This window comes from Mytilus galloprovincialis, chromosome 14, assembly GCF_965363235.1.
Source record: "Mytilus galloprovincialis chromosome 14, xbMytGall1.hap1.1, whole genome shotgun sequence".
In the NCBI taxonomy this organism is placed as follows: Eukaryota; Metazoa; Mollusca; class Bivalvia; order Mytilida; family Mytilidae; genus Mytilus; species Mytilus galloprovincialis.
In genome coordinates, this window is record NC_134851.1 from 20,304,443 (window position 1) to 20,592,800 (window position 288,358).

Below are 288,358 nucleotides of genomic sequence, written 5' to 3' on the forward strand. Positions count from 1 at the left end.
ATTGTGAACTAATGACTTGGTTTTTTTGTAAGAACATATTTTTAGACATACATGGAGTAAATACATATTCATTCATTCATTCATTCATTCATTCATTCATTCATTCATTCATTCATTCATTCATTCATTCATTCATTATTTATTTATTTATTTATTTCTTCATTCATTCATTCATTCATTCATTCATTCATTCATTCATTCATTCATTCATTCATTCATTCATTCATACATTCATTCTTCATTCATTCATTCATAACAAACAACACTTATAGACAGCAACACAACAACAAGAAGGCAAAACAAATTCAAATAGGTTAATAATTATAGTCGGACCGTCGTCCGAACTCTTATATCGTCATTTATACATGTAGTGTTGAGATGTTTATAAAACATGTATAGAAATATTCCAGAATTTATGGAATTCGGAGAACCAACTGGTGATTCACGACTTTACGGAGATGACGTGTCAACTAAAAACTTAAGATGTTTTACATCAATTCCCTTCTTGGGTAACAGTTACAACTACTTGACAGTAAGTTTATACACATTTTATATAATTTGCAGCTAAGCATACTGTGTTCGTTCATGTATGTTGAACCATGTTTGTTCCTCTGTATTTACTTGTTTCAATGTTTTGCTAGGCGATACAGGTTATTGCACATATGATATGATTTAATGAAGGCATTTAAAAAAAATAAAATCTTGCTTCATAGTCATATTTAAAAAGATGAAACTCTTCAGTAATTTTAGAAAACAATTGTCTCTATTTGTATTTAATTTTGTGTACTGTATGGTTAAACGAAATCCATCGCCTTCATCTTAAAGACAAAATGGATTAAGGAGATTTAATGTATGTTGACCTTTTTTTAAATTTTAGAAACAGTATTACTATTACGTTAGATATGAAGTCTCTGCTATTACCAGATACATTATTTCTGCTTTTTACATACTATTATGCGAATGTTGTCCTACAATTATTGATTTCAAAGCTTGACCACTCACACCACATCTTCCTATATCTATTAATATTAATTAGGTTTCCAATCAAACATTTGTAAGGTTCTTCACTGATGCTGTATGTGACTACTATACAATCCTTTTCAAAAGACCCAGATGCTGTTTAAAATAACCTGAGCTTCTAAGAAAAGACTGACTCAGGTTTTTCTAATACTACCCCCTCCCCTAAAAAAATAGAATTGAGTGTAAAATAGTCTGGGTAGAAGGAATAAGTTTAAAATATTCAGAAAAAAATGACAGCATCAAGATCAATATAAAACACCAGCTGAAAAGGATATTAAGCGTGAAATTTTTACGACATACAATAGTCCTCATTGTGTTTATGACATACAACTGCAACGTCGAAGAAGATATCGATATATGGCGAGAAGAACAAATAAATATACGACTGAAAGGTGGTGAGAAAAATCCACCTTTACCGAGTCAAATAAAGCACGAAAAGAGACTGAAAGGATGTGAATCATTACAATTGTATAGTATAAAGTATATAAATGTTAATTATATAAAATATACAATCGACGATTCGTGTGAATTTTATGGAGCCAGATACATTTTACACATGTCGTGGATTAAACAAAAAAAAACAACTGTTAAAACAAGAAGAGGTGATGGGTGATTTTGCAAAGGGTGGTATTATATTTATTTTGAAAACGGTACTGGCTACAATTACCTGCAAAAAGTAACTTTGTAACTTCTGAGAATAATTGCCGGAATGTATTTCCGGACAGGGACTATTTGCACATCACATGCAGTTATTGTAACCAAACACATATATTTAGACATATATTACTTTCATTCTGATTTTTTTGCAATAAAATCTTATCATTATGTAAAAAATATGATTTTGATTCTTTTGCAGCCAAAGGGATGGACATGTGTGTCCACACCGACTGTGCCAGAAGAACATCATATATGTTATCAAGTCGTTACACTCTGCACATTAATTATTACTTTTTATATTTCATTTACAGTTTTCTTCAAATGGTCTGGCATGCATGGGATGCAGATATACTTCGTATATTCCACGACCATTGAGCGTGTTTGAAGATCGAAATATCATAGCTGCATTATGGACAGATTTGGTTGTATCCAGATCAACTGAGAAGATGTTTTATCATCTCTATAGTGACGATGATGATTTTGGAAATAGAACCATGATTGATACAGTATTGAATAAAGTCTCTGCTAATGTCAATTACTACTCTAAGAAAAGTGACTTCTCGGCGTCTTGTGTGTATATTGCGACATGGGAAAATGCAAGGCTATATGGTGATGTAGTACGTACACGTTGTAAGATTGCATATACCATTATTTAGTTAAATTGATACATATGAACCAAAGAGACATGATATTCACCAATAGCTAAGGACAAATAGCAAAAATGTATCCCTTTAATAGGTGTATCTTTGAAACTACTTTATAGTTTAATATGTATCTCTTATTTTTAGTACAGGTATATGTTCAAAATGTTTAATTGCTCCCTGTTTTATACTAAATATTTTATCTGCTTTGTCACTTGCTGATTTTGATACCAAAAGGTTCAAATGTTTATTCAAATTCACTAAAATAAACACTGAAGCAGAAAGAAAAAAAAAGGTAAATTTACTAGATTTTAAAAACCTAATTTATAGACTTTGCATGAAACAACTATTTAGGTTCATCATGTTCATGTTATTTGTTCCAAAGCTTTATATTATATACCCTGTAGTAATTTTTCTTATGGTGAATATAATGTTTCATACGCTATGCCTTTAGCTAAAAGAATAAAAGACTTGTATGCGTCCCTTCATCCGTCGTTCGTTAGTCTGTCTGTCCCGCTTCATGTTGAAATATTTGTTCAAGGTAGTTTTTGAATAATTTGAAGCCCAATCAACTTGAAACTCAGTACATTTGTCCCCTATGTTCAATTATACTTTTTACATATATATATATAAATAGCAACACGACGGTTGCCACATGTGGAGCAGGATCTTCCAGAGCACATGAGACCGCCCAACGTTTTTGACTGGATGCGTGTTGCTTAGTCAATAGTTTTCCATGTTGTGTCTTGTGTACTGATATGTGTGTATTTGTCATTTTCCTTTTTAACCATTACGTTGTCCGATTATATTCGATCTATGAGTTTGACTGTCACTCTGGTATCTTTCGGCCCTTTGTTAGACATTTTAATAAGGTCCTGGGATCTAGTATGGAAATTGTTTAACATGTTTAATACGAAGTTAAAATGATAAATAATACCGTTATATTCATAATGCTTATAGTATCTGTATATAAATATTGTCAGTCATGGGAAATATGGTGTTTAAATGAAGTTTCTTATACATTTATTTATTTTCTTTTTTCTTTTCAGAAAACTGTAACATTTCAATTTATTTTGGCAACAAATGGTGCAAAGACTTATGCTTACTCCTTGTTTAAGGATGTCAATGTCCTGTCTCCACCTGGTGGCAGACAATGTGCTATAGGATATTCTGGATTAGACGAATCTTCATCAAGTATATACTCCTTCACAGAAAGTGCCTTTAACGTTAGTGAATTAAAAGGGAACACATTTGATGGTGGGTAAAAACTGACAATTTTAAATAATAATGCCACGAAAACAAGAAAATTTTCGCATGCAACACTTCTCGAAAAATTATGTTTATTGATGATCATATCTTTTTATATCAACGAAATTATGAGTAATCTTAACAAACACATCTGTTCCAAAGAGTATGATTAAAGGTATATGTACAAATGTGAATCTTAGTAGTGTGTTAACACGGTTTCTTAAAGTCTTCATTATGCAAATACTTATAGAAAGGTACTGGGCACTTAATGTTGTGAACCAAACTGTCTTTCGTCACCATAAGACTCATTTTTGGCTGTAGAATAAAGCTATTGAAACAACAAAGCAATATGAAGTTAATCATTTAACCTGGCATAACATAAATTCTGTATGTCAGAAGATATGTCAAATGAAGACAAAAGTAATCTATGCTTGGTTAAACACAATGCAAATTGTAAACAGTTAACTAAAATATGATTATGACCATGCATCTCATTATCTGTTTTTTTTCAGCTTAGATACATGAATCCCTTTAAATTTGATGAAACAATTTGAATTTAAAAAGCAATCTATATATATAGCGGGACAGCTACAATGCAGGCGATTTGGTGTCACAATATCTCAGTAACACGGGTTCGAATCCCGGCGAGGGAAGAACAAAAAATATGAGAAAGCAAATTTACAGATCTAACATTTTTGGGTTGATGTTTAAACGAGTTGTATATAGCTATAGGATTAATTAATTATTTTCAACAGTAAAATAATTGTTTACTGGAATCGTGTTTTTTGAATTCTTTTGCAGGTGTAAATGGTGTATATTTTATGTCGCTTCATGGAAAGGGTCAAATAAAAGAGAATCCAGCTTATCAGTGTGTAAGGTGGTATCGTAGAAATGTTAATTCTGTTAGATGGAGCTTGGGAAATTCCAGATGGGAGTCAGCTAATATTTGTCCGTGCAATCAGAGAATGCTTGATTTTGATGGAAGATTTTTTGTCGTTTCGTATCAAGATAATGCTGTGTGCTTTACAAACTACAGATTAGGTACCAGTCGTGTAAGAACACATTTATATCTTCTTTAATATTGAAGTCCCACTAGGCCACGATCGCACTACGATCTGTGAAAAAATGCAAATTTTGATGATCGCAATACAATCGTATAGATCGCAGTAAGGTCGTATCACGGTCGTTATTTTATCTTTTATCCACGCTAAACAGTCATTATCATGTACTAGACCTTATATACCATTTCTACATTTCTACGTTTGCAAAAAACATATTGACAAAATGGTTCAACAGAATTTGTTCAACACCATACATCTGCATAAGAGGTATTGATTGTATTTCATATTAGCATAAACCTTTTTATATTACATTTAAAAAAACATAAAAATGATAAAGCAAACACAGACATGCCAAACAAAAGTGAAATCCCAATGTATTTTTTTATAAATCAAAAAAACGTTATTAACCTAGGCAATATCCTTCATCATAAATTAGTTCAATCGAAAATACCTCCTTATTTCAAAGACCAGTCTGTACCAATAATTTCTTATACCTATACCAAACCTATTGCAACTAAAATTTTCAATTACAAACGCGTTTTGCAGGATCTCGATATTGACGACTTCAAGTCTAAACCTCCTGATTGCACTTGTGCCAGTTCCCAATTCACATATAATCCTGCTGGCCACGTTATTACCGGTGACCTTAACATTGTTAATAACACTTCTCTACGAAACGTGTTATCGAAAGGTCCGAAATATCGTGAGCCTAAATCCATCAATTGGAAACACAACTTTAAAATTTTGATAGATTCAGTCGAGGATTATGCCAGGCAATGGGCTAAGCGCGAGAAGGAAGACGTAAACACTCTATCCGAATGGATTAAGGCAGTGAGGTCGTTAATACAAATCAGAATTAAGAAACTGAATGGGTCCATCAATGCCCATGCTACGTCAATCTTCAAAGATCCAAATGTTGCTAAACACCTATCTGACCTCCATGATGAATATGTTGTTGTCCCCGCAGACAAAGCCCCAAATAACATCGTTTTTATCTGTAAAAGTCATTACATTAATTGCTTGATAAACGAATTAGGTATAGACAATTCACTTGGAAACCCAACATATACCCTCACGACACTTACCAAAGAGGAAATCCTGGATAATCATAGGTCTGTTCTTTGTTCCTTTGGTATTTCAACCAAAGATGAAGAACTGGATCTTCCATCACTGTATTGGATACCTAAACTACATAAGTGTCCTTACAAACAACGGTATATTGCTGGGTCTTCCAAGTGCTCCACGAAACCCCTTTCTAAATTATTAACATCCATTTTATCAGCAATCAAAGACAGGCTTCAAAGTTATTGTGAAACTGCCTATTCTAGAGGTGGCGTGAATCAGATGTGGATACTTAAAAATTCCAAAGATCTTTTAGATTACATACAATCTAACTCTCTTTCATCTTGTAACAGTATTAAAACATTTGACTTTTCTACTCTTTACACAAGTATTCCACATTCCAAACTAAAAGACAAATTAAAAGAGTTGGTATTACTTTGCTTCATAAAAAAGAATGGCCAACGTAGATACAAGTATCTTGTCTTAGGGAGGGATCAATCATACTTTGTAAAGAACCATTCTGATTCAAACAAAAAATTCTCTGAAACCGATATTATCAAGATGCTTGATTTCTTGATTGACAACATATTTGTTACGTTCGGAGGACGTGTTTTTAAACAGACTGTCGGCATCCCAATGGGAACAAACTGTGCCCCTCTACTTGCTGACTTGTTTCTTTATTATTATGAGGCTGACTTCATGCAGGAACTTCTTAGGAAGAAAGATAAGAAGTTAGCAATATCATTTAACTCTACTTTCCGCTATATAGATGACGTTCTTTCACTAAACAATTCAAAATTTGGTGACTATGTGGATCGCATCTATCCCATCGAATTGGAGATAAAGGATACTACAGATACAGTTAAGTCGGCTTCATATCTTGACTTACATCTAGAAATTGACAATGAGGGTCGGTTGAAGACAAAACTTTACGACAAAAGAGATGATTTCAGCTTTCCAATTGTGAACTTTCCATTTCTAAGTAGCAACATTCCAGCAGCACCTGCATACGGGGTATATATCTCCCAATTGATACGATATTCCCGTGCTTGCATTTCCTATCATGATTTTCTTGATAGAGGGTTACTGCTCACAAGGAAGCTATTAAACCAAGAGTTCCAAATGGTGAAGTTGAAATCATCCCTTCGTAAATTTTACGGACGCCATCACGAGTTGGTTGACCGTTATGGAATAACCGTTTCACAAATGATATCGGATATGTTCCTTACGTCGTAACTACAATCCCCTTCCCTTTCATGAATTTGACCTACCGAATTAGACTATTTACCGGATTTGTAATCACATAAGTAACACGACGGGTGCCGCATGTGGAGCAGGATCTGCTTACCCTTCCGGAGCACCTGAGATCACCCCTAGTTTTTGGAGGGGTTCGTGTTGTTTACTCTTTAGTTTTCTATGTTGTGTCATGTGTACTATTGTTTTTCTGTTTGTCTTTTTCATTTTTAGCCATGGCGTTGTCAGTTTGTTTTAGATTTACAAGTTTGACTGTCCCTTTGGTGTCTTTCGTCCCTCTTTTAACTTAGATTTGCTGCTATCACCAGTGGTGGGTGTTCCTTCTTGTGAATATTCCATGTAAATGTCTGTTAATAGGTAAAGATTATTTATCTTTTCAGATCTGCTGCTATCACCAGCGGTGGGGGTTCCTTCTTTGGAATAGTCCAGATGCTGGTACCATGGTTACAGGGAATCCTTTTACTGGGAATGTTACATACCAAAGTGATAATGCTATCCCAAAAGAAAATTGTTGTAAAAAATCAGATAATTGTCATCTGTTCTACAGAGTAAGACCAGTGGGATTTTGTTACAGGCGGTCACCATTTGGTATATGTAAGTACATGTATTTTGTAGATGTATAGGTCCAAATGAGTGTGCCATACCATAAATCAATTTTTTTCGCTAGATAAAAATCAATGCAAATATAAATGCTTAGCAAATATAAAAATATGCAAATATAAAAACTATGTTAGCTTGGAACTATCTTAATTCAGCTACATCAAGAACATTTGAAATCGTCAAATTTAATCGACACAAAAAAATACTTCCAATGAGGTGAGAGCTTTTGCTTGCTCTGATCTAAAGGTTTTCTTGTGACTTTGAGATGAGTACAGCAATACAAAGACCGTTCCTTTGCTGTTTGTGTGTTTACTGCTGTACACGCTCTGATTTTTTGCGTCGTTGAAGGATACCCAAAAGTGCACTACGCAACTTAAAATAGCTGCAAAAATATGTTGGTTTACAGTAACAAAAGTATACAATGTTTTGCTCTAAAGAATTGGTAATGTTGATGTCTGCTTAAACACATGCTTTCTCATGTACATCATGTACATGTACACTGTAGTACCACTATTTAAAACTTCCAAAAAATATAAGCGATTTTTTTATCAATGTAAGTGATGCAAAACTTTGTCCTCAGAAAAGTTGACTATCAGCAATCGCTATATGAATGTATAATAAGCCTTTTATATATAACGGGTTCTAAGCAAATGTGAAATTGTATACATAGTTGACTTTCATATGTGACTTGGTTAAGTATATATGCATACATGCATTTTTTCTATAATTACCTTCACGTTATAATTAAAAGTAACTCGTTTCATATGTCTTCAATTGGTAAATTATATATTTATTTTCAGTCTTTACCTTTGGGGATCCTCATGTTGACACATTGGATGGATTTCAATACACATTTAACGGCTGGGGGGAATACACAATGATGAAAATTGAAAATGAAAATGTAACCTTCGAAATTCAAGCTAGAACAGATTTAGCAACATCAAAGAATGAAACTGAACTGAAGAAAATTAATGCGACTATATTCAGTGGTTTTGCTGTAAAGGAAGACGGAAATGTTACTATGCAAGTAGAACTAGCCAGTGATTTGGAGAGTAAGTTATAAACCCTATTTATGTTCAAAAAGGAAATTACTATTTTGTTTTTGTTTTTGGTAACCTTAATTATTCAAAAATTATCAATAGTTATCAAAAGTACCAGGATTATAATTTTATACGCCAGACGCGTCTTAGCAGTATTATTTCCGTTTTAGTCCAAAGTAAATTATGTTTTTATCTTTTTGAAGTGATAAATGAAAATGTAGATTCTACCATAGTATTTATCCAATTAAAATAGTTCAACTTTCAAATTTCAACTGTGTTTTTCCTGCAATTCCATCTACAGTGTCTACAGTGAGTTGATGTTGTATCCTATATGAAATGAAAAACGATTCCAAAATTCCTTAGCTAATCAAAATAAAGGAATAACATAAAATGTGTGTGCAATCTTATTACCCAATGAAATATGATACATTCATTTTGTCAATTTTATGTTTTAATGGCCTTTCTTTTTTTATATATATAAAACTTTTTTAATTACAGCAATGGTAGTTTATGGCAATGGAAACGACTACACAACACAGTTTAATACTGAAGAAAACTTTGCTGTTTTTCTAACTGGCATCGTTTTGAGACGTCAAAATCATACACTTTCTGTTGCTTTCTCCGAGTCTGGTGATTTTACCAATATTTTTTTATCTCAGGAATTTATATATATTGTGTTCATTTAAATTTCATAGCAATGCATTTTTTTCAGGTATTATATCAATATTGCATAGGGAAAAGGAAGATTTTGTCGCATTTACCATTTTGGTTCACCCTAGATATTTGGTTTTGACAGCTAATAGTTTGATAATAATAATTATGTTAAGGAACACTACGTGTACCATGTACGACACTGTGAATATAAAAAGAAGATGTGGTATGATTGACAATGAGAAACTGTACACAAGAAACCAAAATGACACAGACATCAACAGCTATAGGTAATTGTACGGTCTTCAACAATAAGCAAAGCTCCATATCACATAGTCAGCTATAACAGGCCCTGATATGACAATGTACAACAATTAAAACGACAAAACTAACGCCCTTATGTATATAAAAAAACTGAACTAAAAAGAAATATATAACAGATAAACAAACACCAACCACTGAATTACAGGCTCCTGACTTGGGATAGGCACATACATAAATAAAGTGGCGGGGTTAAACATGTTAGCGGGCTCTCAACCACCCCCTTACCTGAAGGGACAGTGGTATAATAGTACAACATAAGAACGAACTATAAAAATCGTTTGAAAAAGGCTTAACTCATCAGATGGACAAAAATTACAAGTGGACGTGACCGGGTACTTGTACATCCCGACAACAAAAAGACACTAGGAAAAGATCTGAGAGTACTCGCAGTTAACTGACAGCAAGTTCAAAGCCCCTAATAAATAATTAAAAAAAATCATGCATCTCAAACTAAACAATCAATCCGTATACATCCAACATCCGATGGATTTAGTGTAAAGACTTCATGAAAAGTAAAATCACAAAAATACTGATTTCCAAGGAAAATTCAAAAAGGAAAGTCCTCAATCAAAGTGCAAAATCAAAAGTTCAAACAAATCAAACGAATGGATAACAACTGTCATATTCCTGACTTGGTACAGGCATTTTCTTATGTAGAAATAAATAGTCAGAGAAATATTATGACCTTGTGAAATGCCAAGTTCCAGGTAACGACAGATTGTAGATTATTTATTTACCTCAGAAACTTACAAAACCTTTAAAAAGACTTATTAAGAAGGGATATAGTTAAGATACTGTTGTCTGGCCATTAAAGATTGCTTATTTTGGCGTTAATATTGATTCCATTATAGGGTCTTTGCATTGGAACTAAACACATTTATTAAAAAAAACCGGTGTTGGCATGACACTGGTTATGTTCTTCTCATATATGTTATGATGGTATGATACTTAACCCCTAACGGGAAGGATTGTGTCTGATATGCATATGATGAAATCATAATCTTTCAATCAGTTTAATTGAAGTCTGGAGCTGGCATGTCAGTTAACTGCTAGTAAGCTGTTTTTATTTATGTAATATTGTAAATTTGTTTATTTTCTTTGGATACATCTTCTGACATCAAACTCGAACTTCTCTTGAATTGAATTTTAAATGTGCGTATTGTTATGCATTTACTTTTCTACATTGACTAGATGTATAGGGGAGGGTTGAGATCTCATAAACATGTTTAACCCCGCCGCATTTTTGCGCCTGTCCCAAGTCAGGAGCCACTGGCCTATGTTAGTCTTGTATTTTTTTTATTTTAGGTTCTTGTGTACAATTTGGAAATTATAATGGCGTTCATTATCACTGTACTAGTATACATTTGTTTAGGGGCCAGCTGAAGGACGCCTCCGGGTGCGGGATTTCCTCGCTACATTGAAGACCTGTTTGTGACCTCCTGCTGTTGTTTTGTCTATGGTTGGGTTGTTGTCTCTTTGACACATTCCCCATTTCAATTCTTAATTTATATTTTTGATATCTTTAATTTTTCGCATATCTCTGGGAAAGAATAATATGTTGAATTAATGATTAAGAAGTAAATATGTCTGACACATCCTATAAATTTGACTTGTTTGTATTTTAGCATTTTTACGTTCATAACAATTTTTTTTTTTAAAGTTTATAACCGTACAATAATTGGATGAAAAACATTTAGATATTGAACTATGGTTCTTTATTAAAAATAAGCCTTTACATTTGCAGGGATTCAGTTAAATTTTCAGGTAAAAACTCGACAGTTGACTTTGTCAGCATCAGTTCCTGAGGATTTTAAAGGTCAAGTTACAGGTCTCATGGGAAACTTTGATGGAGACAAAACCAATGAATTTGTGTTACCAAATAGAAATATACTTTCATCTGGTGATGTTGATTCTGAAAGAAAAATTTATAACAATTTTGGTCAGCTATGTAAGTAAATAAATTTTATGTTCAGTAATGTGTTAAAACAAAACGACACAAAAAAACTAATTTTTGGTTTGAATATTTTTTTTTAGTACTTTTGGTATTGTAAGAGTGTTATGTCTATCAAACTTCACTATTCAATTACTTTTACTGTAAGGTATCTGTTTTAATTATAATATATCATGTTTTTATCATAGGGGAGACAACTGCAGATAATTCAATATTTGATTATACTGATGGGAAATCCTGGGCTGATTACAGTCACCAAGATTTTGTTCCAATCTTTATTGATGAATTTGATAATAGTACACTCCAGTTAGCCTATACCGTCTGTGGTGGCAAGAGTGACCAATATAAAGCTTGTATCTTTGATTACCTGGCAACAGGTGATCAATCATTTGCTGATGATACTCAAATAACAAATGCGGAGGCTGAGTCTGAAACTACACAATTACGTTAGTTCTATTTTTTATTTCTAAACTTCAAAGACAGTATAACAAATGTTTTGAGATGCAAGCGTTTAATTAATGTAATATTGTTGAATGTCTCAATCTTTGAATTGAAGGACAGCAATAATAGCCCAGCTCTTGGGAATTTTGTGTAGTTATTTATGTTATATCCAAAACATCATATCCCCACTTTTCTACAATAATCGACAATGACAGAATCTTTTATTCGAATACTTTTGATTAAATCGTATAAGCACATGTTTTAAAAGTCTTCTCACATTAGAATAGGAATTCTGAAGAGGAAGGATATTAACAGATCGAGTTGCGATTAATTCATTCAACATTTTCTTGATGGTATTTTTCTGTTTTGGTTCTTATAAATATCCTTGAATTTCAAATATTCTACTTTTGTGTGTACCTGGTGATAATAGATAAATCTGGAAAAGGGCCTCAGATATGTGTTTATAATTATATTTATACTTATATAGATAAAATCTAATTACAAAAAGGCAAAATGAGGTGGTTAAATTTGATATTTTCCTGTTTTGTGCTTTTTTGTTACATAAAATTGAGAATGGAAATGGGGAATGTGTCAAAGAGACAACAATCCGACCATATAACAGACAACAGCCAAAGGCCAAAGGCCACAAATGGGCCATCTATGCATTTGTTTCTTTTTATAGTGATTAAAATGATAACACAATGTGGCACCATTACATACGAACATGATGTACTAAGTCAGGAATGTGACTGTTGCTATCCATTCGTTTGATGTATTTGAGCTTTTAATTTTACAATTTGATTACTAGGGTCTTTCCTTTTTGAATTTTCCTCTTTTTTTTTGGTGATTTTACTATTTATGCCTACAATTTATAAATTAAGTATTATCTACAAAAAGGGGAAGACCTCTTTTGACTGTTTTCATCACAAATACTTCACTAAGGATTCGTTTGGTAAAACATCTTTTTGTACTGAAACAATGTAATAAATTTCTAAGCAATTTTAGAATAGTTATTCTCTACGGTAGTCAAGAAATAATTAATGTTTGGTAAGAACATAGTCTGAATTCCCATTCGTCTAAATGGAGAGTGACACATTTATTTAAATTTAGTTTCCAAAGTATTTGGGTCAGTATTAGACACAAAATATCTCACCCGTTTGTCCAACGAGTGAAAGTAACAATGCTTACAATTTGGTCACATGTTAATGAAAGTTACATGACAGATTCAACTAACTACTGTATCCTGGAACTGTCATAATAACAACAACAACAACAACAACAGCAACAATACTTTATTTTAAGAGGGTTACAAAGTTAGCTATATACATGTTACTAATCTTCCCTGAGGCCCTCATCATGTAAAGACAAACAAAATACAAACATACATACATTAGTATAAAAAGTCACATATGATAATAGTGTTCAATACAACTTGATACAATGTGATGAAAAAAATAAACAAGACGACATGATCAGTTTTTAATATTATTGATATGATAAGAGTAAAGTTACCTAAACTCCTTTGACGTCATTTGGATTGGTATTCCTCAATTCTTTCTGCATTTTCTGTTTTCTGTATAGTTTTGTATATACCCTTTGTCTAGTGATCGATTCTACTTTTGATGAATCGGTTATCATAATATTATTCAACTATTACATTATCTTCCAGAAAATGAGGCACCAGAAATAAGTGGACAAGAATCTATCAAAGTGGTAGTAAATCAATCTATAGTTTTAAACTTCACTGGTCAGGATGATAAACCAGGTTTTAGATACAGTATAATAGATCAGCCAGGTGGAGGCTCTTTCACATCTGATAATTCCACAGGAAATCTGACATTAACGTGGACACCTGCAAATCTAAATACAGAAAAAATCAGGTAAATTTAGTAGAAAATTTGTTTTTAAAAAATTATTGGGTTTAGGATTGAAAAAAATGTGGACGTTCTATGTTTAATACAGCATGAAATTATTTGGTATTCATTGTGTACGTGTACACCTTTTTCTTACTTGTGTATTACGATATTTTCCTTTCTCAACATTTGAATGTGAATTATTCATTAAAGCTAGGCAAGCCGCAAGCTTAAAATTAAGAAATAATTCCTTAATGTCATGCTCTATGCTCATTTTAACATGGGTAGGCATTATATTTGTCGATATATTACACTGAGCGTTAGCGAGGTGTAAAATGTGTTCAAATATAATGCCTACCCATGTTAAAATGAGCATAGAACATGACATGAAGGAATTAGTTCGATTCTTATAGGACAAATGAAGTATTTTTATAGGTCGAAGCGTAAGAAAATACCAAATAAACGTTTGTTTTTTCCCGTTTCCTCCCCGAGGAGTCTGTGCATTACAATTCATATTTGATAAGTTTAAAAACCACGATCAGGGTAAATATATGTTGTTTTATAAAAATATGTAATAAAAGTTTATGCTAGCTGCTTAAATGTATACATTTTAAAGGATAACGACTGAAATAACGTATATATACACAGTAAGTTCGTGCGCATGTGTCAAACATATTGTTTATGCTCATTAGAACACGGCTTTGTTTACAAAGCGTAATAAGGACGTCATATTAGAATATATAAATTTATCTGTCTCAAGTAGAGAAAAATCGTTACACATTTGTTGCAGTGTAGGAATCTGTTTCTTTTATGATTGTATCCTTCCTCTTTTAATGATTTGACAAAAAGTTTCTTTCTTAATATGTGACGCAATATGGTATTCATGCATGATCGCCTTTCAGATCACTTGGACCGAAAGGCCAAGGTAGTGTGTCTCATCATTTGGCATCCGTCATGTGTCGACGTCGTTCTTGTCATCGTCAACTTTTACAAAAATCTTCTCCTCTATCATGTTGAGATCTATTTGCCTATAAATTTTCAGACGAATCAGACAATTCGTTGTTGGGTTGCTGCCCCTGAATTGATAATTTTAAGGAAGTTTGCAGTTTTTTGGGTTTTATCTTGAATATTATTAAAGATAGAAGTAAACTCTAAAAAGCTATAATGCTGTGCATAAGAAGATCTACAAATATGACAAATGATATACATTGTACATCGACCCCTGAAGGAGTTATTATCCTAAATGGACCCATAATTGCAAGAAGGTTGCCTGTGCTATTCAAAAAGGGAAACGTTTGTATTTGCGTACCATTTTTATTTAGTTAATAAGTTAAAATGAAAAACGATATCATTTTTTAATTAATTTGAGTTTATATACTTTGTATTTCAGTTTCAAAATGTTATTATTTTTAGTTGAATATTAGTTTGCTTTCAGACTTTGATTACATTGTATATATCAATGTGTTATAATTTTATATAAACTTTATTTTTTGTACATAAATAACCTGAATAAGGCCTTTAGTCTTCTCGTTACACATGTCATTTCGGGGTGTTTTATACTGCCTATACGGTATCAGCTTTGATCATTGTTGAAGGTCGTACAATGACCTATAGTTGTTCATTTCTGTGTTATTTGGTCTCTTGTCGAGAGTTCTCTCATTGGCAATCATACAACATCTTCGTTTTCATTTTCACAGGGTAACAACAGTGGACGTTGATGGCTTAACAGCTGATGCGATAGAAGTGGTGATTATAGCATGTAGTGGATGTTCAGGTGACCAAGGAACATGCGACTATGACAATCTAAGAAATGAATCCAATCCAAACTATCTGATAGCCTCATGTAACTGTACAACTGGTTGGTCTGGTAAGGACATGTTTTAAATATACATTTGTAGATGATATTTGATTTCAGATTGCATCATGTCAGATAGTCAAACGTAATTCAGTCAAACGAGCTATCACAATTTAATAGACCACTTTCGAGTTCACCCGTCACCGGAAAAAAACTCGTCAATTACACGAGTTTTTGTGACGTCATTTACCAGATAGAGGGGGTCGCCTGTATCCCAGCACTATTTACGTTCATCAAGCGTCCAGTTGATCGTCATTGGGCAGGATAAACTAGAAATAATGGTTGTTCTGTAGGTACTTAATGACAATTCCCTAATGACAGCAGTGTTGATTAGCAATTTTGAGAATTCAATTTGCCGAATAATTCGTACAATATAGAATTATAGTTTTCCAACCATTCGCTCAACATTGGAAAGGAAGTGACGAAGTCCCTAAGCGCACAAATGACGTTCTCTAAAACAAGAGTTTGACTATTTTGATCTGAGCGTCACTGATGAGTCTTATGTAGACGAAACGCGCGTCTGGCGTATAAAATTATAATCCTGGTACTTTTGATAACTATTTACACCACTGGGTCGATGCCACTGCTGGTGGACGTTTTGTCCACGAGGGTATCACCAGCCCAGTAGTCAGCTCTTCGGTGTTGACATGAATATCAATTATATGGTAATTTTTATAAATTTTCTGTTTACAAAACTTTGAATTTTTCGAAAAACTAAGGATTTTCTTAGCCCAGGAGTAGATTACCTTAGCCGTATTTGGCACAACATTTAGGAATTTTGGGTCCTCAATGCTCTTCAACTTTGTATTTGTTTGGCTTTTTAACTGTTTTGATCTGAGCGTCACTGATGAGTCTTATGATGACGAAACGCGCGTCTGGCGTATAAAATTATAATCCTGGTACTTTTGATAACTATTTACACCACTGGGTCGATGCCACTGCTGGTGGACGTTTCGTCCCAGAGGGTATCACCAGCCCAGTAGTCAGCACTTCGGTGTTGACATGAATATCAATTATATGGTCATTTTTATAAATTTTCTGTTTACAAAACTTTGAATTTTTCGAAAAACTAAGGATTTTCTTACCCCAGGAGTAGATTACCTTAGCCGTATTTGGCACAACATTTAGGAATTTTGGGTCCTCAATGCTCTTCAACTTTGTATTTGTTTGGCTTTTTAACTATTTTGATCTGAGTGTCACTGATGAGTCTAGATCTTATGTAGACGAAACGCGCGTCTGGCGTATAAAATTATAATCCTGGTACTTTTGATAACTATTTACACCACTGGGTCGATGCCACTGCTGGTGGACGTTTTGTCCCCGAGGGTATCACCAGCCCAGTAGTCAGCTCTTCGTGTTGACATGAATATCAATTATATGGTAATTTTTATAAATTTTCTGTTTACAAAACTTTGAATTTTTCGAAAAACTAAGGATTTTCTTACCCCAGGAGTAGATTACCTTAGCCGTATTTGGCACAACATTCAGGAATTTTGGGTCCTCAATGCTCTTCAGCTTTGTATTTGTTTGGCTTTTTAACTGTTTTGATCTGAGCGTCACTGATGAGTCTTATGTAGACGAAACGCGCGTCTGGCGTATAAAATTATAATCCTGGTACTTTTGATAACTATTTACACCACTGGGTCGATGCCACTGCTGGTGGACGTTTTGTCCCCGAGGGTATCACCAGCCCAGTAGTCAGCTCTTCGGTGTTGACATGAATATCAATTATATGGTAATTTTTATAAATTTTCTGTTTACAAAACTTTGAATTTTTCGAAAAACTAAGGATTTTCTTACCCCAGGATCCCGGAGTAGATTACCTTAGCCGTATTTGGCACAACATTTAGGAATTGTGGGTCCTCAATGCTCTTCAACTTTGTATTTGTTTGGCTTTTTAACTGTTTTGATCTGAGCGTCACTGATGAGTCTTATGTAGACGAAACGTGCGTCTGGCGTATAAAATTATAATCCTGGTACTATTTGACGGAAATGCATCGAACTCGAAAGTTGACTGTCTATTGTATACAATTTTGGTATAAATCAATGTTAAAAACGTTAAAAGGAATAAAAAGACTAAAATCACACTTAGAGGAGACCAGTCTTTATTCATCGAAAAGAACTTTTTCCGTATATGTCTAATCTTGCATTTTCCCCTCTAAAAATTATAGTATATTAGGAAACCGACAATAAAAGCAGCTGATTGTTTGACTACTGTGTACGTGCGTATCCAAGGTTGGGAAAAAAACAAACACATGTTCCGCGTGCTTTGTATGGGATACCAGTCAGATTGACAGTCAAATGTACAACTCATCAATATAAACCTTTGTTCTTTCCCTTTTTCAGGTGATGCTTGTGATATTAATACAGATGGTTGTGCTGAAAACCCATGTGCTTAAGGACATACCTGTATATATTTACTCTTTTTTTTCAGGTGACGACTGTGATATAATTACAGATGGTTGTGATGATAACCCATGTGCTTTAGGACATACCTGTATATATTTACTCTTTTTTTTTCAGGTGACGACTGTGATATAAATACAGATCGTTGTGCTGATGACCCATGTGCTTTAGCATGTTTAGAGCGTACCTCTATAGATTTATTCCTTTTTTGCAGGTGATGATTGTGATATAAATACAGATCGTTGTGCTGATGACCCATGTGCTTTAGGACGTACCTGTATAGATGTATCACCACCTGATGAAGAACTAGCTGGTCGTGGTTACAACTGTTCTAATTGTCCAGTAGGCTATACTATTACAGATGATGAAAAATGTGAAGGTAAACATGGAGATCGATTGATTACAAATCAGTTAAATGAGAGTATGAATCAGGAATTCATTTCATTATAATCTCAAACAGTGAAGGTATAACATGAACACTTCAATTTCAACAAGCCTTTTCACACGGAAACTCTTTTTGAATCATTTTAGCGTGATTTTTGTCATATATTATATCATCGATCCACAGTGTTATATTCTTCCTTTAGTATTTTCCTACCTTTTTTCTCATGAATAGAAAATAAAATATACTGAACGACTTTAGAAAGGCAACACTAGATTATCTTTTAAATTCCCATTTTTAAATAAGCTGTTTTTTGTAAACAATCTTATGAACAGAAAGTTCTTTCATTACTTCAATGTTTAAAATAAAAGACAGTTCGAAAGTTTAATTAATTACGTCATTTTCAATGTTCAAATATTGTGATATACACTGAATACATGGTTTTCCACATACCAATGAACATGTCACCGTCAAACGCAATGACTGCATGTAACAAACGCAAAAATAAGTGTCAGAAAAGTCAAGCATTTCTGTTTGGATTGTTTTGTGTTCTGTTTTGGACCTTCTGATTTTGCCCTTCTTCCATCCATTACAACTGGTTTCGGCAATTATGCGGTTGAAACTGTAAATGTTTTTCTATAGTCAATTCTTTGCCAGTTCAGGTAATAATAATCATTTATGGCATACCTCTGTGTAAAAAGGCGTTCAGCAATTTGATAAGCAGTTGACTTTGCGGCCTTATATCTGTCTTACAAATGACGTTGCATTTTCACTATACATTGATCTGGTTAGTAATAGTCTTCATCAAACCCCGTCTACCGGTAACATTGTCGAAAGGACAGTAATACGAGTTTCTGAAGTCAAATTGTTTGGTTGTAGTACGTTTACTTTTTCTGTTTGCAGTATTTTAATGGGTTGATTCAGTTTTTGATTCCTCCGTCTTGGCAATATGGAGATGCAATTTTTTTTTTAAACTTATTTAAGTGTGGCCAAGGATTGAAAAAAACTGTTTCACAGAGAAAAGAAAGTAAAAATATCTTTTATTGGTTCAAATTTCGCTTTCGAAAACTCATGCTATCTCAATTACCCGGTATGATCACGTCAGGTAAATCAAATGGTTGGTTTTTTTTTAAAGAGGAAGAAGTACAATAAGCATGCATAATACTTGTATGAAGATCAAACATGATTTTGTAAAAAAATATCAACAAAATGAGTGTTGCGTTTTAAAGTCGGTCAGTATAGAATGGCAACTTTGAAAGATTGGTGCAAGTAAAACGACTCTTTCATTTTCAGATTTAAATGAATGTTTAGATGGAACGGATAACTGTCCAGCGAACAGTAATTGTACAAACACAGATGGAAGTTTTACATGCATCTGTCTAGAAGGGTTCCGAAAAGTGGGTTCGGAATGTCAAGGTTTGTACTACGATAACAAAAGTTAAACTTAGACTTTGTTTATGTGAAAGTTAAATAAACCACAATAGTTAATACATATGTTAACGTCTAGAGTATTAAAACGAGATTTAAGCTCATGTGTACAGAATTCTTTTTTTCTTTAATTCATTTAGCTTAAAAATCAATAGAGTGTGTTACTCTTATGATCTTATTTAAATATGTATATTTTTTTAGAAAGAACTATATTCCAATAAACTACAAAAAACGTTGTTTGTAACACACGGTGATACCATTTAAATGTACATGATTATAAAATGACATCATTTCAAGGTAACATGCTTAATAATCTTATGTAAATGTTGACCAATGAAAAATGGAGAACTAATAATTATAAACGTTAAAAATTCCATGATGTAATCAAGTTAACCTATAATGAATCCAATCACTCAATAATATGTTCACAGACATTGACGAATGCACTGAAAGGACAAGTGGTTGTGAACAGATATGTGATAATACCGATGGAGGCTTTACATGTAGTTGTGTGTATGGATTTGAGTTGCTACCTGACGGTACATGTAATCAAAGTAAGTTTAATTTGGAACATTTATCACCACGTGAACATTGAGTTAAAAATGCCAGAAATTGTGCTCATTAAAGAGTACGATGAGTAAGAAATAGAGAAAAAAATAACAAATTCGCAAGGTTTGTTAATGAGTTGCCATGTTTGTTATTGAAACTGTATAGGGTCATCTTATCTGTTTTAAAACTTATAATTGAATTTACCTAATCCATTATACTATTTAATTGTTATTTATTATCAAATATAAACTGATGTATTCAAAAACTGGTTTTTTTCCTACAAATCACTAATTTCTTGTCACTGCATTGCATCAAATAAAATGAAATATATTTGCAATTAACAGAACAAAAAGGTGAAAGAGTCTAAATGTTCAAAGAAAAACTTTTCGTAGAATTCAAATAGAGAAATACATGCAAAGAGTAATTATCAGTGTTATTCGGTCATAAGAATTTTTTCGATATTTGAAATTTGTGTTGTATGACATCAGAGGAGTAAAATAACCACGTTCGTTTTGCATGTGAAAATGTCGGTTCTTTTTTCACTGGGGAATTAATGTAAATCATTGAAACCGATGTCATACCATCGTACGTATAAGATCCTTCACACATTAATGTGATAGATATGTTAAAATTTATTGTATGCAAAGATAAAACTGTTTGCTAAGTGGTTTCCAGTACACTCTCCCCGTATTGAATGTCATTTACACATGCTGTTGAAAATTGTATTTTAAACATATATAAGTTTCTAAACTGTTTTTTATTTGTTGTGATGTTTACTTATTTTAACACTCGTGAAGTATTCTAGAATGACTAACAAGCAATTACAACTGCTATTTATTGACGAAAAACAAGTTTTTTTCATAGAAATACATGTACTGCAAACAATCACACACGAATTGAAATTTACTGAGTGTCTTGAGACATTCTGTAACAGTTATTGTTTTCCCCCTGCAATTGCATGCTAAGAAGGAGAAGTGGGCTATTTAAAAATGCAAACTATACAAGCTTGATTACAGAACTTAAAGATTTGTTTATATTTGAAGATAAAATTATAATTTAACATTCGACAATGTTGCATCGATGTTCTCAATATACATGTTATACTTCACCAAATCATTATCATCTAGTTAGTAAAATCTTCAAATTACTTGTTGTTTGATTTTTTTTCATCTTTCCAGCAATATTTGATGTATGTGCACTGCAGAATTTAACCTGTAGTTATGGTTGTGATAACACTACAACTACAGGAACATGGGAGTGTATTTGTTCTGAAGGGTATCTACTTAATATCAGTAGCGGCAATTGTTCTAGTAAGTGTCATTATACAAAAATAATATATGGTACGGTTGCCAATGCAAAAAACTTCAACCAGAGACATCATAACCTAATGTTGAGCAATTAAAGGTCATTATCCCGTCTTCGGCAATAAATAAAGTTACAATGTATAGTAAATCAGTAATGTTTACAACTTGACAAAGGGCAAGGCCCAAGGGCTATATTCATACAAAAAAAAAATATAACCAATTTCACTTTATGAGTTTATGACAGTATCAAATCAGTTAACACCACTAAACCACAAACCTCGATTTGTTAAGTACTATAAAAAAGTTAGTTTTGCAAAAGGCCATAACCAGAAAAGCAGAATAGAATTTATGTATTTGAATTGTCAAACATCAATATGTATCAGATCTGATATTTATAAGTTTCACAAACCTTCAGAAAGAAAAACATATGCTGGCATGTAGATATATATACTGTTTTATCTTTGTCTCCTAGTGTGAAATATTTTAACATGGAATAAAATTCCTGTTATAAAGCAAAACTTTAAAATGCCTGTATAGCCAGCTCTTCAGTGTGATCAAAGGCACTGCGTTGAAGGCAATACTTTTGACAATGATGGTTTTCTTTAACAAATTATAATTTGAATAGAGGGTTATCTCAATGACACTCATACCACATATTTTCTTTTATTAGTATAAGTGAAATTGTACATGAAGCAATCTTTCAGGAACAATTGATAATTTAATACTTCAGATATAAATGAATGTGATGCTAATGTATGTACACAGACCTGTCAAGATACTGTTGGAAGCTACACTTGTTCCTGTTATACAGGCTTCAAATTAAATGATGATAAAACTTCTTGCTCAGGTAAAAATTATAAAAACAAATAATGCCTGAACTTGAATATTTGATTGTCATGTATAACCTATCTTTTGACTTTCTCTCTCTATTGAGTAAATATATATATTAGTTTGATAGTAGTACACTATCCTTCATAGAGCCTTCAAAGACAAGAAAAGTAAAAAAATCCCCATCAAATCAATTTAGATCACTAATAACATGCATTAATTTTTTTTCTTTGTCCGTCTGAACGTCGGTCTGTATGTCCCAACATTGGTTTCCATTCTCTTACTTTATAAAACCTATACACAATGCTCATTGTCACAAGACACAGATCTAATTCGAATTTTGGTATCGTCACATTTTACCGTTCTAGAGTTATGCTCCTGTACAGATTAAAAAATGTTGATTTTTTTCTTTTCTGTTCTCAAACTTAAATTTGCCTTAACTTAAATGTTATAAAACTTTTAAACAATGGCTATTACCTCATACTGTCAAGTTCAAATGTTTATGTCATCACTCTACCGAATTTAAGTTATGCGTGTTTTCAAATGAAGCTTATACATTATACTTTAAACACAAAACTAAAACCAGGTACACATTTTTGTTGCATTACTTTTACTTTTCCTTATTTATCTTCCTTTAAAATATTTCATGCAAGGGGACATCAGCTATGCCACGTTTTCTAGTATTCTAAATATTATTGCCCAAAACATAATTGAACGAAATAGTTCGTTTAAAATGAAAGTGTTTTATTGCAAATTAAACCTTTAAAAAATCAATTATTGGATATACATGTACAAATAAAGACTGGGCAAAAGACTAAATATAATATTGAGAGTAATTATTAAGTTTTTCTTGTACAAAAAGATGTACAGTGGTCAATACTTCATAACAGGTTAAATTTCGAGGACATTTAGGTAAGAACCGAACATAAACAGATTATCAGCAGTAAGATCAAAAGAGGGAAACATAAACAAAATAACTTATACACTTCTGGCAGTTTCTCAAAATCTAAGTTGATGAGAAAATACATTTGTAACATTAGTCCAATCTGATTTATATTATATATGTTGTGTTTATTATTTGTATAAGCATGTTTTATCTTGTGATAGCCTGTGTGAGTCCATTTTATGGTGAAAACTGTGCAAGTCAATGTAGCTGTGGACCAGGCGCATTAAGATGTGATCCTAGTCGTGGATGTGTTTGTAATAGTGCCTGGACTGGAACTAATTGTGATGTTGATGTCGATGAATGTGTAGATAGTCCAGGCATATGTCAATCTGACGATAAGACTTGTGTAAACGACGATGGCGGCTATGAATGTAACTGTAGAGCTGGTTATGAAAAAGTGTCTGCAGACGACAGCGTTCCCTGTGCAGGTAAATATTAGGTAGAAATAGGTTAATCATGTATTGTAAATTATTATGTATTTTATAAACACATATTGTAGAACGAGTCCATTTTTTATTGTTTGTATTTACGTAGTACTACTTAAATGTCATTTTGGTGCAAATACAAACTCAAGTCAATTATAGATGAGGTGTAATTGTTTTTGTTGTACTTTTCTTTTCTTTCTTGAATGGTAGTTTAACTAGATATAATGGTGTATTTGTTGCATTAAAACAAGTATCAATGGATTGGTTTACAACCAGCTTTATTATAATAGTCTTATACTGTCCAAACTGCAAGATAAGATTTAAGGAGTTAAGTAAGCTAGTTTTAATTTTGAAAAAGCAAATTATGATAGGGCACTATGATAGGTTAATATTATTATCAGATCTTGTCCTATTTGTATGCTTAATTTTAGATATAAATGAATGCAGTAGTGCAACAACAAACAATTGTTCATCAACAATTTCAACATGTCAAAATACAGATGGTGGATATACCTGTAGATGTAACACTGGCTACCAAACGAAAAATACATACGAATGTGAAGGTATGATCATAAACATAAAACATACATGAATTATAAGGTGTTAAAATATTCAAATGTGACACCATACACAAATGTCAGTTCATTGTTCAAATCAAGTGGAGCAGATTCAGAAGTTGCATCACTAGTTCCTATTTAAAAAAAACCGAGTTTTTGGAAAATTGATTATATTGCATAATTTTATGTGCTTAGTTCAGCTACTTAGTAGTTCATGATTTTTCTGGGGTCGATAGATACATCGTTTACCAAAAAGTTATTTAATTGCATATGTTTAACAGCATTTTGAGGGCAACATTTAAACACTTGATAAAAAAGTCATAACTATCAAGTGGTAAAAAATAGAACAAAATGTAGTTTATATTTAAAGAGATATCTATCTACAGCTTAACAAAATGTAACACAAAGTGTAATATTTTCTTCAAACCTGGTTATAGAAATATTAATATCTGTCACTTGTCCAATTTTATGGATATTCTATATTATCATTCAAAAGTGAAAATTGAACATTTGTATCCTCATTCACGACATGTCATGTGTTGACTATCACCTAAATAAAATGAATTTGACCAGGTTTGGTTGATACAGTGAGACAAAACATACTCAATAACAAAAATATCCCAAAAGATTTCTAGAGAGAAAAAAATATTATTTTGAACAATAAGCTGTTGTTTATACAGTATTTCAGACTCCATTTATGATTATATATTGTGAATAAAACCGGAAAAACTGATAGATAATCTTTCGTGTGTGTTCCGGACCATATGAGTATTTGGACCATACGCGTATGGTCGGACCATATGATTATAATACTCGATTGGTTATTAACGGGCCGGACCATATGAGTATTTGGACCATATAGGTATATTTTTTTTTAAATTACATTATAAAAGTTTCAATAATACAAAATCTTTATCTAAAAATGATGATGGTAACATGACAATGTATTATTTTTATAATACAAATGCTACGTAAAAGTTAAATATTGATAGTTAGTTTTCATCATTAAATGACATTCTAACATGTAGGCTTGGTTGACATTTACTTCCATACGGTATCATAGTTTTTTGCATTTGCAAGTGTTGGTTGTGCACGATCCTTTTCATTTACACCTTTTGTTTGCGAGTGAAAAGCTAACCTTTTTGTAGCTCTGCGTACAGTGACACCGAGATCTTGGGTCATTCCGATATGTCTACGGTGTTTTTTAAAAAGAAGCTGTAGATCTCAAATATCGTAACATGACTGCAATACAAACCCCTTAATTAAACTATGTTACTTTCCAGTTACTCCATAATTGTGTAATGTTGTTCAGTTCATTAAGAAATTTTTCAAAGTTATTTTTTAAGTCGAAATATTGCCATTCACTCGTCATAACAAGTCGATATTGACCATCGGTAATTACCATAAGTATAAAATGTGTGTATTATAGTTTTGACAAGTAAGTAAAATTAACAAAGTGAAACTTCTAATTTTTATTTAGCTTATCTTTTTATTATAATATAATAATAAAATTACCTATATGATAGCGTCTTTTTGATGAACGGTCATACCATATTATTAGAGTTCTAAAGTCTTAAAGTTAACTTAACAGAGTGTTAATTACCACGACCATACGCGTATGGCTGGACCATATCAGTAAATACCCATATGGTCATGACCATACGCGTATGGTCCAAATACTCATATGGTCCGGAACATGTACACTAAATTTTCTAAATAACAAAAATATCAAGATATAACATGAAGACATTACTGGCAATGAATTAGTTTTTCTACATAGTTTGTAGTGATTGATCTTAATTTAAAGATCTTTGATATACTACAGATGTAGATGAGTGCACATCAGAGTCTGATGATTGTGAACAAGACTGTGTCAATAATGTAGGAAGTTATAACTGTGGATGTTTCTTTGGGTATGAACTCAACAATGACAGAAAGACTTGCAAACAAGGTAGGTGAATAAGTTTATATATATATTAAAGAGCACTAGCTGTTACGTTCATGTTCAACGATTTTACTAACATTCTTATATTTTACTACGAAAATGGAAAACATTTATCTAAATATTTAAAATTCTAAAATAAACATGAGCTCGATAATTAAAGCTTCGTTTCGTATGCAACATCATCACTGTGTCCAAACCACACCGGCAAAACTTGTTTGGATCGATGGTATGTAACATCCGGCACAATGACGGAACATTAATAAACAGAAGAAAGCTAGGTTTCTCCTTATTTTCTTATTTTTTTATGATATCGAAGAATATATATACTTATACAACTATTTTCTATTGTGATATGCAATATTTTCTACAACCGTTCTATATTAACGAAGAAATAAGTAAAAATGCCGAATTGAGTGAACCTTGCCTCGAAATTGTTTAATTTCTAGTTGAACTGTTCACATTGTACGGAATAAAAGTTACGGGAAGATATATAGTGACACGGAGTTTGTAAAACTAGTTATTATGAGCATCTCAATACTTGTATGTCTGTGTATAAAACGAAAGAAATGGGTCATGTGAAATTAAAATACACCGGTTTCGTCATTGTTGTTTACAACCAATCACCCGGTTTCGTCTCTATATATCACCCGGTTTTTTATTTTTATTTAAAACCAACAATATATGAAAAGCAACGATAACACGGATCTAAACATTGTCTTTCGACAGAATTTAAATATATATATTATAAGTAAACTTGGCGTGTTTACATTTATTAACATACTAGGTAATTATAGTACTATACATTTTCCTAATATAGGCGTATCCGTCATTTTACTGATCTCCAAACTAATTTTAAATTGAATACTCAATAGCAAACACTGATATATAATTACTTTTCTAACATTAACATTATGATATTTTTTTACATAGGTTTTGAGATCAATTTTTGTACATCGCAATATGTGACCCCCCTTTTTTTTTTACAAAAAAAACCTAAATAACGCTTAATAAACAAAATTTAAAACATCACCAAAAAGTATGCAGAAGATTTATATTATTAAGAAGTGTGTAAAATTTGATGCAATAATGATAAATCGTTTTGAGATATGGCGCGACATGTTAAGAAAAACGCACTCCTTTTTACTTACAAAGTTCTGTAACTCAAGAGGGAGGCACGGACGGATGGAAGGGAGGACAGACGGACGGACGGACGGATGTATACAATGATACGTCCTGTAAAAATTGTGACGGGCGTGTAAATACGCATTGAAATGAAAAAAAAAACCAAACTCTAAATTAAAGGTCAATAAGTTTTATTAGGATATCGGCCAAGTCGATTTATTTGTATATCTTCTATTTTTGCTATATGACTTTTATATATATGTTTGAAAATAATAGATAGAAATTGATAAAAGAACTTCAAATTCATCATTTAAGGGCAATGCAATAACTCATTTAAGAACTAATGTGAGAACTTTATAGTATTATAGTAAATGGATAAATGGTAGAGCTCAACATTTTAAAAATAATTATCTGGCCCTTTCTAATTGTCTATGTCTACAGCTGTTTTTGATTAATTGACTGCATGCACTTGCATGCCTCCCTTTGTTTATTTCTTGGTTAACAAGCGGGGTCACAGTAAACTTTTTAAAACAAGATACCTTAATTATAATTAAAAAAGACATATGATTTTAAATTAAATTTGTTAAATGCAGCCTAGTAATTTTAGATGTGAACATTTATGTAAAAAAATGTATTGAAAGACAATGAACGACGGTCGACCGGTGCCAAGTGATGGAAAAAAAAACTGTTCCTGTTGGGTCAAGTGAGCTAAAAACAATCTAGAATTCCAAACAAAATTATACCGTTCTTGAATTTAAAAAAAAGGGTAACAACTGAAAATTTCAAATTTCACGAACCGGATCGGACATAGCAAACAACTTCACTGGCGGTTTTTTTTTTTCAATGAAAAATTTAAGACAAATTTTTGATATGTAAGTGTACGCACTGACATGTCACATATGCTTAAATGGTCGCAATTCAATTTATGATGAAGGTCTGTCGCCGAAGGAAAATAATATAAAAATGAGGTCAAGGCCAAGGGCAATTGACATATGGTAAATAGGGGAAAAAATCGTTATATTGCGTTCAATACTTGTATATGTTACAGTCAAACCTTCTATCTTTTGACATATGCAGCTTTATACAAATAGTTCAAAACCTTATGAATTCGAATCACTTCGTGTCGCTTGTTTAAAAATATCAATGATAATGTTTATAATAAACATAATCAACCTCACATAATCCGATTTCGCGGGTGTCCCTGTTTTCTTATTTCTTACAATATTTTAATTCGGTATACACTTTATAAGATAAGAGGCGAATCTAGAGAACTTATAGATTGCCCCCCCTTTCCGACCCAACTTTTGATGCATGGTAGTTATAATCCTTTTCTTCCTATAAACAATCAATTTCCATGTCGATTATGCATGCATATATACATTGGTCTTTTCATCAACGTTTATCCTTAAAAAGATTTATTTTTAACGATCATAGAAAAGATTACATACATAGAATGATTAGATTATTTATAAAGGTGCCTATCCTATTGTATGAGAAAATCGGATATTAATTGTGTGTTTCGATTTTTTTAAGACCGTAAAGTTTAACTCTAATTTCAAGTTTAAACATATTTTCCATAGTCATATAGAAAACGAATATTTGAGAGCTTTAATCTCAATTTTCGTTAAAACCTTCATTTCTATCTATTCTGCTGTTAAACAAAATTGAATGCAAAGTAAAATTAAAATTATTTGTGTTCCGTATAAGAGTAGAAATTCTAGTGTTTGCTTATTATTTTTTTTAATGTGAGACTAATCATATAAATAATAAGCCGTTGTCCTGTGAAAGAGCTTGTTTTCCAACGACCCGGTCACAAAACTCTGTTTTAACACTGAAGTTAAATTATCAATTATAATGCAATGCGATTATGATTTTTTTTATTTGACCAAACCGGTTTATGCATTGTGAAATATATGACCAAACCGGGTGGAAAACATTGACGAAACCGGCCAGTTCCATTTTGACATAACCCATTTCTTTCGTTACATACTTAAAAATACCCGTACCTTCCTTTCCGTACAATGTGAACAATATAACGAGAAATTAAACAATTTCGAGGCAAGGTTCACTCAATTCGTCATTTTGACATGCATTATTACTTCGTTAATATAGAACGGTTGTAGAAAATATTGCATATCACAATAGAAAATAGTTGTATATGTATATATATTCTTCGATATAAAAAAGATAAGAAAATAAAAGGAAACCTAGCTTTCTTCTATCTATTAATGTTCCGTCATTGTGCCGAATGTTAGATACCATCGAGTCCGAAAAAAATTTGCCGGTGTGATTTAGACACAGTGATGATTAACTGTCGATTTGACCAACGATTACCACAATATACGCGATATAAACATAGTTATCAAACTCGAGTATTTAGATGTTATTTTCTTATTATAGATTACATAAATATATGTTAAACATCAACTTTATCTGCATACATTTTTTTAGGATTAAATAAGGACATCAAATGATTTTCTGCACTTTAAATGTTGACATTATTTTCCTATAAACAATTGAACACGCCAAATGCATGCATTATCCATCTATTACTAAAGCGAATGATATCATGTCACTATTTTATTAATGATTGAGCCAAAAATATAATCTGATTTTATATTTAATTATATATCTAGTTCCTAGTGCCCCTTCAAATAAGATTCTAAATATGAGTGAAGTTTCTTTCATATTGAATATGTTTCTGTATATTAAATCAGTTTCTGTATATTAAATCAATTTTCTGTATAATGATATAGTTTTTGTCTATTAAATCATTTTTCTGTATAATGAATTAGTTTCTGTTTATTAAATTAGTTTCAGTATATTAGATAAATATTCTGTATATTGAATAAATATTCTGCTTATTAAATTAGTTTATGTATATCAAACTCATACTTGAATGTCGAGAAAGATACTTGATAACATAAAATATTATGTATGATATTCACAACAACTCTGCAATTGATTCGAATAATGCAGAATCTTTATATATTATTTATCATATAGAATGTGTTAAAAATTACTATAGGTTATAAGAACTCTATAATCGCAATAAATATTTCTGATGTTTTTTTCACTGATACTTAAACCTTTTATTTGCAGTTGTATTTCTTTTATTAAAATATATACTTAAAGAATGTTTACAGATGATAGATTTGAACATGAGGTTCTAGTATAGAATTTTAATTTTTAGTGTCTGATCCATGTGGTACTCTGAGTAACCTTACCTGTAGTTATGCCTGCAGATTAAAAAACAGCACTGTATTTTGTTATTGTCAATCTGGATATGTACTACAGGCTGATAACCAAACTTGTACAGGTAAATCACTGTTATTACGTCATTTCTGGAATAATATCTTTCATCGAAAAATATAGTCAATTTCGCACAACTTTTTGACTTCATTAACCAAATAAGAGGCACGCCTGTATCCCTGCTCCAATAAAGTTTCCAGCACTTTCAGAATCGTCATTTCAAAAGAAAGTATAGAAATAATTTATGTTCCGTAAGTACGTTACATGATTTCTATACGACTGAGGGAGGGTAAACATCTATTTAGATTTTGGTTTCCACAATATTTTGGTAAGTATAGAATAAAAATAAATCACCCGTTTATCAGCATGTGTTGAAAATGACGATGGCTACATTCTGGTCATGTGGTGAAGGAAGTCACACTACAGATTTAACTAACTACCGTATTGGTTATACCTTACATGAAAAGTGTAACTTGATGGTCACAGATATTAAACAAAATATTCATAAAATGAGGGCTTTATTGTGAGCTTAAAACCAACCAAACAGCAGAAGAAGACTTATTAAGTCTGCTAATTGATATTTTATCGTATGTTTTTATATGTTGTGATGTTATGCTATTGTTTCAGAAAAAGGGAGAAGGTTTGGGCCCATTAAAACGTTTAATCCCGCTGCAAATGTTTGCACCTGTCCTAAGTCAGGAATCTGATGTACAGTAGTTGTCGTTTGTTTATGTAATATATACGTGTTTCTCGTTTCTCGTTTTGTTTATATAGATTAGACCGTTGGTTTTCCCGTTTGAATGGTTTTACACTAGTAATTTTGGGGCCCTTTATAGCTTGTTGTTCGGTGTGAGCCAAGGCTCCGTGTTGAAGGCCGTACTTTAACCTATAATGGTTTAATTTTTAAATTGTTATTTGGATGGAGAGTTGTCTCATTGGCACTCACACCACATCTTCCTATATCTATTATATAAAAAAAAAAAAGATATGGTATGATTGAGAAAACTGTCCACAAGAGACCAAAATGACACAGACATTAACAACAATAGAGCACCGTACGGCCTTCAACAATGATCAAAGCCAAAACCGCATAGTCAGCTATAAAAGGCTCCTATAAGACAATGTAAAACGAGTCAAACGAGAAAACTGACGGCCTTATTTATATTAAAAAATGAACAAAAAACAAAATTGTAACACATATACAAACGACAACCACTGAATTACCGGCTCCTGACTTTGGACAGGCAAATTCATAAATAAGGTGGCAGGGTTAAACATGTTAGCGGAATCCCAACCGTCCCCCTAACCCCGGACAGTGGTATAACAGTACAACAAAACAAAGAACTATATAAATCAGTTGAAAAAGGCTCAACTCATCAGATTGACAAAAATACAAGTGGACTTGGCCGTGTAATTATACATTTCGACACAAAAAGACACAATGAACAGATCTGAGAGTACTCGCAGTTATCTGACAGCTAGTTCAAAGCAACTTATATCTCATAGAAAACATGCATATAAGGCCACCAACACGACCAACGTACGGGTCTTCAAACAAATTAGAAAATTATGCACTCAAAGGTTATCTTCCGCCACACTTAAATCTGAAAAATACAACTGAACATAACATTTCAAAATATTTAAGCCTATTAACAAAGACTAGAGGTTCCTAAATGTATGGAAACATGATAATGCATGTATTCCTTATTGATATGGAACAAAAATTAAATTGAAAGTTACCACAGTCAAATATTTAAAAATATATGTTTTTGTTTGTAGATATAAATGAATGTAACGATGACAGTAAAAATCTGTGTTTTGATAAGTCAACATGCTCTAATATAGCAGGAGGTTTTAAATGTAGTTGTACAATTGGTCAGTTCTTGGAGAACGATCAAAGAACTTGTTCAAGTAAGTACAACATATTGAGAAAAGAAAAAGAAAACCATATGTTTTTTTTTTAATTTTTTAATGATTTTTTCCCCTTTAATTGAAATGAGATATGTCAAATCGCAGTTGTTACAAAAATAATCGCTTAATCTTTTTGGCAGAAATATAAATATGTTTTTCAAAATTCAACTATGTATGGACCTATTTAATTTGATATATATATATTACATGACATATTGGTCACATTAGCGTTATGTACATTACAGATTGTGATCAGTTTCACTGGGGTGAAAACTGTAATAATACATGTAACTGTGGTTCTGGGGCAGAGAGATGTGACAGTGCCACTGGATGTTTGTGTAAATCAGGATGGCAGGGGACCACGTGTGATGCTGATATAAATGAGTGTAATGGTGTAGTCAACCCATGTGATACCTCTCTCAACCAAAGATGTGTCAACACACCTGGCACCTTTGTCTGCAAGTGTGTGGCTGGTTATCAGAATGAAACCGGAACATGTACTGGTAAACAAAATAAAATTGAGAATGGAAATGGGTAATGTGTCAAACAACCTGACCATAGAAAATGGACGAAAGATACCAGAGGGACAGTCAAACTCATTTATAGAAAATAAACTGGCAATGCCATGGCAAAAACCGAAAAAAACCCAGACAAACAATAGTACACATGACACAACATAAAAAAACTAAAAAAATAAGCAACACAGACACACAATAGCAGAAGGTAACCAATAGGTTCTACAATTCAGCGAGGAATTCCCGTCCTTCAGCTGAAAGCCTGATTTTTATTTCAATACTATTCTTAACATTGTTTTAGCTTAACTGTTATATTGAAGTCCAACTAAAATGTCTTCAATAATGAAAACACAGTTAAATAATCTTGAATATAATCATATACCATCAAACCATACTACAGCCCTGTTCAAGTCATTTGTACATTGTCTATATTATATAAAAAAATACTTTATGAACTAATTTGTGACATGTGATCCTGTTCAGTTTTTTTTCCTGTACAAAGGCTTGGCTTTTTTAACATTCAAAAGTAGAGGTAATTGAATCTAGTTTAAAATTCCTGATTTTGTTCGTAGAAAGGTGTTCAGGGCACTTTAGCAAAAAGTAAAAACACAAAAATACTGAACTCCTAGGAAAATGCAAAAAGGGAAATCCAAAAACAAAAGGCAAAATCAAAAGTCCAAACACATCAAACGAATGGATAACAACTGTCATATTCCTGACTTGGCACAGGCATTTTCTAATGTAGAAAATGGTGGATTGAACCTGGTTCTATAGCTAGCTAAACCTCTCACGTGTATGACAGTCGCGTAAAATTCCATTACATTGTCAACGATGTATGAACAAAACAAACATACTCAAAGAAAAAAATGTCAAAAATAGGGGTACAGCAGTCAATATTGTGTTATCATTTTAATATCACTATAAAAACAACAAATGTAACAAAGAAGCCATCTTCGCTAGCCAAGGGTTACGATCCACTTTCGCTCTCTTCACCCTTGGCGGATTGAGCCAACATTTGTGATAACAATGTTGCGCCATCTATCGGAAGATAAAAATCACGCCCATTCCGAATATATTATTCTTCACCAATGGTAGCACTTGAACTCTTCAAGTTGGAGGTAAAAACACGGTAGCGTCTAGACTCTACACGCTTGGTAAAGCCGGAAATGAAAATATACGTCAACATTCATGCATTTGTACATGAAACATACACAGGATTTTCTATTGGACGAATAAAAACATTCAAGTTGTCACTAAATATAGTCGTATGTTTAGGGATGTAAAGACTTGTTGCACACTAAAAACGTGGTAATTGTTTACAAACACTTTATACATTTACACGTGATCATGTTATAGGCGCTTTTTGATTAGATGCAGCGAGTTTTGACTGCAACCAATTAAAATCCTTACCTTGTGTCTCCGAAATTTTATCTCAATCCGCCAAGGGTGAAGAGAGCGAAAGTGGATCGTAAACCTTGGCTAGCGAAGATGCAAAGAAGCACAAAAAGGCATACATCAAATTTAACATACTCATTTTGCTTTTCTTATACGACTTAATTTATCTATGTAAAGTTTACCCGTAAAGTATAGAAGGTTTTCAGTACTGGTGTAAAATTGCGCGTTTGAAATTCGCACAGGTAGACATACCATGAATTTTGTCGTTCAAAGTATGACGGCATACATACATGCAGAGTCACGTAAAGTAGATATAACAAAAACAGACTTAACATAAAGTAATAATAATAAATGAAATAATTGTGTGGTTCAAAGTATGACGGGATACATAAGGACAGTTTCACGTCAAATGTATATCATAAAAAACAGACTTAACAAAAAAAGTAGTATACTTGAATAAAATAGTTTTGTCATTCATAGTATGTCAAGATCCATAAGTAAAAGTAATATAATAAATGAAATAATGTTGTCGTTCAAAGTATGATGTTTTACATAACCACAGAGTCACTTCAAAAGAATATCTCAAAAAACTGACTTAACAGTACAAGTAATATCAATAAATTCAAATAAAAGAATACTATAACACGTTATTAAGATGATAACCAGCGTCAGTACGCAAAATCTATACTTCAAGACCATTTTGTATCATTTGTGAAGTTGATACGGAATATTTATCAACAAGTTATGGGTATCTTCCGATGAACTTTTTTAGAAAAAGGACGAGACGTTCTTTGACATACCCCTGGTTCATCAACTTTCTGCTCAGACACTGGTGACGTTTTACAAAGTCTGAATAGGAGCTGCAGGCTCTTGAATACCTAATAAGTTGGGAAATGTATATTCCATATGCAGGTGAAGTTGGTTTATTACTACTAAGGTGGGGGAAATTGATAATTTCAAAATTAAAATCGTCTCGTTTGCCATAGATTCTGGTACTGAGATGACTGTGTATGTCAAATTCAAGGTATAAGTCTAAAAATGAAGCGGAGGAAGCCGTGTCTGTGGTCTCTTTAATTTCTAGTTCTGGTGGGTATATTAATGGAACCCAATCAGAAAAGTTCGGATTGTTAATGGAAAGAACATCATCAATATATCTGAAAGTGAAATTAAATAACCTGGCTTCTTTGATCTTCTTGTTTTTGACAAGTGTCTGAAGGAACTCCGATTCATATGAAAATAAGAAGAGGTGGGCAAGGAGAGGCGCACAGTTCGTTCCTATAGGAATGCCGACAATTTGTTGAAAAAGTCTACCTCCAAATTCAACAAATATGTTGTCAATAAGAAACTCCAGCATACTGATCACTTGTTTCTCTGTGTAGTATGTTTTACCCTTTTGTTCCTTATTAACAAAATATGCCTTATGGTATCCCAAAGTGATACATTTATAGCATATGCTACCATTTTTATGATGAAAAGCATTGTGGATTATTTTTTTAGACGTTTTTTTCAATTTCACATGGGGAATGGTTGTATACAAGGTTACAAAAATCAAAAGTTTTAATAGAACTAATTTCAGAAAAAGACCGAGATTCAAAATTATCCAGAAGTTCTTTAGAGTTTTTAAGAATCCTACTATGGTTAATACCACTACGTGAGTAAACAGTTTCACAGTATATCTGAAGACCCTCTTTAACTGCTGACAGAATTTTAGTCAATCTAATTGACAATTCTTTAGTAGAACAAGCAGATGAGCCGGCATTGTACCGTTTTTTGTACGGAATTTTGTGAAGTTTAGGAATCCAATACAAACAAGGTAAGTCCTCCGATTTGTTGTTCAATGCAATGTTCATAGAAGCCATGAAGGACTTCTGATTCGCCAAAATCTCATCCTTGTCAAATGATATGTTATTGTATGTGGGATTACCCGAGTGCTCATCTATTCCTAATTCTTTTATAAGACACTCGTAGTAATACGATTTACATACAAAGACAATATTATTTGAAACTTTGTCCGCAGAAACAACAACATACTTATTTTGAAGAGATGATAGACATTTTACAGCCTTTTTGTCACTGAAAATGGACTTAGGTCGATCATTCACACAGTTTTTCAACTTATGAATGCGACGTTTTATCAGAGACCTGATTGTTTTGACCCATTCTGACAAAGTGTCCAGTTGAACTTCTTCTCGTTTAACCCATATTCTGTCGTAGTTCGCAATGTAATCCATAATTATTTTGAAGTTATGGTTCCAATTAATGTGTTGGGGTTCTGTAAACTTAGGACCACGATAAATCACCTTTCGGAGAAAGCATGTTGAATTATGTTTAGATCCCCAGTAATAACATGGCCAGAGGGGCTGTAATTGTAAGGCGAGTGGGAACAGTCACATGTCAGAGGTTTTTGTAAGTATTGTTCTAAATCAAGGTCCTAAATGCTTGTTTATAGTTAAATATTTTGGGTGCAATGGTTTTGGTGTTACTGTAGGATACAATAGGAACAGACTGGTTTTGAAAATAAATAGGAATTTTTTATGTAACCTGCTTGTGATGTAGAACGTTGCTGATGCTGATGTTGATTGCATCAATTCCTCTATTGGTAAAGTGAACAGGAAGGAATTTCCTCTTTTCCTAATGTAAAGGTTCCGATCTTACTGGTTTAAAGAGACAGAAAAGAGCTACATCACAAATTATACTGACAAGTCTGTATATTGGAGAAAATGTATTGGTGCCTCCTTTGTCAAGTGCATAATCTCGCAAACATTTTAGAAAATTAACCGGCAGTGAAAAAAAGAATAGTTCTAATGTAATGTAACCCTAACGGATGATGTAGATGAGAAAGAAGGTCATCAAAGCTTCCAGGGGCCGATCTCGATTTGGAAGACTTTTTTACATTAGGTCGATGGTAACGTTTTTGTCCATGACTACGTTGGTTTCGTTAGGTAGTATTAAATAAACTCATTATATTAACATCACTGCAGGCTGAACTTGACAAATTTCCTACTCCTTTGATATTAACATTGCAACCATATGGCATTGCAGTACCTAGTTCCCTTATCCAGAAATTTTATCCTGATTGCTTTTTTTTTTAGATGTAAACGAGTGTGATAACAATCCATGTGATCAACTATGTACCAATACAGACGGAAGCTTTACATGTAGTTGCAGAACTGGCTTTACAAAAGATGCAAATGAGAAATGTCAAGGTAAGGTCGATAATTTAGTATTTTGTTGTAAAATTCTACACCAGATCTCGGTACCACATTCTGTGTAATAATTCTACTAGGATATATTCCGGAAAATGTTATGTGATTTGCTAATAATTTGTTGAAACAAAGGAAAAATGAAATAACGACTTGACATTTGTTTTACAAGAAGGAAAACAATTTAATAGCTCATAGTCTATTTTATTTTGAAAATTGTTAATTACGAAGTTTTATAAATGTTTTGTTTTCTTCACCTCTAATTATTTTAATCTAATGTCATTTGATTGAAATAATTAGAGGTGAAGAAAACAAAATGTTTTCATTGACTGCTAAAATAAACGAGCACAACATAAGTAATTTTAAAAAAGAAATTTAATGAGTTGCAACTTTGAAATAGCTGCCAAAATATATTCAGTGACGTTTTGGTGGACATTTTTTCTTAGGCGAATAATGCGAAATCTTATTATTAAATTGTAGATATCAATGAATGTGACACAACCCTGAACAAGTGTGACCAGAACTGTCTTAATACTCCAGGAAATTATAAGTGTTCTTGTAATGATGGATACCTTCTCAGCCCAACAGACCAGAGGAAATGCACAAGTAACTTTTTTGGTCAAGAAATTCTTAATTCCACTTTGATAACTACATAGTAGGAAATAATAGTTTACTCTTATTTCATATAATCAGTTTTTATTATAAGTATTTCATGTTGGTTTTTAAAAGGTCGAACATTGATTAAATAATCAGACTTGTGTTTTGAATAAATTAACTGTGTTTACTAAATTCCGTTTTGATTCGGGATACCATTGACATGATTATAGAATTCGACTTATGCAACTTCTCAAAAAATGGCTGTAATATTGTAATGTACCAATTATATATGAAAATAAGTTGGTAAAATATGACCACAAAAGTGTGTATGCATTACAATATTTAAAGATATTATGAGTATTTATCATTTTTTTCACAGTTAAGACCCAATGTTCCAATTTGAATTGTACCAACCCAGGAACTTGTGCAGTTAAATCTGATGGATCAGAATACTGTACATGTCCAACAGGATTCAATCTAACAATGACTGATAATGTAACTGGGATCTGTGAAAGTAGGTTTTCCCTTGATTTGATTGAGACAGTTAAGATTTCCAAAATGTGCTCCATTGTTAATATTCATCTTATTACTAAAACTTAATCCATCATTTTGTTTATTAATATACTTTAATGTAATGGTAAATATGACTAAAAATACAAGGAGGATATATCTTAAAAAGACAGCAACAAAGTAACAATCATTTACCTTAAGAGAACCACATAATACGTCTTCAACAAGCGATACAACTTATTAAATTTGTACACTTTCATTTAAAAAAATATTACAGTCATGAAGTTTGAAAGACATGAAAGAGCTCTGAAAATGTAAAAGATTTTTTGATTTTAATAAAAAAAAATCCAGAAATACAAAAAGCGCAATACATGGTTCAAGTAATTTAAAAAATAAATCCCTTCACAAGTTAATTGTTATGACAACAAGGCCTAAGAAAAACTGAAAATAATTCATAAAAATTTAAAAGGTGAGTTTCACCAAAAATCTATATAACAGTATATTTATCATGTTTATAGCGTAAATAATTAAAGACCATTATGTTTGTTAAAAATTTCAGACATCGACGAGTGTGAGACGAGCAACCCATGTGCTGATAGATGTACTGATAGATTACCAGGATACGAATGTTCCTGTACCAAAAATGGTACCAAATTGGAGAGTGATGCACAGAGTTGCACAGGTTGGTATACAATTTAAGTGTTTCTGTTGTTTCGATGTTTTCTTTTATAGTTAATGTGTTTCCTTCCGTTTAGTTTGTAACCCGGATTTGTTTTCTCTCAATTGACTGAATTTTGAACAGCAATATACTACAGTTGCTTTTATTTATGTAGTTCATATTTACGTTTATTTTTTTTTAATTTAAAATGAAATAAAATCTCCATGTAAAAGATTCTTTCGTCATGATCAAATAAATGGTTGTGCAACGTTGTAATGAAGAAAGATGTTTCCATTTTTATGTTTTCCTTAAGTCGATACATGTAGTTCAATACTTATTAAAACAAACTTTCATGTTCATATTATATGTAAGTTTGTGTGAATTTATCTACAACAAATGCCATGGTCTTGATCTATACTAAACTAAACTAAATTAAATCTGAATTGTAGCCTGTGCTGAAGGAGAATGGGGACAGAACTGTGCTGAAAACTGTACATGTGTGATAGCAAACACCAATTATTGTAACAACACTGAAGGAAGTTGTAATTGTAAAACTGGCTGGGCTGGGGATTATTGTGAATCAGATGTCAATGAATGTACAAGCAACTCAACAATATGTCAGACTTTTTCAATGTGTGAAAACACCAATGGATCCTATGTTTGTGTCTGTGATAATGGTTATTTTAACTCTGCCGATGTTTGTAAAGGTTCGTTGACAGAATTATTTTTTTTATCAATGTCTGTTTTGTACTTTTCAACTTGACTATTAACTTCAAATGTGTGTTTATGTATTTCTCATATTAACAGAGAGACAGTATATTATAATCTGTCAGATAAGAGAATGTTTATAGAATAGAGAGTAATGGTAAAAAAAATATAGAAAAAATTGCCTAAAAATTAAAAAAAATACTGAAATGAAAACCTCCAAATCCTTTATATCAGATAATAAGGTAATAATGTATTAATTTCCTATTCCTGACCTAAAAATCATTTCCTTTCCAGAATGTAGTTCCAACACATTTGGTAAAGACTGTGCTCAGACCTGTAGCTGTGTTGTAACCAATACAGACTCCTGTAACAATGTTGACGGTGGTTGTACTTGTAAAACTGGTTGGTATGGAACCACCTGTTCTGAGGATGTTGATGAGTGTAACGTTACTCCCTTTATATGTAATACTACATCTAATTCTGAATGTAGCAATTTAAATGGTACCCATGAGTGCAATTGTGTTACTGGATACCAGAAAATAGCTGATGGAAGTTGCCAAGGTAGGCTGATATTTCAGATACATTTATTTTCGTGGATATCAATTTTCGTGTATTAGGGAAAAGTTTCATTTTTGTGGATATTTGATTTTTTATGGATTTGCAAAAACTGTATCAATGCAAATAGAAGATTTGTTCTTCGTTGAGCATTTAATTTAGACTTAGTTTACCTATACAAACGACATCAACGGAAATTGGTATCCAATGAATAATACTGAATCCACATTAGAAAAACTGTATTTAAATCTTGTTTAAAAAAATGGTCATTTGCAATTTTATTTTACATAATTTTTTATTTCAGTTCAATATTCACTTTGGTTCACACAAGTTTGTTGTAAACATTATAAAAGCAACATGTAAGCTATTATTGAATTTTTGGTCCACATACTCCCACTTTATAAACGTCATTATATTGATCTTTTTTTCAGAATGTGGCAGTGCAAACTATGGAGATAGCTGTTCTCAGGCCTGTACTTGTATTGCTTCCAATACACTGGATTGTAATAATGTTAATGGTAGTTGTACTTGTAAACATGAATGGAATGGCACCAACTGCGAACTGGACATAAATGAATGTGAAGATGCAACCATGTGTGACAGTACTCCCTTTTCAACTTGTAAAAATGCAGTTGGTTCTTATGATTGTGCCTGTAATATTGGATATCAGATTAATGCTTTTAATCTTTGTGAAAGTATGTTTTGCTTATCAAATTGATATCAACTGATATAAGTTGAGCTATTGCCATCTATAACTGTAAAAATAAAGAAAGTGTAATATGGATTTCATGTTTTCATCTCACCATCTCGTTAATGGAGGAATTCTGTAAATTGTATAAAGGAATATGTATAGTTATGCATTTTTTATTCCAATTCTGTTAAAACAAAATTATCATGTATAATACATTTTTTTAAATTTCTGCATATCAAATGACATCTAATGAAATTTCTTGTTGGTATGTCTATACAACCATGCAGTGTTTAGATTTCTTTTGTACACAATTTTATTGTACATCAGTTTTTAATTATTATTTCACTCAGATTGATAGAAAATGTTGAATAAATTTGTCCAGTGGTTCAATTTTTTAAATCAAAATTATTAAATTGGTTATGCAGGCCTCGTTTCAAGTGTGTACCCTTTACTGTTTGTATGTTGTTTTATTACATGGCATTGATGCGACCATGTACATTTCTGTAGAATGTTTTTTATTTTCTATTTTATTTATTCTGCTTAAACCATCGAAGCAAAATAGTTTTTATATCTCATTTGTGGATCTAATAATTTGTGTATGGATGCTATCTATGTTTGTATGAGATATTATGCTATGTTGTACCAAACATGTAATTCTAGATTGCTTTATCTTAAGGTAGCTCTGTTGTTTTCCTCAATCTTGGATTTTTTAAAAGCAGAAAACAAACGGTCTTCATCTTTGATGACATGTTCAAATTGCGAGAGTAATATGTAATTCATGTGTAAGACTTTACATTTTATATAGAATAAATTATATGTTTTATCATATTTACGGATGTATTTTTCAAAATACAGATAATTTTTGTTTTATTATTTTTTTTTTAAATTTGGGATAAATAGATAAAGTAACTATAATAGAGTGTTTTGTGAATTTTGCTATTTTGTTATGAAGCAAGAAAACGAGTCCCGTTACCAAATTACTTCTTTTTCTTATCTGAAAGCATATTATTAAAGCCATATTCTCAAGTTTTATCTTAAAGTTATATGGTTTAGGTTTCGTTTTATCGCCCTTTGGGTTTTCCATACATAATCTATACAAAATCTAAACAATTTTGCTCAACCAGCAGCTCGAGAAAAAAAAAGCACGATGATCCATACTTGGTCTCTTCTAATAACTATATTTGAATGATTTTATCTGTACAAGATATTTATAGAAAAAATATCATTTTAGAAACCCCAATTGAAAGAAGCACTACACAAGAATCAACAGCACAAGAAGCTACAACGCAAGTAGCTACAACGCAAGAAGCAACAACACAAGACGCTCAAACACAAGAACCTACAATACAAGAGGCTACAACGCAAGAAGCTACAACACAAGAAGCTACAACACAAGAAGCTACAACACAAGAAGCTATAACACAAGATGCTACAACACGAGATGCTTCAACACAAAAAGCTATAACACAAGATGCTTCAACACAAGAAGCTATAACACAAGAAGTTACAACACAAGGTGGTACAACACAAGAAGCTACAACACAAGATGCTACAACACAAGAAGCTACAGCAAAACAAGCTACCATAACACAAGAGGCGACAACTCAAGAAGCTACAACACAAGATGCTACAACACAAGATGCTACAACACAAGATGCTACAACACAAGAAGCTATTACACAAGAAGCTACAACACAAGATGCTACAACGCAAGATGCTACAATACAAGAAACTACAACACTATATGCTACAACACAAGAAGCTACAGCAACACAAACTACCATAACACAAGAGGCGACAACGCAAGAAGCTACAACACAACAAGAGGTTACCACAGTTAAGACAACAACTCAAGAAGCAACCAATAAGACAACTGACAAAGTAACAACACAAGAAACAACAACTGAAAAAGTGACAACACAAGAAACAACAACTGAAAAAGCAACGACACAAGAGGCATCAACCAAAGATGGCACAACAACTACTGAAGGTATCCTCAATCTAAAGTAAAAAATTTAAAAAGTAGCTGCAGTATTTTACTTTGTAAAACAAAAAAAAGATAAATTTCAATTTCTTTTCATATAAAAATTGCAATAGAATGACAATGAAAAAGATACATTTGATGATATGATTTTTTTATTTATTTTAATTAAATTTATTTCGATTCATTGAATCTTTAAATTTATGTACTGCAACTGCAGCAAAAACATTGAATTAATACAAAGGTTGATTATGCTTTTGACTACAACTGTCATAATTAATGTTCTGTCACATAAAATTGTACATGAAATTTTAATTAGAAAAATTTAGAATAAGCAGACATAATGGGAAAAAATGCTGACTCATTTACTGCACTGAGAATTAGTTTAGAATTTAGGAAGAACTGTGAGAAAAAATAATGACAAATGAAACAAATGGACTTCTCTTCAATTTCAGTTTTCAATAATTTATTCTTGTACATTTCTTTTTAAGATTATACCAACTATTTAGATCATTCCCTGGTAAATATTTATCACAAACAAAAGTGAATGTGCAACTTCTCTACTGCGTTCGTTTTAAGGATTATTGCAAAAATGCTTTACATATTAAGCTATATTATTCATGGTAAAGCTAAACGATATGATATCAGTATTTAGCTTTATTAAACAGCTTTTTTAGCTGTTTAATTCCTAATATAAGTTACTGCACATGCAGGCTTTTTACTCTGATAGTGCTTGAGATGCATGTAAAGGTTACTAAACTAATCACTGTTTACAATTGCATTGCTGCACTGGTTTTCCTGCAGCTAGGACTTTTGTGATTGCCTATATGATCTGTGCTAAAGTTATTCATTGAATAGGAACCAGGTTCTTTTTTTTATTTATTTTTTTGTTCTTCAGATTTTTTGTTACAATTTTACTCCAATGTCTAAACTCCAATAAACTATTCCTGAGAAATACTTTATGAGTATCTAGAAAATACACAGATTATAATAAAATATAAACACATTTTTTTTTCAATTGTATCAATCTTTTTAGATTTAGGAAAAATTCATTTTGAGATACTGTTTCGTTCTAATTCATAATCCTTCATTGTCATAGTTTATATATATTAACATATGATACACATGAAAGAATTTCAGAAAAATAACCGTCAAATAGTGGTACAGTTTCTACTCTGTACACTAGTATTCCACATTCCAAACTTAAAGACAAATTGAAAGAGTTGGTATTGCTTTGCTTCGTAAAAAAGAATGGCCAACGTAGATACAAGTATCTTGTCTTAGGGAGGGATAAATCCTACTTTGTACAGCCCTTGGATGGTGTAAACTTCCCAAAACAACGTGTATGGTGTAATGGTGTATGGCATATGGTGCAATGGTGTAAGGTGTATGGTGCTATGGTGTATGGTGTAAGGGGAATGGTGTAATGGTGTATGGGGAATGGTGTTATTGTGAAACGTGCGATCGGCAATGGTGTGAATAATAGTGTACGACCTTTCATAGGTTGCAAACGAAGTTTTTTTCATTTAATTTTTTCGGATTGTAAGCATAAACATAATAGAAATCTTAATATTTAAAATCTAATTGCATTAAGGGTAATTTCGGATCGTGTAGATAAAATGGGGAATGGTGTATGGTGTAAAGTGTAAGGTGTATGGTGCAAAGGTGTAACGTGTATGGTGTAATGGTACACGGTGTATGGTGTAATGGGGTATGGTGTATGGTGTAATGGTGTATGGTGTTAGAGGGAAGTTTACACCATCCAAGGACTGTAAAGGATCACTCTGATTCGAACAAAAAATTCTCTGAAACTAATACTATCAAGATGCTTGATTTCTTGATTGAAAACATATTTGTTACGTTCGGAAAACGTGTTTTCCAACAGACTGTCGTCATTACAATGGGAACAAACTGTGCCCCTCTACTTGCCGACTTGTTTCTTTATTATTATGAGGCTGACTTCATGCAGAAACTTCTTAGGAAGAAAGATAAGAAGTTAGCAATATCCTTTAACTCTACTTTTCGCTATATTAGATGATGTTCTTTCACTAAATAATTCAAAATTTGGTGACTATTTGGAAAGCATCTATCCAATCGAGCTAGATATCAAGGATACTACAGATACAGTTAAGTCGGCCTCATATCTTGACTTACATCTAGAAATTGACAATGAGGGTCGGTTGAAAACAAAACTTTACGACAAAAGAGATGATTTCAGCTTTCCAATTGTGAACTTTCCATTTATAAGTTGCAACATTCCAGCAGCACCTGCATACAGGGTATATATCTCCCAATGGATACGATATTCCCGTGCTTGCATTTCCTATCATGATTTTCTTGATAGATGGTTGTTGCTCACATGGAAGCTATTAAACCAAGAGTTCCAAATGGTGAAGTTGAAATCATCCCTTCGTAAATTTTACGGACGCCATCACGAGTTGGTTGACCGTTATGGAATAACCGTTTCACAAATGATATCGGATATGTTCCTTACGTCTTAACTACAATCCCCTTCCCTTTCCTTATGTGACCCTACCGAATTAGACTATTAACGGGATTTGTTATCACATAAGCAACACGACGGGTGCCGCATGTGGAGCAGGATCTGCTTACCCTTCCGGAGCACCTGAGATCACCCCTAGTTTTTTGGTGGGGTTCGTGTTGTTTATTCTTTAGTTTTCTATGTTGTGTCGTGTGTGCTGTTGTTTGTTTGATTTTTTCATTTTTAGCCATGGCGTTGTCAGTTTGTTTTAGATTTATGAGTTTGACTGTCCCTTTGGTATCTTTCGTCCCTCTTTTGTGAGTAAGTGTTGATAATTTAATGCATCGTCATAAACTCTTTAATATAGAAGATAGAATAATTGGATAATTCTATCTTACATTCATATACAATTAATGATACAGATGCCTAATATTACGAAGGTCTCATCTATTAATTGTCTGTTGTCCTTGCATTCTTTATATGGGTCAGAGACTGCTAAAGACTAATTTATTATCAAGTGATTTAACTGATTTTAAGCTGTTATGAGCATACAAAGACAGATTTATTCGGTATTGGAATCAGTGCAAGTTTTACATGTTTGTCAGACAGGGTTAACTTGACATCATTTTCAAAATTCATTGGTCAACATGCAGATTTTATGATTAGATTCATTTTTTAGACACTTAGCAAAAGGTCATTAGTATTTGATCACTGATTCTCGTGTCCATCTCCAAAATAATTTAGCCTGAACCTCATTTCTACAAATATTTGCTCATCCATTCGTTTAGATGATTAGGTATTATACTATTTACAACAGCTTAACTGTATTTTGTAAACATACTGACAGTAAAGTCTACATGTCTTTCTTACATTGTTGTTTCAACCTTCACCTTAGTTTCATGGCTCATGTTTATTGTCGTTTTCTTGTTTACCATGTTTACTATATACATTGTACCTATGCTTTTAAATACGTTATTATCATTCATCTTTTTCACTAACAGTCTCTAGCACTTAAACTGTTCCTATAATATCATATAAAAAAGAAGATGCGGTATGATTGTCAATGACACAACTCTCCACAAGAGACCAAAATGACACAGAAATTAACAACTATTGTTCACGGTATGGCCTTCAACAATGAGCAAAGCCCATACCGCATAGTCAGCTATAAAAGGCTCAAAAATGATCATGTTTAGTCAGAATTATGAATCTGAACTACGAGGTACCCATATTTTAATCTTTTAATCTTTTTAAATCTAAATATTTGTTTTCAGGTGAATTAAAAGTAGAAGTAATTCTGACAATAGGTGTAACGCCCAATGAAGACATAACCAATGAAAATACTGTGTACTATCAAGAATTATTTAATGAGACTCTTTCTGTGGTAAGTTCATAAACAATGCATGTCTTATTGAATGATGTTATAATGATCTGAAGATTGCTTATTATAATTTATTATAGTATCCATCTTGATTTAAAAACTGATTTTGAAAAGGCATTTTTCTTTTAAAGGCGAAATGGGATCGTTTTCATCTTTGTAATCATGATAATATCTAAAAAGAACAATCCAAAACGGTTAAGGAATAGTAGAAAAATCAGAACTCAAAGAAGAGTACACCATGACCAAGAGTAAAAAGAATGATGGAACAATCAGAAGTCAGCTCAGGAGCTCTGTGTCCTTACATTAAACAACAGAAATCTTGTTTTGAAATACCGGTAGTCTTAGAACTAATAGCAAAATTTAATTCATAAATCTGATTATACTTAAAGCTTCTGCTACAGTCAGTTTCACTCTTAAAAAAACTTGTTTTTCATAAATGCTCTAAATTATTTTAAAATTATTTGAAATCATCTTTACACTATTTAGAATGAAACTCACAAACAATCTTCATATACAAATAACATTACCCACATCAACATAAATCATGGCAGTGAACATTTTGAACGACCTTGTAACTACTGTCTTGACACCTAATATCAAAACATTCTGAAAATGTCAGTATAAATTTTTAAGGGGAAATAGAACAATCAGTGATAACAACAATTTTATGACTTTAAATTATATTATCTTAATGTGATTGAAGCATAATTAAACCTTTTTCGGTTTGTGAAACATTTTATATTCTTTATTTTTCAGTTGACAACCTACTACTCTTCTTCAGCTGCAACAAAAGACAATTTCATTAAAGTAGTTGTGTATAGAATAAGGTAGGAAAAGCTTCACATCCCAGCTTGTAAAAAAAGGATTCTTTAAGTTCATATAGTACACGAACTTAATAATATAAAATGTATAACCTCTTTATGCCTCATAAATGCTATACTATGTGAGCTCTTCTGTATAAGTATTGCAGTTGTTGAGATTTAAGCTTTAAGAACAATTTATAATTTTATTTCAGCAAAGGAAGTTTAGTTGTGAATCATACAGTCATATTGAATTCTAAAACTACGACTGGCCAAAATCATGTTGCTGCTGCCATTAATAACCTTGTAAATGGTGTTGATATGCTGACATTTGGTGCAGGACTAACTTCTCCGGCTGCAGCTGGTGCCACTTCCGCTGCCATTCATACAGCAGGAGGAGTTAAAGGTACTTTATTACTCATACTCCGTTTCTTCCTTTATTCACAGGCTAAGTTTTTCTTTTGATTAAGATAATATTATCAATTCTTTATTTTCCTAATATAAATTCTATTGTAGAAATTCAGTCAATAGAGCAAATGAACACAATATGATTTGAAATTCTTTAATTATAGTATTAAACAAAATCATTTGCTCTTCATTCTGTTTTAAAATGTAGATTATATGTTAGAAAATGACCGATGCATACCAGATATTTAAACACTTAAAAAAGTATCAAAAGTTTTATTCATAATGCTATTAAATAGCTTTTTATATGGATACATATACAATTTGCTACATTCGTTGTTTTTTGTTTGAATATTATTTATACCTGATAACACACCTTTTGTCAATATAAATTAAAACTGAAATTAGTTAGACCAAAGAAATATTCTAATCTGTTATTATTTTGAATTCAGGAAAAATTGATACAAAAAAGTATAATAAAAACTAAGACAACCAGTGGTGTTTAGCCATGTGTCAATGGCTAAGGCAAACTTTAATTTCACTGATATTCCAGTATAAACTATATAAGCCATGTGCGTGTGAGCATGTCAAATCATGCGTAGTTGGTTTAGTTTTCATCATACATTTCTTGTCAATTTTCCTGAATCCTAAAGTATTCAACGAATTTTTTGTTTTAGTATGATTGTTTCAATATCTTTGATGAGTGACAATACACCAGTACTTTTATTTGATCTTGCAGCTACAATTACGACATTAACAACTATTTGTGGCACATTTAATACATTGAACACGTGTCCAACAAATCAGGAATGTTCGGTGAATAGTAATGGCGTACCATATTGTGGGTAAGTTAACTTATGATTGTAAATATTAATTTCTTTTAAATTAATATTGTGTGGGTTGTTTTTTATTCTAATGGTACTAAAATAAACAATGCACAGGAAAAAATGTTTAATTTTTTAATGTCTTCTTTATTATTTTAAATTGTGAATAAGTCTCACTTGAAGATCAGACTAACAGAAGAAATAAGGCCAAAATGCCAGTAGAGAGTTCCATTGTAGCTATTAAACAGATACACTAGATAAACTAAAATCATTCTACTCTTTATAATGATAAATATTTCCTAAATTTACGCTATCCTTTTTTAAACTTATAAACTGATTAATATTATCAATTTTTATGTTCTTTTTCCTGTTTTATGACGAAATGCATTCTGTGGTTTTATTTTTTTATTACATCTTTGATGAGTTATAGTGTAGTTTTTTAGATTTACAATCATGTACTATGAAATATTAAACTTGTGTTCGTTTTTTAGGTCACTTAAGAGTACAGGTAAGTTCAGATAACAAAAATTCATACACAAAATATTTATACCTTAATAATAAGATATAAAGTAGCTGCCAATAGATGTACAGAAATTGTTTAAAAATAGAAAAAAAATAGTCCGAATAATTTTGATACTGAACATAAGAATCACCAACTATTACAGGAATATAACAGTTGTTATCCATTTGTTTTATGTGTTTGAGCTTTGAGTTGCCATTTGATTAGAGCTTTGAGTTGCCATTTGATTAGAGCTTTTTGGTCCTCTGTGAGTTTAATTTCTGCAAGGTTAAAAGTGACAAAAAGAAAAATTGTATCACACTCAGTAAGCTTGTTAATGTATAAGATAAAAGCGATGAGATATCTAGTTTGTATTAAAATCATAAGTCATACGGATAGATATAATGTATAAGGAAAGAGAAAAGTTAGTCACCTTATAGTTTGTGTCTTGTAAATCAAATAACAAAACACATCAAAAACGAATGGACAAGTAACATGTTTTTTGGAAACGGAAATGAATTTTGCAATTCAAATAATATTTAATAACCTGCAATTTCAATTTATTATAGTTCGTTAATTGTTATTTTTACATCGAGACGAGTGATCCAACAACTTCTAATTACAGGCTGTTGGAGTAACACTTGTTCTTTTTAGTTAGATATACAGATTTATCATTTTATTTTATTATTTTAATGTGTTTACCTAACAGATCCTAGCTAATAATAAATGTTTAATCTTATTATTTAATTTCAGATAATTTCCCACTGATAATAGGCCTTGGCGTTGGACTTCCTTTATTTTTCATGGTCCTAGTATTGATCATAGTCCTATGTGTATGTAACAGTAAACGTCATAAACGTAACTCGTTAAACGATGATGATTTAGACAGGTGAGAATATCAAAGAACTATCAAGTTAGTTAAGGTTTTATTTGCAGTTGGTAATGATTTGAATTTCATATGATCTTTGTTTTTCTTAAATATTCTAACAAATAATTATAACCATTTAGTGTATTGCCAAATCTTAATATTGTGTAGAACAGGCTACCATTTTAATCATATGCAGATATAAATACAGAGTAAACAATAGCTAAATCATTCAAAGCTAACACCTTTTAGTGGTTATAAATCAGAACCATTTTATTTATATTTTTATATTCTGTCGATTCAAGAATTGTATTCAAAATTCTGTTAATTTAAATGATAAGAAAGTAAGTGATGTATAACATATTTCCAAAACAAACTTCAACAGGTTCATGCACATTGTGTTACCCGGGGTACCTGGGGTACTCCCATTTAAATTAATTCTCTGAACTGTATTTTTTAATAGGATTTAAGAAAATTAAAATGCTAAGTTGTTTTAGGAAGCAAATATATTTTAAACCTTCGTCGGTTTGATTTCCAAATTGTACAGTTAATAGCTTCAATATTTGCCTGTCTCCAATAAATTAGTCATTTGAACATATATTAATATGCATATTTCATCTATTTCTTTTCAGAACAATGCCAGCTCATGAGGGATTTTTTGCTGGTGCTATACCTGGTCGATTCAACAGCTGGAAGCGCCCTAGAAGTAATGCATTCTATGGTTACGAGAATGATAGGTCTTTAGAGTCAGAAAGAGGAGCATATGATAATGAGATGTTTCGTGGAAAAGATCTGTATGGGTCTTTATCGTATAAAGAGGCAAGAAACAGATCCAAAGACTGATCGAGTTTTTTCGGTAAGTTTTATTTTTATTTGTATAGACTTAAGTCATTGTTAATTAATCATATTTTAAAGACAAAATTAGTTTGTAAAATTAAGAACGTAAAATTAGGAATGGAAATAGGGAATATGCCAAAGAGACAGCAACCCGATCAAGAGAAGATAACAGCCGAAGGTCATCAATAGCTATTCCACACAGCGAGAAAATTCTCCACCCGGACGTGGTCCTCAATAACTCGTGTACTAGTTGAACTTACATTTACTAAGTGAAAAGTAAAATCACAATCACAATTACTGAACCCAGAGGAAAATCCAATCGGAAAGTCCACAATCACACGGCAAAATCAAATAACAAAACATATCAAAAACGAATGTACAAGAACTGTCATATTCCTGACTTGGTATAGGCATTTCAAATGTAGAAAATGGTGGATTAAACCTGATTTTATAGCGCTAACACTATCACGTTGATAACAGTCTCATCAAATTCCGTTATATTTACAATGATGCGTGAACTAAACAGTCATTGTAAAAAAAATATTCAAAATATGGGTACAGCAGTCATCATCGTGTAACAATTTTAAAAGGAACAATTTAACAGAACACAAAAACATCTCTCTATAAACACATTCATTGATTCGCGTGTTTGACGTCAGAAAATGTTATACATCACATATATTTGTCGTTCAATGTATATACAAACAATTTAAACATTTCACATAGGCAATGTTAGCATACACGGTTAAAATATAAAAAGTATGTAAGAATAAATTTCAGAAATAGACCGAGATTTAAAATAGTCCAACAGTTATATAGAATTTATAAGAATCTACAAATAGTTCATTCCACTACCCGAAAGAATAATTTTGACGTTTGTGGTTCAACGTATTTTGTAATTCATAATAGAAATATATTATAATGACATAAAATAGAACAATATCATACTGACGGGATCTTTTGAATTACATAGTCATGTTATAAGAACCAAAGAAATACAAAAGGTCGCATATACAAAACGCACCAGCTAAAAATGAAAATGAACGTCACACTAAACTCCAAAACATATAAATGAAATTAAGTTAAAAAAAAAAATACAAGACTAACAAAGGCCAGAGACTCCTGTGACAAGTGAAAAAATGCGTCGGGGTTAAACATGTTTTGTTAGATATTAACCCTCTCCCTATACATTTTTGTTCATGTCTGAATGAAATGAAATAAATCTCGAAAAGATGCAGAACAATAAAATGTTGCTTTAAAGTTTATTTGCTTTATTTTGTATATTTTTAATAACATTAAATTTTATTTTTGCAGAAGATAGTGGGAGGTCCAACAACTAATGCATAGATGATTTGGGATAGTTAAATACATTTCAACAAGTTTTCATACAAGAGGCCTTTAGTCTAATCATGTGACAATTTTAAAGATATTCTTCATATGATGAAATAGAGACATAAACGCATTGACATTTCGAATTATGTAACTATCATGTTGTATATATATATTCTGATGTTAAAATTATGTTATAAGTGATTTGTGAAAAAGAAATAATGAAGTTCATATATTTAGAAATAATAATCTTTATACTTGACAGCCGCTCAATTGTAATTATTTTAAGGTAAAATATTATAATATAAAAACTGCTGTATTATAAAAAAATTAATGGAAAAATAATTATGTAATCACACAGCAATACATATGTATTCTAATGAACAGAAATAACGCAGGCATGTTGATGAACATTAATTTGTGCATATTTATCCAGGGTTTATAATATAAAACTGTAGATATGGAAAAAATAAATAGATATTATATCAGACTGATTCCCTTAAATTGCAATTCATGTATTAAAGAATAAAATGTAATTTTGAGAAACAGGGAACTTGTTTTTTCACTGTTTTAATTTTTTCATCACAAATGCTATCATCATCCTTAGTGTTACAACACATACTGATCATCATTTTAAACGATTATTTTTTATCCTAAATTGGGAACAATCAATACTTCTTTTGCAGTAATGGCAAAAACACGTTTATATATACAGAAATTGATGTTTTCATACTTATTTATTGAACATTGCATTTAAAATTCTCTAAAGTGTGATTTTTTTGTAACGGCCAGTTTGTGGTTATAAATCAAAATTAACATTATGAATTGTCATTGCAGAATCTTGTTATTGAAATGATGTTTTTTCTTCAATATTGCAATTGTCAAAGAATATTTCCCATTTTTAAGATATTTGTTGGATATATGAACTTGACGTGCCATATAGATACATTAAACATCAAATTTCTTCCCTCGTACTTAAAAAATCTAAATACTTGTTGTACAAAAGTGTTTTAAATTTTGTTCATTACGGAATCTATATAATTATATACTCATTCCAGCTGTTAAAACAAGTCAGATTAAAAACAAATAGATATTTGAAAAATATAAAAAAAAAAAGTCACGAATAGGAACAGTGGTGAGTCTGATGACCCTCATCTTTTATAATTCTTCATAAGCTTTACTTTTAATCATTGAATCAATTGTAGTTCATATTGAAAGTCAATACTTTTTTAATCATATTTGGAATAGTAATTTAATGTGGTATGGTTGTCTCTCGCTATCTTGGATTGTAAACAAATCAGAACCTAAGGTATAGATTTTCATTAAAATTAGCACAATTTGATAAGAAATGTAGATTATTAATCTGACCTATAATTTAAATGAATACATTTGTTATGTTTAACTTATAAATATAAATATTTTTACAACCGTAGATTATTTTTGCTTGAATTTTTTTTTATGTTTTTGATATTGGCATTTTCAGGGGAGATAATTCCGGAGTAGTGCATTTCTAAAGGATCAACATTAAATTTTCCTATTTCATATTTAAGCCGAAAAAACGCATGGTGACGCTATCTTTTCTTTTGTTCTTATGATATTCGCAAAGCATTCACTAAAAGCTATCTTCTCGTATTTAATTCTAATATTACATCATTTAGCTTAGCTTCTAATCAAATAATGATATTTGTTTCAGTATAATCAATAAAGTGTAGACCCCTAATGTTATGACTACTATCAAATACATATCAATTTACTTGTTCATCCTAATATACTGTAACGAAACTTTGTGATGATTTTTTTGTTTTTCGTTGAAATCGCTTTTTTACTTGTCCTAAGATGTGATTGTCATTTAATTAAAATTAAATTATATTTTTTTTTATAAAACATGGTATTATATCATTTTTTCAAATATGGTAGAATAATAAATAGCTGACAATTTGAATTAAATGTAAGCAGTTTTTTACGCAATAGTTAATAATAGATTGGAATTATCTATGATGAGTTGTTTTTTAATACAATAGAAGACTGCAAAGTAGCAGATTCATTTAAGATATCATAGAAGATGGGAAGGTAGCAAAGTCATTTAAGATATCATAGAAGATGGGAAGGTAGCAAAGTCTTTTAAGATATCATAGAATATGGGAAGGTACTAAAGTCTTTTAAGATATCATAGAAGAAGGCAAGGTAGCAAAGTTATTTAAGATATCATAGAAGAAAGCAAGGTAGCAAAGTCATTTAACATTTAAAACTGGAGTTACTACACCTGTCCTGAAGAAAGAAAAAATACGATGTATGTAGAAAACTACATAGACATCACTGTTTACTTATGTATGTATACAAGTCACATTACCTGAATATTTGTGAAAGCAGTGAAAGTACTAGTAAAAGAGATGAATTATATCGTTATTATTTTTTATTTATTTTCTTATATATGTGAAGTAAGATATGTCCCATAATTACATGTTTTGTCTTTGAATATGTTATTATTAATCAACTTTATCTTAAGCAATATAATTTTTCGTTGAAATCGCTTTTTTACTTGTCCTAAGATGTGATAGTTATTTAATTAAAATTAAATTATATTTTTTTTTATAAAACATGGTATTATATCATTTTTTCAAATATGGTAGAATAATAAATAGCTGACAATTTGAATTAAATGTAAGCAGTTTTTTACGCAATAGTTAATAATAGATTGGAATTATCTATGATGAGTTGTTTTTTAATACAATAGAAGACTGCAAAGTAGCAGATTCATTTAAGATATCATAGAAGATGGGAAGGTAGCAAAGTCATTTAAGATATCATAGAAGATGGGAAGGTAGCAAAGTCTTTTAAGATATCATAGAATATGGGAAGAGACTAAAGTCTTTTAAGATATCATAGAAGAAGGCAAGGTAGCAAAGTTATTTAAGATATCATAGAAGAAAGCAAGGTAGCAAAGTCATTTAACATTTAAAACTGGAGTTACTACACCTGTCCTGAAGAAAGAAAAAATACGATGTATGTAGAAAACTACATAGACATCACTGTTTACTTATGTATGTATACAAGTCACATTACCTGAATATTTGTGAAAGCAGTGAAAGTACTAGTAAAAGAGATGAATTATATCGTTATTATTTTTTATTTATTTTCTTATATATGTGAAGTAAGATATGTCCCATAATTACATGTTTTGTCTTTGAATATGTTATTATTAATCAACTTTATCTTAAGCAATATAAATCAAATTTATTTATGCATATATTTTCAAATATAAGAATAAAAATATGTTTATAATAGGGTGTTTTATTGTCTTAACACTAACCTTATGCAACGTTCTGGTATATGACTTATTGATTAATATGTTTTAGTTTACTCCGTCTTAAATGCTTAACAAAGAAGAAGAAAATATTAAGAAATAAGTGACCATTTAAATTCATTATAAAACAAATAATATATGGTACAAAGGATGAAGTCTGGTATCTAATGAACATGTATACTGGTACTTTAAAAAAAAATGCAGAATTGTTAAAAGCCTTTCCAAACAAACTATGATTGTTATTTTATGTTTAAAATGTTCTTACACTCATTCGTATATACTTCATCAGAGTTTTAAATCAAGATGTAATTGGACGTCTGAAAAAAATATTGAACATACTCAAAATGGAAGAGACACGACTTATCCCTAAAACCAAAGTCTATATTTCATTTACACCTTCTTGACATATTTGATTCAGGGGCAACGATTTTAGGGAATTCTAAGGCTGAGACAACGGTGCAACAGCACAATATAAAAACAAACCATATTGAAACATCACAACATAAGAACAAACCATATTGCAAAAGAACAACATCAGAACAATATATATTGCAATAGCACAACATAAGAACAAATTAAATAAATCAGTTTAAAGACTGAACTCATCGAATAGATACAAAGGGGAAAAACACAGACTGTACGTGATAGTGTATTTATCCATCCATCAAGCCTAAACAACTAAATATACACCAAGTACAGATCAGAGCCTATTCGCAGTTACTGTCAGCAAGTTTAAAGTCAATAGCAACTAATAAAAAATTAATGTATCTTAAATATGAATCAGTACACACCTAACAAATAATGGATTTAGTGTTTAGACATCATTAACAGTCAGCAAAAAAATTATCTCAAAAAAAGTGTTGTATTATGAAATAACATATGTGTATGGGAACGATATTTATCAATTTACTGATAACAAAACCAAGATTTATACTAATAAACAAGTATTCAAAGATCAAGTTCAGTGTTGAATTGGTAACCTTTCAGAATAAGTTTATATTAAATGATTGATAAGTTTACATGGATAGTATCTAAATTCCCGGGCTCTGTTAACACATGATATAAATAAGCAGTAGTATACCGATGTTCAAAAGTAATAAATCGAAAGAGAAACAAATAATCCGGGTTACAAACCAAAACCGAGGGAACACATCAATTTTAAGAGAAAAACAAAGAATCAGTAGGTTCACCAAAGTGCAACAAATCTTTGACAGTCAACTTTATGCCACAATTCATTTTAAGATATCGCGAAACCTGTCTAAACTGAAAACTTGTCTTAACCAAAAGCCTCTCTAAACTGAAAACATGCCCAAACCATAAACCATAAAACATACGTCCAGTCTTATCTAATCTTATATGTTGGAATAATAAATTAAGCTAATAAAAAATAACCACAAACACAAACTTTTATTTGTAAAAGAAACTTATAATACAACTGCATGTTAAATATTATTGAACATTAGCGTTTCCTATTAAAAGTAAATTCACAAAAATACTGAACTCCAAGGAAAATTCAAAAAGGAAAGTCCCCAATCAAATGGCAAAATCAAAAGTTAAAACACATCAAACGAATGGATAACAACTGTCATATTCCTGACTTGGTACAGGCATTTTCTAATGTAGAAAATAGTGGATTGAACCTGGTTTTAAAGCTAGCTAAACCTCTCACTTCTATGACAGTCGCATCAAATTCCATTATATTGACAACGATGTGTGAACAAAAACAAAAAACAATAGTTAAAAATGTCACAAATATTAAACGAATATCATCCTAATTTAAACATGTAAACTATGCAAATCATTTAAAATCAATAGATCATGACTGAGGGGGTAGATCCAAATATTTTCCATGAAAATAAGTTGTACCAATGCTAATTCATTTACAAACCTAACATATTTGACCTTCCACTTGCGGTTCCAATTAAACTATCACGAACTAATACATATATTAAAAGTGAGCAAAGGTTTCAAAGTCAGAGATAGTGACTGAGGGTGCAGGGTTGAATTATCTTTACCTAATTGAAATATATTACTGTTGATACAACTACATGCCAAATACCATTGACCTTCCAAGAGTGGTTCTCAATAAACTGACCTGCCGCGGTGAAGTGGTACGCGCATCGGACAACAAACACAAACATTCCTTGTTCGATTTCAGGAACTTAATTTTTGACTCTCCCTTCACACCATTTGCAAGTATGGTCTTGAGAAACGATGATAGTCTGTTTGAACGATAAATGACTGACCCGTGTTAAGAGAGAGCAATATCTCTTGCACGTTTAATAGTCCCTTGTAGTTGTCGACAAAGAGCAGGCTAATGCCACTACAAGGCAGCACTTGCACCCGCAAAGTGGAGAGGAGTTCATATAAGCTGTACTAACTTGTTTCCAATAAACATGTTTAAATTTGACCTAATCAAAAACTAATATATCGATGCTTCCAACGCCATTGACGTCATCGTCATTTAAGACAGCATACCTAGGTCTCGCTTTTCAAATCCATCAAGGCGAGATGAAAAAAAATATACATTTTTTATATCGTAATCTTTAGTCTATATCTATAAGGAAAAACACATTTCTAATATTCAATTTAAACTTGTAATAATGGATTTTACAAATTCTATAGCAATATTTTAGTAAATTCATAAAATCACTTAAAATTTCAGGGACTTTTCAAAAACACAAATCATTTTAGAGATTTTACAAAATCCCGTAATCACAAATACACTATTACATATAATAAATATTATAAAACTAAATTAAGATAACAATACAAGACTTAATCTTTCTACTATGTGAACTCCAATAAACAAGGAGTTTGTCATTTGTATAACAACAACGAAACATTAGTTAAGTATTGCATGACCTTTTGTAGCTAAAATCATGGATAAGCGTTGATTCTCGAAAATGAAACTATGAGCCCGGAGGTTCATAAAAGGCCGACGTCACGCAATAGTTTAAATCGTACTTATTGAATTCAAAAGGCATATTCAATGACCATGTTTATTTACTTTACGGCTTTTCAGTAAGAATGTTTGAGAGGTGCTTGCTCTTATTTCCAAATTCTACTACCCGCAATATGATTTACTGAGCCTGAATTAAACGAGTTGTACAGTAAACATTGCCATCCGTTGAATACAAACACAGCACAGACATGATCCGCTAAACAATGGTCTGCGCAACGGATTTTGCTTCGGAGTTGTGCCACTTGGTATGGTTGATTCTGAGGTTCCACGTCTACACCACTTAACAGATAATGTCTCTGTGTTACTTCCCCTGAAAATATTAAAATGTACGTATAATATGAGGACGAGGATATCCATAACAATAAGAAAATATATAAAAATAAATGTAACATATGTTGAAAAAAAACAATATACATTAAAGTATTCAAAATCATAAACCGTTTAAAATCATTTGCACTTGCGCAATTTCCAGTTGACAGAAGCTGCTGTGGTGTAAGATTTCCAACAACTTTTGTTTCCTCGTTTCTATTATTTTCATTATTAAAAGGGGTCCTGGAAATTATAAGGTATTCCCATATATATAGGCGGATCCAGGGGGCTGAGGGAGGGGGGCTCTCCTTGGGAATAATTTGGTTAATTTTATAGGGAATCACTGAAGCATGACTGGCGCGGGACCCGTTTATGTCAGTCAGCGTCCCCCTTTTCATAAGAAGTTCTGAATCCGCCACTGATTCTATCTTTTTTCACAGGTTACACCAGCTTCATTTTCTATTGTATGCATATTGCAAAAGTAATAAGTATCCGATTATTTTGATTTGATTATATTTATTTTAAACGTCACACTTCTTTTACCACAGCATACACATATGTGGTCGCTTCACATCTTATATCTTTAGAAATTTTATCAAAAAACTTTTAAATCAAAGCATAACTTTTTCACATAACTTTAAGTTAAAATAGTTTATGACCATTTTAAACCTAAACGATCTTTTTTTTTTTAAATATTCTTGGCAATATCAGAGTTGCTATTTAATTGTTGAAAAAAGAAGTTGATGAAAAAAAAATTTTACAGACTAGTCAACAAGAACCAAACCTAACCAAACCCAAACCGTGGATGAGCTTATGTGATCCAGAAAATTAAGCGCATCCTGAAACCCGTCATGTTGCTTGTTTAAGTGTGTATCCGGTGGATATAAGCATTATATTATATCCTTCAAGATTGGACCCTGGGATGGGGTTACGACAATTGAATTATTAGAAAACTAGGGTAACACTTATCCAATAAAAAAAAACCAGATCTCATGTGCTCCGAATAAGACAAATATGCAGCTGACACCAAACCATTCTCATCACTGTTATATAGACGAACAGTGTTTTCCATATTCTGTGTCACACGTGACAAAGATATTAAACCATCGTATGCTGGTTACTTTCTTATATAAATTTGAATATACCTGCGCGAACACTCGCTGTTGATATAGGTGGATAGGTTGCACTAATAGTTGTTGGTGTATCTGGATAGTTTGCACCAATGGTTGTCGTTATTGATATAGGTGGATAGGTTGCACTAATAGTTGTTGGTGTATCTGGATAGTTTGCACCAATGGTTGTCGTTGTGATGTCACCAATCTGATCAATATCGTTTGATATCGGAAATCTATTGTTTGTTGGATCTATAAAAAGAATTATCGGATAATATCGGAAATTACTGTCATAGTTTTATCTAAGAAATATAGAGTAAGTTCACAACATTTTTGCCAATCACGCAATATTTTTGTTTTAGTCATCGCATCAAAAATCAACATGAAAATACTGGTATGTTTAGATGACATTAGCATTTGTGTTGATCGATCTTAAATGGCGTATCGACTACCAATTTGAAGAAAAAAAATATAAAAACACGATGACATAAGTAAACAATAGAATTTGATTTGTAAATGCTATATTAAATAAAAATGTAATTTATATATTATAACTTTTATAAGATAGTGATTTTCTTTTGCTTTATTTCTTGGTTTTTTAAATCTTGCCTCCTTAAAGTACAAAGAATAAAATCAGACTGATATATATAGACAATAATAGTGCATTGACTTGACATATCAACGATATAAGGATAAGGCTTAGAAACGGGGAAATGCGAGGCTGTGCCGAACATTTTCCCCGTTTCGGGCATCCTTATATCGTTGATGTGTCAAGTCAATGCACTATTATTGTCTTTATACTGCAATCTAAAACAAAACACATTTTCAATTGTTGTTTAGTGTGTTAATGTTATTTATTTGATTTAGATATTGAGAAAAATCCCCCTTTAAAAAGGCCTCATATCACAGAGGCGGAAAATATACAACGCGATGAAATGTACATCATTACTTGTTGAAAACTTCAATCAATGGTGAACGCATTCGTTTGTTTACTGACTAAAATATCAATAATAAACATAAAATATAACGATTTATAGGTTGCAAACAAAAAATATTGATAAGTGAATTTACTAAAATATGTTTTCTCAAAAATTGTAAAAGAAACAAATTTGAGTCGTTAAACCCATCGTTGTTTACATTGGAAACAAGAACATGTTGAAGAGGTCTTATGAATAATTAAATATAATTTCGACAATTTCTGTTTAAATATTCATGAGGAAAAGTGATATCAGATCAGTGACTGTATATGACATAGAAATATACGGTCAATGCATTTGACTGCTCAAATAGAACGAGTGCAGTATAAATAGTATTAACACCTTTCCACTGTAAACGACTGTATTTCTATTTGACATTTTTCTTGTCGGGTTGCTGTCTCATTAAGCGTATAACCCACATCGTCTATTATAAAAATATACACGTTTATAATGTTATGCAAACCTCAGAAACAGTGATGACGTTGCTTCGCTATCAACGTAGACAACTCGGCCGATTCCGTACCTTAAAAGAAGAGACTCGGCCGATTCCGTACCTTAAAAGGAGAGTAGCGGATTCCCCCGAGGATTGCCGATTGATGCAGTGTAGCTAGGAAGACGTTACCACTGTTTCGGAGTTTGATGTTGTGCATAATATCTTAACTGGACCTCTATTGTGTTCATGTATCGCTACACTAACTTCGGTGCTCAGCTATAGATGGAATGGGGGACCAGTTTATCATGATATCTTACATTGACAGAGAACATTATCGTCTGTGGTGCAGTCTTTACTGTCCCACTGGAACTCATTTCCGACTATAATTACACAATGTGCAATGTCCAATCTATTTGGTTCACCTAGACTCCAGTCCGTAAACAATGCTGGTGTTCCATCGCTCCAGGTATGATTGGTTCCGTTTAGTGTTAGTCCAACCCAGAAATTTTCTGACACAGTACTTAAAGATAGAGGTAGGTAATAATAAAATATCAGTAACGGTTTGTGTTATGTAAATCAGAGAAAAAAATCTTAGTTTCATATTTCTTCATTTGGTTGGAAACTTAACAAAAACAACTAAAACGTTGTAATATACTGTCTGTAACCTTCAGACCATCAGCTTATTATATAAAAAAAAATGAAAATGTGGTGAGACACTAGAGACCAAACGACACAAAAATCAACAACTAAAGATCATCGTACCACCTTCAACAATAGACTAAGCCCATACTGCATAGTTAGCTATACTGAAAAGCCCTGTAAAGTCATATGCAAAATAATTCACCCGAAAAAAATAAAGTTCTAATTTATGTACAAAAAAATGGTAGAAAAATTAAAATGTAAATAAAGGCAACAGTAGTATACCGATGTTCAAAACTCGTAAGTCGATAGAAAAAAAAACAAATCCAGGTAACAAACCATAACTGAGGGAAACGCATTTAATATAAGAGAATGACGACACAACATTAAAATGTAACTAACACAGAAACGAACTAAGCATTTGACAAATACGATGAGAATAATAAATATAAAATCAAAACTAAATACATGAATTTGGTTTAGAAAAGAACCGTGACACGTCTTGTAACAAAGCAACAAACGACTGAATTATAGGCTCCTGACAATAAACAAGAACATACATACATGTACAAAATGTGGCGGGGTTTAATATGTTAGCGGGATCCCAATCCTCCCCCTAACCTCGGACAGTGAGTTTATTAACAGCAACATATAGTTCAAAGTCATTAACAACTAATAAACAAAAATAACGCATCTCAGACTAATTTTTCAATTAGTACACATCAAACATCCAATTGATTTAGTGTAAATATGTCATAAACAGGCAGAGAAAACAGGATCTACTTTTTTAATCATTGACAATACAACTTGACAGAGGCTTTACTTATAAGTCACATGACCTAAACTTAAATATAAACGACATGCACGCATTGTTAATACCACAGTCCTATTATGCCACGATCGCACTACGATCTGTGAAAAAATGAAAATTTTGACGATCGTAGTGCGATCGCGCAGATCGCAGTAAGGTCGTAGTACGGGTCCTGCTAAAATGCGCCCGGGTGAAGAACAAGCGCCCGTGGAAAAGAAAAAGCGCCCGGAGAAGAAAATATAGAGCCCGGGGAACAGAAAAAGCGCCCTGGGAAAATATATAGATAATTTATTGGCATGAGTCAACTTTGTTAAGTTATGGACATTGATTTTTGTTTTTGTTTTAGACAAGTAATTTGCAAATTCAGATAATAGACATTTGTAATAAAGCACAAAAACAAGCATGAATATTTCAATTTTAACAATAATATATGAATACTATTTCGAAAGACTGATAATAATGGATCACAGTTTATGCGGAAGATTTATAACATGTAAGACATCAAAAGACACGTTTTTCAAAAACGATATCCAAATGAAAAATGTATAAGACAACTAAGATTTCACAGATAAAAAGCAGGTGTTTGATTTAAATTTAAGTCTAAGCATTGAAACCCTGATAACCATAGCCATTGAAACAGTTTTAGTTTTATAAAAAGATATACTAAATCTATCTTAGCATCTGTATAAAAAAAGTGTTCACCATGCAGCTGCGAAAATATTAGACCTCAGGCACCGATTATTTTTAGTAACAAAATATACATTTTGATCGTGGACAATGTCTTTCATGATTCTTCTATATACTCTTATTTATATTTATTTACTTACTTATATAAAATTTTGAAATCTAAAATGTAAAAGTACAACAACACTTTAGATGTAGCATCTTACATATTCCCATTTATATTAAGGACAAAACAATATTGATATAAAATACTATTTTATTCTCCCGGGCGCTAATGTTCCTTCTGCGGGCGCTTTTTCTTTTCCCCGGGCGCTTTTTCTTTTCCCGGGCGCTTTTTCTTTTCCCGGGCGCTCCCGGGCGCTTTTTGTAGGATCGCGTAGTACAGTCGTGGTGAGGTCTTCATGATCGTGATGTGCGTGGACAACTGTGAACATGTATAAAACAATCGTGGTGCAGTCGTGGCGAAATTAGGTCGCACTAGAAGCGTGGTGAGAGCACAGTAAGGTTGTTGTAAGATCACAAAGGGCGCTGTCCCATCGTAGCGACAGCGTAGCGAAAGCGTGATTCTAGTCGAGGAGACTGCGCTACGATATCACAGCGACTTTACTACGACCTCACTACGACCTTCACGTTTTTACCGCGACCCAAACACGCTTCCACTACGACTATACCACGGTGTCCAATAACAATGTATTTAGAACGCCCATGACGTCGTCATCACGCTGTTCTTACGACCCGACTACGTTCATACTACGAACATCATTCTCAATATCATTGTCATATAAAATTTATAAAAGCTCTCCAGCTTTTGTTTGTCTGTATGTAATTTGGACCTATTGTCCTTTGTCTCCAACGGCTAAATCATTATTGACACATCTGTGTCATCCCTACTATCTTTCACTTAAGCATCGTCATGTGTTCTTACATGTAAGTAGTTATTATTGTAATCACTAACCAGTCAACACTGAGGTTGTGGGTTCGAACCCCGCTCGTATGGGTGCACTCGACTCCAATCATAATTGACTAGGAATGTCAGTTTTCCTATCGAAGGTCGTTGGTTTTCTCCGGGCACTCCCGCTTCCTCCACCAATAAAAACTGGCCGCCACAAAATAGCCTAAATGCGGTGCTTAAAAGTGGCATTAAAACACCAAAAATCAATCAAATCATGTGTTCTTGATTGCAATAAATATTGATTCAGGTTGGATTGGTCAAATCGACAAATATCTTCGAGATCATGAGTCGTTACTATCAGATCTATCTCTGCTTATACCGCTACCCTTATCCTTACGTAGATTTTTTGCATCACTGCGTTGTTCCCGAGAAACTCTATGTATCAATGAGAAATAGAAGGAATGATACAGTATTTATATGGAACACGATGTTGACGTTATTGCTGGGAGCGTAGTAATATCGCGGTATGAACGTGCTATGACCGTAGTATGGTTGTGGTAAGAGCGTGCTATAATCGCAGTAGAAGCGTGGTAAGATCGTGCTGCAATCGGATTAATCGTGGCATGGTCGTCTTGCGGACGTGATGAGCGTAGAAAGATCGTAATAATCGTAGCTAATGAGGACATAGTAGCAACGTGATTGAAACGAAAATTTACATTTTCATACCGCTCACACTGCGAACTCACCATGATCTGAATTAATTTTAGATCACGGTGAGCGTGGTGCGATCGTGGTCTAGTGGGATTGGGGCTTAAGCATTCGTTGTATTCATGCTGTTTCGTTTTAAAAATATTTCGATTTAACAGTACCGTTACATATGAAATGTTTTGGGTTGATATTGAACCTTTGGCTACTTATACACCTGATATGAAAAATATCATGTAATTATCTGATAGTATCGCTAATTTCTAACACAAAGAGGAAAGATAATCTCATATAGAGTCTTCACATTGCTTCGGTCAAAAATAAACAGGAGATCCTTAATCTAGAGGCTCTACAGAGCATGTGCCGCTCGCCTGTGTTTACTAATGCTTTGAAAATCCTGCAAAATAAGGTTAAAATCATAATTTCTAGTATAAGATATTGTTACGGTTTTGTAATTCTAAATTATTCAATTTTGATCATTCTTTTGTGGGTCACGTTCTTTATATTGTGTAATGAAATGTAAAATACTATTATAGATGGAAAGGCAAATGACACGGGAAATGGGGACAAATCTAAAGACTATATATTTTAATAATTGTATGATGTATGTGACAAGTGTAGAATTTACTATTTTATTGTACGAGTTGTACATTTAACTTACAGTCAAGTAAAACTAACGTGATTCTCTGGTTCCTTGTTGTAGTTATACCGGTTTCAAAGATCATAAGTCTCCAAGACATGTAGCTTTTACCTTTTATATTAACGGGTCACTTCAACCCTGGGGGCCGCCTTGTTTATTTACAAGGTTCTTATAAAAGTCCCCGTATATGTAAAGTACAGTTTGTGTCGTGACGTCATTTGACGTTAGAAACGTCAAAAGTGTGTGCAAATCGTGTCCAAAGTGTGTCGTGTACTATAAATTCATGCGCGACATTCTCTCTTATTCAGTCTTGTTCCTCCTGGGCAGCCATATTGTTAAATTATAAACAAACTAGCAGAAACATAGAATTTATATCTCCAGTTATTTCGTTAAGGTCAGGTTCTAATAATTTAGGATTTTGAGGATTATTATTAATATTTATTCTAGATCTTTTTATTACAAAGGCTTCTTAGCTAAATAAGAAAGTTCATTGTGAATATTTATACAGTAACGCCGATTGTGGAACACCGCGGAAACCGTCATTTTTAACTATTAACTGTTAATTTTCTTCTATAAATATTCCTTAAATATATTAACTTTAGTCATCAATTTATGCTGAAATGTGAAAGGATCTGTAGGGATTATATGCTTTGATTAATTATTAAGTATTTTGGGTTATTACCAGTCCACTTGCCCATTTTTGAACCAGAGCTACCCCAGCGCCCCCCCCCCTTTTGTAACTATCACAGGCACCAGAGAAGTAACCGGTTGTTATTGACTATATAGTTCGTTCCTGTATAAAGTTATAGCTATAACAGAGTCTTGTTATAACAGTTATTTGTTAAACTTATTGATTATATAAACAATATAAATATGTAATGCTGAATACCTCGACAGTCTAACTTATTAAATTACACATATTAAGTTCGAGATACGACTTTGTATTTATTGAAACGCCAAACCGCCGTTTATACAGCTATTTAGGCTACCCACCCAACCCCTTTTTGCTATCGTTACCTATACAAACAAGACCACAGCGGCAGTTGAGCTGAATATTAATTGATTAGTGAGACAACTGTTTACCAGCAGTCCAATAGTATATATTGACCTCCGCATAGCAGTCACAGTATCTGATATACCAGGCAACAGACAATAAAGAAACGCTACCAACATTCGACCCGCTACAATTTGGTGGCAGCGGTGGGATACAATCTCCATAAAAATAAAGATTGCCGTTAAAAATGTCGGACTGTAAAGAATCATATACACGGACTTTTTAAAGAGAAACCTCAATATTTGCAGCTGGACTTAGAGCAGCCGTCAGCCCAAGGTCATGCCCAGGGACCAAGACTCCCCGAATCTGCCTCCGAACCATACATCAATGCTATACCAACAGGAGAGGTACATATACGGGTAAAGAAAACCGGAGAAGGTTGCTACGAAAAACAAGTGGACAAGTTTGGTTACATTTTGTCTTAGTAGTTTTAGAGGACAAGATTTTTGTTAAAAATTAAAAAAATGTAAATCAAATTGGTAAAATTGACTATAAAGGGCAATTACTCCTTGAGGGGTCAATTGATCATTTTGGTCATTTGTCTTATTTGTAGATCTTACTTTGCTTAACATTATTGCTGTTTGTAGTTTATCTCTATCTATAATAATATTCAAGATAATAACCAAAAACGGCAAAATTTCCTTAAAATTATCAATTAAGGGGTAGCAATCCAACAACGGGTTGTCCGATTTATCTTAAATTTCAGGGCAGATAGATTTTGACTTGATAAACAGTTTTAACCTATGTCTGATTTGCTCTAAATGCTTTGGTTTCAGAGTTATAAGCCAAAATCTATATTTTACCCCTATGTTCTATTTTAGCCATGGCGGCCATCTTGGTTAGTTGGCCAGTTCACCGGACACATTTTTAAAACTAGATACTTAAATGATGATTGTGACCCAGTAGTTTCAGAGAAGATGATTTTTTAAAAAGTTAACGACGACGGAAGACGGCGACGGGAGACGACGGACGACGGCGACGACGACGGACGACGACGGCAACGGACGTCGGACGCTGTACGCAACGTGATGAGAAAAGCTCACTTGTCCCTTCGGGTCAGGTGAGTTAAAAATACCTAGAAATATTTTGAAATTTCAATTTTTTTTATGCCATAAAAATATGGTAACGGACGATATGCGCACACAAGAATTTGAAGGGATAACTCTCACAAGTCAAACTGTACGGTTTATAAACAGGTCGAGTTTAAAAAGCGTAAGAACTGTCAGATACAACATTCAAAATACCTAAGTGAATCTTGCACAACCACAATGCAGGTCAAGAAATAAAATTGGGTGAAAAAGAAAAAGAGAGAAAAATCGAAAAAAAGGTGGAAAGACTAAATATTTTTTTGTATTAATAATTAATAGAACTGTTGTCAGATGTATATACTTTTATCGCTGTACTATATATATCGAAATTGGTTGACTTAGCCATAAATTTTGCTTTCTCGTATTGAACAATGTTGTTGATTTGTAAGCATTTGTTTTTTGTTTTTTTTGTTTTTTTTTTTATCTCTTATTGAAATTGATCTCAAAATACATTAGCAAAATGATCAATTTGCGTATTATTTAAGGAATATGCATTTCATTAGCTTGGTATATTGCCCAAAAATTAACAAAGCAGATTGCAACTAAGCTAGTAAGCGTATTCACTGATCGAAATGAGGTAGGTTATTTGTTTCCTTTTGTTTTTATATAACTTTTTCATAGATATGGAGCATCCATCCATGACACAAAATCAGTAAATGCATAGAAAAAAAAACAAAAAACAAAGAGGTGAAAACTCATGTCTCAATGTATGTTTAAGACGGTCCCTAACACCGGTTTTTGTATTCTTTTTTAAATTATTCCGAATTTCCGATAGCCTTCGAAAGATGTTCATCACCCCAAATCGGTCCCAGTCAAAGAAAGAGTTTTAAAGAATAAAAGAATTATGAAGTTCTTTCAATGTATTGTTATTCAGTTAAATAATAATGTATTAACACGGCCGACACTCGGCTAACCGAGAGATTGGTCAGTTAATCTATATTGAGTATGCGGCTATATCGGCGGTGGGTCTGTTAATCGGGTTGGCTAAAGTCTGTTAATCAGGTGTTATCGAGAAAATCATTGAAAGTTCAGTATGTTTCATTGTATAACTTTTAAATATATTTTTATCATAAAAATAATTCATGTCTAACAAAACAATTCAATGTACTGAATCCAGTGGTGTAACTATTATTTTTCTAGCTTCGATGTACGATCTATAAAACGAAAAGGCGGGTTACTCATCAATAAATTTATACACATTTTACACACACAAAATGTACACAAAATGACACGTTGATTGAATTTACATGCATGCAATATTTTGAACATCGAAAAAAGACAAGCATTATGTTTGTTCACCATATTGATACCATTGTGTGAAAAATCTACACGAAAATCTGTATTTTGGTGACACAAATCAATCTTCATTTAAAACCTGGTCTGTTAATGGGTCAGATGTATAAAACCCGGTCTGTTAATTGGTCTGTTAAGAGTTATGAATGGCAATATAAGTATACTTTTACTGCTATATGGGGTGTTATCGGATCAAATGGATAGGATCAAGACAAGCGGCTAAAATATACGGAAACAACACACGAGAAATGAAACATATAATATACAGAAACAACACATGAACAATGAACAATTTAGACAGTGGAAATTGAAAATTGATAAAAATGGTTTCAAAAAGTGTATCATTAAAGTAATATTAATTTCATCCAAGAATGGTCGCATATATCATGTGGATTCTGTTTAATTGTTATTAATGACACCAATTTGTCGTCTACATTCAAATTGGTAACCAGTATATAAATCAGAGATAAACGTCCTAATGAAACTAAACATCAGTAAGTAAAATATATTGGGATGCTAAAATATAAAGAATAGAGAAAGAATAATGAGTAAGATAAATTAAAATGTAGAGAAAAGTGACATAACAATTCAAAGAAGGCAGAAATAAACAACACCCCCAATCCGGACCCTCATGGCATACACGAGAATCTGGATGGAGACGCAGAATATATAATAATAGATAAGGACAAAAGAGAGTGATGCATTGCTAAAAAAAGAGAAAAACATAACAATTGTTTAAGAATACAGACATGAAACACCCCTGGGTGTTGAAACAGAAACGGATTTCGATGTACTCATATTGGTGACAAATGCTAGAAGTTTACATGCGGACAGCTGCAGTTCTCCTCTGCACTTATGTAGAAAGGAACTAAACGGAATAAAATGAATAAAAACCTAAGATAACCAAATGTAGCTGCATTTTCTCCTTTCCATTCACTTCTTTAGACTGATATGTAAACGACATGTGATTAAGTAATAAAAGGAAAGAACCAATTGGATGATGCTGACGAATAAGGGTTTAACGTCTAGTGACAAATATCATGTGCATATGAGAACTACAACACGAAAATGTACCATATATGTTGTATTAGAAGATACTTTCGGTCGGATTTGAGAACGTGCTACTTTGAAAAGACACAAAAATTAAGGCTGATTGAAAACATTAATAATAAATTCATGCATATTCCAGGGGCCAATCCATATCAAGCTATATTGAAGTGACACATCCTTCAATAAAATGCAAAGAAAGTCAAACTGATTAAAATGCTTTTACAAGAAGGATCTTGTTGCACCGTATTGTCATTTTTTTTTACTCAAGAACATCTCATTCTTAACTTTTTCAATGGGAAAATATAAAGGTAGCAAAACTATTGTCGTGGCTAAATAACTCTTAACTGACACAATTTCAATTGTCCAACCCATTAACAGACTTTATTCTCATAGTTTTCACTAAAACGTTGGAATATTCGCGTTATATTCCAATTATGAAATAAATACTAATCTAAATTTATTTTTTTAGAACCAAAGTACTATTTTGTGTCCTTTAAATGATATCTAAAATTGTTTGTTTCGCCTTTTATTAAAAAAATTGCTATGCATTTAAGCATAAATACTACAGACCTGCGCGACGCCTTTTAGTTTTACTGAAAACTGCGCAAACTATGAAATGTTTTTACAGGTGGAAAATGTTCTATGATAGATATCATTTTGTCAGACACATTTCTTTTTTTGATTTGGTTCTTATAATATGTCAAAAATCAGTACTTTTAATAGAGTTTAACATTAAATTGTGTGTTTTACTCTTAACAGACGTATAACCAACCCGATTAACAGACCAGTCGCCCATATAGCCGCATACTCAATATAGATTAACTGACCAATCTCTCGGTTAGCCGAGTGTCGGCCGTGATTAAACATGATTAATATCTAGAGAAAAAAAAATACTTTTTTTTTTTTTTTTTTATCTTTGATTGACATATCCTATTGCAAAATGCAAGAACATATAATTTATTTTTTCTTCATTAATGTTATCATCCAGTATTATATACCATCAGTCCAAAGCATTGAATTCGGAATATACAGAAGCTATTTCTAATCATTACAAACTGTTTGATTAACACGACAAAATATTAATACAAGAACTCCAAGGTTAAAATATATAGATATAGGAAGATGTGGTGTAAGTGCCAATGAGACAACTCTCCATCCAAATAACAATTAAAAAAAGTAAACCATTATGGGTCGCATATTATGACATGTGACATAAACTATATATAAAAAAGAAGATGTGGTATGATTGCCAATGAGACTACTATCCACAAAAGACCAAAATGACACAGACATTAACAACTATAGGTCACCGTACGGCCTTCAACAATGAGCAAAGCCCATACCGCATAGTGAGCTATAAAAGGCCCCGATAAGATAATGTAAAACAATTCAAACGAGAAAACTTATGTTCTCCTTTTTCCAGTATATTTACGGTCATCTTACTAGCATGTATTTCGACAGTAACGGAAACAGGGCAATCATCCTGCTCCAGAAATGCTTATCTAATCAACAGTATTCAACACCAGCTTAAACTCGTTGACGATAATGATAGAAAATGTACACAAGATTGTACAGGAAATTGTTCAGGTATAGTATTGTTACAATAACATTTTTTCTCATAAAACATGATATTGTTATTTAAAAGTAACTGTTAGCAGGATAGTACATGTAGTTCTCCTTGAGACTATTGTTATGCTACTATAATCATTGAAATTTTCTCGTATTTTTTTTCTTCTTCTTTAAATATGTCAATTTCATTTTAAGAAAAGGAACTATTTGAAATAAAAGTAAAAGTTTACTGACACCACTTTTACTTTAACCAAATAACCATGACGACACACATTTTATTTTAGATCGTATTACTTAGGAAAACATTCACTGTGTAGTATTGATTTCTGTGTTTATTAGTCTTCAGCTTCTTCAAATTTTCATATTTAATTATGATTTTTATTAATTTCTTTTAAAAGATTTTTTTTCAAAATTTGCCCTGACAACCAATCATACAGTTGTTTTAATTATAAAGACAAAGAATTGTATCAACAGTTGAAATTAAGGATCGCAAGACTTGATGCAATTTCAAATCAATAGCTATCATGACAGCGCATCTCCGATACATCTCCGATACATATACATCTCCGATACATCTCCGATACATCTCCGATACATCTCCAATACATATACATCTCCGATACATCTCCGATACATCTCCGATACATCTCCGATACATTTACATACATTAACAGATGATTTAATTTTCTATAATACCAAAATATATAAGTTGCTTATAATTCACATGTAAAAAGTAATCAAAAATATAATACATGTACGAATGTTTTACTTCTTTCAGAAACAGACAAAGTTGCGTTTATGGCTAAAAATTCAGTTGCGTTGAAAAACCTCCCTTCAAAGTCAGTTGTTGTATTTAACTCAGCCATAACGAACCTGGGAAATGGATACAACTCATACACTGGAATTTTTACAGCTCCTTCTAACGGAGTCTACGTCTTTTCCTGGACAATCGTGGGTCACCAGGGGAAACATTTTTACACCGAACTTACTCTTAACGGAAATATTGTAGCAAGAAACTATGTATCGGCAGTGAATGTACAAGATCACCCTTCGGGAAGTCAAAACGTTGTTCTTGAAATCAAGAAGGATGACAAAGTACTTGTTAGGGTCCTAGCCGGAAATAAAGGACAGTACATGTATGCAGATGGATGGTCATCTTTCAGTGGTTATAAACTTTAGAACATGTAGAAGATGTTCATGCTACATTGATAAAAAGTTTTAAGATATTATTTTATCATTATTATCACATATGTGATCGAGTGGTATAAGTGGTTAGATACATTTTCGTTGAACAAGTTTAGGGTCCAGCTGAAACCTTCCTCCGGGTGCTGGAATTTCTTGCTGTGTTGAAGACCCGTTGGTGGCTCAGTTTCGGCTCTTTGGTCGGGTTGTTGCCTCTTTGACACATTTGCATTTGTGATTGCACAGTACACGTTCGGCCCTTAAAATTGACACCAGACTACACCAATAACAAACGCTTGACTCCTCTGAACCCTCAAACCATTTCCTCCAAAAGAAAGATCAATGAAAGACAATCGAAAATGCGATTCACACACAGTGAACAACAAGGGCTCTGTTCATACACAAAATCAGAAAATTTACCTGACTGACGAGTTCGTTTTTTCTCTTTAGAAAAGAGTTGCAGAATTTATATAGCCATAACATGTAGCGGGTGTTTCAGTATGTAGGTTTACAAAACCCCTACCCAATTCGCGTATTTTGCGTATCTAGACCACCTTTAGTTAAATTATAAAGACAATAAACAAAAATCTGCACTGTTCAGATACCAACAGGAATACCACTAAATTGAACCCGACAAAAAACAAAATGTTTTGAAATCTAGATGATTTTGGTTTATTTGTTGTTCTGTGTTGCTGTCTTATGATATTCTAGATAGAGGGTCCTCATTTCTAATTTAGATTTGTCAGTAAATTTTGCTCTATTTTTCATACTTTTTTACCAATTATTCTCTGTTAGTTACCTTTTAGAACCCCAATATTCTTTTTTAGGTCAATTTTTTCTGTTCTTTATAATTTTTGCGCATTGTTCTCTATTCTGGAAATCATCCTCACAACTCTTTCTTATTTACGTTTACTTAAATTCTCTTTATCATGATAGATACTTTATAATGAAATTAAAATTTCATAAAGAAAAAGTTAAACGATTTCAATTTATTCGATATCCAGCTCATTGTCGAGCGACCTATATTTGCTTTTTTTTAAGTATTTATTCACAGGCTCTGAAAGAAAGTTGTCTCTTTGGTGAAGAGCTGTGTTATTTGAAATCATATCGCATCTTCTTATTTATATATTGATAAGAATTTTTAATCAAGTATAAATATAAAAAATAAGGAGATGTGGTATGATATAAATAGCTCATGAGAAAACTCTCCATCAGAGACCAAAAAGACTCAGAAATTACCGCCTCTAACTTACTGTACGCCAATCAACCACATATATATATATAGTCAGCTATTAAGGTCCATGAAATGACAAATGTAAAACATTTCAAACGAGGAAAACAATTGTCTAAATCATTTACAATAATGGTCAGGATCCTGTAATTCAGTGGTTGTCGTTTGTTTTAAATGTGTTACATATTTGTTTTTCGATATTTTTATGCCCCACCTACGATAGTAGAGGGGCATTATGTTTTCTGGTCTGTGCGTCCGTTCGTCCGTCCGTCCGTCCGTCCGTCCGTCCGTCCGTCCGTCCGTCTGTCCCGCTCCAGGTTAAAGTTTTTGGTCAAGGTAGTTTTTGATGAAGTTGAAGTCCAATCGACTTCAAACTTTGTACACATGTTCCCTATGATATGATCTTTCTAATTTTAATGCCAAATTAAGAGTTTTTAACCCAATTTCACGGGTCACTGAACATGGAAAATGATAGTGCGAGTGGGGCATTCGTGTACTGAGGACACATTCTTGTTTTTCAATAAATAAGGCCGTTAGTTTCTCGTTTGAATTGTTTTACATTGTCATTTCAGGGCCTTTTATAGCTGATTATGCGGTATGGGCTTTGCTCATTGTTGAAGACCGTATGGTGACCTATAGTTGTTAATTACTGTGTCATTTTGGTCTCTTTTGGAGAGTTGTCTCATTGGCAATCAAACCACATCTTCTTTTCTATAAAAACTATAATAATATGATAAATAGCATCAAACACCAGCACCACACACCACCCAATACATTACAGCTCGGATCCGATCCTGACCTGGATTTTTATGGATTTACATTTGTTTTATTTTCAATCTATGAATAAGCAGTTGAAGTAAAATATTATTATTGTATTACTTACTTCGGTGTATTAAGCGCATTTTTGGCGATAATGGCTTCCTCTTGGGTTCTCATAAGAGCCGGATGTAATGCAGACTTCAAACATTCAGCTTCTGCGTCTGCGTATGTCATACCTAACACTACCGGTAGATAGTTAACTATAATAGAAAGAAAAGGAAATAAGTATATTCGTAGACAAAGAGCATTCATTTTCAGGAGGGGTATGCATCTTTGAAATTCTTTGTTTGGTTTTTGACAAAAAACAAAATAATTCAAAAATAAGATAACGCGTTGTTTCTCTTGAAAAAAAGTTAATACAAATAATATGAAAACGATACGATCTAAAAAAAAATTTAAAAAAATGTGTGTATTGATTTTGTCAAGTTTTGGTAAACGTTGAAAAAATATTTACATCCCCCCACGAAGATATCAAATAATTATCATCGACGAGTTATCATTCATTCGGTATTATTGATCACAACGGATGTACCGATCTGACAGAAACCGCGGAAGGATCCTAAGAAGCAGTTAATGGATCAGATTCCTAAGGAGGAATTATGCTGCGTTAGAATTAGATCCAAATAGTATTTAGACATCGTTACAAACTGTTCATTAATTGCCATTTGGTCATTAAGATTCGGATCAATTCGCATATTTCATGATTGTTAATTAATATCAAATAGGTATATGATTTAAAAAAAAATGCTAATTGTTAAAGGCCGTACGGAGACCTATTGTTGCTGACTTCTATGTCATTGGCGTCTGGTTGAGAGTTGTCTCGTTGGCAATTATACAATATTTTCCTATCTCTGTATGTAATAAATTTGGTGTGTTTTGAGCGCTTTGTTAGTTTTGACCTGTATCGTGAATGCTACAACCGAAAACTCTTGAAGCATAGGATAAAAAAAGTACTTGAATACATACGGTCATTATGATTAAAACAAGCCTTCAGAGAAATAGACAAATCCCTTTAAGGTCAAACAAACCTACATCATAAATCTTGTCGAAATTTTCCGAATGTCTTTCCCCAAAAAAAGTCGAAGTTTCAAAATGTTGCTTCGTCTTTTAAAAACACCAAATTTTTTTTAAAGAGTGGTAATTTCGACAGAAATATTGATTTTATGAAACTGAAAGTTTAAAAAAAAGAAGAAGATTTTTAAAGTTCTAATTACCAGTTAAAGTAAATTTTTTTTAGTAATAATGGCAAATGTTTAGAAAAATCCATATTTAAACTTCAGTTTTACTTTGTCCTTTATATACTTCCGTAAGTATGTATCTTTACATATTTGATTGAACCTTGACATAAAGCATGGTCTGTTCGATCTGTCATCTGTCGTTCTCGCCATGTTAGGTCCGATTTTGTCATCACAACTGCTACCCCCGTATGAGTTTGTGGTACAGTGGTATTCCAGTTGGTGTAAGACACTTCCTCAGCCATGTTTTGCCAGACGAAGTTGGTTCCGTTACCATATAATCCAATCCATATGTCGTTTGTAATAGTCCTAATATATAATGAAAATGATCGATTTACCAAGTTTATCTACCTCGAGTTGTTTTTGGTCGTCACCTCATATGCCATAATCGTATTCAGCGATAATTAAGAAGCAATTATTTCTAGTATGTACATTTTGTAGGGGAATTATCATTTGATTTGTATGGGAGAGGGGTCGCTAGAATGTAAAAAAAAGTATTCTGCATTGTTTTTAAGTTGTTATCTCTGTGATATCTTTTTATCTTTTAAGTTACTATATATTCGATCCTGCATTTTTTTCTTTTAGTCTATCCTGTTTTTATTTTTAATAAATTGTCATTCTGCCTTTTTGTTTAATTCAAAACTCCTGTTCTGCCTTTTTTCTAATTTCATAAAAAAAAAAATATTCTGTTCAAGTGGAGAACAAAAATAATATTCGGAATCGAGAATTTGATTGATAGCGTTGAAAAACTAAATGAAATAACATAACCCCCAGCCCCTTGAAATTAAATGGTTTGTCCCTTAAGGCAAATAACAAACGGTGTAGCTGTGTTATAATGCATACAACATCCGTACTCTTTTTATATTATGTATTAATTAAGGAACAAGAAATTTTGGCCTGAATTTATGTTCGTCAAATATTTTGTCATGTCGAGATCAAACTATATTAATAAAAAAAATGATAATTCTTGTACAGCTATAAAGTAACAAAGATTAGTTCTCTGCACTCTTAGGTGGTAAGGGTGTCTTCCGCCATCTTGGATTGTAAAAAACAGAGAAGCTAAGGTCCAGATTTTCTAAAAAGTTAGCAAAATTTGATGCAGGAATGCAGATATTTAATGGGAATTTTCATTTAAAAGAACTAATTTATAAGAATATAACTTATAAATATTAGTATTTTTACAAGAGTTGATTATTTTTGGTTAGTTTTTTAATTGTTTTCAAATTGGAATTTAAAGGGGAGATAACTCTAAAACAGTGCATTTTCTGAAGGATTCTTCATGGAATTTTCCTATTTTGTATTTTAGCCAGAAAAAACGTACGGTGACCCTATCTTTTCTTTTGATTTTCTTAAAGTATTGTTTGAAAGCCGTCTTTTCCTAATTTAATTTGCAATTCTATCATTTAGTTTATTTTCTAATCACAAAATGGTGTTTTTTCCTGTATAATCTATACAAAGTATGTCATTTTGTCACCATATGTAGCTTGAGAAAATGCACGGTGACCTATCATTTTTATTATATTTTTAAACATACATCAACAGATACTACGTTTTGGCAAAGTATGAACAAATTCTATCATTTTTATTTTAGACTCCCATACCACCTTAACTAGGATTTTATGTGTGTTGAACTTAAATAATTCGCAAAAGATTGTGTATGTCGGCGTCCCACATTAGTGAAAAGACCGACATGCAACAGACGTACAGAGAAATTAGATTAAGTCCGTAAGTTGCACGCTAAGTTATCGATGGACGCGCGTTGCATTAGTTTGAAATTCGTCGAAATATAAAGGTATACGTTTGGTGAACACTGTAATTCCTGGAAATTCATATGCAGCCTAAACATTTTCATTAAGCTCTAGCGTTTATCAAGCGTGTACCTGTTCGCTACACGCACGTAATACATACAAATGTACGTTACGAGCGCGTTGAAAAACGCTACAGATAAGTTTAAGACACGTTTCGGGCACGTTGAATACGCCTCAAGATTGTTCGACTTTTAATTGGGTATTTACTTGGATGTAGGAGGGTGTGTTTGTAACATACGTCTTATGTAGTTTCAGCGCTCTTAAACGTGTAAAACGCACCCGTGACGTATCAAAAACGAATTTTGACATTCATGGTAACCTGCTCCAAAATTTATAGTGGCAGATGTCCGTGTATTTACAAGGCCAAGGGAATCTATAAGTTATACAAACTCCCCATATATATAATTACATGTTCAAGACTCGCTGCAAGCACGGATAATCGTCCTAGGTACAAAAAATTACAACCGGGATGCGTCTCAAAAACGTTCAAGGGACGTTTTTCCTATGCATTCCATCTACGTTGGATAAACGCCAGACAAAAGACAACATACGATACTAAAATACTTGAATGCCCGATAAACGCTGATGTACCCATCTCGTATGCCCTGAACACGCCTAATGAGTAGTGGATACGATATACAGATATGATTTACAAATTGAATGTGCTCAAAATTACTGGCATATTGGCAGCGCACATGGTTTTTTTTTTTGGCCACACAGGGCGTACATGTGTTTGTGATATACGTTGATGTGTGACGCCACTATTACTTTACAATATTTAGCACCAGTCTGAGAAATAAGTAAAATATTATGTTGCAATATATATATATATATGTATACAACTCGTCTAAACATCAACCCAACAATGTTAGATCTGTAAATTTGCTTTCGCAAATTTTGGGTTCTTCCCTCGCCGGGACTCGAACCCATGCTACTGTGATATCGTGGCACCAAATCGCCTGCACTGCAGCCGTCCCGCTAGACCACACGACCACCGGGGCTCTCGTGGTCTAGCGGGACGGCTGCAGTGCAGGCGATTTGGTGCCACGATATCACAGTAGCATGGGTTCGAGTCCCGGCGAGGGAAGAACCCAAAATTTGCGAAAGCAAATTTACAGATCTAACATTGTTGGGTTGATGTTTAGACGAGTTGTATATACATTATGTACACAGCCATGTATCACCATCATTGATGGCGATCCGATGGATAAATCTGTTGTAGAGTTGTCACTGACTCAGACGTACTTATATATATATATATATATATATATACTATAAGTATCATCACTTACATGTCATATAGCTCATTCATAACACGGTTCATTGCCACAGGATTGTTTAACACTGCTAGTTGTCCTCCTATGGCCTGACATTCTTTTGAGGCTTCATAGAAGTTGTATAATCCCGAGAGAAGGCTAAAGGAAGGCTGAGCAGGAGCTATAAATCAAGATTTTACCATACATATTAATGATACAAATAATTTAGTTCGGTCGTTGGCGTTTGTTCAAGGGATTCATAAATTACAATAGTCATTTGTGGAACCCTTTATTGCTTGCTGTTCGATGTAAACCAAGGCTCCGTCTTTAGGACCTTTCTTTGACCTATAGTGGTTTACTAGTACTTTTACAAAATTGTGACTTTAATGGAGAGTTGTATCATTGGCACTAATACATTACCACATATTTTTATATTTAAGTCATATTCGTCAAATAACTTTAATATCTGACTAATTCTTCCATTATAATATTTTAATCTGTCGGCAACTGTCCATTAGATTGTTCATTAAGCCATAGTTTTTCTGATGATATGCCAATTTTTTTCACATTCCCTCGGCATTTAGGAAAACTTGATATTTCCGTATCATTTTGAGATAGTTACGACATCAAATATATAACTTTACCACTATTCACCTCCTGGTTTTTTTCTGTCTCCAAATGAACCAAACATGTCAATTTAAAAATAATACTAGTACTCATCTGGTCTGATATCTTGTAGGTATTCAAACGACGAGCTATGAAAAAGGGCTAATATCTATATTGACCCCGAGGGCATATAACTAACCTTGACTTCCGGCTAGTATTGGCCATATGCATTTAAAAACTAACATACAAGTACAAAATGTATGATAAGTATATATTATACCATGCCCTTTCACAATTGTCCCTGGTATCATCCCGAGACTCCCACATCGGCCCCGAGGCTTTTGCCGAGGACCGATAGCGGTTAAGGTATGATACCAGGGCCAATATGGAAAAAGACATGTTATAATCTATTTATCACATATTCAAATTCTGCAGAAAAGAGAAAAAGAAATTATGAATATCTGATTAACTACAAATATATTTTTTTTTATCATGTACTGCTAACAAATGCATTGTAACATTCCCCTTATTTTTGAAATATGGTCCTTCTCTAAAGCTATAATTTGACTGAGGCTAAATCAATAACAGTTAGTTGCACATTGTAAATATTGCCTATTGTAGCCAAATTCTTATAATTTTCAAAACAAACACCGTCATTGTTAGCTATTGTCGTCATCCGGGCACACTAACTTATAACCTCTTTTGTTTGCCCCTGGCAATTTTGATATTATTACATTCGCAAAACCGAACGTATTCGTAACAACTATGTTATAATATAATGTATTACCTATGCATAACGAAATGTAGTTATCTAGGCACTTTCTTGTTCGCCAAGTAAAAGCAAATATTTCTTCGAATACAACACATTCATATCTCGGTTCATCAACGTTTTCCCAATTTGCCCAATCAAGTATTTCGCCATCATCCCATTGGCATTGAAGACCTACACATGTTAATGACATCCATACTTTTGAAGTTATTTGTCTGAAAGATTTCATGTAAAAAAATACAAGACATGTTCTCATTGACATGACAATGGACACCACTGTCCCAGGTTAGGGGAAGGTTTGGATTCCGCTAAAAAAATTTAACCCCGCCACATTCTGTGTGTATGTGCCTGTCCCAAGTCAGGAGCCTGTAATTCAGTTATTCGCATTTGTGTATGTGTTACATATTTGTTTTTCGTTCATTTTTTGTTCTTAAGGTAGATGGGGTGTCTAAATTATAATCCATAGAATTTTTTAATAATTTGCCAAAATGAAGTTTATACTATGCTTTTAAAAAAAAAGTAATAAAAAGAATGGTTCACCAGGCTTTTTTTCATGCTACACGGTGTTCAAAATTGTCAAATTTTGTATAGATTATGCATGGAAACCCCAATTTTCTGCAATAAAGCGTAAACTACACCATAGAATTTTGAGATAACATATGAGAAGATAGCTTTAATAGTATGCTTTCAGTTAAGAAAAAGAAAAAAATGGGGTCACCGGACCTGTTTTCTTGTTACATAATAAAAAAGAGAAATTCCTAACACATTCTATTGTAAAAATACCTTAATCTGAATTATCTGCCCTTGCATTTGAGTTGCCTCCCCTTATGTGGCAAAGTTGGAAAAAAATTGTTCAAACAAAAAATTTCTGTTTTTTTGTAAAATACAATCATAAATATGATAAAACATGTCATTTTCTATGTAGAAGTGGAACTTCTGACACATGAATTATCTACTTCTCTAAAAATTTGCACATTCTATTAAAGATCTAGACCTTGTTTTCTGGTATTTCCAAATCCAAGATGGAGGAAGACACCCTATCTACCTTAAATTAGGCATTTAGTTTTCTCGTTTGAATTGTTTTACGTTGTCATTCGGGGCCTTTTATATCTAACTATGCGGTATAGACGCAACGTTAGATATTGCTACTACCACGAAAAATAGTGACGGGACATTTTTTTATAGAAATGCTGAAATGAATATTTCAAATTATACATGAAAATAAAGATTGATTCTTAAATTTTCACATTATGACAGAGAAAAATAAAAATATAATATTCATAGGATTAGGAAGACACAGATTATCCGAAAAACGTTTACTTAGCGTTGTCCCATGTGACAAACTCGAAACTTAAAACTCGAACAATTCGCGAAATGTTCACGTAACTCTTCAAAATTTTGCATGAACATTCTATGAAGTGATATATTTCAGTATTGGTTAGCATGGCTGTCTCCATTTACAATTTGCATATATATTTTCAACAGAATATGATGTACGGAAATGTCCCATCAGAAATTTAATCTGAAAACTTGAAACATTTCAGATCAAAAATAAAATTTTGACAGATAATTCTTTTAATTGTAAGCACGATCGTTTTGTACTAAGTGTTAGCTCCCAAAATTCGAATTGAAAAACAATCGATTTGCAATGTCTTGCGGAAATGTCCGAGTTAAACTTTCATGCCTTCACAAAACTTTTACGGCCAAAAAAACAGAGATTTGATTTCGTGAAGATTATTTTTCTGTTTTGATAACTATACCAATAAAAAGTACTTTTAAAGTTGAAGTTGGTACACCAAATAGCATTAAGATTATAGGCTTTTCAATAAAAAATACGGATTAATGAAAATGTCTTGCAAGTTTGTCCGTTATCATAATTTGACGTCGCCACACGCGTATTTAATACTATTTATGCTAGGGACGGCATGAACTGCATTCGCGTGTTCCTTCCTCCACAAAATATAAATGTCCTGCTTTCAACAAAACCAAATGATGCACACATTATAAAAATACACATCTATAAGACGATCAAAAAGTAAGAAAACTTCAGTATCATAAGTATAAGCTATTGTATGTCACTGCTTGAATAAAATCATACTCGGGTTGATTATATAATGCAGCAATATTCCTAAAAAAACCAAACACATAATTACTAGCAGTAAAATTTAATATCCTATGTTAATTATAAAATCATATTGGATTGGATTCTCACGGCATTTATACTTGTGTTTTATACTTTGCGTTTACCCAAAAAGGAAAGCAGGAAGAATTAAATAAAGCGCGTTTCCGATTTTACGTCATTTATCTATTATACTAAATGGTAGCAATATCTGACGTTGCGTCTACAGGCTTTGCTCATTGTTGAAGGCCGAACGGTGACCTATAGTTGTTAATTTCTGTGTTATTTGGTGTCTTGTGGAAAGTTGTTACATTGGCGATCATACCACATCTTCTTTTTTATATTCATTTACAATATAATGCTTTAAATCATTTTAAAAAATGTCAAAATAGCTTACGAAAAATAATGAAATACTAACCAAACATCCGAACGGAATATAACTTCATATGTTTAATACTTTTTTGAGAATTTTGTCCTGAGTCAGTTTAGACTCACATAACATATGTGTCTCTTTTGGGGATGATAATACACTGTGTTTGAAAGGTTTAGCGAACCATCAAGTCGCAGTTAGAGTTTTAATTGCTGTATGCCAAACACTCTTCAATAATCATTACATTGCTGCAGTATATAGTTAAATTATAATTTATTTGATTTTATCATATCAAATTAAATCAAATCATATCTTTAGTGCCATAACACTACTTATTTCTAGTACGTGACACAACATTACAAAATAAATATGAACAATAATAACAAGATCATTAATATACACAATAAAGTAAATATTTCAAGAGTCCCCTGTCCTCATTTATATAGACTGTTTTAAAAATGATCCTAGCTTATTTACCTGAATGTGTGATCTTGGGTTGAGTATACTGTATATGTTACTTTATCTCTGTAGTTTAAATTTGTAAAGATCTTTTATCCAAAAATCAAAATAAACTTTATCTAATAAACTTATTACTGTTACTATTACAATATAAAAAGAAATTAGTTTTATCTTCAATTTGTTTGCAGTTTTTGTATAATCTTCCTTCTTTTGGCATTTTCAGATATCCTCCCTTTTTATTTTATCAAAAGCTTAGGTAACGACCATTCATCTTTCAAGAACGGAAGAATATTTTTATTTTTGTCAGGACAAACATTTATTTCTAATTTTAAAACAATTTCATTAATATACCGTAGCATCTTTTGTTTTTAACTAATCGAATACTGTTTATGAATTAAGGTGGTATGGGTGTCTTCCTCCATCTTTGATTGTAAAAAACAGAGAACCAAAGGTCCAGATGTTCTATCAAGTTAGCAAAATTTGATGCAGGAATGCAGATATTTAATGTGAATTTTCATTTAAAAGAACCAATTTATAAGAATATAACTTATAAATATTAATATTTTTGCAAATGTTGATTATTTTTGGTTGTTTTTATTTTTTTCCAATTGGCATTTTAAGGGGAGATAACTCTTAAACAGTGCATTTTCTGAAGGATTCTACATGGAATTTTCCTTTTTTGTATTTTAGGCGGAAAATACGTACGGTGACCCTATCTTTTCTTTTGATATTCTCAAAGCATTGTCTGAAAGCTCTCTTTTCCTTAAGTATTTAACAATTCTATCATTTTGTTTAGTTTCGAATCAGAAAATAGTGTTTTTTCCTGTATAATCCATACAAAATATGTCATTTTGTCACGTCCTGTAGCTTGAGAAAATGCGCGGTGCCCTATCATTTTTATTATATTTTTCAACATATATCAATAGATACTACGTTTTGGCAAAGTATGAACAAATTCTATCATTTTTATTTTAGACTCCCATACCACATTAAGTCAATGGAAACAAACTTATTTTTTCACTGCATTTTTTTTAACAAGCTAATTATTTGAAGAAATTTAAATAAACACTCATTTTTAAATATATATTTGTTTTATTTGAAATCAATTGACACCTTTAATTGTGCAATGTGTAACACGAGGTCAATATGCGTAATTTAACCTAATATGTATTATATAATATTATAAACAAGACATGGTAAAACATAGTTTTTTGGGCGACAAATAACTTCAATATATGTATCTAGTAAGAACAAAAAAACATTTGTTTGTAGAAAATATTGATTCTAACTTGTTTCTCAAGTGAAATGATAGTTAAGTTGATTAAGAATATATGTAACATCAATACTATAACTCATTTAGATGTTGGTTTTAATTAATATTTGTATTTAGCTAATAGTCATCAAAAATAGAATATAAAGACATCCTTTGTAATTCAAAAGACTCAATTAACTTTTTGTTATATCTGTTTATAATCTTTTTGTCAAACTTCTATTCAAAGAGAATATTTAAAAATAAGCAAACTTTAATTTGTAAGAAATTACATACTTATAACTGATGCATTTATTCAAACGTCACAACTAATTGAGCTGTGTCCCCCATCAGGAGGACCCTGGGGAGGAGCAGAAGTAGATATACAGTTTCACACTGATCAATACATATGTATTTTTAGAACACTTTCCCTAGATATACAGAAGTCACATTGTCGGTGCTTTTGAACTAGTTAGATACATTTATATTTTTGAAACAATTATCATTTCCGGTAAATCTGAACTTTTTTTAAAAATCTATTTTTCCACGATGTTTCTTTCTGATCCTTTCTAGGTTTTTTTTTTCACTTCGCATGACCATTTTTATCATGTTACTGTCTTAATTAAGAAATAATTCATGGAAGCCATAGATTTGTTGGAAATTTACACATGGCCTGGGCCGTGATATTCGAATTTTATCCTGAGCGTTAGCATGAATTATTTCGATTCTAATAGGACAAATAAGTCCATTCAAATACTGAAGCGAGGGTGGGTTATGCCGTGTGTGTAGCTGTTCTTTTTTACTCCTTGTTAGATAAAGCTCAAATATTCTCATAAATCTTTAGCTTGTATTGTTTTAAATTAGTTCGTTATTAACTACTTGAAAAAATATGTTTAATTCTCAAACCAAATATTTTCGATTTCTAATTTACATGTTTTCTCGTAAGCTACTGTTAAATCCAAAATTGACATTTCGTAACGAAGGAGTTGCAATGTTGACTCGCTGAAATCAGTTAAAATGCAAATAATGCAATAGAAAAGAAAATGAAATAAAACCTACCTCAGAATTCCATTTTAATACAATATTATACGAACTTCGATGGTTACAAAATAGTTTTATATTTTTGTGACATAAAATCGTAACATAAATATCAAACTTATTTCCATCCCTTAATGAACCCCTGATTGTGGAGAAAGTGTTCCATGATGAAATTGACATTGCACAAAATATAGCTGTGTTACTATATTTAGGAAAAAAACACAACTAGTTGCAGCATATTAATTCTTTTTATTATGCATCCGAATAAGAATAAAAGTTTTTTTGTCTTTTGTTTTATTGCAATTTCTAATACGATAAAATCGGCAAAGCGTTTGCAAATAGGTTAAAATACATGTGGATTTACGTGGGAGGTATATTGTAACATCCATTATTATGTATATCTCTGAGTCTGCGCTAAGTAAAGATATATCGAGAATTTTCACACGGTGTTGTTTACAAAGCGAAAGAAGCACGTCATATTAGAATGAATATTAGTTAATATGCAGGCAAGTTTTTAAATCAGAATTCAACATCTAAGATAATTCATCCTTGCCGATTCATCACCGGATGAAGATATATTTCGACGGTGAACTATTTTCAAATATCACTACAGCAATACAAACTTATCTTTAAAAGGAGTATAGGTCCGGTAAGACCCCTTTTTGGCCCCAAAATATAGCAGTTTTACAAAATTGTTAAAATGTAAACTTTTAAATATATATTGGACAGTAGAATGCTTCTGCTACATAAATATTGGTTGTTTTTGGCAATACAATGCACATATATCGAGTACTAGCACCATTAAGTCACGCTAAATTACTGAAATCTTCACAATTCTATCATTTTAGCTAAATTTTAGACGGTTTTCGTGTAAAACGAAAGTGGCCGCATTCGTGTTCATCCTTAATATTGAAATGTAAGTTGTATTTTATGATAATACATAACATATATAAAGATTTTGGATGAACACGGATGCGGCCACTTTCATTTTTGACAAAAACTATCTAAAAAGTGACATTTTTCGACATATTTGGTAGATTTTTCATATTTGAGCTTGAATCGGATCGTTTTCAATGACTAAATCAGTTAAAATCTTTCACATAAACTAATTGATTCAAATGAAATAGACACTTAAGTGTTTAAAAAGATGAACTTGAAATTTGAGGCCAAAATTGATCCTTACCGGACCTACTCCTTTGTTCCACTACATATGTGTTTTGTTTTTATTTACTGAAAAAAAGATCTACAGGTACATGTAATATTTTATATCCTTTCTGTTTTGATTATTTCCTCGAAAATGACTTTACAATACTATTGCTGTTCATAAGGATCATTGAAACGTTGCATAATATGCGCTTTAAATCGCACATATGTTTAGAGAGGAATACACTGTTATGTTTAATGTTCAATGGAATAAGAATTGTGGTATGAGTGTCAATGAGACAACTCTCCATCCAAGTCACAATTTATAAAAGTAAATAATTATACATTGTAGGTCTTAAACACGGAGCCTTGGCTCACACCGAATAACAAGCTATAAAGAGCCCCAAAATGTACTAGACACTGTGAAACCATTCAAACGGGAAAACCGACGGTCTCATCTATATAAAATCCGAAAAACGAGAACCACTTATGAACCACATCAACAAACGGCAATCCCTGAACATCAAGTTCCTCACTGAAGACAGGTGCAAACAAATGCAGCGTATGGAACGCCGTAGCTGCCTTATGTGTACTTGTTTTTAGATACGCTTATACTTTTCAATATATGCACATAGTTTTTCTATATATGCACATACTTTTTCTCTATATGCACATAGTTTACTTTATATGCACATAGTTTTTCTATATATGCACATAGTTTTTCTATATACATGTATGCACATAGTTTTACTATATATGCACATACTTTTTCTCTATATGCACATACTTGTTCTCTATATGCACATAGTTTACTTTATATGCACATAGTTTTTCTCTGTATGCACAGCTGTTACTTATTCGTTTTTAATGCGCGGAGTATACGGTTGCACTTTAAATTAAATCGTTTTTCAATTGTGTTCATGTCTCTGGTGGTAACAATGTGTTCTTACAGATGAAATGACCCTATAAGCGCGATTGCAACCGTTCCAGTGCTCGGTTAATACCCTGTTACTTATTCACTTATAATTCGTTTGTTGTACGTTGCACCTTTTAAAAAAAAAAATTCAATTGTGCCCATGTCTCTTGGTGTAACAATGTGTTCTTAGAGATGAAATGACCCTATTAGCGCGTATGTACCCGTTCCAGCGCTCGGTTGACACCCTGTTATCTATTCGTTACCTTTTCGTTACCTATTCACTTATAATACGTTTGTTGTACGTTGCACCTTTTAGAAAAGGATTTTCAATTGTGTTCATGTTTCTGGTGGTAACAATGTGATCTTAGAGATTGAATGACCCTATTAGCGCGTATGTACCCGTTCCAGCGCTCGGTTAATACCCTGTTACCTATTTGTTACCTATTCGTTACCTATTCACTTATAATACGTTTGTTGTACATTGCACCTTTTAGAAAAGGATTTTCAATTATGTCCATGTCTCAGGTGGTAACAATGTGTTCTTAGAGATGAAATAACCCTATTACTGCGTATGTACCCGTTCCAGCGCTCGGTTAATACCCTGTTACCTATTCGTTACTTATTCGCTTATAATACGTTTGTAATACTTTTTATGTGTAGTGTAGTATGTTCAGACTTATTTTTGTTTGTACGTTTTGGATGATTTTGTTTAAATATTCCATGTGTAATGGCAGTGTAAACATTCAGAGTTTGAATTTATTAGAATAGTAAATTTAACATTTAAGAGAAAGCTGTACTTGTCACAAAGCTGCCACCAAAAAATAGGGACATTGCTTTAATCTACAATTTTCTATGACAATGATAAATGTTCATTAAGAAGAGCAAATTTTTATCTTTTATTCATCATATTTGATTTTCAACCATATTTTTCAGGGTTCTCCAAGGAAAATATGTGCAAAAGCAGAAACATGTAAATACTTTAATTTTATATAACAGGTAACAGGTTATTTACCGAGCGCTGGAACGGGTACATGCGTGCTTATAGGGTAATTTCATCTCTAAGAACACATTGTTACCACAAGAGACATGGACAAAATTGAAAATCCTTTTCTAAAAGGTGCAACGTACAACAAACGTATTAAAAGTGAATAGGTAACATGGTAGAGATATGAACTTAATTGAAAATCCTTTTCTAAAAGGTTCTACGTACAACAAACGTATTATAAGTGAATAGGTAACAGGGTATTAACCGAGCGCTGGAACGGGTACATGCGCGCTAATAGGGTAATTTCATTTTTTAAAACACATTGTTACCATCAAAGACACGGACACAATTGAAAATCCTTTTCTAAAAGGTGCAACGTACAACAAACGCATTATCAGTGAATAGGTAACGAATAGGTAACAGGTTAATTACCGAGCGCTGGAACGGGTACATGCGCGCTAATAGGGTCATTTCATCTCTAAGAACACATTGTTACACCAAGAGACATGGGCACAATTGAATTTTTTTTTTAAAAGGTGCAACGTACAACAAAAGTATTATAAGTGAATAAGTAACAGGGTATTAACCGAGCACTGGAACGGTTGCAATTGCGCTTATAGGGTCATTTCATCTGTAAGAACACATTGTTACCACCAGAGACATGAACACAATTGAAAAACGATTTAATTCAAAGTGCAACCGTATACTCCGCGCATTAAAAACGAATAAGTAACAGATGTGCATATAGAGAAAAACTATGTGCATATAAAGTAAACTATGTGCATATAGAGAACAAGTATGTGCGTATAGAGAAAAAGTATGTGCATATATAGTAAAACTTTGTGCATATATAGAAAAACTATGTGCATATATAGAAAAACTATGTGCATATAAAGTAAACTATGTGCATATAAAGTAAACTATGTTCATATAGAGAAAAAGTATGCGCATATATAGAAAAACTATGTGCATATATTGAAAAGTATAAGCGTATCTAAAAACAAGTACACATAAGGCAGCTACGGCGTTCCATAGCAGCGAGTTTAAACGTTTTGATATGTACCAACCTTTAATCGTACCTGAAACAATAGTGTTACAGAATGGAACATAGAAAAAATGTTTATTTACAAATATCCTCAAAAGCACACCAACATATTGAATATGTTCCATTTTCATTCAAGACTTACTGGATTGTGAGATATTGTTCCACTTATTTTCATGACGTTACAATATTTCATTCTGAAGAAAACAAGACCATTTTGACCGATGAAAAACTTATATCATTAAAATGTTAATACTTACTGGCTGATGAGATATTGTTCCGCTGATTTTTGCAGTCCGATATTATCTAACTTTGCTAATTCCATACCAATACTTTTACAAAAGTCAGTGGCACCAATATAATTCATTCTTATGTTATTGATATGAAAATATGCTCCAAATCCTAAAATATAGACGGATTATAAAAACTTTTTCATTAAAGATATTTTAATAATGATATATAACCCACGAAAAAAGGAAAAATAAAAAAAATCATATTCGTAAAGTTTTATCAATGACGTCAATACAACACAGTTTCGCAGAAATTTTACGTTGTCCACTCAAAATTAAAAATGATTGATTTTACCCTAAATATTTCATTTAGAACAGTTATAAGAGTTGCAGTATATACAAAATACCATTCATTGTCTCAAAATATGCATTTTATCTGTACTCGACCTGAAATAAGTAGAAACGCTGGGCACAGCTTCCTGTTTCTAAGCTTCGTATAAATAGCATTTATATTTCGAGACAATGTATGGTTATTCTATATATAAATCGGAAGATGAGGTATGACTTCCATTGAGGTAACTCCCAATCCATATCACAAAGTATAAAAAATACGGCCTTCATTACGGAGCCTTTGGTCACGTAGAACAGCAAGATATAAAGGCTCAAAATGCCAAGTGCTAAACATGTTAAACAATTCAAACAGAAAAACCAACGATCTCATCTATATGCAAACGCGAAACGAGAAACATATGATCCAAACTAAAATAACGACAACCACTGAACAACAGGTTACTGAATATGTATGAAAATATATGTGCAGTTAATGTCATTAGAATAACGTCCAAATATCATTATAACTATGCCTGTACCACATATAGGTTGGACTTGGCGCAATAGCTTGGCACAACGACGAAATTGATCTGAATTTGCAAATATTTGGTGAGCCCGCTATTTAGGTATTATATTATTATGTGTTGGGCACTTAATAGCTTGCTCTTCGGTGTGAGCCATGACTCCTGGTCCATGGCGTTGAAGACCGTACCTTTAGCTATAATAGTTTACTTTTAGTAATTGTGACTTGGAAGGAGAGTTGCCATTAGCACTCATACCATATCTTCTTCATTTTTAGCACATTGTTTGATTTCAAATTTCTAGAGAAAACAAACATTAAATAAGTTTCCATTCAAAATAAGGGATAAACAAATTTCTTGTTCTTGTTAGTAATTGTAAGAGTAGTTTTAATTTAACATTAAAAGATCGCAAAAATATAATGTTTGTTCTCCCTATACAATGCCGTTTCACCACCCTTCTCTCACTCTCTGGAGATGAATTGTCGGTGCCGTAAGTCATGCATGCTTGATGTTCTGGGCAAATGTTCACCTCTCATAAGAGTTTTATACTATGAAATTTACTTACCATTTATCATGACAATCGGCATCAACAAAATCCATATTCTCAATAGTTTTGTTGCATCCATTACTGGAATTGAAAGTTTTTAGTTTGAAATTGACACAAAATACAGATGTGGAGAGAAGAATTTAAAAAAAAATCTGAACACAGCACCAATGTTAGACAGCAAGGGTCAATAGCGTTGATTTAATACGTCTTTACTTCTGTTGAAAGCGATAATATGATGTCAATATTAATTTCTGTAATTGTCATTTTTATCAAACTAAAATAAATGTATTGTAATTGCGACAAATTTGTACTACGTGTAATAATATAGATTTTTTTTAGGCTCGTATTTACAGAGAATAAATGTATTCATTTATTTGATGTGTTTGAGCTTTTGATTTTGTCATGTGATTAGGGACTTTCCTTTTTGAATTTTCCCCACAGTTCAGTAATTTTGTAATTTTACTTATCATAGTGTTTCATTATCATAGCTTCTTCATAATTTTCTGGTTTTGTTTTTTGGTATTTTTGGTAATTTGAACCAATGTTAGCCTAGTGGTTAAATTCTTGAATTCCTTTGAAATACGAAAGAAAATGTTTCTTATTTTCCATTGTATTGCAGGACTTAATTTTAATACGTTTGCACAATCCATTTGTAAAATTTAATTCTAATAAACATAAATTCAATTATTCAACTAGTTTCTAAGGTGCGGTGCGTCAAGAGGGTCAGATCAATATCAATATACTAGTACTCTTTTATAACATATTAAAAAGTAAAAAACAATAAACCAGACACCAATAAAGGGGGAGGCCATAAAAACTGATAAAGCCAAATGAACTGATTGAAGACAAATATAACCATATGCACAAGCAATGCACTAGGTTAAAAACACGATAGTGGAATGTATAAATACCCTGTCACTTCAAAATTCACTAGAACAAACCCGCGAAATCGCGGGCATATACAGCTTGAGAACTGTTGTGGGGGAATTTTTGTAAAAGACATTATGTATGGAGAATTTCATAAAAGGTATCAAAAGCCCTGTCCAATATTTGTTTCCTTTCTGTTAAATTCAATTATTTTCGTGTTTCTGGCCTCAGACCACAATTATTCTTCTCCTTTGCTACAATGCTTTTTTTTTGGTAAAAGTCAAATCAATGGTAGGATGTGAATCATGTATAAATGACTTAGACCGACTAAGGCTAATTTGAGGGGTGTTCGGAGGGGTCCTGATCCCGAAATCCCGGGCTTAAAACCATGAAATCCCGAGATGCAGAACGTAAAGAAATTCATATCCCGAAATCGAAAAATATATTCCCGGATCCCGTAAGGATCAATCCCCAAATCCCGAGCTTAAAAACACCCGATCCTGACGCCCAGAAAAAGGTCCTGCCTTCCTCTAGTCTCTACCATACTTACATTTTTGCCAAATCACTATTTTCCCTTTCAACAATTAATTTGTATGCCCCATTTATGGGCATTATGTTTTCTAGTCTGTGCATCCGTGCGTTCGTTCGTTCAGTCGTCCGTCTGTCCCGCTTCAGGTTAAAGTTTTTGGTCGAGGTAGTTTTAGATGAAGTTGAGCATGTTTTACTTATTTTAATATATATGCAAGTGGTATGACCCCTTAAATAGTAAACATTTCAAAGAAAACAGACATACTTACATAGAAAGTCCCTGGCAGAATACAGCGTCTCTATATACCAAAGTAGTATATTCGTAGTTTACATGTAGATAAACGTGAAAAATAATTGTCCTCTCTATAATAGGTGTGGTTCTTGCGATCTATCACCAAATAAGTGTCCTCTCTAAAGAGGTATAATAGTTGTTATTCTTGCGATCTAAACACCATGATATGGAGAACGCTCTGAATGGCTTATTTATTTTTCATATTTGTTATCTATCATACGATTGGTTGTACTTGTGTCACATGTTTTACTTATTTTAATAAAAATGCAACTGGTATGACCCCTTCAATAGTAAACATTTCAAAGAAAACAGTAGACAGAATACAGAGAGTCTCTGTATATTAAAGTAGTATAATCGTAGTTTACATACATGTAGATAAACGCGAAAAATAATTGTCCTCTACAAGGAGGTATTATACTGTTGTGGTTCTTTCGATCTAAACACCATGATATGGAGAACGTTCTGATTGGCTTATTTATTTTTTTAATTTTTTGTTATCTATCATACGATTGGTTGTATTTGTGCATGTTTCAAACCGGAAGTGTTATCTATGACTAAAAGTCAGTCTGATGACGAAATCATATCCGGACTCCTTTTTTGTCGTTTTTCTCCCAAAATAACTCAATCTGAATAATCATAAGAATGGATGACAACTGCGACTATGCAAGTTACCTATAGGACACATTTATTTACTGAGGCATGATGATTGATTTATTGTGAAAGAAAGAGAAGCGACACACAAAATGAGGTCTTCTCGTTTAATAGTATAGATACGAGTAAAATAAGGTCTTCTCGTTTAATAGTATAGATACGAGTAAAATGAGGTCTTCTCGTTTAATAGTATAGATAGGAATAAAATAAGCATAATAACACGACGAGACACTAAATGAAAACTGTACAGTAAATAAAAAGATAAACACCTTTAGCATTGAATATAACACAAGGTCTCATGTTTATGTAATTTAAATATCATGAACAAACGCAATTTGTAAAGACAAAATAAGAAAGAAAATAAACGCACCTAGAGCTGACACTTTTTTATACCTCGTTTTATACAATAGATAATTGATATTATAAGGCGGATAACCATATTACTGGCATGAATTTACGAATATCGCGTTTTCAAAAAAAAGGGGGGGTCATTTGAAGAAGGAATGGTTTCCCATATAATACTTTGCGGTTAAATAGGATGACTGATTGTTTATTTTTAGTTTTTGGTTTGCAATATTTTGGTTTCGAGCATCACTGAAGAGACATAAATTGTCTAAAAAAAGTGCGTACCGGGTGCAGTAACATTTGTACCGTTTATATTACTACAGCATAACGATAAAAAATTATCATTACCTTGATTAGCATTTTTTAATCATTATATAACTTCAATAGTCAAAGATATATATAATTAAGATACAACACAAACATATCTTTTTAATTTCTAATTTTGTTTAAAATACATTGAGAAGAATTTGATATACAAGTTTAGTCTGTTTAAAAAAGTATGCCTAATATAATATACGACGAAATGTGATTAATATGCGAAATAAAATCAGACAAATTTTGATACAGTAAAAAAATAATTTTTTTTTAGATATTCTTACCTGATATCAACAATAATTGGTTCACTTTCGATAATCTACAATAAATATTTGAGTGTTGTACTTGTTATTTAAAGGTGTTATATTGACGTAAAAAATTACGGCTGACAAAATGATATAAGAAAATCGATAATCTTTTCTGATCAGCACAGAGTAAACATCACACGTGACTTTCTCAAAAACCGAATGAGCAATTTCATAATTCCTTCCTTACTTTACTTATGAATTATGAGTTTAACTTAGTAAACTCAGTTCTTGCAACATTTAAACCCGTAAACACTATATTAAATTAACGACCGCATATATTAAATTAACGACAGCAAAAGGGATATTAGTGTATTTAGCTATGTTGAAAGACCTGCATAATGAGAAATGACAAGAATACAAACTGTTTGGGGGAAAAATCGGTGCAATTTGAATAAAATGACGTTTTTTAGAAAATACGAACAGGTGGTTGATGTAGAATTCCGCCGAAGCAGTCGATCAAGAGTGCGGTGAAGATTTTAAGACTTTGAAATAGTGCAGCTGTGATTGAAAAGAATGTACATGTATACAGTGGAAAGATGCGAGCTAAAATTTGGGCGCTTACCTTTTTTTTTTTGTTAAGATGGGAAATTCCAAACTGGTTTATTATTCAATAAAGCCCTGGTCACAACGAACCCACTGAAAATCTATGCAGCCCCCGACATGAAATTTGGTCAAATCGCAGGTCATTTGTGGTCGTCGTATGACAATCGCACGACCGTCGAACGATATTTTGAGCATCGTGGCGCTGTCGTGTGTCGTGGTACGGAAATTGGATATGCACCTTGTTTACCTTTTTTTTTTTGTCACTGTCTTCTAGTTGTCGTGAAAGTGTCTTACAACCGTCGTGCGACTGTCGTGCGATACACACATTGTCGTGAGTATCAATATAAACATTTTAATCAAACAATCGTCGCATGACTGTAGTACGACAATCTCACGACTGTCGCAAGACACTCGTGTTACAGTCGTACGATTGTCTCACAAATACCAAATTTCGTACAATGCTCGCATAACATTCATTGTCTGTCTTACGACAGTGGTACGGTCTTCGGACAACATATTTTCGTTTTATCTAGAAGAATAAAATTAGGCGGGAATGAATGTTTGGAAAAACATACCGTCTACCGTTTAGAGGATGGCTATTCCACCAGAACGATTATGCTTGTCTTTGCTGAAAAGCGCCTTCCCGAATTCCAACAAGGGCAACATATGGTCCTGTAAGCGTTGATTCGAGCCCGTGAACAGTATAGGAACCAGCGAAACGCCCGACGTGGTTGGTAATATAAAAAAGAAGATGTGGTATGATTGCCATTGAGACAACTATCCTCAAAAGACCAAAATGACACAGACATTAACAAATATAGGTCACCGTACGGCCTTCAACAATGAGTAAAGACAATACCGCATAGTCAGCTATAAAAGGCCCCGATAAGACAATGTAAAACAATTCAAACGAGAAAACTAACGGCCTTATTTATGTAAAAAAAAATGAACGAAAAACAAATATGTAACACATATTCAAACGACAACCACTGAATTACAGGCTCCTGACTTGGGACAGACACATACATAAATAATGTGGCGGGGTTAAACATGTTAGCGGGATCCCAACCCTTCCCATAGCCACGGATCGAACGTCGCCTGATGTTTGGGCAGTATAGTTCACTGATGCAAGAGTTAGACCGATATTCCACCGGTTATTTCGTTGGATTCATGCAGACGGAGCCTTGCATGTTTTAAATGCTTTTTCTGAGAGTCGCATCACTATGGCACGACAGTGGCACGACAGAGGCACGACATTGACACGACAGTAATACGCGCATCCCACGACATGAAAACCTGAAAAATAGCCCCAAACAACTTACGATTGTAGTACGATTATTGCCCGATTGCCACATGACCGACTTGCGACAAACCAATTACAATTAAAAAAAAAAATATGTCGTATACCCATTGTGGAACCATTGTGAACATGTTGTAGCTGATGTGACCTCTCGAAATCTTTTTTTGACATTTTGCACGACAACTTTTTTTTTTAGATCTTCCACCACAAAAAATCGTACGATCTGTTGTGACCAGGTCTCAAGTTTGAATACGGTATAAGTTTCTTCAATGTTAAAGACTAAACAAAAGTAATTATAAGAGCCTCACTCAGCTAAAATGTTTGAAGTTGCAACAGTCTACAGAAAGCAAGGCGTCAATCCTCCTGAAATAATAATCATCTATATTTCTTTTTTTTTAAATATGAAATTTTCGAATTCAGTTTTTCGAAAACCTTCAACTAAACATTCGTGCACATATATATCTTCATTTGCCTGAGGTTTTGAAATATGTTCATTCTTAAGTCTTTTACAGACTGGTAGTTTATCCTTGTCTTAGGTTAATTTTGGCTGTAAGGATTCACAGCCCCGTACGGTTAGAAAAGGGATGTTAAATTTGATGTCTTGTGGGGATAGTGTCATGATCTCTTAACACCACGAAACTTTGCAGCAACTTTTTTGGTCGCCCGTATTTTGTCTGTTGGATATCCGAATTTCTGTACCTATCCAATATATCTTCTTTTTTAAAGGCCCACCAAATTCGCAAGCCATTATTGAAGAAGTCTACCCCCTTTGCCGGACCTACATATTGTTTTTATAGTGTAATTGGTTGGTATTTGTATTGTTAATTTGTTGTCGTACAACAATATATGCATCTAGATGTTGAACAATCAATTAGATATGATATATACACACAGGTGAGTAAGGGTACCCTAGCACCAAATAGCCTTATAAAAAGATATAGGGAAATAAAACTACTGTAACAGTAGTAAGCACTCCGTTCCAATGCTTGGTTATGACGGGTCCTACTAAAAGAAAGTTGCATATACTAAAGCTCAAAATAGATTTAGTATGTAAAAATTAAAGTCACAAAAATACTGAACCTAGAGGAAAATCTAATCGGAAAGATTATAAATCACATGGCAAAATCAAATTACAAAACACATAAAAAAGAATGGAGAAGAACTGTCATATTCCTGACTTGATACGGGCATTTTCAAATGTAGAAAATGTTGGATTAAACCCGGATTTATAGCGCTAACCCTCTCATTTTGATGACAGTCTCATCAAATTTCGTATTATTATAATGATGCGTGAACTAAACAGACATAATAAATAAAAAGTCAAAATATGGGTACAGCAGTCATCATCGTGAAACAATTTTAAAAGGAACAATTTAACAGAACACAAAAAAAAACATCTATCTACAAACAAATTCATTGATTCTTGTGTCTGACGTCAGAAAATTGTATACGTCACATATATTTGTCGTTCAATGTATGTACAAACAATTTTAAAATTTCACATAATTAGGCAATGTTAGCATACAGGGTTACAAAATCAAAAGTATGTAAGAATTAATTTCAGAAATATATAGACCGATATATATTGAAAATAGTCCAAAAGTTATATAGAATTTATAAGAATCCACAAATAGTTCATTCCACTACGCGATTGAATAATTTTTACGTTTGTGGTTCAGCGTATTTTGTAATTTATAATATAAATATATCATAATGTCTAAAAATGAGGCAGAGGAAGCTGTGCCTGTTGTGTCTTTAATTTCTAGTTCTGGGTGATATATTCATAGAAACCCAATCAGAAAAGTTCGGATTGTTTATGGAAAGAACATCATCAATATTTCTGAACGTGAAATTAAATGTTTTTACAAGTTTCTAAAGGAACTCCGAATCATATGAAAATAAGAAAAGGTTGACAAGAAGATGTGCACAGTTTGTTCCCATAGGAATGCCGACAACTTGTTGGAAAAGTCTATCTCCAAACTCAACAAATATGTTGTCGATAAGAAACTTCAGCATACTGACCACTTGTTCTTCTGTATAGCATGTTTTACCTTTTTGTGTGTCACTATCAACGAAATATGCCTTATTTAAACCCTAAGTAATAAATGTATAGCGTATGCTACCATTTTTATGTTAAAAAGCATTGTGGATTATTTCTTTTAGGCGATTTTTTAATTTCACATGGGGAATGGTGGTATATAGGGTTGAAAAATCAAAAGTGTGATAGAATTAAATTCAGAAAAAGACCAAGATTTAAAATTGTCTAGAAGTTCTTCAGCATTTTTAAGAATCCACATATGGTTACGACTGTGTTTCTGCTGTAGATGCAACTCTATTATGTACCTACAATTGTTATTCCTTATTTGTTAAGCGACAAAGGACAGTTTTCTCTTTTCTTACACTCTTGTAACTTTAGATATGGTATTTTATAAAATATATTACCTGTTTATAGCTGTCTCATTAGAAGATCAAACTTAGTTACTGGCATGAAAATACGGATTTATTGTGTTATTAAAATTTGCTGTTTCAAAATGATAGAAATTATTATAAGTTAAGGAACGTATCTCCCTCATGCAAAGCTCTGATTCCTTTCACGGATTTGGCTATACTTTTTGGACCTTTTGGATTATAGCTCTTCATCTTTTATATAAGCTTTGGATTTCAAATATATTGGCCACGAGCATCACTGAAGAGACATGTATTGTCGAAATGCGCATCTGGTGCAAGAAAATTGGTACCGTTAATTTTATTAGTTTCCATATTATATACCGTGTTTACCTGTACAAACTCATCAAAGATAATAGGCTTATGATAAAGACACCTGACCTTTCGGCCGCAAAACTGTATTCAGAGTACTAAATTTGTACTCAAAATATCAAATCCAGTATTTTGATAGGTTGATTACTGAGTATATGTACCTATTATGTACTCGATGATAGATGAAGTCCGTATAAATCATGTTTTGAATTCAAAAGTACTTCAACTTCAAAATCTTTGGCAAAAGCAAAAGCAATAAGGGAAACGTTTTCAATATTGTTCCTGTTGTTAGGGATTTCAGTTGTTGTGACGGCATTTTTAAAGTAAACAAAAAATCACAATCATTACACTACAAACCATTAAAGTCTGAAATGGCCTATATCTGTACTCGACTGTACTGATTTTTACTCGACCCGTCTGAATTGATCTGACTTTTACTTGACATAACTCGACCCCAGTCTGAACCATACTTGACTGTACTGAATCGTACTTGACCCTTATCTTTGCCGTTAAAAATAGTCTGAACTATTCCTCGACCAGTCTGAAACAGTCTTAACCCATTCTCGACTTGTACTCGACCTATATTTCCAGTCTGAACAGTACTCGACCAGTCTGAATCATACTAAACCAAAAAACTCTACTTTTTTACTGTTAAAATGAATTTCTATTTAATAACATATATAACAACAGCCAACAAAATTTATAAACAAATTTAACCTGATATTAGAAATATATCTATGATTATATTTAGGATGAAAAAATATATATTATATAAAACTTATATCAAAAAGGGATAATATTAAATAAATAAATACAATTGTTTTTCTGATTAGTGGTGAAATATAAAGAATAACCTCTGCTTGTGGCAAACTCATAAATAAGATCACACCTGGTCAGAGGTATTAAATTCTAAATAACATTGTTTCAAAATTGCACCATCCTGTTTAAGTTAAATAACAAGGCCTTTCAAATATACATGTATGTACTAGATAAGTAATACACGAATTTAAGAAAATAGGGTTTTCTTTTTACCTGTAAAACACACATGTATTGAGGTAATTAGAACATATTAAAGTGCTTTCTGTATGCCATGTTAATTTGACCCAAAAAAATACTTAAATTATAGCAGATTCCAACGAGTATGAAGCTACAGGTAGATTCTTTGGTTAGCTTCCTTGCTAGCTCAACCATGAAATGATTATTACCTTAAAATTGGATGGAGCATAGCACTAATCCGTCATCCAATAAAAACACTCATATCAATGGCCTGTTTATAATAATAATGTATGTTTCATACAAACAGGTTTACCTAAACAACTTACTTTGCAAATAAATTTTATTTCTTATAGTCTTTGATTGAATTAAAAAATTCTTTGTATAACAATAAATTAGAAGCAGAGTTAGGTTTATGTTTTGTTCAAGGATGAAGATATTTAGTGTTGATTCAATGCTAAACAAATAGAAGTTTTATAGAAAATCCAAATGATTTCCCCTTGTACTCTCATAGTTGGTAATTTGGTACTTGATATGATTATTGCAAGCAGTGCTAGCAATGATTTCCTAAAAAACAAGAAATTATATAGAAATTTAGATATTGGGTTAAACAAATATACTATAAATATGGACAAATTCAAGTACACCTTCTAGGATGCGCTCGACTTTCGTGACTCAACACGATTTTTTTAATTTAAAGGTTGTAATAGGACTTTTTGTAAGCTTTAAACGGTAGCACATCATATAAAATCAACAGAGTAATCTATGCTTAAAATTTTATAACAAAAATATCTGTGGATTTTTTTGCCACAAAATCCCGTTTAACTTTAAAAATGCAATGAAACTATAAATAATCATGCTTGCTTGAAGTTTCCCCTTTGTATATGTACAAAATGGCCCATCTCTATTATTCATTATCTTTGCTGTTTTTATACTATTGCAGTTTGAAAAATTCGTTATTCAAAAGCAACAGAAGGATATTTACGCCGTGATTGTACCATTGTAAAGTATATATGTCGTGTACAAGTTGCGATTTTGTACGGGTTATAACATGTACAAAAATATTGTACATGTTATAACTTGTATAATGCAAAAATACAAGTTATAACATGTACAAAAGTACCTTATACATGTTATAACCTGTACAAAATATTGCTTAAAAATGGTTTTAACTTGTACAAAATTTTAAATTAATCTTAATGAAGTAGAATATACATTTAAATTCACCAATGCATAAAGAACAACAATACTCTTCAACAGTTTTGGCCTTCAGCATGACTTATATAAATTTTTAACTCAATTTTTGTTTATAAACTATAAGATCATTGCATGAGGCGAATGTCATTTTGATGTTTTAAATATATATCCTCTACTTTGAAAGCATGTATTTGTGACATTAAGATGTTGTCTGCTCCATGGGTGGGTTGTTGTCCTTTAGACACATACCCCATTTCAATTCCCAATTTTATTTGTAGACACATCTATCCTGGCTATCTTCTTATATCTTTTAGTGTCAACTAGAAAGAAATTATTTTACTATTGTCTTCAAAGTGGACACTCACAATTATAATTCATCAAATAAAGATATGTCCATAGATAGTCATACGAGGATCATAAGACATGTCCTAAGATATATCTTATGACAGGTCTTAGGAATGCTTCGTAATACCGACCCCTGGACATTATAACTGTATCAAAAAAGAACAAAACACACTAACATGAAGGAATAATACAAAAGTTATGAAAATGTTATTGAGGTCAATATCATCTGTTGCGATAACAGAAAAATATCCTTTTTTTCGATTTTGTACAAGTTAAAAGTATTTTTAAGCAATATTTTGTACAGGTTATAACATGTATGAGGTACTTTTGTACATGTTATAACTTGTATTTTTGCATTATACAAGTTATAACATGTACAATAGTTTTGTACATGTTATAACCTGTACAAAATCGCAACTTGTACACGACATATACACATAACTGTATTTTTAAATAAACTGAATAATTGATTGAAATAAAATTGGCAATTCAAACACACCTACAACATGCTTGTGAATCAATAAATTTTAAATTTAGATTGAAAACTTATTTTTAAACTGACTTGTAAAACTAGTTTTACAATGTTTATATTCTGTCACTAGTTCTGATTGGTTCTCTGTTTAACTATTGACTCCACCCACAGGCTTGTGTACCAAACCTAATAATCATTTCATGGTTGAGCTAGCAAGGAAGCTAACCAAAGAATCTACATATAGCTTCATACTCGTTGGAATCTGCTGTAATTGAAATAAATTTTTACTGTTACTTTGGAATACATTTCTTTTTTAAAAAAAGGTTATCAAGGATTGCTATGGAAATTCTATTATCATGATTACATTAAATTCTTGGTTTAATAAAACAAAACAATTAAGCTCTCATTTTTTAAATTTATTAAGCTGTTTTATATACTATTTTATATATATATATTAATAAATGCATTATTAATTCAACTCAACTTAATCTTTACTAGGTGTAAGTTAATGGTGAAAATAGTCCAGTTACCATAAAATACTTCCGAAGTATTCATACAATTTTGAATAAATATTGAAAATATTAGTCATTTGTTAGTCACAATTCATTTTTTTAGATTATGTGATCAGCTTGTTTTATTTACATTTTAAAAGTTGATATATATTTGTACGTAAGTGTTGATTAATATTGTGTTGACTTATATTTTGATTGATTATTGTGAAATTTTAATTTCAATACTGTATTGAATACATTTTTTAATTTCAATTTGTTGTTCAAATTTCATTTTTATTTAAAAAAAATCCTAAATTGATAAAATTCAGATGATAGATACAAAGAATAGGTCTAGGTTGGTTAAGACTTGGTCGAGTTTGGTTCAGACTAGGTCGAGTATGGTTCAGACTAGGTCCAGTACGGTTCACACTAGGTCGAGTACGGTTTAGACTAGGTCGAGTACGGTTCAGACTAGTATAAAATGGTTAAGTACTGGTCAAGTACACATTCAGACTGTTAAGTATGGTTCAGACTACAGTCGAGTATTATCAAGTAAATCTCAGACGAATTCAGACTGGTCGAGTAAAAATCAGTACAGTCGAGTACAGATATAGGCCATTTCAGACTTTTAATGATTTGTAGTGTTAGTTTACGTTTTTTTTATCATATCAAACAATTATCCAAATTAATTGTTATAATTTATATCTCGTTTACATCAGAGATGTATTGCCAGTTTAATTTCTGGTGAGATAATAATTGAATATAAATTTAGAACATGATCTTGACTATAAAAAACGAAACATATAGTGCATATTATTACAGGGAGTATACAGCTCAGCAATGATTAAGATCGTAATACACATCATCTAGACTTAGCTGTAGCTGTAATCTTTCCAAAGATACGCTAATCACTCTATAACCGAGGTTGACTTATAATCATTATACCTGCTAAAACAAATTTCACATGGTGTAAAAAAGACAAAACAAAATAAAACAAAAACACTTTCAAATTATAAATTGTCTATTTGAACTATATTCACTATAATTAGAATTGTAAAGTTAGATGTATTTTATTTTGATCGATACTTTGATTGAACACAGAACTACCTAAGACCTTAAAGAGTTACACATAGGTCTTGTCACGTCAGAACTACTGGTTTCTATGTCGTTGTCATTTTCTCTTAAAAGAATAAGTTTTGACTGTCCCTTGGTATCTCTTTTATCTATTATCTAAAGATGATCAGATAAATCAATGTATTCTGTTTACTAAATTTTATTTTAAGGCATTAACTAACTGGTCCCAAAAAACTGTATCCCCATATTCATCATTCGGATATTCTTTATAAGACTTAAATTGAATCATTTCAAGCACATTCAGTGGAAGGTCTCTAGGAGACATTTGTTCATAAAACATTAAGAAAAACCACGTTTTCGTCTCGTCGTTCGTATACGTTTTCCATTCGGGCCATATTATATTCGAACATGCACCAGTATGATTTTAAAAAGTTATGAGACATTATCACTAGAGTTTTACGACTGTTATGAATTGCAGATGCGATATTAGTAGCAATGTCATTTCCGGGCAGGAAATTTCTCATGTGTAAGCATAATTGAATTCCGTTTTCAACTTCCAGTTTTTGCAGAAGAGTCTTGTGAACAAATATTCGATCTTCATCAGCATAAGAAACAAATATAGAAAATGGTGGTTTAAACCTGGTTCTTTAGCGCTAACCCTCTCACTTTGATGACAGTCTCATCAAATTCCGTTATATTTACATTGATGCGTTAACCAAACAGACACAATGAATACAATAGTCAAAATATGAGTACATCAGTCATCATCGTATAATAATTTTAAAAGGAACAATTTAACAGAACGCAAAAACATCTATTTACAAACACATTCATTGATTTGTGTGTCTGCAGTCAGAAAATTTTATACGTCACATAGATTTGTCGTTCAATGTGCAAACAAACAATTTCAAAATTTACAATACAAATGAAAGAACTATAAAACATGTTGTTAAGATGATAAACAATATCAGTACGCAGAATCTGTACATTAAGACCATCGTGTATATTTTGTGAAGTTCATACAGAATATTTATCAACAAGGTCTTGGTACCTTCCGATGAACTTTTTTAGAAAAAAGAACGAGACGTTCTTTGACATACCCCTTGTTCATCAACTTTCTACTCAGATACTGATGATGTTTTACAAAGTCTGTATAGGAGCAGCAAGCTCTTGAATATCGAATAAGTTGGGAAATATATCCCATATGCAGGTGAAGTTGGTATATTGCTATTAAAGTGGAGGAAATTTATAATTTCAAAATTAAAATCCTTTCGTTCGTCATCGATTCTGGTACTGAGATGACTGTGTAAGTCAAATTCGAGATATAAGTCTAAAAATGAGGCAGAGGAAGCCGTGCCTGTTGTTTCTTTAATCTCTAGTTCAGGGGGATATATTAATGGAACCCAATCAGAAAAGTTCGGATAGTTTATGGAAAGAGCATCATCAATATATCTGAAAGTGAAATTAAATAATCTGGCTTCTTTGATCCTCTTGTTTTTGAGAAGTGTCTGTAGGAACACCGATTCATAAGAAAATAAGAAGAGGTCGGCAAGAAGAAGAGCACAGTTTGTTCCCATAGGAATGCCTACAACTTGTTGGAAAACTCTACCTTCAAACTCAACAAATATGTTGTCGATAAGAAACTCCAGCATACTGACTACTTGTTCTTCAGTGTAGCATGTTTTACCTTTTTGTTTGTCACTATTAACGAAATATGCCTTATGAAATCCCAAAGTAATAAATTTATAGCGTATGCTACCATTTTTATGTTTAAAGGCATTGTGGATTATTTCTTTAAGGCGATTTTTCAATTTCACATGGGGAATGGTGGTATACAGGGTTGAAAAATCAAGTTTTGATAGAACTAATTAGTAAAAGACCTAGATTTAAAATTGTTTAGAAGTTCTTTAGAATTTTTAAGAATCCACATATGGTTAATACCACTACGCGAGTAAACAGTTTCACAGTATTTCTGAAGACCCTCTTTCACTGCGGACAGAATTGTAGTCAATGTAATGGACAATTCTTTAGTGGAACATGAAGATGAGCCAGCAGTATACCGTTGTTTGTACGGATTTTTATGAAGCTTTGGTATCCAATACAAACAAGGTAAGTTCTCCGATTTGGCATTCAATGTAATGTTTATTGAAGGACTTAAGATTTGCTAAAATCTCATCCTTGTCAAATGATATGTCTTTGTATGTGGGATTACCTGATTGCTCCTTTATACCCAATTCTTTGACAAGACATTCGTAGTAATACGATTAACATACACATACAATATTATTTTAAGCTTTGTCCGCGGGAACAACAACATACTTATCATGAAGAGATGATAGACATTTCATGGCCTCTTTGTCTCTGAAAACAGACTTTGGTCGACTGTTCCCACTGTTTTTTAACTTGTGAAAGCGACGTTTTATCCGAGACCTGATAGTTTTAACCCATTCTGACAAAGTGTCCAGTTCAACTTCTTCTCGCTTAGCCAATGCTCTGGCGTAGTCCTCAATGGAACCCATAATTATTTTGAAGTTATGGTTCCAATTGATGTGTTGGGGTTCTCTAAACTTAGGACCATGAGAAATCACCTTTCGGAGATTTTCATGTTGAATGATGTTTTGTGGATCGAATCAGTCAATCAAATGTTTACCTTTGTTTCACTTTCTATGTTGACATTTTGTTTTTCTTTAAATAACTTTTCACACACACAATTCACTCATTATAAGTGGTTAAGTTGAGGTTCACATGACTATGGATTCAATGAGGTCGAATTATTCACTTGCAAGTGAATAATTCATAATCAATGTTTTTATTATTTAAACAAAATTGAACCATACTGGCTGCCAAAAGCGAAGTATTATTTAACTATTTGCATTTCATTATTGAGCTCGAGTGTGCAAACACAATTATATATCAGATTTTTTTTATATATCTCTTAGCTTGTGCCCTTTTAATAGTTACTAGTATTTTAAGGATGTACCCTTCTGACGTTTAAGTACCATTGAAATCTCGCTCTGGAATTATTTCGAAAATATGTGATACCAGTGAAAAATATCAATAAATTTCAGAAATATTATAATCAAACATAACTCTGTGAAAAATTGTGTATTTACAATGAATAGTTTTTTAGTAATCTGGCATTATAATGCCTGTATTAAAAAAAGGAAATATCCAGTGATGATGGACAACTACAGGGGAATTGCCGTCACACCTGTTGTGTCAAAGCTCTTTGAATGTATCATACTGCCATCTCTGACTCAAATCTTTAAACAATCAACTCTTCAATTTGGTTTACAAAGGGCATGTCTAGGCTTATGGCTGCGCTGTTATATCTGAGGCTAGAGGAGAAGTTAAAATCTCATAATTGAACATTTGTACCTAATAACTGTTGACAGTCAGAAATCATTTGATATAGTGGATCATATTATAATGCTGGATGAGCTACATGAACACACACAAAACCATTCAATGTGGACAATAGTAAAATAAACTTATACAGTGGTCTAGTCTCAAAGGTCAAATGGAAAGGAAACATTGACAATAGCGTCCAAATTTATCAAGGAGTACGCCAGGGTGGAATCCTTTCTCCATTTCTCTACAAAGTATATGTCAACAATCTCCTTAAAGATCTTAAATCACATAGCTTAGAATTTAAAATAGGCACAACATATGTGGGCTGCTCAACATGTGAAGACAATGTAGCCTTCATTAGCAACTGTGAACAGGAACTGCAATGTATGTTCTCTGTAACTAATCACCATGCCCACCAATCTAGAGTAACCAATAATCCTTCAAAAACAAAGGCAGTCATTTTAAATAAACCTAAAATCATTAACACATCTGATCTACAATTGACCTTAGACAAAAACTATATATATACATATCCATCAGAAGATACTACACATCTTGGTCTAATAAGAGCAGAAATAAAAGAAAATGATGTAAACATCGAAGTACGTATCAGCATTTCAAGAAGAACGTTGTATTCCCTGATGAACACTAGTCAGCTTGGCAAAAATGCTCTCAATCCGCAAACATCTCATAAAATTTATCAGAGCTACGTCATTCCACGGCTGATGTATGGCATATAGAGATTCAACCACTGAAACAGAAGCATATGGTCACCCTTTCATGAGAATAAATCAGTCAATGCCCGCAAGAACAGCTACTGGAGCTGTAAATCTCATCTTAGGCGCTCTTACAATTGAGGCTAAAATCCATAAATGGCAACTTTCTTTCCTGTATAACATTTTCTCATGCAACAACTCAACAATACTGGATCTGTTATACACACCACTAATTATGAATATGGATAATCAACAACGCTTCTTCTGTAAGGTCGCAGGTACGTTAGCTATGTCTGATTTGCCAAGCATTGATTCATTAAAGCAACAACCTTCAACTAAACTTAAATGGAAATAGTCGATAAAAATGGCTCTTCAAAAATATTGGACAAATGTTTTTGTGGAAGAAAAAGAATCTAAAACTACTTTAGTGCACCTGGATAGAACTCTTTTACAAATTGGATCAGTACACTCAGCTGTTTGGACCTGCTTATCATCAACAATATTAGATGTTAAGAAAGGAGCAGTAAAAATTCGCCTTTTAACTGGAACATACCTCTTTGAGTCAAATAAACATAAATTTAGTGTTGGAACAGAGTCTTCCTGATGCAGATTATGTGGAACATCAAATGAGGACATAACACACTTTTTACTTCTCTGCCCGCCATTACATCAGCAAAGAAAAGCAGTATTCCTCATTTAAAGGCCTTAGTGATCTCTATTATTGGCACGTCAGGATGGACCGAAAGATTTAAAAATCAATTAGATATCGTTAAATTAATTATTGACAGTACGTTTATGTTGCCTGATAATAACAGTTTTACCGATTTAGACAAAATTCAGAAACTGTCAACCGATCTGTGCTATAGGTTGCATACCGAGAGATCTTGTATTCTGCAGAAATCGTGAATCCGTCAAATGAACTGTATATAAAGTTAAAACCATATATATTGAACATTTGTGATATGAGCTGCTTGTGCATATGTGACAAGGTAGAAGCAGGGGTGTCCCCTTTATTTTATTGTATAAAACTTAAGTGATCTTGTCCCGTTATTATTTGGTTTTTTTTTTGTTCCCGTTTATATTTCAATCCGTGAACTTTGTATCTTAATGTATATAATTTTAATTTACTAGAAACTTTTATGTCTGCGACAAACTTTTATTACTCATCACCTGGAAATAATTCCAATGAGAATGTGTTCCATAATTGGAATTAAATACGTATAGAAGAAGCTAGCAGAATCCAGTTTCAAAACTTTACGATCAATCAAATAAGTCTTTTTAGCCAAAATTTTGAGAACATTGGTGAGAGATACAAAAATGATCGTACTAGAATCATGAACATCCCATATCAAAATAAATAACAAAAAAATCGAAATAATCTGCATATTGTTCTTAAAACTGAGAAAAATCACAAACTTATAAAATTGACAGCAAGGAAAATTTGACACAAAAAAGCATCAAAATATGACAAAACTTTCTAATATAATTCAGATTGGTCCACTTCATCTTTATTGCAAGTATGAAAAAAATTTCATTGTGGAACTGTGATTTTTTTCACGATAATAGCCCAAAAATAGGTAAAAATTGATGAAAAATGGAAAAATCATCCAAATTGGGTATTTCCAAAGAGTCGTAGCATAGAAAAAGTGCACAACCATATCATTTTGTCTTCACCAATTATTTTTTAACAAAAATAAGGTTAAGAAAACAAGTGTAATTCTAGAAATTGTTGGCTTCTTAGAGGAGTACATGCTTAAAAGACAAAATCATCAAACAGCCACACATCCTGGTTTTTTTTAAATATTGAATATATTGCTTCAGCTGTATTGATTTGCAATATGTTAACGATGTATATAACATTATTTTATTACCTAAGACACTTCAACTCAAGCAACAACACTAGAAACTTCAAAGGACACAACAACAAAGTCAACAACACCATCTACACAAACAACAAACACATCACAAACAACACCAGGCGCAGCACGTGCCTCAGGTATGATATTGTTTTTTTCTTTCTTATATTTGATTGTAGAAACATATGTCAGTAGATAAAACATGACAGGTGTGCATTTCTTTGGTTTGACACATGGCATTATATTGAGGGGAGGAAAATAACTCTTAATTCGAAGTTTCAGAAAGATATGCATCCACTGTACTTAACGAGTTCAAAACAGTGTGGTTAGTTTTAAGTAACATACACAATGGATATTCGGACATTATTCATATTTGTTGTTCATCAAATTTTTTTTTTAAAGATAATGAACTAGTAATACATTTATTGATGCCCCGGTATCTCTTGCCAGAGTCATCAATCAATCAGTAGATCTTAAAAGTCATGAGTAACAATATGTTTGCATCTGTTAATATGGTTATATCTGAATAGTAAAATACACTTAAGAATAATAGACAGCAACACAACAACAAGTTGTCAAAACATAAAGTTTTCAAAGAGGTTACTATTTATCGCTGGACCGTCATCCGAACTCTTATGTATATAATATTCATTTAAACATGTAGTTTTGTGATGTTAATAACACATTTAGACAAATATTCCAGAATTTATGGCATTCGGAGAACCAACTGCTGATTCACGACTTTACGGAAATGACGTGTCAACTAATAACTTAGGATGTTTCACATCAATTCCTTTCTTAGGTGACAGTTACAAATACTTGACAGTAAGTTTATACTCTTCTACACATTTCATATAATTTGCAGCTCAGCAAACATTCGTTCATGTACTTTTTAATCGTGACTGTTCCTTTTTATTCACTAGTTGTTTAAATGTTTTCTTATCTAGACGATACAGGTTATTCCACGTGCGAGAGGATAGGAGGATGTCATCTTGAAATTCCAGAAAATGAAACGCTGAATTTAAAATGCCTGATAAAATAAAGCCTACTTTTCCCAATTTCGAAATATTAATCACAAATTCATAATTTCTAAGCATAACACAATATGAGTTTAAGTCCTAAACACCCTCAAAATTAAAGATGTAATTCCTCAGTCACGAAAAAGATAAATATTTTCATCTAGCTCTAGGGTTTTTCAAACAAATACTTGTTCGCTACACGGACGTTATACATACGTTATAAGCACGTTGGAAAACGGTACAGATAATTTTGACACACGTTTAGGGCACGTTGTATAGGCCCCAAGATCGTTCGACTTTTACTTGGACTTTTGCTAGAACATATGCGGGGCGTGTTTGTGACATGTGCCTGGCGTTGTTACAGCGCTCCGTGGACGTATAAAACGCACCCATGGCGTATCAGAAAACGTATTCTGACATTCATTAACACGTCCTTTGATATTAAAATAGGGGCATATGTCCATGAATTTACAAGATCATGTATCCAGAAGTAGTATACACAATAAAATTAACAAGGAAGAAGGGGAATACTTTTTAATATGTCAAAAGAGACAATAACGTGACCAAGAGCATATATATAACAAACGAAGGCAACTTATGGGTATTGAATGCAGCGTGAAAATCATTCACCCGGAGATGGGGATCAGAGGGACTCTTAATAAAAAAATGTACTTGTTCAGTGAAACATCCCACAATTGCATGTCCAAGATGCGCCAAAAGCATGGCTAGTCGTCCATTGTACGACCAAGATGCGTCTCATATACATTCAATGGAAGTTTTTCCTGCGTAGCGTCCATCTTCTCCATGTTTGACAAACACCAGACAAACGCCAACATACAGTACATAAATGCCCGATAAAAGTGCGCTTCTCGTTCGCCCTAAATACGGATAAAGCTCATTGTATACACGATACAGACATGATTGACAAGCTAAATGTGTCCATAATTACTAGCATATCGGTAGCGTACATGTTTTTTTCCACGACCGGCGTTCGTCGGTGGTATATGCTGAAGTGTGACGCCAGTTTTAGGATGTTCTTGTCCCAGACATAGATTATATTTACGGTATTTGGCACAACTTTTTGGAGTATTTGGTCCTCAATGCTCTTCAATTTTATTCTTGTTTAGACTTTCTGACCTTTTTATGTGAGCGTCATTGATGAGTCGTTTGTAGACGAAAAACCAGTCGGGTATGTCAAATTATAAGCACTGTTACCGTTGATAACTATCATCAATCATACCTGTTGCTATAAAGTTGTTACAATCTGCATATTTCACTTTTACATTTCATTCACAGTTTTCCTCCAATGGTCTGGCATGCATGGGATGCAGATATACTTCCTATGTTCCAAGAGAATTGAGCGTGGTTTCAGATCGAGATATACTAGCTGCATTATGGACAGATTTGGTTGTATATAAATCAACTGAGAAGATGTATTATCATCTCTATAGTGACGATGATGATTTTGGAAATAGAACCCTGATTGAAACAGTGTTGAATAAAGTCTCTTCTAATGTCAATTATTACTCTAAAAAAGGTGACTTTTCGGCGTCTTGTGTGTATATTGCGACATGGGAAAATGCAAGGCTATATGGTGATGTAGTAAGTACACGTAGTAAGATTTTATGTACAATTATTTGCTTTTACTAAGATTGATACAATGATTTATTAACCACAGAGACATGATATTCACTGAGGCCAATAACTAAGGGGGATATCATATGCATGCCTCTCTTTGATTGGTGTATCATTGAAAATACTATATTGGTTTATACCTATCTCCTATTTCTAGTACATGTATTTTTTCAAAATTTTTAATTGCTCCTTGTTTTTTATACTGAATATTTTATCTGCTTTGGCACATGCTGATTTTGATACTTATAGGTAAAAATGTGTATTCAAATTCACTAAAAATAAACACTAAAAAAGAGAAAAAAAAAAGAAAAGGGTAAATTTACAAGATTTCATACCTATAGAATTTGCCTGAAATAACTTTTTAGGTTCATGTTATATATCTATATTATATAACCTCTCATGATTTATCTTATGGTGAATATATTGTTAAAACAGTATACCCTATGTTTTTAGCTATTAGGAGAAAGGACATTTTTATTATTTCGTTCGTCAGTCTGTCTGTCCCGCTTCAGGTTAAAATTTTTGGTCAATGTAGTTTTTGATGAAGTTGAAGTCCAATAAATTAGAAACTTAGTACATATGTTCAACTAAACTTTTTATATAAATAAACGACGCGTGAAGCAGGATCTTCCAGAGCACCTGAGACCATCCCATTTTTTGACGGGATGCGTGTTGCTAAGTCAATAGTTTCAATGTTGTGTCTTGTGTTCTGTTATTTTTGTGTTTGTCATTTTCCTTTTTAGCCATGACGTTGTCCGTTTATATTCGATCTATGAGTTTGATTATCCCTCTGGTATCTTTATATCCTCTTTTAGACATTAAGTATTAGGTCCTGAGATCTACTATGTAAATTGTTTTATACCAAGTTAAAATGATAGATGGTACCTTTATACCCATAATACTGATAGTATCTGTATATAAATATTGTCATTCAGGAGAAATATGGTGTTTAAATGAAGTTTCATATACATTTAATTACGTTCTTTTTTTCTTTTAAGAAACTGTAACATTTCAATTTATTTTGGCAACAAATGGTGCAAAGACCTATGCTTACTCCTTGTTTAAGGATGTTAATATCCTGTCTCCACCTGGTGGTAGACAATGTGCTATGGGATATTCTTGATTAGATGGAACTTTATCAAGTATATACTCCTTCACAGAAAGTGCCTTTAAAGTTAGTGAATTAAAAGGGAACACATTTGATGGTGGGTAGATATTGAAATTTTTAAGGATTAATGCCACTAAGACTAGGAAAATTGTTGCATTTGACATGTTTAATACTTGTATTTAAACGCACAAATAATGTTTAATGAATAAGCATATCTTTATTAATGATAATCATATGTTATCTAAACAAATTCATCAGTTTCAAAAAGTTTAATGAAATGTATATATGTATATGAATATGTTTGCCTCAGTGGTTTGAAACCTAAGTTTCTTGAAGTTTTCAATATATTAAACTCAAAGAAAGATACTGAGCATCCAATGTTTTACACCAAAATTGTGTTTTATCTCAAAAAGACTGATCTGTACCTTTAGAATCATGACAGTTGAAAAGCCAAACCATTTAGGAATTTAATCATCTTAGCTGGCATATATGACATACGATAAACTCTGTATGTCTGAAGATGACAAATCAAGACATCAATTGTACTGATAAACATCTGATTGTGCGCGTAACACCACACACACCCTTTTATTAAAATAATCAATAAACTCATTGATACCAGAAATAAAATTTTGTATGCTAGACCAATGTTTTGTCTTTGCATTACTCATAAAAAATAAGCAAATGAAAAAGTTAAAAGCAAAATAAAATAAAATTAGATAAAGAGCATTGAGAACGCAAAGTTTTAAAAGGTTTAGCCAAAACAGCAAACTTTAAAGTAAACTATTCTTAGAGTAGAAACCATTCAAAGTTTTACAAACAGGTCACTAAAGTATGATAATGACCATGCATACACTATAAAAGTCAAAAAGTCTGAAAAGACCAGTTTTTGTCTTGATTTGCATGAACTTTTACTCGACATTCTCCAAAAGTATGACTTGTGTCTTAATTTTTCTTGACAAATTCTCATTTATATCAAATTTGTATGAAATTTACTCGACATATTCTTGACATTCTGAATATTGTCTTAAAATTTCTTGACAAATTCTTGACATTTGAATACTGTCTTGAAAATTCTCGACATATTCTAGACATTCTTATTTTTTCTCAGTATGGCTTGACATATTCTGAACATTTTGAATTGTGTCTTAAATTTACTTGACAGTTCTCAATTTTACAAATCATGACCAATATTCATGATATAACTTCATTCTTAATTTCTCTTTACATAATATACTGTTGTTTTAAGTTACTTCTTACAACAATTATGAAAGTTGGGCATGTAAAATAATTTTAAATTTGCGTATCTAAATATTTTTAAAAATGCATATATGGCTATGAAATCTAATGTATAAAATAATTTAAATGTGGGTGTGTTGATATAAAACAATTTCATAGTGGGTTTTTAAAAAATACAAATTTTGATTCCTAAATCTTATTAATTAAATGATTAAAACCAATCATACTGTAGACATATTTCACTCTACATTCATAATATTCAATGTTAATATGGTAAATAATTATTATTGAAAAATGTGGTTTATATAAATAGCAAATTATGATAATATACAAATCATTCATTTAACAGAAGAAAAATTTGTGTAATGTCATCTACTGGAATATATACTAAGTATTATACATTGACAGGATGTTCCCCATAAAATTAAGGCATTCCACACCCTAGAACACGCGCAACTGATATAATAATAGAAATTACTGATTTACCTGTAAGCAGCCATACAACTTATCAATTGACCATTCCAAAGATTAAAAGAAAATTATTATCTACTCCAGGAATAATAAAAAAATTTTTTATTCACAATGAGTGTTGAATTTTTGTTTGTCAATGATTCGATTGGTCTTATGAAATGGATCTCAAACAGACATACATAGAATAGATCTAAACATTTTATTCTTTTCAGGAAGGAAATATTTCAAACTTTTTTTGATAAAAAAATTATAAAATTCAACACTCAAATTTGAATAAAAAATGTTTTTGGGTTGTTCTAAAAATGAAAAGGGTCTGAATCAAGCTGATCAAAAAATTCGTTGACCTGTACGAAAGCCCCTACCCCTCTTGTTTTCGCCACACAAACCCAAAAGATGAATTGTGGGGTCAAAGAGACACATGGTCATATTTTAAAACACCTATTTTAGTAAAGCAAATTTGACTGGCAGTTTTGCGAATGGAAAAAATCTAAATGCTGTTTGTCAGTTACTTCGACTTGTATTCCAAGTGAAAACAATTAATTTAATGTTTAATAAAAATAAATCAAATGTAAACTACATGGGGGATTAATCAGGGTATTCTAACTTAGGTGTACAAAAAGGGTATCTTACTATACCAAATTAATCCTTGATTCTTCAAAGTTTAGTTTAGCCATAAAAATAACGGGTACTAGTATATAACAGCAATAGAATGTCATAAAACGTGCAGAATAAGTCTGTACACATTTCAGGCGAAATTTATACTGTTGAGATAGTGTTAAGACATATTTTATACTGTCAACAATGTGTCAAGACATATTCAGACATTATTTAGAATGTCAAGAATATGTCAAGACAGATCGAGACAAATTTAAGACAGTCAAGAATTGGTCAAGACTAATCCAGACTCTTATCAGATGGTACAGGAAGTGTCGAGAAATTTTAAGACAATGTTAATACTGTCAAGACACTTGTCAAGAAAAATCAAGAACCTTTTTAGACAAATTAATACTATGTCAAGATTTTTTTTAAATTATGCAAACAAATAAAAATTGTCTAGTAAAAATTCATGCAAATTCAGACAAAAACTGGTCTTTTCAGACTTTTTGACTTTTGTAGTGATATCAATGTCTGTTTTGTCAGCTCAGATACATATATGCCTTTAAAATCGATGAAACAATTTGAATTTATATAAGCAATCTATAGGACAAATATATTTTCAACTGTAAAATGATTATTTGCTGGAATCATATATTTTGAATTTTATTGCAGGTGTAAATGGTGTATTTTTTATGTCACTTCATGCAAAGCGTCCAATACAAGATAATCCAGCTTTTCAGTGTGTGCGGTGGTATCGTAGGAATGTTAATTCAGTTAGATGGAGCATGAGAAATGCAAGGAGGTTGTTATCTTATATTTGTCCGTGTAATCAGGGAATGCTTGTTTTTGATGGAAGATTTTTTGTCTTTTCGTATCACAATAATGCTGTGTGCTATGCCAACTACAGATTTGGTACCAGTCGTGTAAGTACACATATGAGTCGGCTTCATATCTTGACTTACATCTAGAAATTGACAATGAGGGTCGGTTGGAAACAAAAGAGATGATTTCAGCTTTCCAATTGTGAACTTTCCATTTCTAAGTAGCAACATTCCAGCAGCACCTGCATACGGGGTATATATCTCCCAATTGATACGATATTCCCGTGCTTGCATTTCCTATCATGATTTTCTTGATAGAGGTTTGCTGCTCACAAGGAAGCTATTAAACCAAGAGTTCCAAATGGTGAAGTTGAAATCATCCCTTCGTAAATTTTACGGACGCCATCACGAGTTGGTTGACCGTTATGGAATAACCGTTTCACAAATGATATCGGATATGTTCATTACGTCGTAACTACAATCCCCTTTCCTTTCATGAATATGACCTACCGATTTAGACTATTTACCGGATTTGTAATCACATAAGCAACACGACGGGTGCCACATGTAGAGCAGGATCTGCTTACCCTTCCGGAGCACCTGAGATCACCCCTAGTTTTTGGTGGGGTTCGTGTTGTTTATTCTTTAGTTTTCTATGTTGTGTCGTGTGTAATATTGTTTTTCTGTTTGTCTTTTTCATTTTTAGCCATGGCGTTGTCAGTTTGTATTTGATTTATGAGTTTGACTGTCCCTTTGGTATCTTTCGTCCCTCTTTTATATCTGCTTTAATATGCATCACTGCATCTATGAAGATGAAAACAATTTTAGCATATGATGTTTAGAATGAAATCTTATCTATACCTGTTGATTGATATCATTCAATAAAGTGATGGTTAAATGCCTTTAAAGACCTTCACTACATGTCTTTGACTTACTAAAAAGGGACCTTGGAAGTGGTTTTACTAATCTATGTATTTGTGAAGATCTAGATTACAAAGAATGAAATTGACTGTTAAAAGAATAAGCTGTCGTATGTTACATCGACATAGAATATAAAAGCAACATAAAAGAAACCAACCATGCATCTATACATGACAGGCCTTGTGTGTATTTCGTAAAATTTTATATATCATTTTTAGATATAAAGCACACACAACCATGCCAAACAAACGCTACATTCAAACGTAATTGTTTATAATTTAATGTTGGATGATGATTGTCTTCTGATTGGCTGACAGTGTTTTGTTAATCATTTCATAGGAACAATTATGTCATGTGAACAAGACGTAAACAACGTTTTTTTATGATTTACGCCGGTTGAAAATCGAAATTTTGAATTAAATTATAAGAAATGACTGTAATATGTTTTCTGTCTATTCAGAATAACATAAAAAAATGAAGTGCACACTTAATATTATTAGTCAGTGTGCACCACATCACTTATGTAATTTCTTCATAGACAGAAAAAATTACAGAAATTCCTTAAACAAATATATAAACTTTATTTAACAGATTTGCTGCTATCACCAGTGGTGGGGATTCCTTCTCAGGAATAGTCCAGACGCTGGTACTATGATTACAGGAAATCCTTTTACTGAAACTGTCACATACCAAAGTGATAATGTTATCCCTAAAGAAAATTGTTGTGAAAAATCGAATAATTGTCATCTGTTCTACAGAGTAAGACAAGTGGGATTTTGTTACAGGCGGTCGCCATTTGGTATATGTAAGTACATATATTTTGCAGATGTAAAGGTCTTATCTATTGTACCAAGCCATAAACCAACTTATTGTTTGTGATATTCGATAGTATAAAAAATATGCAAATGTAAGAACTATTCAAATATATATAATCACAATTAGGTTGGCTTAGATCTTGTTTATTCAACAACATCAAGAAAATATTAAATCGTAAACTTTAATCGCCACAAAGTGGACTTGCAGTAAGGTGAGATTTTTTTGGCGCTATGTTAAAGGCCCCCTTATGACTTTCAGATGAAAAAAAGCAATAAAAGTACCGTTACTGTTGCTTTTTTGTGGGTATATAGCAGTAAATGTACTGTCTTTTTAGTCATTGATTGATACTCAAAGGTACAAAAGGCGAAAAGATGTATGTTTGCAGTTATAAATGTATCTTTTGTTTTGCTGTAAAGAATTGCTTTTTTAATGTTAGCTTTTACATATTGATTACTCATGTACATGTTAAGGTAGTACCACTTTTTAATACTTTAAAAAAATATAAGCAATTGTTTATCAAGGTTTCAAAACGTTCTGAGAGTTAATTAGTAGCCGATCAGCAATTACTGTATGAAATACAATCTGCCTATTATACATGATGGGTTCTTAGCTTACGCTAAATGATTTGCATAGATGACTTGCATAGGTGACTTGGTTTATTATATTTGCATGCATGTATTGGTTCCATAATTACTTTCACATTATTATTAAAAGTAAATAGCTTCATATGACTTCAATTGGTAAATAAAATATTTATTTTTAGTGTTTACGTTTGGGGATCCACATGTTGACACATTGGATGGATTTCAATACACATTCAACGGCTGGGGTGAATACACAATGATGAAAATTAAATATGAAAATTTAACCTTCGAAATTCAAGCTAGAACAGATTTAGCAACATCAAAGAATGGAACAGAACTGAAGAAAATAAATGCTACTATATTCAGTGGTTTTGCTGCAAAAGAAGATGGAAATGCCTCTATGCAAGTAGAACTAGCCAGTGATTTGGAAAGTAAGTGATAAACCCTGGTTATCTTTGAAAATAAAACCAGAATGAAATTATATTATTTTTTTGTTTTGATTGCCTCAACTATTTAAAAATTGTTAATATTCTCTCAGAAAAATTACTTCAGTTTTGGAAGAAGCACAGTTTTAGTCCAAAATAAAATTATGTTTTTGAACTGACAGTGAAAATATAGATTCCACCATGGTATTTATATTTTGATATGATCGTCACTGATGTGTTTTATGTAGACGAAACGCGCGTCTGGTGTACTAAATTATAATCCTGGTACCTTAGATATCTATTATCCAATTGAGATTCAACTTTGATTCCCCAGCAATGTTTATCTACAGAGATTGGATAAATATACTTTAATTTTACTTCATACTTAAAATATGTACTCGTTGAACACTTTTACAACAATGTAAAGTTAATATGAAACTTCTGTGCAAGGTTATTATATACTGAAATATTATACAGTATTTTATTCAATTACATGTTGTAATGACTTTTCTTTCTTTTATGATATATGAAAACTTTCTTAATTATAGCAATGGTAGTCTATGGTAATGGAAACGACTACACACCACAGTTTAATACTGAAGAAAACTTTGCTGTTTTTCTAACTGGTATCGTTTTGAGACGTCAAAATCATACACTTTCTGTTGCTTTTACTCAGTCAGGTGATTTTAATAATACAATATATATATTTTGAATCTTTAAATTCAAGAATATCCTAAAGTGAGGTAAATTATATGGATTTTCAGGAATACTGGTACTTTGATAACTTCTTCAACATACCGTTTAGATCCATAACATCACTGTTACATTTAAGAACATCAGTTGTTCGACCTGTTAGTCAAATGCGTTGGATAAAACCGCAATTTGTTTACGTGAGCATGTAAAACAAATTTCGTTGTAGCAGGGTCTAAATGCATCACAAACAACATTTTCCAAAAGACCAAAAAAGTGAAAAAGTATATCTTAACAAAACGCATTTGACTAACAGGACGAACAGCTGATGTTCTGAAACCCTGCTGACTGCCATTTGCATTTGCCAAATAAATTGATCACAATATGTAACAAAATGGATCTTAATAGTAATTTAATACTTAACAGAAAGCAATAAACTCGCGACAAAGAAGTTATACCACACAAATAGGGTGTAAAAATATGTACACCAGATCAGGATTTCGACAATAAATAGAATTGAGAATGGAAATAGGGAATGTGTCAAAGAGACAATAACCCGACTATAGAACGGACAACAGCAGAAGGTTACCAATAGGTCTTCAATGCAACGAGATATTCCCGCACCCGGAGGCTTCCTTCATCTGGCCTCTTAACATCCGGATTTCGACAATAGATGTTAGGGATCGAAACGGTATTTGGAAGGCCATTTAGATTTACCTCACTTTAGAATAGACTCTTGAATTTTAAAGAGTCAAAATGGGATGAACGGATCATTTAAACCGGAGGGAAAATATGAAACAAGCCCAAACGAAAAATATACACAAATCTTAATTAAAAACTACGTTTTAACCAATGATTGCTTGGATAAAAACCACAAACTTTTATACGTGTGCATGTAAAACAAATGTCGTTGTAGAAGGATCTAAATACAGCAAAAACAACATTTTTCGAAAAGACCAAAATAGTGAAAAAGTATATTTTAACAAAACGCATTTGACTAACAGGACCAATATTGTATTTGGAAAATAGACCCGCTAGGTTTAGTCGACTGTACAATTTTGGTTCACTCTAGATGTTTGGTTTTGACAGCTGATGGCAAATAGATAATTATTATCTTTGTTAAGGAGCACTACTAGTATCATGTATGACAATATAAGACCGTTAGATATGCTTACTATGGATATCATTACTGTTCATATATCTCTTTGAAAGAATAATTTGTTGAAATAAGAAAGTAAAGATGTTTGATACATTGCTTATAAGTTTAAGTTGTATTTGAGCATGTTTACGCTTATTAACATGTTTGTGAATTTATTATTGGAAATAAAATTGGTGAAAAAAACTTTGAGATATTGAACTATGATTCTTCATTAAATATAGTCCTTTACATTTGCAGGGATTCAGTTAAATTTTCAGGTAAAAACTCGACAGTTGACTTTATCAGCATCAGTTCCTGAGGATTTTAAAGGTCACGTTACAGGTCTTATGGGAAACTTTGATGGTGACAAAACCAATGAATTTGTGTTACAAAATAGAATTGTACTTTCGTCTGGTGATGTTGATTCTGAAAGAAAAATTTATAACAATTTTGGTCAGCAATGTAAGTAATAAAATCTTCTGTTTATTGATGTTAGTTAAAAAAATAAATTTAAATATTGTAAGAGTTTTATGTCTATTATAATTTGCAATTTAATGGATCAATAACATAAATTTAAATTTTTGGTGTCGGTTTTATTTATAATATAACATGTTTTTATTATAGGGGAGACAACTTCAGATAGTTCAATATTTGATTACACTGATGGGAAATCCTGGGCTGATTACAGTCACCAAGATTTTGTTCCAATATTTATTGATGAATTTGATAATAGTACCCTCCAGTTAGCTTATACCGTCTGTGGTGGTGTGAGTGACCAATTTAAAGCTTGTATCTTTGATTACCTGGCAACTGGTGACCAATCATTTGCTGCTGATACTCAAATAACAAATGCTGAAGCTGAGTCTGAAACTGCACAAATACGTTAGTTCTATTCTTATTTCTAAATTTTAAAGACAAAATAAAACAAAATGTGAGACGTAAGCTTTTATTTCAATGTGAAATTTTTGAATATCTCAATATTTGAATTGAAGTACAGCAATAATAGCCCTGTTCTCGTGAATTTTGTGTAGTTATTTATGTTATATCCAAAAACATCATATCCCCTCTTTTCTACAAGTTTGATAATGACAGAATACCTGATGATAATAGATAAATCTGGAAAAGGGCCTCAAATCTATATAAAATGCCTGTATCAAGTCAGGAATGACACAGTTGGTATCCATTCGTTTGATGTGTTTGAGCTTTTAATTTTGCCATTTGAATAGGGACTTTCCTTTTTAATGTTCCTCGGAGTTCACCATTTCTGAGATTTTACTTTTTATGAATACAATTTATAAAGTGTTATCTACAAAGTAACCTGAACTCCCTTGAAATCATTTTGGTTGGTATTCCTCAATCCTTGTTTTCTGTATAGGTATGTACAGACTCTTTTTCTAGTGATCGTTTCACTTTTGATGAAACTGTTAGTATAATGCTATTTAACAATTTCATTATTTTCCAGAAAATGAGGCACCAGAAATAAGTGGACAAGAATCTATCAAAGTAGTAGTAAATCAATCTATAGTTTTAAACTTCACTGGTCATGATGATAAATCAGATTTTAGATACAGTATAATAGATCAGCCAGTTGGAGGCTCTTTTACATCTGATACTTCCACGGGAAATCTGACATTAACGTGGACACCTGCAAATCTAAATACAGACAAAATCAGGTAATTTTGGTTAATATTGTGTTTATTAAACAACTCTAGGGTTAAGGAGGGGGAAAATGTGGATGCTCTATGTTATATGCAACATGTAAGTAATCGTTATTCATTATGTACGTGTACACTATTTCTAACTTGTGTATTACGAAATTTTTCCTTTCTCAACATTTGAATCTTAACTATTTAAAAGCTAGGCTCAAGCTTAAAATATTACTATTCAACTGTCTCGAGTAGAGAAATATCGTTACATACGTGCAGTGGTGGAATCTGTCTCTATTATGATTGTATCCTCCCTTTTGCACAGATTTGCAGACAGTTGTGTTCTTAATATGTGATGTTATATGGTAATTATGCATGGTCGCATTTTAGATCATATAGCCCAAAAGGTCAAGTAAGCTTTTCATATCACTTATTGTCGGTTGTCCGTTGTCCGTCGTCCGTCGTTTGTATTCGTCGTTGTGAACTATTACAAAAACCTTTTCCTCTGAAACTACTGGGCCAAATTTAACCAAACTTGGTTACAATAATGTTGAGATCTTTCTGCCTGAAAAAATTGCATACGAGTCAGACAACCTTTTATTGGGTTGCTTCCCTTGAATTGACCTTTTTAAGGAAGTTTTGCAGTTTTTGGTTTTTATCTTGAATATTATTTAAGAAAGAAATAAACAGTAAACAGCAATAATGTTCTGCAAAGTAAGATTAATAAAAAAAAAAAAAAAAGTCAACAAAATCAAAATTGTAAATCGACCCCTTAAGAAGTGTTTGCCATTTATTGAAGACCCAAAATGCCAAGAAGGTTGCCTGTGCTATATAAAAGCGGAAACTGTTTTATTTGAGTACCATTTTTATTTAATTCATTTCCTATTAATCAAAATTGAAGTCAAAGGATATCATTTTCTAATTCATGAGTTTGAACATTTTTATATTTTATTCTAAAATGTTATTATGTGATGCGAGGAATATTAATCGTCTGTCAGACTTTGATGCACTTGTATATATCAATGTGTAATAAATTTGACATACACTTCACAGGGTAACAACAGTGGACAGTGATGGTTTAACAGCTGATGCTATAGAGGTGGTGATTTTGGCATGTAGTGGATGTTCAGGTGACCAAGGAAAATGTGACTATGACAATCTCAGAAATGAATCCAATCCAAACTACTTGATAGCCTCATGTAACTGTACAACTGGTTGGTCTGGTAAGTACATGTTTTAAATATACATTTGTATTTGACATTTGATTTGAGATTGCATCTGTCAGACAATTTAAACTCAAACGTGATATCAAAATTTAATTGTATAAAATTTTACTCCAAATCAATGTTAAAAACTGTTAATATCAGATTATAACATGGCATTTTTCATATCGCATGTATTATCAGTCCTAGGTTCAATATCAGCCTAAGAGCCGCATGGCTCGAGGTATGATATTGACCGTGGAATGATAATTCATTCTATATCGAAAAAGACATGTTATGATATGTTTATCATATGCATCAACAGTTGAGAAAAATAACAGATTCATATATTGATTCTTTAACGTGGTTCCCAAATAGAAGTTCAAAGAGTGAAAAGTTCACGGATGTCGGACCCCAAATTTAGTACATTCGATATGAAATATTTCTATCATATGCTTAAACAGAGAAGAAACGTGTTTTAATATGGACGAATCGACAAAAATATACATAATGAACACTGTTTGGAAAAGTAAACTTTGTTAAGTAACTTTCTAAATTATGTTTGAAACTTTTAAAAATGCATCTATTTAATCATTTGTTTGTTAGTTTTTTAGTTTGGTTTTTTTTTTATTATTTTACACTATATACTTTCCAGTATCCAAATAATTGTTTTGTACACTTCTATAGTGTTTTTCATAGAAAACGTAGCATTGAGGTGTATTTTCCGGAATGTGCCGAGTATCACCGGAATGCCATGCGATAACGTTACGGAAAGACATGTGATAACAATCGAAGCATGTGATAAACTTTTGAGATCAGCCCGCTAAACACCAATTAACAAAAAATATGGAATTTAAGTTAATTTAATGCTATTATCCTTCAGTAAAAACCATATGTTATTTAGTCTAAGTATATGATAACAGGTATTATCAGACTAAAATAACATAAAAAGGACATCAGTTTGTGAATCTTTATTTATCAAAATATTTGTTTCCGTTTTTTCCAAATGTTGTATTAACTTTGAAAATTTATTCTTTGTCTGTGTTGTTTTGGTCTGTTTTACGTCTATTTTTGTCTTTTTTGTCTTTTTTGTATTTTAGTTAAGGCTTTATCAGTTTATTTTCGATCTTTGACTTTGACTGTCCCTGTTGTATCTGTCGCCCCTCTTTTTTAAGCATGTTAAAATACCAGCAAGCTAGTGACTGTGTAAGTACAACCTGAGGTTTAAAAAAATATCATGTATCTTTGTGCTTTGTATTGAATACCTGTAAGACAAACAGTCACATGTACAATACATAACCACACACATTTGTTCCTTACGTTTTTCAGGTGATGATTGTGATATTAATACAGATGGTTGTGCTGATGACCCATGTGTTCTAGAACGTACCTGTATAGATCTATCACCACCTGATGAAGTAAAATGTATGTTTTGGTCGTGGTTACAACTGTTCTGATTGTCCACCAGGCTATAATATTACCGCTGATGAAAAATGTGAAGGTAAACAAAAAGAACGATTGATTCAAAATCATGCAAACGAGGACATGCATAATAAAGTTTCTTTATAATTTTTAACAGTTAAGATAAAGCATGAATACTTTAATTGCGTCTGGTTTTTACACATGCAAACTCCAACTGAATGAATTCGGTTCATTGATGTTCCTGATGAAATATATAAACGATAAATCAATCCTTCGATATAATAGATGAACACGTGATTTCTTAATCGTATATAACATTATCGATCCACAGTGGTATTTTCTTCCTGTATTGATTGTCACTGCTCTATAGTAGTTTCCTTCTTTTTTCTAATAACTCTTATGATATTTTGGGATGATCCCAAATAAAAATAAAATGCCAACCTCGAAAAGAATGGAGTAGGATGCAAGTAAAATGACTCTTTTATTTTTAGATATAAATGAATGTTTAGATGGAACTGATAACTGTACATCAACAAGTAATTGTACGAACACAGATGGAAGCTTTACATGCATCTGTCTAGAAGGGTTCCGAAAATTCGGTTCTGAATGTCAAGGTTTGTAATACGATAACAAAGTTTATTTTAGGCTCAATCACATTGATGACTTTTTTTATGTAAAAGATAAAGTAACCACAGTAGTTAAAACAGATTTTTAAGTCTGGAGTTTGAAAACAAGAGCATTCAGATCATGTGTACAGAAGCTTGCATTTTTGTAATTTAATCAGCTTAAAAATTAATAAAATTTGTTACTCTTATGGTTTTAGTTGAAAATATATACTCTTTTAAAAAGTACTATATTTCAATGAACAACAAAAAATTATTTTTAAAACACATGGTGACACCATTTTTCTTGACATGATTATAAAATGATATCATTTCAATGAAACATGATATCTTATTTGAATGTTGACCAATGCAAAATGAAAAACTGATAATTATAAATTATAAATAAATTAAATTGTGTGATCAAGATTGATCTGTATTAAATTCCTATCACTTAATCATATTTCACATGCAGACATTGACGAATGCACTGAAAGGACAAGTGGTTGTGAACAGATATGTGCTAATAGCGATGGAACCTTTTCATGTAGTTGTGTGTATGGATTTGAGTTGCTAGCTGACGGTAAATGTAACCAAAGTAAGTTTAATTTGGAATAATACAATAGGAAGCAGGTGTGTCGAAATAAGGTAATTTTGATAGTTTAGTTTTTCATTTTGTTGATAGTAGTTTGATAATAAACTTTGTATGTAACTTTCGGTAGGTGTCATTATTGAGAAAAGTTTGAACGTTATAGAATCGGAATAAAGGCTTGTATAGAACATGCCAGAAACGGGTGCGCACTATAGAGTACGAGAAGCAAGCAATAAGAGAAAAACATCATATTCGGGAAGTTTGTTAATGTCCCGCCAATTATTTTCATTTACACATGCTGTTGGAAATTGTATTTTAAACATATACAAGTTTCTAAACTGTTTTTTTTTTTTTTGTGTGACTAAAACACTCGTAAAGTATTCTAGAAACATTACAAGCAATTTCAACTACTATTTATTGACGAAAAACAGGTTTTTCATTGAAGACTTGTTGGTGACCTTCTGCTGTTGTCTATTCTATGGTCGGGTTGTTGTATCTTTGACACATTCCCCATTTCCATTCTCAATTTTATTTTACATGGAAATATTGCAAACAATCACACACGATTTGAATTTTCCTAAGTTTCTTTAGACATTTTCTAACAGTTAAGCAAATTTTTTTTTTACCTGCAATTGCATGATAAAGAGAAGACGTGCACAATGTAACAGTGCAAACTGTACAAGCCTAATTATACTTCTTAAAGATTTTATATTTAAAGATAATATTATAATTTCAAAATCCCATAATGTTTAATCGATGTTGTCAATATACATGATGTACTGTACTGAGTCATTATACTCCTGTTTGTCAAATCTTGAAACTAATGTTTTTTTTTTTCATCTTAGCAATATTTGATGTTTGTGCACTGCAAAATTTAACCTGTAGCTATGGTTGTGATAATACTACAAATCCAGGAACATGGGAGTGCATTTGTCGTAAAGGGTATCTACTTGATAGTAACAGTGGCGTCTGTTCTAGTAAGTCTCATTATACAAATATAAAATATGGTATGGTTGCCAATACGAAAACCTTCAACAAGTCACATAATAACCAAATTTTGAGCAACTAAAGGTCACTTTACAGTCTTCGACGATAACTAAGGTCATAATGTATAGTAAATCAGAAATTATTACAACTTGACAAAGGCAAAAAACCAAGGGCTTTATTCATGCCAAAAATTAATAAATAAAAACAAATATCACTTTATGAATTTATGACAGTATCAAACCACTACAAACCTCGATTTGTTTAGTACAATGAAAAAAGTTAGATTTGCAAAAGCCCACAACAATAAAAGCAAAATAAAATTTCTGCATTTTGATTGTCAAACAGCAATATGCTTATACCAGATTTGATATTTATATGTTTCACAAACCTTCAGAAAGAATACCATATGCTGGCATGTGTATAAGTTGAAGAGTTGTCACTGACTCAGACGTACTTATAAATATAATTATTTTCTGTGACTTTATATTACATTAATTTGTAGGATCCTTTACTATAGATAATTTAGCTGAATTGTAACAATAACATCTTCATGCCTTATATATCATGTACTGTAGTACGCCACGAGATTAAAACTGACGAGGAAAGGTAACACACGGCCAGCGAAAGCTCTTTTTTTGAGAGCCCAGGTGGTCGAGTGGTCTAGCGGGACGGCTGCAGTGCAGGCGATTTGGTGTCACGATATGACAGTAGCATGGGTTCGAATCCCGGCGAGGGAAGAACCAAAAATTTGCGAAAGCACATTTACAGATCTAACATTGTTGAGTTGATGTTTAGACGAGTTGTATATATATATATGATATATATAGTGCTTTATCTTTGTCACCTAGTGTGATATACTTTAACATGAAATTTAAATTCCTTTTATAATTATGCAAAACACTTAAATGCCTTAATAACTATCTTTTCAGTTTGATTCAAGGCTCTGCGTTGAAGGCCATACTTTTAGCTATCATCTTAGCAAATTGTGACTTGATTGGAGAGTTGTGTCAATGGCACTCATACAACATATTCTTATATCTTAGCATAACTGAATTAATACAAGTAGCAATATTTCTGTAACTATTGATATTTGTACATTTCAGATATAAATGAATGTGATGCTAGTGTATGTACACAGACCTGTCAGGATACTGTTGGTAGTTATACCTGTTCATGTTACACAGGTTTCAAATTAAATGCCGATAAAACATCTTGTTCAGGTAAAAATTATAAAATTAATATTAATGCCTGAACTTGAATATTTGAAAGTCATGATCCACATACATATTTCTTATGATGACTATCTCTTTCTTTTGAATAAATATCAGTTTGATAATAATACACTAACCTGCAAAACGCCTTCAAAGACACGAAAATTAGAAAAAAATCCATATCAATTTAGATTCAGGAAGGGACATTTCACCCTTGTCCGTCTGTTCATCGGTCTGTATGTCTAAAAATTTGTTTCCATCGTCTAACTTAGTTTTGTTAAAAGAAATGATATAAAACCTATTCACCTTTTTACCACAACCCACAGATCAAGAATGAACTTTGGTGGCGTCACTTTTACTGTTCTAGATTTAAGCCCCTTAACAAATAGTAAAACACTTTTGGTAGTCTCTGAAAATGTAAGGCGATGAGAAATATATTTAATTATTAGTCCAATCTGATATAATATATTTTTTATTTATTATGTGTATTACCAAAATGATCTATCTTGTGACAGCCTGTGTAAGTCCATTTTATGGTGATAACTGTGCAAGTCAATGTAACTGTGGACCAGGCGCATTAAGGTGTGATCCTAGTCGTGGATGTGTTTGTAACAGCGCCTGGACTGGAACTTATTGTGACGTTGATGCCAATGAATGTGTAGATACTCCAGATATATGTCAATCTAACGACAAGACTTGTGTAAACGAAGATGGCGGCTATGAATGTAACTGTAGATCTGGTTATGAAAAAGTGTCTGCAGACGACAACGTTCCTTGTGCAGGTAAATTTTAGGGTATTGTAATTAATGATCCAATATTTGTGTTGTATATCAATAGAGCCTGCCACAACAATGTATTACATTTATATATATATATTTATATATATTTATAAGTCTAAATTGAAAACAACATTCCAACATATGTTTGCGTTGGATACAGACTAAAATTGCAATACGTGTACATGCAAAACAAAAAAGGTACAGCACAAACAAGATAAAAAAAGTGGTTTGTAATTCATTTGATTGTGTAGCTCAAATTTTAGGCACTATGATTGGTTAATAATATTATGTTATCTTGTCTTATCTGTATGTCTGATTTTAGATATAAATGAATGCAGTAGTGCAACAACAAACAAGTGTCCAGCAACAATTTCAACATGTCAAAATACAGATGGGGGATATACCTGTAGATGTAACACTGGCTACCAAACAAAAAATTCATACGAATGTAAAGGTATGATCAGAAATGTAAAACATTAAATATTAGTGACAAATTAATCCAATATAACTATATAACTCACAGTAGAGATACCGTAAGTTCTAAAGTTTGTAAGGTTCCATAATGTTGAGATTGCACCTATTAATTTTGACATGCTAAATCTGTGCTTGGTCCAGATACTGAGTAGTTCATGATTTTGCTGAAGTAGATAGCTACATCGACTATTGAAAAGTATTTAATCTTATATGATTGATGGCATGATGAAAGCAAGATTGAAACGTTTGATACAATGATAGAGAACTAGATAACAATAAATCATAAGCATAATGTGTTAAAACATGGAAATAAATATAAATGAAAAATATAACACAAAGTATAACTTAGAACATTACAAACTGTACTTCAAACCTTGACACTGCAGTTATTGATATCAATCACTAGCCCATTTTTTTGGATATTCTTTATTATCATTTACAAGTCAGAATTGATTATTGTGTATCCCTCATGAATGTCATGCCATGTGTTGGCTTTCGTTTTTAATCAAATAAACATTACCAGGTGTTGGTACATACACCAATAATAAACCTACCCAATAACAAAAACAACCAAATAGACTTCTAGAGAAAAACAGTATTTGTTGTCAACAATAAACTGTTGTTTATACAGTATTTCAGACTCCAAATCGTCTGAAATATATTACTATTAATTGAAAATAAAAACTTTAACACTGAAAGGTAATCTTCCATTTACACTAAATGTTCTGAATAACTAGAATATTTAGATATGAAATGAAGACACCGATGGCAATGCATTTGTTTTTAACCTAGTTGATAGTGATGGATCTTCATTAAAAAAAAATTGATATACTACAGATGTAAACGAATGCACAACCGAGTCTGATGATTGTGAACAAGACTGTGTCAATAATGTGGGAAGTTATAACTGTCGGTGTTTATTTGGGTATGAACTCAACAATGACAGAAAAACTTGTAAACAAGGTAGGTTAATTAGTTTCTGTGTATCAAAGGGGGACTAGCTGTCAAATTTATGTTCACTGATTTGACTTAAATTCTCATATTTGATTTTTAACAATGTAAAACATTTATCGAATTTACGAAAGGTCTAAAATAAATAATATACCGTGCATGAGCTCGATAAATATAGCTTCATTTCGTGTGTATTTTAGTCTAGATACAACATAATTAACTGTCGAGTTGACCTATGATTGCCATATAAGCGATATAAACATAAATATAGAAAAACATAGTTATCAAACTCGTGCATATATATTTTTCTATGTCTGTTAATTTCATATTATAGATTTTAAATATATTTTAATCATCATTTTTACCTGTATAATTTTTTTTTGTGTGGCTCAAATCAGTCCATCAAATGTTGCACTTTCAATATTGACATTATTATCCTTTAAACAATTGAACACGCAAAATGTTTTATATCTGGTTGCTAGTGCCAGTTCAAATAAGATTCTGAATATGAAAGAAGTTTCTTTCATATTGAATATGTTTCTGTATATTTAATCAGTTTTTGTATATTAAATCAATTTTCTGTATATTGACAGTTTCTGTATAATGAATTAGATTCTGTATAATGAATTTGATTCTGTTTAATAAATTAGATTCTGTATAATGAATTTGATTCTGTTTAATAAATTAGTTTTTTTTTTGTATATTAAATACATATTATGTATATCAAACTCATACTTGGATGTCGAAAACGATACTTGATAATACAAACTATTATGTAATATATACAACAATTCTGCAATTGATTCGAATAATGCAGAATCTTTATATATTATTAATCATATTGAGTGTTTAAAAAAAACAAATGATTTTAAGAACTCTTCTACATGCGCGTAGCTACGTTTACGTCAAAACGCCCGGGCGTACACTTGAATTTTGAAAATAAAACAAATAATCGACATAGAATAAGGGAAAGTGGTCAAAAGCAAACCAACCTTGTGCTTCTTTTTTCAATGGATTGTAATTTTGAACAAAAAGGGACTAAATTTACTCAAATAGATTATTTAATATATTTGTTTGAATTGTTTGTAAAAGTCTGAATCTACTATGAATTAATTCTACGTATTTTTCTTATATTTAAAGCAATTCACTATCTGCTCAGATTCGATATGCTGTTTGTCGAGCCTGTGATTTATGTCCCAAAAGCGAGAAAAAGCGGCGTCAATATTTAAGTTCCGAATGTGGATGAAGTCTTTTGAATGACTCTCCGTGAAATTATACGACCTCGAGTTTGACAGAAACTGTTTATGATCAAAAGAGTATTCAGAGCAATAATAATAATGCAATTATATCTTTAATTTTCCCGCAATCTAAGGACAAAATGTCTTTCTTTCTGTAATTAATAAGTGGTCGCAGTTTGGGCTTACATTTTCTTATTTCTCAATTACATCAACTACTTGTCGAACCTTCGTCGAATTTTATGAAAATGCCGAAGAGGCTTTTACTATGACTAATGTCTAAAGCTAGCATTTTGAATGCATTTGTTTTCGTTAATTTTTCTATTCTTTTCTAATAGACAGATAGCCGGACTCTTCTTTACGCAATTAATTGTTGTATATGCTCAATTTATAAACCTTCAAAGATTGTCGTAAAATATTCCAGATCAAGAAAAAATATCAAAAGAAAATTTTAGATTTTTTTTAAATACCTTTAAAGGAATGATAAATTGATTTATTTTTTGTGGGAAGAAATCCTAGGTGTTCCAGAACTTTTTTATATTTCACCTCTTAGAATTATTTTTTTAGTGTTCATTAAAAGGTGATTTTGTCGATTGTATGCTCACTCACGGCACCCTTTGAACTTCATTATTTAAAAGTAATATTGGTTTGGACGTTTTCTCTAAAACCAATGACACGATGAATAAGTTAACATATTACAAAATTTAACCAAAACAAATAAACCATTTAGATTCAAAAGTATGTTGCTATCAATGATTTTTTACTGACAGGAATCATTATGGTATATCATTCTCGGTAGCTTTTGGGGACTTCGTCCTTTTCAAACCAACTACTAGCAGGGGCTTTACCATTGAGCGGTTGGCACCCCTCATATCCCTCGCCAAGGTTCGGGCGTACACGTAAAAATGACCCAGCTACGCCACTGTTCTATCTCAATATCTCTGATGTTTTTTACTGACACTGAAAGCTTTTATTTGCTAGTTCCATTTCTCCTATTAAAATAAACTCTTAAAGAATGTTTACAGATGATAGATTTGAAAATCAGGTACTAGTATAGAATTTCAATTTTTAGTGTCTGATCCATGTGGTACCCTGAGTAACCTGACCTGTAGTTATGCATGCAGATTAAAAGATAGCACTGCATTTTGTTATTGTCAATCTGGATATGTACTACAGGCTGATAACCAAACTTGTACAGGTAAATCACTGTTATCACGTCATTTCTGGAATAATGTCTTTCATCGAAAAAGATCGTCAATTTTGCACATCTTTTTGACTTAATTTACCAAATAGAAGGCACGCCTGTATCCCTGCTCTTATAAAGTTTCCAGCACTTTCAGAATCGTCATTCTGAGTGGAAGTATAGAAATAATTTATGTTCCGTAAGTACGTAACTTGATTCCTGTACGACTGAGGGAGGGTGACCATCTTATTAGATTTTGGTTTCCAAAATATTTTGTAAAGTATAGAATCAAAATAAATCACCCGTTTATCAGCATGTGTTGGAAATGACGATGACAACATTCTGGTCACGTGGTGAAGGAATTCACATTACAGATTTAACTAACTACCGTATCACAGAACTACCGTATTGATAATACCTTATATGAAAAGTGTCACTTGATGGTCACAGACCTTAAATAAAATATTCATATAATAAGGTCTTTATTGTGAGCTTTAAAAACCAACCAAACAGCAAAAGGCTGGAGGTTCCTAATTATATTGAAACATTCCTTATTCCTTATTGATATGGAACAAAAATTGAATTGAATGTTACCACAGTCAAATCTTTAAAAAAATATATTTTGTTTGTAGATATAAATGAATGTAACGATGACAGTAAAAATCTGTGTTTTGATAAGTCAACTTGCTCTAATATAGCAGGAAGTTTCAAATGTAGTTGTACAATTGGTCAGTTCTTGGAGAACGATCGTAGAACTTGTTCAGGTGAGTGCAAAGTATTTAGAAAACAACAATAAAACCATTTTTTTAATTTATATATATATATATATATATATATATATATAGGCGTAAAAAATAATTTTCACATGTGCAGATATATATATTCATTAAATAAAATAAGTAAATAAGTAAAAAGTTAACAGTTCCATTCTATCGATTTCATCCTACCATTGGGACTCTTCAGGATAACTGTTGTAGTGTCGCTATAGGCGACGTCGTTAAGGAGGTAGCGACACTACAACAGTTATCCTGAAGAGTCCCAATGGAAGGATGAAATCGATAGAATGGAACTGTTAACTTTTTACTTATTTTATTATTTCATTTAATGAATATATATATATATATAAATGATTTTTTCCCCTTTAATTGAAATGAGATATGGCAAATTGAAGTTATTACTAAAATGATACAATTAATCTTTTGGCAGAAAAATTAATTGAATTTTCAAAATTCAACTTCGCATGGACCTTTTTAATTTTTTATATATTACATGACATATTGCTGTACATTATAGATTGTGATCAGTTTCACTGGGGTGACAACTGTAATAATACATGTAACTGTGGTGCTGGTGCAGAGAGGTGTGACAGTATAACCGGATGTGTGTGTAAATCAGGATGGCAGGGGACCAAGTGTGATGCTGACATTAATGAGTGTAATAGTGTAGTCAACCCGTGTGATACATCTTCCAACCAAAGATGTGTCAACACACCTGGCACCTTTGTCTGCAAGTGTGTGACTGGTTATCAGAATAAAACAGGAACCTGTACTGGTGAGCAAAACATGATTTTGATGTCAATACTATTATTAGAAATTTTGCATAACTATTAGATTTAAATCCAAAAACAATGTCTTCTATAGTCATGATAATGAAAATGAAGGTAGATGATCTTCAATAGAACCAAATACCATCAAACCATACTACAGCCCTATTCAAGTCTATTCTACGTTGTCATATATATAATATGAAAGGTCACTTGAATTAGTCTACCTAACAATTTTATGTCATCAAGTTTAGTATATTTTTTTTGTACAAAGGATTGGAATTTTAAAAGATGCAAACGTAGAAGTAATTGAATCTAGTTTAAAATTCCAAAATTTTGTTTATGTAAAGTGGTTGAGGGCTCTTTGGTAAAACCTGATTACCTTTTTGCAGATGTAAACGAGTGCAATGATAATCCATGTGATCAACTATGTACCAATACAGACAGAAGTTATAAATGTAGTTGTAACACTGGTTTTACAAAAGATGCTAATGAGAAATGTCAAGGTAGTATTGATTATTTAGTATTTAGTTGGAAAATTCTACATCAGATCCCAGTATCACATTCTGTGTAATAATTCTACTGAGATGTATTCAGTAAAATGTTATGTCATTTGCTAATGATGTGTTGAAACAAAAGAAAAATCAAACAATTAATTTACATTATTTGTATTAAGGGTGGAAACAATTCAATAGCTCATAGTCTTTTTAATTTTTAAAATCGTTTTTAAAATCGTTAACTACGAAGTTTTATGAATAAATTAGTCGCCTTCATCTCTAATTATTTGAATCAAATGACAACTTTATATAGAAAAAGTTCAAAATTCAAATAGAAATTGTCTTCATAGACTGCTTAAATAAACGAGCACAACATCAGTAATTTGAAGAAAAAAAAAATTATGAGTTGCAACTTTGAAATAGCTGCCGAAATATATAAAAAAAAACTTATATTCAGTGACGTTTTGGTGAACCGTGTTTATTAGTCGAATAATGATTTTGTAGATATCAACGAATGTGACACAACCTTGAACAAGTGTGACCAGAACTGTCTTAATACTCCAGGAAGTTATAAGTGTTCTTGTAATGATGGATACCTTCTCAGCCCAACAGACAAGAGAAAATGCACAGGTAACTGTTTTTGTCAGGAAATTCTGAATTCTTGTTCCACTTTGATAACTACATAGTTGAAAATTAGAATTAACTCTTATTTCATATAATCCTACATGTATTTCATGTTGGTTTTTAAAATGTCGAAAATTGATTACATAATCAGTCTTGTGTTTTGAATAAATTAATTGTTTTTACTAAATGTCGTTTTGATTCTGGATACCATTGAAATGATAATAAGATTCGACTTATGCAACTTAATGGCTTTAATATTTTAATGTACCTATCATATAATAAAATAATCTGGTAAAGATATGATTCCAAATGTGTGTATTCATTGCAATACTTATGTATAATATATTATTATTTTTCACAGTTAAGACCCAATGTTTCAGTTTCAATTGTACCAATCCAGGAACTTGTGCTGTTAAATCTGATGGATCAGAATACTGTACATGTCCAACAGGATACAATCTAACAATGGCTGATAATGTAACTGGAATCTGTGAAAGTATATTTATTTTGTATTTCCCATGATTAGTAATTTGACACAGTAAAGATTGCAAAATGTGGTACATTATTATTAAAACTGAATCCATCATGATTATGTTTATAATTAAGATTTAAGAATAATCCTGATGAATACAAGGAGAAGTGGGGGGTATCTTAAAAAAACACATACAGAAAAAACATATAAAAATGGAAACACATATTACGTCTCCAATGACATTTCTATACTTTCATTGTAAAAAAAAATGCTACAGTCATGAAATTTGGATTACATGAATGAACTCTGATAATGTGAAAGAGTATTTGATTTTAATTAAATCCAGAAATATCTATAAATGGTATTTGTTATCTTGTAGTTGTTGTCCATTCGTTTGATGTGTTTTATCATTTGATTTTGACATTTGATTAGGGACTTTCCGTTTTGATTTCTCCTCGGAAATTAGTATTTTTGTGATTTTACTTTTTTTCTTAATAAATCCCTTTACCAAATGTAATTGTAATGAACAAACACAAAGGAAAAAGAAGCACCAAAAATAATTCATAAAAATCAGCAAGAGTGTATATCACCAGAAATTTCTATAACATGTTCACCAGAAATGTCTATAAAAGTATCTTTATTGCTAACTTAATTGAAGACCAGTATATTTTTTAAATATTTCAGACATCTATGAGTGTGAACGAAGCAATCCATGTGCAGATAAGTGTACTGATAAAATACCAGGGTACGAATGTTCCTGTACCAAAAATGGTACAAAACTGGACATTGATGAACAGAGTTGTACAGGTTGGTATAAAATTTTAGGGTTTCTGTTGTTTCATTGTTTTCCTTTTATAGTTGATGTGTTTCCCTCAGTTTTAGTTTGTAATCCGGATTTGTTTTTCTCTCAATCGATTTATGACTTTTGAACAGCCTTAATAAATGTAGTGAATATTTATATTCCATTTGTTTTCTGTGTGTAAAAAATCTAAATAGAACAATTACAATGTAGAAAGACTTTTTGGTTAAGATCAAATAGAAAACAGTCGCAAATTGTATTAAAGAAAGATTTTTCCATTTATATTTTGTTCTCTAAGTCGAAACATGGAGTTATATACTTATCAAACATGTTAAACAAACTTCAATATTCATATATGTGGATGTCTGTGTGAAATTAAACTATAACAAATTACATGGTCTTGATCGATACTTAACAAAATTCAATCTTTTCTTTAGCTTGTGCTGAAGGAGAATGGGGACAGAACTGTGTTGAAAACTGTTCATGTGTGATAGGAAACACCAAGTCTTGTAACAGTACAGATGGAAGTTGTAATTGTAAAACTGGTTGGAAGGGAGATAAATGTGAATCAGATATCAATGAATGTCTAAGAAACACAACACTATGCCAGGCTAATTCAATGTGTGAAAACACCAATGGATCTTATATTTGTGTCTGTAATGATGGTTATTTTAACTCTGCTGATGTTTGTAAAGGTTAGTTTTCCGAAGGAAAAAAAATTGTCTATTTATAGCTGGAATTTTCAACTTGGTAATTAACTTTAACTGTTTGGTTATATATTTATTTCTTTTGCACACGATACATTGAGAATGATATCTACTTTTATATTGGATATAATTCTATGTTGTACCAAACATGAGATTGTAGGATGTTTCATCTTCATTATCTATTTGAAATTTTATGAATGCAATAAACTCTTGCATCTTTGTGATTCATCAAAACTCAATTGTGCCTGAAATTTTAACTTCTAATACATTGCGTTAAAATACTTTTCAGTCATTTAAAAAAAAAATTTTCTGCCGTTTTACATACATAGCTCACTATGGTCTCTATTAATATTTATATTCAAATAGCTTGTCTGTTCAAGGTATTTAGAAATAACATGATTTTAATTTGAGTATTTTCCAAATGTAAAACAATTTACACACATTAGATAGACTAACAGAACGAGTTAAATGAAGAGTTATGTCATTGGCAATCAGTACACATCTTTTAGTTTTATATTAAGACACCAAAGTACTGATGTAAGAATATTCGCAGATACTGAAAGATGCAGTCAAATACAAATATGATCTGCAATACCAAAATAGAAGTAAGGACCTCAAATAAACAAGACTACTTGTTGAATCAAGTTGTCATACAGAGTAAACTATGTCAATAATTGTTAGAGTAACAAATTAAACAGGCAAAAAAATAAAAATATAGAATATGACAGTTTTTGTTTTTTAACATTTTTTTCCGTTATTTTTTGCTAACAGATCATGAAATCATTTTTTTATTTTTCGTGTAGACATAGATGAATGTGGAAATAGTAATTTGAACAACTGTACAGAGAATACTTCCTGTTTTGACACAGAAGGCAGTTTTTATTGTGTTTGTGACGCAGGGCATACTGGTCAAGGCGATGTATATTGCACAGGTTAGTTTTTTATGATCTTTTATCATTGGCTACCATTATAATTTTCTAGTCAAGCTAGTTAATCTTGAGAAATGTCCTAGTTTCCTTGAATCTTTTCTAATTTTTTTTTTATTTTCACAAAATGCTTGTTTAGTTTATTGTGTAGAAGCAGCAGATGGCAGGCACAATTAGCGATAAAATACATTACCAGTAATTTCATATACATTAAACTTTACAATATACCACTTGTAGTTTTGTCAGGGCAAAAAATGATAAATCATTTAAGTTATAATGTATCTGCTACAATCATTATCATAATGTTGGTTAACCTATCATAATATTTTATTTTTTATTATCCTTGTTGATACTGTTTAAATATCACATGGCTAAATTATTTCTATACGCTTTGTATCATTTATCATCTGGCGTAAAAACATGAAAAAGAGGAAAAACTGTCCAAACGCACTGTTGTCCGAGGTTTAAACAGGTTTGTTACACTGCATTAAAATATCATAAACGGAATCTTATGCTTGAATTTATCAAAATTGTTTTATGCTACATAAGTTCTAGAAACTACAACTCAGGGAAATACTACTCAAGAAGCTACAACACAACAGGCTACAACGCAAGAAGTTACAGCACAAGATGGTACAACACAAGAAGCTACAATCCAAGAGGCTACAACGCAAATAGCTACAACACAAGAAGCTACAACAGAACAATCTTCCACAACACAAGCTACAACACAAGAAGCTATAACGCAAATAGCTACAATACAAGAAGCTACAACAAAACAAACTTCCACAACACAAGTAGCTACAAATCAAATAGCTACAACACAACAGGTTACAGTTAAGACTACAACTCCAAAGGCAACAACCAAGGTTGTCACAACAAAAGGTGGAACAACAGAAAAAACAACAACACAAGAGGCAACAGTCAAAGATGAGACAACTACTGAAGGTATTCAAGAATTGAAGTTCAATTTTTTAAAAAGAACCTGATTTTTTTTCTTTGAAAACAAAACAAATACATGTTTATTTGTTTTCATATAAAATTGCAATAGAATGACAATAAGATCTTTAAAAAGATAAATTTGATTAGATAATACTTATGAATATTGTTTTACTTTTTTTTATTCATTCAATCTTCTAAAAAAATGTACTTTAACTGCCTAAAAGCGGCAGTTAAAACATTAAAGTAGTTCAGATTTTGATTATGCATTTGAATACAACTGTCTTAATTGATGTTCTGGCATATGCGATTGTACATGAAAATTTAGAATTATCCTACATAATAAAAAATTATGCTGACTCATTTACTACATAATAATCAGTTTAAAAGAAAAGAACAGTGAAAAAGAATAATGAAACATAAAAACAAATGGACTTCTCTTCATTTTCAGTTTTCAATAATTTATTCTTATACATTTCTTTTTAAGATTGTACCAACTATCTATATCATTCCCTGGTAAATAACTTATTACAAAGAAAATGGAATTTGCAGCTTCTCTACTGCATTCCTTATAAGGATTATTGCAAAGCTGTTTTAAATGATAAGCTGTATAAAACATGGTAAAGCTAATTGATATGATATCAGTTTTTAACTGTGGAATTCCTCATGCAAATCACTGCAGAGGCGTGTTACTCTAAAAGTGAGTGATATGCATACAATGATAACTAAACACATCTCTGTTTACAACTGCATTGCTGAAATGGTTTGCTTGCAGGACTTTTATAATAGCTATTAGATAGGTGCAAAAGGAACCACTTTCTTCTTTCATTTTTTTTATTCTTCAGATTGGTTGTTGCACTGTTACGTCAATGTCCAAGCTTAAACAAAGTTTTCATGTGAAATACGTTCTGAGTATCCACGAAAATAAACAGATAATAAAAAAATATAAACATGTTTTTTCATTATTACCAATCTTTTTAAATTTATGAAATATACATTTTGCGATACTGTTTTGTTCTAATTCATTACCTTATATAATTCATTTATAAACATATCATACCATGAAAGGACGCCAGTTGTTGCTTTGGATCATAGTATGACTTGTAAATACAAAAAAAATAAATCTTGCAAAAAGTAGTCAAAATCTGATATTTTGTATCCAAAAACTGTATGTTTTCCTAATATTTTATTGAATAGAAACCAGTTCTGATTGTAATTTTAAATAATAGATCAATTTATAAGTAAGAGATGGCAAATGTCATGCCCCGTCGTAAACTCTGTAATGCAGTAAATAAAAGAATTGGAAAATTCTATCTTAAATACATAATATAGATGCCTAAAATTACACAGGTTTCATCTGGCAATTGTCTCATTTTTTTTTATGGTTCAGAGACTGCATAAACAATTTTTTTTTATCAAGTGATTTAACTTATTGTAAGCAGTAATGAGTATTAAAGGAAAAATGTATTTCGGTATTTGGAATTATTACAAGATATACATGTATGTCCGATAGGGTTAACCTGACATTATTTTCAAAATTCTTTGGTCAGAATTAAGCTTTTATGATTAGTATCAATTTTTTAGACACTGTTATCATGTATATCTTTTGTATAGTCATTTTATAAAATCTACTGTTTTCAATAGTTTGAATTATTTTTAGTAATAAGAATGTTCTTGTCTCTGAAGGTTATTAAAAAAGTAAATAATTTCGTTAAACTTTATTTCAGTGAGTGTTCCAACAACAACATATACGCCTATTTCTGGTAAGTGTTTTTTAATTCTATTTATTATACATTTTTACCAAGTATTTTTATTTAGTTTTAATGTTGATGGCTCGTCATACTGAAATTGGAGAACACGATTTGATTTTAAGCGATATTCAATTCTCACTCTCGTTTTGAAACTTGTATGTAGTAACACTCTGTCACCATTAAATATGTTTTTAATTTTAAAGTTGTAAGACATGAGTTGTGATTTATGTATGTAATCACTAGTTCTCATCTAGATAAAGGTACATTAATCTGGTGAATAGCAAGAAATAACAATCAATTTGTGAAGATATGTTTCATTATATTTCCTTTTTTAAAAATATAAGAAATAAGACTTCTGTTGGTTTTCTGATTTCCGCTCATCAAACCATCTTTGTATCTCACAATCTTGCATTTAAGAGTTCCTTTAGTATCATGTTTAGTCAGAATTATTAATATTAACTACCGGGTATCCAGATTTTAATATTTTGAAATTGATAATTCTTTTTATAGGTGAAATAAAAGTAGAAGTAATTCTGACAATAAGTGTCAATCCTAGTGGAGACTTGACCAATGAAAAGACTGTTTACTATCAAGAATTATTAAATGAGACTTTTGCAGTGGTAAGTTCATAAACAATGCCCATGAATGTCGTATTTGTTCCAACCTTATTGACTGATATTGTAATTATCTGAAGATTGCTTATAATGATTTATTTTAGTATCCATGTTGCTTTAAAACTGTCTTGGAAAAGGCATTTTGGTTTGAATGTTTTAATGGAACAATTGGATCATTAATACCTTTGTAATCATGGTAATATCTAAAAAGAACGATTCAAAACGGTTAAGAGAAAGTAGAAAGAACAGAACTTAAAGAAGAATACACCATAGTCCAAGAGTAAAAAGAATAATGGAACAATCAGAAGTCAACCATCGAGCTCTGTGTCCTTACATTAAAAAACAAAAATTCTGATTTCAAAAACAAGTGGTCTCAGAACCAATAGCAACATTAAATGCATTAAACTGATTAATACCGGAATCTTCTGAAAAAGTCAATATAAATTTCTAGGTGAAATAGAACAAACATTGATAGCAAAATTGTTTACGAATTTAAATTGTATTATCTTAATGTAATCGAAGCGTACGTAAACCTTTTCCAGTTTGTGAGAACAATTTTTCCTTATTTTTCAGATGACACATTACTACTCTTCTTCAGCTGCGACAAAAACAATTTCATTAGAGTAGTTGTTTATAGAATAAGGTAGTAGTTGTTTATAGAACAAGGTAGGAGAAGCTACACATATACTAAATATTCCTTTTCCATTAATTTGCAAATAGTCTAATGAGCATGGTACAATTGTCTTCATCGTGTTTATCATTCAAAATATATGAAAATTAAATGACAACAGGAATCGTGAAAATTCTCTGGGTCTTAATTCATTGCATAACATCGGCTAAGAAATAAAAAGGGCTCGTAATGAAGAGGACATACTTCTTGTCTTTGTATATTTTGAATGTTCCTTTTGTCTTGTTTTGTTAAGGGTCGTTCAGATGAGTGCATAAACAATGCAATTACATCTTTACCAAGATACTCAACAAATGTGTTGTCTTAATTCAAAAGTGGTACAATTTTATTTGGATTTTGTAAAGTGTTTGTTCTTGGGATCAGTGTGGTCCTAAGATGTATTTTTTCATGGTTAATACTCATAACTCTTTGTATGAGGAATATGTTTGCTATCATGATGAAAAGACTTAAAATATGACCATAATCTTGAAAAAAGTTATATATATATTCATATATCATTTGAAAAATAAAACCGAGAGAAACACAGTAACTACAAAACGAAAACAAAAGAACAACAAGAACACTAAAGTGAAACAAAAATAAACGTAAAACAAAATAATATACATAGAAACAAACTATTTAATAAAAACTTCCATTTCCTCACTTTGAACAAGACGTTTAAAGAACAAAATGCGAGTTGAACCTGGTTTAATGGATAGCCAAACCTCCCGCTGCATGACAATGTTATACAAATAAAGCTAAAATGACAATACTGTGTGACAGAAATACAGAAGAAACATACACAGGAAAATGCATAACAGAGAAAAGCACTAACAAGAAGTATTATAGTCAACTCAACATGCAAACGACACAAAGGTATCTTGTTTACACCTGTTCAAAACATTTATGGGTTGCATTTAAAAGAAATGTATGGTTTCATGATTTAAAATTCCTGATGCCACCCTTCATATTATATAAATTGTATTGTTAAATCCTGGATACACTCTGAAACTTGTTGACTCTAATAGAGTGTGAATTATGTAGGTAAAGACAGTGGATAACAAATTCCGTTCAGGTCTTCGTGATCTAAATGTTATATTCGGGATTTGACTGAATATAAAAAAACAACATCAAAACATTTATAAATTCTTGTATAAAACTTGTTTTATTCTAAAAAAAAAATTAAAAGGATAGAAATTCATAATTGATTTAGATTAATGGGATAGTAGTCCTCTCTTTGATCGACAACACAATTTTTATCAGGGTTATTATGACTTTTTTGTTTTAGGTCTTACCTTGTTAAAATTCACATAGTACATGACTTTAATCCTTAATAACCTATAAATGTCTCATAAATGCTTCACTATGTTCGCAAGTATTGAAGTTGTAGAAATTTTAGCTTTAAGAACAGTTTTTTTTATTTTAGCAAAGGTAGTTCAGTTGTGGATCATGCAGTCATATTGAATTCTAAAACTACGACTGGCCAAAATCAGGTTGCTGCTGCCACTAATAACCTTATAAACGGTGTTGATATGCTGACATTTGGTGCAGAACTAACTTCCCCGGCTGCAGCTGGTGCCACTACGGCTGTCATTTATACAGCAGAAGGAGTTAAGGGTAATTTATCACTCACACTTCTTTTCTACCTTTATTCATAGGCTGAGTTATTCTTTTGATTAAGATAATAATATCAACTCTTTATTTTCCTAATAAAAATTATATTACAAAAATAAAGTCAATAAAGCAAATGAACACAATAGGATTTGAAATTTTATAATTATAGTATTAAGTAAAATACATTGTTCTTCATTCTTAGTTCTTAAATGTAGATTATATGTTAGAAAATGACCAATGCATACCACATTTTTAAACAGTTAAACAATTATCACAAGTTTTGTCATAATGAGATTTAAAAGCTTTTAATATGGATACATATACAATTTGCTACATTCGTTGTTTTTTGTTTGAATATAATTTATACCTACCTGATAACACACCTTTTGTCAATATAAATTCAATCGAAATAGCTTAGTTCAAAGAATTATTCCGATATGATATAATTTTGAATTCAGGAAAAATTGATACAAAAACGTATAATAAAAACTAAGACAACCAGTGGTGTTTAGCCATGTGCCAATGACTAAGGCACTTATTTTCACTGATATTTCATTATAAACTATATAAGCCATGTGCAAGTGAGCATGTCAAACCCTGTGTAGTTTGGTAAGTTTTCATCGTACATTTCTTGTCAATTTTCCTGAATTCAAAATTATCTCACATTCAACGAATTCCTTGTTTTAGTATAATTGTTTTATTTGCTTTGATGAGTTACAATGATAATTTAATTTGACATTGCAGCTACAATTACGACATCAACAACTATTTGTGGCACATTGAATACATTGAACACGTGTCCAACAAATCAGGAATGTTCCGTGAATGGTAATGGCGTACCATATTGTGCGTAAGTAAACTTATGATTTCATTTGAATAAATGTTGTGTGGTTTTTATTTTGTTGGTACTAAATTAAATATTTACTTTTTTAAATTGTTATTTGGATGGAGAGTTGTCTCATTGGCACTCACACCACATCTGCCTTTATCTATATAGGAAAAAAATCTAAACTTTTTTTTTTAATTTTAATTTGTTACGTCTCCTTTATCATTTTAGATTTTGAATAAGTCTCACTTGGAGATCAGACTAACCATGCTAACAGGGGAAATAAGGCCAAATGACAGTAGAGAGTTCCATTGTAGCAATTAAACAGATACACTACATAAACGAAAAACATTCTACTCTTTATAATGATAAATATTTCCTAAATTTGAGCTATGCTTTATTTATAATTATAAACTTATTAATGTTATCAATTTGTAATTTCTTTTTTCCTGTTTCATGACGAAATGCATTTTGTGGTTCTTATTTTTTCTTTCATTGCATCTTTAATCAGTTATATTGTAGTTTTTAAGTTTTACAACCATGTTCTATGAAGAAGAATTAAACTTGTCTATTTGTTTGTTTTAGGTCACTTAAGAGTACAGGTAAGTTTAAAATACAAAAAATCATACAAAAAAAAATATTTATACCTTAATAATAGGTTATAAAGCACCTGAAAATGGAAGTAAAGAAATTGCTAAAAATTGAAAAAAATCCTCAAAATTATTTTGAAAACTAGAATCACCAACAATGTCAGAAACAAAACAGTTGATATCCTTTCGTTTGATGTGATCGAGCTTTGAATTTGTCATTTTATTCGAAACTTTCTTTTTTAATTTTCCTTGCCTTTCGTTATTTTTGTGATTTTACTTTCTGCCAGCTCAAGAGTTACCAAAAGAAAAAATGTATCACACTCAGCTAGCTTATAAATGTATAAAAAAGAGAGAAAAGATATCAAGTTGGTATTGCAAACATTATTCATAGTGATAAATATTATGTAGAAGAAAAGAGAAAAGATTTATTCAAGTTTTAGTCTGTGTCTTGATAGTAATGTGGATTTTGGAAAAGTTCTCGGGAAAAGATTTTTGCAATTCAAATAATATTTAATAACCTGCAATTTTTATTTCGTTCATTGTTCTTCTTTTATCGAGACAAGTGACCCAACACCTTATAATTACAGGCTGTTGGAGAAATAATTGTTCTTTTTAGTTAGATACAATGATGTACATGATGTATGCCTTATCATTCCATTTTTCTATTTTAATTTTTTTACTTAATATATCCTAGCTAGTAATTGATGTTTAATCTTATTATTTACTTTCAGATAATTTTCCATTGATAATTGGCCTTGGTGTTGGACTTCCTTTATTTTTCCTCTTTTTAGCATTGATCATAGTCCTATATGTATATAACAGTAAACGTCCTAAAAGTAACTCATTAAACGGTGATGATTTAGATAGGTGAGAATATAATAGAACTATCAAGTTAACTTAGGTTTTATTTGCAGTTGGTAAACATTTGAATTTCAGATAATCTGTGTTTTTCTTAAAGATTCAAACCAATAATAACCATTTAGTGTTTTGACAAATCATCATATTGTGTAAAACATGTTACCATTTCAATCATATGCAGCTATGAATACAGAGTAAACAAAAGCTATATCAATCAAAGCTCACATCTTTTAGTGGTTATCAATTAGAACCATTTTATTTATATTTGTTATATCAACTTTTATATTCTGTTGATTTAGGAATTGAGTTAGAAATTTTGCTAATTCAAATAATAAGAAAGTAAGTGATCATTAGGTTCTTGTAAATTGTGTTACCCATGTTAATTAATTCTCTGAAACGCTTTTTACAAAGAATATTTTGTAATGAATAAAAATGACAAGTATTTTGATGAAAATATTGCTTAAAGGTAAAATATGTCAAGATAAAAACCTAATTATATTTTAAACCTTTCGACTGTTTGTTTTCAAAATTGTACAGTAAACAGATCCAATATGTGTCTGTCTGCAGTATATTAGTCGTTTGCAAGTATATTAGTATTCATATTTCATCGTTTTCTTTTCAGAACAATGCCTGCTCATGAAGGATTTTTTGCTGGTGTTATACCTGGTCGATTCAATAGCTGGAATCGCCCTAGAGGTAGAGCATTCCATGGTCACTGGAATGATAGGTCTGTAGAGTCAGAAAGAGGAGCATATGATAATGAGATGTTTCGTGGAAAAGATCTGTATGGGTCCTTGTCGTATAAAGAGGCCAGAAACAGAACCAAAAACTAACCGAGTTTTTTCGGTAAGTTTTTTTTTTTATTTCTATAGACTTCAGTCATTGGTAATCCAATAATTTTTTAAAGACAAAATTAGTTTGTAAAATTTAGAACGTGAAATTGCGAATTGAAATGGGGAAAATGCCAAAGTGACAACAACCTGACCAAAGAAAAGATAACAGCCGAAGGCCATCAATAGATCTTAAAACCAGCAAAAAAATCCCGCACCGGATGTGGTCCTCAAAATTGTTTATACTAGTTCAGTGAACTCTAAAACATATAAATGAACTAAATTTTAAAAAACATACAAGACTAACAAAGGCAAGAGGCTCCTGTCTTGGAACAGGTGAAAACATGCATCGGGGTTAACCATGTTTTGGTAGATATTAACCTTCTCCCTATACATATTTGTGCATGTCTGAAAATGTTAAATGTTGCAAAGTTGATACTTAAAATCGATATTATGTTAGAATTAGAAAACAACAGTCAAAGTATGTTCAACTATCATACTTTGGTTAAGAGGATGCAATTCGTTATCAAAGGTTCTAGGATTATAATTTAATACGCCAGACGCGCGTTTCATCAACATAAGACTCATCAATGATGCTTAGTTCAAAAAAGATATAAAGCCAAACAGGTAAAAAGTTCAAGAGCATGAAGGACCCAAATTCCAAAAAGTTGTGCCAAATACCGCTAAGGTAATTTCTTCCTGGGATAAGAAAATCCTTTTTACCAAAAAAAATTCTAAGTTTTGTAACAGGAAATTTATAAAAATGACCATATAATTGATATTCATGTCAAAACCGAAGTGCTGACTACTGGGCTAGTGATGCCCTCGTGGTCGAAACGTCCACCAGCAGTGGCATCGACCACATAACAGGGTAACAAATAAAAACTGAGGGCATTTTTTCTCCTACTTGGAATACATCAACAGTCATAACAACTCAAATTGATTCTAGATGTGACAACCGGGAATATGCTTTATTTGGTCAAAACAGATCGAAGTCCAAAAAACTTTTCGTTAGTAACTTGAAACACAGGAAGATATCAGTCAACCATGCAATTTATAATGGTGATTGTCAAAGAAAATTGGGGAGTAGTTTTTTGTGTAAGGAGCACATCGATGTTAATAACATATGTAAAGTGGGATCATGCATAATTGTAATTTGTCAATTAAGATATATAAATACCATAAAATGAGGCATATAGTATGTTACTGCTAACAGATGGGAAGTTAACAATTTGAAAACTAAAATTACAAGTAATTAAAATTCAGAATTAATGCAGATGTTTTTCCTTACATAGAAGAATTAAAACTAAATAACGTATGGAACTCATTGGGATATTTATGTAATTTCAAGGAAAAAATGATTATTATCAATAATGCATTTTGTGGTGAGATACTTTAACGTGTTTTATTGACTAAATACATAGATTTCCACTGAAGAATTATATATAATAATTTGCCAATAAATTCATGTAATGAAATAAGTTCTCGAAAAGATGCTTTAAAGTTTATTTTGTATATTTTTATTGTAGAAGAAAGTTGAAGGTCCAACAACTAATGCATAGATGATTTAGGATAGTTAAATACATTTTAACAAATGTTCTTATAAGAGGCCTTTCGTTTAACCATGTTCCAATATTAAAAATATTCTTCATACGATGAATTGATATTTACGCATAGACAGTACGAAGTATTTCAATTGCATATTGTATATATATATTCCGATGTCAAAATGATGTTCAAAGTGATTTGTGAAATAATAATAAATCAAGGAATTTCTTATCTGTAGAAATAATTATCTTTATAACTGACTGCTGCTCGATTGTAATTGTATAGGTAAACTATTATAATATTAAAACTGCTGTATTATAAGAAAAAATAGGGGTAAAATACAAATGTAAATACACCGCAATACAGATGTATTCTGATGAACAGAAAGAACGCAGGTATTTTGGTATAAATCAATTTGTGCACACTTATATATAATATAAAACTGTAAAAATGATCTATATAGAAAAAATCAGTAGCTAATTATATCAGACGGATTAATTTAAATGGCAATTCATGTAAGTACGAATAAATGTGATTATGAGAAATAGGGAACTTGTTTTGTCCCCGGGTTTTTTTTTCTTCACAAATTTTATCACCATCTTTAGTGTTACATCACATATTGATCATCATTTTAAGCAGTTTTTTGTTTCTGACTTATTCTCATTTTATGGGAAATTTCATTACCTTCCATTGAATATTTAGTGTAAACACTTTAAACAATACTTTTATCCTAAATTGGAAACAATCAATACTTCTTTTGCAGTTATGGTCAAAAACTTGTTTATATATAGAAATAGATGTTTTAACACTTATTTATTGAACATTGCATTTGAAATTCTCTCAAGTCTGATTTTGACATTTTGGATTGTAGATAACAGAGAACCTTAGCTCTAAATTTTCAATTAAACTAGCAACATTTTATAAGAAATGTAGATTATTAATCTGACTTTTGATTTAAATGAATAAACTTACAATATTTAACTGATAAATATAAATATTTTTACAACCATAGATTATTTTTGCTTAATTTTGTATGTTTTAGATAAAAGCATTTTCAGGGAAGGTAATTCGAAATAGTGCATTTCTGAAGGAATCAAAATGAAATTTTCCTAGTTCATATTTTAGCTAGTTAAACGCTTGTTGACCCTATCTCTTCTTTTGTTCTTTTGATTTTCGTAAAGCATTCACTTAAAGCTATCTTCTCGTAATTAATTTTAAAATTATATCATTTAGTTTAGATTCTAAACACATAATGATATTTTCCCCAGCAATAATTAATACAAAATGTATCATTTTGTCACAACCTGTATCCTGAGAAAATGCCCGTTTACTTATCATTTTCATGCCCCATGTATGGCCATTATGTTTTCTGGTCTGTGCGTCCGTCCGTCTGTTAGATCGTTTGTCAGTTCGTTCGTCTGTCCTGCTTCAGGTTAAAGTTTTGGGTCTAGGTAATTTTTGATGAAGTTGAAGCCCAATTAACATGAAAAATATTATACATGTTCCTTATGATATGATCTTTCTTATTTAAATGCAAAACTCGAGTTTTTATCCCATTTTTATGGTCCACTGAACATAGAAAATGAGGGGGCATTCGTGTACTGGGGACACATACTTGTTTATCTTATTTTTTTATTATACACAATATATACACTATATGTTGGCAAAGTATGAACAAATTCTGTCATTTTCAATTTAGACTCCCTTAAGATACATTTCCTATATGGACATATTGTATATTGTCCCCGCAGATTAAGCCCCAAACAACATCGTTTTTGTGTGTAAAACTCATTACAGTAACTGCTTGGTAAACGAATTAGGTATTGAAAATTCACTTGGAAACCCACCATATACCCTCACGACATTTATCAAAGAGGAAATCATGGATAATCATAGGTCTGTTGTATGTTCCTTTGGAATTTCAACCACAGTTAATGAACTGGATCTTCTATCACTGTATTGGATACTTTAACTGCATAAGTGTCCTTACAAACAACGGTATATTGCTGGATCTTCTAAGTGCTCCACGACACCTCTTTCTAAATTATTAACATCTATTTTATCACCAATCAAAGACGGGCTTCAAAGTTATTGTGAAACTGCATATTCTAGAGGTGGCATGAATCAGATGTGGATACTTAAAAAATTCCAAAGATCTTTTAGAGTACATACAATCTAACTCTCTTTCATCTTGTAATAGTATTAAAACATTTGACTGTTCACACTTTATACAAGTATTCCACATTCCAAACTAAAAGACAAATTGAAAGAGTTGGTATTGCTTTGTTTCATCAAAAAGAATGGCCAACGAAGAAACAAGTATCTTGTCTTTGGAAGGGATAATTCCTACTTTGTGAACGATTGCTCTGATTCAAACAACGATGCTTGATTTTTTGATTCACAACATATTTGTTACTTTCGGAGGACGTGTTTTTTAACAGACTATCGGCATTCCAATGGGAATATAGTGTGCCCCTCTTCTTGCCAACTTGTTCGTTTATTATTATGAGGCTGACTTCATACAGGAACCTCTTAGGAAAAAACATAAGAAGTTAGCAAAATCCTTTAACTCTACTTTCCGCTGTATAGATGATGTTTTTTCACTAAATAATTCAAAATTTGGTGACTATGTCGAACGCATTTATCCCATTGAACTAGAGATAAAGGATACAACAGATACAGTTAAGTCGGCCTCATATCTTGACTTACATCTAGAAATTTACAATAAGGGTCGATTAAAAACAAAACTTTACGACAAAAGAGATGATATCAGCTTTGAAATCGTGAACTTTCCATTTCTAAGTAGCAACATTCCAGCAGCACCTGCAAACGGCGAATACATCTCCCAATTGATACGATATTCCCGTGCTTGCATTTCCTATCATGATTTTCTTGATAGATGATTGTTGCTCACAAGGAAGCAATTAAATCAAGAATTCCAAATGGTGATGTTGAAATCATCTCTTCGTAAATTTTCACGGACGCCATCACGAGTTGGTTGACCGTTATAAAATAGCCGTCTCATAAATGATATCGGATATGTTCCTTAGTCGTAACCACAATCCCCTTCCCTTTCATAAATGTGACCTACCGAATTCAGACTATTTACCAGATTTGTTATCTCATAAGCAACACGACGGGTGCCACATGTGGAGCAGGATCTGCTACCCTTCTGGAGCACCTGAGATCACCCCTTGTTTTTAGTGGGGTTCGTTTTGTTTATTTTTTGTTTTTTCTGTGTTCTATCGTGTGTACTGTTGTTTGTCTGTTTGTTCTTTTCATTTTTAGCCATGGCGTTGTCACTTTATTTTCGATTAATAAGTTTGACTGTCCCTCTGGTATCTTTCGTCCCTCTTTTATAGTTGTAAACACTGTAAACTGCTTTTTATCATATGTATTATAAGTTCAATCATACCAGGAAGTAATAACAATACCATAACAAACTTTGAGGAATAACTAATAGATTGAGTTCAATGATATGTTTATACCACAAATGTAGACCCTAATGTTATGACTATCATCAAATACATATCAATTTACATGTTCATCCTCAAATACTATAACGAAACTTTGTGATGATTTTTTTTGTTTTTGTTGAAATCGCTTTTTTACTTGTCATAAGATGTGATTATTGTTTACTTAAAATGAAATTGTGTATTCTTTTAATGAATATTTTTTATTTTTTTAATGAAACATGGTATTATATCATATTTTTCAAATATGACTGAAAAATAAGTAGCTGACGATTTGAATTAAATGTAAGCAGTTTATTAAGCATTAGTTAATAATAGATTGGAATTATTTATAATAATTATATATCACATAATAGAAAAAGGCAAAGTAGCAAAGTCATTTAAGACTGAAGTTATTACATCTGTACTCAAGAAAGAAAAACATGCGATGTTAACAGAAATCTTCAGAGGCATCACTGTATACTTATGTTTACAAGTCACATTACCTGAATATCTGCGAAAGCAGTGAAAGTACTAATAAAATTGATGAATTGAAACCATTATTATTCTTCATTAATTTTCTTATATGTATATGTAGTAAGGTGTGTTCCATAATAACTTGTTTTGTCTTTGAAATATTATTATTATTAATCAATTTTATGTTTAGCAAAATAAATCCAAATTTATTTATACATACATTTTTAAATATCTGAATAAAAATATTTTTATAATGGGGCGTTTTATTGTCTAAAGTCAAACTAATGCAATGTTCTGGTATATGACTTATTGGTGACTATGGTATATGTTTACTCTGTCTTAAATGCTTCTCAAAGAAAGAAAAAACAACAAATATATGTGACCATTTAAATTCATTGTAAAACAAATAGTATTTTGTACAAAGGATGAAGGCTGGTATCTAATGAACTTGTATACTGGTACGTTAAGAAATTGCAGAACGGTTAAACGCCTCTCCAAACATGCTCTGATTGTTATCTTATGATTTAAATGTTCTTACGCTCATCCGTATATACTTCATCAGAGCTTAGAATGCTGGAAAAAACATCATGTGGTTGGACGTCTGAACTTTACAAAAAATAATGAACATTTTCAAAATGGAAGAGACAGGAATTATCCCTTAAAGTCTATTTATCATTTAAACTTTCTTGACATGAAAAAGAAGAAAAAATATCTGATTCAGGGTCAACGAATTTTAAGGCTAAAACAGGGGTGGGACAGCACAACATAAAAACACACAATATTGCAATAGCACAACATAAGAACAATTGTACGGTGGCCGGTACTTGATATTACCTGTAATATTTACTCACTTATAGAGAGTTGTGTAATTGCCAATCATAGCACATCTTCATTTTACACAAACACTCTCAAACTTGACCTTGTCATTCCATTGACTATATGTAACTCAGTTTGAGAGAAAATTTATGATTTGAAACTATAAAGAAATGAAATGAGTGTAAAATTGTAGACCAGGGCTGACATGCATACAATCTCTGAAGTTAGAATAACGAAATCGTAGTACTAATTTATGGTAGGATATGTAGAAAATCCCCCATGTTAAGATAATCGGTCAGATAATGTCTTTACAATTGTTCAAGTGACATAAGACGATGTACATGAAATAAACCATACCTATTTATCTCATATAAACGGTCCAGTTTTGACCAATCATATTATTGGCAATGTATATGAGTTAATATTTATTTAATTGCCATAACCACATCCGCGTCCAACCCTTTAGAATGTAACAATTATTATAATACGGAGATCAAGAACAAGAACAAGAACAAGATTTAACTTATTATATATTGTTTCATGCATATGTTCCCTGGTATCTTTGATGACTTGTATGGTTTTATCTCAAGACATTTTGACACACTATATTTATTTGCTGACAATAATATCCCGAGGAAACGCGACAACTGCAAATTTAGAAAATATTTTCCATTTGTATTCTATTTCGAAGGAGAAAGTAAAGATGTGTTCCATCGGAGTATGAATGGCCGATTCGTAGACTTACATTGCCGTTTCGTAGATTCAAATGGCCAATTCGTGACCTTCATATGACAATTTATTAGACCTGTGGGTAATTCTGTGCATGAGATATAACATATGCTTCACATGAGTCGTGTTGCTTTAGTTTTTTATATTGTGGTTTGCATCATGTTTGTCGTTAGATCATTTTTCATTTTTTTGCAGTGCCAGAATATAGTCTTTACGTATGACCATATTTAGATTTATGTTGATTTGATGTGTACGCTTAAGTCTACAATTAACAGTATAGAGTATATAAGAAATAAGAATAAACTAAATGAGAAAACAAAACATTTTCTTTTAATCTTATTTGCAATTTGGACGATTCATTTTAGTTTATTACCATTCCTTAAAGAAAATATCAGTTGAAAGACTACAGCAATTATTTGTACTAAATCGTTTGAACAATTATCGTTAGGGTTTTCTATTTTCAATCTGTATATGTTTACTACTGATAACTACTGGTACTTTACTTAACTTTACACCGAAGGTAGTTATTACAGCAATTATGATTTTCGAATGCAAAACAATATATATGTACATATAAGCTATATATGTACATATAAGCTATATATGTACATATAAGCTTTGTAAATACCAATAGTTAAATAGTAATCAAACATTATAAACATTTATTTATCAGTCATCATTTTAATCACCCCAAAAAAAATGTCATTAAAAACATTCTCGAATTTTTATTCATGAACATATAAATATTTATATAGATACATTTGATAATATTCTGATAACTCAATATGTTTTTAAAGCGCGAACTGTCCGATACAATAATCTAAACAGCAACGTTAAATTATGTAATTGCAAGTTAAATTGCGTCATCAGTCCAGAACATTACACGAATTAAGTACGACCTTACAGGTTTAAAATCTTAGTTCTCATTAACTATAGGTTGGTTGGTCGTACATGTATAATGTTCTTATTTTAAATGAGACGACACAGCTGATTATAAACAAACATTTCTCTGCTGTTTTTATTATAGTATAGGATGCTATCTATGTGATTATTTTATATGTGCTTTGAGAAAAACCGTTACCAATACCGATTACAAAATTGGGCAAGATTAAAACGTTATTTGTCTTCGAGAGTGGTTCGAGTTGCCTTTATATTTGTTCGAGTTGTCTTGGTCCGACTTGTGTTTAGTCGAAGTTATATATTCACTTAGACTTACCGAAAACAATGCGACAAGTGTTAAATGACGATCAGTATTGGGATCTAATTACCCTCTCTTTAGTTTTCAATCCAGATCGTAGAACATTTAAAAAAAGATTGCACATTTGTTGAAATTGAAACTGTGCCCCTGCTATTAGGGAATTGTTTTGATTGTTTTTATCTCAAATGTATTTGACCTACCACTTATGGTTCCACTTAAATGTTCATAATCACGAACTAATATATGTTAAGGTCGTGTTCACACCAAACGCAGTGTACAGTAAAATGTAATGTACACTAGTTTCACATTAAATTTGTTCACATCTATACACCTTGTTTAGCTACCAGTACATCAGATTTGTCCACACTTGTAAACATGTTCATTACGTAGAACCGAATTGAAATTTTCGAACAACTTTTCTAGAATTGGTACCATCGAAAATAAAAACTAATTATAAACTTTCGCCCCCTTTTTTAAGTATAAAGGAGTTGATCCTTTAGGAAAGTCATTTTGGATGATTTGCAGTAGTTTAAAGATGTCTTGATTACGCATTAAAAACATAGGTTTGCGATCAGCTGGCGTACAGACGGAAAAAAAATGCGATGTTAAGGATCACTACTGACATTTCTATCTTTTCTGTTTGTCTCATATGCTATTTTTTCTCCAAGGAGTATTTGGCAAAGGGAGGGTGTAAAGTTTTTTTTTTTTATTTCTAATTGTATTTTAACGGATCTGAGATACTACACAAACAAACAATTAACCTCACCCTTTTTTCAGTAATGTATTTATGAATGAATCGTTGTTTGAGTATAAAGACTAGTGGCAAATATTTCTGTCAGTGTGTACATCCAATAGATTCGGGAAGACTATTTAAACATGTTAAAATGAATTATGTGTTCGGCAAGGATGAATAGGGGTTAATAAGGCTACGTTAAGTGCTTTTATAACAAATAAATATATCAAGTTTAGACAAATATTTCTGTAAAGAACTTTATTAATAAGTGTTATAAGTATCAATTTTATATATAAATTGTTTCTTTTTTAAATATACATGGAAAAATTAAAGTTCTGAATGCAGAGTTTTGTGTACACGTAACCTACACAAGGCCTACATCGACTATCGACTGCATGTAGACAAAACATGATTTAAACTACATGTCAACATTGAGTTTTATCAATGGGAACGTGATTATATTTAGTTTTATGTGTGAGTTACACTTACACAACACCGAGTTTAGGTCAATGTGAAAACAGCCTAAGCCAAAGAGATCATGAAGTCCTATGAATGCGGGTTGGTAAATTTTTACAGAAATGAGAGATGCTACTGCATACTGGTATACGACTGAATACCAAATATCATAAACAGTCCACAAGTAATAAACTAGCCTAATCACAAACTAATATATTGACGCCATCGCCGCTGACGCTTTCGTCATAACAAACGGCATACCTAAGTCCCACTTTGTTACTCTGTCAAGGCGTGACCAAAAAATACGTGTGTCTGTATATCACAACCTTCAGTCTATCTATATAACATGTATAAAGAAAACACATTTCTAATATTAAATTTCACCTTGTAATTATAGATTTTACAAACTATATAGCAATATTTAGTGAGTTCATAAAATCATTTAAAATTTAAGGGACTTTTCAGAATCACCAATCATTCTAGGGATTTTACAAAATCCCACAACTACAAATACACTATTACATATAATGAATATTATACAACTAAATAATAACAATACACGACTATATCAGTTCACTATGTGAACTCCAATAAAACCAGGAGTTTTGTCACGTGTAGCACATCAACTAAACATTAGTTAAGAACTACATGTCTTTATGTGGCTACAATCATGAATAAGCCTAGATTCTCAAAAAAGAAACCATGAACCCGAAAGTTAATGAAAAGGCCGACGTCGCGCAAAAGTTTTTTGTCGTTCTTATTGAATTCAAAAGGCATGAACAAATGTTTATTTACTTTTTGGCTTTTCAGTAAGAATGTTTGAGAGGTGCTTGCTTTTATTTCCAAATTCTACTACCCGCAATATGATTTACTGAACCTAGATTAAACGAATTGTACAGTAAACATTGCCATCCGTTGAATACAAACGCAGCACAGACATGATCCGCTAAACAATGGTCTGCGCAACGGATTTTGCTTCGGAGTTGTGCCACGTGGTATGGTTGATTCTGAGGTTCCACGTCTACACCACTTAACAGATAATGTCTCTGTGTTACTTCCCCTGAAAATATTAAAATTTACGTATAATATGAGGACGAGGATATCCATAACAATAAGAAAATATATAAAAATAAATGTAACACATGTTGAAAAAAAAAAACAATATACATTAAAGTATTCAAAATCATAAACCGTTTAAAATCATTTGCACTTGCGCAATTTCCAGTTGACAGAAGCTGCTGTGGTGTAAGATTTCCAACAACTTTTGTTTCCTCGTTTCTATTATTTTCATCATTAAAAGGGGTCCTGGAAATTATAAGGTATTCCCATATATATAGGTGGATCAAAGGGGCTGAAGCATGACTGGCGCGGGACCCCTTTATGTCAGTCAGCGCTCCCCTTTTCTTGAGAAGTTCTGAATCCGCCACTGATTATATCTTTTTTCACAGGTTACACCAGCTTCATTTTCTATTGTATGCATTTTGCAAAAGTAATAAGTATCCGATTATTTTGATTTGATTATATTTATTTTCAACGTCACACTTCTTTTACCTCAGCATGCACATATGTGGTCGCTTCACATCTTATATCTTTAGGAATTTTATCAAAAAACTTTAAAATCAAAGCGTAACTTTTTCACATAACTTTTAGTTAAAATAGTTTATGACCATTTTTAACCTAAACGATTTTTTTTTTTTAAATATTCTTGGCAATTTCAGAGTTCCAATTTAATTGTTGAAAAAAGAAGTTGATGAAAAGAAAAATATAACAGACTAGTCAACAAGAACCAAACCTAACCAAACCCAAACCGTGGATGAGCTTAAGTGATCCAGAAAATTAAGGACATCCTGACACCCGTCATGTTGCTCGTTTAAGTGTGTATCCGGTGGATATAAACATTATATTATGTCCGTCAAGATTGGACCGTGGGATGGGGTTACGACAATTGAATTATTAGAAAACTAGGGTAACACTTATCCAATAAAAAAAAAACAGATCTCATGTGCTCCGAATAAGACAAATATGCAGCTGACACCAAACCATTCTCATCACTGTTATATAGACAAAACACTGTTTTCCATATTATGTGTCACACGTGAAAAAGATATTAAACCATCGTATGCTCGTGACTTTCTAATATAAATTGATATACCTGCGCTAACACTCGATGTCGATATAAGTGGATAGGTTGCACTAATAGTTGTTGGTGTATCTGAATAAGATGCACCAATGGTTGTCGTTGGGATGTCACCAATCTGATCAATATCGTTTGATATCGGAAATCTATTGTTGGTTGGATCTATTAAAAGAATTATCGGAATAATATCGGAAATTGCTGTCATAGTTTTAGCCAATAAATATAGAGTAAGTTCACAACATTTTTGCCAGTCACGCAATTTTTTTGTTTGAGTCATCGCATCAAAAATCAACATGAAAATACTGGTATTTTTAGATGACATTAACATTTGTGTTGATCGATCTTAAATGGCGTATCGACTACCAATTTGAAAAAAGATATACAAACACGATGACATAAATAAACAATAGAACTTGATTTGTAAATGCTATATTAAATAAAAATGTAGTTTATATATAATAAATTATAAGATAGTGATTTTCTTTTGTCTTATTTCGTGTTTTTTAAATCTTGCCTCCTTAAAGTACAAAGAATAAAATCAGACTGATATATATATATATATAGTATTAACACCTTTCCACTGTAAACGACTGTATTTCTATTTGACATTTTTCTTGTCAGGTTGCTGTCTTATTTAGCGTATAACCTACATCCTCTATACACGTTTATAATGCTATGCAAACCTCCGAAACAGTGATGACGTTGCTTCGCTATCAACGTAGACAACTCGGCCGATTCCGTACCTTAAAAGGAGAGTAGCGGATTCACCCGAGGATTGCCGATTGATGCAGTGTAGCTAGGAAGACGTTACCACTGTTTCGGAGTTTGATGTTATGCATAATATCTTAACTGGACCTCTATTGTGTTCATGTATTGCTACACTAACCTCGGTGCTCAGCTATAGATGGAATGGGGGACCAGTTTATCATGATATCTTACATTGACAGAGAACATTATCGTCTGTGGTGCAGTCTTTACTGTCCCACTGGAACTCATTTCCGACTATAATTACACAATGTGCAATGTCCAATCTATTTGGTTCACCTAGACTCCAGTCCGTAAACAATGCTGGTGTTCCATCGCTCCAGGTATAATTGGTTCCGTTTAGTGTTAGTCCAACCCAGAAATTTTCTGACACAGTACTTAAAGATAGAGGTAGGTAATAATAAAATATCAGTAACGGTTTGTGTTATGTAAATCAGAGAAAAAAATCTTAGTTTCATATTTCTTCATTTGGTTGGAAACTTAACAAAAACAACTAAAACGTTGTAATATACTGTCTGTAACCTTCAGACCATCAGCTTATCATATATAAAAATGAAGATGTGGTGAGACACTAGAGACTAAACGACACAAAAATCAACAACTAAAGATCATCGTACGACCTTCAACAATAGACAAATCCCATACTGCATAATTAGCTATACTGAAAGGCCCTATCCTATAAAGTCATATGCAAAATAATTCACACGAAAAAATTAAAGTCCTAATCTATGTACAAAAAATGGTAGAAAAATAAAAATGAAAATAAAGGCAACAGTAGTATACCGATGTTCAAAACTCGTAAGTCGATCGAAAAAAAAAACAAATCCGGTTAACAAACCAGAACCGAGGAAAACGCAATAAAATATATAGGAGAATGACGACACAACATTAAAATGTAACAAACACAGAAACGAACTAAGCATAAGACAAATACGACGAGAATACCAAATATAACATCAAAACTAAATACATGAATTTGGGATAGACAAGTACCGTGACACGTCTTGTAACATAGCAACAAACGACTGAATTGCAGGCTCCTGACATGAAACAGGCACATACATACATGTACAAAATGTGGCGGGGTTTAATATGTTAGCGGGATCCCAATCCTCCCCTAATCTCGGACAGTGATGCAACGGTACAACATAATAACAAACTATAAAAAAAGCTTAAATCATAAGACACTTAGTACAGATTTGAGAATACTCGCAGTTATTGACAGCTACATGTAGTTCAAAGCCATTAACAACTAATAAACAAAAATAACGCATCTCAGACTAATTTTTTAATTAGTACACATCAGACATCCAATTGATTTAGTGTAAAGACGTCATAAACAGGCAGAGAAAACAGGATCTACTTTTTTAATTATTGACAATACAACTTGACAGAGGCTTTACTTAGAAGTCACATGACCTAAACTTAAATATAAACGACATGCACGCATTTTAATACCGCAGTCCTATTATGCCACGATCGCACTACGATCTGTGAAAAAATGAAAATTTTGACGATCTTAGTGCGATCGCGCATAATCGCAGTAGAAGCGTGGTAAGATCGTGCTGCAATCGGATTAATCGTGGCATGGTCGTCTTGCGGACGTGATGAGGTAGAAAGATCGTAATAATCGTAGTGAGGTCGTGGTGGGGGTCTTCATGATCGTGATGTGCGTGGACAACTTTGAACATGTTCAAAACAATTATGGTGCAGTCGTGGCGAAATTATGTCGCAGTAGAAGCGTGGTGAGAGCGCAGTAAGGTTGTGGTAAGATCACAAAGGGCGCTGTCCCATCGTAGCGACAGCGTAGCGGACGCGTGATTCTAGTCGAGGAGACTGCGCTACGATATCACAGCGACTTTACTACGACCTCACTACGACCTTCACGTTTTTACCGCGACCCAAACACGCTTCCACTACGACTATACCACGCTGTCCAATAACAATGTATTTAGCACGCCCATGCCGTCCTCATCACGCTGTTCTTACGACCCGACTACGTTCATACTACGAACATCATGCTCAATATCATTGTCATATAAAATTTATATCCAGCTTTTGTTTGTCTGTATGTAATTTGGACCTTTTGTCCTTTGTCTCCAACGTCTAAATCATTATTGACACATCTGTGTCATCCCTACTATCGTTCACTAAAGCATCGCCATGTGTTCTTGATGGCAATAAGTATTGATTCAGGTTGGATTGGTCGGTTCGACATATATTTTCTAGATCATGATGCGTTACTATCAGATCTCTCTCTGCTTCTACCGCTACCCTTACCTTACGTAGATTTTTTGCATCACTGCGTTATTTCCGAGAAACTCTATGTATCAATGAGAAATAGAAGGAATGATACACTATTTATATGGAACACGATGTTGACGTTATTGCTTGGAGCGTAGTAATATCGCGGTATGAACGTGCTATGACCGTAGTATGGTTGTGGTAAGAGCGTGCTATAATCGCAGTAGAAGCGTGATAAGATCGTGCCGCAATCGGATAAATCGTGGCATGGTCGTCTTGAGGACGTGCTGATCGTAATAATCGTACTGAGGTCTCAAAATAAGCGTAGTGAGAACGTGGTATAATCGTATCGGGATCGTTGTAGAAGCTAATGAGGACTTAGGAGCAATGTGATTGAAACAAAAATTTACATTTTCATACCGCTCACACTGCGAACTCACCACGATCTGAATTTATTTTAGATCACGGTGAGCGTTGTGCGATCGTGGTCTAGTGAGATTGGGGCTTAAACATTCGTTGTATTCATTCTGTTTCGTTTTAAAATAATTTCGATCTAACAGTACCGTTGCATATGAAATGTTTTGGGTTGATATTGAACCTTGGGCTACTCATACCCCTGATATGAAAAGTATCATATACTTACTTATCTGATAGAATCGCTAATTTCTAACACAAAGAGGAAAGATAATCTCAAATAAAGTTTTCACATTGCTTCGGTCAAAATTAAACAGGAGATCCTTAATGTAGAGGCTCTAAAGAGCCTGTGCCGCTCGCCTGTATTAACTAATGCTTTTGGAAATCATGTAAAATATGGTTAATTTTTGCCAGCAGTCAGATAGCCATAAATGCTTCAGTTTCAGAGATAGAAACCAAAAACTGCATTTTACCCTATGTACTTCTTTTAAGCCATGTCTGCCACCTTGGTTCAAGGGCAGGGTCATCGGACACATTTTTAAACTAGATACTCGTATGATGATTGTGGACACGTTTGGTTACATTTTGTCTTAGTAGTTTCAGAGGAGAATATTTTTGTTAAAGATTACAAAAATTTAATAAAAATTGGTAAAATTGACTATAAAGGGCAATAACTCCTTGATAGGTCAATTGACCATTTTGGTCATGTTGACTTATTTGTAAATCTTACTTTGCTGAACATTATTGCTGTTTACAGTTTATCTCTATCTATAATAATATTCAAGATAATAACCAAAAACAGCAAAATTTCCTTAAAATTACCAATTAAGGGGTAGCAACCCAACAACGGGTTGTCCGATTTATCTGCAAATTTCATGGCAGATAGATATAGACTTGATAAACAGTTTTAACCCATGTCTGATTTGCTCTAAATGCTTTGGTTTCAGAGTTAAAAGCCAAAATCTATATTTTACCCTTATGTTCTATTTTTAGCCATTGCGGCTATCTTGGTTAGTTGGCCGGGTCACCGGACACATTTTCTAAACTTGATACTTAAATGACGATTGTCGCCAAGTTTGGTTTAATTTTGCCCAGTAGTGTCAGAGAAGAAGATTTTTGAAAAAGTTAACGACGACGGAAGACGACGACGACAACGACGACGACGACGGACGACGACGACAACGGACGTCGGACGCCGGACGCAACGGGATGAGAAAAGCTAACTTGTCCGTTCGGGCAAGTTGAGCTAAAAATACCTAGAAATATTTTGAAATTTCAATATTTATGGTAACGGACGATATGCGCACACAAGAGTTTCAAGAGATAACTCTCACAAGTCAATGCAAACTGTGCGGTTTATAAACAGGTCGAGTTTCAAAAGCGCAATAACTGTAAGATGCATTGTTGTATAACATTCAAAATACCTAAGCGAATCTTACACAACCACAATGCAGGTCAAGAAATAAAATTGGTTGAAAAAGAAAAAGAGAGAAGAATCGAAAAAAAGGTGGAAAGACTAAATATTTTTTTGTATTAATAATTAATAGACCTGTTGATGCATATACTTTTGTCGCTGTACCATATATCTCGAAATTAGTTGACTTTCTCGTATTGAACAATGTTGTTGATTTGTAAGCATTTTTTATTTTTTTTTTTTATCTCTTATTGAAATTGATCTCAAAATACATTAGCAAAATGATCAGTTTGCGTGTTATTTAAAGAATATGCATTTCATTAGCTTGGTATATTGCCCAAAAAATTAACAAAGCAGTTTGCAACTACTCCAGTAAGCGTATTCACTAATCGAAATGAGGTAAGTTATTTGTTTCATTTTGTTTTTATAGAACTTTTTCATCCATCCATGACACAAAATCAGTAAATGCATAGCAAAAAAAAAAAAAAAAACCAACAAAAAACAAAGTGGTGAAAACTTACACCTCAATGTATGTTTAAGACGGCCCCTAACACCGGTTGTTGTATTCTTTGTAAAATTATTCCAAATTTCCGATAGCCTTCGCAAGATGTTCATCACCCCAAATCGGGCCCAGTCAAAGAAAGAGTTTTAAAGAATAAAAGAATTATGAAGTTCTTTCAATGTATTGTTATTCAGTTAAATAATAAATGTAACATGATGAATATCTAGAGAAAGATTTTACTTTTTTTTTTTTTTTATCTTTGATTGACATATCCTATTGTAAAATGCAAAAACATATAATTTATTTTTTCTTCATTAATGTTCTCATCCAGTATTCTATACCATCAGTCCAAAGCATTGAATTCGGAATATACAGAATCTATTTCTATCCATTGCATACTGTTTAATTAACACGACAAAATATTAATACAAGAACTCCAAGGTTAAAATATATAGATATAGGAAGATGAGGTGTGAGTGCCAATGAGACAACTCTTCATCCAATAACAATTTAAAAAATATATTATAAACATATTATGACATGTGACTTTAACTATGTTCTCCTTTTTCCAGTATATTTACGGTCATCTTTGTAGCATGCATTTCGACATTAACGGACACAGGGCAATCATCCTGCTCCAGAAATGCTTATTTAATCAACAGTATTCAACACCAGCTTAAACTCGTTGACGATAATGATAGAAAATGTGCACAAGATTGTACAGGAAATTGTTCAGGTATAGTATTGTTACAATAACATTTTTTTCTCATAAAACATGACATTATTATTTAAAAGTGACTGTTAGCATGATAGTACATGTAGTTCTCCTGGTGACTATTGTTGTGCTACTGTACAATCATTGAAATTTTCTCGTAGTTTTTTTTCTTTAAATATTATATTAATTTCATTTTAAGAAAACGAACTATTTGAAATAAAAGTAAAATTTTACTGATACCACTTTGACTTCAACCAAATAACCATGACGACAAACATTTTATTTTAGATCGTATTACTTAGGAAAACATTCAATGGGTAGTATTGATTTCTGTGTTTAGTCTTCCGTTTCTTCAAATTTCCATATTTAATCATAATTTTTATTTGTTTCTTTTAAAAGATTTTTTTTCAAAATTTGCCCTGACAACCAATCAGACAATTGTTTTAATTATAAAGACAAAGAATTGTACCAACATTTGAAACTAAGGATCGCCATACTTGATGCACTTTGAAATCAATAGCTATCATGACAGTGCATCTCCGATACAATTACATACATGATTAACAGATTATTTCATTTTCTATAATACCAAAATATAGAAGTTGCTTATAATTCACATGTAAAAAGTAATCAAAAATATAATACATGTACGAATGTTTTACTTCTTTCAGAAACAGACAAAGTTGCGTTTATGGCTAAAAATTCAGTTGCGTTGCAAAACCTCCCTTCAAAGTCAGTTGTTGTATTTAACTCAGCCATAACGAACCTCGGGAATGGATACAACTCATACACTGGAATTTTTACAGCTCCTTCAAACGGAGTCTACGTCTTTTCCTGGACAATCTTGGGTCAGCAGTGGAAAAAATTTTACACCGATCTTACTCTTAACGGAAATGTTGTAGCAAGAAACTATGTATCGGCAGTGAATGTACAAGATCACCCTTCGGGAAGTCAAAACGTTGTTCTTGAAATCAAGAAGGATGACAAAGTACTTGTTAGGGTCCAAGCCGGACATAAAGGACAGTACATGTATGCAGATGGATGGTCATCTTTCAGTGGTTATAAACTTTAGAACATGTAGAAGATGTGCATGTTACATTGATAAAAAGTTTTAAGATATTATTTTATCATTATTATTACATAAAAATTATATGATCGAGTGGTCTAAGTGGTTTGATACATTTTCGTTGAACAAGTTTAGGGTCCAGCTGAAACCTGCCTCCGGGTGCTGGATTTTCTTGCTGTGTTGAAGACCCGTTGGTGGCTCAGTTTCGGCTCTTTGGTCGGGTTGTTGCCTCTTTGACACATTTCCATTTGCATTTGTGATTGCACAGTACACGTTCGGCCCTTAAAATTGACACCAGACTACACCAATAACAAACGCTTGACTCCTCTGAACCCTCAAACCATTTCCCTCAAAAGAAAGAACGATGAAAGACAATCGAAAATGCGATTCACACACAGTGCAAACAGCAAGGGCTCTGTTCATACACAAAAAGTTTTTCAGAAAATTTACCTGACAGACGAGTTCGTTTTTTCTCCTTAGAAAAAAGTTGCAGACTTGATATAGCCATAACATGTGGCGGGGTTTCAGTATGTAAGTTTACAAAACCCCTACCCAATTCGCGTATTTTGCGTATCTAGACCACCTTTAGTTAAATTGTAAAGACAATAAAAAAAATCTGCACTGTTCAGATACCAACAGGAATGCCACTAAATTGAACCCGACAAAAAACAAAATGTTTTGAAATCTAGATGATTTTGGTTTATTTGTTGTTCTGTGTTGCTGTCTTATGATAGTCTAGATAGAGGGTCCTCATTTCTAATTTAGATTTATCAGTAAATTTTGCTCTATTTTTCATACTTTTTACCAATTATTCTCTGTTAGTTACCTTTTAGAACCTCAATATTCTTTTTTATGTCAAATTTCTCTGTTCTTTATAATTTTTGCGCATTGTTCTCTATTCTGGAAATCATCCTCACAACTCTTTCTTATTTACGGTTACTTAAATTCTCTTTATCATGATAGATATTTTATAATGGAATTAAAACTTCATGAAGAAAAAGTTGAACGATTTTAATTTATTCGATATCCAGCTCATTGTTGAGCGACCTATATTTGCTTTTTTGTAAGTATTTAGTCACAGGCTCTGAAAAAAAGTTGTCTCTTTTGTGAAGAGCTGTGTTATTTGAAATCATATCTCATCTTTTTATTTATATATTGAATAAAGAATTGTTAATCAAGTATAGATATAAAAAGTAAGGAGATGTAGTATGATACAGCTCATGAGAAAACTCTCCATCAGAGACCAAACGACTCAGAAATGACCGCCTCTAACTTACTGTACGCCAATCAACCGCATATATATATATAGTCAGCTATTAAAGTCCATGAAATGACAAATGTAAAACATTTCAAACGAGGAAAACAGTTGTCTAAATCATTTACAATAATGGTCAGGATCCTGTAATTCAGTGGTCGTCGTTTGTTTTAAATGTGTTACATATTTGTTTTTTCGATATTTTTTTCAATAAATAAGGCCGTTAGTTTCTCGTTTGAATTGTTTTACATTGTCATTTCAGGGCCTTTTATAGCTGATTATGCGGTATGGGCTTTGCTCATTGTTGAAGACTGTATGGTGACTTATAGTTGTTAATTACTGTGTCATTTTGGCCTCTTGTGGAGAGTTGTCTCATAGGCAATCAAACCACATCTTCTTTTTTATAAAAACTATAATAATATGATAAATAGCATCAAACACCAGCACCACACACCACCCAATACATTACAGCTCGGATCCGATCCTGACCTGGATTTTTTTATGGATTTACATTTTTTTTTTTCAATTTATGAATAAGCAGTTGAAGTAAAATATTATTATTGTATTACTTACTTCGGTGTATTAAGCGCATTTTTTGCGATAATGGCTTCCTCTTGGGTTCTCATAAGAGCCGGATGTAATGCAGACTTCAAACATTCAGCTTCTGCGTCTGCGTATGTCATACCTAACACTACCGGTAGATAGTTAACTATAATAAAAAAAAAGGAAATAAGTATATTCGTAGACAAAGAGCATTCATTTTCAGGAGGGGTATGCATCTTTGAAATTCTTTGTTTGGTTCTTGACAAAAAACAAAATAATTCAAAAATAAGATAACGCGTTGTTTCTCTTGAAAAAAAGTGAATACAAATAATATGAAAACGATACGATCTAAAAAAAAAATTTTTTTTAAATGTGTGTATTGATTTTGTCAAGTTTTGGTAAACGTTGAAAAAATGTTTTTATCCCCCCACGAAGATATCAAATAATTAACATCGACGAGTTATCATTCATTCGGTATTATTGATCACAACGGATGTACCGATCTGACAGAGGATCCTAATTTCAAGGAGCAGTTAATGGATCAGATTCCCAAGGAGGAATTATGCTGCGTTAGAATTAGATCCAAATAGTATTTAGACATCGTTACAAACTGTTCATTAATTGCCATTTGGTCATTAAGATTCGGATCAATTCGCATATTTCATGATTGTTAATTAAAATAAATATCAAATAGGTATATGATTTTAAAAAAAATGCTACTTGTTAAAGGCCGTACAGAGACCTATTGTTGCTGACTTCTATGTCATTGGTGTCTGGTTGAGAGTTGTCTCATTGGCAACAATACAATATTTTCCTATCTCTGCATGTAATAAATTTGGTGTGTTTTGAGCGCTTTGTTGGTTTTGACCTGTATCGTGAATGCTGCAACCGAAAACTCTTGAAGCATAGGGTAAAAAAGTACTTGAATACATACGGTCATTATGATTAAAACAAACCTTCAGAGAAATAGACAAATCCCTTTAAGGTCAAACAAACCTACATCATAAATCTTGTCGAAATTTTCCAAATGTCTTTCCCAAAAAAAGTCGAAGTTTCAAAATGTTGCTTCGTCTTTTAAAAACACCAAATTTTTTTAAAGAGTCGTAATTTCGACTTTTTAAAGTCGAAATATTGATTTTATAAAACTAGAAATTTAAAAAAAAAAGAATTAAGATTTTTAAAGTTCCTATTACCAGTCAAAGTCAATTTTTTTTTTAGTAATAATGTCAAATGTTTAGAAAAATCCATACTTAAAGTTTAGTTTTACTTTGTCCTTTATATACTTCCGTAAATAATTATGTATGTATCTTTATATATTTTGATTGAACCTTGACATAAAGCATGGTCTGTTCGATCTGTCATCTGTCGTTCTCGCCATGTTAAGTCTGATTTGGTCATCACAACTGCTACCCCCGTGTAAGTTTGTGGTACAACTGCTATCCCAGTATTAGTTTGTGGTACAGTGGTATTCCAGTTGGCGTAAGACACTTCCTCAGCCATGTTTTGCCAGACGAAGTTGGTTCCGTTACCATATAATCCAATCCATATGTCGTTTGTAATAGTCCTAATATATAATGAAAATGATCGATTTACCAAGTTTATTTACCTCGAGTTGTTTTTGGTCGTCAGCTCATATGCCATAATCGTATTCAGCGATAATTTAGAAGCAATTATTTCTAGTATGTACATTGTGTAGGGGAACTATCATTTGATTTCTATGGGAGAGGGGTCGCTAGAATGTAAAAAAAAAGTATTCAGCATTGTTTTTAAGTTGTTATCTCTGTGATATCTTTTTATTTTTACTATATTCGATCCTGCATTTTTTCTTTTAGTCTATCCTAATTTTATTTTTAATAAATTGTCATCCTTCCTTTTTTTGCCAACGTATCTCATCCTGCCTTTTTTTTAAATTCAAAACTCCTGTCCTGTCTTTTTTTCTAATTTCATGATCCTAGCCACTCCCATTAAAATTAAATTGTAGCCCCTAAGACAACTGAATGCATTCAAAAGTTGGGTTTTTGAAGCCTGTCCCAAGTCCGGATATTGTGACCATTGTTAGTCTTGTATGTTTTTTAATTACGGTTAAGGAGTTTGTTTGAAATCAACTGAAGCCCACTTTCGGTTAAGGGGAAAAACCATTTAACTTCAAATAAGGTGGGGGGCATGTTTTTTTGCCTCAAAAATATTCTAATTCTAATTCTTATTCTAATTCTAATTCCCAAATTGATAAAAAAAAATATATTCTGTTCAAGTGGAGAACAAAAATAATATTCGGAATCGAGAATTTGATTGATAGCGTTGAAAAACTAAATAAAATACCATAACCCCAAGCCCCTTGAAATTAAATGGTTTGTCCCTTAAAGCAAATAACAAACGGCGTAGCTGTGTTATAATGCATACAACATCCGTAATCTTTTTATATTATGTATTAATTAAGGAACAAGAAATTTTGGCCTGAATTTATGTTCGTCAAATATTTTGTCATGTCGAGATCAAACTATATTAATAAAAACAAGAGCTGTCAAAATGACAGTAAACCGGATTCGTTAACATTTATTTGTGTTCTGGCATTTATCAATATTACAAGGACCAAAACTCCTAAAAGGTAAAATTTATGATAACATATTAAAATTTTAAAAGGTTTGGTTGAACGGTTCATGAGTAAATGCACGGACACAACATTTTTTAAACTTTCAAGAACCGTAACTTCTGAACGGTAAAAGTCAAAATCGTCATTATTGAACTTGACCTCCATTTTGTTGTCAGTAACAACATATTACAAATTTTAAAAGGTTTGGTTGACTGGTTCATGAGTAAATGCACGGACACGACATTTTTTAAACTTTCAAGAACCGTAACTCCTGAACGGTAAAAGTCAAAATCGTCATTATTGAACTTGACCTCCGTTATGTTGTCAGTAACAACATATTAAAATTTTAAAAGGTTTGGTTGAACGGTTCATGAGTAAATGCACGGACACAACATTTTTTAAACTTTCAAGAACTGTAACTCCTGAACGGTAAAAGTAAAAATCGTCATTATTGAACTTGACCTCCGTTATGTTGTCAGTAACAGCATATTCAAATTTAAAAGGTTTGGTTGAACGGTTCATGAGTAAATGCACGGACACAACATTTTTTAAACTTTCAAGAACCGTTACTCCTGAACGGTAAAAGTCAAAATCGTCATTATTGAACTTTACCTCCATTTTGTTGTCAGTAACAACATATTAAAATTTTAAAAGGTTTGGTTGAACGCTTCATGAGTAAATGCACGGACAACATTTGGTTGCCGCCCGCCCGCCGCCCGACTGAAAGGCCGGCCGCCCGCCGTACATCCCCAAATCAATAACCGACATTTTTGACACAAAAATCTGGTTAAAAATGATAATTCTTGTACATCTATAAAGTTACAAAGATCAGTTCTCTACACTCTTAACTAGGATTTTATGTGTGTTGAACTAAAATATAATAATTAAGTCCGTACGTTACACGCAAGGGGAACGCTAAGTAATCGATGGACGCGCGTTGTATAAGTTTGAAATTCGTCGAAATATAAAGGTGTACGCTTGGTGAACACTGTAATTCCAGGAAATTCATATGCAGATAAACATTTTCATTAAGCTCTAGCATTTATCAAGCGTGTACCTGTTCGCTACACGCACGTAATACATACGTTACGAACGCGTTGAAAAACGCTACAGATAAGTTTAAGACACGTTTCGGGCACGTTGAATACGCCTCAAGATCGTTCGACATTTACTTTCGTATTTACTTGGATGTAGGAGGGTGTGTTTGTAACATCCGTCTTACGTAGTTTCAGCGGTCCATGAACGTATAAAACGCACCCGTGGCGTATCAAAAACGTATTTTGACATTCATGGCAACCTGCTCCGAAATTTATAGTGGCATATGGTCGTGTATTTACAAGGCTAAGGGAATCTATAAATTGTACAAACTTCCCATAATTTAATGTTCAAGACACGCTACAAGCACAGATAATCGTCCAAGGAACAAAAATGTACAACCGGGATGCGTCTCAAAAACGTTCAAGGGACGTTTTTCCTTTGTAGTGTGCATTCCATCTACGTCGGACAAACGCCAGACAAAAGCCAACATACGATACTAAAATACTTGAATGCCCGATAAACGCTGATGTACCCTTCTCGTATGCCCTGAACACGTCTAATGAGTAGTGGATACGATATACAGATATGATTTAAAAATTGAATGTGCTCAAAATTACTAGCATATTGGCAGCGTTCATGGGTTTCTTTGGCCACACAGGGCGTACATTTGTGTGACGCCACTATTACATTGCAATATTTAGCACAAGAAATAAGTAAAATATTCTGTTGCAATATATATATATATACATATATACTATAATTATCATCACTTACATGTCATATAGCTCAGTCATAACACGGTTCATTGCCACAGGATTGTTTAGCACTGCTAGTTGTCCTCCTATGGCTTGACATTCTCTTGAGGCTTCATAGAAGTTGTATAATCCGGAGAGAAGGCTAAAGGAAGGCTGAGCAGGAGCTATAAAACAAGATTTACCATACAGATTAATGATTCAAATAATTTAGTTCGGTCGTTGTCGTTTGTTAAAGGGGTTCATAAATTACAATAGTCATTTGTGGAACCCTTTATTGCTTGCTGTTCGATGTGAATCAAGGCTCCGTGTTGAGGACCATGATTTGATCTATAATGGTTAACTGTAAAACAAAATTGTGACTTGAATGGAGAGCTGTCTCATTGGCACTGATACATTACCACATGATGTCATTTTCTTATATCTTAGTTATATTCGTGAAATAACTTTAATATCTGACTTATTCTTCCATTATATTATTTTAACTTATTTTGACTCCCGGCTATTATTGGCCATGCAAAACAAGCATATTAGTACAAAATGTATTATAGCATGCTCTTTTCCATATTGGCCCTGGTCTCCTCCCTAGACTTCCATATTGGCCTCGAGGCTTGAGCCGAGGACCGATAATGGTCGAGGGATGATACCAGAAAATATGGAAAAAGACATGTTTCACATATCTAAATTCTACAAAAAAGAGATCAAAAATAAATGATGACTATCTGCAAACCATAATTTTTTTATCATGTACTGCAAACAAATTAATGGCTCTACACAAAGGCAATAAGTTGACTGAGGCTAAATCAATTGTAAATATTGTGATGAACATGGTTCATCAGTTTTATTTTACTAGAGTTCATCTTATTTCTTTTATCAAGCTGAAACATTGTTATACGAACTCGTTATGTTTGAAAGTTGAACAGTTGTCTACTTTCGGTTTTGTTTTGTTTACATTGCTATGGATATTTATAATATTTAGAATCAGTAACGGTCAGGTCGTGGTTAGCATACCCGGAAATATTCCGATCGGTAGTCGTAAACATAAGGGCCGTCATTCAAACGTTTTAGCATTAAGGGTTAGGTAATTATAAACACTCATATGAATAAGACATATGGTATCGTCCAAATTAAATGGTATGGTCCAAAACCTTAGTATATAAGCTGATGTGCTGTCAGAACAAGGGTCGCTTGATGGATAATCCAGACGCCTTAAAGAAGGGAAAAGGTAATTATTTACACTTTATAAAAGAATTAATAGAATCTGAATAAGAATCTATCTGCGTACCTGAATAAGGTTGCAGGAGTATTAAAGTTGTATTTACGCACTGGGTAATAGGTGCATAGACGACTGTGCGGAAATACGTGCACTGGTTAGGCAGTGCACAGGCTGAATAAGACAGATAGTGCACAGGATAGTAGTGCATAGGTAGACATTAGGAAGGTTTGGAATAGTGCACAGGTTAGCACTGGTTGTTGCTTAACACAAGGTCTGTTCAAAGACAGCAACACGTCCCACAAATTGGTATTGTGTGTCAGAGGCAAAAGTTAACAAATTAAAGATAAAAATATAAGAAACGGTGTAGCTTCCAATATCCAGGGGTAAACTTTGGTACGATACCCAGAAGTCATTACCCCGAGTACGTGACAATATTACCTTTTGTAGCCAAATTCTCATAATTTTCAATACAAACACCGTCATTGTTAGCTTGTTAGCTATTGTCGTAATTTGGAATCATTTTTTAGGAAAAAAATGGTTGCTTATATAGGGAATCACTGCAGCATGACCAGAGCGGCCCCCCTCTGAGGCAGCCAGTAGGCTCCAACATATGAAAATTTCTGGATCCGCCACTGATTACATATGCAAAACCCAACGTATTCGTAACAACTATGTGATAATATAGTGTATTACCTATGCACAATGAAATGTAGTTATCCAAGCACTTTCTTGATTCCCAAGCAAAGATATACAGCTCGTTGAATACAACACATGCATACCTCGGTTCATCAACCGTTTCCCACTTTGCCCAATCAAGTATTTCTCCATCTCCCCATTGGCATGGAAGACTGTAACACGTTAATGACATCCATACTCTTTCAGTTATTTGCCTGTAAGATTTCGTGTAAAAATACAAGACATGTTTACATTGACATGACAATGGACACCACTGTACCAGGTTAGGGGATTGTTTGGGACCCCGCTAACATGTTTAACCCCGCCAAATTCTGTATGTATGTGTCTGTCCCAAGTCAGGAGCCTGTTATTCAGTGGTTGTCGTTTGTTGATATGTTACATATTTGTTTTTCGTTCATTTTTTGTACTTAAATAAGGCCTATAATTTTCACGTTTGAATTGTTTTACATTGTCATTTCGGGGCCTTTTATAGCTTACTATGCGGAATGGGCTTTTCTCATTGTTGAAGGCCGTACGGTGACCTATAGTTTTTAATTTATATGTCATTTGGTCTCATGTGGAGAGTTGTCTTATAGGCAATCATACCACATCTTCTTTTTTATATTCATTTACAATATAATGCTTTTAAAATATTTTTAAAAAGTCAAAATTGCACAAGAAAAATAATAAAATGTTTTCCAAACACCCGAACGGAATATAAAGGAGTAGGTCCGGTAAGGACCGATTTTGGCATCAAATTTCAGGTTCAACTGACCAAATTTTTTGACCACTTTTTAAACACTTAAGTGTCTATTTCATTAAAATCAATTAGTTTATGTGAAAGATTTGAACTGATTAAGTCATTAAAAACCATCCGATTCAAGCTCAAATATGAAAAATCTACCAAATAGGCCGAAAAATGTCACTTTTCAGATGGTTTTTGTCAAAAATGAAAGTGGCCGCATCCGTGTTCATCCTCAACCTTTATATATGTTATGTATTATCATAAAATACAACTTACATTTCAATATTAAGGATGAACACGAATGCGGCCACTTTCGTATTTCACGAAAACCGTCTAAAATTTAACTAAAATGCTAGAATTGTGAAGATTTCAGTAATTCAGCATGACTTTATTGTGCTGGTACCCTATATATGTGCATTGTATTGTCAAAAACAGCCCATATGTATGTAGCAGAAGCATTCTACTGTCCAATAAATAACTAAAAGTTTATATTTTAACAATTTTGTAAAACTGCTATATTTGGGGCCAAAAAGGGGTCTTACTGGACCTACTCCTTTATATGTTTAATAATTTTGCGAGAATTTGGTCTTCAGTCAGTTTAGACTCTCAGGAGCACATGTGTGCCTTTTAGGGTTGATTATGTACTGGATTTGAAAGGTTGAGCGAACCATAACGTCGCAGTTTGAGTTTAAATTGCTGTATATTTGCTAAACAGTCTTCAATTATCATTACATTGCTGCGGTATATAGTTAAATTATATTTTATTTTATTTTGTCAATTCAATTCAATTTAAATCTTTATTGCCATTACACTACATATTTCTAGTATAATAACATAACAAAATGAAAATGAATAGTAATAGTTTTCTCGGTTGAATTGTTTAACATTATCTTATCGGGGCCTTTTATAGTTCACTATGCGATATGGGCTTTGCTCATTGTTGAAGGCCGTACAGTGACCTATAGTTGTTAATGTCTGTCATTTTCGTCTTTGTGGATAGTTGTCTCATTGGCAATCATACCACATCTTCTTTTTTTATATAATAATATCATAATCAATAATATGCATAATAAAGTAAATATTTCAAGAGTCCCTTGTCCTCAGTTCAATGGGCTGTTTTAAAAAGGATCCTAACTTATTTACCTCAATGTGTGATCTTGGGTTGAGTATTCTGTATAATTATGCAATTTTATCTGTGTAGTGTAAATTTATAAAGTGCAGATTACCTTTTATCAAATAATCAAAATAAAATTGTTCTAATAAACTTATTACTATTACTATTGCAGTATAAAAAGAAATGAGTTTCATCTTCAATTTGTTTGCAGTTTTCTATAATCTTTCTTCTCTTGGCATTTTAAGATATCTTTCCCTGTCTATTCTTTCAAAGAGTAGTCAACGACCATACATCTTTCAAGGACGATTGCATTTTTCATTTTCTTCGGGACAAACATTTATTTTTAATTTTAAATAAATTTCAATAATATACCTGAACATCTTTTGTTTTTAATTAATCAATACTGTTTATAAATTAGGTCAATAGAAACAAACTTATTTTCCACTGCATTTTCTTAACAAGCTAATTATTATAAAAATTTAAATAAACAAACATTTTTTATATATTTTTTTAATTTGAAATCCATTGACACCTTTAATTGTACAATGTGTAACAAGAGGTCAATATGCGTAATTTAACCTAAATATGTATATATAATATTATAAACAAGACATAGTAAAACATAGTTTTTTGGGCGACAAATAACTTCAATATATGTATCTAGTAAGAACAAAAAAAACATTTGTTTGTAGAAAATATTGATTCTAACTGTTTACTTAAGTGAAATGATAGTTCTGTTGATTAAAGAATATTTGTAACATCAATACTATAACTCATTTAGATGTTGGTTTTTATTAATATTTGTATTTAGCTAATAGTCATCAAAAATAGAATATAAAGACATCCTTTGTAATTCAAAAGACTCAAATAACTTTTTGTTATATCTGTTTATAATCTTTTTGTCAAACTTCCATTCAAAGAGAATATTTAAAAATAAGCAAACTTTAATTTCTAAGGAATTACATACTTATAACTGATGCATTTATTCAAACGTCAACACTGATCAATACATATGTATTTTTAGAACACTTCCCCTAGATATACAGAAGTCACATTGTCGGTGCTTTTAAACTAGTTATGAATTATTAGATACATTTATATTTTCAAAACAATTATTATTTAAGGTAAACCTGAACTTTAAGTCTATTTTTGCACGAGGTTTCTTTCTAGGTATTTTTATTATTCACTTCGCATGACCATTATCATGTTACTGTCTTAATGAATATTAATTATGCAGGCTAGTTTTAAATCAGAATTCAGCATCCAAGATAATCCATCCTTGCCGATTCATCATCCGATGAAGATATATTTCGACGGTGAACTATTTTCAAATATCACTACGGCAATACAAACTTATCTTTAAAATTTGTTCCACTACATATGTGTTTTGTTTTTATTTACTGAAAAAAAGATCTACAGGTACATGCAATATTTTATATCCTTTCTGTTTTGATTATTTCCTCAAAAATCAACAAACGGCAACCCTTGAACATCAACTTCCTCACTGAAGACAGATGCAAACAAATGCAGTGAGTTTAAACGTTTTGATATGTACCAACCTTCAATCTTACCTGAAATAGAATTAACGGTACCAATTTTCTTGCACCAGATGCGCATTTCGACAATACATGTCTCTTCAGTGATGCTCGTGGCCAAAATATTTGAAATCCAAAGCTTATATAAAAGATGAAGAGCTATAATCCAAAAGGTCCAAAAAGTATAGCCAAATCCGTGAAAGGAATCAGAGCTTTGCATGAGGGAGATACATTCCTTAATTTATAATAATTTCTATCATTTTGTAACAGCAAATTTTAATAACACAATAAATCCGTATTTTCATGCCAGTACCGAAGTACTGGCTACTGGGCTGGTGATACCCTCGGAGACAAATAGTCCACCAGCAGAGGCATCGACTCAGTGGTAGTAATAAAATTAACGGTACCAATTTTCTTGCACCAGATGCGCATTTCGACAATACATGTCTCTTCAGTGACAATAGTGTTACAGAATGAAACATAGAAAAATGTTTACTTACAAATATCCTCAACAAACACACCAACATATTGAATATGTTTCATTTTCATTCAAGACTTACTGGATTGTGAGATATTGTTCTGCTTATTTTTATGACGTTACAATAGTACATTCTGAGGAAAGCAAGACCATTTGACGTCATTATCGAATTTTGACCGATGAAAAACTTGTATCATTAAATACTTACTGGCTAATGAGATATTGTTCCGCTGATTTGTGCAGTCCGATATTATCTACCTTTGCTAATTCCATACCAATACTTTTACAAAAGTCAGTGGCACCATTATAATCCATTCTTATGTAATTGATATGAAAATATGCTCCAAATCCTAAAACATAGACGGATTATAAACACTTTTTCATTAAAGATATTTTAATAATGATATTTAACCCACGAAAAAAAGGAAAAATAAAAAAAAATCATATTCGTAAAGTTTTATCAATGACGTCAATAAAACACAGTTTCGCGGAATTTTTACGTTGTCCACTCAAAATTAAAAATGATTGATTTTACCCTAAATATTTCATTTAGAACAGTTATAAGAGTTGCAGTATATGAAGAACAACCATACATTGTCTCAAAATATGCATTTTATCTGTACTCGACTAGAAACACGTAGAAACGATCGGCACAGCTTCCTGTTTCTAAGCTTTGTATAAATAGCATTTATATTTCGAGACAATGTATGGTTATTCTATATATAAATCAGAAGATGTGGTATGACTTCCATTGAGATAACCTTCCATCCATATCACAAAGTATAAAAAGTACGGCCTTCATTAGGGAGCCCTGGCTCACACAGAACAGCAAGATATAAAGGCTCAAAATGCCAAGAGCTAAACATAGTAATTCAAACAGAAAAACCAACGATCTCATCAATATGCAAACGAGAAACGAGAAACATATGATCCAAACCACAACAAACTACTTAATATGTATGAAATTATATGTGCAGTTTTTGCATCAGACTAACGTCCAAATATCATTATAACTATGCCTGTACCACATATAAAGGTTGGACTTGGCGCAATAGCTTGGCACCAACGACGAAATTAATCTGAATTGCAAATATTTGGTGAGCTCGCTATTTAGGTATTATATTATTATGTGTTAGGCACTTAAAAGCTTGCTGTTCGGTGTGAGCTATGACTCCTGGTCCATGTCGTTGAAGACCGTACCTTGAGCTATAATAGTTTACTCTTAGTAATTGTGACTTGGATGGAGAGTTGCCATTAGCACTCATACCATATCTTCTTCATTTTTAGAACATTGTTTGGTTTCAAATTTCTAGAGAAAACAAACATTAAATATGTTTCCATTCAAAATAAGGGATACACAAATTTCTTGTTCTTGTTAGTAATTGTAAAGGTATTTTTTTTAACATTAAGATCGCAAAAATATAATGTTTATTCTCCCTCTACCATGCCGTTTCACCACCCTTCTCTCACTCACTGGAGATGAATTTTCGGTGCCATAAGTCATGCATGATTGATGTTCTTGGCAAATGTTAACCTCTCGTCAGAGTATTATACTATGAAATTTACTTACCATTTATCATGACAATCGGCATCAGCAAAATCCATATTCTCAATAGTTTTATTGCATCCATTACTGGAATTGAAAGTTTTTAGTTTGAAATTGACACAAAATACATATGTGGAGAGAAGTATTTTAAAACAATTGGAACACAGCACCAAAGTTAGACAGCAAGGGTCATTAGCGTTGATTTAATACGTCTTTACTTCTGTTGAAAGCGATACCATGATGTCAATATCTATTTCTGTAATTGTCATTTTTATCACACCAAATTAAAATTTTCCATTGTATTGCAGGACTTAAATTTAACACTTTTGCACAATCCATTTGTAAAGACTTAATATTTGAATGAAATAAAATTGAAATTAAATAAACATAAATTCAATTATTCAAGTAGTTTTTAAGGTGTGGTGCGTCAAGAGGGTCATATCAATATCAATATACTCTTTTATAACATAAAAAAGTAAAACAATAAACCAAACACCAATAACATTTATATTTCGAGACAACAAAATGCTTCAAAACACCAATAATGAGGGAGGTCACAAAAACTGACAAAACCAAATAATTTAATTTTGGATGTAACGCGTCTTCTGATTGGCAGACGTTATTTTGTTATGAGCCCATAGACATAATTTAGTCATGTGATCGTGACGTCATCAACGTTTTTTCATGGTTTTCTACGGTTAAAAATGGAATTTAGAATTAAATTATAAGAAATGACTGAAATATTTTTTCTGTCTTGAAGACAAATATAACCATATGCACAAGCAATGCACTAGGTTGAAACACGATAGTGGAATGTATAAAAATACCCTGTCACTTCAAAATTCATACGAATAAAATAAGAATAATAACACGAAGAAACACTAAATGAAAACTGTAGAGTAAATAAAAAGATAAACACATTTAGCATTGAATATAACCAAGGTCTCATGTTTATGTAATTTAAATATCATGAACAACGCAATTTGTTAAGACAAAATAAGAAAAAAGAAAAAAACGCACCTACAGCTGACAGCTTTTGATACCTCGATTTAATCAATGAATAATTGATATTATCGGTCGTCCAACTGTCTATATCAATCTGCTCAGCTCTTAATAAAACTCCATATCACGGCTTTGTGACGTCAAATACGTTGACCTGGCCTTAATAACTTTGACCCGGACATATCAGCGACGTCATAATGTTTGAACCGACGTTGATAAGTTTGACCCGAACTTATCAAGTCAACTTCCGGTTGCTGGTAAAACTAAGACAATACTTCCAAAAGACGCAAATACAGCCCGATAAATCGATTATCAGGTTATCGGCATATTTATATTGTAAAATATCAGCTGCTCGACATAATATGAAGGCTTTTTGATCTCGTTCGCTGCGCTTACTCAACAAAAAGCTTCATATTATGTCTCGCAGCTGATATTTTACGATATCAACATGCAGACAACCTGATAATCGGTACTTATAAGGCTGATAACCATATTACTGGCATGCATTTACGAATATCGCGTTATCAAAAAAAGGGGGGTTCATTTGAAGAAGGAACGTTTCCCATATAATACTTTGCGGTTAAATAGCATGACTGGTTGTTTAATTTAAGTTTTTGATTTACAATATTTCGGTTTCGATCATCACTGAAGAGACATAAATTGTCTAAAAAAAGTGCATACCGGGTGCAGTAACACTGGTACCGTTTATATTACTACAGCATAACGATATAAAATTATCATTACCTTGATGAGCACTTTTTAATCATTATATTACTTCAATAGTCAAAGATATATTTAATTAAGATATAACACAAACATATCTTTTCAATTTCTAACTTTTTTTAAAATACATTAAGAAGAATTTGATACAAGTTTAGTCTGTTTAAAAAAAGTATGCCTAATATAATATACGACGAAATGTGATTAATATGCGAAATAAAAACAGACAAATTTTGATACAGTAGAAAAATATATATTTTTTTAAATATTCCTACCTGATATCAACAATAATTGATTCACTTTCGATAATCTAAAATAAATATTTGAGTGTTGTACTTGTTATTTAAAGGTGTTATATTGACGTAAAAAATTGAGGCTGACAAAATGATATAAGAAAATCGATCAATCTTTTCTGATCAGCACAGAGTAAACATCACACGTGACTTTCGCAAATACCGAATGAGCAATTTCATAATTCCTTCCTTACTTTACTAATGAATTTTGAGTTTAAGTTAGTTGCAACACAATTATTTTCAATGCAACATTTAAACCCCTAAATACTATATAAAATTAACGGCAGCATATATTAAATTAACGGCAGCAAAAGGGATATTATAGTGGGAGATATTATGGACATAATTGTGCAAATCGTGATACAAGCATGAAATTTGGTATAAAGGTTGACTAAATGATACTTAAAAAAAATCCGCTGCTGGCCAGAAAAAAAAATCATTATTTCAAGATGGCCACCACACATTTCGGAAATGGCGTCATTACAAATTGATTATAATTCGTTCATCCTTTAAAAGGTGTTTAATGTAACCTTTGTTAGCCAACCTGACATGTTTCCATTCTCATGACAATTCGAAAAAGTGCCACATCCACTAAATGCATGGACGAAAGAAAGAGAAGCCACACAAGGACCAAACGCATTTGATAACCTATCCACAATTTTGTTCTACCTAATTTTGCGATTGCTGCAATTCTTGATACTATTACATCTGTGTCAGTACAACCTAAAATTATATTTTACAACACTCTTCATAATCATGCCGAACATGGACAAACTTTCGTGTATCTGCTTCTTCATGATTACGCGGGATAGATAGGAAGTATCTTTATTGAAATTGCAAAGAATATTTTCACCATGAGTAACATACACATTTTTACTAGTCTCTCAAGAAGCAATTTTGTCAGCAAGAAACTTGAACAATTTCGTTTTTTTTGTCATCTTCACAGAGAAAACTACTCCATACCATTGGTGTTCTACCAGAACCAACACTTTTCCATCTGGCACAAGAACCTTGCCTTTGTCTTGTCAAGCCTTTAAATTATTCATTTAGTAAACATCTGAATACTTATCGATGCAAGATTTTATATAATGCAGTATGACATCATTAGCATAATCATCAAATATGTTTGCCCAACTTTGTGACCTGGAATTAACCATTGCTGCCTTACCAACGATAAATGCGTCCGAATTTAGATCAGCAAATCGCTGAATACTACTATTTTAAGTGACTTCCTGAGATAAAGACGGAGGAGCAGTTTGGTTTCTATGGATAAAGAAATATTCCAAGTAAAACTGGCTACTGTGACAAGAAATGAAAAGTCTAGAAAAGATATCGCAATCACTTTTAAGGTTCTCTAGCTGTGTTTCTGACAAAGACGTTTCCAGTTTCTTGTTGCGGCCAAAATAGGAAGTTGCTCTTTTTTATTTGGTTGTAAAAATCAGGTTCTCCTTCGTTTTGAATTTGCTTCAAAAGATCTTCGTATTCTTTGGACCAATATCTTGGGGTTTATTTACATATCTTACCTGTTTCCGAATCAACAATTTCCTAAATCAAGTATTTTTTTTACAAATCTGAAGACTCTTCCAGAAATTAATTTCCAAACTCGTTCCTCACTTTGCAAAGCCTTTAAAGCTGTTTAAAGAAATCTTTTTGTGTTTTCGTACATTCTTCATTATTTCGTTCGTCTGTCTTAGAATGACCCACCACTAGATCTTTCAAATTAGTCTTCTAGTATACTGACTCCTGGTCCAGCTACCATCCATTTGAATGTCTAAAAGGGATCTTCGGTTAATCCTATGGCACCAACATCGCCTTTCACAATTGCATTATTCTGTTCTTGTGTCTGATCAATTGTGATACAAAAGAGAAATTTGCTGGTCTTACGTACAGTGAAATTATCATTTTCAAATTCCATTGCCACCTGTGGGTGATGCTCGGGAAGGGAAGTCATATCTCGAAGATGAGTCGGTAATGATCGAGCATAATTTACACGATCAAGACCTAAAACAATACGCTATCATGATTTATATGGACTGTTAGAAAAGTACGAAATCTCACTCATGAAATGAGCATAATACCAATATCAGAAGAAGTTCTTAATTTATAATTGAATACCAGGAATTAAACTGTGGTCGAGATGACTCTATTCCCTTACACCAGTCTTTTAAATCATTGAACGTCACAGAGTCATGACATAATTATATATTCTGAGTTTAGCTTTCATAATCTGAAATTAACAATTTTTAAGCAAAATACTTGCAGTTATCTGATGCGCCTGCCTAGTCCTAGGTACATTTGAACATGCATAAAAAGAATCTGCCGTTCTTGGTGTTGCAATATTGGCTTCAGTAAGACAACATGTCTATCCCCTATAACGCAATATATCACCCAGAGTTTAATAAGAAGTCATTTCAATGTGCAATCCACCAAACATGACGATACACTTATATTTTCCTTACAAATCAGGCCATTCCCACTGAATTTGCTTAGGCATTTCGAAAAGTGGCTAATTTGCAGTTACAATTGATGTTTCTTCGGGATTAACGACGTTCTCGCCTTAACCATCGAATACCTGAGAATTGCCTGGTAGTGCATACAAATCGATCATGATGTCTATAAATAGTTTGCACATGAGCAAAAGTGTGACACATGTGTATCATAACCTTGAAAAATGTTATTAAACCAATTCATAATATCATTAGAAATCCAAAAACACTTAATATATAGTAAATAGTTCAAATGTTTTTGAAAAAATTTTGCTACATTTTTGCGCATGCGCAAATACTGGATATGTCAAATATTCATTTTTAATAAATATGTGATGTAAGGAAGGTAGCCACCAAACCTGGTAATTGTTTTTTACTAAAAGAAGTTCAAAGAAAAGTTTTCCAGAAAAATCAGTATTTTCAAACTAAAGAAAACAGCTATTTTAGAAAATGGCCGTGGCCATCTTGAAAAAAATAATTTGTTTAATGGTCAGTAGTTATTTCTTACAAAGTATATAATAATGATGCTTTGTGGTAATTTTCATGCTTGTATCATCATTTGCACAATTCCCTCGATTTTGCTTGCTAATATCTTCCACTATTAGTGTATTCAGCTATGTTGAAAGACCTGCATAATGACAAATGACAAGAATACAAACTGGTTTTTTTTTTTGGGGGGGGGGGGGGGTGTAAATCGATGCAATTTGAATAAAATGACGTTTTTTTTTAGAAAATACAAACAGGTGGTTGATGTAGAATTCCGCCAAAGCAGTCGATCAAGAGTGCGGTGAAGATTTTAAGACTTTGAAATAATGCAACTGTGATTGAAAAGAATATAAATGTATACAGTGGAAAGATGCGAGCTACAATTTTGGCGCTTACATTTTTTTTTTTTTGTTAAGATGGGAAATTCCAAACTGGTTTATATTTCATTAAAGCCCTGGTCACAACGAACCCACTGCAAATCTATGCAGCCCCGACATAAAATTTGGTCAAAGTGCGGGTCATTTGTGGTCGTCGTACGACAATCGGACGACCGTCGAACGATATTTTGAGCATCGTGGCGCTGTCGTGTGTCGTGGTACGGAAATTGGCTATGCACCTTATTTACCTTTTTTTGTTGTGTCACTATCTTCTGGTTGTCGTGAAAGTGTCTTACAACCGTCGTGCGACTGTCGTGCGATACACACATTGTCGTGAGTATCAACATAAACCATTTTAATCAAACAATCGTCGAATGACTGCAGTACGACAATCTCACGACTGTCGCAAGACACTTGTGATACAGTCACACGATTGTCTCACGAATACCAAATTTCGTACAATGCTCGCACAACATTAATTGTCTGTCTTACGACAGTGGTACGGTCTTCGGGCAACATATTTTCGTTTTATTTAGAAGCATACAATTAGGCGGGAATGACTGTTTGGGAAAACTTACCGTCTACCGTTTAAAGAGGATGGCTATTCCATCAGAACGATTATGCTTGGCTATGCTGAAAAGGCGCCTTCCCGAACTCCAACAAGAGCAACATATGGTCCTGTAAGCGTTGATTTGAGCCCGTGAACAGTATAGGAACCAGCAAAACGCTCGACGTTGGTGGGTAAGCCATGGATCGAACAGCGCCTGATGTTTGGGCAGTATAGTACACTGATGCAAGAGTTAGACCGATATTTCACCGGTTATCGCATCAGAGTGGCACGACAGGGGCACGACAGTGACACGACAGTAACACGCGCATCCCATGACATGAAAACCTGAAAAAATGTCCCAAACAACTCACGATTGTCGTACGATTATCGCCCGACTGTCGGACGATTGCCACATGACCGACTTGCGACACACCAATTACAATATCAATTTTTTTTTCTGTCGTATACCCATCGTGGAACCATTGTGAACATGTCGTATCTGATGTGACCACTCGAAATATTTTTTTGACATTTTGCACGACAACTATTTTCTAGATTTTCCACCACAAAAAATCGTAAGATCTGTTGTGACCGGGTCTCAAGTTTGAATACGGTATGAGTTTCATTAATGTTAAAGACTGAAAAAAAATAATTATAAGAGCCTCACTCAGCTAAAACATTTGAAGTTCCAACAGTCTACAGAAAGCAAGGCGTCAATCCTACTGAAATAATAATCATCTATATTTCTTTTTTAAAAAATATGAAATTTTCGAATTCAGGTTTTCAAAAACCTTCAACTAAACATTCGTGCACATATCTTCATTTGCCTGAGGTTTTAAAGTATGTTGGTTCCTAAGTCTTTTACAGACTGTTAGTTTATCCTTGCCTTAGGTTAATTTTGGCTGTAAGATTCGCAGCCCCGTACGGTTAGAAAGGGGATGTTAAATTTGATGTCATGTGTGGATAGTGTCGTGATCTCTTAATACCACGAAACCTTGCAGCAACTTTTTTGGTCGCCCGTATTTTGTCTGTTGCATATCCGAATTTCTGTACCTATCCAATATATCTTCTTTTGTAAAAACCCTCCAAATTCGCAAGCCATTATTGAAGTCAACCCCCTTTGCTAGACCTACATATTGTTTTATAGTGTAATTGGTTGGTAATTTTATTGTTAATTTGTTGTCGTACAGCAATATTTGAATCTAGATGTTGAACAATTAATTAGATATGATATATACACACTAGTGAGTAAGGGTACCCTAGCACCAAATAGTCTTATAAAAAGATATAAGGAAATAAAACTACAGTAGTCAGCACTCCGTTCCAACGCTTGGTTATGACGGGTGTTACTACAAGAAAGTTGCATATACTAAAGCTCAAAATAGATTTAGTATGTAAAAACTAAAATCTCAAAATACTGAACTTAGAGAAAAATATTAATCGGAAATTTTATAATCACATGGCAAAATCAAATAACAAAACATATAAAAAAAAGAATGGACAAGAACTGTCATATTCCTGACTTGTAACAGACACTTTCAACTGTAGAAAATGGTGGATTAAACCTGGATTTATAGCGATCACCCTCTCATTTTGATGAAAATCTCATCAAATTCCGTTATATTTACAATAATGCGTGAACTAAACAGACATAATAAATAAAATAGTCAAAATATGGGTACAGCCGTCATCATCGTGTAACAATTTTAAAAGGAACAATTTAACAGAATACACAAAAATATCTATCTACAAACAAATTCATTGATTCGTGTGTCTGACATCAGACAATTGTATACGTCACATATATTTGTCGTTCAATGTATATACAAACAATTTTAAAATTTCACATAGGCAATGTTAGTATACAGGGTTTAAAAATCAAAAGTATGTAAGAACTAATTTCAGAAATAGATCGAGATTTAAAATAGTCTAAAAGTTATATAGAATTTATAAAAATCCACAAATAGTTCATTCCACTACGCAATTGAATAATTTTGACGTTTGTGGTTCAACGTATTTTGTAATTCATAATATATCATAATGACATAAAATAGAACAATATCATACTGACGGTATCTTTAAAAGTACAGAGTCAAATTATAAGAACCGAAGAAATACAAAAGGTCGCATATACAAAATACAAAAGGTCGCATATACAAAACAAACCAGTAAAAACTGAAAGACAATGCAAACACATTGACGGGATGTTTTAGTACCGAGCCACGTTAAATGAATATCACATAAAACAGTCCAACAGTAAAAGTAATATTAATAATGGAACAAAGATAAATGAAAGAACAATAAAACACGTTGTTTAGATGATTAACAACATCAGTACGCGAAATCAATAACTCAAGACCATCATGTATTATTTGTGAAGTTGATACGGAATATTTATCAACAAAGTCTTGGTACCTTCTGATGATTTTTTTTTTTAGAAAAAGAACGAGACGTTCTTTGACATACCCCTGGTTCATCAAATTTCTACTCAGACACTGGTGACGTTTTAAAAAGTCTCAGTAGGAGCTGCAAGCTCTTAAATATCGGATAAGTTGGAAAATATATATCCCATATGCAGGTGAAGTTGGTATATTGCTACTAAGATAGGGGAAATTTATAATTTCAAAATTGAAATCGTCTCGTTTGTCATACATTCTGGTACTGAGATGACTGTACATTTGTAAGTCAAATTCGAGATATAAGTCTAAAAATGAGGCAGAGGAAGCCGTGCCTGTTGTTTCTTTAATTTCTAGTTCTGGGGGATATATTCATGGAACACAATCAGAAAAGTTCGGATTGTTTGTTGAAAGAACATCATCAATATTTCTGAACGTGAAATTAAATGTTTTACAAGTTTCTGAAGAAACTCCGAATCATATGAAAATAAGAAAAGGTCGACAAGAAGATGAGCACAGTTTGTTCCCATAGGAATGCCGACAAATAGTTGGAAAAGACTACCTCCAAACTCAACAAATATGTTGTCGATAAGAAACTCATCATACTGACCACTTGTTCTTCTGTATAACATGTTTTACCTTTTTGTTTGTCACTATCAACGAAATATGCCTTATTAAAACCAAAAGTAATAAATGTATAGCGTATGCTACCATTTTTATGTTGAAAAGCATTGTGGATTATTTATTTTATGCGATTTTTCAATTTCACATGGGGAATGGTGGTATACAGGGTTAAAAAATCAAAAGTTTTGATAGAACTAATTCCAGAAAAAGACCGAGATTTAAAATTGTCTAGAAGTTCTTCAGAATTTTTAAGAATCCACATATGGTTAAGACTGTGTTTCTGCTGTAGATGCAACTCTATTATGTACTTACAGTTGTTATTCCTTATTTGCTAAGCGACAAAGGACATTTTGCTCTTTTCTTACACTCTTGTAACTTTAGATATGGTATTTTATAAAATATATTACATGTTTATAGCTGTCTCATTAGAAGACCAAACTTAGTTACTGGCATGAAAATACGGATTTATTGTGTTATTAAAATTTGCTGTTACAAAATGGTAGAAATTATTATAAGTTAAGGAACGTATCTCCCTCATGCCTCTGATTCCTTTCACGGATTTGGCTATACTTTTTGGACCTTTTGGATTATATCTCTTCATCTTTTATATAAGCTTTGGATTTCAAATATATTGGCCACGAGCATCACTGAAGAGACATGTATTGTCGAAATGCGCATCTGGTGCAAGAACATTGGTACCGTTAATTTTATTATTTTCAATACTATATACCGTGTTTACCTGTACAAACTCATCAAAGATAATAGGCTTATGATAAACACACCTGACCTTTCGGCCGTAAAACTGTATTCAGAGTACTAAATTTGTACTCAAAATATCAAATCCAGTATTTTGATAGGTTGATCACTGAGTATTATGTACTCGATGATAGGGGATGAAGTCCGTATAAATCATGTTTTGAATTCAAAAGTACTTCAACCTCAAAATCTTTGGCAAAAGCAAAAGCAATACGCAAATGTTTTCAATATTGGTCCTGTTGTTAGGGATTTCAGTTGTTGGGATGGCATTTTTAAAGTAAACAAAAAATCGCTATCATAAGTTATAACGTTTTTGTTATCATATCAAACAATTATCCAAATTAATTGTTATAATTTATATCCCGTTTACATCAGAGATGTATTGCCAGTTTAATTTCTGGTGATGTAATAATTGAATATAAATTTAGAACATGATCTTGAATATAAAAAACGAAACATATAGTGCATATTTTTACAGGGAGTATACAGCTCAGCAATGATTTAGATCGTAATACACATCATCCAGGCTTAGCTGTAGCTGTAATCTTTCCAAGGATACACTGATCACTCTATTACCGAGGTTGACTTATACTTATTATACTAGCTAAAACAAATTTCACATGGTGTAAAAAAGACAAAACAAAACAAACAAAAAAACTTTATAAATTGTCTATTTGAACTATATTCACTATAATTAGAATTGTAAAGTTAGATGTATTTTATTTTGATCGATACTTTGATTTAACACAGAACTACCTAAGACCTAAACGAGTTACACATAGGTCTTGTCACGTCAGAACTACTGATTTCTATGTCGTTGTCATTTTCTCTTAAAAGAATAAGTTTTGACTGTCCCTTGGTATCTCTTTTATCTCTTATCTAAAGATGATCAGAAAAATCAATATGTTCTGTTTACTACATTTTATTTTAAGGCATTAACTAACTGGTCCCAAAAAACTGTATCCCCATATTCATCATTCGGATATTCTATGTAAGACTTAGATTGAATCATCTCAAGAACATTCAGTGGAAGGTCTCTAGGAGACATTTGTTCATAAAACATTAAGAAAACCACGTTTTCGTCTCGTCGTTCGTATACGTTTTCCATTCGGGCCATATTATATTCGAACATGCACCAGTATGATTTTAAAAAGTTATGAGACATTATCACTAGAGTTTTGCGACTGTTATGAATTGCAGATGCGATATTAGTAGCAATGTCATTTCCGGGCAGGAAATTTCTCATGTGTAAGCATAATTGAATTCCGTTTTCAACTTCCAGTTTTTGCAGAAGAGTCTTGTGAACAAATATTCGATCTTCATCAGCATAAGATACAAATGCTCCATACATGTAAGAATATTCTTCCTCAGTTTCCGAATGTAAGCTGCTATACTTCACTTTTACAATGTAATATAGGTAACGAAGTTTCCACCGGAATCTGTAAACGACTGCTCCAACAATGATTGCAATGAATAGTAAAATTCCAGAAACTAAGGCTATTTCTAATTGTTCATATGATGTGCAATGTTTCTTCAATAAATTGTAAGTTTCCTTGGGATTGTGAAGTGAAACGATTGTTCGATTCCATAGCATGCACTTGTACTTTTTTATATTCTTGAGACGGACATTTGTGGTTGTCATCCATTCTATAAACTTAATCGATATACAATTACATTCTAACAAGTTGTCATTCAAATCCACAGAAAAGTTATTTTTTCTAGCTAAAGAATTCAATTGGGATGTAATAGGGGCACTGATAATTGTTATTCTGTTTCCACTCAAATCTAATTCCTGTAAATGCATCATGTGTGATACACGAAAAGTTATATCTGTAAGAATATTATCACTTAAATCAAGTTTTTGCAGATTTCTTTGTGATTTTAATATTTTCTTCGGTAGGTTTGGAATTCTATTTTTAGATAGCATGAGATCAGTAAGCGATTTCAAATTATGAAATATTTTACCATCGATATCGTCAGGAAGTACATATCCAAGTAAATTATTTTGAAAGTTTAAACGCTCTAAGTTTTTAAAATCAGTGCTAAAGAAGAAATTTGAAATATTGCTGCAGAAATTGTTAGCCACGTTTAATGTTTTTAGACTCGTTACATTGAAGATAGGACCAATTAATGAATGTAGTATGTTATTACTTATATCAACGGTTTCTAATTTATTTCTTGAAAACATTAACTTAGGTAAATCCATTACAAGACTGCCAGAGCTGTAATTTATATGTTTCAAATTTGTTGGAATCGGTATTTCAATTAGACTAAATATATCTGGAATATCCCCTTTTCTTATCTTGTCTTTGACATACCGTGATGAGATTCGACTTTGGTCCATACAACTAGGTTCATTGACAGAGTCTTCGTTGCATGTGCATATTGATTCAAAAAAACATTTTTCGGGATAAAAGTTTGTTTTATGACGATAAAGGTCTGAAATGTTTGCAGTTTCTAAATTTGAAAGATGAAGTACATCTTCTAAATAGTATCCAAACTTAAAAGGATTTTGTCTAACTGATAAAAACTTAAGTGATTTTGGAAGATAAGTCAATGCGTTTTTCTCTATAGTTTGTATACGATTACCGTCGACATACACATTTTGAAGGGAGGTGTTATGTAAACCCTTGATATGAGACGTTTTTAGGACTGTAGTCAGATCTGACATTTTGTGAAGATAGCTAACCTTAAGAATGTTTATGTTTGAGAATTGTAAATCACTTGTAATGTTTTCCAATCCTTCGAATTTAATGCACGTATTATTTGATACGTCCAGATACGTTAAATTTTTCAAAACACTTAATGCTCCTCTATAAATTTGTTGAATATTACAGGTTGATATATCTAAATGTCGAACCTGTGAAATAAATTTGAAGGATTCGCTTTTTAAAATTGGCAGTGAACATTTTCCAGATAACCCTGAAAGATCGAGCATTGCAAGATTCTTCAGTTTTCTATATTGTTCGCTCATGAAAGAAATTCCATTTGACAAAAAGTCAATTTGTAGACTTTCAAGTGATACTAGTTTTGAAAGATCTGGTTGGTAGTGTTTGGCGAAATTATTTTTTAAGTTTAAATACTTCAAATTCTTTAAATGTGAAAACGTACTAGCACCGAACGAAATATTTCCTTTTGACAGATAATTGTTTTGCAAGCTTAATTTCAGTAAATTCTGAAGACCGTTGAACGACATTTCTGTTAGTGTATGAATCCTGTTATCAGACAAGTCTAATTCTGTAAGGATTGTATTGTTAGAAAAGACACCATTTGGTATTACAGCAATTAGGTTATGTTTCATGATCAACTTTATAACATAACTTGGAACGGATGGAATCCTTTTCAACTGTATATGTGAGCAGTCAACCTCAACAAAGTTTGTGTGGTGTTCTAAACGGCATCTACATCTTGGAAGAAAGCTGCATGGATGGTGCTGTGTGTTCCCGTATATTGTTATCAATGAATTTAAACAAATAATTGCATGTAGTATGTGTTTGTTTCTCATTGTGTATCTGCAAAAAAAAAAAGAACTCATAGTACTGTATATTCGAAATCTATTGCGTGCATTTTTTACTAAGATTTCCACATAGCAAACATGAATGTGACAAAAATCTATATGAGTACAAGACAAAATACAAAGAACAGTGAACACTGAAGAATGCCAACGGGCTTTTATAAACATAAACATAGATAGCGAACTCTTACAATTGAAATTATCTTTGTCTGCTTGATTTCATGTTATAGGTTTAAATCATATGTTAATGATACATTTTATTTAGGTTTTTTCCTGTATAAGAATACGTTTTTTTTTAGATTGAATCAGTCAACCAAATGGTATGTCCTTGTTTCACTTTCAATGTCGACATCCTTAACCTTTCAAAATCTGAATGCACATTGTACATGCGTAACCATGCGTAAACTATAGTTCACATGAATATGGATTAGATGAGGTTGAATTATTCCCTTGCAAATGATTAATTCATTAAAGATGTTACTTTGCTTATTTTGATAATAACTGAACAAAACTGGAGGCTAAAAGCGATTGACTTTATCACTATTTCCCTTTCATAAATGAATGAACCAACAAAATTCGTATTTCATTTTTCTCTCTCTTGTAGCTGATGCCCCTTTTAAACATCCATGTTTTCAAATATTCAGCTTTAATCGTCGAAACTGATTGTAAATCCAGACAAGCGTTTAAGACGCCTGTATTTAATAACGTGTTGTTTTCATTACTTAAGCACGCAGTCGATAACTCTCTTGGTTAACTATCAGTCTCTGATGGTATCTGCAGCTCTGTAGTCAGTGATTCGGTTCTGACATGATTTATACATTGATTTAATAATCCCTTCTAAAACTGTTCGTTTATAAATTTTGAAATTATAAAGAAACCGTGTTGCTTTCAGTTTTTACAGTAAAAAAATGGTAATTTGGTTATTTGGTAATTTGGTATGCAAATTAAATTCGTCACATTCTTAAATAAAATCATTAAATGATATTGTTCTGTTTTAAAGGGGCATTAGCTACGAGATATATGAAAAACCTAATATATTATTTTGTTTGGCTCAATGAGTAAAAAGTAAAAACACAAAAATACTGAACTCCGAGGAAAATTCAAAAAGGAAAATCAAAAATCAAAAGGCAAAATCAAAAGTCCAAACACATCAAACGAATGGATAACAACTGTCATATTCCTGACTTGGTACAGGCATTTTCTAATGTAGAAAATGGTGAATATGAATTTGACAGCTTTTGCCCTTTCAAATAAGGCAGTGTATTGTTAGCTCCATCTTATAATTAATTAATACATTACAAATTGTGAAATAACAATTCCTTTTAGTAGCCAAGGTTCAATTTTGTGAAAATAAGCAAAAAAAAACATTGATTATGAATTATTATCTTGCTAGTGAATAATTCGATCTCATTGAATTCATATTCATGTGAACTTAAATTTAACCCCTTAGCTTGAGATGGATAACACGTGAATTGTATGTATAAAGTTATTTAAAGGAAGGGAATGTCAACATTGAAAGTGAAACAAAAGTAAACCATTTGATAGACTGATTTGACCCACAAATAAACATTCTTATTCAGGTAAAAACGATGATAAACATTTATTTTTTATCTGAAATATGACATTTAATAGACCTTAAATAACTCAACAGCATGTGTTTGCTTAATCTATTTATATTTATATTTAGGTTTACATCGCTTATATGGTCATCGGATGACTCTAGAGGTCAATTCGATAAATAATTAGATGGCGTCTAGACTCAAATACACACAAAACGAAGCTATGTATGTTCATGCCTGTGCCTTGTTTATTGTTATATTTAGACTTTTAATTGTTTGGATAAATGTTTTACATTGTTGTAAATCAAATATGAGAATTTGATTAGAATCGATGAATATGAATTTGACAGCTAGTGCCCTTTCAAATAAGGCAGTGTATTGTTAGCTCCATCTTATAAATCAGGAAACGGAAATTCTTCAACGAGACAGCAACACTTTAGATCTGATCGCGAAAATTTGTTGCGAAGTTCTGGGCACTTTAAATTACTATTTATAAAGTTTCAACAACTTTTTCCCCAACAAATGATCATAAGAGATGAATACAGTAAATAAAAAAAAATCAAAGACGCACGTGAACACATATATCAGAATCAATTAATGTCAAGTTACAGTAAAAGGGTCATGTCACAGGATTTTTTAAAAATTAGCAGTTACCTTTGGGTCGTTAGACTGTATCCGAAAATCGAAAAATATAATGCATTTATCGCTATTTTTCTCAAATAGGTGACCATTTTTATAGAAAGCACATAAAAACGACGAACGTTTTTTTAATTCGATGAATTTCCAATTTTTACTCCATAGATTATTCCTTAAAAACTATATGTTCTTGGTTCAAAACGTATACCGAAATCTGTGACAGAGTCAGTCCACTGCTCCTTGACCTCAAGGGGAATAAAAGATTTAAACAAAGATTATTTTAAAACATTATTGCTTCTGGTCGTAAAGAATGATAGGTTACACTTATCCTAAGACGTACCAATCGATACAGAGTTCATTCTCAACCCATACAATTCTTGAGACGTTACAATCGATATAGTGTTCATTCTCAACCCATGCAATTCTTTAAAGGGTTATATTTTAATGTGAATAGGTACTATAAACACAACAATATATAGTAAATATATTTTATTTAAGTGAAACATTTTCTTATCTTGACATGAACAAATGATGAATACCTTGATATTTAAACGGTAAATAACCCAAATATAATTTCCAAGGCCGTCCAAGGTAGAAATGATAAAATGACATTGTCCTACATTAAAAAGAAATTACTAAATACTGCTTTATCGTGCACAGTCATTGAAAGCATGTACGTGTTGTTTACTATTGGGTGTAAATGATAATCATGATTTCACATCTGTCAGTAGATCTTACAAAACTAAACAAAACTAATAGTTATCAAAGGTACCAAGATTATAATTTAATACATATAAATAAATAAATGTTCACATATAGGAACAACACATTAAAATAACCGTTATGTTTTCGTAGAATGCTTGTCACCAGGAAAATATTACTGTCCTCCCAACATTTAACCACGGAGTGTGTACAAGCCACACCATTCCATTGAGATTTCATTATTTGACAGAGTTATTTCTAATATTTATGATGTGTTTGCAACTCGTATGGTTTACCCTCTACTGCTTGAAGTTATCATGTTAACCTATAATTAATCCTCATGGTTGGTAAAAACTGTTTATTTATTTTTTATTTGAGCGTCACTGGTGATTTTGTTTGTAAACAAAACGCGCGCCTGGCGCAAAAACAAAATTGTAATTGTGGTGTTTATAATTCGTTAACTTATATGGCTTGCTTGTCTAATACTATCTTTCATTTGACTACAACCTACAGATTAGCAGAAGGTTATGTAACTATACAAGTCTATATATTGTCTTTCTTTTTGTCTTCCAATTGTCCTCATGATGTTATCAATTGGAAAACAAATATATATAGTTATCATGCTTACCTGTCGATCAACTGCTCCCCAATAAAAACAAAGTTTTGAAAACACTTGAAATCGTTAATCTTGACATTTCAAATTTAATATATCACAATAACACTGGGTATGATTTGTGGTAGATATAAATCATAGATGCATTGATATCGACTGAATATAAACAAATCTTTTGGAGTAAGATAAACAAAGTAAAACTTATATACCAAATACAAGAGGCTCTCCATGGGGTGTTATCTATAACAGGAAATTTTTTATAAAACAAACATTCCATATTCGAGCAGGTACCAATAACATGGATATTTACTTTATTTGAAAGATGTGTTAAAGGTTAAAGCTCATAGTACAAATAGTAGGGTGCCCAGTTTCAAAAAAGACGTCTAGTTAACGAGTTTAAGTTAACGGATAACATACGGCTATATTTATATGCTAACTATTGGAAAATCATTATATTTTTTAATCATGAATGTCGTCGTAAGATAACGTGGTCACGTTTTTCATAATTTTGTGGTCTCTAAGGGTACCCCAAAATACCTCATCATACATGCCATCTTCAACACAAAAAATAAAATTATTACTTTCTGTGTTATTTGTTCAGATGATACTTATCATTTAGCTTAAAAATTACATTTATCATATAAAGAAAGCTTGAAAGATTTATATAATTTAAGTAAAAGTATTTCATGAATTTAGTAAGACTATTTTTGTAGCTGAAATTTAACACATTTTGAACGAAAGAACATTTTTTGTGTGTTACTTTCATGGGATTTTTACTCTGATTACATCAATAAGACATGGTCCATATGTGTGCCAAATATCTTTCGTGTAATGTTAATCGGTGAGAAGAAAATAGCAATTTAAAGCACAAATTTAGTGATTATTCTGTCTTGATTCAAACACGCCTTTTCTCGTTCCGTTAATCGTTTTGTAGCTTACACTATCAGGTCTTTAACTAGGACAAGTGTAACTAACTTCGTTTCTCTTTTTTGCTTGTTGTGTGGTCGATTTCTATGTTTTAAATACTATAGTTAGTTTGAAGATCGTTGTTTTGTTTTAGGAAATGTATTTTTTGTTGGTTTTTATAACTAAAATTAAACCATTTGATAGACTGATTTGACCCACAAATAAACATTCTTATTCAGGTAAAAACGATGATAAACATTTATTTTTTATCTGAAATATGACATTTAATAGACCTTAAATAACTCAACAGCATGTGTTTGCTTAATCTATTTATATTTATATTTAGGTTTACATCGCTTATATGGTCATCGGATGACTCTAGAGGTCAATTCGATAAATAATTAGATGGCGTCTAGACTCAAATACACACAAAACGAAGCTATGTATGTTCATGCCTGTGCCTTGTTTATTGTTATATTTAGACTTTTAATTGTTTGGATAAATGTTTTACATTGTTGTAAATCAAATATGAGAATTTGATTAGAATCGATGAATATGAATTTGACAGCTAGTGCCCTTTCAAATAAGGCAGTGTATTGTTAGCTCCATCTTATAAATCAGGAAACGGAAATTCTTCAACGAGACAGCAACACTTTAGATCTGATCGCGAAAATTTGTTGCGAAGTTCTGGGCACTTTGAATTACTATTTATAAAGTTTCAACAACTTTTTCCCCAACAAATGATCATAAGAGATGAATACAGTAAATAAAAAAAAATCAAAGACGCACGTGAACACATATATCAGAATCAATTAATGTCAAGTTACAGTAAAAGGGTCATGTCACAGGATTTTTTAAAAATTAGCAGTTACCTTTGGGTCGTTAGACTGTATCCGAAAATCGAAAAATATAATGCATTTATCGCTATTTTTCTCAAATAGGTGACCATTTGTATAGAAAGCACATAAAAACGACGAACGTTTTTTTAATTCGATGAATTTCCAATTTTTACTCCATAGATTATTCCTTAAAAACTATATGTTCTTGGTTCAAAACGTATACCGAAATCTGTGACAGAGTCAGTCCACTGCTCCTTGACCTCAAGGGGAATAAAAGATTTAAACAAAGATTATTTTAAAACATTATTGCTTCTGGTCGTAAAGAATGATAGGTTACACTTATCCTAAGACGTACCAATCGATACAGAGTTCATTCTCAACCCATACAATTCTTGAGACGTTACAATCGATATAGTGTTCATTCTCAACCCATGCAATTCTTTAAAGGGTTATATTTTAATGTGAATAGGTACTATAAACACAACAATATATAGTAAATATATTTTATTTAAGTGAAACATTTTCTTATCTTGACATGAACAAATGATGAATACCTTGATATTTAAACGGTAAATAACCCAAATATAATTTCCAAGGCCGTCCAAGGTAGAAATGATAAAATGACATTGTCCTACATTAAAAAGAAATTACTAAATACTGCTTTATCGTGCACAGTCATTGAAAGCATGTACGTGTTGTTTACTATTGGGTGTAAATGATAATCATGATTTCACATCTGTCAGTAGATCTTACAAAACTAAACAAAACTAATAGTTATCAAAGGTACCAAGATTATAATTTAATACATATAAATAAATAAATGTTCACATATAGGAACAACACATTAAAATAACCGTTATGTTTTCGTAGAATGCTTGTCACCAGGAAAATATTACTGTCCTCCCAACATTTAACCACGGAGTGTGTACAAGCCACACCATTCCATTGAGATTTCATTATTTGACAGAGTTATTTCTAATATTTATGATGTGTTTGCAACTCGTATGGTTTACCCTCTACTGCTTGAAGTTATCATGTTAACCTATAATTAATCCTCATGGTTGGTAAAAACTGTTTATTTATTTTTTATTTGAGCGTCACTGGTGATTTTGTTTGTAAACAAAACGCGCGCCTGGCGCAAAAACAAAATTGTAATTGTGGTGTTTATAATTCGTTAACTTATATGGCTTGCTTGTCTAATACTATCTTTCATTTGACTACAACCTACAGATTAGCAGAAGGTTATGTAACTATACAAGTCTATATATTGTCTTTCTTTTTGTCTTCCAATTGTCCTCATGATGTTATCAATTGGAAAACAAATATAAATAGTTATCATGCTTACCTGTCGATCAACTGCTCCCCAATAAAAACAAAGTTTTGAAAACACTTGAAATCGTTAATCTTGACATTTCAAATTTAATATATCACAATAACACTGGGTATGATTTGTGGTAGATATAAATCATAGATGCATTGATATCGACTGAATATAAACAAATCTTTTGGAGTAAGATAAACAAAGTAAAACTTATATACCAAATACAAGAGGCTCTCCATGGGGTGTTATCTATAACAGGAAATTTTTTATAAAACAAACATTCCATATTCGAGCAGGTACCAATAACATGGATATTTACTTTATTTGAAAGATGTGTTAAAGGTTAAAGCTCATAGTACAAATAGTAGGGTGCCCAGTTTCAAAAATGACGTCTAGTTAACGAGTTTAAGTTAACGGATAACATACGGCTATATTTATATGCTAACTATTGGAAAATCATTATATTTTTTAATCATGAATGTCGTCGTAAGATAACGTGGTCACGTTTTTCATAATTTTGTGGTCTCTAAGGGTACCCCAAAATACCTCATCATACATGCCATCTTCAACACAAAAAATAAAATTATTACTTTCTGTGTTATTTGTTCAGATGATACTTATCATTTAGCTTAAAAATTACATTTATCATATAAAGAAAGCTTGAAAGATTTATATAATTTAAGTAAAAGTATTTCATGAATTTAGTAAGACTATTTTTGTAGCTGAAATTTAACACATTTTGAACGAAAGAACATTTTTTGTGTGTTACTTTCATGGGATTTTTACTCTGATTACATCAATAAGACATGGTCCATATGTGTGCCAAATATCTTTCGTGTAATGTTAATCGGTGAGAAGAAAATAGCAATTTAAAGCACAAATTTAGTGATTATTCTGTCTTGATTCAAACACGCCTTTTCTCGTTCCGTTAATCGTTTTGTAGCTTACACTATCAGGTCTTTAACTAGGACAAGTGTAACTAACTTCGTTTCTCTTTTTTGCTTGTTGTGTGGTCGATTTCTATGTTTTAAATACTATAGTTAGTTTGAAGATCGTTGTTTTGTTTTAGGAAATGTATTTTTTGTTGGTTTTTATAACTAAAATTGTTTTTTGAATTGATAGTAGTGTTATATAAAAATCAAATCCTTCGGTCCCGTTTCAGATCCGGAATATGTCATACATTCACATTCCTGTTAAACTATGCCCATTAAGTCCTAAACGAAGTACGAATGTAATACAATGTGATAAGTGTGTTATATGTCTGGTTTCTTCTACTGAATTGCTTATTAATATGAGAGGAATTAGCACACACAAAAGCTTTATCGAAGCTCTGAAAGGACGGAAAGATCATGTATATTTTAGTATATTGCATGATGCTTCAGACTTAGACCATATTCGTACTGATGATTACAAAATATTGTACCACCATTCGTGCTATAAATCTTACACTAGCAGACACACCTGTAGTTATTTTAAAGTTGAATCAAGATTTTGTTCGTCTGTAAAGGTGTTTCAAGTCATATATAGAGGAGGGGGGCAAAGGGTTTAACTGTTATGCTGTTATGGGGCATTTTAATTCTTTGTTATCTGTTATTCTGAAAATATATTTACTGTTAGCTGTTATTGTCTTATTCTTTGTTAGCTGTTATATGACTATTATCTATTTTGTTATCTGTTATTGTGAGAATCTATTTGCTGTTAACTGTTATTGAAAATTGGAATGTTAGCATTTTGACAGCCAATCTTCCGTAGAAATTGAAGATAATTGAAAATTGTGATTTGAATGGATAATAGTCTCATTGGCACGCTTACCACATCTTCTTACAATGTATATCTATTGGGGTCTTTCTACTGGTAATATCGGTGGCCCTGTATTTGCAGAAGAATTTCAGTAACATACATCACATAAACATATAAAATCAATTGGACCCAGGACCATTCCAGTATATATTATTATTATCCTTTGTAATAAATTCCATTGTCTGTGAACATGTAGCATTTTGTACAATAACTTATAGTATGGATTTTGTTATAAAAAAAGCATTGGTACACCCAATAGATTTTGTATTCAATGACCACATAATAATCTTAATGTTGTACTATTATACCACTGTCCCTGATTAGGGGAGGATTGAACACCAACTAGCATGCTAAAGTTGACGCAGTCACATTCTGTATGTGCCTATTTCCAAGTCAGGAGCCTGGATTCAGTGGTTGTAGTTTGTTACTGTGTTACTAAGTTTCTCGTTCACTATTTTGTGGATAAATTAGGCAGTTAGTTTTCTCCTTTGAATTGTTTTACATTACTAAGTGGTGTGGGTTTGAATTATGGCTTTGGGAATTATACAACATCTTTTTCTTTTAGCATTTATATTATAAGTGCTACTCCCTCTCTTTTCATTTACATGATTGAAAGAGAACCCTGACCACCATATTTTTTAAAGCTTTTTAACTGCTTCACATGGCAAAAATTGAAGCTCAGAAACCATTGATGCAAATACAGATGTGTCAGTTTAATTTTTCGACAAATACCCTTTTAAAAATCCTACAGCTTCTCCAATGCTGTACCTTAAATTTTTCCATATTCTATAATTTCACATAAGATACATGATTGGTGTTTCACTTGGTGTCATCCAAATTTTCACTAGGTCCAATTTCTATTATACTATCAGAATTGTCACTTGAGTCAATTTTTATTATCAGAATAACCATAACTGGCATGCGTGTTTCAGTTACATGTCCCGTCTCCACTGATCTGGGTATTTTTGTATTTTATAAGTAAGTTTTATCATGAGGTCATTAAATAAAAAAATATATATTGTGCATCAATGTTTTTTTTTATTACATGTAAAGTATATATATTGCTTTTCAGAAAAAAAATCTAAAAATCAAATTGATAATAAAGTGTCACTGGCTGCACTATTCAAAAATTAAATAAAAAAATCTAAATCATTAAAACTTGATCCCTCAAATACCCTAGATTGAAAATATCCCTTTATCAAAAACAGAAACTAGTAATTTCGTTCAGAAAAATTCAACATCCATACTATAACCATACCACAAGTTATATACTAAGATCTACGAGTCATCTACTGGATTGGTCCTGGACAGATTTATTTTCATATTTCATTTACTGTTATCTGTTATTATCCCTTTTCAATTCCTTGTTATCTGTTTTTCACCAAATCAATTCACTGTTTTGCTGTTATGGGGACCCCCCTTGCCCCCCCTCATAGAATGTCGTCAAATTCCTGAGTCAGTGCCGGAAAACCAGCAGGCCTTAATCAAATTTCTTGGCGAATCGATTGTTCAGCATCATAGTAGATCAACAGTAACTATGATAATGCGGAAGTCATTTATCTAGCTAGCACTTTCAATGACCCTAAATCTGCTCAGAAGGGATATTAATATTATTTTGTACGCACGATGAAGTAGATAACTGCATGATTTTAACATGCTATTCATGTAGACAAAGAGTTCAGTGTGAAATGCATCAAGGGTAGGATAATAATAGTCACAAGAAACAGATGTTCTGATCATTCTAACATTCTACCAGCCGCATATGTTTTAACATAATGCGATACAACGTCATCTCTGTTTAGGATCGATAACGCACTGTTTTTTAGTCTTGAAGGACAACCCAGATGATTTTTCTGATTTGTCAAACCTTTCTAATAATGACATCGATGAATCTATAGATATAGCTCGAGATGTTGTTGTTTTTACTTTGAATGATCTCAAGTCAAAACTCAAAATAGATCATTGTGAACTAAACAAATTGAACGTAAAATTTGCTAAAATTGTCTGTTTTATGGTCGGGTTGTTGTCTCTTTGGTACATTCCCCATTTCCATTCTCAATTTTACAATTTAAAAGTTCTCCCTTGTCAAACTTCCTCCTTGTGAATCTACTTTTAAACAATATGTAATAAGAGCTTCACTCCAGACATAAACTTGATGTCTTCCAATATAGCAAAACTATCCTGCATTCTCGTCCGGTTGCAGTTAGAAACATTTATTACAACGAAGATGTATAAGATTTCATTTTTCTGTTTGTACCTTATGAATCATTATTAGTTTTCTAATGTAAATTAAGCAGTCCATAATCTTTTCTTTAACAATAAATAAAACATCTACTCAATGTTGAAATCGTGGGAAATATAGTAATAATATATCTAGTAGTGAAAGATATGTAAAAATGAAATAACAACAACAAAAAACTAAACCTGCCATATGGTCTTTGACTTTCGCGTGGTTGGTGGGCTTAAACTACAGGAGACCATAGAACTTAGTAGGTAATACTAGCTTCGATCATAATTTTCTATTTGCATTTGTTTTTTTTTCAGTGTTTTTGCGATGCTGTTGTCAGCTTGTCTTCAATTTATAAGTTTTAAATGTCTCTTTGGCTCCTCACGCCTTTTTTGTTTGCAATTGTTTGTGAAATACATTGGTGCTGTACATAACTCTCTCCCTTACAAATTTTTTGGAATACTTGTAAACAGTATAGCCAATTGTTGCTCATTTAGTCATCTGTATATGTAGGATGGGGTGTTTTACCTGTTTCTAATAACTTGTTTTCATAACTTTAACCCACCCCCCTTCTTCTCCGTTTGCAATAATTTTCACTTCCGTAAAGCAAAACTATACACAGAGCTTTATATGCAACCAAGTTTGACGTTAATGTTACACAAATTTCGAAACAAATTATTTATATATACTCTTTCAAACCAAATAACAGAAATTTGATATTTACCTAGAAATTGACGAAAACCTTACTATCAAAAGACGTGAAAAACAAATTTTGTTTTCGACAAATTATTAAAGTTAAGATCTAAAAACATCTTTAGATCATACTTGTGATGAATTGAATACAAAAATTTCAAATTTAGAATTTGAAATAGGTCAAGGTTACTGTTATTTAACAGCTGTTTGAAAATTTTAAATTTGCACCCTATATGCAAAAAGTATATCTAAAGTCATTTTTGGCGATAAAGATATAGAATAAGTTCTAAATGTGGATACAAAAGATATTTTTTCTATAAATTAGTTGTTTTTATTTTGCTCCAAATGCATATATGTAGGAGAAACAAGCTATCTTAATGTGACTTTGAATTTTTCTGAAATTTTTGCTTTGACCTTTGACCCTGATTTAAACGACAACGACGACAACGGTATTTCGATTAGGTTTGTTCTCCTATTTCCAATGATATAAAATATAGCCGTGTGTTATTCCGTTAAGGCAAATCGATTGGGTACCCTACTAAAATGTTCTCTTAGCTATGAATACGAGTCTACGTTTATCCAATGTTCATGATTGTACATTGTACATGCAAGATGGTGCAAAAAAAAACTGTTGTGAAAACGAATGAGGGATTTCGACATGACTATGTAACTGACAGATAAAATGGGTTGGATGGGGTCTGATTTTATATTAAAAATAAAACGACATTGATCATGTGATGCACTATTTACTTCACGAGTGTGTGACATTATTTGTATTACATACCTTTTAAATCCAAGAGTAATGTTGACGGATGAAAACGGTGTTAATCAAATCTAAATTAAATAAACATCATATATTAGTCAGAGATGAAATTATACAAAACGTCTTTAACAAGCCGATGTACCATAAGAGTAACATACTTTTTTGTATTTTTGATTGTATTTTTATGCACCTGTTATAAGCCTGGATCGTGTGGTTTTCGTTTGTTGATTTGGTTTATAATTGTTTCTCGTTTCTCTTTTTTTTTTATAAAGACAAAATGTTTTCCTGTTTGAATTGTTTTATACTAGGCATTTCATGGGCCAATATAGCTTGCTGTTCGTTGTGTTCCAAGCCTCTGTTCGAATGCGGTACTTTGAGCTATAATTATTAATTGTTTATACAAAGTGACTTCGAAGGAGAGTGGTCTTATTAACACTCACACCGCATCTTGCTTTTTATATCAATATTACAAACATCAGCTGATAGAAATTATAACATTGTCTTTGGAGGAAAATACGGAAATGTTAAAATTAGTTCAGAGCGAAGGGTGATAAAGGGTACAACAACCAAGATAATGAACTTACAGAATCTTTAACTTACTTGGCAGCTGGTCATGAGGAGAGTATTAACAGATATTGTCAAACTTCCCTTAAATGCACGATTGCATTGTACTCATGAAGATGAAGAATACTGACATCCAAACGTTATGCAAAATCTGATTGTCTATGTCCAATATAAAAGAAAGCTTATTGTTTTATACATTAATATAATATGTGCTATTTAGAGTACATCTAAATAAAATTAACGTCTCAGTTATGTTGCATATCATTTGAGAAGAATCCCCACACATGTAATACACCTGTGAATGACAAATAAAGAGATTTTAATTCGCAAATGATAACATAATGTTTGCACATTTAATACGAATATAAACGTCAAGAAGACGTAAATTCGGCTACATTACAGAAAGAAAATGAAAATGAAAATACAACGACAGCAATTTTACAACGTGCATGTTTACTGCTTCTTGGACCACATCTACATGTCATATATTACTTTTTCGTCGATTTTTAATAACCGAATTGAACTCCTCAAAAATACATCAATCAAAATGACGGTCTCAACATATGGGGCAGAACCTTCTTAACCCTCAGGAGCACACATAAACCATCTCGTGTTTTGCTAGGAGTTGTGATTATCGTGTTTGGTCTATTTATTCCCTATATCGTTGTCATTTTCTCTTAAAAGGCAGAGTTTGGAGTGTCCCTTGGTATCTCCAATCTATTATCTAAAGATTATCAGAGTCAGATAAATCAATTTATTTATTATGCAGCAAAAATACTGCAATCTGATTGGTTAATTATCCCAGTGTAAATACCCCCCCCCCCTTTTTGTTCACCCTGGATAAATAAGATTTTGTCAAAAAATTAAATTTTGCCATAAAGGAGTGGGAAAATGTCCCAAAAAAAAAAACAATACTAAAAATAGAAAAAATGATTAAATTTGAACATAGTATTACATAGAAAAAAAAAATCAAAAAAATCAAAAAATTCAAAAGAACACAATTTATTTCTGAATTTCCTTCAATTAAGAAAAAAGGTATCGGACAATGCGCAGCAACTTCGACGTTGGAAAACTTACACTGGTACATTTGTAAAGGAATTGATCGTAATAAATAAATTCGTTATATTGGTGTAATCAGTGGTGTGCCTCAGGGTGTATTTGATTTTCATTAGCGGTGTAAAATTCTGTTCACCCCTGATTACACCAAGATAACTAATAATAGTTTCAAAGTTCACTTTATTTTATTTTAAGGCATTCACTAACTGGTCCCAAAAAACTGTATCTCCATATTCATCATTCGGATATTCTATATAAGATTTTGATTGAATCATTTCAAGCACATTCAGGGGAAGGTCCCTAGGAGACATTTGTTCATAAAACATTAAGAAAACCACGTTTTCGTTTCTTCGTTCGTATATACTTTCCATGCGTGCCATATTATATTCGAACATGCACCAGTATGATTTTAAAAAGTTATGAGACATTATCACTAGAGTTCTCCGACTATTGTGAATTGCGGAAGTGATATTAGTAGCAATGTCATTTCCAGGCAGAAAATTTCTCTTGTGTAAGCATAATTGAATTCCGTTTTCAACTTCCAGTTTTTGTAAAAGCGTATTGTGAACAAATATTCGATCTTCATCAGCATAAGATACAAATGCTCCGTACATGTAAGAATATTCTTCTTCGGTTTCCGAATGTAAGCTGCTATACTTTACTTTTACAATGTAATATAAGTAACGAAGCTTCCAGCGGTATCTGTACATGAGTGAACCCATGATAAGTATTATAAAAAGTAATACTCCCAAAACTAAGGCTAATTCTAAATTTTCATATGATGCGCAATGTTTCCTTAATAAATTGTAAGTTTCCTTTGGACTATGAAGTGCAACATTTGTTCGATTCCATAGCATGCACTTATACTTTTTTATATTCTTGAGACGAACATTTGTGGTTGTCATCCATTCAATAAACTTAATCGATATACAATTACATTCCAACAAGTTTTTATTCAAATCGACGGAAAAGTTGTGTTTGGTGGCTAAAGAATCGAATTGTGATGTAAAAGGATCACTAATAATTGTTATTCTGTTTCCTCTCAAATCTAATTCCTTTAAATGGGTCATGTGTGATACACGAAAAGTTATATCCATAAACATATTTTCACTTAAATCAAGTTTTTGCAGATTTCTTTGTGATTTAAATACATTCTCCGGTAGATTTGGAATTCTATTTTTAGATAACACGAGCTCAATAAGTGATTCCAAATTATTAAGTATTTTACCCTCGTTATCGTCAGGAAGAACAATACCAAGTAGATTATTATGAAAGTTTAAATGCTCCAAGTTTTTAAAATCAGAACTAAAGAAGAATTTTGAAATATTGCTGCAGAAATTAGTAGACACATTTAGAACTTTTACATTTTTTACATTATAGATTGGGCCATTCAATGCATATAATATATTATTACTAAAATCAATCGTTTCCAGTTTATTTCCTGAAAGCTTTAATTTTGGTACATCCATTCTTAGACTACCGGAGCTGTAGTTCACATGTTTTAGATTAATTGGAATCGGTACTGTAGCAGGACTAAGGAAATCTGGAGTATCCCTTTCGTTTGACTCGTCAAAGGCATTAAGATAGGTCACATCACTAGGGTCCATATACCTGGGTGCTATGACAGAGTCTCCTTTGCATGTGTATATTGAATCAGAAATACATTTTTCGGGATGAAGGTCTGTTTGATGACGAAAAAGATCTGAAACGTCTGCAGTTTCTAAATTGACAAGCAAAACTACTTCGAATATATACAATCCAAACTTCAACGGATTTCCTCTAAGTGACACAAACTTTAATGATTTTGGAAGATAAGAAATTGCGGTTTTCTCTATAGTTTGTAAACGATTTCCATCGGCAAACGCATATTGAAGCGACGTGTTATGTAAATCCTTTATATGGGAAGTTTTCAATACTGTGGTCAAGTCCGATATTTTGTGAAGATTGTTAACCTTTAATATCTTAATGTTTGAAAATTGTAAATCGCTTGTTATGTTTTCCAATCCTTCAAATTTGAGACATGTATTATTCGACACGTCGAGATACGTTATATTTTTCAACATCGTCAATGCCCCTTGATTAATTTGTTGAATCTTGCAGGTTGATATGTCTAAGTGTTGAACATGGGAAATATACTGAAAGGAATCATTTGTCAAAATCGGCAGAAAACATTTCCCAGTTGACCCTGAAAGATCGAGAATTGCAAGTTTATGTAGATTACCATATTGTTTGCTGAGGAAATGAAATCCATTTGATATGAAGTCAATATGTAAACTTTCAATTGAAACCAATTTCGAAATGTCTGGTTGGTAGTTTTTCACGAAATTATTTTTTAAGTTTAAATACTTCAAATTTTTCAAATGTGAAAACGTTTTAGCACCGAACGAATAATTTCCTTTCGACAGATCATTGTTTTGCAAGTTTAATTTTAGTAAATTCTGAAGACCGTTGAAAGACATTTCTGTTAGTGTATGAATCCGGTTATCAGACAAGTCTAATTCTGTAAGGATTGTATTGTTAGAAAAGACACCATTTGGTATATCATCAATAAGGTTATGTTTTAAGATCAACTTTATAACATAACTTGGAACGGATGGAATCACTTTCAGTTGTACATGTGAGCAGTCGACCCCCACGCCGTTTTTGTGATGTTCTAACCGGCATCTACATCTTGGTAGAAAGCTGCATGGATGGTGCAGTATATTCTGGCATATTACAGTTAATATATTGAAACATACGATGACATATATGTACTTGCTTTTCATTGTGTAACTGCAATGAGATAGAGAAAAACATAGTATTGAATAGAGTTGCGTGGTATTGAAGATCGAATTTGTACAATTCGTTTCATACAATTCAATTCATAAAATATATTGTTCTGATATAACATCAACCATCGCTCAGATAAAGTTACTACTATCTCATAATCGACAAAGACAACTCGTAAAATCTTATCATACAAATGTGTTGCGACGATCTGCTAACCTTAAACGTCACGAATATGATTTCATATTGATTCTAACCCTTTCCAATTAGAGAATAATGCAGCAAAACATTTAAAAACATTTAAGACTTGGTGTTTACATGTTTGTCAGAATTTTATATCTTATCTAGAACCATCTCAACGAAAGAAACATCTCACTTATCCTTACTTAAGGATTGATAATGGGGATATCTTCATCCAGTATATTTCATCAAATGGTTATATTGGAATGTGCACAAAGATATCTTTTCTTTTATCTAAAGATCAATATTTTCTCATTGAAACAAGGTTAAAACCTGGATATGGTGGAATTCCTATTTCAGTACAACCTCTAAGGTAGTGCAAAAGATAAAGATGGGATTATAAGATAGTAGTGTAAATAATAAAACGACAGTAGGGTAAATGATAGAACTAATAAAGAATTACATAATCAGTAAAAAGAATGAATTTTACTTCTACTATATACATGTACAAATATTAAAAACGTGTATGTGTCATTATTCTGAGGAAAAAAATATCATACAGTTGTTGTTCGTTCGTTTGATGTGTTTTATCAATTGATTTTGCCATATGAATTTGGGCTTTCCGTTTTGAATTTTTCTCGGAGTTTAGTTTTTTTGTTATTTTACTTTTTTTTATATACATATGCTATGCAAATGCTATATTTGCTTATAAAAAAAGTAAAATAACAAAAAAACTGAACTTTGACATTTTTTGACATTTTTGATTTGAGAGTTACTGGTGAGTCATTTGCCGACGATTTATGCGTCTGGCGTATGCAATTTTAATCCTATTACCAAAATACATTTATTTACATCAACCGGGTCGATGCCACTTTTGGTCGAGGTTTTCTCCCCGAAGGTTTAACCAGTTCAATAACTTTTCCATAATTCTAAGAATTTTATTGTCCACGAATTAAGTTTCTTTAGTAATCTATATTTGACAAAACGCCCATCTAGTGTATGAATTTTTATCCTGCTATCGGTGATGAATTTAAATAGAAACACGACCATATAGTGTATAATACTCAGGAATCCCAGAACACAATCCCTGTACGTCAAATAGGTTTTGAATCAATACTTTAATGTGTTCGTTGAAAAAAAAATATTACTACTTTTATAACGTAAATAAAATTGAGAAAGGAAGTGGTGAATGTGTCAAAGCGACAATAACCTGACCATAGAGCAGACATTTTTCCGCGGTTTGAATACATTTAACAATGTATAACACCCATCATTAAAATGAAATAGCATAAATATATTTCCCGATTATGCATGACGACTTTGCAACTAGTAAGAAAGCGCCTTAAATGTACAACGTCCAATAGTTTAACCTTTAAATCATTCTTTAGGCTGCACAATAGTTTTGTAAAGTTACAGGATGATCAACTTGATGTACGTTATATTTTATATCTTTCATTTCCAATTATATCTTTCATTTGACATTGAGCTCAAGATTGAATGCATCTAACTGTGTTTTTGCAGCTATTAAATAATGGTCTCTGATTAGTCCCCCCCCCCCCATTTACTTTACCATAGAATAAATCTGAAAACAATTATAAATAGTTTCCCTTACCTGTCATCAGCTGCTCCACCAATAATAACAAAACTTTGGGTACACTTTAGATTGGTTTTCCTTTCATTTCGAAACTAATTTATCAATGCACCACTGGGAAGGATAAATATAAATGTTTGAATTGTCAACCCAAAGGTTTTAATATAAAATCGTCTTGTAAAGTTAGTTAAACTGACGACAATTAAGGGTACAATACAATGAATAAATTTACACGGCTACTGTCATTTCTGAAGTGAACATGATATAGAGATAAAAATAGCTGGCTGTTTGTGATTGGCTGTTCATAGTATATTATTTACTAGATATTTTTTCTCCTGGATAGTATTTTGAATAAAGTTCAATGTAAGAACACATTCGTTCCGAGTGTATTGTTATTGTTTACCTTGATAAAGCTGTTAAACAATTTCTGCAAAATCGTAAGGTATGGTAACAAAAACACAAAGAAAAGTGATGGACCATATAAATTTAAGTGCGCTAAAATCACAAAAAGATGATGCGTTCATAATATAAGCATCTGTATTTCCACAAATAGTTATACCATTTGAGGAAGTAATTGCAAAAATAACATTGCCGGTAATGTGACAAACACTTATAGTGTGTGATAACATTGTGTGAGGGAATTCGACGTTTGCTGTACCACTGTTCACTCCAACGCAATTTATGACAATACCACAGCATCAATCTGTATGATTATTTTTGCAGTGTTTTAAAAAATGATTTTACTTTGTTGTCGCGTATTATTTTTGAAACATTCAATGTTTTAAGAAGGCGAATTTTCTGTATAAAGTCAATAATTATGTTGACTTTTGAAGCCCAAACTTTCTACAGCCTTAAATACGCAAATAAAAGATCCAAAAACTATACCAATACAGAACGACATGTTTATGGAATTATAGCAAATCTTTTGGTTTACAAATTTTTATTCGTTATTGCAAAATAATGAACTTAAAATATCTGACATTTTCTCCCTACCCAGTTTACCCCTATTATTTTTTATGATGTGGACTGGTCATTGTTATTAATTCGTACGCAATTTGATTGGATTAACTTGTAATTAGTTTACCTTCAAACTTGTTTATGCTTTTCATACATGACTATTGATAATAAGAACGTGCATGCATGTGTACGGTAACTATAAAATGACCTTCAAACTGGACACTGGACGAGTCAATATTATGTTTTATCAATGAAAGTTAAGGTATGAAAGGTAAGAATTGCCACTTCTTCTATTTTCACAAAATTTTCCGACTACACAGTTGATATATTATTTTTTAAAAGCCTATTGTGGAGATAAAAGAGAAAGTTTACAAATAAGACGTTTTGTTCCATTAAACAAGTCATTTTCTTAAGAGAAATGCCGAAATACATTTTACGCACAGCTACGGCAGGTAAAGTTATTATTTATCATTACAAAAAAAAAGCATTATTCAGTCTCATTGGAATATGTTAATTACAATAACTCCCAAACTTAAGTAGTAGGTATATGAAGTCAAAATATGTCCGATCTGCCTATTTTTGGACATCAAAAGTCAATACGATCGTTTTAAAGTCAATTTCGTCTACCTCACAGAATCTTCTTAGGCACTATAGTACTTTGTTTTCTTAAAGTCCAAATATAGAAAGCTGTTGATGGAGGTAATTAAAACAAGGAAATTATTATTAAAACATAACAAACATTCCGATTTACAGCAGACGACAAACACTTCATTTGCAGTAGTTATTATTGTTGAAATTTACGATAATAATATAAAAAAAAACTAAATGATGTGTAAATGGTTACGATTCTACGTGGTTCAACAATGCGATCACATACTTGTTTGAAAACTATTGAGGGATTTAACCTTGCCGGTATAATATTACTGAAGTACATTTACGAGGTGTGTTTTCATTTTGCATTCACAATGTACATGATATTGATCATGTGAGAGATATGACAACTATTTTACTTCACATTAACACGAGTATAAGAATATAACATAGATTGTAATTCTTTTCAAATTTAGCAGTAATGTTGTACCATAATTCACACCGACGGTGAAAAAAGACTTCAGTCAGAGATCAAATTAAATAAAACCTCATTGGCCGATTTTTTTAGAATGATACACTCATATCTAAAGTCAGTGATATTGCACAATACTTCATACTATATACTAAAAGATATACTCAATATTACAAACATCATCTGCATTATAGAATTTCAGTCTAATTATTTTAGAAAAATATATAGTAAGCATCAATAAAACAACCAAAGTTTTGCACATAATAATACGTGTTAAGGTGGTACCCAACACTTTAACTAAAATTAATTTGGCTCGTTTAATTTTCTTAAAATTTTGTCAAAGTATTTAATTTCACCCTTTGACAAAAATATATAAGTTTCAAAAAATTTTAACCAACCGTTTTATCAGAAAAAATACACTGGTTATATAGCAGTTTGACAAACACTTATTTTGATCATTGAGAAGCTTAATATTCCCTTAACAACACAACGTAATTAAAACGTTTAGCTGCTTTTACAGAGTTATCTCCCTGTAGTGTTAGGTACCACCTTAATGATATATTTTTATTATTCGAAGAAATTATATTCTTCCACCATAAGCCAAAGACGTCTCTAGCTGTATTTGATACAAATTTTTGGAATTATTGCATTGCATTGCATTTCAACTTAAAGTCGGGGTTTGATTTATTATTCCTATTATAGTCCACCGCAAATGACTCTTAATTATACAGACAGTTGCAAACGTCCAGTATTCAACACTTTTTGTTTTCATGCAACAAAATTGATATACTCATTTTTTTATGACAATGTTTGTTCATAACATTTAAAATTAACGAATCAATTAGGTTATCCCTAATAGATATTCAACGTGGTCAAGTAAGCGAATATTTTTTTAAACTTTGTTTGCCATGTGGTTAGAAATTTCATCTTCAATAAAATTGAGAATGGAAATGGGGAATGTGTCAAAGAGACAACAACCCGACTAAATAAAAAACAACAGCAGAGGGTCACCAACAGGTCTTCAATGTAGCGAAAAATTCCCGCACCCGGAGGCGTCCTTCAGCTGGCCCCTAAACAAATATATACTAGTCCAGTGATAATGAACGCCATACTAATTTCCAAATTGTACACAAGAAACTAAAATTGAAATAATACAAGACTAACAAAGGCCAGAGGCTCCTGACTTGGAACAGGCGCAAAAATGCGGCGGGGCTAAACATGTTTGTGTGAATGGTATGGAACCTGATGACCAGGAAGTCTGTAAACATTAAGAATAGGTAAATGAAACTCGAAGACAAAGTCATCATTAATCCATCTTGACCAATAGTAAATTGCCTGCAGGCTACCACTGAGACATGATCTTGGTGTTCAGAAAAGACACAAAAATATTGTTCTTGAAAGGTACCAGGCTAATACTTTGATACGTCAGACGCAACAGTGACGCTAAGGTCAAAATGGTAAGAAAGCTAAATCAAGTACAAAGTTGAAGAGCATTGATGATGAAAAACGACGGCTTATGAAATATATGCCAGGGATAAGAAAATCCTTAGTATTTCAAAAATGACTTACTCTTACGTCATTAGAGGCTATATATGTTTGTTGGATATGTGTTTGAATTATGTAGTCGGTTGTGAAGTATGTTTGCTGGCCTTTGTTAGTATTGTATGATTTTTAATTTTAGTCTCATGTCTATAATTTGGAGTATAGTATGACGTCACTGAACTAGTATATGCATTTGTTTAGGGGCCAGCTGAATGGCACCTCCGGGTGCGGTAGTTTCCCGCTGCATTGAAGACCGTTTGGTAACCTTCTGCTATTGTCTGTTCTATGGTCGGGTTGTTGTTTCTTTGACACATTCTCCATTTCCATTCTCAATTTTATTGCTAAGTTTTGCTACTGCATCCTAATTATTTTCACCTTGATCGTTGTAGGAAATCAAAACAATACCTTTAGTTGTTAGTTTTTGTAATGATTAAAATTTGTTAATTTTTGTGCCTTTTCTTAGCCTACTTTACTAAGAAAAAATAATTTTGAAGGTGGTACGGTCATCTATAATTGCTTCCATCGAGTTCAATTGACTCATTGGCAAGTATACATTTACAACTTTTCCTAATTTTCTTTTGTTCATGCATTTGTGTATGGAGTTTCCGTGAAAAACAGTTATGTTCGATTTGGGAAACGAATAATTAATATTGCTCTTTGTAGTTTATAAATTTGCAATCAGTTCCATTTCGTGAATTTTAGCAGTTTGATTACGGAATTCGTAATTATTTAGAATACAAATCCTGGTAATAGTAAGTGTTGTACTGATTACAAGTAGATGAAGTTGAGACAGGTCTTAACTGAGTTTGGCCATACATTTTGATTCATCATAATACAGGAAATATATTTATGTGCGGTTCGCGTATGAATTTTGAAGTCTGCAATTAATTCTATTATGTTTTCTCAATAGTTGCCAACCAGTTTTGGCGGTCAGTATATGATGACAGTTTGCACGAGATTTAATGATCGACGTTTGGGTAGTGACCATTGTCGTACGTTTCTTTTGTATTGAAGTTTAATTTTCATTAAGAATTCTGTTTTTTTAATGTATTGAAGTTGTATATAAAGAATTAATGTGTTTTGTATATATTTTGTAGATGTTTGATTGCTGTCCTTTACCGGTATTGTTGATTGTGTGATGTTTATAAACCGGGATTTGTTTTTGTAGATGCATGGTTTCCGTATTCAAAACATGAACTGTTAAATATGTTTGAATTTAGATATATTGTGATCTCTGGATCTATAGTTATTAAAATTGAGATGGTCATTGCGCCTAACAGTACCTAAATATGTATTTAGTTTTCTATTATGCCTTTATCGTATAAAGGTACAAATCTGAATGTGCTCAGATATGTATGCTTTACAAAAATCTAGAGAGAGATTTAGCACCTAAATACTTTATATTTGTTTGAATACAGTGAATTTAGTACATAACATATAAGTCATAATTCATCAACAAACTGTAGATGAAAATTACATAGATGTTGTCAATAACGAAAGTTGTGTACAGTGTTAATATTCTCATTGTAATCCAGTCATATTATTTAGCATATTTAACTTTTTTTCATTATAGACGAATGCTGTATATGACATGCAAAAAAAGCAAAACAAAAAGTCATACGCAAAACGTTAAGTTGTGAAACATTACTAGAAACCATTATAAAACAATATGTGACTTGTATTTTGAAGTGAAATAGAACATTTCTATTCTTACATGTCTTTCTTTCTAAAATTGCGATGTTTCAACTTCTTAATAATAAATCTGTCAGCTCATACTTAGACTAGTTTTACATTAAAAAACATCGATAAGCAAACTACATGTAGATTTAAAGGATGTCAAAGCATATCAACAGTTTATTAAACAAATAGGTAAGAAACAAATCTATTTGATTTTGTTTTGCGTATTATAAGGAACAACATTTCTAGCCGGGTAAAATGTTTACTATTTTAAATATTCATTATCAAAATGACGGTTACAGTTTTATCTATTAAATATTCAAATAAACAAAGAAATGAAGCAAATAATGTCAGACACACACAAACAAAACAAACAGAAATTCACAAATAACTAATACAATTATTAAAATCAAGGACCAATAACCTCAATTAAACCTGAAAATGTTTTTTTATAGTTTTATGCACACTTGCAGTTTGTATGCATTTTTATGTCAAATATTGTGAGACTGCTAATATTATCTTAGTCCAGTCAAACTAAGTTTAAACCTCAAACTAATTGCAACAGAATTTTTTTTAGTTCTAATCTATAGCACTAAGCTTTAAATATACACAGAAAAAAGTCCCATAAAATCTAACTTGAGGAACACTCAAAATCATCATTTTTAATTTCCTATGGAAATTAACATTGGAAGGGGAGATGACTCCGCTGAAATGAGACTTTTTGTCTATTTTTTGTTGATTTTCTTAAAATTTATGTAAAGTTTGATACTTTGATTGGGTTATAAGTTCGTATTTGACTATATTATATAATATTCTGTTCATGAAATGTACAAAACCGAAGTGTTATGGGTATTTTATAGCTTTTGTGCATTTTTCATTGAAGAAACTGAAAATTTGTGGCTTTATGACCATTTTGAAAAAAAACAATGTTAAAATTTGGTATTGTTTATATCTGTATATGATAATTGTTCAGCATTTACCTTGTTTAAAGGAACTTTTAACCAAAAAAAAGAAGAATATATGCTTAATTATTTTTCTTAAATTTGAGATTCTTCCCCTTGACATGTTGAAAAATTCAATAAATGGTCGACTAATGAATTACAAAATCTAGATTGTTGCTTGATTAAAGATATAAAAACACCTTAAGTGTTGTTTGTTATACTCTAAATACGGTTAAGATATCAAGAATCAATACAATATGTTGAATAGAAGCGGTAAAGTTATCATTTTATATTAAATTTTATTGATATTTCTGCCTTTTTCGCAGAGTTATCTCCCTTTGCAATGCAAATCTCTATTGAAATTTTAAATCATGATTTTTTTTAGTTTTCCTTAAGTAAGATTTTATTGGACAATGTTATGTGTATATTTGGGGTATAATGCTAAAGATTAAATCTTTAAAATCTTCTGTTGCAATTACTTTACGGTAAGGATCAAATTAATGCTAGATTGACTGGACTTTCTGTAATAAATCGGAATGATATTCCACAATTATAATTTTTTATATCCATACTGTACTACCTGGAACATTATTTACTGAGCCAGAACTAAACGAGGTGTACAAAGAACACTTAAAACCATTGAATACAAACGCGACACACAGTTGGTCCCTGACACACAAACTAGCGCAACGAACTTCGTTTTGACACTGAGTTGTGTGATATGGTTGATTTATAGGTTTGGTATCTTCAGCATCCAAGTTAAAATACCGCTTTATATGTCCTGAAACAAGATTTCAATAGAATAATTCAGCGTGTATATGTCCATCAAAAGAAATTATTAAGTTGTTTTCTGGATATGAAATCTTTTTAATATATATCTAAACAATTTATTTTTACTTATTGTTTGAATACCATATAGCTTTCGTTCTTTTCCTTCCCTTTTTTTGTGTGTATGTGTTTGTCGTAATTGTATATTGCCCTTTTGATTCGTAATTATGAAATGCCTCATCGTTATATAATGGCATTACTGAATATTGAAGTATAGCCAAAAGTGATGGAAGTAACGTTACACATTAAAAGTAATATCGGGATAATATAAATCAAGTAGGTTAACATGATTAACGATACCAATTTTACTGCACAAGATCCACATTTTGACAATAAATGTCTTTTCATTAATGCACGGGGCTGAAATATTCAAATATCCATCATCAAATAAATATATATTATTAATTTGTTCGCTTTGAGAACATCGACTGTACAAATCTAGAGTGACAGATCTGCATTTAGACGATTTAAGTCAATGCAGTGTCCAAGATGCCCAAATAGCTGTCATTTATCGAAACATTATACAAACGTTTAACCCGTTATTCGCTATGCATGTATCTGTTTAAGCTATCATTCAACAGCATTGAACATAATGATACATTTATTATAAGGTCTTACATTTGAATCTAAATATTTAAGTTATGTTAATGGAATACCTGAGCGTGGTGTAAGTGGATAGTTGCCCCCGGTGTTTCCTGAAGTAACTGGATACACTTCGGTTGTGACGTCACTGAACTGATCAATATCCTGGGATATTGGGAACAAATTGTTTGTTGGATCTGTAAAAAATAAAAAATAAAAATGTGGTATGATTGACAATGAGACAACTCTCCATAAGAGACCAAAATACACTTATAGATCAACGTACGGCCTTGAATAATGAACAAAGCCCAAACCGCATAGTCAGCTATAGAATGCCCCAAAATGACAAATGTAAAGCAATTCCAACGAGTAAACTAAAGGCCTACTTTTTGTTGAAAAAACGAACGAAAAAGAAATATAAAACACATAAATAAACTTAAATTTTAGAACCAAATCAGAGGTACAGTAAGAGTCATTGTTTGAATACCATATAGCTTTCGTTCTTTTCCTTCCCTTTTTTTTGTGTGTATGTGTTTGTCGTAATTGTATATTGCCCTTTTAATTCGTAATTATGAAATGCCTCATCGTTATATAATGGCATTAATGAATATTGAATGTATAGCCAAAAGTGATGGAAGTAACGTTACACATTAAAAGTAATATCGGGATAATATAAATCAAGTAGGTTAACATGATTAACGATACCAATTTTACTGCACAAGATCCACATTTTGACAATAAATGTCTTTTCATTAATGCACGGGGCTGAAATATTCAAATATCCATCATCAAATAAATATATATTATTAATTTGTTCGCTTTGAGAACATCGACTGCACAAATCTAGAGTGACAGATCTGCATTTAGACGATTTAAGTCAATGCAGTGTACAAGATGCCCAAATAGCTGTCATTTATCGAAACATTATACAAACGTTTAACCCGTTATTCGCTATGCATGTATCTGTTTAAGCTATCAATCAACAGCATTGAACATAATGATACATTTATTATAAGGTCTTACATTTGAATCTAAATATTTAAGTTATGTTAATGGAATACCTAAGCGTGGTGTAAGTGGATAGTTGCCCCCGGTGTTTCCTGAAGTAACTGGATACACTTCGGTTGTGACGTCACTGAACTGATCGATATCCTGGGATATTGGGAACAAATTGTTTGTTGGATCTGTAAAAAATAAAAAATAAAAATGTGGTATGATTGACAATGAGACAACTCTCCATAAGAGACCAAAATACACTTATAGATCAACGTACGGCCTTGAATAATGAACAAAGCCCAAACCGCATAGTCTGCTATAGAATGCCCCAAAATGACAAATGTAAAGCAATTCCAACGAGTAAACTAAAGGCCTACTTTTTGTTGAAAAAACGAACGAAAAAGAAATATAAAACACATAAATAAACTTAAATTTTAGAACCAAATCAGAAGTACAGTAAGAGTTTAAGCCATGTACAACATCAGACAAATGAAAACTGCAAAACAAATTGCTGTATAAGCCATACTCTTTCAAATGTCATGCAATTTTATTAACCTAAAAATAGGTGACGTGATTTGATTCTCCGTTAGTTAGCTACATTTTGTACCAGACACTGTCGTCACAACTCGGCCGGTTATGTACCTCATAGAAGGAGAGTAGCGGAATCAACCGAAGATTGCCGATTGCTACCAGCAAGAGTGCAAGTGACGTAGATGTTAGCAATGCATGATCATTGTACTGTCTTCGACAACGAGCAATCTCTAGCCATATAGTCCGCTATAAAAGGCATATTAATGACAAAATTTAAAACAATTTAAACGGATTGCATTACAAAAGATAAGGTTATGTAACACTGGAAACGAAAATGGCATTGTTTAGTGCAGCCTACTGTAAACCACTTGTGATTAAAAAGATAAAGTTATCTTACGCTGTCAAAGAAAATGGTCAAGTTTATTTTAGCCTGTTGTAATTCATTGGAGATATACAAAAATAATTAAAAAAAAATAAAGTTGTCTAAACGGTATAGTTAATTGCAGCCTGTTGTATACCATTGAAGATAATTAAAAAAGATAAAGTTATCTTACACTGACAAAGAAAATGGTATAGTTTATTGCAGCCTGTTGCATACCATTGAAGATAACAAGAAAAAAGATTAAGTTATCTTACACTGACAAAGAAAATGGTAAAGTTTATTGCAGCCTGTTGTAATCCGTTGGAGATATAAAAAAAAATAATAAAAAAATAAAGTTGTCTTACACTGACAAAGAAAATGGTTTAGTTTATTGCAGCCTGTTGTATACCATTGGAGATAATAAAAAAAGATAAAGTTATCTTACACTGACAAAGAAAATGGTATAGTTTATTGCAGCCTGTTGTATACCATTGGAGATAATAAAAAAAGATAAAGTTATCTTACACTGACAAAGAAAATGGTATAGTTTATTGCAGCCTGTTGTATACCATTGGAGATAATAAAAAAAGAGATAAAGTTATCTGACACTGACAAAGAAAATGGTATAGTTTATTGCAGCCTGTTGTATACCATTGGAGATAATAAAAAAAAATAAAGTTATCTGACACTGACAAAGAAAATGGTATAGATTATTGCAACCTATTGTATACCATTGGAGATAATAATAAAAAAAGATTAATTTATCTTACACTGACAAAGAAAATGGTATAGTTTATTGCAGCATGTTGTATACGTTATATAGATACAATGGATAAGCGTTGATTTTTGAAAACGAAACCATGAGTTCGGAGAGCAAATGGTTTGTTTTTCATGAATCAGCGCTTATCCATTGTATCTATCACTTAAACTATTGTGTTAATTTGTTTTAAAAATTAACGCCTATTCTTAAGTAGAAGGTATTGTGAGTGAGTTTAAATAACCATGTTATTGTGTCAAATAATCCATTACAACAAATTATATATCACAATTAAATGGTTAAAAAAATACAAATATATTTTAACATAACACCTCTGCCCTTAAAAATCTTCATATCATCAGGCATTTGAATGTTATCTTTTTTTTTTTACAAAATAAGATATATTCGAACTTATTTGTATTAAAATTGATCTTAACGGAAATGGAGAATGTATCAAAGGGACAATAACCCGACAAAGAACATTATATATAGTGCATATAATATGTGTATTTCCGAAATTGCTTGCAATAAGCCTAATTCTAGACACATCACGATTTTCTAGCATAGGAATTTGCGAATTAAAATTTGTAAAATTATGTAGTAAAACAGATGAAATCATATTATATCAATTTATAAAAACCAATACTATGCAATCCATTTTTGTTTTGTTTCAAACATGTGGAATAGCTAACAATAATCCGATAATAAACGACCAAAGTCGCTCTTATTACACAAAATATCCACAATAACATAAAAAGCAAGAACAAAACTGGAAATCTAGACTATAGGAACATCAAAGAGAATTTAGACAAACAAGTCCTTAGCTTTAACTCATTTATCTTAACCATAAAACCTCGTGGCTACCAACTCATACTATACGTTTGCCTACTATGTATATATATAAAGCTACAAGTCTTGTGTGTCCGTTGTACAGATGTTTATCAAATATTCATTTATATATATATAATAGACTTATAAATCGTAACTGATTGGTAGCCCAGAGGTTTCGTCGATATGTTGATGTCAGTAAAACGTAACAGAATTGATGAGCGGATTCGATTCCCAGTGAAGGCATAGTTAAATTACGAAAAATGAAAAGTAAGTTTTTAAAATAATTCCATTAGTGAACAGAAATCAGTAAATTAGTCAATTCAAAATTAATTATATTAGACGACAAAGGAAACAAAAGAATATAATCTTTTTTAAGTTATCTTACACTGACAAAGAAAATGGTATAGTTTATTGCAGCAGGTTGTGTACCATTAAAGATAATAAAAGAATAAAAAATATTAAGTTATCTTACACTGACAAGGAAAATGGTATAGTTTATTGCAGCCTGTTGTATACCATTGGAAATTAAAAAAAATAAAAAAAAAGATAAAGTTGTCTTACACTGACAAAGAAAATGGTATAGTTGAGTGCAGCTTGTTGTGTACCACTTGTATTGAGCGCTTCCCCTTGCCGTCACACACTTTGATGTTGCCATGTTGTTAGGTTCACCGTTAGATACCATCCAATCCGTAAACGTTGTTGGTGTTCCATCGTTCCAGGAAAAGGTAACTCCGTCCGTCGTTAACCCAATCCAGTAATCATCTGTCAGAAGGCTTTTAGATGGAAATGAAAACTTCATTAACGTATAATGTTGTATAAAAACAAAACTTTTTATTTTTATTTTATTTTTCTATTTCAAAATCATAATAGTTATATAAAAAATAATAATAAAAATACAGTAAAATAAATAATCGATTACCAAATTTAACATGTTGATACATGGTCTGCTCAATTGGCCGTTGTTTCTATCTTATCAATTCCTGTTCAATTTGTTCAAGTAATGTTCTGGCTATTGTCCATGTATTAAGGTAATAGTTTCAGTTGTGACAAAAAATGCGAATTTAAAAATTTTAATATAAAAATAGAAGATGTGGTATGATTGCCAATGAGACAACCGTCCACAAGAGACCAACATGACACAGAAATTAACAGCTATAGGTAAGAACGGTTAAGATTGGTTATTGATTGTTTAACGTTCATATGCAATATACATTTTCGAGTCCGTTGCATATCTGTCAAAAACTTTGGTTTTAGTGAACAATATTTGTGCATTTAGGGACATAATCACTTTTATTATAGTGGTAAGCATATGATAATATATTGAACAAATTATTATACGGCAATTTAAATATCAAATTCCTATAATTGATAATCAGCATTACTGTCATTAGAGAATTGCGAAGAATTAATTACGGAACAAACATTATTTCTAGTTTATCCGGAATTATGACGATCTCGAAGACGCTTGATGAACTATTAAGGCGCGTACTTTACAAACTTCTCCGGTGAAGGACATAACATCCATATTATCAAATAAGAAGGCAAAGATGCACTGAGACGCTTAAAACCCATCAGTGAAAGAAACAGAAGAGCTTTATTGGATCCCGAACGAAATAAAGACGGAAAATAGTCTTTAACACAACATGGTTATCTACGTGTCAGCAACACGAACCTCGACAAACCAATGCTGACTTTAGTTTTTCAACATGAAACACTTAATGACACAGAAATTAACAATTATATATCACTTTACAGCTTTACAGAGTAAAATCCTTTCGCATAGGCAGTTACAAAAAGACCCGAAATGTAAAACAATTCAAAGAAATTTAATGCATAAACTATGTATAAATACAAATGAACACAAGCACCTAAGATGTACAGCGAAAAAGGACGATCAATTTGTTTCAGGCTCCTGACTAGGGATAGGAAACTGTAGAATGTGGCGGGGTAAGACTAGTTGAGAGGATCACCAACTCTCCCCTGATCAGGGACTATGGTGTGACAAAACAATATAAGACCAAACTATACAAATCAGCTGAAAAAGGCTTAACTCAGCAGATCTTTACAAAGCAAATACATGTAACGAGAACACAGTCTATTTAATTAAGGTCTTGGCTCTACTCCTTAGAGGTTGATCAAGAAACAATCCAGGCTATCCATAGATTTGTTTTCATTCAACCAAGAACTGATCATTTATATTCGATTATTTTATCCCGAGCGTAAGCGAGGAGTAAAATACGAATTTCAATGTCCAACCGCGAAAGCCAAATACACATGATACTGTTTAGCTGTTCCGTTTTACTCCCAATATCTAAAAACAGAATTCTCATTATTTTTTTAACTATTGTTTCATTTGTAAGGTGTGCACATTCATCTGATTTTGATTTTTATCAAATGCTTTCTAGTTTCATAATAAATATTATTTGACAAAACTTTGTTTAAAAGATTGTCGAATATTTGTTTTGTTGCAACCAACTAATTACTTTCCTTTGATTTGCATAGTAAAATATTGGAATATGATGTATTTATGCTTAATGATATTTGCTAACAATTTAAATAATTTCAGTCTATCAATTAATATGTATACAGTTTAATGATAAATGAACTGATAAATCCTTTTCATGTTTTACAAAGCGTACATATATACACAATATTAGGTCATAGGTTTTGTTGTATGAGACAGAGATACTTGGGAGGTTTCACTGAGCCCGTCCACAGTTTTTTTTTCCAAATAAAAAAAAAGTTTACATTCTTATGACAATGATTTAATATTGTTTTATAATGCAACTTAAATTAATGCATTGATAGCTTTTTGAAAAATTGTAACACAAATTTAAACTTATTTTCATCCCTTAATAAACCGTTGATTGTGGAAAACGTGTTCCATGTTGAAATTAACATTGCACAAAATATACGTGTTACTATATAAAGAATTAAACAAAACAAGTTGCAGAATAAATCATTTGTTTACTTATTCCAAACTGACAATTTGTTCATGCATACCAAAATAACAAAAAAAAATGAAGTCTCCACTAATACGTTATTTTACCATTTTTTTACAATCAATTTTATTTTGTTTGTAATAAAATAGAAAGTATGTGCTTAAAGCGGGCAAAACGCGAAACAGTCAATGTTGTGTATTTATGCGTTTGTGTTAAGGTATACATACTGTGTTTATACTTGTTGACGATAAAAGATCGTCATATTAGAATTCCATATAATTGATATCTCCGTTATAAGGTCTTAAATTTATCCATTGTCAGAGCAATAGGGAGCTTGTCTTGTGTTGAAGATGAATATTACGATTAAATGTGTTCTTTTAAACTAATTGACCTTCATCCAATGACTCACTTTTTTCTAAAACTTTTATATACAACGAAATAAAATTAAAAAATAAAGGTTACTTTAAAGCTGATGAAAATTGAAAAGTACTTACTTTTGTGTAAAAAGGGCATTTTTAACGATTGTCGCCTCCTCTTGAGATCTCAGAAGTGCAGGCTGTAACGCAAATGTCTCACATTGAGCTTTTGCGGCAGCATATGTCATACCTGTCAGTACAGGCATCAAGTTTACTGTTAAAAGAAAATGAACATAAAATAATACTCTTCAAATATTAGCTGTATACATAAAAACACAAATATAACAGTCATGAGTGCTTTGTTATTTGTTATACATGTTTTAAAATTTGTTTGGGAAAATTCATATCTTGCTTTATTTTTTAGATTTGTATCACTTTTTCATACTCTTTTTTGTCTTTATTTTCAAATACAATCTTAATACTATATTGATATATATGAACCTTGACATAAAGCATGGCTGAGTTGGTCCGTCATCGGTCTTGCTGTCCATTTGAAGTTCAGTTGGGTCATTGCAACTGCTACATCCTTAACAGTGTTTGGTAAAGATGTATCGCAGTTATTGTACACCATTCCTTTTCCTGTATTTTGCCAGACTAAGTTGATCCCATTACCATACAATCCAATCCATATGTCACTTGATATATGTCTAATGATAATAAGTTTATAATCAAACAAAATGCATCTGGTGCCGTAAAGTTGATATTGATAATGCTTTTTTTATCATTGGGTGACTGTCTCATTGACTTTACCAAATGTTTCGTTTGTTTGTTTGTTTACGTTCTATCGACCTACAAAGACATTCCCCGAGATGACACTAAATAAATTAACGGATAACGTTTTACCCTTGCAGATCTTCATTAAAAAAAGTGACACTCCTGACAGTGCATGTGATATTAATTAAGGATGTTACAAAGTCTTGAAACTATTTAAGGTAATAATATTTTATAACCATGAAAAATGTTTTGAAAAGAATTTAAACATTGATATTGATTAAAAATGTTACACGGAGAAGCTGTAAAACTTTGCAAATTCTACAGGAAACATCATTAAGAATAACACATTTAAAGTATTGGCAAACATTATGGCCAATCTATTATAGATCAAAATGCTTTCTCAGTTTGGTTACTTTAAAACATTGTAACCAAAAGAGATTACTGTACACTAAATTATTATCGCGGATACTGTATTTCGCGTTTAACCCTTTCTAGTGCCCTCCCTGCTATTTAATTTCAAGTTTTTAGAATTTACGTGACATCTTTTGAATTGTAATAATCTGAGTTTTACATATTTGCGACAATTCATATTCGCGTTATTTTTCTACTCGCGAAAATAAGTTGATTTACAGTATTTTTTAGCAAGCAACAGATTGTTTCTAGATAGCCATAGTACCAAAAAACTGTTTAGAATGTCTTCAGAATTATGCATGCTAATTGAATATAATCTAGCATAATTATTTTAGAGCCTTGTTATTGTTATATTCAGCATTTATTTTTTTAAATACTTCAATGAATATTTGTAGTAACAATAATAAAGTAAATTTGAAATCTCGTCCAAATTGACAATCATACATTTACATGAGTTTTTACAGTATACTAACACATTTTATAGTGTGACTTTTTACATTATTATTTCAGATAAGGGTGTATGTTAGCGCCTGTTAAAACGTTAAAACTTGAAGCATTTGTTTGCACTTGTCCTAGTTCAGGAACCAGCTGTTCAAGGCTGTTGTTTGTTGATGTTTTTCAAAAGTGTTTCTCGTTTTTCAATTGTTACAAAGAGTGGACCGTTGGTTTTCCTTTTTGAATGGTTTTACGCTGGTCTATTTTTGGTCCTTAATAGCTTGCTGTTTAATGTGAGTTAAAGCTCCGTGTTGAAGGCCGTAATTTGACCTTCAATGGTTTACTGGTACAAGTTGTGACTTGCATTGAGATTTGTCTCATTGGCACTCATACCATGTCTTCCTATATCTATCTACCTACATGCCATACAGCTCATTCGTAACGCGGTCCATTGTCTCGGGATTATCCACAACAGCTAATTGTCCTCCTATAGCCTGGCATGCCAATGAAGCTTCATAGAAGTTGTACAATCCAGAGAGAAGGCTAAAGAAAGGCTGCATTGGAGCTGTAAAAACGTTACACAGTAATAAAACATTGTATATACTAACTAGAGAGATGTGCTCTTCAAACTTCAAAAATAAAAATGTTCCTATTATCATTTCTATAATAATGCGTTTATTCTGTACCTAATTTCACGAGGATACAGAAACGACAAAATTACAACAGCTTTCGGAAAGCTTATGAAACAGAAGAAGTGAACTTGAAGTGTATGGGACTAAAGTTTCATGTATTGACCGCAAGAACTGGTGTCATATTAAAATTATTCACTTGCCAAAAGTGTTCATTGCGTCTTGTTAAAGTTTACTACAGGTTTAAAAAAATCAAAAAGTCTACTATTTAAATTGAAAAAAATAGTTTGGTTACAACCATTGGCAAGAAACAATTGTATGTGATGTTAAGCCGTCACCACTAAAACATCATGTAAAGCAACAGTAAAAATCTGAGAGCAATAAAACTTACGTTAAGTTTTCACAAACCTCATCTCAGTTGCACTTACTGAATTGTGTTCACTCTTCTTTTTATTTACTGTTTTTTTAATCCCCGGTTAAATTAAAATACGACAAATATTAACTGTATAATAATAGACCAATAGTACAAATTTCCAGGTTAAGAATGTGTTGGTTTGTCAGTGTATTTGCATTTATCATGATTATCTAATTTGTATTTTATATATATTTCAGTAGATAACTTTATTAACGTCAAAAGCTAAATATTACCTATGCATAACGAAATGAATTCATCAAAACAGTCTCGTGTTCGCCAAGTTGGGTAACCATTGTTTTCATTTTCCAGTACTGCACATGCGTTATCAGTCGGTTCGGAACTTGATCGCCAGTTTGACCAGTCAAGTACTTCTCCGTCCCCCCATTGGCATGGAAGACTGTGACATGTTGCAGATATCCAAACTCGTTCATCAATAAGCCTGAAATAATTGATATCAAAACATAATTTGCTCACGAAGAAACATAACTTACTGTAAAAACATTTACAACTTGTTTTAATATGAAAATAGGAAGGATTGGTATAATTGGCAAGGAGAAAACAAGTCACAATGACTAGAGTAGCAAGAATTTGGGAAACATAGCAGAACGGGAATCAATTTGTCCAAAATGCACGTCTTGTGATCCCGTTATGATTACTACTTTCTTTTAAAAATAATTTTTCGACCCTCCTTCTCAAACTAAGACATATATATAAACCATTCCTCTGTTATTCACAATATTCGATTTAGTTTATATATTGGAATTTTGTTACACATTTTTGTTATATTTTCTGTTAATCAACTTATCAATAAATAAACACACCTCAATTTAAAATAATTCATGTACAAATATTTATCTCTAAGATGTCAACATATTTGTATTATATAAGTGCTTTTGTACTGTTTTCAACCAGTTATTATCATTTTCTTTTTCACATGCTGGGACTCTATTTTCATAAAAATTAATCTCTGTATGTTCATGCTATTGGCCTTCTAATGATCCGAAACATTCATGATGAAGGCTGATTTTTTTTGTGTGCACATGGTCATATGATTGCACATTAAAAATTTGATAAAGACGATATCTCAAACACAGACTAAGGTTGAAACCTCTGAGGGAGATACTGGTTCAAAATCATTTCATGCCAGTATTACATTTTACTTTGATGATGTTGTGGGGATGCTAGCGAAAAACTGCTGTACAAGAAAACGACAAAAAATAAAAACAATGAAAAAGAGCTAATTATGACTGAGATACATCACTGAATCCTAAATGGTTTCGGTTTTATGTCATCCAATATTTTAGAACATCAATATTTATAACGTTCGTGAATTATAATGCTTTTCAACTGAGGAGCGTACTATCAGTGGACACAAATGATGATCTACTTTAGAACATGTTTATGCTAACGATTTGTTCTAAATTGTTAATCTATTTTTTTTTATAAGATTTTTTTATTTCCTTTCCATTCATCGCCTACAGTCTTGTCTTATTAGGACAAAAGTAAGTTATCATCGTTTAAATTTCATTAATCGATTACGACAACCAATCAAGGTAACAAACAAAACATGGGGGAAAGGAATCAATGTCAAACTGAGTGTGACAGGGCAATAGTCTGCTATTGTTACCGCCATCGACCGATTAAAGATCCTAACATGAACAATCGTGTTAACGCTCTGATTCACAACATAACTGTCTGTAAATATATTTTTAAAGCAAATGCATTTTTTTTTATTGAAAATAAGATTGATAATGTGAACTTAAAAAATATTTGTTGGTGTAACCTTTACATGTAGTTCGCAAAACTGTTATGAATTTTTGGTCCTCAACACTCTTCAACTTCGTACTTTATTTCGCATTTTTTTTTTTTTTTTTTATACGTCTCATTTGGACTCGTACAATATCTTCTTATATCTGTGTGTATTTAGTTTTCTCAAACAGACACTCTATTCGTTTATAATGAAAACACTAGTTGATTAGTTTCCATTTAAAACTTACAGACTTGTGAGATATTGTTCAGCTGAATTATGCAGTCCAATATTGTCTATCTTAGCCAATTCCATACCAATACTTTTACAATAGGCATCTGCAGCAGCTTGACCAATAGTATTATTATTTACACGAAAGTATGCTGATTTTCCTGAAATTTTGATACATATATTAGTATTATTGAGGATAGTATTCTCATTTAATAGTTATATATCCATGCTACCATGTCTCAATCTGAGAAGATAATGCCAACACGATGAACATGATGAAGTAGGAAAAAATGCATGACTTAACATAGATGTCTCTTAAATGCTACAGAACGTGGTATTTTACCGCTCAAACAACAAAGACAATGTCAAAGCATGTGCGTTTGATACCATTTTGTACTGTTAAATTAAGCCTTCGCTAGAGTCGAGCATATTACCTTAAACTATTGAATTGGTCCATATTTGTTTTAACCAATATCTTAATTTATAAACCTGTTTTGTAAATCTTTGCTAGCACTGCATGCAAGAATCCTCTATCTATCAACGTAATCAAGCAACGATTTGTAAAATATTAGAGTATAAAGAGAAATGGTGTGGGTTTTCTTTAAAATATCCGTATGTGTAGCATTGAAATAAAACAAGGATACAAAATCCTTAAGATCATTAATAGATACCGGGATTAGATAAAAAGTTTCCATTGAGTGAAAATGTTAGAATTCGGAACATTAATGTATGATTCTTAAAGTTGATACATTGTATTAGTCCTGTTCATTTGGCCTCAATGTCGAAATTACTTCAGAAATGCAAACATTTGCCTAGGTTACTACTAATGCAATATAATTAACCCTAAAAACAGGCATAGTGTTTACATATCTATGTACTATTTAAAATCATATTTGTTAAGGTTAACTTACCATTTATATTAACGATCTGTATAAACAAAAAACCTATTCTAAATAAGTTTACTCTGTCCATTGCTGAACAAAAGTGGTTCGTTTGAAAATGACACTGGATAAATGCTTTAATAGAAAACATATTAAACGTTAAATAAAAAAAATCTTAAATAGAAGTCAACGTTAGAAAATAGGAGACCTATTGACTGAGATCAAAATTGTATATTGGTGCCATTAAAGTAATGGTCATCAAAAATTATTATAAACTTCTAACACGATATCACAGTTTTATAACATTTTTTCTTAGAAGACCATGCTTTCTAAAGGAAATACCTGAACCAAGTCAGTTGTTTTCCATTTTTTTTTTATTATATATCAGCTTTTGTTTTTTTTACATTTGATAAAACATGTAAAAGTCTTTCCATTTTCCTTTGAGATCGATAGTTTTGCGATTTCATTTTTTTTTTAAATTGATGAACAAACAAATGTGCTATAATCACTTCTTTGTGTATCAGACGATCAAAGACAATTTTATTATTGATAACATATTACAAAAATAACACAAATTGAAAATAATAGGAAGCGTTCATATTGTCTTATTGTCGTTTAAAAAACAAACAAAAAAAAACACAATCTTTTAGCATTCAAAAAAAGTTAACAAGAAAAGAATAAATCGGAAATGAAAAAAAATAATAAATGTACACATTTCGTATGTCCCACGCTTTTTTTTCTTGATTTTACCCCATCGGAAACTCTCATACACAAACTTATGAAACCCAGTGATTATAGATATATAGAACCATGAAAACTTGATTTACCGAAAAGAATATACAAAAAAGTATAGCTGAATTCATCTACGGTCAGTTATGTACGAAGCACTTAGGTTTCTTAAAATATATCAACTTAAAAATTACAAATCATGTCGGTTTCTTAGCATTGACTACTGATATTCTGATATAATCGGGTACCAACTGTTCACCAGGAGTTGTATCATTCCACACGTCAATTGATAAATAAGATATATTCAAAAGAAATATAACTCAACAATTCGTTATTCATACTTACATTAAAAGTCAAAACCATTTCATGTATTGCATCTCACGCATTTGTTTGGTTTAAAAACAAAACAAAGATACCTGGCTTATAAGCTGGTACCCCAGACACTGAAGTTAGGCATTTTTTGTCATGTGTTCTTTGGCATACTGTTATTCAGAAGATCATATAAGACCAATAAGGTAGACAATATGTCTTCTTTGTGTAAACATCTGAATCGACTTTGTCGCCAATATTTGAATAATTCTCCGTTTATATGTATTTTAGTACACGTAATACCAAAGAAGACATTCGATTGAACTCTTGGCTCTATTTGAAATAACTGTAATATAATTCATAATCAATAGACAAAATAATCATACATAATACCCTTTGTTATGTATCAAACATTCATTATTATAGTCTTTGTAAGAACCATTCAGGTTCCTGTTGATTCGTGACCACTTCGTAATTTGCTTTATATGTTGTTTTTGGAGAAGTTGAAATTGAGTTTCAATTATCTATATTTTCCTTTTGATCCTTTGTCATGTGTTTGTGTTGTTGTTGCCTAGTTAATAAATGTCATATCGGATTGTAACTGAAATAGAGAAAGTTGTGAACAGTACAATCAACACATTTTCACTAATAAAAATCAAGAGAGATTACCATTGGGACAACTATACACCAGAAAATGCCTGTATCCAAGTCAGGAATATGACAGTTGTTATCCATTCATTGTGTTTAAGCTTTTGATTTTACCATTTGATAAGGGACTTTCCGTTTTTAATTTTCCTCGGAATTCAGTATTTTTTGTGATTTTACTTTAGGCTACAATGATGTCCATCATTTTTATTGTATTTAAAAAGATCTGTACATAACATGACGCTGTATCAACGTAGCAAGAGCGTAACGAAAGCGTGATTCTATTCGTAGAAACTTCTCTGCGATCTCACAACGACGTCATTACGACCTGACTACGACCATCATGTTCTCATCGGGATCCAACTACGACTATACCACGTTTACACCACGCTGTTCAAGACCATAGTGCGATTCTAGCACGCCCAGGCCGTCATAATCGCGCTCTTCTTACGACTGACGACGTTCATACTACGACCATCATTTTCATTGTCATTTTCACATGAAATATGTAAAAGCTCTCCAGGTTTTGTTTTTCGTATGTAATTTGGACTTCTTGTCCTTTTTCTTTAACAGCTCAACCGTGCTTGACACATCGGTGTCATCCCTGCGATCGTTCACTATAAACATCGTTATTTTAAGTTTGATGGAACAATATAAGGTAGTGTGATTCAGGTTAGATTGGTCGTTCCGACATCTATGCTGGATCAGGATTCGTTACTATCAGTGCTCCCATGCTTCTACATCTACTCCTATTACCACGCCCACGTGTTCTCACGGTTAGATTTTGGTGGCATAACTCTATTATTTCCAAGAAATCTACGTATTAATCAGAAATAGAATGAAATGGAACAGCATTTATATGGAACATGATGTTCACGTTATTGCTGCGAGCGTTGTGAGATCGCGATATGAACGTGGTATGATCGTATTATCGTCTTGGTAAGAGCGTGCTATAAGCGCAGTAGAAGCGTGTTGCAATCGAATAAATTGTAGTAAGGTCGTAGTGAGAATGTGATTAGCGTAGAAAAATCGTGGTAAGTTAGATAAATCGTAGTGAGGTTGCAGAATAAGCGTGATGAGAACGTGGTATAATCGTAGCGGGAGTTGTAGAAGCGTAACGAGGACGTAGTTGCAACGTGAAAGAAACGAAAATTTACATTTGTATGCCTCTCTTACGCGACCTCACCGCGATCTGAATTTATTTTAGATCGCAGTGAGCGTGGTGCGATCGTGGTCTAGTGGGACTGGGGATTTATAAAGACAAAACGGTGTCTAGCGTATTAGATTATAATACTGGTACCTTTGATAACTATCTATTCTTAAATCATTCTAATGACTGGCATGCGTATGATTTTGATCCAGAACATGTTGGCAACATTAATATCCATCTATTCATCCTACATACTGAGATTAGTATGAGTTTGAAAAATTAATATTGTATTTAAAAGTTGCCCTGAATCTGTAGACAGAAATCCCAATCTTATTCATTTATATAACATGCCACCTTGTGATAGTCAAAAAACTGCCCACAATCCACATTTTCGGAATCTAATGCATTCTGGGTAATATTTTCAAAGCGTTCACCAAAACCTTGTACTTGGTTTAAGACTTACTTAACAATTAAGAAGAGGCAAATATCAAAATCTAACCGAGAACAGAGATCGAGGATACTTGAACTGATTACTAGTACTAACTATGAATATATTTAAATTTTATTATTTCAATTACACACACAATGTAATCCGGAAAGTGATGAATGATTATGAATCCGGAGACGTTTTTCCTTATATTGATTATCGATTTTAACATAAAAATGATGCCCATAAAAATCTAAAAATTGATTAATCATACGCAATTTAATTTGTTTTATCGTTTTACTGTATAATATCACAGTTTTTCTTAGTGGTTGGTGGAGTGTGGAGGTGTTCAGTGGTGAAAAGAACCACCCAAAATTTAACCAATGACATATTTTTTAGTGTAAGGACAATGACATCACCCATAGTCCTTTAGTTTCTAAAAGGTAAATCATTAATATTCTTTATGGGATTCAAGAGTTCTCAGTTATAAAAACATATATAGGTACCCAGTACTTTTTGTTAGCCATTATTCGTGTGTTTCTCTGTACTATATGTTCTTCCATTTATTTGTCATGTAGTCCTGTCATGTACTGGTGTCGTTTTAATGTTATATTTAACATTGCCATAAAAGCAGGAGGTTTGGCATGCCACAAAACCAGGTTCAACCCACAATTTTTTTCTTAAAATGTCCTGTACCAAGTCAGGAATATGGCCATTGTTATATTATAGTTCGTTTCTGCGTGTGTTACATTTTAATGTTGTGTTTCTGTTGTGTCGTTGTTCTCTTATTTTTGATGCGTTTCCCTCAGTTTTAGTTTGTAACCCGGATTTGTTTTTTTCTCTTGGGATTTATGAGTTTCAAACAGCTGTATACTACTGCTGCCTTAATATAGAGTTGCCTACCCATAATGAGATGTTAACATGTAACAAGTTGGCAGACGAACCTTATCAACACTTTACCAAAAAATTCTCTCAAGGGGGCAACAATTTATAACTTGCTGTTCAGTGTGAGTCAAGGTTTCTTGTTTTTACCTACAACATATATAATGGTCTACTTTTACAAATTGTGATTTGGATGGTGATTTTTCTCATTTGCACTCATACCACATCTTCTTTTATCGTGTATACTATTCTATCTACTTTACTGATCTAATATTTTCATTAATAACAACAAAATGTTACATTTTTTACTTTTATTGAAGAACTGAGCACTTGCTTGAATATTTTAAGTTGTTCAACAAAGTCTACAACACCATGAATTTTTAATCTATAATACCATATTTGAAATAAGTGTATCGTAAATTTCCTTGTTATAGAAATTTTACATGCCATTAGAAATACAAGTTCTGTTTTGTTCACTGATTTTACATGTACTAATTTTGCCAAATTGATCATGATTTTTCTTGCTTTCAGAAAATGAAATATAAGAATTGATATCTTTTTAAACCTTTTTTGCTTAACACTTTTGCATATTTCCTTTTTTTTTTTTTTTTTTTTTTTACATATTTCATAAACACAACCATTTCTAAAATGTATGGTACCAAAGAGATGAAATAATCGTTTGGAAACCTATTTTTTAAGGAATAAAATCCTATAGACATGTAGTAAGAATATTCAATTTGACAAGCAATATATAATTAGATAATAAAGATAAAGAAAGGATACCAGTTGTATATAAAATTGGAACACCTTTTATATTGCATTTACAGAGTACCACATGTATAAAATACTATGGTTAAAATTTCAACATAGCTCTCATCTTATTTATACCAAATTCATTTGACAATCAAAATACTGTTTCTAGACCAGTTATTAAGTAATATGTATACAGTAAGTAAAATGCTTAGCAAATGTATTTTTACGACACACAAATGTATTCCCTGAAACAAATATTTGTAAGAAAATATAAATAAATCAGTTTCAAGTAAACAATCTCCGTGAACTTAAATATAATTTCTTTTTTAAATTCGTCACTTGCATGTGGTTTCCATCAATTTAAATTCTTGTGAAAGCTCTTCATTTAGTAATTTGTTAATACAAAATTTTGCGAATTTGAAATTTTGCAAACTATATATTTGAAAAAGCATTAGTAGAAACACTCCAGGCTTCAATATATTGTAAAAAAATACTGCACATATAAAGTATGGCTAATAAGCTTTTAAAGAATTAACAGCAAATAAAATAAACGTAACAACCAGAAAGAAAAAAGTATTCTTTTGCACCAAATCTGCGTAAAAAGATTAACATTTATAAAACCTTAACAATATGTATAATTGTAATGCACATGATATATCTCTCTGATTAACACAAAAGAAAAAAAATTATGCTCAACATTTGTCTTTTCTTTCCTATTTTACATGATTAAGAAAAAATAAAACTTCATAAATCACATTTTTTTCATAATTACAAAAGTGTCAAATGTTTTTCAAGCAATATAATATCCTTGTATAGGAACACTTATATAAACTGATTAATATCAAAATCAAAAGTTAAATACATTAAATGATTTTAATAAAAAATAATAAATGCTCCTTCTAACATTCTAAATCCTATATTTCTTCCAAATCCTAAAATATGCAATATTTTTAAACAGCTGCTTTATCATTATTTTTAACTTTTAGAAAAAACTATCTGGTAAAAATTTAATTATAAGACTTCATACTTAATCCCAAAAAGTGTAATTTAAGATTAAATGATGAATCATTATTAATATTACCCCCGAACATTTTTTTTTTTTTTTTTTCAAATAATTGAAATTCTGATATCTATATTTGCTAAAAAAAGAGACAGTCTTCAAGTTTCCCCATCACCATAACAACTCAAATTGTTTTTCTATCAACAAGTGTTCTAATCAAATCCTTAGTACTCAAATCCTTTGTTTTCTATATCCGTAATCATAAATATGTCTCTTCCATTAGTTTTATTTTTGTATGTTCAATATTTGTTTGGTTGGTGGATAATCTGAGGTTTCTGATTTGGTCTGTTGTCATGTGTTGGCAATGGCTTATCATGATACGCCTTCACAGCCTCTGGGGGGAAATCTTTGTCTCCCTGAAATAGTTAAAAAGTAATAATAAATAGAAGTGTTAAAATGTATTAAAATAAACTACTTTAGAAACTTTGTCTCCCAGAAATAGCAAAACCACAATAATATTTAACAGTATTAAAATGTATCAAAAGAAACTACTTTGGAAATCTTTGTCTCCCTGAAATGGTTAAACAGTAATAATATATTATATAACAGTGTTTAAATGTTACAAAGCAAGGAACTTTTGTTAAGTGATTAGTTTTTTTGCAAGTTTAAATTTCTCAATTTCATGTAAACACTATTTTTTTTCCAAACTATTTTTGTGTTTTTCCTGGACTTTTCTGATCTTTCTTTTCTTTTTTCCAATAGTAATTATTGATTTTCTTTAACTTGATTCTTGAATGACAGTTAGGTGCATGTTGTCTTATTAAGTTCATGGCTACTCACCTTACTTAAAGCACCAGATATCAATACTGAAGTATGGTGTTTATCAGATTTTGGACCACTGAAAAAAGAATACAGCCATATATTGATAAATCGTCAACTGTATAAATATCCAATTGATATTTTATCGTGTGTTTTTCTATGTTGTGATGTTATACTATTTTTCAGAAAAAAGGAGAAGGTTTGGTACCATTAAAACATTTAATCCTGCTGCAATGTTTGCATCTGTCCTAAGTCAAAATTTTGATGTACAGTAGTTGTCGTTTGTTTATGTAATTTATAAGTGTTTCTCGTTTCTCGTTTTTTTTATATAGATTAGACAGTTTGTTTTCCCGTTTGAATGGTTTTACACTAGTAATTTTGGGACCTTTTATAGCTTGTTGTTCCGTGTGAGCCAAGGCTCCGTGTTGAAGGCTGTACATTGACCTATAATGGTTCACTTTTATAAATTGTTATTTGAATGGAGAGTTGTCTCATTGTCACTCATACCACATCTTCCTATATATCTATTAATAATTCATTACAATGGGCATAATAATAGTATTAAAATTCAAGTTTGAGCCTTGTGAGAAGTATCTCCAAACATTGCTTAATGTCTTCTCTCATATCTGTGTCTGCATTTCAACAGAATTCTTTTTAATTTAAAGAATATTTTTGTAAAATTTTATGTAAATGATAGTGGCCATTGTAATTGGGACCTCAAAGGAGATCATCAACATGATCAATGTATGATGGAAGCATTTTCCTAAAGTTTGACAGAGCTTGTTTTACTCTGAACACATGTTTGTTCTATTCTCACTATTAACATCAACATTAGTTGGTCTCTGTCATAAGATTGAAGTAAACACTCTACATATATGATTTATAAAGACTTTGACCAAACTGTTCCTGTTGAAAATATCTATGAATGACAGACAATGAAAATTGCCAAAACATGCAAAATGCAAAAAATTAAAACTGGCTCTCCTTACAAGTTACAAGTTTTTAATTAATTCAAGTTAAATTCCTTCATGAATATAGAGCACGCATTCATAATCAAAATAATATTTGTACATGTAGTATGACACAAAATCTGTGATATAAATGTGATTTTATTTTCTCAATAATTCTGATGGGCATCTGGAATTGAATCCCACAGATCAAACAGTCTTCAGTACAGAAAATCACTGATACTAATTTTGTGTTTCAAACGTGAAATCAAATATACAGACATGACAGACATACATCCTAATCATGCTTATCTAGAAAACCCTAAAGAATACAGACCCATCTCCAAACTCCTCAATTTCCTCTTTTGTTGGAGGGGGTGTGGCACCTTCAACTTTTTCATTCTTCTGGTGGGTAACAACTCTCATGCCACCTACTTTCACTGTAAAAAAGAAGTCACTTATTATACATTTATTTACTTCTATTACATTGATCATGTTGATTTAATGTAGACTATTTGGCATGTTAAGAAACATGAGAAATACGAATTCAAACTGAAAAACATTCATTTCTACATTTTTCATACCTAAAATTACTATATGTGCAGATTTGAGGGTCTATGTATGTATCATCAATGACAAAAGCCTTAAAGGGATAAGAGGGATCTTGCATATTTTTCAAAGCAGGGTTTGACTCTGTAAATTGAAGTTTCAGAAAAATTCATGGTTTATTCTAAATTTCTGAATTTGATGAAAATTACACATATTTTCTCAATAAAAAAGGGTACAGGTAGTTTTGAAATCAAAGCCTTAAAGGCTGTAAAAGCAATTGCTGTCATGTTAATGTTTGGGGACTTTTATTTTTCATCCACATATATATAATAATTAAACCTGACATGAGTGTTGTCTAGTTAGAAGTAAGTAGGTTTTAACTTTATATAAATAAAAAACTTTAGCAGAAAGTCATTTTTAATATGTTTTATATTTCACAAGGAGACAACACGTTTACCAGGCTAAAGTTGGGGTCAAATATACATGTGCTGAAACATATAACTCAAAAAGAAATCATCATGGATTATCCCCTGGTAGTGTTTGTAACTGGGCAATAATTTCCTTTATTGATTTAATTTTAACAATTTTCATTATCAATTTATATCTAACCATTAACACAAATGATTAAGTTAAAACATTTCAACTTTCCAGACGCAAATGTTAAAAAACGGGAAAGAAATAAAATATCTTACAAGACATAAACATGTAAAGAATAAATATATATTTCAGCTTAATAAAAATATTTTCATAATGGTACTTTGTCATCATTTTTAAAACTAAGTTCCAAACATTATTGCTCAGTTGATATACATGTATGTCCTTCTGATGCGGTACGAGCACAGGCACTTGTTTCTATCCAAAATAGTTTTATATGGATAGCCGACCTTCCTATGGATAGAAACGAGTGCATGTGGGTACGAGATAACTATAATTCTCATGCAATCCCGAAAAGGGGGGGTCATCACAGACAAACATGACATTAAATCGTTATCACTGATGTATTGTTTAGGGCCAGTTGAAGGACGCCTCCGGGTGCGGGAATTTTTCGCTGCATTGAAGACCTGTTGGTGACCTTCTGCTGTTGTATGTTTTTCTATGGTCGGGTTGTTGTCTCTTTGACACATTCCCCATTTCCATTCTCAATTTTATTATACGAACAAGAACAAACAGCTCTACGTTGTTTTGACATTTATCAATTTTCAGGAAACATTGCGAAAAATGATCTTCAATATTTCGAAAACATGTGAAATAAAATTGCTAACACGGTGGACCGTCGAGTGTCAACAAACGTAGTAGACTTGTTCACTGAAAAGACGAGGATAATGGTTTCATCTGACATTTGTTATGCATTCCCAGTTTTCAGGGGCGGATGCAGGAATTTTCGAAAGGGGGGGTGCTAACCCAGGGAACCCAGGGCAAAGGGGGGTGCAAAACATATGTCCCGATACAAATGCATTGATCGGCAAAAATAAAGGGGGGGTGCGCACCCCCGGAACCCCCCCCCTGGATCCGCCACTGGTTTTGATCATGATATTTAAAAAGACGTACTTTTTTTCAATCTATGTAACTAGAAAATTCCAAATTGAAATGTCTCTTCATCTGGACCGACTTGGCATCTACTACGTTTGGACGGGTCCATTTCATTAGTAAGGTGATCGATAAATATTACGGAGTTTGACAGAAAAGGAAAACGAACTTATTGTTATTTGTTTTCAACAAGGGTTTCGTTCCGCTAAATTATTTGCGCAAACAAAGTTTGTCTATTTTTAGATTACAGGTAATCATTTGACACTACGCATTAACCTGTGTAGTGATTTTGATTTTACGATAAATGTATGAATGAACGATAATTTTATGAATGAACAAGAGCACCTGACCTCTTAAAGAAACACAAATTAAACATATAAAACCGTATTTAATAGGAGATAATTCAGTTAAATTTTCAATACTAAATCAACAACTGAAATGAATCCATATTTTGTTGAAACATCGTACGAACGGCGGAAAACGGAATCGCAGTTATAAAAATGTACTTTTTTTCACTCGGACTTCTATGTTATTTGATAGTCAAACGATTGACCCTTTAAATACAAAAATACATCTACAAGAACATATTCTGAAACTTCTTAAATCCACTAACGTTTTTTTAAAGTTTCAAGCTATGTATTGCATTAGAAAACATACATAGGTGTTAAAGAATGACAGACCAGGAGCCTGTTTAACAAAATACTATGGCTTGATATGGGCGGAGTCTCTGATCTGGGTCACAAAGATGGCCATACGCGATAGCATAAAAGCAATTGCTTTAAAAAGCCATTTATATCTCTGATATCATAACCAGGCGGTTAAATATAAAATATCTGCCGATTTTCACTGGCAACAGGCTTCTATTGAAAGCACTGCACATTGAACATGTTGAATAAAAGTATATATAAAGATAGCAAGTCAATGGACCAATTTATACATTAATGATCAATAACAAAGATAACCTTAAGAAAAATGTGAAGATTATCTTTGCGGCTTGATTTATTGACAATCATGCATACACGGGTTATGTTCTTCTCATATATGTTATGATGGTATGATACTAAACCCCTAACGGGAAGGATTGTGCCTGGTTATGTTCTTCTCATATATGTTATGATGGTATGATACTAAACCCCTAACGGGAAGGATTGTGCCTGATGTTCATATGATGAAATCATAATCTTTCAGTCAGTTTAGTTGAAGTCTGGAGCTGGCATGTCAGTTAACTGCTAGTAGTCTGTTGTTATTTATGTATTATTGTCATTTTGTTTATTTTCTTTGGTTACATCTTCTGACATCAGACTCGGATTTCTCTTGAACTGAATTTTAATGTGCGTATTGTTATGCGTTTACTTTACTACATTGGTTAGAGGTGTATAGGGGGAGGGTTGAGATCTCACAAACATGTTTAACCCCGCCGCATTTTTGCGCCTGTCCCAAGTCAGGAGCCTCTGGCCTTTGTTAGTCTTGTATTATTTTAATTTTAGTTTCTTGTGTACAATTTGGAAATTAGTATGGCGTTCATTATCACTGGACTAGTATATATTTGTTTAGGGGCCAGCTGAAGGACGCCTCCGGGTGCGGGAATTTCTCGCTACATTGAAGACCTGTTGGTGACTTTCTGCTGTTGTTTTTTATTTGGGCGGGTTGTTGTCTCTTTGACACATTCCCCATTTCCATTCTCAATTTTATACAACAATAATTTTTCCATTGTGGCATCAGATATTTTGTATTATGACATCAAAATTTTATCTGGAACCTTTGTGATGTGCAGTAATGTTGGATAAATAGCAATAAGGTGTATTATCGCTTTTTTACAAAAATTTCCTTCGGCTTCGATCTTGCTAACTGATAATTTCCTTTCTCTGCGGAGTCAAGTGATACATGTATGAAAAGTTATTGCTAGAACCTTATGAAATTTACAGCGTCATAATAGTAATAGGTGAAATATCGATAAAAGATCATTATTGGTCATCTCAACACATTGCTTTTCTCAATTTGACCGTACCCCTGCTCAAGAGAGATAATTATCAAACCTTGTGATGATCAACCACAATATAAATGTGACTAAAATTTAGAATTCTAATGCCTGACTTTAATAGGACACAATAATTTATTAGCTTTTTTTTAATTATTCTTTCAGTTTTGCATTAATTCAGGTTTCACTAAGAGTAAACACTGTAAATAAATAAATGTTGCCATGTTGAGCAGCTGTTTGTTTGCTGAGAACATTTCGAGTTAAGTCTAATGGATGACAAAAAATGTAAACTTATATCCTCTGTTTATACCTGCAGGTGCATGGCCACCCTTCAGTTCTGCATCTTGACTAGCGTCTGACATTTTTCTGCTTTTGAAAAAAAATATGCGAAGTATCAATACAAAAGCGTGCAATATATGGCCTTGACCTTTGTTTACGTGGTTCAGCTTATGGCACGCTGTACCTGTCACTAGTGAATGTTTATTTTTGGTTATGATGAAGGAATTGTCATACTGGTTTAGTTTGAATTGTACTGCCTTTCTTTATTCTATCATTATTTTTCAACGAAATAGCTTAAATTCATATTTTTCCCGGAAAAAAATGAATTTTTGGCGTATTTTTTAAAAATATGATTCGTCGGGTCTTGTCTTCCATACAAAAGACATTCTTTCGGAAACCCTCGGACAGATTTATCAAGACCAAAGGCATACGAAAAACGGAAGCAACACAATCAAATCGTCAAAAACCCACAAACACACAAACTTAAAGTAAGTAACGATTCTGCAACTAAGTAATATTGTGATTATATGAATGATAGAGTCTCCAAACTCTGTTTTGATCTCTTCGACTTCAGATGTAAGACGTTTCGGCCAAATTTTGCTAGTTCGACCGCCGTCGTTTCGGCCACACTGTCAAATCGACCACAGTCGTTTCTTCATTTGATATACATTTTTAGCTTCATTTATATTCAAGTTAACCAACTGTTAATCTGTAACACTGTCAAATCGACAACAGTCGTTATGGGCTAAATCTGGGTTACACTAAAGACCTGAAAGTGGACCTGAAAATATAAGACTAAAATTATTCAAATTGCAATAACTTTTTTATTATTGGATCGAATTTCTTCAAATTGGAATTTTATTAATTGTTAATGTCCATATTTCATTAAAATTTAAATGTTTTAAATAAAAAAACAAGTTTTTGATGTAAAAAGTTGGACCTGAACGGAGAAATGAGTCAAACGCAAATTCAGACTTCTTTATGTCTGAGCTCTGATGACTGCCCATACGAAAAATCACAGAAACAAGTGCCTGTGGACTAAATGTGCGTCTGGCGTAAATATAAAATTTTAATCATGGTATCTAAGATGAGTTTATTTGTAAAGACGATTTGACCGTTTAATTGAAAAATATGTTTATAATTGAATCAAACATTCAAAGTAATTGACATAATTGAAAAACATGTGTGTATCAATAGTTTAATTTTTATTCTCGTTGTGTGCACTTGTATGCAAATTTGTTTGCCATTACGCCATTACTTAAAATCACACCACAAGTTCCTATTAGATTTGACAATTATTTTTTTTTAAATTGACATTATAATCTTGATAATGAAAAAGTGATTGTTGCTTGATCTCAGATAGTCAAAATAATTATGATTATAAAAAGGCTATTTTTGCTATGACATCTTACTGCAACACTAGATGTCAAATTGTTATTGGAAGACAAAATTAAGGTCATTCCCTGACAATATTCAGCTAAATTCCAAAAGTATAAATAAGGTTATAGTCATGATAGTTGTGAATGGTGATCATTAAAGAAATGGATTTTTTTTTATATGTACCGAACAAGATATGGCATTTATATATGATATTTATTTAAAAAGTGTAGAAGGTTGTTGTTCTTATCAATATATTTATTATGATCCATCCAACTTATCATTTCAATGGAATACATATTGTAGCCAGGAAAATACCTCACCAACTTTTTTACAAACAAAAAAAGAAGGATATATAATTGAGAGAAAATACAAATAATTTATATCATGTATAACCATGATAACATACATGCACATGTACAGAACCTACAAATTAAAACAATATATTCATCATGTTCATACACATGTATCTTATATGAAAATAAGTGTAGAAAATTGTCTGCAAATACATGTACATGTCCAACAAATGTCAGATTTGAAGTATTGGTGATGCTAATGAACTTCAAGCTAAAAAAAGATTTTGAAAACACTGTGAACACTGTTAACAATGGTTAATTGTAAAAAAAATTATCCCTATTCATGATATTTTTTTTACAGTAAAATTACCTGATTATGACTTTTTGTTTTTTTCATATTTTATTTTAAAACCTTCCAGGATTGTAATAAATAACGGAGAATTATGGATGCTGAGGAAAAGAAAAGGATTAAAGAAATTATGAGAGATAAAGAGTAAGATACAATTTTGTTGTGATTATCTTTGAAATTTATGACATTATTCAACATTTGTATAAAATTGAGAATGGAAATGAGGAATGTGTTAAAGAGACAACAATCTGATCAAAGAGCAGAAAATATTGGAAGGCCACCAATGGGTCTTCAACACAGCGAGAAAATCCAGCACTCAGAGGCATGCTTCAGGTGGCCCCTAAACAAAAATGTGTACTAGTTCAGTGATAATGGACATCATCATGATCATACTTACCTCCAAAATAGGTTAATGAACTAAAATAAAAAATCATACATGACTAACAAAGGCAAGAAGCTCCTGCAAAAATGTGGTGAGGATAAACATGATAAACATGTTTTGAGAGATCTCAATCTTCCCTCTATACCTCAAGCCAATGTAGAAAAAACAAACACACAGTAATAAACACTTACAGTAAAACTCAAGTTTAAAAGAAGCAAGAGTGAAATGTCAGAATAGGTAACAAAAGAAACTCAACAAAATGACAAAGTGAATCAATATTAAAGCCAAAATATACCATCTTTAAAGACCTTACAACATTATCGTAACTACATGTATATTAATATCATGTACAAATGTATAAGGGTCCAAATATTATCATGTGGTTATATGTCTAATTGGCTAAGAGTTCTAGGGTGCACTGAACACAGTGCAGGCCAAAATTCCAAGGTCTCACTCAGAAGACGTACAAGCAAGGGTTGTACAAGCAAGGGTTGAAGTCCTGTTTACCAAATTCAAATACAGAATGACTTTTGGCTTCATTGGTGCAGGTTTACATATTAAAACTATTATGGCATGCCTTCTGACCATTGCTGACATAAGAAAAACATGGGAATTCTAAAATACCAATTAAATTTGTTTGTAATAATCACCTTTTACCACTGAAAATATTAAAATCATGATTATCACAATGTATCATGATTATGCATTACATTTTTTCACATTATTGCAGAATTTTTTTAAAGGGTTGTCCCCTTCAGATTTAGAATATAATTTACAGGTATATATTTCTTGATAGTGTTTGAATATAGAAAAAATCACTACGATTAAAATAAATTGTTTTGTTTCTTTTAAGTAAAACAGAAGAAAAGTTACAATGGATGTACAAGGGAGACAGGCCAGAAATGGAGGAATATCTTCTCGGAAAAAGAATAGACAGACATATTGAAAAAGATGATAAACCTCCTGGTTAGGGTTTTCTGTTTCTAGAAATTTGATTTTTTCCTTACTGTAGATTTTTTGTTCCCGTGTCCAAATTTTAGAAGATCTAGGGAAAATTATATTTTGGTAGATATTTGTCTTTGAGTCCAGACTTTTTTACAAATAGATATAGGAAGATGTTATGTGAGTGCCAATGAGACAACTCTCCATCCAAATAACATTTAAAAAAGTAAACCATCATAGGTCAATGTACGGCCGTCTGCATTCTGTAGATTCATTTACTTTCATGAACACCAATTTTGTGGATAAGGTACATGATTTTGAAGACATAAAATCATGTACGGTATCCAGGAAAATTGGTGTTCATGATTTTGTGGCTTTGCCAAAAGTCTGCAGCAATTGCAACCTGATAGAAATTTGAAATTCGTTGAAATTTAAGTTTGTGGAAACACATGAAAAATGGTATCAACCCAATAATAGAAATTCCAAGAACATGTCATACGTCACTATAGAATAAGATTTTTTTTTGTTTTTTTAAAATGTTGTAAATGAAAGGATTAATAAAGACATCATTAGGACATTTCAGAAGGGGAAAGTTTTGCTATATGTTTTTATTTATTCCAGTATTGCAAAGAGATATTTTACTGAAGCCATTAGGTTTCACAGAAATGAAGATTTTTAGAACTTGCCTTTTTAACCGGATTTTTGTGACAAAAATGTCGGTTATTGATTTGGGAATGTACGGCGGCCAGGCGGTCGGGCGGGCGGCAATCAAATGTTGTCCGTGCATTAACTCATGAACCGTTCAACCAAAGCTTTTAAAATTTTAATATGTTGTTACTGACAACTAAATGAAGGTCAAGTTCAATAATGGCGATTTTGACTTTTACCGTTCAGGAGTTATGGTTCTTGAAAGATTGAAAAATGGAGTTTTCAGTCGTGTCCGTGCATTTACGCATGAACTGTTCTACCAAAGCTTCCCAAATTTTAATATGTTGTTACTGATGACAAAATGGAGGTCAAGTTCAATAATGACGATTTTGACTTTTACCATTCAGGAGTTATGGTTCTTGAAAGATTGAAAAATGGTGTTTCCAGTCGTGTCCGTGCATTTTCTCATGAACCATTCAACCAAAGCTTTTCAAATTTTAATATATTGTTACTGATGACAAAATAGAGGTCAAGTTCAATAATGACGATTTTGACTTTTACCGTTCAGGAGTTATGGTTCTTGAAAGATCGTAAAATGGCGTTTCCAGTCGTGTCTGTGCATTTACGCGCATGAACTGTTCTACTAAAGCTTCCCAAATTTTAATATGTTGTTACTGATGACAAAATGGAGGTCAAGTTCAATAATGACGATTTTGACTTTTACCGTTCAGGAGTTATGGTTCTTGAAAGATTGAAAAATGGTGTTTCCAGTCGTGTCCGTGCATTTTCTCATGAACCATTCAACCAAAGCTTGTCAAATTTTAATATGTTGTTACTGATGACAAAATAGAGGTCAAGTTCAATAATGACGATTTTGACTTTTACAGTTCAGGAGTTATGGTTCTTGAAAGATCGTAAAATGGTGTTTCCATTCACATTGTTGCATTTACTCACGAACCATTCAATCTTAGCTTTTCAAATTTTAATATGTTGATACTTATGACAAAATGGAGGTCAAATTTGATATTGATGATTTTGGTTCTTGTGATATTGCCAGGACACAAATAAATGTTAATAAATCCGGTTTGCTGTCGTTGTGACAGCCTCTTGTTATTTTTGATAGCAATAATTGCTTGTGGCATTTCCTGATAGTTTTGTTTTTGGATGGAAGTTTCAATAATTAAAATGCACACGAACCATTCTTAAGTTAAAGTATGTCATCTTGTAAATACAAGCTCCTGCAGATATGATAGTCTCTTAAGAACAATATTTGCAATATGAAGTTTGAACAGTTACCAGGTTACCTTTTCATGTCATTGTTTTACATTTATTATTTTATTTTCACTTTCAGATGATGTTGCAATATTTGCAGAGCGTATACAAGCTAACATTGCCTTGGACATGGCTGCTAAGGCAAGAGAAGATCCATTATTTGCAATCAGGTTGGTGAATAACTGTTCAAAGTTAAATGTAATTGTACATAATGGTAATCTTTAAATGGATGGTGGTCAGTAGTTTTTCATGCATTATCTGTTGTTGTTAACAGATTCTATCTAAAAAGGATCAATAGTTGCAGGGGAGCTAACTATTATCACAAGAAAAGAGTTCTGGGCGAAATAACTGATAAAATAGGAAAAGAGTTGCGGGGGAAATAACTGATAACATAAGAAAAAAGTTGTGGGGAAATAACTGATAACATAAGAAAAGAGTTGTGGGGGATATAACTGATAACATAAGAAAAGAGTTGCGGGGGAAATAACTGATAGCATAAGAAAAAAGTTGCAGGGGAAATAACTGATAACACAAGAAAAGAGTTGCTGGGGAGATAACTTTTAACAAATTATCATGCTGCTTTAAGGTCAATCAAAATCAAATAAAAAGTAAAAGATTAAAGTTTAAATTTTAAAAGCATCTATCAAATATTTTCAGTATTTCTGTAAATTAGAATAACAAAAAAATCTGTAAATTGTTATTTTTAACCTCAAGGTTTTTTCCATTATTCAACAGCACAGTAATAAATAGATGCAAACATTTATGAATTTACAGTATTGGCATTTAGTAATTCTGTCCTTTTTTAGGCAAAAAGAAGAAGATGTGAAGAGAAGACTTTTAGACAATCCAATGAAAATGAAAAGATTACAGAAACAGGTATGATTTTTTAACAAGATTTCCACTGGTAAAATCGGTTAATTTTGTGGTGATGTACTCAGGGTTTTCGCTGGCGGTCGCCATTGTCGCAATTTGCGAAAAAATAATAATTGTGGCGATAAAAAATTCTTTGGCGAAAGAAATATTTATAACGATTTATTTCCTCCATCTTGTTTATTTACTTTTTTCGAGTTTCTCGGACTTTACCCGATCAGACAATACTCGGAATTCACCTTGACCTCATTAAGATTTGGACAGAAAATCAATAATCAGCTGATTGCATTTTATAGCTATCGAAATAAAGGTGTTGATTGTATTGTTTGAAAAAATGATATGGTTAAATGACTTCCGCTAAATGTCACATACATAATCTATTTACCACTTTGCGACGCACGTGTTTGAAGCTAGCTTTTGACGTCTCCTCTCCTATTAAAGATAGTTTAGAAAAGAAAGCTGTTGTTGTGACGAAAAATGTTCAAAAGCAAGAAAAATCTCCGATTTAAAACTTTAATTATCCTTTGACTTTAATATAGGTAATTGCTTAGGGAGTCTACTCGACTACTGTAAAGTCGTGACACACGTGTTTCAAGCATAAAATTACGTCTCCAACTTTTTCATTTACGATGGTCAAGGAAAGAAAACTGTCCAAAAGGTTGGGAACAATCCCTCGAATGAGAGTAACCCTTCAATGTAATGACTACACATGAAATGAGGGATCAATTTCATGTGTTAAAAGCTTTTGTTTTGTTGTAAAAAACACTTCTTAGCTAGTACAAAAGGGCACATCAGTATTTTTCTTTTAAAGAAACTTTCCCAACGAACTATACTGGTATTATATGATCAAAACATGTCCATGAATTTTGTTATATTCCAAGACTTATATCTTCTTTATTATTAAAAGTATAGTGGCCCCTCATTTAGAAAAGTTGTTTAAAATACAATGAATATTTTTCCCTTAAGTTAAAAAAAAATCTGTTTTTTTACAGTAAATCTTTAGTGTTTATTCATTAAAATGTAGACTCTAAAATAAGTTTGAGAGAATAATTATAGACACAATGGCGCGAAATCATCTTTTTTAAGGGAAGTGGGGGGGGGGGGGGGGACTAGAAAAAAAGGTAAATTTTAAGCGAAAAATATATTTATGTTACGTGGCGAAAAATATATTGTTTTGGCGAAAGAGGTGGCGAAAAAAATAATTGACCCAGGGGAAACCCTGGATGTACTGCTGCCAAACATTGACCGTAAATTTACTTCTGATCCATACCTTTTCAAATTTTGAAATGAATGACAAAATGGAGGTCATGTTTGATATTGACAAATATCACTTTCACCGTTCAGGAGTTATGGTTCTTGAAAGATTGAAAAATGGTCTTTCCAGTCATGTTCATGCTTTTACTCATGAACTGTTCAACCAAAACTTTTCAAATTTCAATATATTGTTACTGGTGACAAAATGGATGTTAAGTTTAATATTGATTATTTTCACTTTTACCATTCAGGAGTTATGGTCCTTGTGTTATTGAAAAATGCAAGGACACAAATAAATGTTAAAAAATCTAGTTTGCTGTCACTCTGACGGTCTATTAACACAAATATCCCAACATTAGAATAATATTAAAGTTTTCTAATTGTAAATGTTCTGTTTTTAAAGCTTGAAGATAGAAAGAAGAAATCTAAAAAGAAAGATAAATCAGATTCTGACGATGAACTGATCAGCATGTACCTATCAATTCTCAGTCAGAAAGAGAAATCTCACAAAAAGAATAAAAAGCATAAAAAGAAGAGTAGTGATGATTCAGATGAAGAAGATTCTTCATCAAGACATTCTAGAAAACACAAACACAAGCACAGCAAGGACCATGATGATTATGAAAGTAAACACAGACATGAATCAGATTCAGAGAAACATTTTGACAGCAGAATGAAGTACAAACAAGAAAATTATCGAAGTTCAAACAGTGATAGAAAAGACAATAGAAGAATGGACAGAGATAGAAAATCAGAAAGTAGGAAACATAGACATGATTCTTCATCGGATGATGACCCTCGTCATAAAAGAAAACACAGACATGACTCTTCTGATGAAGATTCATCAAGACTTTCTCATCATCGTCATAACAAAGCTGAAAAGCACAGAGACAGTTATAAACATGAAAAACATACAAAAGACAATGAATTCAGTCACAGACAAAAAGATAATACAGATAGACATAAAAAGCATAAAGGTCATGATAAGGTTAGAGATTCAGAATCTGAAGAAGAGCCAATCAGAAAGCGACATGATTCAGGGTCAGGAGAGGAGAAAGTTGTTCCTGTTGCAAGAAAATATGGACTTATAGTAAGTGGAGAATTAGGAAATTTATTACAAAATAGTATTACCAAAAATATGGAACTCCTAGGTAATTTCATAGAGGGGTTGGTCGATAAAACCTGATAAAATAAAACCCTCAACTACATGTATATCAACCAACGGTAGAAGAATGAAAAAAAACAACTGTCATATTCCTGACTTGATACAAGCATTTTGTCAAGAAAATGTTGGTTACACCTGGTTTTATAGCTAGCTAAACATTCCACTTGTTTGAGAGTTGTAAAGTTGGGTTATTGACAATATTTGTTGAGCAACTTGAACTCTTAAATGGGCATAATTAGTTATAAAGTGACAATAATAAGGATACTTGTGATATAGCAGCCAAAACAGACAACATAAATATACAACACAGCTGGCTTAAAAATTGAAACAAACATACAAATAAATTTGACAAAGAGGTCAACAAAAGATTTGTTGTTGCTAATAGTAAATGCAGTATAGGGGTGATTTTAGTGTGTTCAAATGTGTCTGTTAATTTGTTAATAAAGAATAGTTTCTTTTTAATACAAAATATTTAGGTAATAACATTGAACTACATGTAGATTGACCCCATTTTCTAATAGCACATTTTAAAGTCTATCTGGTTATATTCTATTTTAAAATTCCATTATTTAGTTTTCCCTATATTCAGAAAAGTCTTTTTTTCAGGTACTAGTCTGTTCCTTAAACAATCTGATAATTTTACACTATCAGTATCTTGAATAAAATGTTTAATGATATGATTTAAGAAACTGAAGCAGACACCAGATGATGAAGCAGCTAAAAGAAAGAGATCAAGATCTCCAAAGAAACACAGATCTAGATCACCAGTCCAAAAACCCAAATCAACATATAATAAAGCTGATTTTAAGCCAAGGTATGGTTACTCAATATCCCTTCTGCCCGGGTACAAATGTATAAATCATTTTTATACGACCGCAAAATTTGAAAAAATTTTCGTCGTATATTGCTATCACGTTGGCGTCGTCGTCTGCGTCGTCGTCGTCGTCGTCCGAATACTTTTAGTTTTCGCACTCTAACTTTAGTAAAAGTGAATGGAAATCTATGAAATTTTAACACAAGGTTTATGACCACAAAAGGAAGGTTGGTATTGATTTTGGGAGTTTTGGTCCCAACATTTTAGGAATTAGGGGCCAAAAAGGGCCCAAATAAGCATTTTCCTGGTTTTCGCACTATAACTTTAGTTTAAGTTAATAGAAATCTATGAAATTTTGACACAAGGTTTATGACCACAAAAGAACGGTTGGGATTGATTTTGGGAGTTTTGGTTTCAACAGTTTAGGAATTAGGGGCCAAAAAAGGGCCCAAATAAGCATTATTCTTGGTTTTCGCACAATAACTTTAGTTTAAGTAAATAGAAATCAATGAAATTTAAACACAATGTTAATGACTACAAAAGGAAGGTTGGTATTGATTTTGGGAGTTTAGGTCCCAACAGTTTAGGAATTAGGGGCCAAAAAGGGACCCAAATAAGCATTTTTCTTGGTTTTCGCACCATAACGTTAGTATAAGTAAATAGAAATCTATGAAATTTAAACACAAGGTTTATGACCATAAAAGGAAGGTTGGTATTGATTTTGGGAGTTTTGGTCCCAACAGAATAAGGGGCCCAAAGGGTCCAAAATTAAACTTTGTTTGATTTCATCAAAATTGAATACTTGGGGTTCTTTGATATGCGGAATCTAACTGTCATGACTGTGTATGTAGATTCTTAACTTTTGGTCCCGTTTTCTAATTGGTCTACATTAAGGTCCAAAGGGTCCAAAATTAAACTTAGTTTGATTAAAATTAAACTTAGTTTGATTTTGACAAAAAATGAATCAGTTAGGTTCTTTGATATGCTAAATCTAAAAATGTACTTAGATTCTTGATTATTGGCCCAGTTTTCAAGTTGGTCCAAATCGGGGTCCAAAAATAAACTTTGTTTGATTTCATCAAAAATTGAATAAATGGGGTTCTTTGATATACCAAATCTAACTGTGTATGTAGATTCTTCATTTTTGGTCCTGTTTTCAAATTGGTCTACACTAAAGTCCAAAGGGTCCAAAATTAAACTTAGTCTGATTTTAACAAAAATTGAAATCTTTGGGTTCTTTGATATGCTGAATCCAAAAATGTACCTAGATTTTTTATTATGGGCCCAGTTTTCAAGTTGGTCCAAATCAGGATCTAAAATTATTATATTAAGTATTGTGCAATAGCAAGTCTTTTCAATTGCACAGTATTGCGCAATGGTAAGAAATATCTAATTGCACAATATTGTGAAATAGCAAATTTTTTTTAATTAGAGTTATCTTTCTTTGTCCAGAATAGTAAGCAAGAAATATCTAATTGCAAAATATTGTGCAATAGCAAGATTTTTTTTTAATTGGAGTTATCTTTCTTTGTCCAAAATCAACTTAAATCTTTGTTATATACAATATACAATGTATATTCACTTTTTACTACCAACTGATAAATTAAAATAATCTTTACCATTCAGTGATAACAAGCAGTTTTTTTACATCTTAATATTTTATGATGTATTTAAATGAGTAGTTATTGTTGCAAACTCCATTAGAAATTTTAATTGAGATTAGTTTTGGAATAAGGGAAAGGGGGATGTGATTAAAAAAATTGGGTTCAATTTTTCTCATTTGAAATTTCATAAATAAAAAAGAAAATTTCTTCAAACATTTTTTTGAGAGGATTAATATTCAGCAGCATAGTGAATTGCTCTAAGAGAAAACAAAAATTTTAAGTTCATTAGAACACATTCATTCTGTGTCAGAAACCTATGCTGTGTCAACTATTTAATCACAATCCAAATTTAGAGCTGAATCCACCTTGAATGTTGTGTCCATACTTGCCCCAACTGTTCAGGGTTCAACCTCTGCGGTCGTATAAAGCTACGCCCTGCGGAGCATCTGGTTTATTTTTAATATAGGATTTCGCTATATATTTTTCTATAAATGAACTTTATCTTATGCTCAAAATAAAAATAAAATAAAAAAATTGGGTCACAGTTCATTTTAGCTCACAATTTGCCTTCAAAAGAAGCATACATTTTTGTAAAGGTACTTATTTTCTGTTGAACTAGTAGGAGAAAAAAAGGTATCAAAATAAAAAAAGAACTAAAATACAGAAATCGCTCAAATTTTACAATAGTTTAGTTTTAGTACAGCTTATTTGAAAATAATAATAAAAATATAGGTCACTGATGAGTTAAAAAAGATATTACAATTATAATGCCAAAAAATGGCATTTTTCATCAAAGGGAGATAATTTTGAGATTTTTCAGTGATATATATATACATTTATATTTGCAAAGTTGAAAATACTATGAGTTTCTCTAATTTAATGAACAGCAAAGATAAATTTGTTCTTGTTGGCGTAGCCAAGTTCTGTAAAATTAGAATGTCAATTTACAAATGATATTTACCTTCCTACTTATTCATGCATTTGTAAAAATGTTTTTTCATGCATTATATCTTATTTGTTATATTGTTGTACTATCATGCCTCATGTGAAGCCTTTAGTGAAATTAAATGTTTCATGTTTCAAATGTTAAAAGTCATCTGGGGCCAAAATGAATTGATTTTTCTGGATGATTTTTGTACCATATGATAAAGTAACAGCTAATAAAGTAATAAATTAAATTTGTACTGAAAAAAAAAAATGTTTAATTTTTTTCTGAAATTTTTATACCCTGGAGCCTCCTTCACTCTGATCCAATCTGTTATTCATTTTGACAGTGGAATTCATGTTTCATCATATGATTGAAAGTGCTTAATTGCATTTTTTTTAACATCAAATTAAAGTTTCACCATTAGCATGATTAGTGAGATGTTAATTGTTTAATAGTTGCTGACCACGTCAACAATTGTTAAGGTTTCTGCCTGACTCTGTCTGATAAGAACCACTTGTAATACATCAATGATACACAAAATTAAGCTGCCCTAAAATCATTACATATCTGTTTGTTGACTATTTCCAGGACCTGACCCCTAGGTCATGGGCCAGCTAAGGTCCAGTTACTTTGAATTAATAAGAAATGTTGTTGTCCTTCAGCATTCAGAATGTCTTTTTTTAAATTTTCTGCAAATAGGCAAGATATATGATATTATCTTGAGCTCTGTTTCAACAGTTTATTACTTTAACAGACTTTGGAACATGCCATCACACATTTGCCTTTGGCTGCACCTTAGGCCACAGGGGGGTAACTTTGATATTTTTTTGGTAGGGTTGTGCCATTTTTGCCTAAAAAAACGTACCCATTTTAATATAACATTCACAGAAATTCAGTACCTATAGTTATATAAATATTTAAGAAAGAATGATCTATACTTATATACAATATTTAAAATATGACCTATGCTTATGTAAGCACTAACTCATCATCACTCATAATTCATAAATATACCAGCTACCCTTAAGTTTTTATATATGAATTGACATCGTTTGGTGCACATATATTTTATATGATATGTAGATCATACCCCAAATCAATATACAGTTATCAAACGTAAATGCATTTTAATATAGGATGTCATTAAAAAGGAGGGTCATTTTTATATAAAATCTCGCAAAATTATGACCCATATTTTTGGCACATCCCCGTATACCCAATAATAGGAAGTTACCCCTCCCCTCCCCCGTGCCTTAGGCACAGATGGCTAATTTTGATTTTCAAATTAATTTTATTTCATAATTATTGCAGGAATATTTTGTCACAATTTAAATATAAAGTGGAAGAGAGAAAGAAAATATAATGGCTAAAAAGAAAAAAAAGAAAAATAACAGTCTTCAAAACATAATCTACATATATACACTAACCAAAAAGGGTTCCCACCTAGGGGCATAATGGTTTTTGGTCTTTGCATTCATTCATCAGTCTATTCATAGAAAATGATAGTACGAGTGAGCCATCTGTGTAATATGGACACATTTTTATATATCACAGTGATGCATGACCTAATTTTTTGATTTTTATGTTTAGAAAACTTACAGAAGAAGAGAAGAAGAAAAAGTTAGAGGAAATGATGGATAATGTTAAATGGAGAGATGATAATAGGACGAAGAACGTGAAGAGATATAATGAGGACGAGAAAAGAGAAAAGGAAGCAAGATCAAAATCACATGAAAAAGGATTCTTAAAGTAAGTGATACATTACTAATCACTGTGTCTAAACCACACCGGCAAAATTTGTTCGGACTCGATGGTATCTAACATCCGGCACAATGACGGAAAATTAATAGACAGAAGAAAGCTAGGTTTCTCCTTATTTTCTTATTTTTTTTATGATATCGAAGAATATAAATACACATACAACTATTTTCTATTGTGATATGCAATATTTTCTACAACCGTTCTATATTAATGGAAAAATAAGTAAAAATGCACGTCAAAATGACGAATTGAGTGAACCTTGCCTCGAAATTGTTTAATTTCTCTTTAAATTGTTCACATTGTACGGAAAGAAAGGTACGGGAAGATAGATATTGACACGGAGATTGCAAATTTAGTTATTATGGGCATCTCAATAATTGTAACTCTGTGTATGGAATGAAAGAAATGGGTCATGTCAAAATGGAACTGGCCGGTTTCGTCAATGTATACAACCCGGTTTCGTCGTAGATTTCAAAATGCATAACCCGGTTTGGTCAAATAAAAAAAATCATAATCGCATTACATTATAATTGATTATTTAACTTCAGCGTTCAAAATGAGTTTTGTGGGTCGTTCGAAAACAAGTTCGTTCACCGGACAGCGGCTTATTATTAATATGAGTCTCAGATTCAAATAAATAATAAGCAAATTCCTACTCTTATAGAACACAAATATTTTAATTTTACTTTGCATTCCGAACTTCTTTAACAGCATATTGAGATTAAAGCTCTCTAAATATGCGTTTTCTATATGAGTTATGGGAAAATATGTTGAACATGTTTAAACTTGAAATTGAAGTTTACGGTCTTAAAAATCGAAACACACAATTGATATGTGATTTTCTCGCACAAAAGAATGGACACCTTTATAAGTAATCTAATCATTCCATGTATGTAATCTTTTCTACCATCGTTAAAAATAAATCTTCTTAAGGATAAACGTTGATAATAAGACAAACGTATATGCATGCATAATCGACATAGAAAATGAATGTAGGATTACAACTACCATGCATTAAAATAAAATTTATTTATCACTAATTGTAACTATACTGCTATGTACAAATTAGTATAATAGTCTCAGGTCATCGATAAAATTCAATAATAATTATTTTGTTAACATTATTAAAAAAACCGAGTCTGTACTGTCGCCATTGTGTTATGATGATCGTACACTGACGTTGGTCAATATATTTTGACAATATATACGGACAGACGGATTCAGTTTATTTCAAAGTGGGCGTATTTCGAACAACCTTTACATACCGCCGAGCGTAGCGAGTCGAACAATATTTTGATTATTTTTTGCTTTACAAAATCGTTAAATACAGGAATCAATATAGTTTTGGCAACCGAAGGTGGGGTCGGGGCGTGCAACCTATACGTCATCTAGATTCGCCACTTATCTTATAAAGTGTATACCGAATTAAAATATTGTAAGAAATGAGAAAACAGGGACACCCGGGAAATCGGATTATGTGAGTTGGATTATGTTTATTATAATAAATGCCGAATATCAAGTTCTTTTTATCGATTTCTATACATTTTTCTCAAATATATATAAAAGTTATATAGGAAAATGATAAGGCAGACAAATATACAAATAAATCGACTTGGCCGATATCCTAATAAAACTTATTGACCTTTAATTACGATTTTTTTTTTTCATTTCTTTGCGTTTTTTCACGCCCGTCCCAATTTTGACAGGACGTGTTATTGTATACACCCGTCTGTCCGTCCGTCCTTCCATCCGTCCGTTCCTCCATCTATCAGTCATTCGGTCCGTCCGTCTAGCTATCCGTCTATCTTTATGTCCAGCGTAAACATGTCGCACCGTAACTTGAGCTTATCTAGTTTTCATGAAACTTAACACAGTTATTTCTTGAAATGGTCACACGATTTGTAAACCTTTTAGTGAAAATCAAATTAAATCTTTTTGAGTTACAGAACTTTGTAAGTAAAACAGGAGTGTGTTTTTTGTTAACATGTCGCGCCATATCTCAAAATGATTTATCATTATTGCATCAAACTTTACACACTTCTTAGTAATATAAATCTTAACTTCTGCATACTTTATGGTGATGTTTTAAATTTTGTTTTTTAAGCGTTAATTAGGTTTTCTTTGTAAAAAAAAAAAGGGGGGGTCACATACTGCGATGTATCTCAAAACCTATATAAAAAAAATATCATAATGTTAATGTTAAAAAAATAATTAGATATCAGTGTTTGCTATTGAGTATTTATATTCCATTTAAAATTAGTTTGAAGATCAGTGAAATAACGGATACGACTTTCATTAGGAAAATGTGTAGTACTATAATTACCTATGTAAATAAATGTAAACACGCCAAGTTTACTTTATAATACATATATATTTAATTTCTTTCGAAAGACAATGTTCAGATCCGTGTTAACGTTGCTTTTCATTAATTGTTGGTTTTAAAAAAATATAAAAAACCGGGTGATATATATAGACGAAACCGGGTGTTGTGTAGTAAACAACAATGACGAAACCGGTGTATTTTTATTTGACATGACCTATTTCTTTCGTTCCATACACATAAATACAAGTATTGAGATGCTCATAATGACTAGTTTTGCAATCTCTGTGTCAGTATCTATCTTCCCGTACCTTTCTTTCCGTACAATGTGAACAATTTAAAGAGAAATTAAACAATTTCGAGGCAAGGTTCACTCAATTCGTCATTTTGACATGCATTTTGACTTATTTCTCCGTTAATATAGAACGGTTGTAGAAAATATTGCATATCACAATAGAAAATAGTTGTTTATGTATATATATTCTTCGATATCATTAAAAAAATAAGAAAATAAGGAGAAACCTATCTTTCTTCTGTCTATTGATGTTCCGTCATTGTGCCGGATGTTAGATACCATCGAGTCCGATCAAATTCTGCCGGTGTGGTTTAGACACAGTGCTAATGCCGGAATTGAATTTGAATGGTGTTTCTTTCAGTGTTCTCGAGTTATGTCCCTTTATAAATGGAATAGTTGCTGAATTTGCAGTTTTTGCATGTAGTGTCAAAGAAAACAAAGTTTCAATAGGTTTGAATTGGTACATAAACTCTTACTCATTTACAAACTGAACAAATTCTTTTTTTAATTTTTATGCCCATGCTGTAGTAGAGAGGGCATTAAGTTTTACCCTTGTTTCCACTGGACATTTAGCAACCAGGAATCAATCTTTTAATTTTTTATTATGCCCCACCTACGATAGTAGAGGGGCATTATGTTTTCTGGTTTGTGCGTCTGTTCGTCCGTCCGTCCGTCCGTCTGTTCGTTCGTTCGTCTGTCTGTCCCGCTTCAGGTTAAAGTTTTTGGTCAAGGTAGTTTTTGATGAAGTTGAAGTCCAATCAACTTGAAACTTAGTATACATGTGCCCTATGATATGATCTTATTTAAATGCCAAATTAGAGTTTTGACCCCAATTTTACGGTTCACTGAACCTAGAAAATGATAGTGCAAATTTCAGGTTAAAGTTTTTGGTCAAGGTAGTTTTTGATAAAGTAAAAGTCCAATCAACTTGAAACTTAGTATACATGTTCCCTTTGATAAGATCATTCTAATTTTAATGCAAAATAAGAGAATTTATTCCAATTTCACGGTCCACTAAACATAGAAAATGATAGTGTGAGTGGGGCATCCGTGTACTGTGGACACATTCTTGTTAAAACAAATATGTATTTCTTTGCTTTGTAGGTTTACATTCTAACAGCTGTTTGCTTAATTTAATAAACAACTTTGTTTTATGTTCCAGCTCAATGATGTCCACTCATGCAGAACAGAGTTCAGTAGAAGATAGAATAAAAAGAAACAGATATAATTTACAGAGGACAAAAGCGGAAATGGACAAAAATTTCTTAAAGAAATAGTATAAATAAAGTTTTGATTTTACCCTAATGAAATTTGTAATAAATGTAAATATACATGTATAGGATATTTTCTTTCTAGTTTTAATATTCACAACTAATATAGAAACAGGATGATTTATAACTTACCATTTTGCTTGGATGTCACACTATTGTGTTTTTTGTCTAATGGTTGCTGTTTCATATCTCCTTTTATCATATAATTTAGTTCAAAATTTCAATTTTTTCTTTCTGACTGCTTATAAAATTCCTCTTTTAATAAATGTAATCATATATGAAATTTTAGTCTAAATCATAGCTTATACCCCTTAAACCAATAAAAGTGGCACTAGCTACAAGATATATAAAAAATCCAAAATGTGAATATTTTTGTTCAATCAATAATGAAAGTGAAATAGTGAAAACAAGAATGTGTCCAAAGTACAAGGATGCCCCACTTGCACTATAATTTTCCATGTTCCATGGACCGTGAAATTGGGTAAATATCTAATTTGGCATTAAAATAAGAAAGATCATACTATAGGGAACATGTGTACTAAGTTTCAAGTTGATTGGGCTTCAATTTCATCAAAAACTACCTTGACCAAAAACTTTAACCTGAAACTCCCATGTTCATTTTTTTTGTTCAGTGGACCGTGAAATTGGGGTCAAAAGTCTAATTTGGCATTAAAATTAGAAAGATCATATCATAAGCAACAAGTGTACTAAGTTTCAAGTTGATTTGACTTCAGCTTCATCAAAAACTACCTTGACCAAAAACTTTAACCTGAAGCAGGACGAACAAACGAACGAACGGATGGACGAACGAACGGACGGACGAACGAACGAACAAACGGAGCCACAGACCAGAAAACATAATGCCCCTCTACTATCGTAGGTGGGGCATAAAAAAATTTCACTTTTAGCAGCCAATATGGTTAAATTTTATTAAAATAAGCTAAGACACATTGAATCGCTATTCATGTGAACTACAATTTAACCCCTTAGCTAAAGATCGATAACGCATGCATTGTGCGTGTAAAGGTATTTAAAAGAAAAGAAAGTCAACATTGAAGAGAAACAAAGCTAATCATTTGATTGGCTGATTTGATCCACAAAAAAATCATTTTTATAAATGTAAAAACAATGATAAACATGTATATATTTTTAATCTATAATATGAAATTAAACAGACCTAGAAAAATCCAATTGCACAAGTTGCTTAATCTTTTTCATATCTATATTTATGTTTACATCACTTATTTGGTCATCAGAGGTCAACTGGATAGTTAATTTAATAGATGAGGTCTAGACTAAAATACACAAATTAACGTGCCTATGCCCTACAAATTGTTTATTTTAGGCTTTTGATAGTTTGAATAAATGTTTTACATTGTTATAAATCAAATATAATAATTTTAGTCAAATCAGTGAACATGAATTTGACATCTATTGCCCCTTTAATATACAATAACATAACAAAATAAATCATAGAAGAGCAGCAGATACAAATACAATACATACCACCAATAAATATCATAAGATATCAGTACAGACACAGCACATACAGTATACCAGGAAAAGAGCAGCATATTCATATGAAACATGTGTACACAAGCAATTAAAAGCAGAATACACTTATACAGAACTTCACCAGATTAGGTCCTTTAAGTATATGTAAATAATATTTATACTTTTATTATTAAAAGATTTGGGAAGTTTTTCCACGATTTTCTTTTTGGAAAAAAGATGAATTTATGAAGAATCTGGTTCAATCTCATACTTTTGATTAGACCTGCTGAGATATCTATTTTCAATACATTGCAAGTCAGGTAATTTATTTTCTAACTACCACAGAACAAACCATTTATTTTTGTGATTATCAAGGCTGAGTTATTTATTTTCAAAATCCCCCCTACCAGAATATAAAATGGTCGTCCCCTTATAAAGATGTTAAATAAACTGATAATCAACATCTAGAACAAGCCTCCATACCCAATCGCTTGCCTTTATATATTTTCAGAATTCTGTTTCTATATGAATGTTGTAAAAGAATTGGCATATCTAATTTCCATGGATTTTTTTAGGCTCTGCCACCTTAGTCATGGTCTATTGACTTTGAATTTTACTAAGTTAACCTGTACAAGTTTGTGATTAGATCAGTTCAAGGGATACCATTTAGGGTAGGCAAATGTTAATTGGTATTCAGTTGTATTTATGCATTAGCACATCTCATTACCATGGAGAATATTTGGCCCTGCCCCCTTACTCTTTCACAAAAAAGATGACAATGTGTCTGTACTCAATAACATGTATGAGAAATTGTATTGTTACTCATGAATGAGATACATGTACTAAAAGTATAAGATGTATATAAGCCTCATTAATGAATCAAATTGCATTACACTAAGTACACTCTAATAGCCGAGAACTACAAGTTTGTCCATCCTTATAGCATAGCACAAGAATGACTAGAGATATATTTTTATAACACAGCGCTCGATCTGTTGTTATAACAAAGTAGTAAGTCATTATTATAGTATTCAACCAAACACATTCTTTTATCATAAAACTAGGTTCATTCTTATATAGCAGCATATCGTTTAGAATATTCTTATAGCAGTCCACTAAAGTACTCATTGGGATGTTTCAGCAGCACTCCTCTTTCTCAAAAAGATGTAGAAGAGACTTGACCAGGATCAGTCATCTGTGTTAGCGAAGCTGTACCCTTACTCTGTCACATGCATATGAAACAGCTTGAGTTCTTAATCAGATGCAAATGAGACAAGCCGGGGTTCTCTACTAGAATGAGAAGCTGTACCCTTATATCTTTCACATTATATCAAAAGATGACAAGATGTACTCAATTACATGTATGAGAAGTTGTTTTATCACTCAATCACATGAATGAGATACATGTACTTAATGTATCAGCTGTGTATCAGCCTGTATCCTAACTGTATCAAACATATGGCAGTATATTTGCTTAAACATATCAAATATATATGCAAATATATGCAAGATTGTACATTATTATAGCAAGAATTTGGTCCAATCTTATTACATAACACTAGTAACACTATTATAAATAATGATACCTTTTTTAAAATATTAAAAGAATATTCAAGGATTTGTTTGCCTCAGCAGAGACATATAATTATTATATGTAAAATGTATAAATATAATATAAAAAATTCAGAAGTGCAAAATATTATTTTTAGTATGATTTTGAGGAAGATTTAGTTACTAAATTACCAGAAGATTACGAAACTAGGACAACCAGTATTGGCGCATCCAAGGAAGGGATTTTCGTGTGGTCCAATATCGGAGGAATCTACATAGGAAAGGAGAAGATTATTAATTACAAACCATGACTTTGTAGTGTCTTTCCCCAGTACTTTGAGTCGCAATTTCAGTGAAATAATCAAGATCTAAATTGTTGAACATGCAAAGGACAAGAAAACGACCTGAACGAGATGTTGGTCTATCAGAATCATCTTCAGATAGTGAAATTGACAAAATCATGCTTAAATCAAACGTAAACGGTCGAAAACGTAGAAGTAAGGACAGTGGCAGTGACAAAAATTATGTCGCACCATTTGTCTCTGAGTGGACGACACAAACAGTTGAGAAAAAAATACATATATCTTACGAATCTCTTATAAGTGGGACAGATGTGTTCCAGAGAGGTAGTATAAACATTGCATTAACAGACATTCAAATGCAGTACTTTGAATACTTGAAGAGTTTTCTAACATTTTCTGAGAGTCTTGATGGGTTTAGACTTTATGCTTCAAGAATAAAACAACATTTGACAGACATAAATCAGGAATTGTTTATGTCTACTGCATTCTATAGTTGTCATATGTATGTATTGAATTAATCAAACATAGGTTATATTTTTTAACAGTTTCTCGCTACATTGAAGACCAATTGGTGGCCTTCGGCTGTTGTCTGCTCTATGGTCGGGTTGTTGTCACTTTAACACATTTCCCATTTCCTTTCTCAACAATGCTCAATTTTATTAATTTCAATCCTTCTGTTTCTGCTGATTAATGCAGTGACAGCAGGGTATTATAAAGAATTTATTGCACACTGGATTTTTCCAGATGCATTTTGTAGAACAAAAAACAATGAAATACAATAACATCAATAGATGACATCCCCAGTGTCTGAGTGACCATTGATAGCCGTGATAGCTTCACTGTAGTAGATGAGACGTCATGAGCTCCATATAAAATTTACTAACCCTTTACGAACTTGCAGGTGATCACCTCGGTCCATCTAACAGTGCTTCTTCTTCTTCCTTGCTAACATGGCTAAGTACAAAATGTAGATATAGGAAGATGTGGTGTGAGTGCCAATGAAACAACTCTCCATCCAAATAACAACTAAGGACTGTTTAACCAATCACAACCATGACAACATAATAATATACATGATATACCCATGGTGCTATAACATGTATAAGCATGATAAGTAAATCTTCCCACAGATTTTAAACGTTACATTGTAAACTTACATGACTTAATAGCATTAAAAAACCTGGCTTAAGACATGTAAGACATGTAAGATGTTTAGTCACAAATGTTGGTCAACAATGTATAGAACACAAATTATAGAACAAGCATATACTTTGTCAAACATGACAAGCCAGGGTTAATACATGTGTACATGGTGTACATGGTGTATGTGTAGACAGTATTATGTCATATTAACATGAACATGATGAACAGTGATAAAACAATTGAAAACCATGTTTAGTAATTCAGCATGTTCAGCAAATGTTCAGAGACTGCATAAAACAAGTAATCAATTAGTATCAAATGGATTAAATAATACTATCACTGTGAATAGGCTATTTGCCAATTCCCGTAATTGACCCTGTAATTAGAGATCCCTCTTTCAGTTGTCTCCCTTATGAGGGACATTAATTTTTATTTATAATGGAGAGCTAGCAGAACGAGCAAATTTACCTGTGCGTAATGTGAGTAATCTTTAAGGTTTTCAAATCTTTTAATTACATTAATTTGTTGTTAATCTAAATACTTTTGACATCAGAATATATTTTTTATGAAAAATTAGTTAAACCGACGATACTTTACTTTCAATTCATCATGCTCTGCATTGGAAAATGCCAATTTTGTCCGGTATGGAACCAGTCAACGATTGACAAAGGGAAGTAATTTGCTTAAAAAGTGTGTAATAACAGAATCAAATTGGTTATCATGGTAATTGGCAAATGGACTATTGAACCCTGCATTAATTATGATGAAACTACTTCAAATCAATTAGATGTTATATTTTACACAGCTGCACAATAATCCTCCATTAAAGGCATTATACTTTATTAAGATTGTGAATGTTGTTTGTATTTTTTAGATCTCTGCAGTACTTTATACAACTTTTGGAAAATCTATGTGACAAAGCTTCCATGGAAGAACCAGAATATGGTACACTTTTTACAGAGCTAGTGTCACGGTTTGCTGAAGTTTGTTTATTGATGCCATAGTAGGTTCTATATTAGATATTGATGAATAAGCATAGGTGTGCTGTTCAGATCTAGTGTCACAGTTTGCTTAAGTTTGTTTATTGATGCTTCAGTAGGTTTAATATTAAATATTGATGGATAAGCATAGGTGTACTGTACAGAGCTAACTAGTGTCATGGTTTGCTGAAGTTTGTTTATTGATGCTACAGTAGGTTTTATATTAAATATAGATGGATAAGCATATATATATATTGATGCCATAGTAGGTTTTATATTAAATAATATTTATTATATATTATGGATAAGCATATGTTTACTTGTGGTGTTTTGTTACTGTTCATGGCGTCAGTTTTAGGTACAATAAAATCACTTCAATACTTTATTGATAGGGGGTGCTGCTTGGGTTCTGTTTACAAATGGTTTACCCCACCCTTTTCATATAATTTATATTTTAAAAATGTACAAATGATGTATAGCATACCTTTTTGTATATAGTGTATAGGTCAAAATGTAACCTTTTCCCATATTGTTTGGGTTTCATGTGGTGTGTAATGTCAGAACGTATAATGGGATCTATATTCACCTTATCATATCAGTGCATATATTTCTGTTGTCTTCCAGACCTATTCACATATTTTCAAGCCTGAAAAGTTGACATATTCCTGGATGTGGCATGTACTTGTTATTTTTTCTTTATTTGCAATAGTGTAACAACTTCTTTTTTTTGGGAGGACTCAAATGAGAAAACCAAAAAACTAATTTATACTATAGAAATTCAATTAAGAAACAAAGATATTTCTGCCTTTTCTTTGGAACAATTCTTGAATTACTGGATAAAAGGAATGATGTGATGTACTAAACAAATAGGGTGAAATGATTATAATCTAAACCAGCACATCTTTGGTTTGCTCCATCTAAATTATTCAAACTTGTTAATTAGATATAGGAAGATGTGGTATGAGTGCCAAAAAGACATCTCTCCATCCAAGTCACAATTTATAAAGTAAACCATTATAGGTTAAGGTACGACCTTCAGCACAGAGCTTTGACACACACTGAACAGCAAGCTATAAAGGACCCCAAAAATTACTAGTGTAAAACCATTCAAATGTGAAAATATACATGTTAAAGGACCCCATTAAAAATTAAAATAAGTTTGAAGACTTTCATGGTTTTTCTTTAAAGAATACATGTATAGACTTATAAGTACATTTTAGTGACTGTGACAATTTTTATTGTTTAATTTCCAATTTTGAATTATGCAAAATGGCCCCTCCCCCCTAAATACAAAAAAGGAAAATAATACAAATGAGAAAAATCAACAATCTAATGTAAATATAGCAATTCAATACAAGAAACAAATAAGATAGAGATTAACTAATGACATCCACAGTATTATCATGATTATAGGCTTCCAACTTGGCCAACTTCCAACAAGCTCATACAGAATTTGGCAGTTGTTAAACATGCACTTGTCCTTAAACAACCAATATTCTACATACAGTTCAAATCCGTCTCAACAGTTACCCTCTAATTTATATACTAAAACATATATGAAATATTCTTATTTGAACTATGAAAAAAATGAAATATAATGAAAAAAAATGTGAACCCTTTGTTTTAATATATATTTCAATTTGATATTTTATACATGTTATAATATATATCATGTATATTTATGCTTTATATAAAGGGTTTTGATTTTGATTTTACATTTCAGCAATCATTCAGAACGATCTTGTTGGGAGAATTTCTTAGGAAGACCAGGATTTAATCTAATGTCCACTCCAGATCTTCGTTTCCATAGATATGGCTTTGATTGTTCTAAATCAAGGTCATCTTTTTGTGTAGTTCAGGTAATACACCATGTACACATGAAATTGTACAACTCTTTTTTAACATGTTTAAGTAGTCAATCTTTGTTAGTCTTGTATGATTTTAAACTTCATGTACATGATACTATACAAGTTTTTTTTAAAGGTTAAGAACATCAATTTAAACATGTTTTATTATGTTGCCATAAAGTGACTGACTTTTTTTAACTTGATTGTCCATAGTAACGTAAAGGGGGTTATTTTCAGGGGTTGTAAATTTTTGCCTATTTTCACAGATAGAACAACCTCGCCAAAATAAATTGCACCAGATAAAAAGTGTTAATGCAAAGGTATCGACAAAAGTTTTGATTCCGCCAAAATAATAAACGCCAAAATATTTCATATACCTTATTCAATGAAAATGCCGAAATTTTACACCCACGAAAATAACCTGCTATACGGTATATATCACCTCATTCATTATCAGTAGAACTAACATAACTTTAAACTGGCTTAAACTTTTTTAATAATTTCAGCGACCATATTACATATAACGAGTTTTCTTATTTCCCAAAGATCCCACTTTTTTAACCCCTTTCCCTACATCTACTATTATTACCCCCTATATCCCCCTCTGAATAGGATGTCTCTACTGTGTCTACAATATGTAGGTTGCAAAGTGTGAGAGCTTAAAAAATTACATTTAAATTATGTATTTGATACTATGTCTAATTTAAATGATGCAAGAATTATGAAAACTAGAGGTCCATCCGTCTGTTTGTGTTTCTGCTTCAGACTGATAAAAAATTTGTCACATTTTTAAGAAACAAGTTACAAATTATAGCTCCAAATCCTGAGATAAACCATTGAACTCTTATCTAACATTATGAGCTAGCGTGGGAAAAATCGTTAAAGGCAATGTTTTTACATCTTAAAACGTAAGAAATTTAGGGATTGTAAAATAAATTACTTATTCATGTGAATTTTTAAGAAAATTAAAGGGAGTTTATTCAATTTTTTTTTAACAAAACAAAATTTACTGTAAATATAATATACTAGTAAGTACATGTATATTATTATTTACTTCTTCAAGGAAATAAAGATTACTTGTACCAGTGGTACTTGTGACTGACATAACAATCTGTCTGACTTTTAAGAAAGAAAATACTGTAAATTCTTAAAGTTTCACATTTTTTATTATTGTGAAATTGTTACTGACATAATAGATTTGGTAAAACAGCATGACAACCAAAAACTTGCAATTTTACTTTTTTTCATGCAGTTTTTCTATATTCGTAATTACTGATTTCACATTTAAAAAAATACAACCACAATCAAAGAGGTGCAAAAGATACCTGCAGAGGGACATTCAAACTTATAGATCAAAAATAAACTGACAAACAGACATTTAATTGTACAAAACATAGAAAACTAAAGACTAAGCAACATGAACACCACCAAAAACTGAGGGTGATCTTATTTGCTCTGGAAGGGTAGGCAGATCCTGCTTTACATGTCGCACTCGTCCTATTGCTCACATTTTGCAAACAAGCTGCAGGTAAGTATTCTAATTCGGTTGGTCACATTTGTGTATACAGTTGTATCAATGAATCTATTTCAGATAAATAATAAAACAAAAGACACTACAGAACCTTGTAGAAAAAAGCACAAATGTGATTCAGAGACGGAAACTTCAAGTGACGATGATTCTAGATATTCCAGAACATCAGTAGAAGATAGATTAAAAGGCCGACATGCTGGAGCTCTGTTAGTTGACTTGCATAATATTATAAAGGACAAGTATGATAACACTTGTGAAGAATACTCAATGCCAGGAATGTTAGTTGATGGAACTAGGGTAAATATATGTTTACATTTTGAGCCATTCAATATACATGTATATATGAATAAAAAGATGTGGTATGATTGCCAATGAGACAAGTCATGAAGAGTTCAGATGACACAGATATTAACAACAATTGGTCACTATATGGAGTATGACCTATAGTTGTTAATGTCTGTGTCATTTTGGTCTCTTGTGGACAGTTGTCTCATTGGCAATCATACCACATCTTCTTTGTTGATTTTCAACTATAATAACTCCCATACTGGGTAGCCTGTCTGATCACATGATTTTTGTAGGTTGTGGAATACAAATACCTACACAATCTGTTTTTTCTTCTTCACATATATCTTCCTGACAGCCAAAATACAATTACTATACAATGCTATATATTCAACTAATGTTGTAACTGTTTCATTTCTATTGAGTTAAATCTAGTGTAGTACTCTCACAGAATAAAAGTTCCGTCATAATATTTATTACAAAGATAATTTATTATGTAACAAAAGTTCCAATTGGAATTATTGTTATGTGATATTTATTCCATCAGCATAATAAAAGGACCAATGCCTCAGAATTTTTATCACATAAAACAAATTCCTATAGGATGTTTTGTTACATAATAAATTATCTTTGGAATAAACAGGGTCCCCCTCTTTTTGGGAAAAAAATGGTTGCTTATATAGGGAATAACTGAAGCGTGACTGGAGCGGGCCCCCTCTTAGGCAGTCAGTGGGCCCCAACTTATGAAAATTTCTGGATCTGCCACTGATAGTTAACATTTGAAACCTGTTTTGATTTAGAATATGATTACCATTTAAATATAAAAAAGAAGATGTGGTATGATTGCCAATAGTCTGTTTTGATTTAATCAATCAGGTGTAAACTAGACTTCAGCATAATGGGAACATTTGTTATACTCATCAACAAAGAAGATAAGTTCCTAATATTAGTGGATCAAATATAATACAGATAGAAAAAGTGTTCCATGACACAATTTCTGCAGAACAAATATTATTATAATATTGTTTCCCTCAGGAACAAATATACGTTGACAGTACATGTTACTAAGAGGAGGGTATCTGCATGGAAGAATGCAAAATAAAATTGCAATTTCAGGATGAACAAACAATTAAAAATGTCTTGCACATTGTTCTTTTACCAATTTTATGAAACATGGTGAATGACAAACCTTTTTCACGGCTGCACGTGAAATAAAAATGGCAAAACACATTGTACGAAAATAACCCTTTATCACCCTCTACTAAACATGTATACCATCATAATTTTGTACTTCATTTTTAGAACATTGTACTGCATTTGTTTACCTCAACTTTTGTATTTATATTGTATGCAGGCCCATAGACAGGAATTTCCAAGGGGGATGGGGTATTTGGACTTACAAACTCAACTTTAACAGGTCACAATTCAAACAGATCGTTGACTTGAACATTGCTTATTTGTTTTCAGGGGGGGGCAGTTAGTATGATTCCTCCGAACCCCTCTGGCTACAGGTATGGTATGTTTCTCTGTATACTTGTATTTAGTTTTTAGAGAATAAAGTCTCTATCTATCTTTCTATCTACTTATCTATCTATATTGTGATAGCTGAACTATGACTAATAATTGGTTTTGTTAAACCAAAAATAGAATTTTTAAAGAATCTGTTTTTATCAAATGCTGGTTGATTGAGAAAAAGATACATGCTAGTATATATATATATTTTAATTTGTTATTTTTGCTCATTTCAGATTAGTTTGACAATGTTGGTAATATCAAAAGACCATTATGAGAGACTTAAAAATGGTCAAGAACTGACCAAAGACCATGCAGCCACAGTATACTACAGTACATTTTATGACATTTTACTGCAATCTCAACGTAACGATCTCATCCAGTTATTTTTATGTCTAAATAATATGACTTAGTATTGAGAGATGTGAGCAAGCATTTCAAGTTATTAAACTGCCAATAAAAGATCCGTTAACAATATTGACAAAAGCTGATAATAAAAGATCTATGAAAAATCCAGAAGAAAGCTGTCAATCAAAGATCTTTGAAAGCTGCCTATTAGAGGCACAGACAAGATATCTATAGAAGCTGATGATAACAGATCTGTGGAAAGCCAACTGTTGAAGAGCTGTAAAAGAATAGCATGAACTTAACTATTGAAGTCAGGAAGCTTATTTTAGTGTATTTGTATGAAAATAAATAGTCATACAGTGTAGGAAAACAGTTTGAAGAATGTTATATGATTTATAAATCCTCTGAAAAACAAGAGAATTAAACATTGTTAAATTACTGTAGATAGTTTTTACTTCTGTTTGGTACCAATTTTTGTTGATTAATGGTGTTTTCATGGATGTTTTATTTTATGATTTTGCTAACTCAGTACAAATTTGTTTACAGTTCTATATATAGTCAATTTATACTTCCTAGTACACTTACTTATATTAGTGAAATTACCAAAAATTAGTATCGCACAAAAAAAAGGATTCCATTGTAATGCTTTACCCAAAATATTAAGGTGTAATCAAATTATGGTGATTTGATGGCATTTGATAGAGAAAAAAATGGATTTTCCCTAACATTGGGTCAACATTTTAGTGTAAACCAAGTGTTGAAAAGTTTTTAGGATTCAGCTATACTATTATTTCTTTATAATGCTTTTAATTTTGCCTGCAACGAAAGTCTGAGAATGTGAAATATAGGGATTGACATCAAACCAGCAGGGGTGGATCCAGCCATTTTAAAAAGGGGGTTTCCAATCCAAGAGAAAGGGGGAATGATTCTAGGGTTCACATGTCTGTCTTGCAGGTTTCAATCAACCTTGACCTCATTTTCATAGTTCATTTCTTTTCATGATTAAAGATTTTGTCCATTTATAAGATATTATATAAGCAATTAAAGGTCAACTGATTTGGTGTATGGAATGTTTGTCAAGAGCAGATGTCTCATGCAGAGTTCATTTTGACCTTGACCTTATTTTGATGGTTTTATTGGTCAATGTTAAGTTATCATGGTTATGTCTATTTCTTACATACTATAACTAATAGGTCAACTGTATTTTGTGTATCAAATGATTGATTTTCTGTTTGGCAGGTTTCATTTGACATTGGCCTCATTTTTATGGTTCATTGATCAATACTCAACTGAAGTAATAAGTTGCATTGCTTACTGGTTCTTATATACTATGGTATAAGCAACAAACTAACTATATGTCGTGTATGGTGGTTTTGCATGAAACTGTTAATTCAATTCCATTCTAGTACCAGTTAATAACTGGTTTACTATTTACATCAAAATTTCAATTGTGCACTGTGGACGATTGGTCGAAGTAATATACACCTACATTTACTGTATCAACACTGATGTTGTGAATTCTAATCTTGAACATCAGTGGTTCATATTCCTCTCCAAATGACTAGGATTAAAAGTGTGCTTACCAAAGGTCATGGTTCTGCTTTGACACTCGATCTTCCTCCACCAATGAAAAGATGATCGCCATGAACAAACAAAGAGTACTGAAAGTGCAAGTTGAATTAAAGTGAATATAAAAAAAGTATAGGCAATCACATGTCCTTCAACAGTGAGGGAAAAAAACATTTCTGTTTGTAGCATACCAATAGCTATGAATTATATGCAATAGTGTCAAAGACAGTACTGTCTTAGTTTAGATATGCATGTATGACTGCACAAACTATTCTGAAGAATTGTATAACCCTATTGATGCCACAAAGGGAGCTTCCATTTGACTTTTAGTGTAGGAGAGTAAGGATGAAATTTGAAAAAAAGGTAGGACAGGAGTTTTGAGTGAAAAAAGGTAGGTTGGCAATTTATGAAAAACGATTTATTGTAATAAAAGTCCAGATAAACTAAAAATTAATAATAAAAAAAAAAGGCAGGACCAAATTGAGAGAACTAAAAAGGCAGGACAAAATATTCTTCCTAGCCCCTTCTCCCACTAAAAATTAAATTGTAGCTCCTTTATTTACTAGGGTTGCAGAAAATACTACAGCTTGACATGACCAACTACAACTACGACGTCATTTGAAACAATTATAAACATGTATTCATGCTTGCATACATTAAACATAAGGGTATGTCTGACACCTGCAGCAAGAGGTTAAGCAGCCAACAAGGAGCGACATATGTTGTTAATACATGGGCGTTTAAAATCCAAATCCTTATATTATTTAACCAGGCTGTCCACCTTTTAAAATCCTAAAACCGCATATTTTTTTGTAAGAATTATACCTTCAATTACACAAAAAACCAAACCAAACCAACTAGTTAATAGGTACCGTTGCAAGAAATTGTTTTATCTATAGATCTCGTTTCGCCCTGTGATAAGTTTAGTTAAATTTAAACATACAGTACATTGATGCATGTTGTACTGTTAAATCAATCATCCTTAATCAGAACGATAGCTGTATGTGTGAGTGTATGCGAGTGTGAGAGAAAGGCTTTTTATTTTTACTGTATGTGATTACATGCTTGTTATGAGCCCTATGATTAGGAAATACAATGTCTTTATCAGTGGCGGATCCAGAAATTTTCATAAGTGGGGGCCCACTGACTGACCTAAGAGGGGGCCCGCTCCAGTCACGCTTCAATGATTCCCTATTTAAGCAACCAAAATTTTTCCCCAAAAGGGGGGGGGGGGGCGGGCAACCTGCCCCCCTAAATCCGCCTCTGTTTATCTTATATTTATATAATTTGTAAGCCTTCAAACAGTGCTGATTTTGCATTTCGCTTGGTCTCTTGTGGAGAGTTGTCTCATTTTCAATAATACCACATCTTCTTTTCTATCTTTAAATTATTCCTTGTCTAATTTGAATGAATATATAAGGGGAATGAGGAAGAAGGGGGAAAAGAGGGGAGGGGGGGGGGGGGTCGGAAGGCTGATCCCGAAATCCCGGGGTTAAAGACATGAAATCCCGAGGTCCCGAATTTAAAGAAATTTAAATCCCGACATCCCGAAATTCGAAAAAGAATTCCCGCGGATCCCGAAAGGATAAATCTCGAGCTTAAAAACACCGGACCACGACGATCCGAAGAAGGTCACCCCCTCATTTAATGAACAAATACCATGAATACAGAATGGTATCAGTTACTTACTTGGACAGATTTTAAATATTTGTATTATTAATACTTTAGTTTGAATCAAGTACTCTTTAAAAACCCATTTAATTTCCATGCATTTCATTTGGTCTCTTGTGAAGAGTTGTCTTATTTGCAATCATACCACATCTTCTTTTCTATCTTAAAAGTGATTTTTGTCGGATTTTAACGAATAGTTAACATACAAATACACCATGACTGCAGTGAATTAGATGTACTGATTTTAAATATTAGAATTATTAATACTTTTAATTTGAATTAAGGACTCTTTAGGGAACATTTAGTTGTCTACACGCATGTGTGCATGGGTACATATCATGTATAGAGAGCAATGATTATGGACTTTCCGAATTGATTTTCCTCTGGGTTCAGTATTTTTGTGATTTTACTTTTTACTGACTTCAAATTAATTTACATATTTAAGTCAAAACAATTATTTCGTGCAAAACTGTAAAAAGAAAAAACCTGTAGAAATTTATGAGTTCTAAAGTAAACTTTCATCAAGATTAAACATACATTAAATTTTGACATTTCTTTTAAATGTGGTTTTGTATGAAATATCTGTGGGCCTGAATGGGGTTTAACAGAATAGAGAATAATAAACCAATACTGCAGAAGATGGGGCAACAAAATAAAGAAAAAAATGAGAATAATGGATAATGGGGTTTTTAAACATTAAGAATAGAACATAATGGCCAAAAATAAATCACATACAAAAAGATTATAGGATCCCTTTTCCAGAACCTTATAACATGTAATACAGAGCGACTTTTAATCTAGCTTCTGCAACTAGTGTAGTCATTCAATATAAACAGTCTTGATGTGTCATTTATCATTGTCTAGGCTACATTTATTCGCTAAATAACCGAGAACTAAGGACGACATGTGTGCGACTGAAACAAATAAATACATAAAACACAGGTATAATACCATTTTTCTTAATCGATGTCTTTTTTTTATTATTATCCTCTTCTCTCAAGTAATGTTGTACAAGTTCAATAGATCAATACTATGAATAATATATTTTATAATCAAAACAAACTGTTTTTTTTTTTACACTTCCCCTCTGAACAATTTTATCTAAAACCATGATGCATTTTACTTAAACAAATATGAACCCGTCTTTTACGCAATATATTGAATGTCCGTTTCCTTACAGATTTTTACTTTCAGTAATTTTATATTTGTATATTTTTTCTTTTGTAGACGAGTCAATTGGAGTATAAAAACAGATTTTTTTTTAAATATATATTATGCAAAAGAGAATAGAGATATACAAACCTATGCTTAAAATTAAAGATTAACTGGCAATGACATTCAGAAGAACGATAAACGATAACAATACAATCAGCAATTCACAAACACAACTTCGAAAAGTAGACTTTTTGCCAGATATTCCGAATTCTCTGATTTTATCAATATAGTCCCATTCAACAATTTTCCCCGCTAACCCCTACTTTTCTTTTTATAATTTTTAGTACACATAATTTAAAAAGTCATGTTTGAAAACTTTATAAAATCCAAAGTTTTAGAAAGGAAAAAAGTGTCAATGTTAAATATATGAAAAATCTAGAGAGAATCATGTCCCGCCAAATTTTCAATAGCCTTATATATATATATCTCGAAAACAAACACACAGACCGTTATTTTTTTTCTGATGCTTTAGTTCATTTTTTTTTTATACATACTATCAATTTATAACAGTATAAAAAAACGGAGAAGCGAACATCCTTAAGAAAAACCGGGGTGATCATTCACGGGGACTCCCAAATGGTAATCAGATCCCTTCACTAGTGGCACCGATTACCGTAAGGTATCAATGTCCGATGCAATGTTGTCGGCTCTCCAACATTTCCGTAGTCTTGCGTTTAACACTCTTGCCATTGCCGAGTTTATGAGCTTCGGTCCTTACTTGGAAGTTGGTAGGTTATATGTATACTAATGTATTTTAAAAACATGATGGTAGTGAATACGTTCTGCTTTATGGGGTTATTTTGTTGACTATATTTGATATGATATGAAATGTTGACTCTTATGAACATAATGAACATATGCATGTGTGAATTATCAAGGTTAATTGCTAGAAAGTGAGCAAGGTTGAATATACAACGACATCAAATTGAATGGGTTGTACTACGATATTATGTAATCAACATAAGGAGATTCATCAAAACTATCCAACGGCTCAGAACTGTTTACAACTTATACAGAGAGAGTTCTGACTGGTTGTGTGTAATGGTTATCAAAAAGAAATTAAAAAAAAAATGTTTTTGTTCAATTCAAGTCCATTCGTACCATTAAACATAGTTTTGCATGGGTAATAGTGTGGATAAAAGTAACTATATACTGTAAATCAATTCATTTCTCATCCGGTATATTCAACCACTGTGAAATATTAAGCAATTGTTGACTTGGCTATTGAACACATTTTTAAATTGCTCATGCATGTTTGAATGCTTAAGGAACAACCAGTTGACGCCAAAGGGACGGGTATGTGCATTTTATTTATACTTTATATATTTTTTTCTCTTTTCTTTTCTCAAATGCATTCGAACCAAATCAATGTTTTTTATCAATTTGAAACAGAATATTTTATTTTCTTCCAATGAACAGAAAATCAAATGTTTATACACCAAAATCCAACATGTTTCTCCCAATAGTTTGATAAAAGCGAATGTGTCTTAGTCAACGCTGCAGCCGAGTATTTTTTCTGCCCCTTGGAATAGAAGGTTTTTTTTTTTGTTTTTTGTTTTTTAATTTTCTTTAAAATTCAATACCTTACGAATATCGTGTTCGTTTAAAATCATACTACCTGCTCTTTTTGCAATTTTATTAACATGTTTAACCCCGCCACATTCTGTATGAATGTTTGTCCCAAGTCAGAAGCCTGTAATACAGTTGTTGTCGTTTGTTGCTGTTTTACAGGTATGATCTTCGTTCATTTTATATGTCCCATTTATGGGCATTATGTTTTCAGGTCTGTGCGTCCGTTCGTTCGTTCAAATAGTCCGTCTGTTTGTCCCGCTTCTGGTTAAAGTTTTTGGTCGAGGTAGTTTTTGATGGAGTTGAAGTCCAATCAACTTGAAACTCAGTACACAGTTCCCTATGATATGATCTTCCTAATTTTATGCAAAATTGGTTTTTTACCTTATTTTCACGGTCCACTGAACACAGAAAATGATAGTGCGGATGGGGCATCCGTATACTAGGGACACATTCTTGTAATAAATTAGACCGTTAGATTTTTTTTTCGTTTGGGTTGTTTTACATTTGTCATTTTGGGTCTTTTATTACTTACTATGCGGTATGGGCTTTGCTCATTGTTGAAGACAGTACGATGATCTATAGTTATTAATTTCTATGACATTTTGTCTATTGTGAAGAGTTTTCTCATTGGTATTAAAAGAAAGAAGTAAAATCACAAAAAAGTACTATTTCCCAGCAAATACGTCTGGGGTTAGATATAAAAGAAGAAGATGTGGTATAATTGCGAATGAGACAAATCTCCACAAGAAACCAAATGACACAGTAAAAGAAGAGGGACGAAAGATACCAAAGGGACAGTCAAACTCATAAATCTAAAACAAACTGACAACGCCATGGCTAAAAATAAAAAAGACAAACAGAAAAACAATAGTACACACGACACAACATAGAAAACTAAAGAATAAACAACACGAACCCCACCAAAAACCAGGGGTGATCTCAGGTGCTCCGGAAGGGTAAGCAGATCCTGCTCCACATGTGGCACCCGTCGTGTTGCTTAAGTGATTACAAATCCGGTAAATAGTCTAATTCGGTAGGTCAAATTCATGAAAGGGAAGGGGATTGTAGTTACGACGTAAGGAACATATCCGATATCATTTGTGAAACGGTTATTCCATAACGGTCAACCAACTCGTGATGGCGTCCGTAAAATTTACGAAGGGATGATTTCAACTTCACCATTTGGAACTCTTGGTTTAATAGCTTCCTTGTGAGCAGCAAACCTCTATCAAGAAAATCATGATAGGAAATGCAAGCACGGGAATATCGTATCAATTGGGAGATATATACCCCGTATGCAGGTGCTGCTGGAATGTTGCTACTTAGAAATGGAAAGTTCACAATTGGAAAGCTGAAATCATCTCTTTTGTCGTAAAGTTTTGTTTTCAACCGACCCTCATTGTCAATTTCTAGATGTAAGTCAAGATATGAAGCCGACTTAACTGTATCTGTAGTATCCTTTATCTCTAGTTCGATTGGATAGATGCGTTCCACATAGTCACCAAATTTTGAATTGTTTAGTGAAAGAACATCACCTATATAGCGGAAAGTAGAGTTAAAGGATATTGCTAACTTCTTATGTTTCTTCCTAAGAAGTTCCTGCAACAAAATAAAGTAATTATCAACAAAAGATCACCGTACGGACTTCAGCAGTGAACTAGTGATTGTGGTTAACATTTACAGACAGTCTGGTGTTAACTGTTTTTTTTTTGGACATAATTAGTTCGTAAACCTTCGTGGATTTTTTTGTATGAAAATTGGTTAGAACCTTATCTCCAAGACCAAAAAAATCATCTAAGTTTGATTTTTTTTTTAATTCTGTATTTTATGGATAAATGGACTTCCTTTCAAGTCAACACTACACTTTGATACTGACAGCAGCAGTCGTAAGAGAGAAACAGGGTTCCGCGGATTCCCTTACCTATTTTTATATAATGCCTCTCTTTTCTATAGTAGTTTAAAGCGGACGTTGCCATGGAGATAGTTGGTTTGCCAGACATACCTGTACCGATGCTTATCCTGATTTTGTTGTTTTTCTCACTTTATATGTATGTATATGTTTTATTCTATTATACTTTTAAATTAAGATTATAAAGTGGAGATGTGGAGGATGAATATCAATTTCTATTCCAATGTGTTAAATTTAATGATGACCGCATTCATCTATTTCAAGAGATAACTAAAAGTTGCCCAATCTTTTTAACTTTTAACGCAAGAGATACACTGATATGGCTTAGAAGAAGATAAGTCTATTCTCACTGCTGCATGTAAATTTGTTTCGAAAAATTGTTAATTATGTGGCTTTCTTGACTGCTTCAGACACGAGGAGGACTGTGTAAATAGCACAGCTCCTTGAGTACCGCCCCTTGGTGCATGTCTGTTGCAGTAGAGAAACCTACAATATTCTCAATACCTATTACTGCAGTATATTGTATTTGCTGTGAATATACATGAATTTTTTACATTTTTGTTTGCTTTTCTGCATCAGATACGAGGAGGATTGTTAGAGCTTTTAAGATCACAATCATAGAGCATCGTCCCTTGGTGTCTGTTGCAGCTAAACAATCATTTATATTTATACATTTCCAGCAAAATATAATAAAATCAAGTGAGAAAAAAAAATAAAAAAAATAAATTACTAAATAAATAAAACAATCTCTCAAGTAGCAACTCTTAAATACTTTTTTTATTTAACAAATAATACCTGTATCACTTTATTTCAATTATAGTTTATTTTATAATGTTATGTAAAATACTGTATGTTGTATAAATTATATATGTTATGTGTATACGCCCCCTGGAGACCTAATTTGGAAAAATAAAATTGATCTTATCTTATCGTATAGTGATTAATATTATAACTATTACTGATGTACCCCGTTTTTGACATTCTTACCAATTATATATAAAAAAGAAGATGTGGTATGATTGCCAACTCTCTACAAGAGACCAAAATGACACAGACATTAACAACTATAAGTCACCGTACGGCCTTCAACAATGAGCAAAGCCCATACCGGATAGTCAGTTATAAAAGACCCCGAAATGACAATGTAAAACATTTCAAACGAAAAAACTAACTGCTTTATTCATATAAAAAAAAAATGAACAAAAAAACAAATATGTAACACCTAAACAAACGACAACCACTGAATTACAGGCCCCTGACTTGGGACAAGCACATACATACATAATGTGGCGGGGTTAAACATGTAAGCGGGATCCGAAACCTCCCTCTAACCTGGGACAGTGGTTGTATAACAGTACGACATAAGAACGAACTATAAAAAATAGTTGAAAAAGGCTTAAATCATCAGATGGACAAAAATACAGGTGGACGTGGTCGGGTACTTGTACATCCCAACAACAAAAAACACTAGGAACAGATCTGGGAGTACTCGCAGTTAACTGACAGCTAGATCAAAGCCACTAACAACTAATAAAAAAAGACTATATTATGTCCGTTTGTTTTGTTCACACATCGTTGCTAATATAATGTATTTTTTTCCGACTGTCATACAGGTTCGAGGTTAAGCTAGATATACAAAAAGAAATGTTTGTACCAAGTCAAAAATATTACAGTTGTATTCCATTCGATTGATGTGTACGAGCTTTTGATTTTGACATTTGATAATGAACTTTCCGATTTGAATTTTCCTGGTGGTTCGATATTTTTGTTACATAATTCTTTGATCATTCATTAAGTCATGGTCATCAAATACAGCAAAGCTTATTCATTTTACATAGACTGATTGTTGGTCAGTTCCTTCCCTTTGTCATCCGGTTTGTTTTGTTTGCTCATGTTCGTAATCTAGTGATATTGCGAGGGTTTGTTTTCTTATTAGTATATTGCAAGGGATCAATTGCTTCCCTCTTTGCCATGGTCCCAGGTTGTGTGCTATTTATGTTGCCATGATTTGTGTGATATCCTTGTTGACAAGGTTAGCTTGATACCAACGTGGTCAGGGTTCGTTGCTATCGATGTATTCATGGTTCGTGCTGTATGTGTTCTTTTTCCTGTCATGTTGTCAGGGTTCGTTTACTAGCCATCATGGTTTTCGTCGTTCATGACTCGTAAGTAATGGATACAATTTGCATATATCTTCATCTTCGTACTTTATTTGGCCTTTTTAACTTTTTTGGATTCGAGCGTCACTGATGAGTCTTTTGTAGACGAAACGCGCGTCTGGCGTATATACTAAATTTAGTCCTGGTATCTATGATGAGTTTATATATAGACCAACTAATAATTTGGATACAAATTTCCTTTATGTTACAAGTAGTATGTCGGAAATGTATTTTCATCTTACAATTTGCGATACATATTGTAAAGTTTTAAAGGAGATTGAACTTTATTCATCAAAAAATTTAACTGAATATTTAATCCGTGTACCTTTTAAAATCAACACAGACTAAAATTCATATCATCATATCTCATTTTAACCATCAAATTAATTTCAGTCAATAAAATACAAATATAATATATAACCTCAATAAGTCAGATTTACACTTTTCTATTGAAGTATTGATTATTATTTCTAGTATGCCAGTCTGATGCTGATTATATTTATCATTTTATTCATTGCATGAACGATTATTAATATATTTTGAATTTTAAAATTTTATACAAACGGTCAGTAACCTTCAAAATAAGTTAAATACAATATATAAAAGTCGTTTGATCATTAACTTGTTAACAATTAAGAGTAAAAAGAGCGAGAAACAAGATAAATAAGGAAAATGGGAAGTCAACTTTTTTCCAAAAATTCAATAAAATTTCAATAGTGATTTGATCAATCAGAATAAAGTTCATTTCCTGTTACCGCATCGATTTCAATGTTCACCCCATTCTACCTTATATTTTGGTAATTACACATCAGTCAGTGAAATCTCAGTTTTTAAAATTTTTATTGCAACAGAACAAGAGGTTCCAAAAGTCTCTAACACACAGTATTATCGACTTAATACTTAATATAATATATATATATATATATATATGATTGGGAAGTACTTAATATAATATATATATATGATGGGGAAGTACTGACATTTTTGAAAATGCATTGGTGGCCTTCGGTTGTTGTCTGCTGTTTGGTCGGGTTGTTGTCTCTTTGACTTTGACATATTCCCCATTTCCATTCTCAGTTCTATTTTTAGATTCACTGCATGGAAGCATTCGTTATGGAGAAGGTTGGGGTATCCAGGACCGATACCATTCCCTCTTCTTGGTAATCTTAAAGACATGGCACCTAAGGTAATACTGTAATGGTGGATTAATTGATTGATTAACAGATTTAAAAAAAAAATTTCAGCCCTAAATAGAGTTTATGGATATTTAAGGAATGACTGTAATATTTTTTCTGTCTATGAAGTAATAACATCAACAATGTGGGATACACCTAATACCTCGCGTAAGTGGTTATTTAAAAGTGTGCACCCCATTGTTTATGTTATTTCGAATAGACAAAAAAGAAATATTACAGTTATTCCTTATAATTTAATTCTAAATTTCCATTTCAAGCCGGAGTAAATCATGAAAAAACGTTAATGATGTAACGGTCAAATGACCAAACTGTTTTACTCTCGTCAAGTTTTATCAAAAGCCGATGAACTATCAAGGACAACTAGACAAGAATTTCCCTTCCTGGATTTTGCATGAACAAATTCCGTTTTATGTCAACGTCCATCATCTCCTGTCATTTCGGAATGTACCCTTAATTTTACCAAATATCCTTTTGTATTATGAATGTTATTACTTTATGAATTAAAAAATGTAGATGTCATTTTTTTTGGCAGGGCGTAAGCAAGAATGATCAAGACTTAGTTCCAAAGTATGGTGGTGTTGTAGGGTAAAATATTACACATAATACATCTTTATACTTATCAACATTTTTTGTGACTCAAAGCGTTTAGAATACAGTTCAATATTTTTAATATCAGGTTGTAATGGAATAAATAGCTACAAAGGATTCGTTCTACCTTAAATAAAAAGCAAGGTTTTGATAAATAAGCCTATAATTTGCTTACTTCGGATTATACAGGGTAAGACTTTGGTATTGTTCCAAATTTTCCAATCCAAATGAGATATAACAGCATTGTCCTCATCTTTGATCTTCAGAAGTACTTCTTTAAGAAGTGGCTAGTTTTTAGAGATTCAATGTATTTGTTGTATAAAATGTGTATGATTACATGCTTATATAACATGTATTATATTTGATCATTGATAAGTTCACCTTTTATGGTAAAATTAAACCTTGATTTTAAGCATGGAATAAATATCCATAGTTACACCTTTAAAAAAAAGATACATGACACAAGCTTTAATGTTATACAATATTTGACCGTGTACTGCTTGAATTTTTCAGAATATTTAATGGCACGATCCCTGTACTATTAGTAACTGATCCAGATCTAATCAAAGAAATATTCATTAGAGAATCCGAAACATTTACAAATCGTGTAGTGAGTATTTGCAAAAGAGTTCAGACGGTGCAAGGTTATATCCAAGGCCTGTAATTTTATAAAAGCTTTCGAAGGTCGTGATTATTTATTTACAATAACTTGTCTTATGTAACAATTCAGGAATATGTTATCTATTCGTATGATGTGTTTGAGCTTTTGATTTTGACATTTGCTTAGGGACTTTCGGTGTAAAATTTTCTAGGGATTTTGGCATATTTGTTATTTTACTTTTTATATCTACATTTTTCAATTGTGTTTTTGTCGAGCCTGCAACTTTTGTTGCAGAAAGCTCGACATAGGGATAGTGATCCGGCGGCGGCGGTGTTAGCTCACTTCTTAAAAGCTTTATATTTTAGAAGGTGGAAGACCTGGATGCTTCATACTTTGTATATAGATGCTTCATGTTACGAAGTTTTCGTCAGTCACATGTCCAATAACCTTGACCTCATTTTCATGGTTCAGTGACTACTTGAAAAAAAAGTTCAAATTTTTTGTAATGTTGAATTCTCTCTTATTATAAGTAATAGGATAACTATATTTGATATGTGCGTACCTTGCAAGGTCCTCATGTCTGTCAGACAGTTTTCACTTGACCTCGACCTCATTTCATGGATCAGTGAACAAGGTTAAGTTTTGGTGGTCAAGTCCATATCTCAGATACTATAAGCAATAGGGCTAGTATATTCAGTGTATGGAAGGACTGTAAGGTGTACATGTCCAACTGGCAGGTGTCATCTGACCTTGACCTCATTTTTATGGTTCAGTGGTTATAGTTAAATTTTTGTGTTTTGGTGTGTTTCTTCATACTATATGCAATAGGTCTACTATATTTGTTGTATGGAATGATTGTAAGATGTACATGTCTAGCGGGCAGATGTCATGTGACCTTGACCTCATTTTCATGGTTCAGTGGTCAAAGTTAAGTTTGTGAGTTTTGGTCTTTTTACCTAATACTATATGCCTTAGGTCAACTATATTTGGTGTATGGAAATATTTTATGATCTTTATGTCAGTCGCGAAGGTTTTATTTGACCGTGACCTCATTTTCACAGTTCTTTGCACAGTGTTCAGTTTTTGTGTTTTGGTCTATTTTTCTTTAACTATAAGTAATGGGTCAACTATATATGTTGTATAGAAGCATTGTTAGCTGTACATGTCTGCCTGGCATGGTTCATCTGACCTTGACCTCATTTTCAAGGTTCATTGGTCTTTGTTGAGTTATCTTGGTTAATGTTAAGTTTATGTGACAGTTGTAATAAAGCTTAGCTTTATACTCAGGACTATCAACATAATATCAATGATTAGTATAGAAGGCGAGACATTTCAGCGTGTACACTCTTGTTAACTTTTAACAAACATGGCCTCAATAGGAGAAGGATATGGCGTTGTGAAAAATAAGACTGTTTTTCAGACCATGTGTAATCCGTCATAATTTGTCTTTATGTGCATGTTTATTTTGTATTGTATCAAAGATAGCTTGTAATTTGTTTCCTTATTTGTATAGTTCATACACTGTTCGTTTACGTTTCAATGATCAAATCAGGATCGCAAAACATATGCACTATTCATTGATGGCAATAACGAACAAAGAGTTAAATTGACTTTTATATCAACATGATCAACTTTACTGCATGTTGCGAATGCACATCAATATACACATGTTAAAACGATGATTTTATCTTAAAGGTTATATTTCCTGCCGATGAGGTGCTCCAGGGTCAGATTTCTGTATCTGAAGATGAACACTGGAAATTCATTAGAAGCATTATGCAGCCTACGTATACTTCAGGAAATCTGAAACATGTATGTCTAAAACAAGTGTCAAACAAATTATTGTATAAAGTTATCTTTCTGAATTTTACTTTTTGTCATGGAAATCCATTCAACTTTTAAGCCTCTATTTTGTAGATTTTGATAGTAAAGTTATGATCAAATATTAAATTTCCATTATTAATTGACTGCTCTAAGTATAGATATAATGTCTCATTTATACAAAATGATTACGTACCAAGTTGCAATATCAGTTCTTTTTCGTACTTCCCATTTCATTGAGCGGTATTATGCACATTGCAAATTAATGTTGTTTTGATCTTAAACACAACAATTGAATCGAACCACGATTTGGGTCCTCGTTGACTGAGTGGTATTAGAATTTCATCTAATGTTATCATATCCTGTCATATACAAAAACCGAATTTGTGAGTTCGAACCCTTCAATTGGCAGATGCGTTCGACTCCCATTCTTTACTGTCTATGATTTTCCGATTTTCTTGACAAAGGTCGGTGTTTGTCATTGGATCTCTTTTCCATTAACAGCTGACTTCTACAATAAATATGTTTATTCCATCGAATCTTTTGGTACGATTTTACTTTTTGATATCGAGAATTATTTGTTATTTAAAATATGTTGTGTAACTTACATACTTCATGTTGTAGATCAAAAGTTCCTGATGAAATTTAATTTTAAATATTTGATAGATTCTACCAACGGTACAGAAGTCTTGTGATGATCTTGTCAATGTAATTGCACAGAGAGTTGCAGGTGGTGCCGTCATAGAAATGAAAAAGTGGGTTTATCGTTTTTTTTATAGTCTAAGTACTCTGTAAACAGCTTGATTATTTTTCTTATGATTTTTAAAATTTATTTTGTCCAAATACAGTAATTTAGCAATGTTCAAATCTCTTAATTTAACCGATTAGGAAGAAACAAATCAACTTTTTTCTACACTGTACACTCTACTGCTTATCAGTCGTTTTCACATTTTGATTCAGATTAAATTTAAGTTAGTGTTTATTTAAAAAAATAATTGGAAAAAACATGTGAAAAATGAAAATTTTTGCTTTACCAAAAGTATCTCAAAAACGAAATTTACAACAAAAAAAAAAAAAAGATATATGGCTAAAGTTTGTAATTGTTTTTTCATGTGGAACACATTCAGTTGATTTACTGGTCATCCATTTGCAATCTTTATATAAGATGACCTGCCTAATGGAAATAGCAATTACTTCATCCTTGTATAGTAACGATGGTAACATATTGATTTGACTAGTTACAAACGGCATCCAGACCACAAATTGGAATTGAACCCAGTTGAGTCTGCTTCGATAGAAAAGAAGTTCCAAATCTTTAAAACTATAAG

At 32.0% G+C, this 288,358-nt stretch overlaps 12 protein-coding genes and 1 pseudogene across 14 annotated transcripts; 8 read left to right on the forward strand and 5 right to left on the reverse strand.

Annotated features, from left to right (window-relative positions):
* The first annotated feature begins 11,305 nt into the window (after window positions 1-11,305).
* LOC143059390 (uncharacterized) lies at window positions 11,306-55,445 on the forward strand. Its single transcript, XM_076232882.1, has 31 exons — window positions 11,306-11,506; window positions 11,698-11,955; window positions 13,620-13,830; window positions 15,501-15,670; window positions 18,279-18,443; window positions 19,740-19,862; window positions 20,306-20,428; window positions 21,602-21,733; window positions 22,458-22,574; window positions 23,663-23,929; window positions 24,358-24,489; window positions 26,309-26,434; window positions 30,744-30,869; window positions 32,582-32,713; window positions 32,959-33,216; window positions 37,716-37,829; window positions 38,307-38,432; window positions 38,803-38,937; window positions 39,493-39,615; window positions 40,041-40,298; window positions 40,594-40,860; window positions 41,286-41,549; window positions 42,777-43,535; window positions 47,283-47,392; window positions 48,146-48,216; window positions 48,405-48,595; window positions 49,334-49,439; window positions 49,910-49,926; window positions 50,671-50,806; window positions 51,415-51,638; window positions 52,934-55,445. The coding sequence occupies exons 1-30, from the start codon at window positions 11,392-11,394 to the stop codon at window positions 51,623-51,625; spliced, it is 5,343 nt and encodes a 1,780-aa protein (XP_076088997.1). The 5' UTR covers window positions 11,306-11,391; the 3' UTR covers window positions 51,626-51,638; window positions 52,934-55,445.
* A 3,435-nt stretch (window positions 55,446-58,880) lies between these two features.
* Window positions 58,881-182,972, reverse strand: LOC143059623 (uncharacterized). The gene is made up of 11 exons (XM_076233137.1): window positions 182,885-182,972; window positions 180,912-180,974; window positions 179,550-179,691; window positions 175,488-175,684; window positions 173,601-173,745; window positions 170,527-170,762; window positions 169,229-169,364; window positions 161,220-161,422; window positions 160,296-160,442; window positions 60,672-60,890; window positions 58,881-59,527 (listed from the first exon to the last, which is right to left on the reverse strand). Exons 2-11 carry the CDS (start codon window positions 180,970-180,972, stop codon window positions 59,304-59,306), a joined length of 1,710 nt encoding a protein of 569 aa, XP_076089252.1. The 5' UTR covers window positions 180,973-180,974; window positions 182,885-182,972; the 3' UTR covers window positions 58,881-59,303.
* Window positions 69,134-73,693, forward strand: LOC143059294 (complement C1q tumor necrosis factor-related protein 3-like). The gene is made up of 3 exons (XM_076232774.1): window positions 69,134-69,138; window positions 72,328-72,491; window positions 73,252-73,693. The coding sequence occupies exons 1-3, from the start codon at window positions 69,134-69,136 to the stop codon at window positions 73,650-73,652; spliced, it is 570 nt and encodes a 189-aa protein (XP_076088889.1). The 3' UTR covers window positions 73,653-73,693.
* LOC143059295 (mucin-like protein) lies at window positions 120,197-127,077 on the forward strand. The gene is made up of 5 exons (XM_076232775.1): window positions 120,197-120,371; window positions 123,656-123,866; window positions 124,893-125,062; window positions 126,371-126,542; window positions 126,955-127,077. The coding sequence occupies exons 1-4, from the start codon at window positions 120,197-120,199 to the stop codon at window positions 126,496-126,498; spliced, it is 684 nt and encodes a 227-aa protein (XP_076088890.1). The 3' UTR covers window positions 126,499-126,542; window positions 126,955-127,077.
* On the forward strand, window positions 126,936-145,570 carry LOC143059297 (uncharacterized). Its single transcript, XM_076232777.1, has 21 exons — window positions 126,936-127,077; window positions 127,541-127,663; window positions 128,503-128,634; window positions 129,748-129,864; window positions 130,371-130,637; window positions 130,957-131,088; window positions 131,946-132,071; window positions 134,367-134,492; window positions 135,110-135,241; window positions 135,771-136,028; window positions 136,413-136,526; window positions 137,022-137,147; window positions 137,503-137,637; window positions 138,298-138,420; window positions 138,850-139,107; window positions 139,923-140,051; window positions 140,595-140,993; window positions 142,712-142,747; window positions 143,246-143,355; window positions 143,923-143,992; window positions 145,443-145,570. Exons 1-20 carry the CDS (start codon window positions 126,936-126,938, stop codon window positions 143,974-143,976), a joined length of 3,039 nt encoding a protein of 1,012 aa, XP_076088892.1. The 3' UTR covers window positions 143,977-143,992; window positions 145,443-145,570.
* Window positions 165,464-167,456, forward strand: LOC143058829 (complement C1q-like protein 4). Its single transcript, XM_076232307.1, has 3 exons — window positions 165,464-165,516; window positions 166,192-166,355; window positions 167,006-167,456. The coding sequence occupies exons 1-3, from the start codon at window positions 165,512-165,514 to the stop codon at window positions 167,404-167,406; spliced, it is 570 nt and encodes a 189-aa protein (XP_076088422.1). The 5' UTR covers window positions 165,464-165,511; the 3' UTR covers window positions 167,407-167,456.
* Window positions 182,973-191,224: 8,252 nt separating the features above from the next.
* On the reverse strand, window positions 191,225-197,762 carry LOC143059848 (toll-like receptor 4). Of its 2 annotated transcripts, none has more exons than XM_076233416.1 (2): window positions 197,617-197,762; window positions 191,225-194,089 (listed from the first exon to the last, which is right to left on the reverse strand). In XM_076233416.1, the coding sequence occupies exon 2, from the start codon at window positions 194,080-194,082 to the stop codon at window positions 191,500-191,502; it is 2,583 nt and encodes an 860-aa protein (XP_076089531.1). In that variant the 5' UTR covers window positions 194,083-194,089; window positions 197,617-197,762; the 3' UTR covers window positions 191,225-191,499. The 2 variants fall into 2 exon arrangements, with proteins under 2 accessions (XP_076089531.1, XP_076089530.1); XM_076233415.1 differs by lacking the exon at window positions 197,617-197,762 and adding an exon at window positions 196,305-196,446.
* Window positions 197,763-207,016: 9,254 nt separating this feature from the next.
* LOC143059738 (toll-like receptor 4) lies at window positions 207,017-212,573 on the reverse strand. The gene is made up of 2 exons (XM_076233288.1): window positions 212,329-212,573; window positions 207,017-210,542 (listed from the first exon to the last, which is right to left on the reverse strand). The coding sequence occupies exon 2, from the start codon at window positions 210,533-210,535 to the stop codon at window positions 207,956-207,958; it is 2,580 nt and encodes an 859-aa protein (XP_076089403.1). The 5' UTR covers window positions 210,536-210,542; window positions 212,329-212,573; the 3' UTR covers window positions 207,017-207,955.
* Window positions 212,574-218,210: 5,637 nt separating this feature from the next.
* Window positions 218,211-233,362, reverse strand: LOC143058883 (uncharacterized). 2 transcript variants are annotated; one of them, XM_076232354.1, is made up of 11 exons: window positions 233,269-233,359; window positions 232,225-232,329; window positions 231,333-231,474; window positions 229,569-229,774; window positions 228,712-228,856; window positions 227,173-227,378; window positions 226,810-226,945; window positions 223,935-224,146; window positions 220,959-221,081; window positions 219,972-220,094; window positions 218,214-219,268 (listed from the first exon to the last, which is right to left on the reverse strand). In XM_076232354.1, exons 2-11 carry the CDS (start codon window positions 232,283-232,285, stop codon window positions 219,048-219,050), a joined length of 1,575 nt encoding a protein of 524 aa, XP_076088469.1. In that variant the 5' UTR covers window positions 232,286-232,329; window positions 233,269-233,359; the 3' UTR covers window positions 218,214-219,047. The 2 variants fall into 2 exon arrangements, with proteins under 2 accessions (XP_076088470.1, XP_076088469.1); XM_076232355.1 differs by lacking the exon at window positions 220,959-221,081 and having other exon boundaries at window positions 218,211-219,268; window positions 233,269-233,362.
* Window positions 233,363-238,153: 4,791 nt separating this feature from the next.
* Window positions 238,154-244,376, reverse strand: LOC143058885 (death-associated protein 1-like). The gene is made up of 4 exons (XM_076232357.1): window positions 244,220-244,376; window positions 240,193-240,295; window positions 238,930-238,987; window positions 238,154-238,505 (listed from the first exon to the last, which is right to left on the reverse strand). The coding sequence occupies exons 1-4, from the start codon at window positions 244,269-244,271 to the stop codon at window positions 238,389-238,391; spliced, it is 330 nt and encodes a 109-aa protein (XP_076088472.1). The 5' UTR covers window positions 244,272-244,376; the 3' UTR covers window positions 238,154-238,388.
* A 167-nt stretch (window positions 244,377-244,543) lies between these two features.
* On the forward strand, window positions 244,544-261,802 carry LOC143058884 (uncharacterized). Its single transcript, XM_076232356.1, has 9 exons — window positions 244,544-244,676; window positions 246,281-246,354; window positions 247,446-247,558; window positions 249,534-249,624; window positions 250,261-250,330; window positions 251,982-252,668; window positions 253,430-253,557; window positions 257,680-257,838; window positions 261,628-261,802. Exons 2-9 carry the CDS (start codon window positions 246,305-246,307, stop codon window positions 261,740-261,742), a joined length of 1,413 nt encoding a protein of 470 aa, XP_076088471.1. The 5' UTR covers window positions 244,544-244,676; window positions 246,281-246,304; the 3' UTR covers window positions 261,743-261,802.
* A 3,293-nt stretch (window positions 261,803-265,095) lies between these two features.
* On the forward strand, window positions 265,096-273,297 carry LOC143058429 (uncharacterized). The gene is made up of 5 exons (XM_076231915.1): window positions 265,096-265,585; window positions 267,101-267,229; window positions 268,930-269,065; window positions 270,645-270,881; window positions 272,618-273,297. Exons 1-5 carry the CDS (start codon window positions 265,164-265,166, stop codon window positions 272,792-272,794), a joined length of 1,101 nt encoding a protein of 366 aa, XP_076088030.1. The 5' UTR covers window positions 265,096-265,163; the 3' UTR covers window positions 272,795-273,297.
* Window positions 273,298-283,998: 10,701 nt separating this feature from the next.
* Window positions 283,999-288,358, forward strand: part of LOC143059391 (cytochrome P450 3A24-like) — a 13,639-nt pseudogene continuing 9,279 nt past the window's right edge.

What these genes read in the sequence shown, in the direction of transcription:
- LOC143058429 (XM_076231915.1), top strand. Translation starts at nt 265,164, where the DNA reads ATGCAAAGGACAAGAAAACGACCTGAACGAGATGTTGGTCTATCAGAA. An exon ending in GCATTCTATAGTTGTCATAT is followed by an intron (nt 265,586 to 267,100) that starts GTATGTATTGAA and finishes TGTATTTTTTAG; the next exon opens with ATCTCTGCAGTACTTTATAC. An exon ending in TGTTAGTTGATGGAACTAGG is followed by an intron (nt 270,882 to 272,617) that starts GTAAATATATGT and finishes TGCTCATTTCAG; the next exon opens with ATTAGTTTGACAATGTTGGT.
- LOC143059295 (XM_076232775.1), top strand. Translation starts at nt 120,197, where the DNA reads ATGATGAAAATTAAATATGAAAATTTAACCTTCGAAATTCAAGCTAGA. An exon ending in CTAAATACAGACAAAATCAG is followed by an intron (nt 123,867 to 124,892) that starts GTAATTTTGGTT and finishes TACACTTCACAG; the next exon opens with GGTAACAACAGTGGACAGTG. An exon ending in CTGTACAACTGGTTGGTCTG is followed by an intron (nt 125,063 to 126,370) that starts GTAAGTACATGT and finishes TACGTTTTTCAG; the next exon opens with GTGATGATTGTGATATTAAT.
- LOC143059390 (XM_076232882.1), top strand. Translation starts at nt 11,392, where the DNA reads ATGGGAAACTTTGATGGAGACAAAACCAATGAATTTGTGTTACCAAAT. An exon ending in AGATGATGAAAAATGTGAAG is followed by an intron (nt 18,444 to 19,739) that starts GTAAACATGGAG and finishes TTTCATTTTCAG; the next exon opens with ATTTAAATGAATGTTTAGAT. An exon ending in TGATAACCAAACTTGTACAG is followed by an intron (nt 30,870 to 32,581) that starts GTAAATCACTGT and finishes TTTTGTTTGTAG; the next exon opens with ATATAAATGAATGTAACGAT.
- LOC143059297 (XM_076232777.1), top strand. Translation starts at nt 126,936, where the DNA reads ATGACTCTTTTATTTTTAGATATAAATGAATGTTTAGATGGAACTGAT. An exon ending in ATTCGGTTCTGAATGTCAAG is followed by an intron (nt 127,078 to 127,540) that starts GTTTGTAATACG and finishes TTTCACATGCAG; the next exon opens with ACATTGACGAATGCACTGAA. An exon ending in AGATGAGACAACTACTGAAG is followed by an intron (nt 140,994 to 142,711) that starts GTATTCAAGAAT and finishes ACTTTATTTCAG; the next exon opens with TGAGTGTTCCAACAACAACA.
- LOC143059294 (XM_076232774.1), top strand. An exon ending in TTGTACAGGAAATTGTTCAG is followed by an intron (nt 72,492 to 73,251) that starts GTATAGTATTGT and finishes TACTTCTTTCAG; the next exon opens with AAACAGACAAAGTTGCGTTT.
- LOC143059738 (XM_076233288.1), bottom strand. Translation starts at nt 210,535, where the DNA reads ATGAAAAGCAAGTACATATATGTCATCGTATGTTTCAATATATTAACT.
- LOC143058885 (XM_076232357.1), bottom strand. Translation starts at nt 244,271, where the DNA reads ATGTCAGACGCTAGTCAAGATGCAGAACTGAAGGGTGGCCATGCACCT. An exon ending in GGGTGGCCATGCACCTGCAG is followed by an intron (nt 240,296 to 244,219) that starts GTATAAACAGAG and finishes TCTTTTTTACAG; the next exon opens with TGAAAGTAGGTGGCATGAGA. An exon ending in TATCTGGTGCTTTAAGTAAG is followed by an intron (nt 238,506 to 238,929) that starts GTGAGTAGCCAT and finishes TAACTATTTCAG; the next exon opens with GGAGACAAAGATTTCCCCCC.
- LOC143058829 (XM_076232307.1), top strand. An exon ending in TTGTACAGGAAATTGTTCAG is followed by an intron (nt 166,356 to 167,005) that starts GTATAGTATTGT and finishes TACTTCTTTCAG; the next exon opens with AAACAGACAAAGTTGCGTTT.
- LOC143059848 (XM_076233415.1), bottom strand. Translation starts at nt 196,381, where the DNA reads ATGGTCACCTATTTGAGAAAAATAGCGATAAATGCATTATATTTTTCG. An exon ending in TACAGTCTAACGACCCAAAG is followed by an intron (nt 194,090 to 196,304) that starts GTAACTGCTAAT and finishes TTTTTTTTGCAG; the next exon opens with ATACACAATGAGAAACAAAC.
- LOC143059623 (XM_076233137.1), bottom strand. Translation starts at nt 180,972, where the DNA reads ATGGATGCAATAAAACTATTGAGAATATGGATTTTGCTGATGCCGATT. An exon ending in AGACCATGCTTTATGTCAAG is followed by an intron (nt 169,365 to 170,526) that starts GTTCAATCAAAA and finishes TTTTTATTATAG; the next exon opens with TTAACTATCTACCGGTAGTG. An exon ending in CGATAATGTTCTCTGTCAAT is followed by an intron (nt 160,443 to 161,219) that starts GTAAGATATCAT and finishes TTCTTTTAATAG; the next exon opens with ATCCAACCAACAATAGATTT.
- LOC143058883 (XM_076232354.1), bottom strand. Translation starts at nt 232,285, where the DNA reads ATGGACAGAGTAAACTTATTTAGAATAGGTTTTTTGTTTATACAGATC. An exon ending in CAGCCATGCTTTATGTCAAG is followed by an intron (nt 226,946 to 227,172) that starts GTTCATATATAT and finishes TTCTTTTAACAG; the next exon opens with TAAACTTGATGCCTGTACTG. An exon ending in TCCACTTACACCACGCTCAG is followed by an intron (nt 219,269 to 219,971) that starts GTATTCCATTAA and finishes ATCTTGTTTCAG; the next exon opens with GACATATAAAGCGGTATTTT.
- LOC143058884 (XM_076232356.1), top strand. Translation starts at nt 246,305, where the DNA reads ATGGATGCTGAGGAAAAGAAAAGGATTAAAGAAATTATGAGAGATAAA. An exon ending in GATCCATTATTTGCAATCAG is followed by an intron (nt 249,625 to 250,260) that starts GTTGGTGAATAA and finishes GTCCTTTTTTAG; the next exon opens with GCAAAAAGAAGAAGATGTGA. An exon ending in TGAAAAGATTACAGAAACAG is followed by an intron (nt 250,331 to 251,981) that starts GTATGATTTTTT and finishes CTGTTTTTAAAG; the next exon opens with CTTGAAGATAGAAAGAAGAA.